At 43.0% G+C, this 254,172-nt stretch overlaps 2 protein-coding genes and 1 non-coding gene across 10 annotated transcripts; 1 reads left to right on the top strand and 2 right to left on the bottom strand.

Moving 5' to 3' along the window:
• Positions 1-85,079: 85,079 nt before the first annotated feature.
• On the bottom strand, positions 85,080-122,849 carry LOC147575750 (uncharacterized). Of its 6 annotated transcripts, none has more exons than XR_015241523.1 (7): positions 118,478-122,849; positions 102,326-102,481; positions 102,038-102,133; positions 101,291-101,368; positions 88,114-88,591; positions 87,888-87,980; positions 85,081-86,509 (listed from the first exon to the last, which is right to left on the bottom strand). XR_015241523.1 is itself a non-coding variant. In XM_086679537.1 (5 exons), exons 2-5 carry the CDS (start codon positions 102,330-102,332, stop codon positions 99,526-99,528), a joined length of 318 nt encoding a protein of 105 aa, XP_086535663.1. In that variant the 5' UTR covers positions 102,333-102,481; positions 118,478-122,849; the 3' UTR covers positions 97,848-99,525. The 6 variants fall into 6 exon arrangements, 1 of the variants encoding a protein (XP_086535663.1); XR_015241522.1 differs by having other exon boundaries at positions 85,081-86,506; XR_015241521.1 differs by having other exon boundaries at positions 85,080-87,980.
• Positions 120,724-120,829, top strand: LOC112851601 (U6 spliceosomal RNA). Its single transcript, XR_003222788.1, has one exon. It is a non-coding gene; the product is annotated as a U6 spliceosomal RNA (small nuclear RNA).
• A 7,443-nt stretch (positions 122,850-130,292) lies between the features above and the next one.
• PTEN (phosphatase and tensin homolog) lies at positions 130,293-223,562 on the bottom strand. Of its 3 annotated transcripts, none has more exons than XM_025915085.2 (8): positions 222,771-223,562; positions 197,446-197,530; positions 161,253-161,296; positions 158,949-159,187; positions 144,227-144,368; positions 139,224-139,390; positions 136,496-136,720; positions 130,293-133,799 (listed from the first exon to the last, which is right to left on the bottom strand). In XM_025915085.2, the coding sequence occupies exons 1-8, from the start codon at positions 222,847-222,849 to the stop codon at positions 133,614-133,616; spliced, it is 1,167 nt and encodes a 388-aa protein (XP_025770870.1). In that variant the 5' UTR covers positions 222,850-223,562; the 3' UTR covers positions 130,293-133,613. The 3 variants fall into 3 exon arrangements, with proteins under 3 accessions (XP_025770870.1, XP_086535654.1, XP_086535655.1); XM_086679528.1 differs by lacking the exon at positions 222,771-223,562 and adding an exon at positions 167,088-167,132 and having other exon boundaries at positions 197,446-197,548; XM_086679529.1 differs by lacking the exons at positions 197,446-197,530; positions 222,771-223,562 and adding exons at positions 167,088-167,132; positions 169,697-169,782.
• Between the last annotated feature and the right edge of the window lie 30,610 nt (positions 223,563-254,172).

Below are 254,172 nucleotides of genomic sequence, written 5' to 3'. Positions count from 1 at the left end.
TCCCCTCTGACCCCCCTCTCCCCTCCTCCTTCCCTCGGCTCTCCCTCCCCCCTCCACCTCCTCCCCTCTGCCCTTCTTCCCCCCTCCAACTCCCCTCTGTTCTCCCTCCTCCTCTTCCCCTCAGCTCCCCTCCCCCTCAGTTCCATCAGCTTCCCTCCTGCTCTTCTAGTCTACTTTCCCTGTGCCCAGCCCATCTCTTCAAGATGTCCTGATGGAGACTTTCTCATTTCTCTTTTTCTGGATTCTAGGACTTTAAAGGTAGTGTAAAATTGCACACATAGCTGTCAGAAGGCCTTGATGCTGGTGGGGAAAGAATAAGAAAGAAGGGATCATGGCTCAACTTTAAACAAGGAGAAGAAGTATAAGGATAGAACGATTTTTATTGGGAATTTTCTAAGAATACAGACTACTTCTCACATTTCTTTGTAGCTTCCACAGAGCCTGGCTTTGTGCCTAGCCCACAAAAAATACCAAATAAATATTTGCTGACTACGTGAATAAGTGAATGGACGAAAACTGAAGCGAAATGTGGTTTTATTTCATTTGAGCGCACGGCCACCGCGTCAGCTGGGTCAGAGAGCAGAGGGGCGCGTCTTCCCGGAATCTCGGGATCTCGGAAATCCTCCAGCGAAGGTACTGTGTTCATTCACAATTAGCATAAGCATCATTAAAATGTACACCCCGCTGCTAGGGTTTGCCCTCTTCAAGGCGCCAATATTTTTCTTATTTACGTTACTAATTTTCTTGGCACACCCTCTTTTATGAACACAGGTAGAGTCCTAATCCACAGGTTCTGCCCACCACGCGGGCCATGTCTGCAGATGCCCGTGGCAACGCCGGATTATTTAACCCATCCCGTTTCGTCCAGCTGGTCCATCTGCTGGATTCATGGAACTCAACCTTCCGACAAATATTTGTCTCCTCCGTTTTCTGCCCGAGTCTCCGTGCTGAGTACTTTACACGGACTGTCTCATGTAATCCATACAACGCTCTGAAGAAGGCACTGGTGTTATCCCAACTTTGCGGACGAGGAATCTGAGGCCCGGGTTGATCGAGTAGATTCACCAGCCACCCCCGTTCACCTGTCTCGGGGGTAGCTCCCAGGACATGGAACTCCCAGCTCTCCTAACCAGGACAGTCCCAGGCCAGCTGCCCCAGTTTTCTCGGGACTGCGAAATTTCCTGGGCGTGGGAAACTGGGGCGGTCCCACGCAACCTGACGAGTCGGTCTCCCTACCCCGGTCACGCAGCTGGTAAGCCCCAGAGTGAGTTTCGTGGCTCCCCGTGTCTGACGCCAAGGCCCCACTTCTTCCCACCCTGCTTTGTCCGGCCAACCTCCAATCCCACATTTTGGCTCCTTCTCAGATGTCACAGTCACCTCATGCTCCAAGCACCACCCCCCTCAAGAATTCTCTCTTCCCCTAAAACCAACTATGGTACGTCCATACCCATGGAGTGCATCCCCAAAGCACCCTGAGGGTCACTTCCAAATCTCCAGAGCCCTTCCCTTCCTGGTGCTCCCTTCGACCACCGCTCTGGTTCCAGATCTTCAGGCTGAAACTCCCGGAGCCCAGAGGTTTCTCTGCCTCCACGTGTTCACCCGGCACACCACCCTAAGGTGTATTCTCTAGAACACAGGCCTGAAAGAGAATAAATGGCATGACCTTGCATCTGGCAAGTCACAAAGCCGAGGCAAAGAGGATGAAAGGGCAGAGCTCAGTCTAGTGAGTTCTGGGCTCGGAATCCTGCAGCTGCAGAGAAGGGGCCACTTCTCCACAGGTTCTCCGCGGGCCGCCGAGCTCGCACCTTCTATACCTCTCTGATTTCCTCCTCATTCCTGGGTTCTCCGCGTACTTGCCAAAGCACCATCCCTTGAGAAGGCCTGAATGGACATTTCTCCAAGGAAGACATCCAGATGGCCAACAGCCACATGAAAAGATGCTCAGCATCACTCATCATCAGGGAAATGCAAGGCCATACCACGATGAGACACCACCTCACGTCTGTCAGCATGGCTAAAATCAACAGCACAGGAAACAACAGGTGTTGGCAAGGATGTGGAGAGAAAGGAACCCTGTGCACTGTTGGTGGGAGTGCAAACTGGTGCAGCCACTCTGGAAAACAGTATGGAGGTTCCTCAAAACATTACAAATAGGGTCACCCTATGATCCGGCATTTGCCCTACTGGGTATTTACCCAAAGAAAATAAAACACTAATTTGAGAAGATATACGCACCCCTGTGTTTATTTGGAGCATTACTTACAATAATCAAGGCATGGAAGCAACTCAAGGGTCCATCAATAGATAAATGAATAAAGAAGATGTGATATATACATATACATATACGTATAATCATGAACCATGAGATCATGACCTGAGCCCAAGTTGGATGCTTAACTGACTGAGCCAGCCAGGTGCCCTGAGATCTCATTCTTTTTAATGGTTCAGTAATATTCCATTGTATGTCTGTCTGCATATCTCTGTCTCTCTCTGTCTCTGTCTCTGTCTCTCTCTCTCCATATATATATATATATATATATATATATATATATAGTACTCAACCATTAAAAAGAATGAGATCTTGGAGCGCCTAGGTGGGTCAGTCGGTTGAGTGTCTGACTTCGGCTCAGGTCATGAATCTCACGGTTTGTGAGTTTGAGCCCCGTATCAGGCTCTTTGCTGTCAATTCAGAGCCTGGAGCCTGCTACAGATTCTGTGTCTTCCTGTCTCTGCCCTCCCCCGCTCGTGCTCTGTCTCTCTCTGTCTCAAAAAGTGAATAAACGTTAAAAAAGAAGTTAAAAAAAAAAAAGAATGAGATCTTCGGGCGCCTGAGTGGCTTGGTCAGTTAAGCATCCAACTTCGGCTCAGGTAGTGATCTCATGGTTTGTGAGTTTGAGCCCCACATCAGGCTCTGTGCTGTCAGCACAGAGCCCGTTTCGAATCCTCTGTCCCCTTCTCTCTCTCTGCCCCTCCCCCCACCAAAAAATAAAAACAAACACACGAAAAAGAAGACTTTAAAAAGAATGGGCTCTTACCATTTGCAACACCATGGATGGACCTAGAGAGTATTGTGCTAATTGAAACAAGTCAGAGAAGGATCAGTGCCATAGGATATCACTTACATGTGGTAGCTAAAAAAAAAAAAAAAAAAAAAAAAAAAAAAAAAATGAGTAAACAAACAAACACAAAAGCAAAACCAGACCCATAGATACAGAGATGGTTGCCAAAGGGGGCAGGGTAGAAGGTCAGGGAAAAATGGGTGAAGGGAAGTGGGGGGTCCGGGCTTCCTGCTACAGCAGGAATAAGTCACAGGAAAGAAAGGTACAGCCCAGGGAATACAGCCAGCGGTGTCATAATCGTTGTGTGGTGACAGACAGCGGTTACCCTTGTGCTGAGCATAGGACAATGCAGGGCTGTCCCATCACTACGTTGTACACCTGCAACTGTGTACAATGTGACTTGTGACAACCGTAATTCAATTAAAAAAGAAAAAAGCAGGTTCCTGGGTGGCTCAGTCGGTTAAGCGTCTGACTCTCTGATTTCTGCTCAGGTCCTATCTCGCGGTTTGTGACTTTGAGCCCCATGGGGGGCTCTGTGCTAACAGTTCAGAGCCTCAGAGCCTGTGCTGACAACTCAGATCTGCTTTGGATTCTGTGTCTCTCTCTCTCTGCCCCTCCCCTGCTCATGCTCTGTCTCTCTCTCTCAAAAATAAGCATTAAAACAAAAAAAAAAAAATTTTTTTTTAAGAAAAAAGCTCTGCCCCTCGCCTCTCTTGTGCTCCCCTGGGCCACAGAGCAAGTCCAAACTCTAAGACAGCCCAGCCTTCCCGCCCTGCCTGCGAACCCACCACAAACCCGCTGGGCTGGTCCTCGCAGACGTCCGATGGCCTCCACATTTGCCCCTCTGTTCTGTCTGCCCCCCTCCGGCCGCCTCCATCACTGAGGCTTCTGCCGAGCACCTGCTGTGGGCGGAGCCTCAGGCAAGGGCATCCATACAGGAGGAAGACACAGCCCCCAAAATGAGTGGCTTTCACCCCGGCTGATGCTCCACTACCCCTCGTCCCCTCCTCCAGACCGCTTTTCCTCGTGACTTTCCGGAACCTAAACTGCTTGCACAATGACTTTCGGCACTTAACTTGTCGAGCTCGTTTTCTCTGGGTCTCGGTTTCCTAATAAGACTGTGGCAGGACCAGAAGGCCTCTCGTCCCGGCACCCACAGCACATCTGGCCTTGCTCGTGACGCCTCCCCGGGGCCCCCCCCCCGAAGCACATACCACCTCAAATACTGAACCACAGCTCAGATTTTTAAAGTTCAATAGCTAAAGAGAACAAGCAATTGACTCACTTCTCCTTGGTTCAAAGAGCTGCGGATTCCCCAGCACAGGCCCGACATCCCTTACGGGGGCCCGTCCCGGAGTCAGGGAGGTCCAAGGGGACCCCTGCTTCCTCCCCAAACTGAACAGTGGACCATAAATCACATATCCTTGATGTGTGACCTCGAGCAAGTTCATTGCTTCACCGCTCTGGGCTTGGAATCCCGCAGCGGCAGAGAAGGGGCCGCTTCTCGCAGGTTCTCCAAAGGCCGCTGAGCTCGCCCCTTCTATGCCTCTCTGATTTCCTTCTCATTCCTGGATTCTCCGCACAGCACCGTCCGCTCAGGAGACAATGAAGGCCCTGCCAGTGTGAAAAGTGGAAAGATTCTCTCGTTCGTCTTTGTATTAAGTCCCAGGCTGAGAGAAGCTCGTGAAAACGGCTATTTCACCCGAGAGGAAAAACCACACCCTGTAAAAAATAAAAGGGGGGGTGGGAGCCAGGTCTCAGGGGCTGCCAGCTCTCCTATGGAGATAAAGCTACTCCAGAAACTTCAACAGTTTGATGTCAGCCGCTCTGAGGGATCCCTGAGCCAGTTACCATCTCAGAGTGAGATGAAGTCACGGGCGGGCCTCTGAGGAGCCAGCACCAGCTTTGCTCCTTTGTGGGGTCCTCCTCTGGGGGACACACGGGCCGTGAGGTTCCCACTGGCCTCCCCTTGGAGAGCTCCCTTGCAAAGACAAGGAAACCCCAAATGCCTTCCAAGGAGAAAGGCTCTTAATTCACAGGAAACCCTCTGGATCTGCTGAGCCCTTGCCGGGCGTGGATGGGCGAAGGGTAGGGCCACAGGCCGGGGCAGAGTCGAACCACTTGTGAACTCATCTCAAGACTTGGAACGGATGGACAGAAACCAAAAAGGGAAGGAGGAGAAAAAAGAGAGGTGGATGGAGGAAGGGCCAGCAAACCGGGTGAGTCTAGGGCTCTACCTGGGTGGAGTGGCCAGGAAAACATGTGCATCTTGGCCGCAAAGGGGTGCGGATGTGCCTCCAAGCGCTGGCCACAGCCAGGGAAACTGACCGTGAGGTTTGATCCAATGGGGTGTGAATTTCTCTTGATGGTTCGATGCTTTTACGTCGGCTATCTGGAAATGTCTAAACACCGTGACGGCTCCGAGGTGGAAGATGACTTTGCCCTATAAATACAGCCCCTGTTCAAGCCATTAAATAGCGTGTGGACAAACCGAACCGAGAAAGGGAGAGAGCAGGGTCAGATGGCGGAAAGAACCAGATTCCTGGCAACTGAAACATAGTCCTGTAGGAACATGGAGGGTGGCCATGAAAACAGACCCTTCCCTAGATTGTCAGCAGGAAGGACACAGAAAGAGTGACGAGGAGCCCAGTGCAACCTCCCACAGACCCTTCTGGGCTGTAAAGCTTCTCCCTTTCTGGGGTTTATGCTTTCCGTCCCATCCATGTCTTTCCACATACTGACCGCCAAAGACAAGCCAGGCACTGTGTTTGAGGCAGAGATGAAACAGACAGACAGGGCCCTGCTCTCTTAGACAGAACACAGACAACAAACAAGGGGAGAAGCACGTGAATGAGTGAGATCGTCTTAGATACCATTAAATAGCCCATGAGCAAAAGAAAGCAAAGGAATGGGATACAGAATGACCTGATTCAGGGACTGCCCGAGAGGGAGGGGTCCAGAAAGGCCTTTCGGAGAGAAGCTTATCTGAACCGAGACAGGGGCAGTGAGGAGGACTCAGCTGGAGAAGGTGCTGGAGAGAGACACCCTGAGCAGAGAGAGGACGTGCAAAGGCCCTGGGGAGGGCAGTAGGGCTGGTGGAGGGCTGGGGTTGGAGAAGCAGGTCGGGACGAGGGCAGGGGTGGACAGGAAGGGCCCTCGGGCTCCTGAAGGCCTCAGTGAGGAAGACCAAAGTGGGCAGCCGCCTGGTACATCGTGGTGGACTGGAGACTTTCCCCTGACCTGGGGGGGCCATTTCTCCCAGAACAGAACCCGGAGGGAGCTCAGCCCCCAGAGAGGCAGCTCCAGGAGCCGTGCTTCCAGAGAAGGGCCAGCAGGTGGCTCTCTGAGAAGATGGCCCTCGCTTTCTGCCACCATGGCTGACGCCTTTCCTGTTCTAAGGTAGGAGCACTTTTTCCCACTGAGCAAAAAGCTCCTTTCGCAAACATCCACTTTGCTGGGCTTTGTTTTTAACAAAAGGAGCCCATAGCACCCAGTACAACGGGGCTGTCCAGGTGACTCACTGTCTTGCATACTGATGGGCTCCCAGAGGCAGCCCCCCCACCCCCAGCCAGCTGGCCGCTCGGAGCTCCATTCCCAAGCTCCCACTTTTTCAAAGCCTTGTGCTCAACCCGACTGGCTTGGTCACCCTCCTTCCCAGACGGACAATCCTGGGGAGAAAGTAATGCCAGGCCACAGGCTCAACTCCAGCTCTCCACAGAGCAGTCTTGCCCAGGAAATAATGGCCTCGAGGCGCTTACAGCCCCGGGCAGTGCATACAAGCAGGAGGAACAGAATGAAAGAAGCAGGCGCCTATTTGCTGCTTTGACCGAGATTTCCTCGCAATGGTACGTTTGCTTGTGTGTGTGTGTGTGTGTGTGTGTGTGTGTGTGTGTGTGTTTAAAGAAAGGCAAGGATTGCTCCAGACCTCTTAACAGCACTGGCCACAGTGGTCCGGTGTGAAAGAAGGGGCTTCAGGGACTGGCACGCATCAGGAAGCAGAAGGCTACAGGACTTGTCAGGGAGTCCGTGGAATCCATCAAGGGGCCACAGGTCATGATTCAGCAGTTCATTTTGACAGCTTCCACTGGGGCAAATACAAGGTAGACATGACGTTGTATCTGCCTGAGCCCCCCTCTAAAAAACAAAAAGAAACCACATCCAGGAAGGGGCCTGGGTTGATTGCTGTCAGCACTGAGGAGGAAGAGAGGCTTGCCATGCTAGGTCCCTCTTTTCCCAAAGGGCCACGGATGTCCTTTCTCCAACGTCTGGGAGGATGAAGCAGGACAGGGAGCCCACAAACTGTCGTTGAAGACGTGTTCCGCCTGCCCCTGCTTTGCTGGCAACGTGCGGTGTTTGGACAAGATTGTCACAGTGTTGAGTTGGAGAGCCACCACTGGCCGAGTCTTCCTCTGGCTTTGCTCTGGCCGCATCTCTCTCCAGACCCAACCTTTCAAATGGCTCCCAGCTGCCTCCACGTTCAGCCGAAAGCCACCGGCCTGGACGTTAGGCCCTTCTTAGCTTGAACTGGCCTCTTCCCCTGGAATGCCTCCCTGGATCTCTTCACACCCGAGAGCATCCACCATCACTGGTTTCCAGAGCACCTGAACTCCCAGCCCTTCCCACCCTGATCACTGAGTGACTGAATTTGAATTAAATATTTGTTTAGTGTCACCACAGCTAGACTGTTGCGCTCTGCATGGGGAGGGACCGGGTCTTTTCATTGAAGCACTCAAAGGATCACTTTTAAATTTAAATTTATTTATATTGGGGCACCTGGGTGGCTCAGTGGGTTAAGCCCCACTTAACTTTGGCTCAGGTCCGACTTCAACTCAGGTCATGAATCTCACGATTCATGGGTTCGAGCCCCATGTCAGGTTCTGTGCTGACAGCTCAGAGCCTGGAGCCTGCTGAATTCTGTGTTTCTCTTTCTCTCTCTCTGCCCCTTCCCCACTCGTGCTCTGTCTCTCAGAAATGAATACACCTTAACAAGATTTTTTGATACATAAATAAATGTTTGTGTCTCGCTCAATGGCTGACTGACTTAAGGTTCTGCAGGGATGTTCCATGCCCTGATTTCTCTGGACACACACCTATGTTATGTCCACATCTGCCACTCCCTGAGTGGCCTTTACTTTCCTATCTCTGTGACTTTGTTCATGTGATGCCTTCTTCTTGGAGTGTGGATATCCTTTCCATCCCGTTGCAGGACAATCGGAATTACAGAAGGCAGGAGGGTAGTTCTTTTACTGAGATGCAGTTTCACACACTATAAAATTCACTTGTGATTTTTCCTATAGTCACAAGGTTGTGCGGCCGTCAGCACTAACTCCAGAACATTTCCATCACCCCCAAATAAACCCCCTACCCATCAGCCACCATTCCCTACTCCTCTTCTCCCCCTGCTCCTGGCGATCATCGATGCGCCTGTTTGTCTCCATGCATTCGCCCGTTCTAGATATTTCATTCACGCAGAATCATACATGTGGCCTTTCGTGTCTAGCTTCTTTCGTTTAGCGTAAGGTCGTCAAGGCCCATTCACACCGTAGCAGGTGTCACTCCATCGCTGAATCATATGTCATGAGACGGAGGTCCCCCTTTTTATTTCTTCCTTCATCAGTTCATTTGGATTGTTTCCACGTTTGGGCTCTTATGAATAATGCTGCCAGGAATATTTGTGTACAAGCTTTCGGGTGAACATCTGTTTTCAGTTCTCATGTGTATATACTTACAGGAGGAACCGTCGGGTCATGTGGTAACTCTACATTTAACCTTTTAAAGAATCACTGAACTGTTTTCCAAAATGGCTGTACGATTTAACATGCCCACCTACAATGGATGAGGATTCCAATTTCTTTACGTGCTTGCCAACACATGCATGTTATTGTCTGTTGTTGTTGTTGTAATTACCATTCTAGTGAATATGAAGTGATACCTCATTGTGCTTTGATTTGCAATCCCCTGATGACTAATGAGGCCGAGAATTTTTTCAGGTTCATTCTATATTTTATTTACAGAAATGTTTATTCAAATCTTCTGCCATGTTCAATTGGGTTATTTGGGGCGCCTGGGTGGCTCAGTCAGTTGAGCGACCAACTTCGGCTCAGGTCATGATCTCGCGGTTTGCAAGTTTGGGCCCCGCGTCGGGCTCTGTGCTGACAGCTTGGAGCCTGGAGCCTTCTTCAGATTCTGTGTCCCCCTCTCTCTCTGCCCCTCCCCCACTCATGCTCTTTCTCTGTCTCAGAAATAAATAAACATAAACAAATTTTAATGGGTTGGGGCGCCTGGGTGGCGCAGTTGGTTAAGCGTCCGACTTCAGCCAGGTCACGATCGCGCGGTCCGTGAGTTCGAGCCCTGCATCAGGCTCTGGGCTGATGGCTCGGAGCCTGGAGCCTGTTTCCGATTCTGTGTCTCCCTCTCTCTCTGCCCCTCCCCCGTTCATGCTCTGTTTCTCTCTGTCCCAAAAATAAATAAAAAACGTTGAAAAAAAAATTAAAAAAAAAATTTTTTAATGGGTTATTTGTCTTTCTGTCATCCAATTGTAAGAATTCTTTATATATGCTGGATAGTAGCCCTTCATTAGATACATGATTTGCAAATATTTTCTGCCATTCCATGGGTTGTCTTTTTGCTGTCTTGATAATGTCCTTGAAACACAAAACTTAAAGTTTGACAAAATCCAGTTCACTCTTTGTTTTTTTTATGCTTTATGTGCCACATCTAGGAGACCATTGCCTAATCCAAGGTCACAAAGATCTACATCTTAGAAAGTGTTTTTTAAGACTTTCATTGTTTTAGTTTTTATATGTACATATCTAACCAATTTTAGTTTTATTTTTGTTTGTTTTTTTTTAATCAATTTTGAGTTAACTTTGTATATGGCATGAGGTAGGGATCCAGATTCATTCTTTCACATGTGGTTATCCAGTTTCTCAGGACCATGTGCTAAAAAGATTATTCTTTCCCTATTGAACTGTCTTGGCAAGAAGAAATATTTCTGAGACAACCCTAATGGAAGAGTCTGACACAGAAAAGATGACCACCACATAATATGAGCTACCTCTGTCAGGGGTGCAGAGATTGGCTGGGTGTTTTCACTCAGTACATATTACGTAAAACTTCCAGGAACACCATCTCAGGTCACCTCTTTCTATATATAGCAATGATTCTTAATCTTGTTTAAGGCAAATAAGCCAAGGAAATTGTGGGCTTTATTATTATTATTATTATCATTATTATTAGAGAGAGTGTGTGTGTGTGTGTGTGTGTGTGTGTGTGTGCAAGTGGGGGAGGGAGTCAGAGGGAGAGAGAGACAGAGAGAGAATTTTAAGCAGTCTCCGTGCTCAGCATGGAGCCCAACACAGGGCTTGATCCCACAACCCTGGGATCATGACCTGAGCTGAAATCAAGATTCAGATGCTCAAACTGAGCCTCTTAGGTGCCCCTAAAACTGTGGACTCTTTCACACACATAATGTTCTGCTCAAAATGCTCAGGGATTCACAGACATCTCCCCACCCAAGAAGCCCTTCCACAGACCCCAGGCTAAGAGTCCCTGATCTACTCTCCCTCCCATAGGGTTCATACACCACTGAGACTCCAAGCAACAGCCCCTACAGTGTTGTTTTTTATTTGTCTGTGTGTAGCTCTAGTCTCTCCTTTGAACTGCCCATTTCCACTGAATCCCTAGATGTGTGTCCCTACTTCCTGGGCATCTCAAATTCAGCACATCAACTCGTCACAGTGCCTCCCCCAACCCAGCTCACACCCCAACTTCCTTTTCTCTGGTCACAGCACTGTTCTGCTCATCACCCAGGCTCAAATCTCAAAATTATCTTCACTTCTTCTTTCCCTCACCACCCCTCCCCCACCAAACAATCAATCTTCAGTTTACGTAATTGTTCTTTCATCCTGACCAACTATCAATACCCTGCCTGGTCCAAGTTCTTATTCGGAGACCCAGCTGGATACAGTAGATGTCTGTGGCCTTGCGTGCTTCTTGCCATCAGATCCTACACCTTCTAGTTTGTCACACACCAGATCTATCTGCTGAGAGAACAGTTCTGAACTTCTCACTCTGTGGTTTGAAAATGCTCAGTGACTTGTCACGGTCCTCCAAACTCAGTACAAACCCACTTGGTCAGGAATTCAAGACTCTCCACTCTCTGGTTCCAACCAAACATCTGGCCTCATCTCCCAAACCCTCCCCCCCCCCCCCCCGCAAAGCAGACTCTCTGTTCCAGTCGCAAGTGTCACCACCGACCTTCTCTGCCCCTTGTCTCCACTCACCACCCTGACACCATCCTTAGTGAGCTAACCCTGCCGAGCCTTCAAGCCAAGCCCAGTTGAGGCCATCCCGTGAGGCCTTGCTAATTGCCCCCACTTTCCATCTCTGTGCTACTGTACTTACTTGATGTGACATTTACTCTCACGGTGCCTCTTAGCACATAGCATGGTGTCATGGACAAAACAGTCCCTTAATGATACCGGCCATACTCGGCAGTGATTCTCATACAGGAATGGGAATCAGAATCGCTTGGGGAACTTTTTCAAAGTACGCCACTTGAAACCCAGACCTCTACGTGTTGAAAAGGAATCATCCACTGATGATTCTGATGTATATCGCAAATTAAGAACTCCTTGTCAAAGTCACAAAACTGGCCGCTAATAACAGTGGCTAAAATACACTAAACATTTACTATGTGCCAGGCACTGTGTAGGCACTGATCTCTTTTAATCCTCACAAAAACCCTGTGAGGTGAGCAGCGTTATTTCCCCTTCCTTCAGATGAGGAAACCAAGAATTAAAGAAACCAAATCATTTGCCTACAGTGGGCCATTTATGAGTAAATGAATTAGATGAAATAAAGCTCCCTGAAGGATGTTTAACAATCCATTTAAGGGCACCTGGGGTGGGTGGGGGCTCAGCTGGTTAAGCGTCCACCTCTTGGTTTTGGCTCAGGTCATGATCTCACAGTTTTATGAGTTCAAGCCCCATGTCAGGCTCTGCACTCACAGTGAAGAGCCTGCTTGGGATTCCCTGTCTCCCTCTCTCTCTGCCCTTCCCCGACTCACACTGTCTCTGTCTCTCTCAAAATAAATAAATAAACTAAAAAAAAAAAATCCATTTGAGGAATTTAACCGTGATATTTCAGGAAAATCTATCTACGTCCAGATTTAGTAACTTTGAGTCAATTTCTCTTTTTCCCTAGCTCTGTGACCTTGGGCAAATTACTTGCCCTCTCCAAGCTTGCGTTTCTTCTTCCTTAGAATGAACATAATATATACTTACTGTTGTTGGAAGGATTAAATGAGGTAAATCATGTCAAGTACTGAGTGCCCACACAGAGTAAGCGCTCGGGGGGGTATCTATAATTACCACTGTAATTACTTTTGCTCAAAAGTATGCCTCAAACTGAGACGGCCCTTAGCTCTCGTCAACAATGATGGGCTGAGTCACACAAGAGCTTACCTAAGACACCCTGGGAATGGCCTTCAGTCTCCAAGGTGCCAGAATTAATAAATGGATTTTTACTCAGGCCCTTCCAGGTGTGGGGTTCCCGAATGCAGAGCTAAGCAGGTAGGGTCTCTGCCCTCGACGTCGACGTGATTTACAACTTCGATGACTGAGATCTGGACCACCCCGCTCACAGCCGAGTGTGTCGTTGGCCTGGGGGCCCGTGAGTGTTTGACGAACTGCCTGTGTTAGGATTTTTCAGCCTGAGTTTAGCGGTAGCCCGCTTTTACAACATGAGGTTTTCCTCCCAGACGGCAAAGGTGTGGAGGATACGGAGGCCGCTTGGGGCTTGCTCATTTCTACCGCTGTCTGCAATCTTACCGTTCCCAAACTTCCCTTTGACATGAACCAAACGTGGCCTAGTTCTGCTTTGTTTCCTGCCCAGCAGCACCTCGGGATGGGGAAGGGGGCTGGTTCTCGATTACCGTGACGTGTTCTTCTGCAGCAAGGACATCGACGCATGAATTGTTTCTGCTATGGCAGCCTGCATCGGACAGCCGGTGCTCTCTACATTGAGCGCCGGCATCTACACGGCCCGTCTGGACCCGCAGCGTTCTCCCACCCGCACGCGGTGAGGCCGGACTACTGCCGTCAGTTCCCAGATGAAGAAATGGGCCTCAGAGAGTCTGTCCAACTTGCCCCAGATCACACAGCTGAGGGGCCACGCTGACCCGGAACTTCTGGGGGAGGCTAGACAGCAGGGGTGGGGAAGGGACACCTTCTGCCTTTCTCTCTTCTCTCCACCTCTCGCCTGGGATTCAGACACTAAGGTTACAGGCTGGGTAGCTAGCTAGTCACTTTGAACTTGGAAGTCCTGCAAAAAAAGGATGGAAGAGCAGAAAAACGAAAGCAGCTGGGCCACTGACGTCTTCTTACAACAGCAGACCAGCTCTGGATAGCCTACCTTTGCTTTGGCTTTTCTTTTCATGCGTTTAAGATACTATACTTAGGTCTCTGCGTCCTGTAGCTATAAGCTATTCCTAGCCGTTAAACAGCATCATCTACAATTGCACAAAACTGGCTATGATCACCAGTAGAGGCATGGGTTAGCAAATGATGTCACATCGCTGTAATTGTGCCCGGAGTCACTGTCTCTTCACTCCTGAGAGACACCTGCACTCCCTTCTCCCACATAAGCCATTCAAATGACAATTATAAAGAGCATGGATGCAAATCCTAGGCCCGTGGCATACCTAATGGCATATGTGCTATGATTAGAATCATTCAGAATATCCGTACATGAAGGAAAAGATCAAAATCCAATATACAAAAATAATAATAGAAATTGAAGGTTGGTTTTTTTAATCCCATTTTCGGAACTGTTCTTAATACTGTTACTTCATCCTTTACGTTCAAGGATTAAAGAGTTTTTTAAATGCTGGGCTTTCCAAGTCGTCACCTTTATTATTTTGTTACTAGCAAACATTCATTTTTGCACGGGGGACAGTAAGAACACACGGTATTGTGTGCACGAGGCCTTTCTCCCTATGACGGTGAGTAGTTTAGCAATAGGAGGAATTCGAATCCGAATTGAGTCACATCCGCAAAACAAAACCTGAGAAGCAAGGGCATCTCCTTGGATTTGGTGAACTCCTGCAGTTATCTGGCTGAGCAGGCAGCCGTAGGCCGTACCCCTTGAGCAGTGAGGTGACACCACAGGAGTGGACCCCCCAGCCCGCAGACCCCCTCCACCTTCAATCAGGGGTGTGCGAGAAACAGGGCTGGTTTCCCAGGCCTGTTCTTTCCTCTCAATTTCTCACTTCCCTTTGGGACAAAGGCCCACGGAGGACAATTCAAGGCTCTGTAGACCCACTCTCTCTCTTTTTTTGTTGGCGTTTCTTTTTTTTTTTTTTTTAATGTTTTAATGTTTATTTGTGAGAGACAGACAGAGAGAGAGCTAACAAAGTGGAGGAGGGGCAGAGAGAAAGGGACAGGGGATCCCAAGCAGGCTCTGTGCTCAGCACAGAGCCTGACGTGGGGCTCAAACTCATGAACCACGAGATCAAGACCTCAGCTGAAATCAAGAGTCGGATGCTCAGCCGGCAGAGCCCCCCAGGTGCCCCAGTCGGGGCTCTTAAAGCTTGCCAACACCAAGGTCACACTGCAAAACCAGGCGAGTGCAGCTCTTTTCCTCCAGAGCCCGTGGTCTTTCCGTTACGCCTGTACTAGTGTCCCCAGCAAAAGCCAAGGACACTGGAAAATTTCAGTGTATCTTCCAGTTTAGGTGACTAACTTCATTTAGGTAAGGAAATACACTGCACTTCGGTGAAAGGAAGAAAACCACTTAGCCAGAGGAAACAGCACAGCTCAGGGGTTTGTACACTTACCTCTGGGCCCCAAATACCAGACTGGAGTTCAGGCCCTGCCATTGTGTGGCCTTGGGAAAGTCTCAACCTCTCTGTGCCTTAGGCTTTTCATCTGTAAAACGGGGGTGAGACCATTGCTCCCTGTAGAGCTATTTGGAGGCTTGAATGAGACGTTAGTGGCAACCCAGATTGAAAACCACCCTCTGCAGAAGACTAATTCTTCTCCAGAGATACTGAAGGCGGCAGGTGGAAACAGCACGAGGAACGAGGTGGATTCTGGGCAAAAAGTTTGGGGGGGGGTGGCAGTTCTTCTAGTCCCAGGTATTTACAATGCCCTGTGATAAGTCCAAAGCCTACATTACAGGACTAGGATTTACTTCCTTTAGCCCTATTCCTGCTCCAAACATATTTGAGTCCAGTAAGCATTCATGCTTTGGGGACTAGCACTCAGCAACCCCTCCCTTCCCACAAACCCAGTAGAACAGCCGGGGGGGGGGGGGGCGGTTCTTGAGAAAGCTCGGATCCTGCTGTGTCTTTTTGCTCAGTGTTTCCAAAGCGTCGAGTGGATTTTTCCGTCGGTAACTTGCACGTCGTTCCCACGATTACATTTTCAAGTTGATGAGTAATATTTAGAAGTAGAAGGCTTTCCACTTCTAGTTCCTCTCCCTGTTCTGTGTGATGTGGGCAAGTTAATTAACCTGTCTGGGTTGAGTCTTGCTTTCTACCAGATGGAGAATCATGCATAAGATGGGTAATTGCTACAGCCTTTCAAATATAGCCAATTGCCCTTTGCTAGAAATGTCATAGCCAGCCCATCCCCCCGCCCAACCCCGAAAAATCACGATAATTAGCAAACTGAACAGTGAGACATATTTACTCACAATTAGAAACCAAAAGACTGAATAAGTCAGTCTGCCTGCAGGGTCATCCCACCAGCCTGTGAATCTCTGAACTACAGCAGCTTAAGAGGGTTTCACTGAAAACCAGGAGCCCGGACACCAAAATTGCATGTGACATGGGCACATAGGAAAAACGGCCATACCTAGAGGAGGATGGATTTCCTCCTTTACCGAGGACGAGGTGCTTAGGAGCACACAGCCAAGGGACCAATCAAGGTCTGAATCAGCCCTGACCCAGCTCAGGTGGATTTCATGGAATAGTAAGAACAAAAAGAGAGGGGCGCCTGGGTGGTGCAGTCGGTTAAGCGTCCGGCTTCAGCCAGGTCACGATCTCGCGGTCCGTGAGTTAGAGCCCCGCGTCAGGCTCTGGGCTGATGGCTCGGAGCCTGGAGCCTGTTTCCGATTCTGTGTCTCCCTCTCTCTCTGCCCCTCCCCCGTTCATGCTCTGTCTCTCTCTGTCCCAAAAATAAATAAAAACGTTGAAAAAAAATTAAAAAAAAAAAAAAGAACAAAAAGAGAAACAGAGAGATTTTAGACAGTTCTTAAAACTGAATCCATTTAGTGATGTGAAAACCTCACTACCTTGCCGTCACTTGTCTTGTTTCCTCATGCACCAATGGCAATGCCGTCCCGCGCTGGCACTGGTCCAAGGAGTAGCACTGGGAAAGGGCTGTGTTAGTGGCTCTTCCGTGTGACCCGGGGCAAACGACTCCGCTTCCCTGAGATTTGGTCACCATCCAGGAGACGGAAATAGCGTGTGCCTGCCTGGCCCATCTCACGGGACTGTGCTCAAAGGAGACAGAGTAACACACACACACACACACAACAGTTCTGGAAAAGGTGAAGAATAACGTATGTGTTCAGGGTTGTCATTCTTTCTGAACTTCACTTACTCGCTTAGGCCCAAACTCCCGGGATTAGATGATTTCACCGCAAAATCGTTCGTTTCGCAGACACAGAAAATGCCAGATGCTCACACATTTTCTCCGTTAAGAAAATAAAACATGAATTGATAGTTTGCCACGGAGACCAGGAAGCTGGATCTGTACAATGAAGGAACATCGCCCGAAAGTCACCCGGTACTGAGGGATATTTTCTTCGGCCGTCCTGTGGTTCTGGGCAGGTTTCGTCTAGGCCAAGTCACATGCCTGGCCGTCTTGAAAGACTGTTTTTAACGGTTCCAGCAGAAACCTCGCAGGCTCAAGACTCAACACCTCCCGGACAACGTACTTTATTCAGCTGCGTATCCACATTGGGAACAGTGCAGGGAACAGAATGGGGCTCAATGAAAGCAGAATGCGTGACTGAACCCAAGACCTGGGCCCTGGGGAAGCATTCTTCAGTTTAGTGCCTTAATGTTCTCTTCCACAAGCTGGGAGCAAATCTGCTGACTCCTAGGATGGTTAAGGAATATAAAAAGGTGCAGCCACTTTGGAAAAGCGGCTGGGCAGTTCTTGAAGAAGTGAGACATAGAATTACCCCGGATCCCAACAGTGCCGCTCCTAGATGTAGACCTCGACAGAGTTGAAAACATACACTCACACAAAAAGGTGTGCACAGACATTCGTAGCAGCATTGTTGACGATGACCGAAAAGTATAAACAATCCGACGGCCCATCAGATGATGACAGGAAGAGCAAAACGTGGGATGTCCCCATTGCCTCCAAAGTAAAGAAATGCAGCCTGATTCATACTCCAACCTGGATGGATCAATCTCGACAGCTTTATGTGACGTGAGTGAAGCCAGACTCAACAGGCCACACGTGGTGTGATTTCCTTGCACGAAATGTCCAGAATGGTCAAATCCACAGAGAAAAGAAGTAGATTCATGGTTGACAGTGGGTCAGAGGACGGGGATCAGAATGAACGATTCACGGGTGTGGGTTTCCCGGGAGCCTGGATGGTTAAGTCGGTTAAGCGTCTGACTCATGATTTCGTCTCGGGTCACCATCCCGTGGTTCGTGGGTTTGAGCCCCACGTTGGGCTTTGTGTCGACAGTGTGGAGCCTACTTGGGATTCTCTCTCTGTCTTCCCTCACCTGTTCACTCTCTCTCTCAAAAATGAAATAAACTTAAAAAAAAAATTGGATATGGGTTTCTTCCTAGGGTGGTGGAAATGTTCTGGAATTAGATAGTGGTGATGATTGTATAACAGAGTAAATATACACTAAAAGCCACTGACACGCACACTTAAAAACTGTGGATTTTGCGTTACGTGAATTATCTCAATGTAAAAAAAAATAATAATTGAAGTATATGAAGCTGTAAGACACAGGAACATTAGGACGGGTTGGTGGAACTCTACTTGATTGAATCAGCCTTAAAAAAAAAAAAAAGTTAGTTCCCTAGTATGCCTCCTCATCTTTAAAAAGAGCCTTTTATTTAAATTTGTGTCCGTAAATTCACTTCTTCCACCTGGTAGATAACACACACTCAACAAATGCCCAATGAATGAATATGTATGAGAACCTCACATTCAATTTCCTAATAGACAAGATTTTTAAAAATACTTATAGCAGGAAAGCCTGGCGGACTTTGTTCCCCAGATCGTAAAGGATCCGTATAGTGGTCCAGCTAAAAACTAAATAAGCATCGGCATCCTTGACGAGGGCGTCCTTGAATCTTCATAGCACGGGAGTTTTACTCCATGAACCATTTGCATCAGGAATTTCTAAACGTTGAGATGCCTTCGGTCATGCCAAGTGAAATCTTGAAACCTAAACGTTCTCAGAATAGAATTAACGGGATTTCCTTAAGGGTAAAGCCAATCTGTCCCTACAGCACACTTAGGTAGAGGACACAGTGACAAGCGGGCTGACTCTAGCCAGGAAGAGAAACTCCCAAAAGATTTGGCGTAATGGTATCGAAGGACGGAGTCTCGAGAGCAGTTCCGACCGCACATGAATTGTGTTTCTAACGAATATCTGAGCTGGGGCTGCTCGGGCCCTCCAGCATTTAGTAATCCAAATAAGCCACATCCTGAATTTACAGAGGAGGAAATCAAGAACCAGGGACCCCAAGGGACCAGGCTGACACCACCCTGCTGATGAGGGTCCGAGTGGAGCCTAGAACCTAGACTTTTTCATTTCTGGTTTTGTCCTTTCCTGCTCCTAGAAATCTATGCCTCACGCTGCTCTCAAACCACCTGGGACGTGCTGAAAAAACTTTGGAATTTCAATGTGGCGAAGGTGAACCGTAATGGGTTTCCTCCAGATTCACAAATTTTATGAATACCGTAAATGAAGGTCTGGCCCCATTTCAGGAGGAAAAATATTTTCTGCTTGCCTATAGGCTCCTCACCCTGTCATTGATGTTTGGAACTGTTTGCAAAGTTACAATTCCTCCCATAAACTGAGCTATCCCCTTCAGGCGGGCAAATTCATCCCTGGACACACAACTCCAGTGAATGCTGCCCATTCTTTGAGTTGGTGAGGGGGGAGGAAAAAATCCAGCTTGGACTTCACACTTCGCCAAGAACAAGTCATATAATTTATAGCAGAACTAAGGAAGGTATAATCTGCAAATTGGCTGTGTATTTATTTTTCTAAGACATAAGCGAAGTGTTCTTGGGAGGTAACACCACATGGCAAAGTGTTCGCTCTTTTGGAGGCAGTGGGGGAAGAAAACAACTCCATGAGGAGAGCAGGGCAGGGGCCAGTGTGGAGGACAAGTGATTGGCTTTGCCTGCCCAACGCCCAGGTTGCCTTCTTTTGATAAAAGTGCAACTTTTATCGAGTTTTCCTCTGGAGAACACCGACCCCTCTCAGTCCGTGAAACTGGGACAAAAACTGAAATTTACCACCCCCTCCCCCAACGAGACTGACCAGAAAATTCCACCCCTGCCTCCAACTGTGATTGGCTCAGGGACGGCCATGCGGGAAAAACAAGCCAGTGAGACCCTACCGCCAAACTCCCACTGAACATTCTGGGAAACAAAGCTCCGTTGAAACTTAAAAGACTCCCACCATGAGAGCCACTAGAAGCTGCCATCCAGAGAGCCTAACTCCAGGCGAAGGCACACAGAGCCAGAGCAAGGTAGGCAAGAGGAAACCTCCGTGGACACCTGGATCCTGCCCTACCTGAAGCGAGAAATGTCTGGGCTTTAGTCACATCAGCCCTGTTTGCATACACGAGCTGCACTTTGGCTTCCGTTCTTTGCCGTGCAGACGGACGATGCCACACGGTCGTTACACAGGCTCACAAAACACACCAGGGAAACGTGGATCCTGGTGCGGCCACTCTAGATTATGAGAACTTAAGCAAGTTACATAAGCTAAGTTTCAGTTTGCCCATCTGCGAAATGGGGGCAACAGTGTCCACGGCTGGGAGCGACGATCGAGAATCTATCCAAGGCACATGTTACGGTTGCTGCCACGGTCAGTGCCCCACACATTTGAGCTCCAATTTCTTTAATGACCAAACTATAATCCAAAGCAAGACCTAATGCCTGCTCCTGCAAGAGTCAAGTTCCTACGGTATTATGTCATTTCTGCTAAGCTTCACGGGTATGTGAGGGAAACTTGGCGTTTCAATAGCTCATAGGAAGGAGGCCCGGGAGTCGATCTGAGCGGCAGTCACCATATTTTCTCACATGTCTACACAGTTTGAAATGATACAGAAGAAAATGCTCGTAGTACTATACTAGGAGATAAAGAAGGCTATATTATAGCCCGTGCCTTATTTGACAACTAGGCTCAAAGGGGAAAAAAGCAAAACCAAATCTTTAAAGCGATGCACGAAAACTCCTGGAGAAACCGCAATAAAAAGAAAGAATAGTGACTCTTGCCCGATAGATCTTCTCTCGTTCTATTTTTCTCTCTTTTCCAGCTGCATTTCCATGAGCATTGACTATGCTTGTGTTTTGAAGGCTTTATCATCGGTACGTGCTATGGCCACATCATGAGTCTTCTAGAATGTGGGTTTAAGAACTGGGGAATCATGGGGCGCCTGACTGGCTCAGTCGGTAGAACATGTGACCCTTTTCTTTTTTTAATTTTTTTAAATGTTTTTATTTATTTTTGAGCCAGAGAGAGACAGAGCATGAGCAGGGGAGGGGCAGAGAGAAAGAGGGAGACACAGAACCCGAAGCAGGCTCCAGGCTCCGAGCGGTCCTCACAGAGCCCGACGCGGGGCTCGAACTCACGAACTGCGAGATCATGACCTGAGACGAAGTCGGACGCTTAACCAACCGAGCCCCCCAGGCGCCCCTAGAACATGTGACTCTTGATCTTGGGGTTGTAAGTTCAAGCCTCAGGTTGGGTATAGAGATTACCTAAAAATAAATAAGCAAAAATCTTTTTTTTTTAAATTGGAGGATCACATTAGAGGTAATTAGAGGCATTCAAGGTGAAAGAGACGAAACAGACCATTTTATCCACCTCTTCGATCTTGCAGAGGCAAAACCTTGCTTACTTCCACTGGTAGCATGGAAATTACAACACGACCTTCCTTGTGATTCGGAAAACTCCTTGAGGGAGACGCTAGTGATTGGACCGCATCACCCAGCTTGATTCCCCAGGTCTTTCAAGGACCCCTTGTAGGTCACCTTCTCCAAACCTCTTTCCTTGGGCAGGAACGTGAAGAAGTCTTCCCAGCTTTCAGTTTCCATTTTGCTGATCTTTGCTTCCATTTTTGCCGTTATTGATGATTCTCCAGGTGTGCCTACATCTTCTTTATTAGTCACTAAGTTCCTTGAAAGGGGATTTGTGTCCTTTTCATGTCTGTCCCTGGAGCATGTGACACCCCGCTTCGGTACATAGTAACCACGTGACAGATGTCCTCTGAGAAATGGGCCGTCACTTTGTTTTCCGGCCGGTGGAACCATATCGGCGTAGTTTGGGAATGGGACCGAATGGCACAGACACGGGTGTCATCACCGCAAGGAAAACGGCACTTCCTGGCCCCGTTGCAAGTGGGAGGGACTGTGTGATGGGTCTGGGCCCAAAGACTATAAGCAGAAGTGATGCGTGTCACCTCTGTCCCGGGGCAGTGAGTAGCCCTTGTGAGAACCCCCGTTTCAGCCTCCCTTGCCTCAGCCTCCCAGAAGCCACATGTTGAAGAAAAGAATGCTTAAGAGGAAGTCGTCCTCACACGGAAAGGAGGTACACCAGAGCCACTGGACTGACGTCGGGCTTTGCGTGAGCCAGAGAGAGACGTCTTTGTTACATGAAGTCACCAAGACCTGGAGGTTAATTTGTTGCTGTGATGTAATTTAGCTCAACTAGATAATCACCAGACTAAAATGCAAACCTTGTGATGGGGGCTGCTCATGGTCATCTATTCTTTATTCCTTACTAACAAAATCTTGGGCAGTGTGCCTAGCCGGAAAATCACATTGCATTACCTTACATTACATTATACTACATATCACCTACAGGTGGCCAACAGGATTAGAAGTTATTAATGAGTTTTTCACGAAATCATCCCTCTTAGTGCCTGATAAGAACTCAAACTTAATGACTGGTGCTCCAGCAGCCACCTTGGACCACGAGGAGTCCTTAACCACAGAAGTCACCAACTGAGGGTGGCGAGAAGAAAGACAGAAGGAACCTGGTTCCCCAAGGACACTGTGGAGCCGTTACTGAGCAAAGGCTGCCCCTTCTTTGTGCTTTTATTTAAGAGAATTAAACCTTTATGTGTTTAAGCATGGTAGCTACATCTCTGCTCACAAACAAACGTAATCCTTGATGGGTACAGATCTCATACTAGATATACTCCAAAATGGTATCCCCGTGCCGAACAGTGAACAAGAGTGGCAAAGGGGCACCATCCAGCACCCAAGCCGAGCTGGAGAGGAGCAGTGTTTTATTCCACTCTGCTTTGATTTTCTGAGGAACCAAAGGGGAGGGGGGGAGGGGAATGTGACCTCTCATTAAATCGTTTCTAAAAACGCTTTTCTCACACGAGCAAATTCTGAAAGCAACGGAACCAAAATTACATTTTCCCAACATAATCATACATACCAGAACTGGGAAAACATGAGAGGGGTGAGGCTTTGTCAATGTTAAAAGTTAAAAAGAGCAGCACATGAGTATTTCAAGTCAAATTTTTATTTTGTTAAAAATAAAAAGAGTATTTCACGTGATTCAGAAGAATTTTAAATGGGAGGCATCCTTCAGGGAGCAGCTGAATTTTGAGGGACTAGGGGAATTAACACATGGGAGACCTTAAAAGCAGGTTCAACGACGCATTTTTTTTATTATTGTTCTTAGTGCTAGTGATTCTCTTGGGGGTTCGTCTGCCTTTAATCAAGTTTCAGTATGAAGGTGTCTGCTATTACTTTAATAAGAACTGAGACAAAAATTACAACAGGCTCCAAAGAAAAGACCCAATAATATTCAGGACCATCAAGAGCGTCTTTCTTTTCTGCACTTCTTTCTGAACCAAAATGTTCACTTCATCTCAGCAACACGTCTCTCAAAATTGGGATTTTGGGGGGCACCTGGGTGGCCCAGTCGGTTAAGTGCCCAACTTTGGCTCAGGTCGTAATCACGTGGTCTGTGGGTTCAAGCCCCACGTCAGGCTCTGTGCTGGCAGCTCAGAGCCTGGAGTCTGCTTCGGATTCTGTGTCTCCCTCTCTCTGCCCCTCCCCCCACTCGTACTCTGTCTTTCCCTCTTTCTGGAAAAGAAAGAGAGAAAGAAAGAAAAAGAAAGAAAGAAGAAAGAAAGAAAGAAAGAAAGAAAGAAAGAAAGAAAGAAAGAAAAAGAAAGAAAGAAAGAAAGAGAAAAAATCTGGGGCACCTGGATGGCTCAGTTGGTTACTCATCTGACTCGATTTTGGCTCAGGTCATGATCTCACAGTTCATGAGTTCGAGCCCCACTTTGGGCTCTGCAACTGACAGTCCAGAGCCTGCTTGGGATTGTCTCTCTCTCCCTCTCTCTCTCTTCCCCGCCCCCCTCCAGCTCTCTCTCTCTCTCTCAAAATAAACTTTAAAAAAATTAAAAATTAAAAAAAAATTATTTGAAACCATGAAAATCTGCTCCTCTGGTCATGGGTGCAAATTCCCCTTTCTAAGGGACACGACTCATTTCTTCATGAGACTGGATGCTCCTTCTCCGCGGCCAGTGGGGAACCCAAAAGGGCAAGTGTTTCCAACATCAAGCGTTCCAGGCCACCTGAGCTAGCGAAAACTATAAACACAGGGCAACAAGCACGCCCCCAAAAGAAATGGCTTCATTATCGGCCTTGCAATGTAACCGCTGGGAGTGCACATGTCCAGGGTGAAATTTCCCTGGGAGCCTGTCATCTGCCTGTTTTCCTAGAAGACACTGTACCGCGTGAGCCCTTTTACACGCTACCCTCTCGGTCATCCAGAGCTGGGCTCACGACCAAGCGGCAGTTAGTTTAAATCTTCTTTTACCGAATATGACAAAACATCTTTTCAACTGGAGCCATGTCGTTTCTAAAATAATCCCCATTTCAATACCAAGCTTTTCAAATGACAAAGGCTATAAGTCCCAGGATTCGTTTAAAAAAATTGGAAAGACTTGGGCGTCCTTAATGTTTGTTATCCCCAAGCCCGGATTGCCTAGAAATATTACAAGCCAAGAATAAAAACAGACAGGCCTGAGTTCCCCCGACTGTAGCTGCTTCCAGCCGTGAAAACTGGGGTAACTCACTCCCCCCCCGCTCCGCCCCCCCGCCCTTAGCCTGGGTTTCTTCGCCTCTGAAATGGACGTGATGGTCCCAAACTCATGTGACCGCTCTGAGCTTTGAACAAGCAAAGCCTATAAAGCACTTAACTCCGTGCTCAGCCCATAGTAAACGCCCAATGAACCTGAGCCGTAGCTGACGCAGCCCTCGGTTTCCTTAGCTGACAGAGAACTCTGGGAAGAGTCACTGGAGAACCAATCCAGAAGTTTGTGGAAGTGTTGCCAGACACAGACAGCCCCCCGGGCCCCTGCGGGGTTTGGCCATCCTGAGCAGCAATGCTTGGTCCACGTGGGCGAGCCAGGCACACGGCCTGCAGATCTGGGCTCTTTAAGGTCCGTCCGCAGGAATTTAAAACTGGCAGACTGACGCTGATTCTGAATGCATCCACCCTGCCGCCCAGAGTGGCTAAATCCTTTACGATAAACTGTTCCAGATTGCAACCTTTTATCCCCTACCAGACACGCGTAAAAATGAACCCGTGTGTGTGTGTGTGTGTGTGTGTGTGTGTGTGTGTTAAGTAGCACTTCCCAAAAGAACGGTGACTCTGGATGTCGGAAGACTCCAGGACGAGAGAAATCGTCCTGGAGAAGAAGGGCTAGGGAAGCGTTCCCTACAGAAAGACGACGGGACCAGGGTTCTGAGGGACGAATAGAAGTTAGGTAAGTGGATGACAGAGAACACGCCTTGGGCCGAGGGAAAGGTGGTAAAGCCACAGAGGCAGTAATGAGCCGGTGGGGACAGCGGGCGGTGAAGACAGCTGTGTAGAGCGATGCAGGGATGAGGTGGGAGGGGAGGCTGTGGCGGGATAACGGGAAGGACACCACCCGGGAAGAGCGGGAGCCGCCGGGTCATATTCAGCTTTGTCTCTACAGGACCGAACCCGGCGCCGTGTGGCGCTCGGGCACTACCTGGGAGTGAGTCCGTAGATCCGCAAAGGAAAGAAAGTGGCATTTCCAGAGGATTCACCTGGCTGGGGGCATCGGAGGACAAGGAGTTGAGGCTGGCAGACCACGTGAAAGGATTGGAGATTGGCTGCGTTAGCGGAAGGAAGGAAAATCCCAGGCGCTTGACGTTCGGGGCCTGGGTAATGGCTGAGCCGGCAGTGAGGACAATATCATAAGGAGCAAGGGTGAGGGCAGGGAGGTGAAAGGACAAGGCCAGTGCTGTGCGTTTAAGGTGCTGGGAAGGCAGCCACGTGCAATCGTCCTGCCCTCATCTGGAGACCGACTAGGACGGATTTCATACAGATGGAGTCCTCCTTGAGGAGACAGTTGTCGTCCCCAGGCTCTAAAGCTTTTGCATTACTCTTTTTTTGTTTTTCTTTAGATAACTTTGTAAACTTCTGTTAAGCTCTTCGCCCGGTATATCCCGAAAAGCTGAGATTCAGAAAACAACGCGAATGATTTCCAGTCTGGTATCGCACTGCTCTCCTACGTGAAAGCTCTTCCCGGGGGGCTGTTTGTAGAGACTGGCGCTCCAAACGCAGCCACGTGGGGATGGCCCGGGTGCGGGGCCCCAGCATCTGCATCCTCAGTTTGCTCCTGATGTCGCTCTGAGGCTCGCTGGAGCCTAAAAATCACTGGCGGGGGGGGAGGGGGGAGGAAGCCTCCCGACATCCTATCTACATGCCTTTCAACCCACCCCCACGGAAGGCAACCCAGGATGAGCGCCTAGGTGCCGATCCCTGAGCAAGCCGCTTAATTTCCAAAGCATTTGTCTCTCCAGGATGTCCTGATCTAAAACAGGGGAATGACAGAAGCACTGTTGGGCGGGCTTCCTTTGATGATGTGCATTAATACATAGACAGAATGAGCTTTCTTGACTCTGGCGCTGTGGACAGTGGGCCCGGGAGGGGACTTTCCTGTGCAAGTGGGACTCTTCTGTGCACCCCTGGCCTCTACCCACTCCCCACGGTGACAGCCAAAATGGCTCCAATATTGCCAGATGTCTTCTGCAGGAGAAATCACCCCTCTGGACGAACAGTGCTGTCCCTTGAACATTTGCCAGAAGTCGTGCTGAATGCGATGTTCATTGGCTCCGTGAGCTCCCGGCAACTCAACGGGAGACGTGAAGAAAGTGGGGTTCAGAGGGGTAGATACCTCGCCTGAAGTCACTCGGCCAGCAAATCACAGAAAGGACCTCCAGTCGGGTTCGGCCTGACCCTTGCCCCAAGCTTTTTGGAGCCGGCACGTTGCCAGATGGCCACCATCTTGAGTGGTGGCCATTGGGGAAACCGCCCTGGTCACTCCTCTCCCCACGGGTGAGAGAGAATTCGCAGTCGCCGGCACCCCAGTGCCCTAGCATCATGGGAATATACCACCTCCTGCCCCGAATCCTGAAAGCCCGCCATCTGTGGGTTTCGCCCTACGCCACGAGTGGCCTAAACCTCGGTTGAACAGAAGTAACACCTCCCACTCACCTCACTGTCTGGGTTAAGGCCCTCCTCTGTGCATCCGTCTGTGATGGGCAGATCACCCCAGTGGTCCCTTTGTCTCCTTGTGAGTGCCCTCTCCTGGGACCATAGATTCCCACACCTGTTTCCATAATATAAACACGGACATAGGGGCGTGCCCTGTGGGCACCGTTTCTCGAATGAATGAACGATGAATGGGCTCTGTCCACTGACCCTCTGAAATGTACGCATCAGGGCTGGCCTCTGCTTCACTCTTCTGTTCTATGAGCTCATGGAAGGGGCCACAGGCTTCCAGGGATGTATCCACCTGGCTTATCTAAATCGGAGCCCTTCAGGCTGGCATTTCGGCTGAGATTATCTGAAGAACGACTGTCCGAGAGTGTGCTGAGAAGTCAGAACAAAAAGACAAGCAGTTTCAACTCCCAAACATGCCTTCCCCTGCTTGTTGACTACATTTCAATCTACCTCATCATTTACAGCGTCAGAGCTCTGGCCTTCATATCAGATGGACGTGAGTTCGAATCCCTGCCCCACCGCTCACTATGTTTTGGGGCAACACATCTTACTGCTTTGAGCCTTGATCCCCTCATCTGTAAAATGGGGATGAAAATAACCATATCACGGGCACTTGGGTGGCCCAGGTGGTTAAGCATCCGACTCTCGGTTTCAGCTCCAGTCATGATCTCATGGTTTCATGAGTTCGAGCCTCGCGTCCGGCTCCGTGCTGAAGGTGTGGAGCCTGCTTGGGATCCTCTGTCTCCCTCTCTCTCTGCCCCTCCTCCACCCGTGCTACCTCTGTCTCTCTCAAAATAAATAAATAAACTTTAAAAAAATATATAACTACATCATAGGGTTTTTGCGACTTTCAAGTGCATCGAGATACTAAAAACTCGGAACCGTGTCCCGCGTGCATGAGCACTGTTAGTAATAATCTGTGTGTTGTCTTTTATAATAAGAAAGAATTACGTAACTGCAGTAGGATGTTAAAGTAGAAATTTGGCCCAGTGAGGCACGTTTCAAAGGGACGCGCTAGATAAAATGCACGTAGGAAGTGTTCGAAAGAGTACAGGGGTTGTTATTCACTCCTCGGGCCGCCGGGTTCATTGCTATCATACAAACGCGCCACGTGCACTTCACAGGATGCAAAGATAACCCGCTAATGACAGTTGGGCTGTGCAGACACTGGGTACAAGGGAGAAAAGGTAGAAGAAAGAGATTACAGACCCGCATTTCACACAGAGGCCGGCCAGCCAGTGAGAAAAGAGTGCAAGGTGTGATCCGTGACCCAGGACTTCCTGCCAAGATGCTGACGCCACAGTGCACACCGCTTACAGCACCCAGGGTGTCCCCTTCCTCCCTGAAGTCCGGGCTCTCGGGCCCCACCTGGGGCCGACAGGGGTACTTGGGGCCTTTTCTGCTCTGAGCCCCAGTCTTCCGAAAACCCAGGTAGGAAACGTCATGCAGAGTGTTCATTTCAGCAGCTGTGAAATAGAAACTTTCAAAAGATACAGCTCATGCTTAACCGCACAGCTTGTGTCGTTTCATAATTCTCAACTTTCATAACCGCGTTTCCCGGGTGTAGCCCGCATGACGAAAGAGCCGTGCAATTTGCTCAACACGGTCAGAGGAGTCAACAAGGTGTTGAGATGCACTGAGTCGATTTTTGAAAACTCCGCCGAGCGACTTTGAAATCAGTTGAAGAATACGGGGAGGGGCTGCCTTTCATTTACTCAAATTTTCGCTTGAATGTCCGCCCCGCACCGCGTCCCCGGGCCACCTCCTTTCTCCGTGGGCCTTGGAGACCCCTCTCCTGTTTCCCGAGTCTTCCCTGGAGTCGCCTGACCACCTCCTGGGTCCCACCTCCCTTGTGTCTTCAATGAGACTATTTCCCCCACGGCCTGGAGAAACAGCTCAGGCCTCGTCTGTTCCAAAAATAAAACTAGAGACAAAACAAACTACAAGAAAACTCCCTCAGCCCCACTCTCCCTCAAGGACATCCTATTTCTCACCTTGTACCGCCTCCCAGGGCCTGGCGGACGCGCATCTGGGGCTCCATCAGAGCCACGCGTGAAGTCTTTCCTAGGCCCACATGTAACGGCGACGAATTTGTATTTCCCAGGTTCCCTCCGGGTGACCAGCACTCCCAGCCAGGCTGAAAAGCCTCTGGTCCACCCCCCCCCCGCCCCCCACCCCCTCATCCCCGCATCCACATCATCACCGCAAACACCTGTCACGCTGACTCGCTCACTGCCGTCCTCTCGGGGTGACCGATGACTTCCGTCCGATGGCCCCCTCCGGTGCTTATTCTCAAGACTCCTTCTTGGCCTCTCTGTGGCAGCCAGGAAGGGGACAGGCTCCACTTTCGTGGCATCCCCTTCGGCCTTTTCTGCGGTGAGCCTTCTGGCGATGCCGTAGCAGTGGGTCCGCCCCCTCCCGCCACCTCGTCACCTGTGGCCGCGAGCGTGACGCCGAGGGTGCTTTGCGGCGGCTCCAGGCTCGGAGACCTCACGCGGTCGTATCATCTTAATGAGCCTTGAAAGTGACTTCCCAGCACACTGGTCCAGCTCCGACCGCCCGGTTGAACGGGACAGGCCCCTCGTTCTGTATTCCCATCTTTCACTTCAGCCAGTCGAGAGTCGACATTCGCCCCAGAGTCATGCCCCTTCCGGAAATTCCCTCTTGAGTGGACAGCATCGTTTCTCCAACGATCTCTCCTCACGACCTTGAAGCGTCTCCTGCCTTCCCTCCCCTTTGCCCCACATGTTCACGCTTTGGGATTCTTGTTTTGTAACTTACCAGCATGACCTCTTGCGTGGCCCCCTGCGCACCAGTCACCTCCTCTGCCTGACGTCCCTCCCCCCCCCGCCCCCACCGGCTCATCTCCCTTGACATCCCAAACCTTCTCGCTCTCTCGCAAAGCTTCAGGCCACGTCCGCTGGCCACCGTTCACCTTGATCTTCTGTGCTGTCCACGTCGCACTCCCCACTTGCTGCCTCGCCGTGCTAGTTTTCTCACACATTCCGTCCCACCCGCGGTCGGATGAGCGGTTTCTGAGAGCGAAGGCCCTGTTTCACATCTCTTTAAATCTCCACGTTGTGCTATTCCTACGTTCAATAAGTATAACCAATCACGATGATAGAAACAAAAGCTTTTGCCGTCGCGGGAGCACGAATTATTTGCACCAAAGGTGAGAGGGACTGGACTCCGCTCAACGGCTAGAACAGCTTCGGCGTCCCTATTGGCATAACATGCGTGAGGGCTTCTCTTATTCCAGGCCAGGGTTCCCAGCCGTCATGTCACAGCTCAGGAGTGGGGGGACCCCCGGTGTCAAGGCAGACACCCAGCCCAGCTGTGTTGGCAAGCGCTGACTCCCGACGTGGCTTGTGGCCCATCTCTCTTACTCACCTGTCTCTTGCGCTGAGGTGCCCACCCAGCCAGGCAGACCCTTCTTCCCTCTTCCATTTCCTGCCACCCCCATCGGTGCAGGCAATTGAGAGCCGAGGGACTAGGTCCCCGCCATCAATTTAAAACGGGCCACCAAATGCGAGGCGAAGGCACGGTTGTGACCCAAGTTGCCCCTGTGGGGGCCAGAAGAGTGAATGAGGGGCAGCTGCCAAACTTTGAGCATTGTCCCAACCACTGAGGCCAGGGTCAACCGGTCCGACCACATCCAGCATGACAACAGTGCCTCCTATATGAAGAGGTCCCAGCACTCGCGGGCAGACGCCTAGAGCTGGCTTTCCAACAGGATGTGCTCGTGACCCCTCCCACTGCCTCATAACACGCCCCTGCATGCAGGCAGAGGACCAAGCAAAGTGACCAGTTCGTACTAGGGCGGCTGTCTCAGCCACTGTGTCACAGACGATGCAACTGCTAATCCTCTCGGAAGCAGCAAACCAGTGCCCTTGGGCAGGAGCTTTGTAGCCATTATTATTTACACTTTTTCTGTATTTTGACTGACCTTTCTCCAATGCATGCATTACCTATACAATTGCAAAGAAGAACAATATGCAACATTACAATAATCGAGGGGAAAGCCTCTACACGTAGAATTCTTTTCAGCCGTCAGCACAACTATTCTTGTTGAGACAGGTGTTTACCTTTCGGCTTGGGAGATCTGTTTATGCCGGGCGACCCGGCGCCCCGGGGTCTTTAAACATTCCCTAGCCACGCATGCTGAGGAGCGAGGTGTTGGGAAGCCAGGGCCACAAACTGCCCCCAGAGTTTTCCACAGCAGAGGTAGAAATGACTCGGGGCAACGGTGACCCCCCCCCCCAAGAGCGGGAAAGACGTTCCAGACAGACGGACTGCGCATGCTGGGCTCAACCTGTCAACCTTAACATGTCACCTTGTGGATGTCTTGTGGAAACAGAGACTCCGTTTACAGCCCGTGTGGGGGGGGGCCTGTCTTTGAGCCCCTAATTTAGACAGTGCTTAGGAGAGAGGAGTCAAATGAGTCAGATAGATTTCTGGAGAACTCCCTAAGCATTTTAAAAGAATGAAGGGGGGGCGCCTGGGTGGCGCAGTCGGTTAAGCGTCCGACTTCAGCCAGGTCACGATCTCGCGGTCTGTGAGTTCGAGCCCCGCGTCAGGCGCTGGGCTGATGGCTCAGAGCCTGGAGCCTGTTTCCGATTCTGTGTCTCCCTCTCTCTCTGCCCCTCCCCCATTCACGCTCTGTCTCTCTCTGTCCCAAAAATAAATAAAAAACGTTGAAAAAAAATTTTTTTTAATAAATAAATAAATAAAAGAATGAAGGGGACCTCTCTGCACCAACGTGGAAAGGTCCCCAAGACTCACTGAGCACATTCTCTGCTGTCCTCTATACTGTTTTCAAGCCCAGCGATTAATAACAGAAACCCATGGGGGAGGGGAAGGAAAAAAAAGAGAGAGAGGTTAGAGTGGGAGAGAGCCAAAGCATAAGAGACTGTTAAAAACTGAGAACAAACTGAGGGTTGATGGGGGGTGGGAGGGAGGGGAGGGTGGGTGATGGGCATTGAGGAGGGAGGGCACCTTTTGGGATGAGCACTGGGTGTTGTATGGAAACCAATTTGACAATAAATTTCATATATTGGGGAAAAAAAGACTCACTGAGCACAAATCATTGTAAACAGTATGATCGCGTTTTCATAAGAGAATGAAACAATAAATGTGCATGCATGTAAATGCACAGAAAAAGTCCATCCCAATAGAGATGATCTCTTTCTTGGAAAAAGAGGACTGGGGAGGAATACACGGATGTTTTCATTTTACACTATATGATTTTTTTACGAGAAGAATAAAATGATGGTTTACTTGCACACTTTCAAAAATTAAAACATTACTTAAAAGAATGTAAGAGGTATCTCACCAAAGGTAAGAAACAAACAAGCTTCCTCTCTAGACCTGAAAATGGAGGAAAGAACTTGTGGGTAGGGAGAAAAAAAAGGACTTCAGATAATTCACTCTCTTTACCAAATCCGCCGGCAAAGCCGTCTGGGTCTTCCTCAGAACACACGCAGGAGTCAACCGCTTCTCGCCACGTCCCTGCTCCCGGCTTGTCTGAGCTTCTGTGTCAGTCACATGCATGATCGCCGTGGCCTCCTGGCTGGTTCGTCCTCCTCCTGCACCTTGCGTTTGCACAGTCTGCTTTCCACCCTGCTGGTCCTGAAAAATGCTGCTCCTCTGCTAGGATATCCCCAGTGGCTTTGCACGTCATGCAGGGAAAAAAACCAAAGGTCTTACAGTGACTATAAGGCCCTGTGAGCCTCCACTTATCTCTCCAACCCCTTCTGCTACTGCACGTAGCTCCAGCCACACTGGTCTCCTTGCTACTTGTCGAACGCTCTAGGCACCCTCCTGCCTCAGGACCTTTGCACTTACTGATTTCTCAGCCTGACACGCTCTCGCCCTAGACTTCTGCGTCATCTGTCCCCTCACCTCCTTCAGGTCTCTGCTCCAGGGCCATCCTCTGGGTGAGGCGTCCCTGACGCTTCCCTCTCCTTTCCTGCCTTATTTTTGGCCACATTCAAACATACCATGTATGTATGTTACATCTTATTTTGTTTATCGCCTGTCACCTCCCACCAGAATGTAAAAGCTGCATTCCCGGAGAGTTCTTTGCTGCTGCTGGCGGCCGTCGCTTATTTGCTTGTTTGGTTTTTGACCAGCTTGGTTGAGATGTAATTGATTTGTAACATCATGGAAGTTTAAGATGCGCAACCTGTTGACTTGATCCACTTACGTCTTACAAAACGATGACCACCAGCGGTATGAGCTAACGCCTCCACCCTGTCACATAATTACCACTTCTTTTTCACGGGGAGAGCGCTTAAGGTCTGCTCTCTTAATGGCTTCTTTGCTTTTAATCGGTTTAGATTTTTTGCTGTATCCCAGGGCCATTGCCCCGATCCACGCCCGGCCCACACCAGGCGCTTAATAAAGTTTTGTGGGACGAATGAAATTCGAACAAGCCTCTTGATTTATGCCCTTAACTGTTGGATCCAGCTCGTTTCCTTTTGTGGGGTATGAGAGGCCCCTCCCTCCCTCCAAGAGCAACGTTAGAAGTTAATGGATGGAAGGGCCTAGCATTCTGCGAGCCTGACGGGGAGGTGTTTTACAAGCGCACGCGGCATTTTCTGTGCTTGGGCCTTTCCTTCAGGTCCCCCTGCTGTGCCTTAGTGCCCAGAACACGTATCTACCCTGTGTCAGGAAACACTGCCCACAAACACACGCCGGCAGAGGAAGGAGGCCGTGCCCGGGTGCGGGGACTGCAGGGCTCCTGCAAAGAAAGCTCCAGGAAGGGAGCCCGGCTCAAGCCAACAGAACCAGATGTGCTGCAAGGAACATTTTGAGGGCGAGTCTATCCAGAGTTTCAGTAACTCTCAAATATCCAAACCGGATACTGAGCCCTTGGCTTGTCACAGCAGTGAGCAATGTCGTGGCTGCAAATGCAGACCGGTGCAGCCGCTCTGAGGAAGAGTGTGGAGGTTCCTCGCAAAGTTAAAAATAGAACTACCCTATGACCCAGCAAAAGCACTGCTAAGTGTTTATCCAAAGAATGCAAAAATACAGATGTACCCTGATATTTAGAGCAGCACTATCAACAGCAGCCAAAATACAGAGGGACCCCAAATGTCCATCGATGGATGAGTGGATAAAGATGTGGTATAGAGAGAGAGAGAGAGAGAATGGAGTATTACTCGGTGATCAAAAAGAATGAAATGTTGCCGCTGCCAATGTGGATGGAACTAGGGGGTATTATGCTAAGCGAAATCAGCCAGTCAGAGAAAGACAAATACCATATGATTTCACTCATAGGTGGAATTTAAGAAACACATCAGATGAACACAGGGGAAGGGAAGGAAAAATTAGGTGAAACAGAGGGGGAGGCAAACCATAAGAGACTCTTACGTGCGGAGCACAAACTGAGGGTTGCTGCAGGGGAGGTGGGCAGGGGGATGGGCTAGATGGGTGACGGGCGTCGAGGAGGGCACATGTTCTAATGAGCACTGGGTGTTGCACGTAAGTGCTGAGTCACTAAATTCTACTCCTGAAACCAAGGCTGCACTGTATGCTGACTAGAATTTAAATAAAAAAATTTTCAAAAAAGAAAAGAAGCGAGCAGGGTGAATTCTGCGTAAGCCCATGCATACTGTGCCCCATACGCTCGCCCGGCCTCTACTTACCGGGGTCGGTGTGGTGATGGGGACACGTCAGGGCTTCGAAGACAGACACATGTTCCAAACCTGCCTCTACCCTTACCGTCAACGTCGCTCTGGACGTTGTAAGACTCCCTTTCCTTGTACATCAGATGAATTGGGAACAGTCATATCCGTCTTTCAGGCAGGTTTTTCTTGCACGGATTAGAACCAGGGTATACATCTATTTTGTACACGTGCATAAATATATTTGTGTGTATATATGTTTATAACACTTATGTATACACATTTATTTGTTTATATGTAACTGGCAGGCCATGAACCCTTCGTCAATAGTAGCTGTGGTCATCGTAATTAGCAGTGGTACCACTAATGACAATGGGACAGTAGTGAGAATTAGCCCTGGAGGAACCGATTTAAGTCTGACCTGGAACACCCAGGGTTTTTTGTTGCTGTTGTTGGGTTTCTTGGTTGCGTTTTGTGTTGCTGTTTCGTTCTTTGGAGCCATCAGACCAGACTGCCTTTGTCCTCAGCATGTCTATGGGTTGCTTGTTCCTCGGAGAGCCCGCGGGTCCACTTGCAGTGAACAGGACAATGACATGGGGCGCCATTTTTGCTTCCACAATCCTTTCCACCTGGGGCTGAATGTACGCAGAAAATCCCAAGGAGGATCCGCGGCCACACGTCATCTGGTAGAAGCCAAACGGGAGACCCGAGTCTGAGCACATCGTTCTTCTAAAAACCTTTCGCCGGTCTTCCAGTTGTTCTCAGGGCAAAGACGGAGTCCCTTCTCCAGGCCTTCCAGGCCCTTCAGATCGGGCTTTTACTCATCTCTCCGTCCTTCCTGACTCACCACACCCCAGCCACCCTGACCTTCCGGCGCTTTCTCCAGCACATGGTCTCCTCTGCCAAGAACAGGCCCCCTCTCCCAGCTCTCCGCTGCGTAACCCCTTCCGGTCCCAACGGAAATGTCATTTTTATTGAGGAAGATTTACTGAACCTCCAGACTGGACTAGGTTCCCTAAGGATCTCATGGAGACCTCTGCCCCTCTTCATAGATATCAAATTATTATTAACTCATTATTTGTAAGATTCTGTTTAAGGGTCTACCGCTAGGAGACATTAGGTTTCACGAGGGCAGTGACCTCCTTGTCCTTTCTCATGGCTGAAGCAGTCCCGGGGCTTAGCGAGGCTAGGCACAGAAACTCGCTTCATAAATATTTGTTGAATGGATAAGTGGAACCGTGGGCGGATCCAATGCTGTTTTAGTCTAGTGGTGCCCAGTTTGGATCTCTGCAAGGTCCCTCTGGGGAATGCGGGTCATTCTGAAAGACAGATGAACCATAAACAGTGCTGTGAATGGTAGAGGACAAAAAATGTGTATTGATGGAGGCAAGGCCTTCCTATCACGCTCACAGGACTCATCAGCTCCCAAGCTATTCCATCAACAGACCGCACACACGCACACACGCACACACACACACTGCCAGCGGTGGGGGTGGAGGGAGGGCTTCCGGAATCCCAGCCTCAAGGCTGCCCTCACCTGAGTGCCTAGCCCTGCCCTGTCCAATGTGGATAGTCACTGGCTGGCCACAGGTGCCTATCGAGCCCTTGAGATGTGGCCAGGGTGACCAAGGAACTGATTTTTCGATGAGATTTCATTCCGTAGTTGACATTTAAATTTAAAAACCTGAACTCAGTTACTAGAAACAAATTTAAGTAGGTTTGGAACAACTTGGACGGGCGAACCTCCTTTTTCCAACTGTGAACTTTAGAAGTCTAAACACAGATTAAGTCTTGCTTAATAAAAACGTAGCATTCCATTTGAGGTGTAACCTATCCCAAATTTCAAAGACAGCGCCCCAAAAAGGAAAATTTTCTCATTAGTAACTTTTACATCAATTGTGTACTGAAAAGCTATTTTAGAAACATTAGATCAAATAAAGAGCATTACTAAGATGAACTTTGTCTGATTCTTTTCCTCCAGACTGCTGATTTAGAGAGAGAGAGAAATGAGAGAACGTGCTCCTTTCAAACCAGAGCCCATAGGTTTGAGACGGACATCACCATCACTGTGGCCCATACTTGGAAGGAGGAGACAATGGAAGGGAGACTCTTCTTTCTCTACATGGAAAAATCATCATATTAACACCTGAAATGGTAGACACCCGAGTCATAGGCAGGGCTGTGAAGAGGGAGCACAATTTACCTTCCTGCACAGACAGCTGTAATGTTCCTTATTGCGCTATTTCTATCCACGAGAGAGCAGTACATTGTGCAGAGGCTTCTGTCACACGGGGTTGCCTGCCATACCTGAAAGGGAATGACGATTAGAGACCATAAATTTGTTCTCCCGAAGTACCTTCCCTCCATAGATCTTGCAAGCCTTCACTGATGCTAAGTGAGTCTTTCACGATGGGCTACAAGGTCAAAAATCTCACCTCCTTTTGGCTGCTGAGAAAGAGTGTTGTGCCTAAGGTCACAGAGCCAAGCCACCACGCCCGGGCTGGCCAGGTGCACCTGTTGGTCTGTTCACTGGACTGTTACCCCCCGCGGCTTCTCGGAAGGTGCCAGTCGGTTATTCCCAGTCCTTCCTGCTTCCCAGACTGCCAGCCTCCGCTACCCGCTACCTAGACCGCAAGAGGAGTGATATTCTTCAGTAAGTGACAAAAATTAAAAGAGAATGGTTTTACCAGGTCCTTTTTCAATGGAGAGCACATGGCTTAAAAGCAAACGTCAGGCAGGTAACCTTTTACTGTGTCTTTGTACGTATGATTTGGAGGTTTGCGTTCACAATGCGGTCCGCTGATCAGCGGCACTGACGTCACCTGGGACCTTGTTACAAATGCAGAATCTCAGGCCCGACTCCAGACCTACTGAGTCAGAACGGGCACTTGCACAACCTCCCCCAGGATTCACGTACATGTTAGAGCCTGACAAGTGTCGTCTGTAGGACGTGAGTTATGTCCCAGCCTCCTCACTGTGAGCGATTGGAGGGAATCTACCGGCACTCCCCTGTGGATGTCTGTCCTCTCCTCTCTGTCTCTCTCTCTGTCTCTCTGGCACACACACACACACACACACACACACACACACCTGTAAAACTTCTGCAGACTTGCTTCCTTGTAAGGCTCTCCGTTTCCCTCCCTGGTGACCCTGGTTTGTACACGGACAGGGTTCTTGCGATGCTCATGCGTCTTCAGTCTAACTTGCTTCATACACATTTGTTGAGCGGATAAGAGGAGCCGTGGGCAGATACGCCACAGTGCTCCGTTCTTCTGTCGGTGGACTGGCAGAGTGGAGCAGACCCGGGGGCCCCCAGAGGCCAGGCAGGCAACCCAGCTGAGCCCAGAGAGCTTCACTGGCTTCAGAGGAATCTGAATCTGTGTTCTTCCAGCGCACATCCGTTTGGTTTGCTTATCATACGCCATTGGAATAAAGCTTGCTTTCGCGGAGTAATATGCCATTCTCGTTTCTCACGGAACATGGATTTACCTTTTGCTTTCCCACTTTTGATGGAAGTGGAAGGTGCAAGAAATGTTTCGTATTTCCCTGAACACTCGTACGTAGCCAGACTGACCGCATAAACACAGCCACTGCTGGCTTCTCCGGGGAGCCAGAGCGGCTGTGCGCACACAGACGGTGTGCTGGTGGGAAGGGGGTGAGGGTCTCTGTTCCAGCCATTGTCTCCAGGCGGGAACTTGAGCCCATTTTACCGGATCCTCCCATTTCTCAAAGAGAAGCCGGAAATCTGGATTTTTATGTGAAATCTCCCATTTTTTAATGTTGGCAATTAATTCGATTTCTTTAAACATTGTGCGGGCCAAACAAAACATATCTGCAAGCCAAAATCTACACCCTCTGGACTGTGGTTTCCACGTCTCTTACAGCAAAGTCTCAAAAGAGAGCATGTTACTGGTTTCGTTCAGGGTAGCTGTCCACCCATGGTCCCACCCTTTCTAGTGCACGATTCTGGGAGTTTTGAGGCGGGCACACAGTCACGTCATCGCCATCACAACCCACGTAGTTCCATCATGTCGCCTTTGAAGACACCCCAACCCCTAAACCCTGGCAACCACTGATCCGTTCTCTGTCCCCATAGGTATGCCTTTTTTCAGAATGTCATCAACATGGGATCGTCTAGTTTATAGCCTTTTGCGTCTGGCTCCTTTCACGTAACCTAACACATCTGAGATTGAATCATGTTACTACACAGATCAGCAGCTCATTTCTTTTTACTGCCAACTAACTCTCCGTTGTGTGGGGGAACCACAACGTGTTCCCCCTGTTTATCAAGTCAAGGACACTTGACGATTGTGAATGACAAAAGCCCCTACCACCAGTCACGCAGAGGCTTTAGTGAGCAAATAGTTTTAATTTCTCTCGGGTAAAACTACCTAGGAATGGGATTTTTAGGTCTTATGGTAAGCATATGCTGAACTTACTGTGAAATTGCAAAACCGTTTTCCTTTTTTTTTTTAATGTTTATTTTTTGAGAGAGAGACACACAGGCACACAGACAGAGATGAGTGGGGGAGGGACTGAGAGAGATAGAGACACAGGATCGGAAGCAGGCTCCAGGCTCCGAGCTGTCAGCACAGAGCCTGACACAGGGCTCGAACCTGTGAACCACGAGATCGTGACCTGGGCCAAAGTCGGACGTTTAACCGACTGAGCCACCCAGGCGCCCTCCTCCCCCACCTTTAAAAAAAATATTTATCTATTTTTGAGAGAGCACAAGCTGGGGAGAGGTAGAGAGAGAGGGGGCGGACAGAGGATCCAAAGCAGGCTCGGAGTGGTCCTCACAGAGCCCGACGTGGGGCTCGAACTCACGAACCGCAAGATCATGACCTGAGCTGAAGTCGGACGCTTAACCGACAGAGCCACCCAGGCGCCCCGCAAAACCATTTTCCAAAGTGGCTGAACCATTCGTCATTCCCAAGAGCAGTATTTGACAGTTGTCATTGCTCTGTATCCTCTCCAGCCCTCCCCCCCGGGTTAGCATTTTGTTTTTGTTTTGGCCCCTTCTGATAGGTGTGTGGTTACACGTCTGTTTTTGACGAATTGTGCCACACACGTAGCTCTTCCTCGTCATCTGTGGCCTCAGCGCAAACAACGGAATATTCTCTCTGCTGTAACGTCTTCTCCCTGCACGAATTGACCCATCCACCATCAGCACCCTCGCATGTGTCATAAGCTAAGTGACTTTTAATTCCACCAGACGCGAATCCCCCTGATGTGACTTAGGGCCATTCTGCTCCTGAGCCCCTGAGAGATCGTGGACAACGGCCAAGAAAAAAAAAAAAAAAGGGTGACTTTGAATCGGTCTTTCACGGGTTAAAAGTCACAGCGACACCAAAGGCCAACATAAATGAAGTGGTCGGATTCGGGTTACATATTAACGGGGTTTGGTCGGACGGGAGCTGAGGCAGTTGCAGAAAACACTGCGTCCCTTATCACTGTCGGCAGCCCTCTGTACCTGCCCTGGACTTGACTGGATTCACAAGAGATCTTTTGAAAAGATGCAGGGAAGGGAAGCAGCCCACGTTTCCTGGCAGTAAATTTAAAAGGTTGCTCGAGCATTCCAGAGATTTTCACTCGACATTCCTCTGGCTGACACCTCCACGATCTGCCAGCCCTTAAAAATTGGTGTTTTGTACGTCTTATTCTCACAAACATCTTGGAAGAGACCCTCCTTCCTGCGGCCACGTCGGGCAGAGCCAGCTTTTTGCATTTTCTAAAACCGCGACAGCACCACGCTGCTTGATTCGTGCAGTAATAAACAAAGAGGCAAAGGTGTCCGTTTCTGATGGGTCCCCTCACCCCAACCCCCCTCAAGGGCACCAGAACTGAAAAATGTGAAGTTACAACAGTCTGGGATAGGAGGCCATGGGGGGTGAAATTGCTGTATTATGACAATATCCTTCAGTGTTTCGGTAACTAAACCCTCTTAATGACATCCTAGGGAGACCAGCTTAATATTGAATTCTAGCCTCGATGTTTTGGGTCTGGGCCCAGAAAAATAACCCGCTCCCCAGAATCACTGAGAATTGATGGGGGTCGTCAGGCTGGTGAGTCAACTGTGGTTGAAACATAGGTGTGGAATGGTATATATGTGGCTCTTTTCGGATGTGAGGCCGTGTTTGGCTCAGGATGTCTAAAATAATGGGGCTGGCAAAGCGACAAGACCAGGAAGATTCGGAGAACGAAGGCTTCTGAGGCATCGACGTCTACGGTAGGTCCCGTGCACTTTTGAAGATACAAGGAACTTTCAAATAAGCTGGGAGTTCAACGAAAGAGAGCACCCAAGGTGGAATGCTCGAGATTTGTGAGGATGAAGAGAAAACAAGTGTGCGGGAACAGCATCTCAAATCCAGGACAGAGGATATGGTTACAGCAGAGGAGCCACGAAGCAAGAGTTAAGCTGAAGGGGACAGTCGAGGTCACAGGGCCTCTTATCATGACCGGGGACCAGAGCACCCATCTTGGCATGGTCGTTCCTCAGTCATATCCTGTGACAGGACAACAAAGCCAGTGGTCAAGATTTGAGTGGAGTGAATCAAGGCCACAAGAGGAGCCCTGTTGTAGAACTGAGCCTGAATCCTGCGGTAATATTTTTTCAGAGTTTGATTATTGCCAACCTAACTTCACTAGTGGGACAAGAGGATTTACCGTACGAAGTGCAAGCACGTGGGGGCGCCTGGGTGGCTCCGTTGGTTAAGAGTCCCACTTTGGCTCAGGTCATGATCTCGCGGTACGTGAGTTCGAGCCCCACGTCGGGCTCTTGTGCTGAACAGCTCCGAGCCTGGAGCCTGTTTCAGATTCTGTGTCTCCCTCTCTCTCTGACCCTCCCCCACTCATGCTCTGTCTCTCTCACTCTCGAAAATGAATTAATGCTAAAAAAAAATTTTTTTTAAGCGCAAGCACGAGAAATGGATGGCAGATGCTTTGTCGGTGGATTCTAACCTCTGCCCCACCAAGCCGTGAGATTCAGTGGAGACCCACACGGAAGAAAACAGAGAGAGGGGGGCCAAACGTGTGGGTTCCTGAGATCCTTACCCTCGCGTCTACCAGGAAAAGCTCTGCTTGATCTGTTTCCAGTGTTGAAGCCTCTGTCTAACGTTGCATCCTAAAAAAAGTAGGTCCTGCTGATGAAAAAAGGCTGAAAAGCAGTGTGCCAAGAGGCAGCGGTGCCGGCTGGGGCGGGATGTTGCGGGAGAAATGACAGAAATTGGACCGGGAGTCCCGGGCAGGGAGTCTTTGAGACAGAAGCACTAGAGATTTTTCTGAGCGAAGCCACACACTGAAAAGAGAAAGTAGTCCTCTCCCCGAGTTCCTTCGTGTTAGGGGGCTCACGTAATTTATTATCCTCATTGGAACACTTTTGCGAAGGAAGTGGGGTTCCCTGAAAATGTATGGGTGGATACTGAGGCCTCGTCAGCTCTGGCTGCCCTGGGTGAACCAGAATGCCAGGTCATCCGAATTAGCTGCTGGCCATGTTGACTCAGGCCCCAGTGGGAAAGATAGACCTATTTCTAAGGAGGTCAGCAGTGTGAGTTGTTGTCACATCGAGTAAAGGAGACAGTTCCAGTAGGGAAGTTACCCAATGTACACAATTGGATTCACCCTACATATCGAGGCTGGCTGGTTTGCTTTTCCGCTATACTGGGAGAAGAGAGAGAAAACCTTCCATCATATTAATCTCATTCCTTTACCTTATAGGCCCTCTCCTCTTCTGACACTGAAGGCAGAGAGTGGGTTACTGGAGTCTGTCCCACTGAAGTCACAAAAATGACCAGAAAACTTGGCTTGTGTGCCACGGCTCATGGACAGTGCCCAGGAGATTTGGTGACATCTCCAGAGGCCACGAATGCTGCTCTGAATGTGGACCTGCGCATCCGTGCCCCTCCTCTTCACCACCGTTGGCCACCCCCGTACCCCCAAAGCCATCCAGATTCTGTTTGGTGATAGTTAACACGTCTAACCACTTCTCCGAAAGACCAACAAGAGGAAACCACCAGCGGGAGAGAAAGTCAGCTTGTTACAAGTTCTGGCCAACTCACACCTTGTGTTTGTTCACAGAGTCTGCCAGAAAGTTCCCTCCTGACAGCCTAATTTACAACTTTCCTTGAGCTGCCAAATCATCACCCAGCAGACTTCTCCCGTAACTCCTGCTCTGCTACCCGACTATGGCCTCCTCGCAGAGCATTAAACAAAAGCACTCAGACCCAGCACAAGGGTGACCCACATCAGGCACAAATAATCTACCTGTCACTCACCCACCACACTTGGCAATTGGCAACAATAACGTGGGCGGCCAAGTAATTACAGCAGGGAAGTTGGAAGACAAAATTTATGAGTCTCAATCTAAATGCTTGGCATCTGTCTCACTAGAAAACTGAGCTCCTCACGGTCAAGAACGGAGAACTGTGAAAAGTGGGTAGATTAAGGGCTCTGAGCTACATATCGAGGGTCTCATCATTGTCAAAACAAATATTTTATTTAGCATACATGTTTACACCTCCTGGCCCTCCAGCGGTTCCTGGATCTCTCCCTGAGGGATATGCAAACAAGGGAGGAATAATAAAAACCAACAAGCTACCAGCATCAGGACCAAACCCCGACGCAGATCACATTGCCAGCAAGACTTACGTGGTGACCATCTCCCTGCTGGCTTTCTATATTTTCCAAATTTTCTACTATAAACACATATGCCCTTGATAATCAGAAAAACACAAACGTCGATAGAAAAACGTCGTGGAATCAGGATCCAAATGCAAGTCTGTCTGACGATGAAGCCAGAGTCCTTCCTCCTACTCCTCACTATTGCCTCTCACCCGTGTCCACCTTGGACACCCTTACGTATTTCATTCTTATTTAATAAACAAGTGAATAGAGCTGGATGTGTGCCAGGTACCTTTCTAAGACTCTTAAATGTATTAACCTGCTGAAACCTCACACCATGCTGTGATGTGGGTACTTTCATATTCTCATTCTACAGCTGAGAAAACGAAGGCACAGAAAGCTTAGGCAACTTGCCCAAGGCGGCACAGCTGTGAGCAGCAAAACTGGGATTCTTCTCCAGGCAGCCCGGCTCCAGAGTCCGTGCTCTCCATCGCTCGGTTAAGCTGCCTCCACCTTCTCCTACTCAAGGTAGATCCTCTCTGGTCTGCATATCCTTTTCCAGCCTGGCCAGGCCCCCACCACCCATGTTAGTGTCCAAGTCGGACCGTCAGGCCAAAGGAGCATCTTTATGAAGAAAGTGGCCGGGTGCCTGGGTGTCTCAGTGGACTGAGTGTCTGACTCTTGATTTCGGCTCAGGTTGTGATCTCACGGTCATGACATTGAGCCCTGCGTCGGGCTCTGAGCTGAGTGTAGAGCCTGCTTGGGATTCTCTCTCTCCCTGTCTCTCTCTCTCTCCATCTGCCTCTCTATCTCTCTCAAAATAAACAAACATTAAAAAAGATAGAGAAAGGGAAAATGGCTCCAGCCTCAAAGCCTCGGATGGTCAGTGTCCATGACGACAAGGAATGCAAGATGTAAGGATCCCACTCCCTTAAAAAATAACCACAGAATCATTTTTCTCATCTCATCAAGCACACATTTACATTAAGGTCCTTGAAAATGTTTTTGCCTCCTTGGCTTGTCCCTGGTCTTCTCCTCCTCTAAGACTTTACCTCCTCAGCCAACCGCTCCCCCATCACACACACGTCATCGACATCTCCGTAAAGGGAGTTGTCCATGCTGGGCCAGCCTGTTGACCTCTCTGGGCCCCCCATCTGCAAATTCAGAGGTTTGCATTGAGGGTCTCCGATTAGGGTGCCACCTGGCATTTGTAGTTTGTAAGTTATGTTCGTGTCCATCACATCGTTTTATCCTCAACGACCCCGGACAATGGATGCAAAGGTATGCTGTCCTCAGTTTCCCAGGGAGGGCACTGACGGGTTCTCTGCAGCAGAGAGAGAAACCCAGAAGTCCCAGTGAGAAGCCTGCAACTCCTTCTTCTTCATCCGCAACAGATCTAAGGGTCCTTTCAAGCTCACGGTCTGTGCTTGTATGCCTGCCTCACGGGGCCCTGTCCCCATTGGGGCGTGCTGTCTGTACGTTGGAGCCAGCTGCTGCAGAATGCTGGCCACCTGGGACACTCGAGAGGCTCGCGCGCTACCTGAAGAATGCAGTGATGAAGTGCTCCCTTTAATCCTCACCTTCGTGGGTCTGGCACATCAGAGCCAGTCACTGAGAGCACGGAATCTGGTCCGGGTTTTCTGCAAGCCGCATCTGGCTGGCCTTTCCCCAGCCTGTTCCTTCCCTCCACAGCTGGTCGCCTGCCTGCCCAGGCGGGCATGTGGGGGCGGGCAGTGTGGGTGCTGAAGAATTTTCTGGATTCTGCATCGGCTCACCCTCTGGCTTCCATTTGTCTCTTTAGACAGATCTGACATGTTATTTACATGCGCGTCGTGCCATGGGTCTCAAACTTCCTTCCAGAAGATCCCTGCCTACATAGCAGTGTTGTTGGCTGGAGGGAGGGGTGGGGGAAGCTGGTATGATTCAGGGTGCATAGAAACCAGGTAAGCACAAAGGTTTATAACTCACACAGAGCTTGGGGCCAAAATGTGTACCCTGAGTAGCGTAAAGATGTACCCCACCTGCCTGAAACAGTCCTGATTGACACCTGCTCCAAGTTGTCATTTTTAATAGCAGCCTCTTTCATTCTCAAATGTTTCCTGGTCTGCATAGTAAATTATATGTATACCCTGTCTATGATGTGACATCAAGGGCTGCCAAGTTACAGAATCTCCAAGCCAAAAGGCACGCTGAAGAGCTGTAGACTCAGGGACCCATCCAGGGCTCAGAATCCCCTTCTGAAACATCGTGACAGAATTAAAGCACCATTGAGCAGTCCGTTCAGACCCACAGCTTCATAAAGGTTTTCAAGTCACTTCATAGGTGTCTGTTGTGTCTCCAAAGCTCACAGCACGGGAAGACCTCATCAACGTGGTCGGAAAGAAAGGTGCCCGAATAACTCGGTCACGGATGATGCAGGGACATTAGTAGAGAGAAGGAAGGCACCAGAATTTCTGAGTGCTCGTTGTGTGCCTTCCACCGTGCCAAGAGGTTTGCCCTCCAGTACATGCATGCGGGAAGCAACGCTGAGAAAGACACGTAGGAAGGCTAAGTAAACCACCCCGGATCCCAAGAGCCAGCATCGGCCGGGCTGGGACTCGAACCCCAGCACGTTGCCCCTATTAGAGCCTGTGGCCGCCCTGTTGTGTTCTCCCCCCATCTCCTTTCTGCTCTGGTGCTCAAAGTGGCAAGAAAAAAGCGTGTGGCTGGCCCTCACCTCTTATGCCAGGCAGCCTGGCAATTCCCAAAGAACACACTCTTCAAAGAGGGGCCGAAGGGGCCCCTGGGCGGCTCAGTCAGTTAAGCATCTGACTTAGGCTCGGGTCATGATCTCTCAGTTCGTGAGTTCGAGCCCCGCGTCGGGCTCTGTGCTGACAGCTCAGAGCCAGATTCCGTGTCTCCCTCGCTCTCTGCCCCTCCCCCGCTCACACTCTGTCTCTCTCTCTCTCTCTCTCTCTCTCAAAAGTAAACCTTAAGAAACAAAAAACACACAAAAAAAGAGAGAGAGACTGAAGAAATTCTGTTACAATCTACCCCCAGCTTACGAGTAAGTGTCCCCTTTCATCGCAGTGACGAAACGGTACTTAAGGGACCTGGTCCCCAGTGGTGAACGAGGTTACCCCATGGTCTCAGCGTTCTCTTTCCTTCTGAGGAAAAGGCAGGGGCTGAGAGAAAGGAGGCCATTTCGAGCTGCTCCTTGGCCCTAGAGTGTCACTGCCGTGGCCCCATTTCCTGCTTGAGCTATCACTTCAGACCAGCTGTCTTCTTCTGGAAGATACTCGAGGGGCCCTCAGGAGCTCCCGGGACTGGCCGGAGCGAGCCCCAAAAGGCCCGGGTCGAATGACGAAGCATTTCTCACGCCCTGTGTCCCGGGAGGCGCTTGCAGCCGGGGCAGGTGCGAGGCCAAAGCACCCTCGGGCCGCCTGCAGAGCTCACGGCTGCAGCCACAGATGATGGGAGACCGACATCCCCCCCGGAAATAATGTCTGAGGGAACAGGAGGGGATTCGAGAGCGAACCAGCGCTCTTGACTTAAACTCAGAGGTGGGTGCACCGCCCATTGTGTGCTCGGGCCCCACACCGAGTCCACAAACAACGCAGCGTGCCTCCCCCACGGTGTTGAGCAAGACACGTTTGCTTCCGGCCGTGACCGAGCAGACCCCCCGCGGACCCTGCGTGTCTTATCTCCCGGTCCTGTGCGCGGAGGCGGTGCGGCCTGGTGGGAAAGGGCGGAGCGCTCAGCGACCTTGGTCATGCCCTTTAGCCCCACCTGGGTATCAGGTGCCACGTCCCAAGGTCAGACCTTGTAGCAGCATATGGCGAAGACGTCTCGCGTCGTGTCGTAATGATTCGATGTGTGGCTATCACCTGAAACCCAGTATTTTCACGGAGCTTTACGGCTTACGGCAGGCTAGGTAAATATAGGGAGTCAGGTTTTTTTCAGAAGTAAGCAAATAACAGGAGAGGTGGAACTGTGGCAAAGGCTGCGACAGCTGATTCAGAGAAGTGACGTCTTCAAGCCTGAGATAATGCGAGTGAAAATGAAAATGCGTGTGGTCCGTAGAGAGAGAAGAGGTTCTAATCACCCCTCAGTGGTGTTTCCTCCCTCGTGCACCCAAACAATGACAAATTAGGCACCCGTCTCTTTTTTAATGTTTACTTATTTATTTTTGAGGGACAGACAGAGAGAGAGAGAGAGAGAGAGAGAGAGAGAAAACACGCGGGGGAAGGGCAAGAGAGGAGACATAGAATCCAAAGCAGGCTCCAGGCTCTGAGGTGCCAGCACAGAGCCCGACACAGGGCTTGAACCCGCGAACCGTGAAATGATAACCTGAGCCTAAGTCAGACACTTAACCGACTGAGCCTCCCAGGAGCCCCCAGGCACCTGTCTTCTAACTCACACTGCTCCGACGGCACATGCCCTTTGCATGTGATGCCGTGGGGAGCCTGGCAAAGGGTGAGACCTAGTGCCTGATCTGAAGAGAGGATAACTGAGGGGGGAGAGAAAAGACGAGCACAGAAATAACTGTAAAATGGGATGAGCCCCAAAGAAGAGGGAAAAAGTCCCCATAGAAGGTTCTCAAAGGATGAATAAGTCAGGCCAGCTTGGGGGTGGGGGGGGGGGAGGGGTCAAGAAAGACTTCATGGAGATTTGAGATGGCGTTTCAGAAAAGCCAGAGAGACACGGCAGAATTTCAATGACAGAGAGGAAGGGACGGGGGAGGGGGACACGGGAGAGACATTCCAGAGAAGGACAAACACTTGAGCAATGGCAGAGGGACCAGGAAGTGGTGTGAGGGTAGAAAGTCCCTTCCATGTGGCCGAGAAGTCGAATGGAAGTCTGGCAGAGGATCAGACGAGGCTAGGGTAAGAGCAGCCTTGAAGAGCAGGCTAAGGATATTCTGCTTCATGTGGCGGGAACGGGGGACGGGGGGGTTGGGGGGGGCGCCGGGTCTGCGCTGGAGGAGACGGAGCCTGGAAATGGGCCACGGGCACAGGTTCCTGCCACCCCATCCTCAGTTACTGTGATGGCCTCGGAGAAGTGTAACCGAAGTGTGGGTCGGAGGGGTCAACATGATGGCTTTGCAGACAGACTCTCTGGGACCTGGGAAGTGATGAAGGGGAGACATGAATGGAGAAGATCCAAGGACCCCTGGACCACCAGACCCCCTCCTGTTCCTCTGGTGCACATTAGTAACACATTAATTCCATTATATTGTATATTACAATACAATTCTGCTACATCGTATTTCATTTTACTGTAACAAATATTGCAATCTACAATTACATTGATACATTCGAGAACTACATTATCTATGTGCATATACGTGATGTATAGTGGATAAAACAAGTCATATAATACAGTATCCATTACAAAGAATGGACCATGGCCGTTTGGTACATTTCGTCTTGAGTTTTCACTCAGCTTACACCTGCATGTTACATCCACAGATACCGAGTCACCCGGTTTCCCTTCCAAAATAAGGACCATCCCCTTGGTCTTCTGTTCCGTTCACTTTCCCCGGGTCTTTTCTTCTCTCTTCTTCTCTTGACGCTTCTAGGGGCCCCTAAGGCATTTTTATTTGTATTATGTCACTTATAAATGTTTGGCTTGGCCGACAACATCAGGGTATATGTATGACACACACACACAGATACAGATACAGAGATACAGACAGAGAATCTAAAGAGATACATATATCTATATAAAATGTGTGTTGTAAAAATAAATTATATATTTATATTTTTAACATATATGTTATTTTTTATTTGAGAGAGAGTGTGTGTGCACACGTGAGCAGGGTAGAGGGACAGAGAGAGAGAGAGAATGTTAAACAGGCTCCATGCCCAACACGGAGCCTGAGCAGGGCTTGATCCCACCCCCCCCCACCCCCCGCCGGGATCACGATCTGAGCCGATATCAAGCCTCGGATGCTCAACCGACTGAGCCACCCAGGCGCCCTATGTTTAACATACATAGTTGAAACAAACTTTGCAGATGTGACTAAAGTGCCAGACCTTGAGAAGGGAAGATGATCCTGGATCATTCGGGTGGGCCCAACCCAGCCGCACGAACCTTTAGAAGTGGAGAGCCACTCTTTTTTTCCAGCTGGGGTCAGAGAGAGAGACCGACAACAACAGAGGGTCGTGAAGATGCGACGCTTGGAGAGGCTTTGGGGATGGAGAGGCTTTGGGGCAGCCTCCACGTTAGAGAAGGCGAGAGAGCCAAATCTCCGCCAGGTCCCCCGGAAGGAACTCAGCCAGAAAACACTCAAAAACTACGTCACCTACCTCACCTACCTCATCCACGCCCTAGCTGCGTGGCTCACGGCCTGAGAAAGTTACTGCGACTCTCTGAGTCTCATTGGCCTCCACGGAAATGGGGGTGATGCCTTGTCGTGGAAGGTCAGGGGGCTCACTCAAGAGTCAGATCGATCACCCCTTGCTTCTCACGCGCAGGCCAGTGGGTAGGAAGTGTCGGTGTTTCTGCCAGAGCAGAATGCGTAACTTTACCGCACCGTGTCCCTTTTCTGCTCAACACCTTCCAGAGGCCCCCCTTCTTACTCACAGGGAGCTACAGACTTCCCCTGTTCTCAGGGCCCTCGTGACACTATCTGGCCCCATTTCCTCTCTGACTGTGTCACCCTCTACTCTCCCCGCCGCTGACTTTGCTCCAGTCACTCCGGCCGCCTTGCTGTTGCCGGGGCACAGAAGGCAGCTTCCGGCCTTGGGCATTTGCACCTGCTGTTTGCCTAAAATCCTCGTCCTTAGTATCCACATGGATTTCTCCCATAACCCCTTCAGGTCTTCACTGCAAATATTACCTTCCTTTTGAACCTTCCCTGAGAACCCAACTTACAACTGCAGCACCCCCAACCCAGCGCCCCTCACACCCTCTTCTGGGCTCCTCCGTAGTAATCGGGCCTTCTAACACGACACAAATTTTATCTGTTCTGTTTGCTTGGTTTTCTCCGTTGGAACGTAAGCTCCCATGAGGGCTCCTTTTAGAGGAGGCAATAGGTGATCCATCAATACGTTTGAATGAATAAACAGCTATCTAATCAGGAAATAACTATCAGCATCATCTCCCACTAAAGACCTCTCCTTTCGGTTACAAATGGAAAAGGAAGCCAGAAGGATGGTAATCAACTTGCCCTCGAATGAGGAAGCCGCAGCTAAGAGCAAGTCCTTGACTGATCTCGCTGAGCCCAGCCCTCCCAAGGGAGGTGTGGAAATGTGGTCCAGGGTCTCCGGCCCCAGCCCTGGTGTCCCAGACAGAGAGAGCTGGCCTTCCCATTTCCCCGTCCTTCCTGGTTTCGGCCTCTAAAAACCGGAAGGACATTTTGTCTCAGGTTTTCAGCACTGCCAGGCCCAGGACGGAGCAGGAAGTGTGGAGGCGTGTGAAAATGGAGAGAGAAGAAGAATTAAGCTCACTGCATGTAGAGGGCTAAAAGACTTCCTCTGCAGCCGGTCACAGCACACGAGGCTCCACGTGTCTTCACTGCGTGCAGCGAACGTGATTGTTGGCCCGCATTCCACAGCACGTTCTGTGCCCAGCAGAAGACGGATGGGCTGAGACTCGCGCCCGAGTGAGCTCACACTCCACGGTGGTGTACCATTGGAAAGACGAACTCAGCTCATCTTCTCCCTCCGCAGTGTCCATGCTGAGCAGACGGGAGATTTAAGAAGGTCCCCAGGCGTGTCCCGATCTCCGAGGAACTGTGTGCAGGGTTCATGGCAAGCTTTCGAATCGGGCCAACAGAGACCTCTTGGGCCAATGGACACTTCTTTAAGGAAGGAGTGTGTTTACTTCATTCCCCAGCACTTAGCCAGTGCCCGCTCCCCTCAACAAATCCTTGTTCCCTAAAATAACCACAGCCTCAGAGCCTCCGTAAAATGGGATCATAACCTGTCTCATGAAGCCGGGCGATGAGGATTGCTATCAAGCCTCTAAGGTCTTACCCAGTGCCTGGCACGTGATAAGCATCCGTGTAAATGAACTGTCCCTTTGGTCACTGGAGGTGATGTGATGGTGGAGGAGGTCTAGTTAGCTCCAGATACATTCTAGCCCGTCCCTAAATCCCTAGTTGTCCAATCCAGAAATTTGGACTAAGCATGGGCTTGACGAGTTGGACATCAGGGCGATCCACTTCTCTTAGAAAAGCCTTGTTCTGGGGCGCCTGGGTGGCTCAGTCGGTTAAGCGGCCGACTTCGGCTCGGGTCATGATCTCGCGGTCCGGGAGTTCGAGCCCCGCGTCGGGCTCTGTGCTGACGGCTCGGAGCCTGGAGCCTGTTTCCGATTCTGTGTCTCCCTCTCTCTGACCCTCCCCCGTTCATGCTCTGTCTCTCTCTGTCTCAAAAATAAATAAATGTTAAAAATTTTTTTTCAAAGAAAAGCCTTGTTCAACTGGAGCCAAGGCTCTGGAAGGGGAAGGGTGCGTTTCTGTATCCCAGGCCTCCAGGGTGCCTGGTGGCAGAGGTGACACAGCAGGAGTGCACACAGCCCAGCCTGGTTCAAGGTCCCTCCCTCCCTGAGGCCAGGCACGGCCCCCAGAAGGGCACCAGGTTCCATTGTACCTGACAAATGGACGTATCAGAGCAAAGGCAGGCAATTGGAACATTTTCCCAGCCTTCCCTCTGTTAGGTTTTCAAAGCTGAAAACGAATAAAAATTAAAAAAGAAACGCTAAATGTCCCTCCCCTTAACTACACATCCGCATACGAGACCCAGCTAAACTACCCTTGAAGCGCACCTGCCCATCTCCTCAGCAGGTCCAAGGACCACCTGCCGATGTGCGGGGCTTCAGTAAAGACCTAAGACCTTTCTAGAAGCGAGATATGCTAGGATCCCCCCGAAAGCTTGGGAGGTTCAGCTCGGAATCTGCTTGGCTAAGAGGGGTGGGTCTCACACCCGCAAGCTGAACCGTCCCTTTTTGGAAAAGCGCGCTCTTTCTCACACTTCTCACTACGATAATAAGACAAAGGAGACCTCTTCCAGAAATAAAAGCAAAGGGGCTTGCTCAGCACCAACGATGCTTGCAAAAGAGGTCTGTGAAAATAAGATCTGAATCAGATAGGCAGCCGTGGGTGCGATAATCATTTCAGAAGTGCTTACTGACAGAGGTGGGCTTTCTTCAGCAATCGCAGGGGGAACTGGGGGATGTCTCTCAAAGAAACAGAAAACGCAATGACTCAAATGATTTCAAGTTATTGTCGCCACCACTGGGTTTAGTCAGGCGTGTCGCCTTTTTCTTAGTGTAGACACTCAGCTTTAAATTAACCACTCTGATAAACAGCAGCAACTTGGTTAGGAATAGTAGTGGGCCCTCTTGATTTTTTTTTTTTTTTTTTTTTTTGGAAATGTGTTGGAGCAGACTCCTGAGTTCCGCTCCTTTAAGTCACCAGCTGTGCTCCACTGTCCTTCTGTGAAGCCCCCAGCGCTGTGGGGGAAGAGAGACATTCCGGGAATAGCTTGAAGCACCAGTGTAAAATCTTCCCACAAGGCAGGCAGCTGAGGACCTACTGTGTGTTGCTCCGGGTATGGGGGCGTGGTGGGGTGAATGAGGAAGAGGGTCTGAGCTCACAGACTGGAAGACGCGTGTCACAGGGCTCTACCTAAGCAGATACAAGCAGTGACATAGGATAAGCGTGGGAAGCAAAGCGGGGGGAGTGTGCACCCACTTCCTGGACGTGACAGTCAGCCCACATCTTTAAAGACGACTAGGAATCTGCCAGAGAAATGACGGAACAGCAGGCCAGATCCACATCTGGGACTTCTCTTTATTAAGAAAAACCGCTTTGGGGGGCGCCTGGGTGGTGCAGTCGGTTAAGCGTCCGACTTCAGCCAGGTCACGATCTCGCGGTCCGTGAGTTCGAGCCCCGCGTCAGGCTCTGGGCTGATGGCTCAGAGCCTGGAGCCTGTTTCCGATTCTGTGTCTCCCTCTCTCTCTGCCCCTCCCCCGTTCATGCTCTGTCTCTCTCTGTCCCAAAAATAAATAAAAACGTGGAAGAAAAAAAAAATTTTTTTTAAAAAAAAAAAGAAAAACCGCTTCGGGGTGGTGGGGGCAGGGGCGGGGGGCTCCCGGGGGGCTCAGTCGGTTGAGCCTCCCACTGTCGACCTCAGCTCAGGTCAGGATCTCCCGGTTTGTGGGACGGAGACCCGCGTCATGCTCCGCGTTGGGCATGCAGCCTGCTTGGGAGTCTCTCTCCCCCTCTCTCTCTTCCCCTCCCCTGCTTGCCCTCTCTCTCTCTCAAAAAAAAATTAATAATAATAATTAATTAACTAGGTTTTTAAAACTTAAAAAAAAGCTGCCTGAGCCACACAGGAGGACCCACAGTTGCCTTCGAAAGGGTACGGCGCACCCCTCGGTCAGAGGTCTTTAAGTGATCCTTCTAGAGCAAGAGATAATTTTTCTCGGTTGTGTCTTACGTAAGCCTTCTGGTCAGCTACATCTGAGGCCATCGGTGGTACAGTGGGAGTCACAGAAAGGACGTGTGAACACCGCAGGAACTGTGGTCTACGCAAGCTGGCTCCAACCCTGCCCCCTACCTTAGGTTTGAAATTGAGAAACCCAGAGACGGCCACAGCCCTAGGCTGCTGTGTGCAAAAAATGGGAACTGTCACTCACCGGGTCCCTCCCCCTGTGTGTAACCAGAATCATCGGCCTCTATAGATTTGGGAACCGAAGCGGCTTGACCATTGTGCACGTAAGCCGTCTGCATTGGTCCAGAGGAGACCCAGTGAGCAACAATTCAATTTAGAGTTCACTGAACCCTCTGGTTTGGGAAGGAAATTGCTGGTAATCAATTGCAGCAAGCACACAGGCTCAGGGCCAGGAAGAGAAAAATCACTTTAATGGGCAAAGCAGATGTTGCTAAATTCATTGCAAAAGTGAGATGGGCGTAGAGCCAGGCCTTGCATGAGAGATGCTGATCTGTTCTTCCGAATGAAGAAAACAGAGACACTTCAAAAGGGGGGTTCTACAAGGGAAGCCAGAGGTCTGTGTCCCCGTTAGATTGAATAAAAGAAAATGCACTGGGGTGCTCAGGTCTCCCGTACCATTACGAGACTTCGAGCTGTTAACATCTCGTAAGGACTTTAAGCAAATCCAGAATACCGGCTAAAAAACTGCCTGGGCGGTCTTTATTCTGTTCCAGGGCGACCACGTGCGTGGCGTGGAAAACTAGCACTTTAGCATCACCCCTGTTTCTTCCATCGAAGAGTTGGTATATGGCATGGGGCAAAGCTCTTGATCTCCCTCAGTCTCAGTTTTATCCGCTGTGAAATGGGCCTAATCTCGCTTACCACGATAGAGCAGCTGTGCGGATTCGAGATAACGTCTGTAAAGAACAGTGGGGAAGCAACGTAAGCAACGGCGTGTTTTCCCAACCACGACGAGAGCGGTGCCACGGGGACGTGGGACAGCGGGCTCCTGATGGCATGGCGAGGTAGGGGGAGGCCGAGTTTCAGGTGCGGAATCAACTGGCTTAGCCACCACCTCTCAGCGGTGGATTACATCGCGGGCCAAGTGTTTCCGTGTATGTTTAGGCGGCTAAAATATTTCTCAAGCATGTACGAGTTTAGAGAGAGCAACATCAGGGCCCAGGAAGGGCACCTAGTGCACTCGGGATGTGCCTATGAAGTAGCTCGCGATGCAAGCCCTCAAGAGAAACGGTGGGGTCCGATTCCCCAACTCTGAGACGTTCCTTCCTTATCTAATTCCTACCCGTCCTTCCAGGGTCTTCGAAGGCGAGCCAGAGCCCCTCTCCGGAGCATCATCACAGATTCCCGAGGACCGCAGCATTTCTACTTATTCAGACACTCTCCCAGTTTTTATCACCTGCCCTAAATCCTTCGTGGAACAAGATAGGTTTCATGTTAAACGTGTTCGTGGAAACCTTGAAACGCAACCTGCTCGATTCTTTGGCCCTGTCCTAGCAAATTGCCCTCCGTTGCTCTTTGCCTCGATCGCGTGGGTCTCTCCCGAATAGTGTGTAACTTCCTGAGGTTCGGAGATGGATCCTGAACCGGTTAAAATCTCCAAACCGGAAGGCAGAGGACGCCACTGCTCACCTCGCTCTGTGACCTTGAGCCGTTTCTCAGCCTTTGCGAGCCTGGGTTTCCTTGTGTGCGAGTTACAGTGCCTTCCCCCTCAGTCCCGTGCGAGGACTCACAAGATCAGTCCTGCCAAGTGCTTAGCGCTACTGTGTGGGTGGACCGGGAGCCGTGACTGTCCTAAAACGTCTTCAGCCGGAACGCCAACCCGCACGCACGTCCCCCGACGTCTCCAAACCTCAGGTTGTCCCCATAAAGCGGCCACTCTTCGGAAAGCCGCGCCCCGCTAACAGCGTGTTTGCAAGTGGCCGTCGGCTTTCGAACGTTCCCGAGAAGTTAGCAAAGGCGCCGAGGGACTTTGGCGGCGAATTTCTGGGGGCTGGTGCGGGGAGGATGTTTACCAGAGCACAAAGGCCAGGTCCTGAGCAGAGAACATTTTGGCCCAGATAGATCCCGGAGAAGGCATTTTTTTTTGCCAAGCGCAGTCTCCATTCCCAGGTCCTGAAGTCAGCGTTAGAAGCTAAACAAACCTTCCCGGGTTCACATGTGTTTACTTTTGGCAAAATGCAACTTCCCGTTTGAGAGGAAAGGGGCAGCAAAGCTTCCTATAGCCTCCTCGGACATAAGGTCTCTCCTCAAAACAACTGATACGTTACGCGTAAATGAATCAACCGTACACACTGAGAATCTCCCGTCCCCTCAAAACGTTCACGTTTGAAATGGGGAACACGCTCGACAAAACCAAAACAAATATTTTTTCAACTGCTGGCCCATGAGGATTGTTTAGGCCATTTCTTCTTCTGAGAGCAAGAAAAACAGACCTCAGGAGGGAGCCAAGTTACATGTGCTGTGTCAGAGAAGTCACTCCAACATGCTTGGGGGTTGAGATTTCTCTTACACAGAAAGTCAGAAAGTTTAAGTTCCCACAGCCACTCAAACCACATTCCCCAGCCTGAATACAGAACAACTCGGTCTTTCATTATATGACTCTGTTCCCAGCCACAGCCCGTAGGGCCCCGAATTCCCTTGGATGGTCCCATGCCCTGCACTTGGGGTTCGAAAACTGACTGACTGCTCTTAACAAATCTACCATCACCTTTTACAAGGACCCTAGAGAACTTCTCCTGCGTATGTGAGCGGGGGAGGGGAGGGGGGTGGCTTTCTGCGATTTTTATAGCATCTAGCGAAGTTAGCGTAGACTTTGAGCTTGTTTATAAGCCAACAGCTCTCTACGTGTCTTGGGTCTTTTTGTCATGAAATATTAAATTTGTGGGGGCGCCTGGGTGGCTCAGTCAGTTGAGCGTCCAACTTGGGCTCAGGTCATGATCTCAACGTTTGTGGGTTCGAGCCTCGAGTCCAGCTCTGTGCTGACAGCTCGGAGACGGGAGCCTGCTTCGGATTCTGCATCTCCCTCTCTCTCTGTCCCTCCCCCTCTTGCTCTCTCTCTCTCTCTCTCTCTCAAAAATAAACATTAAAAAAACATTTTTATTATTAAATTTGTAAAGGATCTTAAATCATCTGGTCAACCGCCCCCTGTCCACCCATATGCAGACGCATAATAATAGAGATGAAAAACAGAGGTCTGGAGAAGTCTCCTCCCTAGGTTCCAAGCTTCTTGCTCCTCTGGGCAAGAACCATTGAACTTATCCTTGTGTTCTCCAACACGGAACCACGAACACAGTAAGGGCTCAGGAAGAAAGTGTCCAATGAGCAAGTCAGAGAGCTGTGCTAAGTCTACAGAATCAGGAAGAGAACACGGGCATCCTGACTCTGGTCCTCCGTGCTCCCCACACCCCTACCTCTTGTGTAAGCTCCTTGAGGGCTGCGGAGGAAGTGACTTACAGTTCTTTTTGACCGGCCTTTCCCAAGCACCGAACTTTGCAAGCACTCGGTAAGAATATTTTGAATGAGTGAAGGAAGTACTGACTGATTCAGCAGAGGAAAGCAATTACGTGGCTGAGGTAGCTACGGAGGGTCCCCCTGGGTTGCAATGGTTCGACTGAGGATTTTTGGACTTTATGGGTGGTGTGAACACAAGACACATCCACTAGACGTGGCACTTTCAATTTTGAACTTGAATCTTTTCCAGAGCTGGCCGGACAATATGCGGTGTGGTCCTCTCCCGCGGTGGGGCCGCAGCCTCCAGGCAGCCCGCCGTCACGAGGGTCCACGACCGACACGCTGAAGACCATCCCGCACCCGCACGGCCGTCCTGGTTCTCACCGCAGCACAGCTCTCCGTCGGTCACATGAGGCCGTCGGCGCTGTGTTACCAGACAGGCTGTGTGTTACACGGGGTCTGTGCACCCGCCGGCTAACGGAAGTGTGCTGAGCGCGGACGGGTAAGGTCGGCTTGGCTGAGCCGTGAGGTTCCGTGGGTCAGGTGTATTAATGCATTTTCAACTTCTAGTATTTTCAACTTTCAGTGGGTTTATCAGGAGGTAGCCCCCTCGTAAGTCAACGAAGATCTGTATGTATCATTATTTTCTTTCCTCTTATTTTCTTTGCTCTTATTTCACTTCACTTCATCTCCTTTTCTTCACTTTATTTTATTTCATTTTATTTTCAGTAAGCTTTGCGCCCAGTGTGGGGCTTGAGCTCACAGCCCCGAGATCAAGAGTCCCTTGTTCTTCTGGTGGAGCCGGCCGGCACCCCTGTAAATCCCATTCTTGGGTGATTTCAGTATTCTCCTGCCTGAAAAGGGAAATTCTTTCCTCCTCTAGGACGCTGGATTTAAGGAGAAGTGAATACGTGCGTCCTCCATACACTCCTTCGACCCTAGGGTCTGACCTGACACTTATAAAACGAGACGGCAGTTACGACGGGAGATATCACCCTTCCCCCCCCCACAATGCTGCTGGTTCTCTTCTTACCAACCAAGGCTAACCAAACCCATCAGTGACTTAAACCTTGGATGACAATGGCTGTAACCTACCTCCCCATCTCATCCACACCCTGCCTACCGAAGGGGACCTCTCCTAGCTTTTGGACTCAGCGAGATCTTTCGTAACTTTCACTACTTCACGCTCAGGGGCATGCCGTGGTCTCTGTGTGGCATATGCTTCGCTATCGCTGTGATCACCGTGACCACCCCCACCACGACAGCCGCCAACCCCCACCACCGTGTCCGTTCCAAACCAACATCACCACCACGAACAGCACTGCCCCTCCGTCACCTTTACCACCCAGTGACCATCATCTCGCCACTGTTCTCTCAAACTGGGAAAAAAGGTCGTCTTCCCCCCCCTTGGAACCAGCTCAAATGGAACCCCCTACAGGCCTCCGGAGTTTGGAGCAAAACCCCTCTCTGAGCTCCTACAGTTGCTCGTTCTCAACCATGGAGCTGGAGTAGGGTTTCCAGCAGCTCGTGTCCTCTGCCGGACCCTGAATCCCTGACTGAAAGGAAATATTTAGAGTCTGAACACAGGTCACAGAGCAATAAGGGTCAAGAGGAAGGAAATGTGTGACGACCGGTGACCCAGAGAGCAGAGTGGGGGTGTATCTGCCCAAGCAAAGACCAGAGGGTTTCAAGAGTTACTGACTTCGCCCCTCAGCAGAGCCTTAGTGTGGCTGCTTTTATGGCCTGCCTCTCCCACCTGTCCGGGTTTCTCACTTTCTATTCATTTAAAAAATCATAAGTCACCTGTCCAGGGGCACCTGGCTGGTTCAGTTGGTGGCGTGTGTGACTCTCGATCTCCGGCTTGTGGGTTCGAGCCCCACTTTGGGTGTAGAGATTACTTACAAATTAAAAATCAATACATAAAATATAGAAAAACGGAGCACCCGCGTGGTGCCAAGATGGGAGGGATGCTGGGGAGATAAACAATGAGACCGCTCTCACACAGGAGTAGTTTGGGGGCGGAGTTTGGGGGCAGAATTGCACGGGAAGGGTGGTGTAGGGTCAAGGAAGCCTCCAAAAGGAAGTGAGGTTTAGACTGGGGTCCGACAGCCGGCTAAGGGCTGGCCAGGTAAGGAGAGACGAGTTCGTGATGCGGAAACCGATCTCTTTAGTTTTTTGAACACACTGAGCTTATTACCATCCAGTCCCTGGAAATTTCCATTCCCGCTATCTGGAATGCTGTGCTTCCCCATCTTTACGTGGATGGCTTCTCTTCATCTCGGATGTCACCTTCACAGAGAAACCTGCCATAACTACCCCAGCCGAGGGATCCCCTTTCCAAACATTCTCTAGCACGGTGCTCCTCAAACATGAACATGTGTAGGAATCATGGGGATGGTGAGGGGGATCTGGTTAAAGTGCAGACTCTGATTCGGGCGTCTCCTGAGATTCTGCATCGTAACAAGCTCATTGCCAATGATACGCCAGCGATATGATGCTGCTGACCCAGGGGCCATGCTACGGGCAGCTCTAGCTGCAACATATCGTCATGCCTGCTTGTACTTCGTAGCCCTTAACACTGCAAAATCTCCGCGTTCGTTAACTTCTTCTATTTATTTATTTTCTCATACCCACTAGGCCTCTAGCCTAGCTAGACATCAGCCCTCCATGACAGACCAGCGTGGGAAATCTTGAGTATCAGCCAGTGTCATGAGGGTGGGTCAGCGCGAGCCAGGGGTCCACGGTTCCTGCCTCATTATTCCCCCCCCCACCTCCAGCAGCCACCCTGAGCTCCTCTCAGTGCTGGGAACGCTCTGTCCTTTCCTGCTCTGTTTCCAGGGTAAGCCCTCGGTGTTTCCGGTCCCAGCTACCCTCTCACCTGAACCTTGCCCCAGTGGAATTCTTGTACTCTATACCATCTTTCCTTTAGTCTGTCTGGCTTCTACTAGGCCCCATGGGCAACAGCTCTTGAAATCGTTCTTGAACACGCTTCTCTCTGGCGAGATCACGTGTCTCATTCTGCTGCTGCTCAACGAGCCTTTCAGTCGGGGGTGGGGCACACTTTCCAGTTTCTCATTTTCCTTTTTTCTGGCCACCGTCTTCTTCCTCCCTGACCCCCGTGGGCACAGATCATCCCTTCCAAGCAGAGGAGCATCACCTCAAGGTCAAGTGCAGTGCTTGGACCATAGAACTCCAGGGCACAGACAGGATCCTGGTCCCTGGAGACCGAAGGCTGGACCACAGAGGGAAGTCGGCCCCCACACAGGAAGAGCGATAACCTCCCAACGCAGGACACAGAGAGTGCACGTGGGGGCCACACATGAGCGAGATGGGCTCAGAAAGTCCACTTTCCTCACCCCACACGGCTCTCTGGCTTCTCCTCACCAACTACGCCTTCTTGGTCCCTTCTACGGCAGTTCCCCCCCTCGCCCTAACTGCTGACGTGATCTGCGTCTAGCCTTGTTTCCTTCCACCTTTCTCCTCTCCTGCTCTTAGAAATCCCAGCCCTTCCCAAGACCTTAAATACTATCTCTACGCTGTCAGCTGCCTGATTTCGGTCTTTATTCCAGGTAGGAAGGATCCGTCAACAACAGGATCGTGTAATCGACTATTGGGTTAATATCACCACCTAGATGTCTCACGCTTAACATATGCAAGACGTCGCAAGCGTAACATATTGCAAACCGAAAGTTTTGGATTTCACCTGTCTGTCTCTGTCTCTCCGTCTGTTTCTCACTCACTCACTCACACACATACAAACACATACATGTATTGACACACACCACCCCCGTTTAAATTTCGCTCCTCACCCGGTTTTCCAATTACCTACTTGCTCGGGGCCACAAAAAAACCTCAAACTATCTCACGCTCCTTCCTTGCTTCCCCTACGTCCAACCTGAATCCGTTAGACTACGCTTGGGAGGAGATAAACAGAATGTAACTTGCAATGATTTAACCACATGAGAGTCTGATTACGCTTCTCACAAATGAAGGCCAAAGAGCGGTAGTCCAGGGTACGGCGGAGGCTCCAGAATGTTATCAGAGATCTGTCTCCTAACTTTCTGTTTCCCGACGGGCCACTGTCCTCACCCTTGCTGCCCCTTGTCCGCAAGACGGCTGCTCTACCCACACCAGTGTCTGCAGCCAGGCCGGGAAGGAGGGGAGTAGCAGAGGGAGAAAGATTACTTGACGGCTGAATATCCAGTAAAACCTTGGATCGCCAGTGACTTGTTCTGCGAATGTTCCGCAAGACGAGCAAACATTTCTAATAAATTGTAACTTTATAAACAAGCCGTGCCTTGCAATACGAGTCGTACGGGATGCCCAACGTCACAGGATCGGAGCTGAGCCAATGGTTTCTTGAAATTCGCCTTGATAGACGGGCGCTTTAGATGACAAGCCTGTTTCTGGAACGAATTATGCTTGCAAACCAAAGTTTTACCGGACTTTCTCTTAGAGAGCTTTGCAAGACTCCCTGACCAGCAACTCCCTCTGATGTCTTGTTGACTAGAACCGTATCGCATGGCCTCGCTTAGTTGCAACAGAAGCTGGAAAATACAGATTATTCTTTTAATTAGGTACATTGTCACCCCCCAAAACATTTCTATTATAGATGTTATATAATTTACATTATGTAGCATTAAATTAGTGAGGAGCAAGGGGAGAGAGTGGATATTGGGAAATCAGTCTGAAGTATCTGCCACAAAACCCCTCAACAAGTCATTATTCCTACCTCCCAAGATATCACAAATTCATCCCTTTCTCTGTCTGCACTGCCACCAGCACATGTCCCTCCTTTCTACAAGTCACTGCGATAGCCGCTTAAGTGACTTTGATTCTCTGATTGCACGTCTCCGATTCTTTTCACACCACAGGCCGGAGTCCTCCTTTCAAAGCGTGTCTCACATCATGTAATTCTTCTGTTGACATAATTCTTGTGTTGCCCTCTTACCTGCCACTGCACACAGACTACAACCCGGGCACCCGCCTTAACCCACAGCCCCTGTATGATTTCACCCCTACTCGCCGCCTCTCCGGTTTCTTTGCATTGCACTGTTTACTCATCCACCCGTGCATTCGTTCCCGGAAATGCATTCATCGAGCGCCTACTAGGTCGTAAGCACTGCTTTAGGCCCTGGGGATAAAGGAGCAAACCAATGAGACAAAAGCGCCCTCCTTCGCGGAGCTCACACGCCAATGGAGGGAGACAAACTACCCAAAACAGGTGAGTGAGAGACTTAGGGTGTTGGGTGGTCATAGCCACTCACCTTACTCCAGCCTCACTAACTTCCTCCATCATTCTGGCTCTTCTCACTGAGGGGCTCATCGGCCCCAAATATTCTTTCCTCAGCAGCCCCACTGCCCTTCACTTGCATCCTGTGGTATCGGCTTGAAGGTCACTTCTCCAAAGAAGCTTTCTCGGAACATCTGTTCTAAAATGGGACCACCTCGGTATTCTCCTTTGTAGCAGTTACCGCACTTCGAAATTGGATGGATGGACAGATAATACGTGAGTTCATACGTTTACTTGTCTGTCACACCGAAAATTCACTTCTGCAATTGCAGAGACCATGCCAACTTGATTCCAGCCCCAGGGCTTAGAACAGCCAGTGCCTGACACACGGAAGGCTTAATAAATATTTGTTGATGGATGAGTAAATCAGTGAATGAGTGAAGTGGATGGGACAGGGTCCTTTGAAAACTAATATGAGTAGATGAGAAGCAGAGAGAGAGAGGGAAAAAGTTTTTCTTAGAGGGAATGAAGTGGGCAAAGACAGAGAGACAGAAATCGGGTTGGTCTGCAGGGCAGCTGGCAATTTGGGACCAGAGTCTCCAAGAGGAGGGGCACCTGGGTGGCTCAGGTTGGTTGAGCATATGACTCTTTTGTTTTTGTTTTTGTTTTTATTTTTGTAATGTTTATTTATTTTTGAGAGACAGAGAGAGAGAGACAGAAAGACAAAGTGTGAGCAGGGGAGGTGCAGAGAGAGAGGGAGACACAGAATCCGAAGCAGGCTCCAGGCTCTGAGCTGTCTGCATGGAGCCTGACACGGGGCTCGAACTCACGGACCACAAGATCATGACCTGAGCCGAAGTCAGATGCTCAACTGACTGAGCCACCCAGACGCCCCAGCATATGACTCTTGATTTCGGCTCAGGTCATGATCCCAGGGTCATGGGGTCAAGCCCCACGTCGGGCTCCACGCTGAGCAAGGAGCCTCCCTCTGCCTCTCTCCTGTACTCTCTCTCTAAAATAAAAAATAATCATAATAATAAATATTAAAAAAATTTTTTGACGGAAAACAAGCACCCCTTCACAGACCAGCACCACATGTCCTTGGAACAACATGCACACCCAACCCAAAGTCACCACAACAAGCCACCTGGAAATCCAAAGGCAAGATAAGTCCACATGGAATTACCCCATGCTTGGCTTACAAATAGCTTCTTTCTGGCTACCAGCTTAATATATTTTTTATTTTAATTAATTTTTTAATTTAGTTATAAAAGTAATACACATGTATTCTAGAAAATTTGGAAGTCACAGAAAATGGAGTATCCGTCCTGTGAGCATGAAGATAGGCTTTCACCAACCAGGGAGCCCCTTCCTCGGGGCTCTGCACAGCTCACGGGAGGGGTGGCCGTGGCCGTGACTAAATCCAGGACAACCGCTGGAAGAATGGCCCCCCCAGTCCCGATGAGTTCCTGCCGTGGGTGACACTGCAAATTGTCCTCTCCCCTGTACTCTTGGTTCCTTGCCAGTCAGAGAAGGAATTTTCTGATCAGCGGTTTTCAAAGTGTGTTCCCTAGAGTCTTGTGGAGTTTTCAGAAAGGCTGGTGGAGGAACGGGGAACGTCTCCAGGCAGTGGAGATCCATAACTACCTGTGTCTCGTTTTGGATTTTGGCCTAAGTTCTGTATATTGGATTTTTTGGTTGTTGTTTTAGTTTGCTTTGCTTTTAACAACAGATGGGGGCGGGGGGGGGAACTAACACAAGATTGTCATTAATTTTTCCAAGTCCTCAATAAAATTACTTCCGACTCTGACTTTTAACGAGGATTTGAATTCCTTTCTGGTAGAAAGCAGTACAGTCATGAACTAGGCACGATGGAAAGCGTCTTTTCCTAGGGGTCTAGAGCAACTTCGAGCAGATTCTAAAGGCATCAAGGTGTCCTAAATAGAGTAGCTGCTATTGGCTTAGCTACAGCTGTATATGACCTCAGACAAAGCATTTAACCTCCCCACGCTTCAGTCTTTTCACCCCAAAGAGAAGGATTGTATCACCTCTTGTACTGGATGCAGGGAAAAGAAAATCATATCGCATTCATAAAAATGCCCCGCACGCAACAAGGAACGTAGCCGGAGCTTACGTTCCCTGACTTCCTACTGTGTGCCAGGATCTGGCATACATTCCAACGTTCCACCTGCTCACACGCCTATGAGGCAGGCGCTTTTTAAGAAGCGTCTATCACTGTCCCCATTTTGCAGATGGGAAAGTGAAGTTCGATGAGATCAGGCAGCTCCCTTTTTGTAACTTCGCACAGATCTTTGGTTCATGAGACTAACTACAGCGCGCCTGTCTTGAGCGCTGGAGTGATGGGAGATCCTGTTATGAGGCTTTGGCTCATTTAATCCTTAGGTCAATCCAATGGGGCAAGCACTACTTTTACAGGCTGGGAAACTGAGTCACAGGGAGGCTGAGTGCTATGGCGCCTCTGCTCTTTTTTCAGTCGACTGCTTAGAACTGGCTGTACTTTCTCGACCGGACATTAGAAGCCTGTACAATTCGTCGTCTAAATGATCTTCGCAAAAACAAGGAAAAGGAATTATCCTCTCAAATGAGAATTCCCAGGGCAGGGAGGGCGTTAACTCAAAACTTACAGCAGGACAGGGCAACCATCCCCCAGCCCCTCCCCTGCCGCTGCCGACATCCATTCAGCTACAGGTCCTTCGGTCTCACCTCCTGAAGACCTGAATATTTCTCAGGCGTAACCCTTCCCCTCCGTCCAGCCCGACTGCTCGTTTGGCCCATTTGGACTCTCCCACCTCGTGGCCCTGCTGCAAGCCCGGCCTCTCGTAGCCCCCCCTAAACCCGCCCACCACACTGAAACGGCTCCCCCACGACCCTCAGAAGAAAGTCAAGTCCGTACCCCCACGTTTGTCTCCAGCCTCATTTCCTAGCCTCGACCCCGCACCTCAACGCCAACCAGTCGCTCGCAGGACCTCTCCCCCACGTGGCTGCTTCCCACCTTCGTGTCTTTTTACGTGTTCGCTCTGCACAGAAACCTTTCCTGTCCTTCTGCACGTTTGCTCTTCCTTCCCCGCAGAGCCGGGCTGACCCGTGCGCCTCTCCGCCAGGCAGCGAACGAAGGCTGCATCCTTGACACTTGAAGCAGAACCTGTCCGCTTTTATGTCTGTCTACACCACCCCCCGACCCGCACTCGTACATTTCTCCAGGGCGGGAACCGCAGAGTTTTATCCCTCCCCGCATCCGTGACCCTTGTACGGTGTGTGACATAGAGGAAGCACGCGATAAATATCTGCTGAGGAATCGAACCAGTCAGGAAGCTAGAGAGTATAGCGGACACTGTGCAAACTCGTTAGCATGTCATCAGGTGTACTTATCACTCAAAGTCTCCTGAGCTTGAATACTGGCCTCAAGCAGCTCACCCCAACCATCTGTCCCTCTAAGCACTTTTTTTCTCGTTTTATCTTCCCGGTAGTCCTATGGGGTGCCGTTACTGTCCCCAGTTCACAGATGCAAACACCAAGAGAAATGAAGCAGCTTTCCCAGGGTCGCAGACCTCAGAAGTGGGAGGGCTGTGGCTCGACTCTGCCCGCGGGGTCCCGTTGTGACCCAAGAGGCACAGGGCCGTAATGAGCGCCAAAAAGCTTGTGTCATAAACTCAAGGCAAGGGCTGCCAGTGCAGCCTACGTGGGGGCAAAAGTATGGGGTCGTATCCGTCTTGGAAAGAGAACCAAGAGACACCCGTAACCTGCATGGGTCGTCAGGGCAGGGCTCGTGTCCAGAAGAGAGAGTCACCGGGCTTACAGCTCTCCACGCAGCTCTGTTCCTCCAAAATGAGCATCTGGTGCTATGGCCGCATCCACGTAAGCCACCGTTGGGCCGTGGACAGTGAAGTCAAGTGGAGTCCCACAGACCCAGATGTAAAGCTCAATTCCAGGGGTGCCTGGGTGGCTCGGTCGGTTAAGCGTCTGACTTCGGCTCAGCTCACGATCTCACCGTGCGTGGGTTCGAGCCCCACGTCGGGCTCTGCACTGACGGCTCAGAGCCTGCTTGGGATTCCTTCCTTCTCTCTCTCTCTCTGACCCTCCCCTGCTGGCTCTCTCTCTCTCTCTCAAGATAAATAAATAAATAAGCATTTTTTTTAAAGTTTCAATTCCATTCACTTGAGCAGCAAATCCAGGACTTTGTCTAAGCCTCAGTATCCTCATCTGCAAACTAGAGATAATGACACTTACCCCGTTTTGAGGACTAAAGGAAATAATATAAGTATCTAGTGATGTGTGTGACTCATAGAAGGCAGTGCGAGCAGCTACTGTCGTTGTTGTGGAGCTGATTATGGCCACGCAGACACCGAATCAGGAACCGTCCTGGGAAGAGGGAGGTCACACTGTGCGCATGGGTGCTGGGCATCCATCCTTCCCTCTGGCAGCGGGGTCCCTCGTGACCTGGGAAGATACCCCTAGAGGATCTGGTGGACGATACCACCAGAGACAGCCGAGCGCACGTGCTCCGGGAGAGGCATGAATAAGCCAGCAGGACTCACGACACAGCCTGAGGAAAAGGCCCCCACAAGCGTCCGGTTTCGCGTGTCTCTTTATTTCCTTTTAAAAGTTAGTGGGTCAGAAATGCAAGATTGGGTCAGAAAAATGACGTCTTCCAGGTCTTCCCACCTCTGCCGTTCGCTGGTCAGAACATCCCGGAAGAATCGTTTTCCATCCGGCCCCCGGGAAAGGTGATGTTTGGATGCCCTGAATTCTCATCACCGGTATTGACGTGATCAACTGCTGGTAAACCCTGGTCTTGGCAAAGACTTCTTCTGCTAGCAAGGCATTGTAGGTGGCGGACTGGGGCGCTATTTGAAAGCCCCATTTGTGAGGGGCTACTGAAGACTCTCCTTGTAAAAATCCTGTGACTTAACCAGAGCGGGATTGGAAGCCATGAAACAACCAACAGGAAAAGGCTGAAGGAGACTGTTCAGCCGTCAACCTTTGGCGATGCTGGGAAGGGGCCCCACCACCTACAGCGCCCTCCGCACGTCGAACATAAGGGGTCCTTCTTCTCCTCTGCAACATCTCCTCCCTGCTTCCTGTCTCACCCGCTCTACCTCTGCTGCTGTCCAAGTCCAGGAGCACCGGGATAATAGAAAAGCACATCCTCACGGGTAACTGCTCTCCCTTCACTCCCCTCCCACTAGATTTTGTAGGAGAAAATTCCTTTTGATCCATTTAAGAACACAACATCTGAGCATGTCAAGGAGTGTTTATACACCTCCTTGACTCAACCGTAACAACAATTTTTTAAAAGCTAATATTGCTTGAGTGTTTACTGTGTTCCAAGATCTGTGTTGAGAGCTTTTTACATGTGTCGTTTTATTTCATCCTCAAGATAACCTCTGAGGGAGGTACAGGTATTACCCCTGTTTTATAACCAAGGAAACAGAACTTGAGAGGTAATAAATGACTCATCCAAAGTCACACAGCTAGTAAAAAGAAGTGGTTTTTAAACTCAAATGTGCTAAAATCTACAATAATACTCTTAACCTAGAACCTTCTACACTACTCCAATGCACATTGTTTACTGACTGTGCTATTACAAAGCTACTCAAGGGACTCTGACATCAGATGATGTGACCGGATCTGAGAGTCCCTCTATCTTTCTGAGATAGATGCAGAAAAATAAACTCTTTCCGGGTGGCCGTTTCTCTTACGAAACCTGCCCCACCACTTAAAAAGTACAAGACGAGCATGGGCAGAACACTCGTGCAGACTGGCCTGGGTGGGGGCGTCTCCGCTGATCTGTGTTCATTCTCTTCAGCCTGTCCTCTGCCTATGCATTGGTTACTGGGTTTAAGCCCAAGGCTGCTCCTTGAAGTCCTGCCAAGATGAAGAGTCACCAAACACAGGCACTTTCCTGGTACCACTTTTTAGATTTAGTTTGAGGGCTTCAGTCTATGCCTAGCACCACCATTTTAGAAATTTATGGCACCAAAACTTTCTCCTCTAGAAGGAAAGCACATCAGCGGGCTCTCCTTTGTTCAGAGTTGGCATGGGTCAGGGCACTGTCGATACATTATTTCATTTAATCTTTATGTCCACTCTGTGAGGTCTGTGCAGACAAGAGAGCTGAGATGGAGAGAAGTCAAGTGACTGGTTCAGGGCCTCACAACTCGTTAGTAGCAAGATTTTGACTCAGGTGGTCTGACGTTTCTACTTTTTACTACCTCTTTATTCTATACTCAATGAGAAAATGAAGTGACCAAGATCCACAGCTTCAATGTGGCACAAGGCCGCCATCTTCATCAAAGACCCATAGGCTCCCAGATGGATGCTATATTCCAACCTATTCGAGTTAAGAATTTCCCTTGACTGTTGTGGTTCAGCTTTTACATGTTTTAAAGCCGTCCTTTGCTGGAAGAAGACCCCACAAACACCACCAAATAAGCAACAGTGGATATCCAAGATTAGCTACTGGGTGTATTTTTAGTTGACAGCTCCTCAATCTCCATGGTGGCGTCCTGGATTGCTCCCAGAAAGAGGGATCCTTTCCAAGACTGGATATGTGAGAAAGAAGTGGACAGAATACAGAAACTAACATTGGAATACTGCAGTGTTTCCATGAGGGAATTCCCCCTCCCTCCAGCGTATCCCTAGAAATTGTGTTATTTTTCTGAATCCCAAATCCCAAGAAGAGTTGGTCAAGAAATTGAGCCAATGGGAGAAAGTATTATAATCACACTGAAAGAACTGAAGTTTGGCAATCAACAGAGAGCCACTACTGATTTAACGGAATCCACTGACATCAAGTAGGAATCAAGAGCGGCATAGCTATCAACATGAGCGGCCAGGGGTTAAGGCCAACATTTCAGGGAATCGGGACCAGCACAAGTAGGAGAGGAACTGCCCCAACCCAGTTGATCTTGCTTGTAGCGGTTTCCATGTTTTGAGTGTGTGTTCACGGACGGCCCCCTTTGCAGTCAATGGGGGGTCGTGTGGGGGAATAAACAGCAATATTAATAGGGGTGCCTGGGTGGCTCAGTCGGTTGAGCGTCTGACCCTTGATTTCAGCTCAGGTCATGATCTCACAGTTCGTGGGTTCGAGCCCCACCTTGGGCTCTGCACTGACAGTGCGGAGCCTGCTTGGGATTCTCTTTCTCTCCCTCTGTCTCTGGCCTTCCCCTGCTTGCACACGCGTGCTCTCTCTCTCTCTCTCTCTCTCTCAAAATAGATAAACTTTTTAACAAATTTATGTACACATAGACTTATAAAAGATCCCATGAAACCAAAATATGCACCAAAATATAAACCATCTCAGAAGGAAAATGAGTTCTTAAATTGTCAGTTTCGACATGATATTCTGCATTATGCTGTTAACATTTCCTGTAGATCCAATCTTACATTATTCAAATACTGACCATGAATGTTTGCTGGTGCTTTCAAGCATTTGAATATTTGCTGTAAACTACAGTTCCTTGCAAATACTCTAAACTTGATGTTACTTACGTATTAAGTGCATTTTCTTAGATAACCATCCTAATAAGAATATGAAAACGTTGGAATATTTCAAGAGTAACTTAGGACTTGGGGACTTCCTAAGAGTTTCTGGGAGGTCTGATTTCTCACCCTTGAATCCCAGAAATTAAGATCTGTTGGAAATTTGGAAACACTAGGATTCTTTTTTTTTTTCTTTTTTAATTTAAAAAAAAATTTTTTTTCAACGTTTATTTATTTTTGGGACAGAGAGAGACAGAGCATGAACGGGGGAGGGGCAGAGAGAGAGGGAGACACAGAATCGGAAACAGGCTCCAGGCTCCGAGCCATCAGCCCAGAGCCTGACGCAGGGCTCGAACTCCCGGAACGCGAGATCGTGACCTGGCTGAAGCCGGACGCTTAACCGACTGCGCCACCCAGGCGTCCCTGGAAACACTAGGATTCTTAAATGAAATGGTGGGAGCTGGAATGGTGGAGTGCCCTTCTGCACGCTCTAGAGCCTACTCTTTTTAGCTTTCGGGAGCCACAGCAGCAGCCCCCAACCCAAGTCATCCCACCAGCTGATTGCTAACCTGTCACTGCTGCTGTGAGCTCTGGGACAAGAGACTCGGGATGAGCTATGAAGTGGGGGTGCTCACTGCAGTGCCCAGAACTCAGCCTGCTTTGGTTGAGGCAACGCCGCACTGCCCATATCATGCCTCGTAGGTTCTTGGTTGGCCCTTTGAGGACCCATAAAACCAAGAGGAAGCCAATCCTAAATCCAAAGGAAAGAACGAGCTCGATTTTCCAGAGACAACACGTGAAACTTAGACAAAAATTTCCCCCCCCCGATGTGTAGAGAGGGGACCGAGGAGTCGGAGCCTGCCACGAGCTGTAAAATCGGAGGAGACACAGACCCCAGAGAATATCCCACAGACGGTGAGCGCTGAGGGCTCCCTGAGAACTAGGTTGGACGCCAGTGAGTTCAGGACAACAGAGAAGCTGACACACCTCTTCTCCCTTATTTTTGTCCCTGCCACCTGTTTGTGGCCAACACTGAGCTCTAGAACACCTTGTCTTGGCCTCGTCCTCTGTATGGCCAGTGCCTGTCCTTTGAGAGAAGACACGTCTTTGAGAGGTAATTCTATCTGAATTTTCCTTATGCATCTGTTCACCTTACCCCCCACACCGAGCTTGGCAGCCTACCCACTCACCTGTGTACCTGTATATAGAAGTGAATATATACATATATTATATATACATGCATATATAGTATATACATACACACACATACATATATATATAGTTAACATATATGTAATATGCAATAGACGTGAATATATATAAAGATAGGTAGATATTGCCAAAAAACGTTAAGTTCGAGGGCAGTAATTCATCAAGAAAAGTCCACTGTTGGAGTAGACTTCTGTCTGTGCCTGGACGTTCTATCCAGTTTCCTCCCGTACGAATGCACTGCAGAAACAGAGCTCTATCGGCCTGAAAGTTCTTCATGCAGCTGCTGCTCCCCGAAACGGAACTATTAAGAAGTAGGTTATCCGCGTGCAAGGATCTATGCCAATCCATTCTCCATGCATTCAGTGTGAGTGCGTGTGCTGCCAGAATGTGGTCTTGAGTTCATTTTATTAATAAATCCAAGCGTTTCTCCAGAAAAAGAGGCAGTGGTGGCACTTTTTTTAAGGAGCGAACAGCAGCCTTCACAAGACAATCCCCACCTGACCAGCCGGCGAGGACTCGGGTAAGCCCCAAACCCAAGAGTGACACTCAGAGTGACCTGGCATGGGGTGTTCAGGCAGAGGAATTTGGTCTTTATTCTGGGGGGAACGGAAAGCCCTTGCGAGGTTTGCATAACATGCCCAAGGCGATATTTTCGGAAGATAAACTTGCCTTTTGAATGGGACGATACAGTCATCTGTCGGCCAGCAGTTGGCCCATTACCAAAAGTACCTCTCTACAAACTAGTTTTATGTTTTTTAGCCGATTGGAGGGTACGGGGAAAGAGGCTACAATACGCTATTACATAAATTGCTAGGAAGTAGGAGACCTGATGGAAGCCAGAGACTCAGTGGCCGGATGGAAGAATGGGCAAGTCCTCATCCGTAAAATGAGAGTCACATTTCTACCGCGTGAGACTGGGAGTCAAATGCTCGGCGAGGCGCCTACCGCACAAGTGTCAGACGTAGGGCCTCCGGAATGGGTCTTCCCAGAATCTCTTGAAATCCTCTCCGCAGGCAGCTCTTTATTGCCCTTCAGAGGATCCCTCACTGTGCCGTTCTCGAGCTTGGAAAAGTTCCCATCGGGGGTAGAATCTGAGGAAATCATTACGAAGGCTGAGGGTGCCGACCAGGGAAACAAATTAAGTGCTCCTGCAAGCTCAATGGCGATCCCCAGAAAATGTAAATTGGCTGGACACCCCTCGGGTTATGCAGGCGTCCCTTACAGATGCGAATCCACCCCGTGGGGGCCCCTTTACAAACGGCATCGACCAACAAATAGCCTTGCTTAAATCCACCTTAAGAGAATTCTCCAGAAACGGCCATGCCCTGTGCTCTTCCAAGAACCGAGTTGGTTAGGATCAATTTGTTTCCTACTCAGTTCATCTTTTACCCCCAAACACATTCTCTTGGAGCAGTCTTCCTCTTTAGAAGTTCCTCTCTTGGGTTTTGGAGAACATTTTGGCTTGGACTCTTTCTAAAATTGAAGCCAAGTGCTGCCACTCTCAGATGCAGTGATATTTCGCTCTGACCAGAGCTGACTATCACAGACGCATCCCAAACCACATAAGTTCTTATTGTTTAAACTGTCCTAAGCAGCTGTTAAAACATACCCTGAGATATCAAAGCCACTCTAATTAACTTCCTGCTTCTCTGGGACTTCAAAGTCTTTCAAAAAGTTTTAAATAGGGTTTTTATAGGGAATTTGACCTAATATTTAAAGAAAATTTTGCAAGCTTGCCCAAGAGACTCCAACTTCTTCCCTTTTCCGCCACCCTCCCCTCCCTACTCTTGGAATTCTGGAACTATCGGGGAGAAGTGAGGAGAAGAATCTAAACCTTCCATAACCAAAAAGGCTGCGTCTCTAGGCACATCCAGGTTATTTCTCTGCTCAGTAGTTGACATCCTGCCTGAATGGCTTTCCCTGACCCTCCCTTCTCAACCTGGCAATCCTTTCCCATCCTTCAAGGCACAGCTCAAAGGCACCTTCTCTGGGAAGTGCCCCTCCCAGAGCCCACGCAATCTCCACACCTCTGCCAGGGCGTGACCGACCGGATGAACTGGAATGCATTCATTTGAGTGCCTGTCTCCCTGTGTCGACTGGGAGATCCACAGGGCAGGAGCTGTTCTGTATGAAGCTTCGTGCTCCCGCAGGGTTCTGCACATCCACAGTCAGGGCTCAACAGGTGTCTGATAACTGACTGAATCCCAACTCATTCTGGGCAAGATAGGGTTGCTTTTCAATGGATCCATTTCTCACTCATTTTGATCTCCCTCCCTTGGCTTTCTTCATAACAAAGTCATTGGACTTAGCGATCAGAAGAACTCTAAGAAAACAGTGTCATAAAAATAGCCAAAATTTAGAAATAAAACCAAAAAAGGGCTGGGGGGGGGGGCTGCGTATCTTTCCAAGGCCCCTTTATTGGAGCATGCAATCAGCTCATCTCCTTGTTCCTATCGACATAAAGGCCCCCGACTTAGTGAAGTTACCTGTTGTCTTACAGATTTCTGTCTGGAAGAGAAGCAAATAGTTTCTGCCCAGTGGAACAGATAACCCCTAGGATTTACCGCCTGTTGGACACTAACCGGTTTATATGTAACTCAAATCCTATCCCTACATTTCTGTATTAAATTGCCTGTAAATAGGGGCACCCAGGTGGCTCAGTCAGGCAAGCATCCGACTCTTGGTTTCGGCTCAGGTCATGATCTCACAGTCCGTGGGATCAAGCCCCGTGTCAGGCTCTGTGCTGACAGCAGGGAGCCTGTTTGGGGCTCTGTCTCCCCCCTCTCTGTGTCTGCACCTCCCCTGCTCACTTTCTGTCTCTCAAAATACATAAGTAAATAAACTTTAAATAAATAAATAAATAGATTGCCTGGAAATACCCTCATTTCTTTGGTAGTTTTTGGGCAGGTCATAACATGTTACTGGTTCCTTCATTAAACAGCGAGTGAAATAAACTCGTTGCCTGTGTTCCTTTTACATTTCTCTGAAAGTCAAAATTTCACCTTTCTGAAAATTATTTGTTAACTCAGTGCGTGAGCCGGAGTGACAGTATAAAAGCAAAAGTTCAGTGGGGCAAGTGGTGTGGAGAAGGCAAGAGCCCTGGGCTGGGAATCCAAGAACCTGGCTCTCTGAGGAGCTTCCTGAAACTTCTGCACAACCAGATGCGCGGTTTACTTAAAGCACTTTGCAAAAGTCTAAAGCCATGGCCCCCATGAGGCGCTGGTAAAGGAAGGCCAGCTTTCCCCTCAGGAAGCGGTGGTGGGGCAAGACCCGGGAGGAGACCAGAATGAACACAGACAGGAGGAGCTGCCGCCATTCCCCAGGCGAGGCCACCGTCACCTCCTGCGCGGACATCAGCCAGAGCCTTCTAAAGCTTGCGTCTTTACTTCTGTCTCCAGCCGTTCACCTCATGGCGGCTGGTGTTCTGTCAAAACCGTAAGGGAGATCATGTCACGCCCCTGCTTCAAGCTCTCCCGTGGCTTCCCAGCACTGGCGAGGATAACACTTAAGCCCCTTTCCGGCCCTACGAGGTGCTCTGCGATCCAGCCCAACGGCTAACTCCCCAAGTTCACCTCAAGCCTGGGTGAAAGGCTTTGCCCCAGCTCATCTCAGGCGTCAAAGTGAGCCTCTTCAGATGTGCTTAGCATTCTGACCTCAGGGCCTTTGCACTTGCTGTTTCTTCCGCCAGAAAAGCTCACCCCCACGCCCCTTTCTTCACGTGACTAGCTTCTTCCTTTGATTTTAACTTCAATCTCTCCCTCCCATGATGGTCATCCCTACCCATCCCTTCTAAAGGATACCTGCCGTTTTTCTATCTCTTGGGACCCCCTTCTTTGCCTGCCCGGAACCGCCAGAATGTGACTGTAGGCGTGTACTGTTCTCTCCCCGGCCCACTGCGAGCACTACATCGGCAGAGACTTGGGTTCGCCTGCGTGCCTGGCACAGACTGGGCACTTGGGACGTGCGTGTTGAATTAGTGAGTGTGAAGGCAGGAGAAATCCAGCTGGCTCCGAGTAAAGGCTCCCCGCACCGTCTGCATGGACGTCTGACCCAGCGCAATGCCAGCTCCTCAATCTCGAGCGCATCTCGAAAGCCCGCAGCCAAGACGAAAACTCTGAGAGCCCGCAGACAGCATCTCAGAGCCTCCCACCGAGGATTCAACGTTACCCAGACCCACGGCCGCCTCTGCACCCGAGGCCTGGGTGTGAAGCGGACGATGGAAACACCAGCGGGAGTTCAAGCCCATTTCAACGGCAGGGCGGGGCGGGGAGGGAAGGGCCCGGGCCACCCCGCTCGCTTCAGGGCATCGGCTAACTTGGGTCCCCTCTACCGGCGGGTCGGAGCCAGAGGGCACAGCTCTGCTTCCAGGGGCTTTCGGCTCCACGAGTTCTGTGATGGCTCTTCCCGGGCACGCCCGCCACTTCTGCAAAACGCCTCGTCCCCTTCAAGATTCTCCCATGAGCCCCTGGGCCCAGCCGCGCCTCCCGCGCCGAGATGTGTCCACGGCCGGGTCCTGGTCCCCAGGAGTTATTGCTCGACTAATGCTTGTCTGCCCTTCGGGTCCCTCAAAGCCAGGATGTCACACGGCAGCCAGCAGGGGTGTGGCAGCAAGAGCTGTTTCCTGGAAAGGTGTCTGGTGGAGGGAAGGGCCAGGAAGGGTTCAGTCCCCCCACCCCCACCCCCCCCCGGGCGGCTGGCCCCCGCAGACGGGCCTTGACCAGCCTCCGCTGGAAGTCTTCCCCTGAAGTCCTCCCCCCGCAAGGCTTGTGGCCACCCGGAACACTGAGTCAGGGGTGCTACAGGGGCTGCCTTGCTCTGGGGGAGAAGCTGACCTTAGGATCCGAGATAGGTGTGGGACCAGCAAAGGACACCTGTCTCTGGCTGTTTTCCCTTTACAGGTGCAAAAGGCATTTTTGTCCGCACCGCCTGTCTGCCTGCAGTGCAAATCCAAGCTGCAGCCTTTACCGCCGGCACCCGCCCGTCCACACCACCCCTGCCCAGCCCTCGCCCGTCCACGCCGCCCTGCCCAGCGCCCTCGCGTCCCAACCCGGGAATCGTCGCCAAACGGCCCCTCTTATCACTCCCAGAGGCTCCGGCTTCTCCCCCGGCAAAGCCCCTTGAACTCTTAAAACTTCTTCAAACTCAGAAAACGTACACCCATGCTGCCGTGCTTTGTTCGATTTTTTCTTTCCCCTCAGAAATATTCTGGTGGCCAAAAATAGAACATTTTCCATTCTGAGGACCAAGCGGCATCCTTGGGAATTAAAGTAGTGCTTCATGCCTCTCCAGAAGATTCCTGCCAAGCACGCACACGCTTGCACACATAAGCCGCCTGCAAGTTCTAAGAAGCTGCTGTCTGTAGGTACAGGGGTGGTCAGGAGCCAAAAGCCCTCTGTTTGTTTTCTATCCAAGAACGTTACCCAAAAAGAGCACAAGGGCACCTCAAGAACGCTTTACAGGGAAAGGCCAGCTGCGCCTAGTGCAGTGACTTTGAAAACGGCCCCATTGTCCACCCCTCCCCCCGCCCACCATCATCCCAGAATCCCTCCCAAGACTTACTCCTCTAAGATTCCAAAGCTCCTCTCGGCACAAAGTTCATGGCCTTTATGCCAGCGAGCCGCCGAGGGGTGTCCGCTGTAAGCTCTCTCTAAACCCGTTCCCATGGCGGAACCAGAAATCCCACATTCGGGAAGACTTGTTCAAGCTTCAGCAGCGAACCAGACGGACTGGTCAAGTCAGACAAGGCTAAAGTGTCAGAATAATGGCAACGCAGAACATGATGTTGCTAGCACCAGGCAGGGGATGTTTTGCACATGCCGGTCTAGAAGTTTGTCACTCTCGGCGCTTCTGGAATCGTCTTTAACGGCACTTACGTGGCTACGACGCCTTCCGTGGTTTTGTGCTTGAACACGCAACCCTTCGCACACCCTCCGGCCGTGCCCCCAAACAGAGAGTGTGGGGTTAGCTGTGAGATCAGCGGGGCTGCGTTGTATACGCAGCTGGTAAGCACCAGGTTACTGCTGAGAAACACGAGGAGCCCTTTAGAACAATGACCTGCCGCTCACACCCGAAGTAGCAGAGACCGGGAAGCCGATGTAGGGAGAGTGAAGGAGGGCGCCAAAAAGTGCGTGTGCTGGGGGGGCAGAAGCATGAGAATAAGAGAGGAAAGAGGAAGCAGGAAATGGGGAAGAATCAGAAGGTCAGGCATTAGTTGGTGGTGAGTGGAGGCCAACAGAAGCAGGTGGAAAGGTCCAGGATGGGCCCAGGACAGACAAGCAGGGACAGGCAGAGAGGAGGGGGAACTGAGCAGGGCTGGGGGCAGTACTTCCTGGCGGCTGGATGTCAGCCATTCACCAGCTAGGTCACACTGAGTGCACCGCTCTGAGCTTCCCTCGCGTTGTGTATTGGCGGGGATAACAGCATCTCTCGGAGGTGCGTGCAGATTTGAGGCGTCAATGGCTGGTGCTGAGGAACCGTCAACAAAGGCCAGACATCTTCCCTACTGAATGGCAAACACTCTGCCTGATTCCATCAGAGAACATTCGCTTCTCAGCCGGGCCTCCCCTGACATCACCCCTGAGTTCTTCTGGGACGCACAGAGGCACGACGGTCAGCTGTGAACCCAGCAAACGTGGGTAGCAGGAGAAGCTTCAGGGTCACAGCCCAGACGCTACTGAGTATCTGGAGCCCTGCGCGAGCCCCCCGTCTGCAAGGGGAAGGGGTTCCTAGCTGCCAGAGAGCCCCAATCATTCCCCGAAGCTTCATTAGCTCCCGTACTCAGCGAACGAGGCCGTGCAACACGTTAAGCCTGCACGCACACCGAGAACCCCTCTAGCTTCTCTTCCTGGCCCCAGCGTGGGCTCTGTCCACCCACCTCACCACTGCACACCTGCACCAGGGTAAGTGTTCAATATGGGTTCCTTCCGATCCTGCCCTTGTTTGTCTGCTCAGGCTACCCAGCCTGGATTTCTCTTTCCTTTTCCTTCCATCTAGCAAAATACGAGTCAGCCGTCGGGCCAAAGGCGGTGGGTTTTTGTGTCCGGGAGAGTGACTCCCCCCCGCCTCGCTGCCCCTGGCATACACACAGTAAATACACATACCTTGCTGTGGGTTGAAGATTCCCTTACGGCTCTCAGAAGGAGCCAACGTGGCCAACAGCTTGATTTTGGACTTCTAGCCCCTAAAACTACGAGACACTAAAACTGCCCTGTTCATGGTTCTTTGTCATGTCCTCTCCATCACAACACGTGTGCTCCTTGAGGTCAGGGACTGAGTCTTACTTGCCTTTGGGTGCTCAGGCCTCTTTAGGGATCTGGCTGGTAAAAGGATCTCTAAACTTGAAATTCTCATGAAGTAACGCTTTAAGAATTCAAAATCTAGAACACAGGCAGCCAGCTGTGGCTCACGGGTCAAATCCCGCCCACTCTGCCTGTTTTGGTAAATAAAGTTTTATTGGAACACAGCCACACTCCATTCGTTCATGTTTCGTCTACGGCCAATTTCACGCTATAACCGCAGAGTTGAGTAGTTAGTTGTAGCAGAGATCATATGGCCCACAAAACCTAAAGTATTTACTCTCTGGCCCTCTACCAAAAAAGTTTACTGACTCCCGGTCCAGAAGAAAAGAAACAGAAATGAAGCATAGTGATAGCATAAAATAAATGTTATAACAAGGCCCAGATCATGCAGCATAGAGAAGGACGGGTTGAAACGAAGCCTTCATAGGGAAGGTGACATTTGAGAACGGAGAGAGCTTTTACTCAGAAAAGACAAAATACTTCATTTATTCACTCTGCTGTGCCACCTGGACCGATCGTGTCTGCACTAATCCTTGCCTGGGGGTTAAGGGTCGCAGTCGGCTGGTTTGGGGGGGAAGTGATGACAGGCTCTGTTCTCTGCACACTGGGCTTGATTCGTGAGAGGCGCACCCACGAGAAGGAGCCCAACCATGGACGCTACTGAGCAGTCTGGGTCAGAGGCAGCGATGTGGGATTCAACAATGAAGGTGGCTCCGGAAGAAAGTGCGAAATGAGTAAACACGATGGTTGCACATGCAACTCGGGGAGCTTCAGAGCTCCGTGACAGGCAAAGGAAGAGAAGAAGCCCTGAGGGACTTGAGGACAGGCGAAACAGGAAGAAAGGAAGTCGTGTCCCCAAGTCCCAGGAAAGCGAGGGTTCAGCGGTGTCAAAGGCTACCAGAGGCCAGGACGACCAATTCATCAGACTTAGCGACGAAGGGACCTTGTGGCGCGGTGACAGTCATGTTAACCGCTCGTCACAAATTATCCCTGCAACTAAACCATAAGGAAAAGCATACTGCAGTTGCTTGAGTTATTATTAAGAGGAAAAAGAAAGAAGGAGACGAGAACACAAACGGGAAAGAAGAAACAAGGAGATGAGAAAAAACAGAAATTGACAATACCTGGGCTGAAATTAATGATTAATCCCTAAAAATCGAAATATTTTACTCTTTCTATATAGATTCTGTACAGAGGCCATCCTTTGTCTAAAGTCAGCAGGACTGAAAATTACTAAGGGGCACAGGCTCCATCACTGTAGACAGCCCAGCCCCCTGAACAACCGACATCCCCGCGCCCAGATACTAACGGCAGAGTAACAGGCAAGGAGACAAGGACAACTACACAGTAGTGGCCGCCTGCCCGGCCAGGCAGTGCGAGTCGCTTCGCACGGATTACTCATTTGATCTCCACTAAACCCCTGCGGACTGACTATATAGTAACGTATCATCTGTATTTTTTTTCAGATGAGGGCCCTGAGACTCAGATAGCTCACACAATCTATAGTGAGAAAAAATAATAATAAATAAAGTATTAAGTTTAAATTAAAAGCAAGCAAGCAAGAAAGAAAGAGATGGAGGGAGGGAAGGAGGGAGGGAGGAAGGAAGGAAGGAAGGAAGGAAGGAAGGAAGGAAGGAAGAAGAAGGAGGAGGGAGGGAGAAAGAAAGAAAGAAAGAAAGAAAGAAAGAAAGAAAGAAAGAAAGAAAGAGAAAGAAAGAAAGAAAGAAAGAGGAAGAAAGAAAGAAAGGGAGGGAGGGAGGAAGGAAGGAAGAAAGAAAAAGAAAGGAAGGAAGGAAGGAAAGAGAGAGACAGAGAGAGAGGGAGGGAGGATGGGAAGGAGGAAGAAAGAAAGAAAGAAAGAAAGAAAGAAAGAAAGAAAGAAAGAGGGAGGGAAGGAGGGAGAAGGAAGGAAGGAAGGAAGGAAGGAAGGAAGGAAGGAAGGAAGAAAGAAAGAAAGAAAGAAAGAAAGAAAGAAAGAAAGAAAGAAAGAAAGAAAGAAGGAAAAAAGAAAGGAAACTCACACAATCATTCGCCATCCCAGGTGGAAGAAAGTTCAGGGAACGTGCGGACCCGGAGGAAGTGGAAGCCAGTATCTACTGAGCGCTTACTCTGGGGACGTATGTTACATACGTTAGCTCACCGAAGCCTCCCAGGAACCTAGGTGGAAGAGGAGGAGGTCAGGAAATGAACTTGGAGAGGTTTGATCCAGTGCCAAAGGGCAAAATATTGAGGGAAAAACTTCTTGGTTTTCCAAAGAAATCCTTCAGAATTCGGTGGCAAACTAGATATTGAGGTATTTGAAGGTAGCATCAGCCTAAGTCACTGCTAAAATAATGCAAAATAGCTCTGGTGACATCTTAGAAGGGTTCCTCTGACCACGAATGAAAGATAACAGCAACCCAGCTCCTGCACTGCCACCCCCAGAACAGGGAAATGCCCCTCCCCTAGCAGGGGGCTGCCCTGACTTCGTGCTCCTCCAGCTTGAAATCAGGTGGGGGCTAGATGACCCCAAAGGTTTTTGTTCCCAGCATGAAACGTTGGTGTTTCCAAGCACATGATAGAGTCCAGCTCGTAAAGGGTGGACAGTGCTTATTAAATAAGCAGTTCAACGGAGACTCAGAAAAAGACCCTGGCAAAGAATTTTTGGGAAACCTTTCCATTGTCGAAAACTACTCCTGCTGTTTCTGGAGGACGGTCTTCTCTGGGGTTTCCATTCACCTGCTTCACTCCCAGCGAGGGGTTGCGGGTTCACGTTCTCTCCCCGCCCTCATTCATGCATTCATTCTGCAAACGAAAAATTCTTCTTGGAAATGTAGGCAGCACAACGGAGTCAACCCTTACAAGATGATCCTGAAAAAGTCGTGCGTGCTAAAACAAAAAGAAAACCTTCTGCTTAAGGACCACCGACGTTCAGGGGCGCCTGGGTGGCTCAGTCGGTTAAGCCTGTGACTTTGGCTCAGGTCAGGATCTCGTGGCTCGTGGGTTTGAGACCCGTCGGGCTCTGTGCTGGCAGCTCGGAGCCTGGACCCTGCTGTGGATTCTGTGTCTCCCTCTCTGTGCCCCTCCCCAGCTCACGCTCTGTCCCTCGCTCTGTCAAAAATAAATAAACATTTTTTAAAAATTAAAAAAAAATTTTTTTAAAGAACCACCGATGTTCACAATGCCTGATGGAAGACAAGGAAATAGAGGACTAGTCGTGCGTGTATCATGGTTCTAAGGATTGAGGGTTTTCGGGGTTGACTGCGCTGAAATAAACCCACTTCCTCTGCTAGAACAAGTACTCACTGCTTCTGGAAAACAGTCTGGCAATTCTTATCATGAGTTCTAAAATAAATCAAGCCCTTTGACCTCAGAATTTTCCTTCTAAGGACATGAACTTCAGGAAAGCAGGCTAAGCAGTACAGTGCATTGTTTGACCTCTGGATTTAGAGTGTCTGTATTTCACCAGCTGTGCAACTTTGCAAGGGGGACTCAACCTCTCTGGACCTTGGGTTCCTCGCCTGCAAAATGGGGATAACTCTCTCTGCGTCACGGAGGTGTGAAGACGACTGAGTTATTAAATGTAACATCTTTATTTATATGCATCTTCTTGTTTATTTTTCATGAAAACTCCACACGGAAGGCAAGAAAAATATTAGCCTGATCCGGTCAGCAATAAGCAGTCAATTAAGTGTGGACTCTTTTCATTGTTACCGTGTCCATCGCCGAGACACAAATGTGGCCGTGGCAACATTGTCTCTCACGGGGAAAATGTGTTAAAAATGAGCTGTCCCACAATGAGAGAATGGTTACATAGATGACATTTCCACACAATCAAACAGGCATCTACTTAAAATGTTTTCAAAGAAAGGTTCACGAGATGGGGACAGTTCACCAAAGAACGTTCAGCAAAAAAAAAGTGGGCTTGAAGTTGTATGTGATGTGGGGGGTGGGGGGGATCCCAATGTGCATGCAATGTGGTAGATCATGTGTCTTCACCCAAGTCCCTCTCTGGAGCCCTGATCCCTCCCCGGCTGCTGGGACGTCACTGCTGATAGCTCACAGCTGCACCCCTCACTGGGAATTGTTCTGGGCCCCAGGAAGTAGACGCATCCAAAATTAGCCCCTGGGGGGGGGGGGGCGGGCAGTGACTTGCTGAGGCAGGGCCACAAAGGCCCACCCACTTACCTTCCTTTGGAAGCATTCTGGAAGGCCAGGCCCGCTCAGCCCCGGCCAGTGGGAGCCACATTTGGAGCCAGACTCTCCCTCTGCGAGCTTCTCCCTTCCTTTCGTCCAGGGGAGTCTCCCCAAGATACACTCCGCATGCAACTTTTATCTCGGACTCTGTTTCCAGGGAACCCAATCAGATATTATGAGGGAACATCTCTGAGAGACAAAGTTCCTGGGTTTCCCCAATTCCCTGGGATGCGTCTGTATTATTTTAAACGGATAAGATGGCATTGTTTTAAAAGAGGCAAGGTCCTCCCTGGAGTGTTAAAATTAATCAAGCCCAGGAATTTGCAATTACATACATTTTATTCTTCTTCCTGATCTCAGACTTTTTTTTTTAATGTTTATTTATTTTTGAGAGAGAGAGCCAGAGTGCAAGCAGGGGAGGGGCAGAGAGAGAGAGAGGGAGACACAGAATCCGAAGCAGGCTCCAGGCTCTGAGCTGTCAGCACAGAGCCCCATGTGGACCTCGAGCTCACGAACTGCGAGATCATGACCTGAGCTGACTCAGACGCTTAACTGACTGAGCCACCCAGGCGCCCCGATCTCATACTTAAAAAAAAAAAAAAAAGTGGCTATTTTAATTTAAATGATATCACTAGTAAGTAATGAGCCGAGGTTAAATGCTTCAGAGCATATACTTCCCCAACCTGATGTCAACATGGGTGATGCTTCCGTCCCAAAGATGCTGCTGTGGCTTACAGCGTAATTCTTTTCTCTTGGAGAACTGTCTCCGTACACTCGGCTACCGACTAGTCGCACCAGAAAGTCACCCCGTGGCCTTACGACAGTTTTATTAGTCTTGTCCACCTGCTCACCAACCCCACGGTCTACTCAGATTTTATCCTGAATACCACTGAAAGGCTCCCAAGATCCAATTCTTCCTCGAAGGATTAAGCTTGTTCTTTTTGTTTTTCTTCATGGAGGATATTCACAAGACTCTGACAGCCGTTTTCAAGAGGGGAGGCCTGAAACCATCTTGAGTGATGATGCATCTTTGGAATAAGTGCTCGGCCATCCACAGTGGCTCCTTGGAGGGGACAGTGCTTTTTATGGATCAGCGTTGGATGTTTGTTTAAAACGAAATCGGCCACATCACGTTCAGAGTCATTTTCATGTTCGATGTGACGCTCCAGGTCTAATGCCGCAGGCTGCCTGTCAACATCTTTGGCTAAAAAATGATGAAACTTTCGAAGTAACCGAGTCAGACTTTGTACATGGAGGTACCGGACGTGACCTCCTATAGATAAATCCAAATTGTTGTAAGGACACCAGCTTGTAGAAAACTCCCAGCCAAACAGTACGCGCTACCCACAGATAAGCGTTACTGTAACAACTGATAAATGGGCAGAGAAGACACCACAGAGAGGGTAGGGAAATGGCTTGTTTTTAAGACGGCAGTCTTACAAGCGATCCCGATCCTGGGAGTCTATCTCAAGACAATAGTCAGAAACGGCGGGGCAACTTTCATGCACAAGGATGTCATCACAATGCTATCGTTTATTTATGACGAAGGGAATACGCTAAGTGCTCAACGCAAGGGAGATGGTTGCATAAACGGCCACATTGAACTAAGGGTTCTGAAGACTTGAGGATAATAAGGAAACATACTCAGCCACAGTGTTGAACGAACGAAGCAGGATATTCGCTTTTATGGCTGATGCAATGTCAGCTATATAAAAATATACAAAAGCTATGTAAGCACGAAGAACCAACTTGAGAAAGAACAAAATGTCACCAACCAGTGGATGTCTTAGCACAGTGAGGTGATGCATGATTTCCTTTCCTTCCTTCTGCTTCGTCTCATGTTATGGATTCTCTATGATGGAACAAAGACTATAAACTTTATATGATAACAATTGAAGGAGGAGGAGGTGAAGGAAGAACATGGTTGTCCCTTCACCGCAGTTTCCGAGGTAATGAGAAACAGTCAATCTGAGGCATCGTAGTTAGAACGGGGCCCCAGGCTACTACAAAATAGGGTGGAAAACCAACAATGTGAGAAATGGACCCACACAAACACATTAAAATAAAGGGGAGAGGGGAACCACGGTGAGAACCTGCATTGGGGTGATATTTTGAAATGTGAGCCAATGTGATTTTCTTGTGTTTCTTTGTTCCAGATCTTTCTTCCATTTAGTCAGCTTTGTGCTCTGAAGCACTCGTCCAGACGGTAGGGGAACCACGAGTCTGTCCTTGGCTTCAGTTTTAGAACCCCAAGCCTCTGAGGAGCTGCAAAACTTGGGGAGGGGAGTAAGAGACAGTCTCTCTGGCCCTCCAGGTTAGAAAGCATTGCCCAGACCAGGAGGACAGGGCAGGCTGGAGAGGAGGCCAGGAGGGACCTCAACAGGGGGTCCTGCAGCACAGCCCCCTCCCCTCATCGTGCAGAGATGGAAGAGGAACAACCAGAAACCCCACCCAGGCCGGAGGACACGCATACCCCTTCCCCAGGTGGAGCCAGGGAGGCCACGAGATACCAGAGTGGAAACATGGCGGGGTCTAGGTCTCCCCGTTCCAAAGAGATGGCAAAGGGAAGCTGGATCCTACATGCCTAAGAGCAGCGGGAAGAGTGAATTCCACCCAGGGCCCAAGAGGATGCAAACTGCCCTTCCTGCTCCAGAGAGCCCACCGAGGGGCCCAGGGCCTCACCAGCTCAGCGTCTTCGCTGCCAGGGAGGTGGACCCCAAGCCCACTTGAACTAGCAGAAAGATCCCCCCAACTCTGAAAGAGGCCCGAGATGAGAACAGGAAAAGGACCCAGCAGCGATCTGTGTGGCATCAGACATGGCCATCTCGGCGGCTGCCAGCACAGAGAGAAACTCATGCCCAACAAACACAGTGTCCTCAGTCTAAATGGTAGCTGTGGGTAAGCCCCCAGGAATGCAGTGTAATCATGGGGAGGGGTGCTGCTGAACTGACAGAAATTTAATTTCTAATACCCAAAGGAATGGGAACTCAAATGAGAAAGTAGCTATTTCATTGATACTCAGAAGCCATCGATTGTAAAACGCATCATTAATTTATGTACCACTAAGAAAGAAAGACGCCAATTCATCTATGAAACAATGCTTTCTCATCACTTAAAATCTGTATTTTATGCTTGCCGAAAAAGCTTTTCTAGACTTATTGGGTCAGAGGCTTTTATTATACATCACACTCACGCGTATACAAAAAAGAAAATAAATCCGTTAAGAAATTCCTGAAGTTATCTTCGCATTCAGAGTTTACGCATTCGGAATCAATGTTCATATTTTTCTGCACGGCGCTGTCCTCTGTATTGATGATGAAACTTTCTTACAAGTGCCCCCACTGTTGGCTCCAGGTTTTCTTCTGAGATGCTGCCACCCATTCTAAAAGGTCTGATGTGGGTGCTTGCTTGCTTTACGTGTGCAAACAGGCATTGCCTTTGTACACAACTCAGTAACAAAATGATCACAGTTTCAAACGCTTGTAGTAATCTACATCTATTACTGTGTGTGAGGTTGTTGCTTTTCAGCGACCCCCCCAACACAAATACCTGCTTCACTAATATCATATTTGCACCCCACTGCTCTGTTTCCAAACCTTTCTGTTGACGATAACTTTTCATCTCAAACCTGAAACTTGGGATGATCTTTTTGAAAACATTTCAAACAGCAACTAAACTCAACTTGGGTCCTACCAACAATGCACAGACTTCAACAGAAGGGACGGTCATAGGAATGCCTGTGAACAAGTTCAGACATGCACGGGCCATTCTGTCCGCCCTGCCACCCGGGAAATAGCTATTCAAAGATGCCATCAGTGAGAAGATCCTGATTTCTGAGACGCTAACGCACGAAAAGGCATGTATTGGAATCAATGAAGTATGACAACTTGAGTTAAAGAAATACTTAAAGGTGCATATCTTGCACAGTGGACTGGGTAAAATGAAGTTATGCCCATTACACAGGTTTAGCAATGGGAGATCCAAGGGTCCGTGAGCAGCCCGGCCACAGAGAAGGGTCCGATGTCCTTGGTCTAACGTGGCCTCATGATATCTGGCGGGAATTAGTTCAGCAGGAACAGCACCCCCGAGCTGCTGACATGAAAACAAACGGAGGCTATATGGTTTCACAGAGGAAGTATCACAGCCATCCATCTTCCTGCCCCTTCAAATAATCCACTTTCAGCCCAGCCCTTGATCAGGTGGTGAGTCCTCCTGACAAAGAGCAGACCAGAACCTTCCCTTCATGGCCCGGCTGTGGTACACTATACATTTGACACAAAACAAGCAAACACTGACAATGAACTGACAGATGAAGGGAAGAAAGGGAGTGTGCGGTTAACAGCTTGCAACTGACGTGGGTTTGGGTCCCCAAGCTGTAATATTTATTATCTTATGAGTCACTTAGCCTTTGAGAGACAGAAACTAGCTGCTCACTGACACCATTTCCTCTTCTTCCTGGGCATTTGCCAAGACCATGCATCCCAGCCCCCTTGCCTTTCGATGGGGTCATGGAATCGACACCTGGCCGATGGAATCTGAGCACAGGGAGGAAATAGACCACTTCTCGACTTGGAATCTAAACCCTTCTGCCTGATCCTCACATTCCCTCCCCTTTCTCTTATCAACTACCACCGGATTCACAGGGGCCAAAAGGAGGATTCCGATGCCCTACTGGCTTTCTATATGAAAGGAGCCTGAAGCCCCAAATAACTGTGTTCAGTAGATAACCTTGACCACCAAACTACATGGATGCCACAGTGGCAAAATATAAGTTACCCCACTCTAGGTAATACACCTCTCGTGCTGCAGCGTCCTCATCTACGGGGAAGGATAGATTAGTTACCTAGACCAGTCAGCCCCGTGCCCGCCATACAGGAAGTGCTACCTAAACAGCGGCCATGTTACCATTGTTGTTGGTCCTGTCATTCATTGCCCTTGTGGAGGCAAAGAACGCAGATAGAGAATTCTAACAGGCAGGAGGCTTTTTCCAGCATAGAGGGAAGTAAAACTTCTATAAATATCAACTCGTACTGACTATATTTAAAGTGAAATTTGAGCAATCACATTTTCAGAGTCTGAGAATTATCTGTAACTAGTAATAAAGACCCCGAAATGGGGCACTTGGGGGGCTCAGTCAGTCAAGCATCTGACTTCAGCTCAGGTCATGATCTCGTGGTTCGTGGGTTCGAGCCCCGCATCGGGCTCTGTGCTGACAGCTCGGAGCCTGGAGCCTGCTTCAGATTCTGTGTCTCCCTCTCTCTCTACCCCTCCCCCACTCGTGGTCCGTCTGTCTGTCTCTCTCTCAAAACTAAAATAAACATTAAAAAAAAAAGTCGCTTTAACCAACTTTCTTTCTAGCTGTGCCTGCAATGTGTTCTCCTGACACCTGAGAGTTTCCCAGCCAATCTCTCATTCATTGGTTCGTTCATTGATTCATTAAAGAAACATTTACTGAGCACCTTCTACGCACCAGGCACTGTGTTCGCTTCTGGAGATACAGCAATACCAAAACACACACAGCCCCTGCTCTTCTTGCTCTTACAGCTCAGTATGAGAAGACAGACTAGAAACAGATAAACAAATCAGCATATACTTACATATGTAGAAAAAGTATTCTAAAAGTGGGGGAAGAAATAAAATCATAGTGTTCTCTGGGGAAGAACAAGAGGGACTCCAGAGATCAACCAAACACCCACCTGAGATGATAATTAAATCATTTGGTCTACACGTGCCTTGTCTCCTCAATAGACTGTAAATACCCTCAGGAAGGGATTCCTGCAGCATTTGGCAAGGTCCCCACACATAATAGGTGCTCATTAAATTCATTGATAAGGCAGCTGGCTTTTGGTCTTCCAGACAGCATCAGCCCGACCTGGGTTTTGACCTTGTCTTCTGCCCATCTACTGCTTTTCTTCCATCGGCAGCCCCCACTTCAAGGAGATGGCCATATTTTTCCATCATCTTATTCTTTTGTGAGATGCACACCAGTGGCCTCTCAGGCAGGACTGATCTTTGTGGTCTCCAGCAAGCTAGAGGATGTTTGGGAATAATCTTGGTAACAGCCATCTCTCGCGCGTCAGCCTCGGCAGGTGGCGCAGAGATCCTGGGAAGGTTTACGGGATTGTCTCCTCTTTGGGAGACTTGTTCGTAGCTTAGTCGTTCTTTATCCACTCTCTTAAAATAAAAAAAAAATTAAAAAAACACAACAGTCGGAGTCATTATTAAAAGGGAAAAATCAAACGGTAATAACACTCCAGAGACACCAGAAGTATTATGAAAAGGAAGTGTTTAAGTGGAAAATACTGAGCTTTGGAAATAAAACTGCAGGCATCTGAACTTACGTATGAAACCCAGGAAGGGATGTGAGAAATGGTGAGAAGGTCTTTTGCCATTGAGTCAGGTCTCTGGCAAATGATCCCTGATGAATCCACATTTGCTCTGGGATTTGAAACTTTCCATGCTCTTATATTTCATCAGCTGCTTTGAGTTACTTTTAAAGAAACACATTTTTAATGAGAAATTTTTGACAGAGAATGCAGTGCAGATGTAATTCTTTGGAACAATTATTTCCTTTGTTGATAGCTCTTTTTTTTTTCTCCACAGCACCCACTTGCAATTACAAATAAAACAGTAATTAAAACTCTAAATTCACTCAAAATTATCATCCCATCGGTCACCTCCAGATATCCTTGAAATGTCATTCTGGAAAGAATGTCTTATTAAAGATGTAATGTGCTAAGACAGAGGGTTTAGATTTTTCTGATTTGTAGTCATAAATCGATAGTATGTGGGAAATTTTTAACTGACTTGAAAATTATCACAATGAATTAAAAATCTAAGTCAAGAGACCCTAGGCTAGCCGAACTGTCTTGGCGGGGGTGGGGGGGGGGGAGACAAAAGGAGGCTAAGTTGGGTTTTGTTGGGTTTTATTTTTTTTACATTTCTATACAAATTGCAAGCACATTCAAGGATTTAGTGACATATATGTTATAGACCAACACACTTCCCCCAGTGCAGACATGAAACGCTTAGTCTAATTTAGCCATGATCTACGTGTATTTTTTTGAGTCTCCCCCTGAGACAGGGTGTGTTGAAATCTGATGGTAACTCATCAACTGAGTCTTTGAAGATTTTTAAAGTGATCCAAGAAGTGCCTCTCTCCCCCCATTCCTCCTCCTCTTCTCCATCCCCTCCCGCTCTGGCATTTCCCACTTTCCTAAAAGTCACCGTCCCTCTTCCACAACGCCATAAACAAGCAACTTCCAAGAGTAGCTCCGACTGCCTCTGTCCTTGGCCCAGGTAGGTCACTCATCTACCCTGGTCTTGTGTCCGATCTCCTCCCTCTGGTCCTCACAAAGCCCGGTCCTCCCCGAAGGCTCTGATGAATCGCTCTCTTGTTCCTAAAACCGATGCCCACTCTGCCCACGCAAGGAGCACTGCAGGATGTAGCCTCGGTTTACCTTCCTGTCCTTGGCTCTCTGTATAGACAGCAAGCTTGACCACCCCACGCTGTCCGCTGTGAGTCGTGCTACCGTCTCCACAGGGAGCATCTTTCCTCTCGTGTGGGCACGTCCATCCACATCCTGCCGGCCCTTCAGTCCCCATAGGAGAAAAGCTGCCCAATGGGCAGCGAGCTCCACGGGAATCCGGGGCGTTAGGAAAATTCCTGGTGCTGATGTCCATCACAAAAAAGCCTTCTTTCCTCCACTAAGGTGAGATCAGAAAGGTTCTCCTGATACACTCACTCCCTACAATCAATTCTCACCTTTTGTTCTTTTGCTCTTTTGTTTCCAAAGAATGGGACTGGGGCTGGGTGGCCCAGTGGGTGGCTCAGATCATGATCACGTGCTGACTTCAAGCCCCACATGGGCTCTGTGCTGACAGCTCGGAGCCTGGAGCTGCTTCGGGTTCTGTATCCCTCCTCAGCTCACTCCCTCTGCCTCTCTCTCAAAATAAATAAATAAACATTAAAAAAAAAAAATGGGACTGAGAGCGAGTGGCACTGTCACTGTGGCAGTTCCAGGGGTGTGAGGGGACACGTAGGAGACCGGCTCCCCAGCCCCGCTGGTAAATAACCATTCATGACTTGAGAGCACCGGACGAGCCCTTCTGGAGCTAAAGGATGGTCTCCAGGCCTCCCGGGTTTGAGTGTGAAGAGGTCCAGGCCCTGCTGGCGAACTTTAAAGCCTCAAGCCCTGGACAGTCCCAGACATGCTAGTGTCTGACAGGGTTCCCGTGAGGCGGGCAGATTTGGAACAGCGGGGTGAGAGTAAAGGTCCCACTGCCTGTCGAAGGGGGTTCTCAAACTGTCAGCGTCCGGGGCCGGGTCTTTTGACTGCGAGGACACACAGACTAGCACCTGCAGGTGGGCAACGCGAGAATCCACAGGAGTCACAGGGAACACGGGGACACGAAGCAAACACACATGTGGACGCCTCCAAGAACCACAACTGGGAGACATCAGAACCTCAGTCTGTATTTCTCCGGACTTACCCACTCTGCTCAGCACATCTGCTCCTTTCTTCTCCTTTCGCCGTCCACTCACTGCCTGTTTCCTCGTAGTCTTTCCTCTCTCGTAATTTTACTTGTCCTTGGCTTTTCAAGACCTCTCTTGCCCCTCCTTGACCTGGGATCTTCGTGTCCATTTCCTGACTGGCTTGGTCTTTCAGCCCCAAATCTGTCTTGTTGAGAGAGCACTGTGATTGACCCAAAAACACTTTGAACGAGGCCACTGAAGAGCCGAAGTTAGGTTCCCACTCAGCCTGTGACGTGTTAGCGCAACGGGACAATAGTAACCGGGACGGGTGACATGGTGGCTGTGACCACTCGCTCTGAGAAGCTTCACCTCTTAGCAGGGCTGTGATTGGAGCAGGCTCTGAGACCCTTCGCGGCTCCCCTGCTAAAGATGCTGGAGGTTTTGAGTGTGGCAGCCTAGGGTTCTATCAGAGTCTCCAGATCTGCCTCCACTGAGCATGTTTTTGGGGAGCAAGCACGATCTGAATCCTCTCTCACAGTTCGATAACCTAGCCTACCAGGCTCATCATTAGGGCCTTAACATGTTTAGCTGTTGTCTTACCCTGTAGTTAAATACCAAGAAAGGCCTTTAGAATCACACACTCAGTGGAAAGATGGCTCATCTTCCATGACTGAATTCTTAAAAAAAAAAAAAAATATATATATATATATATATATATATATATCCCACACATAATTCATTAGCTTGTATTAAGTTAGAAAGGTCCAGGATGTACCTTGTGGAAATAATTGTGAACATAGGAGATAATTGGGCACATTAGCCAAACAGCATTCACAAGAAAAGCATTTCCCCATGGCTGGTGGAAATCCTGAGGCTTAGTCCTAAGCGTTTAGCATTAAGGAAAATGGCCAAATGTGAAGTATTTCAGAATCAAAACCACTACTCAGAAAACAAACAAAATGGGAGGAGGGTAAGAAGTTACAGTAGAGAGTCTTCATTAGTTCGGCCCCGGCACCCACTCTGGGCATGTTGACCTGGCAAAGAGCACACCTGGGGTGTCTGTGCCCAGTCGTTTAGCTGGTAAAGAGCCAGAGTGATGGTTTCCGTCCTGTTCCCCAGTTGGTCTGTTCTCATCCATTGGCTATAACATGTGCCTGGTTCTGCAGGACCTTGTTCTCTTTGCCGTTGGGTGACACTTTTGGAGAGTGACTTCTTCCCATGACTGACAACTAACCAACCAACCAACAACAACAACCAGAAAATCAGACTCCCGTCCATCCATCTTGCCATCTTCAATGGCAGGGGACACCCTATCACCTGTCGCCCAGGGGCTCGTTTTCAGCCTGCTCTGCAAAGATGACAGGAGACAATGAAAGAAAACCAAGGACAAAAGGTTGACACTGACCTCCCTCAATTAGGAAATGTATTTATTTCATGAAGTCAAAGGGGAAAAATTGACTTTCTGAATAAAGGTCAAAAGGAATTTGATAAAAATTCAATATCAATACCTGTTTTGTAAAAATGGCTTAGTAATCTAGAAATAGAGGGAACAAAGAGACAGAACCCCAACAAGAAAAAGAAGGTTTAGGGGCGCTTAGTCGAGCATTTGCCTCTTGCTTTTGGCTCAGGTCACTGTTTGTGAGTTCAAGTCCCGCCGAGAGCTCTGCACAGATAGGGTGGAGCCTGCTTGGGATCCTCTCTCCCTTTCTCTCTGCCCCTTCCCTGCTTGTTTGCTTGTTCTTTCTCTCTCTCAAAATAAATAAATAAAGATTTTTTAAATGTCTATATAAAGCCAACAGCTAATATGATATGCATGGTGAAAAAGTGAGTCCTGTTAACATCAAAAATAAGATAAAGATGTCCTCTCTCACCATGTTTAACATTGTCTAGAATTTCTAGTCTCTGAAATAAGACAATGAAAAGAAAAGTGAGGAAAGGGGGTAAAATTGTTGTTTGTATGTGCTATCACTGTTTATCCAAAAAAACCCAAAGCAATTAATGAAAAACTATCAGTCTGAAAAAGAGAATTTAATAGGGCAGAAAGATACAAGGTAGACATAAATTTTTTTCTTAGGTATAGCAGCAATGGCATTGGAACTGGATCAAGGTGATAGATCGAAGAACACACATGACTGTCAAATTTTTAGTACAACAGGGATAAACCCAACAAGCAGTGGAAAATACAAGAAAGTCTCATCAGTGATTAGTTCTTTGGAAATAGAAACATACACAAGAGAAAAATAGTGTGAAGAGGAGAAAAGATACAAGAACCTCAATTCAGATTGAAGAAATATGGAGAGCCAGAGGGGGATGTGGTTCAATCAGTATATAATTAAGAGTTCATAAGCAAATTTCACTTATGAACTGATACTGGGAGAGTCTTTAAAAACTGAATCCAGCAGAATATTGAGAGAATAACATTATGGCCAAGTAGAATTTATTCTGTAGAGTATGTAGAATATATTCATATAATCCGCTACAATATAACAGATCAAAGGGAAAAATATATGAGTTTTAATAGACTTGAAAAGGCATTTGGTAAATTTCAATACCTATTCTAATTTAAAAAGGAAGAAGCCTTAGAAAAGGAATAAAAGGAAATTTCCTTAACAAAGGCGCCATAGTCCCGTAAGAAGAGACACAATTGGACAGTGAACATAGGAGGCTTAGGAGTTGGGAAAATGCAACTTAAAACAATAAAAATATAATTTTTCCCCTAAGATAAAAGAAATTTAAAAGATTAATCATATGCCATGCCAGCAAACCTGTAAAGAAACCTTATTACTGGAAGCAAAATTTTTAAAAGTATGACAAAACCCTTTTGCAGAGCATTTTGCAAACGTGGGACTAGCATTTCCACAATTTGTGAAAACACAGGCATGAAAGAGATGTTAATTGAAGTACTTTTTTTAAATCGTAGTACATCCCTTCAGGGAACTCAACGCCCACGTGATTCTCAAGCACACTGCTCTCTCCCAGTTGTCACTGCGGAAAATGCACAGAGTACATCCTCGGCCACAGGGTCACTTTTTGGGCCTCCATCACAGAGAGTCTAGGATCTAAGAGGCACAGAAAACAGAAAGAGCAGGGACTCACCACCCACCCCGCTGCCCGGTCTCAACAGCTGTTTAAATACTCCAAGGTCAGATCAGAGAGCTTGAGCCAACCAGGTGGCCTCCACATAAACATGACTGTGACCCATGGTCTCGTCAATCCTGCCTCCAGTGGATGGAGAAAAACCGGAAAGTGAAATGAAGATGTGCCTTTAATTTATTGAAATTCCCAGCTGTGGCTGCAACTCAGTTTAACAAGCATTAACCCAGACACGACATGGGTTCGGTGCTAGGGACACATGGATGACTAAGGCATAATTCGTGACCCCTAATCATTTAAATCTCAGTTGTGTTTTTGATTCCAGATACTTAGACATAATTAGAATTCCCGGGGCCAAAGCTAGTTACTCTAAACCAGTGGTTCTCAAAGTGAGGCCCTGGGACCAACACGGTCAGCTTGTCTGAGAACCTTGTCAGAGATGCAAATTCTCAGTCCCCACTCCAAACCCATTGAATCAGAACTGCTGGGGGGTGGAGTCTGAAATACACTTCAGTTTGAGGACTGTTACTTTATATTAAGCACTAAGCAATGCCTAGATTATTTTCCTTGTGAAAATTTTGCTAAAGATCACCTGTGGATACCAAAGACACCGCTGTGTAACGTGTATATATGCTATTTCGTTTTATAAGATGCTTGCACACCTTTTGTGTGGATGACTTCTGAAAACATACCAGTATCACAGAGCTAGTCTCTGCAGAATGTTCCTAGAGCAGACACCCTCATGTACTGCTAGATCAATGCATAATTATTTATTGAGCTCCTATTATTTATCTGATACGTACATCATGATGCCATGAACCATTTCACACATATAGCCTTTTTTTTTCTGAATTAATTCCATGGGATAAATTTCCAGGCATGGGATAACCGTGTGGGGAAAAAAGAATAGGAACATCTTTATAGTTGTTGGGGCATGTTGTCATTCTGTTTTGCAAGTGGGTTTGCCCTCAAATGATGCCAGCTGTCCTGTGAGGGGTAAACTTCATCACCAACTTCCCCACACAGGACAAAATCATCCTATCTTTATGTGTTTAAAATGTTGCCTCAAGGCTGCTCAATTCTACTTTCTTTGTTGTCTAATGAGGTCGTAGATTTTTCCCATGTGTTTCTTTAATACTTGCATTGACTCTTGTATGACTCATCTGCGGATGATTTCTTGGCTATCAGAGATATCACTAAAAAATACCCACTCAAGAATTTCTTACTAGACTCTGGAAATAGTCATGTTTCAGGTTTGCTCTAAGTAAATGAGAGCTTGGAATTATCTATCAAAAAATAAGGAATACCTCATCTGGCCACTGGTAGAGTGTCTACTGAGGTATCTTTTTGAGTTTTTCCAGGGCTGCTTCTAGCAGATAAGGAGTATGTCTGTATGAATTAGAAAGAAAAAAAAAAAAGAAAAAAAGATGTCTCTTGCTGGAGTTTCAAGCCCATGGCCCAGGGATGAGGCCTGATAAGCAGAGAGCTCCAGTCTTCATTTGCTCCCGAGCCCACGTGCCCCTACACAGTGAACAATCTGCTTGATCTTATCCTACTGCCCTGGGTTGGTCACTCCTGTTTTCTATAAAGAATTCCTGGTTTTCTGAAAACCAGAACAAAGCAGGAGGAATTCTGCTACTTCCCCACTTTTATGGCCTAAGTTTCTTGCATGATGGTTTCAGATTGGAGGTCAGCACCACCACTTCTGGTTGTCTTCTCAACCAGGATCAGGAAGGAAGGAAGGAAGGAAGGAAAGAAGGAAGGAAGGAAGGAAGGAAGGAAGGAAGGAAGGAAGGAAGGAAGGAAGGAAGGAAGGTTTGGTTTAGAAGGAAGCCCTGTGCCTAATGAAGCAAGTTGGACACTAAGAAGGATCCAGGAGTTGGAAGGCATCTCCTGCCATGGCTCATGGAAGTAAGGGCTGAGTGTGCCCCAGTTTCTTATTAGTGAGGAAGTGGGGAGAGTATGCTGCTAAGGTCTTGGTGGTGTCTAAGACAATTCCCTGCAGGACTCCCTCTCCGTCAGCTTAGGTTGTTCAAAGAACTTTCTAGGTCTACCTCACCTTGTCCCTGACCATTGAACTCTTAATATCTCTCCTTGCTCTTCCAGATGTTGACACTCATTTGCACCATCAGCTTAACGTGCTCAGCCTTTCTTAGCTTACAAGAAAAATGCTTTGCTCTATGCAGCCCTTCCTCCATCCCTTGACAGCTGAACTTCTGAACGAATCACACACACGATTCTATACTCCCTCACCTTCATTCACCACTTAGCCTGTGGAGACAGGGGCCTCCACTCTAACAAGCCCTTTAGAGCTGTTCTCACAAGCCTACCAGCTTAGCGCTTTCCTTGTCAAGCTCAGTGGACATTTTCCAGTCCTTTTTGCCATTGGCCTTGAGAATGTGTATGGTCCATACAGACAGAGCCCTGTCTGGTTTTCACGAACGTGTCCCAAGTGTATCCTAAAACAACAGTACCTGGTCCACAATAGGCTCTAAACAAATATTTGCTGAATTAACTACTCTCTCCCGCTTCTCCTGCTTATCTGGACATTCTCTTTGAATGTCCTTTCACCTGAGGATTCTGCTTCAGCTTCTGAAGGACCAAATAACTAAATACCAACTTCATTGTCATTTCTGGCATCCCTGAACTTGTGTCCACCAATAATCGTGTGGTGGCACAGGTTTCCTTCATAGCTGATCACGTCACCGTAATACAGAAAGAGCATGTCATTCAGATTTATTGTTAATATCAAAATATTCACTTTCAGGGGCGTCTGGGTGGCTCAGTTGGTAAGCGTCTGACTTCGGCTCAGGTCATGATCACACGGTTTGTGGGTTCAAGCCCCGCGTCGGGCTCTGTGCTGACAGCTCAGAGCCTGGAGCCCACTTCAGATTCTGTGTCTCCCTCTCTCTCTGCCCCTCCCCAACTCATGCTCTGTCTCTCTCTCCTTCAAAAATAAACATTAAAAAAATTTTTTTAATGTTTATAATGTTTTAAATACAATTTCAATTAATAATACAAGTCAAAATGGTAAAGATAACGTGTCACCATTTCAGGCTTTGTGAGACTAATTGGTAGGCTAGCATTCGTGAAAATAAATAAAATCACTTTTAAGAGCTATACTTCACGTGCAGTTGCTTAATCACATTAGGCCGTAAGTCTTTCAAGAAAAAGTCTTACTTGGGAACCCTTGCATGCCTTGTAAGGACAAATTAAAAAGACAATGACACCTTGACCGCCTCCAAGTTTCACAAGTAAAGCTTTCCAAAATCTGAACACTGCCGCCATCAGTTATCTTGGTGCACACACAAGACAGAATAGAAAGAAAGCAAAGAAAAAAGTATCAGAGAACAGTAGGGCTCCCCAGAATATCTGGTTCCTCTACTGGCCTCAACTGAAAGCGAACAACAATTCAGTATCGCAAATATACACACACTTGGCCAGAGTCCAGGAAGAGACGGCACCGAGGGCTGATGGCTTCTACTCTAGCACTCGAAGTGCTCCAATCTGACTGCTTGGTTTTTAAACAACAAAAGAGCAATAATTATTATAGTTAAAAATAAGAATTCAAATGTATTCTTATATACCAGAATTTCATTCTGTTGTAGTGTACTGGTTTGGGCCAAGTACCGATCTTTTTTTTTTTTTTTTTTCAACGTTTTTATTTATTTTTGGGACAGAGAGAGACAGAGCATGAACGGGGGAGGGGCAGAGAGAGGGAGACACAGAATCGGAAACAGGCTCCAGGCTCTGAGCCATCAGCCCAGAGCCTGACGCGGGGCTCGAACTCATGGACCGCGAGATCGTGACCTGGCTGAAGTCGGACGCTTAACCGACTGCGCCACCCAGGCGCCCCCAAGTACCAATCTTAACACTAGCAAAAGTATCTATTTGTAAGCTCTCTTTCTCTGATGACACTTTAAATATTGATGTCTCTGTGAGAAATACAGAGAGGATGAGACACGCTAAATAATACTGCAATCATCAAAAAATAGACTGTGGAACAAAACAAACTACCTCAACAAATAAATGTAAAACCTCTAAAAAAAAAAGGATGAACCCACAGGTGGAGACCTAATGGTTATATTAACTAATTGCAATATATACACCTTAGTAGGAACATGACTCAAATAAACAAATAATATAACAAATAAATATATGTATATGTATGTACATTTATGGAGAAATATACAAAATGGGGAAATTTTAATACTGACCAGATATTGGATTCTATCAGAAAAAAATACCATAAACTTTTCAGATACCTATTGAAAATGCTTAATAATAAAATGGTACAATATTGAGGATTTCTTTCAAAACAATGTAGGCAAGGGGCCGTGAGTTGAGGGTATAGAGGAAATAAGACTGGCTGGGAGTGATAGGGTCACCAGCTTCCAAGATGACCCCAATGACCTCCACCTCTTAGTATTCATGCTCTTGTGTGATCTTCTCCCACAGTGAACAGAGTTGATCTGTGTAGCCACAAGACACTGTGAAAGTGAAGGCGTCTGACTGCCAAGGATAGGTCACATACATCTTCTGCCTTGCTATCTCTAAAGGTGACTCACTTTGGGAGAAGCCAGCAGGCACATCATAAAGACCCTTGAATAAGACGTCCTGCCAATGGCTGGCACTAACTTGCCAAGCATGTGAGCGAATCACCTTGGAAGCAGATCTTCAAGCCCCAGTCAAGCCTTCTGATGACCACAGTTCCAGATCCACACAGCTGAGGCATTCCTGGATTTATGACCCACCAAAATGGTATGCAATAATAAATATTTACTGTGTTCAGTTGCTAAGTTTTGGGGTGATTTGTTCTATGCAATAGAAAGCTAACAAACATGAAATCGCTGAAGCATGATGATGGTTGTGCAGAGTTCATGACACCATTCTCTCAGTTTTATATGTTTGAAATTTCATGATCAAAATATTTGAAGGCCAACAGTAAATAGATAGAAAGATAGATAGATAGATAGATAGATAGATGCTTCATCGAAGTCCATTATCTATCCTGTTCTCTACGCTCTACCTCTATGCTTAAATGAATCATTTCATACCTTCATAACTTTATCGTCTCCCAAATGTCTAAATCCCAGACCTTCACTAAGTCAGATCCATACCCCTAACACCAAACATCCTGCTCCTCTTCTGGTTCCATCATGGAATGTTACCATTATCTGACCAGTCACCCAAGGCAGGAATCAGGAGCCATGCTGGACCGCTCTCACCCACGAAGCCAACCACTTTCCATCACCTGTTTTTTCTGTCTTCTAAACAGCCATTTACTCCCTCTCCTCCTGCTTCTCGATCCTCACTTCTATGGCCCCAGCTGAAACTTTCATTTACTTACACCAACCTCTTATGTCACTAAGATTATGATTAGGGTAGCTGAGCTATGCTGATAGATTCATATACACAAGGGCTCACATTAAGAAATGTTTATTTCTGGCTCACATATGGTCCAGGGTATGTTTCCAGACAGTAGGGAGGCCTGTGCTGACGGCAGCTCCAGCATCTTCCTGACTTGGTTTCCAAGGTCTCAACCCAGTCGGCCAGGAAGAGGAAAAGCATAAAGCCCAGCACAGGGTAGGTCACAAAGGCCCCATCTCACCAAAATGAAGCACGATTCACTTCTGCACACATTGCTTAGATTGGAATAAGGACACGCAGCCACACCTAATGGCAAGAGAGACAGAAATGTGGTCTAGTTGCGACTGGAGGCAGAAGCAGCACGTTTTGGAAAACAGCTGGTTCCCTGTGAAACATCTCTTACGTATTCATCCTTCACTCTGCCACCAGAGTGGTCCAACAGGGAACTCAGATGATATTTGTTGAGTGAGCAAGAGAGTGGTATCTAAAAAGGATCTCCTCAAAATTTACCAAGGTCTCCCCATCAATTATAGGGTGAACATTGTCACTGCTCTACCCCTCGCTTCCTTCTTGGCATCATTTCACATCATTCTGTCCTTCTCACACTTATGTTCAACAAGATGGGACCATGTTCTCTCATAGGTCATGTCTCTACACACTTTATCTTCTCACTCTTCCACCTACAGAGCTCCCACGCACCCTTCAAGAGTCAGGTCAAGAGTCGCTTCCTCTTGGAAGGCCTCATGAATACCCCGCCTCCACTTGCACCCAGGCAGAGTTGGAAGCTGGCTCCCCCTTCAGCTCCTTAGCAGCTGGCAATGACCTCTTCCATGACTATCACTTTGTCTTGCTATTCTGTGCTGGCATACGTGTCTCTCCCACAGGAAGTGAGGCAGCTAATGGGGAGAGCGGTGGGTGTGTCCTATCTACTCTCTTCCTATCAGTAATGGCGCATCAACCAGATAGACAGCGTTAGCTTTCTCCATTTCAAACTCCACTAGCAGCCAAAAATAAAACTCTACATGGAAAATATCAGAGAGGTCAATAAAAAGCTCCCTCCTCCTGTTGGGTAAATGGCACCATGACCATCCAATGGGGATTTCTGCATCTCCCCTCATGATGTACATTAAAATCGCCAAATCCTAGGGGCGCCTGGCTGTGCTCAGTCAGTTAAGCACCGTCTGACTTGGGCTTGGGCCATGATGCCACAGTTCGTGAGTTCGAGCCACAGTTCGGGCTCTGTGCTGACAGCTTGGAGCCTGAATGGAGCCTGCTTCGGATCCTGTGTCTCCCTCTCTCTCTGCCCCTCCCCTGCTCTCTCTGTCTCTCTCTCTCTGTCTCTCTCTCTCTCTCTCTCTCTCTCAAAAATAAACATTTAAAAAATCTCCAAATCCTATCCATTCAACGTTCTTGATGTCACTAGGTTCCCCTCCTCACTGTGTGCTCCTCCCTGGGGAGTCCCGCCCTTCTCCCCACTCTCTCCTCCTTCTAATCGACCTCCCTGTCTTCAGTCTCCCCCTTACACCACATTTTCACGCTGGTGCAGACCCCCGAGGGAACTCTCAATGACACTGTCCCCATCCTAGCGTCCTAGCCGAGGCCAGCTCCTCGTCCTAAGCGCTAGGAAGTCCCCAACTCTTTCCAGCTTCATCCCCTGCACACCTGCCATCCACTGATGCTCTATCCCCAAAGAGCTGTTTGTGATTCCTCAACTCCAACATAAGCTCTGAGCCCTCCAAGTCTTTTCCCCTCTCTTTCAAAGCACCCTTCCTCCCCTACCCCCAACCTGCCTTTTCCTACCATAGAACTATTCATTATGAAGCAGCTCAAATAATAGCTTCTTCTGAAGGCATCTCAGCGCACAGAGGTCCGTGCAACCTGCTCTTGTAGGACTTAGCACAGACAGACTACATCACAGTACAGTCCTGGCTTACCCATCTCTCTCCTAGTGCTGTACTCTGTATTACGAGGAACTTCTTCCTCCCTTTCCTCCAGTTCTGGATGGGTTTGGCCTGTGAAGACACCAGTGAAAGATTAGAAAGCTAGAAACCCAAAGGAGTCAGGATATCTCTCCCTTCCTCTCAGCTTTCTGTGATGCTCCTGGACACCCCACAACAATCCCCCCCAATAGTTCCCCCTGGCCCTCTGCAGCCCTGGGGCCGAAGCAGTTGCCTGCTCTTACGATAACCCCTGGGTGGCCTTACCACCCACTTTGGCATCTCAGTTTCCCCCCTCATCAGGTAACCAATTCCCTGTAGTAAATGCCCTCTGGTTTAAAACGTAGAGTGATTCTGTTTGGCTAAGGGGATCCTGTCTCAGATACACCATCTCTAAATCAAGATCGTCAAATACAGGAGGCATGGAGGCAACCAGTGCTTAATAAATGTTCATTTAAAGAATGAGTAGAGCCCTATTAAGCTCTATCTCAAGTTAGGCAACATAGGGAAAAAGGAGGAAGCATATCTCTGGAGATGTGAGTGGCTCCCACGGGTAGGTGATCACATGAAACATTTCAATCAGGCCGAGAAAGAAGTGTTTTATGTAGGGGCCTCTACAGAAACAGGCAGAAAATTCTCCCAAACTGCCCCTGACCCCTGGCCTTCTTCGCTAAGATCAACCAGTATTCCATTAAAAAGTTTCAGCCACAAAACGGGGCATTCTTTCCTTGTGATTCACATTACCCAGAAGCCTCTGGTTTCCCGGAATTTGTGTTAAGTAGTAGCTTTCAAAGATGATAATATTTGCCAACAATCCCTGGGGCACCACTTTACGTTTTCCTAAAACAAAAAGGGGATTATTTTGTCCGTCTTTCTCATTTCCACAGGCTTTTGCATATGGTAGCTCTTCCCCTCTGGCATTAAATAGCAATTTCTCCCATTAAATTACGAGAATGATGCTTCGCCTTTTAAACATCAGTTGTCAATTAAGGTTGACAAACAAGCTTCCTGACCTTCTCGTGAACATCTTACCCAGCATGTGGTTACTAATTTCTCACTCCTTTTGTGAAACACTGGTCACAGACAAGCAGGCAGAAATAAATAGGGGAGCGTTTTCACCAGCTTCCTAACATCACTGTCTCAGTTCTCTGCGCCTGCATGGTCATCCAAACAATGATCTTTGAAGATCTGTAGGCGAAAAAAATGATTAGATCATTGCGGATCTAATCAAATCGAACAACGCTCTGTTGACAACTTGTTATTTTTCTCCTCCTGCCTTTCTCCATCCTTCTTCATAACGCAGGGGGTGTTTAATCTCTCCCCCTCCTGCCCGTGGATTAGTACGTCCAGATTCTGGCTTTCCGGTAAGGTCCAGTTCAAACACCAACATCTCCTCCCTGAGACGCCCAGCATGCTGTCCTCAGGGGAATTCCTCCTCCACTATCTTAGGCTGCGTTCGTGGACATGACGTTCGTGAGCTTCATGAGGGCAGACATGAGGTCTCTATGCCCCTGTGGCTCGTACGTAGTAAGTGCTCCACACATAGATACCGAATTAATTCTTCAAAATCCACACCCCTTTCTGTATATATGTTTATCCATATGTGTTCACATACTTCCTTTTTTTAATATTTTAATGTTTATTTTATTTATTTATTTATTTTTGAGAGAGAGAGAGAGATTGAGAGACAGAGTGCGAGCAGAGTGGGGGCAGAGAGAGAGAATGGAAGCAGGCTCCAGGCTCTGAACTGCCAGTACAGAGCCCAGCTCGGGGCTCAAACTCGTGAGCTGCGAGATCATGACCTGAGCCGAAGTCGGCCGCTTAACCAACCGAGGCACCCAGGCACCCCTCACAAACTTTCTTTGGATAATTCAATATAGCAATCATCCAAAGCAAGCATCGTTATCCCCATTTTATAGAGGTGCAAACTGAGGGTCAGAGACAGTTCAGTAATCAGGTTACAGGCTGGTTGAGTTGCAGACCTTGCACTGAAATTCAAATGTGCCCGATTACTCAGGGCTCTTTTTACTACAGCACAGTGTCTCTTACGACTTCAAGAGGCTTGGAGTTTTCTCCACTTTCCAAAATCAACAGCACAGCACTATAATCCTTCTAGGGTTAGCATTCATTTTAATATCCATATTCCTTTGGGATTGTTTCTCTTCCTGCTCTTTACCTCGTGGTATGTGATGCTTGGGAAAGCCTTCTGCCTGTGAAGACAGCCTGTGATCTAGTTTTCTCCTCCCTTGGTTTCCTTTTCCATAGAGAACGTATTCTTGGACTTCTCTCAATTCTTATGGTTTAATAACGCTTTCCCCAAACACACTGAAGGTTTTTTTGTCTGTATGCACGTCTCGTCCTTCCTACTGGTCACCCCTCCCTTATGATGGGCTGTGTCTTTACTAATAACATTTCACTTGAGTGTGAATTGACCGGCTTCCCCTTCACTTTTTTAATTATACAAGCAATACGAGTCCACTGTAGAAATGACAGAAAATTCATATAAATGAAAGGAAAATAGTAATAATTAGAAATCCCACCCCTAGGGGCGCCTGGGTGGCTCAGTCGGTTGAGCATCGGACTTCGGCTCAGGTCATGATCTCACAGTTCATGGGTTCGAGCCCCGTGTCGGGCTCTGTGCTGTCAGCTCAGAGCCTGAAGCCTGCTTCCGGTTCTGTGTCTCCCTCTCTCTCTGCCCCTCCCCTGCTCACACTCTGTCTCTCTCTCAAAAACAAATAAACATTAAAAAAAAACAAAACAAAAGAAATCCCACCACTCAGAGAAAACACTCTTACTACTCCAGTCTCCATTTTGCATTATTTTTACCCACATAAATACATTTGTGGGGTACCTGGCGGCTCAGTCCATACACTCTTGATTTCAGCTCAGGTCATTATCTCATGGTTTGTGGGATCGAGCCCCATGTAGAGCTCTGTGCTGTCAGCACACAGCCTGCTTGGGAATCTGTCTCTCTCTCTCTGCCCCTACCCCACTCACATTCTCTCTCAAAATAAGTAAATAAATTTAAAAATAAATATATTTGTATATATCTACACATATTTTTAAGATAAAATTATATTATGTGCATAAGTTATTTTTAATTTAAAACTTGTTATTTAGTGTTCCATGGACCTTAAAAAGAAGAACAAAATGTTTTATGTATTTAAAGAAATCTTATTGGTTTATATTAAATTTATCTATAATCATAGATATAATCATAGATCTCTTTGGTCAGGTAAAAATTCAAAGGAATGATGCTCGTGTTTCCTTCCTCTGTTGTTTTGATTCTTTTCTTCACACATTATAAATAGATTTCACATTATGTATTTTGTTGTTCAGTACACATTTTGTTACAGTAATTTTATTGAAGTTTGTATGTCAACAATAAAACTGCAACCCTCCGTCTTAGTTGTTTTTATGAGAACCTAAAAATTTTTTTATGTTAAAACTGGCCTACGTGGATTGAGTACGTACTGTGTACAAGACACAGAGGACACAGAAAGTCACCAACATACGTCCAGGTTGCTAGTCCTGTCATTCATTCGTGCACGGGCGTATTTGGATCCACTGGCTCCATTTCCTCTCTCCCTGTCAGGACCGTCCGCCATCTGTCCACACCGCACTCTTTCTTGTCTGTCTGTCACACGCCCGGTGTGCTCCTTCCAGTCCCCTTTCCCTCTGTGTTCTCAGAGCATCCTGTACCTGCCTTTCACTGAACTGACTTTATTCTTGGCAGCGTCGACTCTGTTCCTCATGGCTTCCAATGCCGTCGGAATTTCTGTCCTGGTCTTACCGTCCCCCTGCATTTGAGTCGACATTTCCCTTTCGTCCGCATTTTGCTGTCTCTCCGTAACATCTTTCTTCTCTTCTTCGGAGACTTCACGATTTCTTTAAGGGCCCCGAGAGAGAGCAAATGCTCCCTAAAATGTCATCGTCTTTCCTGAAATACACTCTGTATCTGAATCGATGGCAATCCTGTTTGCAGCAGAATGTTTTGATAGGTCCTGTTTTTGTTTTGTTTTATTGCTGCTTGCTTATTTTTAAAATCATTCCTTGAATTGAAAAATATATTGAGGATCTCCACAGGGCAGGCACCGGAAGGATAATGTTGAAAGGGAAAAAAAAAAAAAATCCTAGAACTAGCTTCTAGTCTCATTCTCTGGTGTGAAAGACAGACTTTAGGCAAGAAAGAAAACAGATATGAATTAGGGCCAGGTATTAAAGAAAAAGAAGGGAGTCCTATGAGAGACCATAGCCGGGGAAACTGCCTTAGATTGGGTGACCCTCTAAACCTCTTGGGAAGTGATATTTGAGATGAGATTTCATGGATGAAAATGAGCAATCCATATGAAGAGAGAGTGTAGGCGTGAACCAGGTAAAAAGAACAGCACGTGCAAATGCCCTGAGGCCAGAAACCCTCTTGCTTTTCTCTGCCCTGATCACTCTGCAGGAGTTGCAGTGAAAGAGGCGGGCAAAACCAGGCCACACCCAGGCTGGTACAAGCTTGGGTGTTCTTGGAGATGCTACAAGAATTCACTAGGATCTCCAAGGAAAGGAGTGCGTGATCTGACTGACGCTTTAAATCCGTTGTGGCTGCTGCTGGGAAGCATGGGGTGGAAAGCCAAGTAGTCGAAGCAGGGAGTCTGTTAGGCTGCAAAGTCAGTGATCCGAATAAGAAATTATAGTAGTTTAGAGTATGGCAAAAGGATTCAAGATATATTTTGGAATTGGAATTTTGGATTAAGTGAACTGGGGTTAAATGGGGGTGCAGAGAGGTTTGTTAAACAAAAGGAAGAGGGGTGCCAGGGTGGTTCACTCGGTTGAGCATCCAACTCTTGATTTTGGCTCAGGTCATGATCCCAGGGTCATGGGATTAAGCCTCAAGTCGGGCTATGCACTAAGCATGGAGCCTCCTTAAGATTCTCTGTCTCTCTCTCTCCCCCTCCCCCTCTGCTTCTCTCCCCCACTCACACACATGCTTTCTCTCTAAAATAAAAACAAACAAACAAGAGGAAGAAATTGCCAGGCTCTAGGCTCAAGCAACCGGGTGGATGGCACCACTGTAATTGAGATGCGAAAGCCCAGCAGCAGAACAGCTTTAGCGCTGAGAATCAGGAGTTCAGTTTGACACATGGTTAGTTTGTGATGCATTTGAAAAATAGACAAGATCAGGTCTTTACAGGGAAATCTTGGATGAAATTAAAAGTTGGGGAGTCCTCAGGACACAGAAGGTATTTATCATCACATGGATGGATTAGAGAATCATGGGTAGAGAGATAGAGAGAGATGAGTAGGTAGCCACACACCACAGCCTGAGGGACTCCCAAATTCAGACGTGTTGTAGGACAGAAAGAGGGAAGAGAAGAACCCACACACTAGAGTCACAGGAGCAAGGGAAGAAGGTGTTTGAAGAAGACAGAGTGGTTGACCTCTGTGTAAAATGGCAACGTAAAGATCCTTCTGCACACCTTTCCTCTTAGAAATCTGCACCGAACAAGAAAAATGAGAACAGAAACACAGATTCACAGATTCCAACCATAATGAATCCTGGAAATGTCTGTAGACCACAAAAATATGAAGAACAGAAAAGATAGGGCGGGACGGTTAGCACCTGTCAGAGCAGTGAAATGTGACACTTCAGTGTGTGCCACGAGAGGTACTGACGAGAACGAGGTCAAACCCTGAAAAGATGCCAGAAGCAGAGGCGTCTGGTGTTGTGCAGGCGCACGGGGAGCTTTGGGATTTGGGATGTCTTGCTTGTCCATATGGATGGACACCTGATATGCGGAAAGACATCTCCACTAGAGGACAACCCATGAAGATCAATGGAATGTCTTGGGGAAAATCAATGAAGTGGATAGGTTACAGGTGAATTTGACTCTGTGGAACATTATATTGAAAGGAAGGAGAAATATTAGCAAAAGTACAAGGTACAAGGAAATGGGCAAGTGAAATAAATCAGGCAATTACTAACTACAGGAAAAACAAAAGTCGTGTAAGAAGCAAGCAGTATGCTGCTTGGCAAGGCAGAGGGCAGTGTTTATTTAGTCCAGTGATATGAATACTTCATAGTGATTTAACTAAAACCTGTGGTATAACCAGGAGGACTGGAAAAGCATCAGAATTGGTGTTTGGAGGACATGTGTGCTAAACAGCATCTACCAAAATAGGAGGTCAATATAAGCTCTAAATGAAAAAATAAAGAGATTGTGTACTGACATACTTACAAACATGGAGGTAAATACCAGATCCAATATTTGCCCCCAAATAATGTACATGCGGAAATGTACATGGACAAATGTACATGGACAAATCCAATGGAAATGTACATGGACAAATCCAATATTTGCCCCCAAATAACGTACATGGACTCGCCTTGAGTCTCCTCACTGTTCCTGGGCACCCCTTAAACCTCCCCTTAAACATCAGCTGGAGGGTCGATGATATATGTTCTCATAACCATTCCAAAAGAAGTCTATAGAAGGCCAGAAAGAACTGAGGCCAAAGTCTGCCCCAGGTCACATTGGGGTGGGGTCTTTGTTGGTTGACTTCCATATTTCATTCCCTGTCATAGGAAGGCCATTTTCCACATCAGTTTACTGTTTGGCTTGGTAGCTACTCTTGGTACATCCACTCATTTGGAACAGTGTCCCATCCTCTTGACGAGAAAGTAACATTCATGGCCCTCCTGCTTGGGAAAGTCCTTATCTGTCTCTATGTGAAACCCGACGTCACTGAGACAATGGATCAGAGAAAATCCCCAACCTGCTTTTCATTGCTGTAAGCAGTGTGTCATATTCTTAATTTAGCCTTGTCTCCCACCCTACGTCAGCCTCGATCAGTGACTTAAGGGGATGCTGATAGAACCTGAAGAATTTCCTTCCTCCTCTGTGACTTCCATCTGGTCCCACTGCACTGGACTTAATAGATATACCTTGAATTTCATGCAGTGTGGTTGGCATCATTCCCTGGTTTCCACACAAATTAGCCGGGGGCATTTTGTTTTTGTTCCTTTAATGTCTTTTGGTCATTTCCAATTCTGAGAAAAGCTTCAGAAACCTACACATAAGTTACCATCTTTGCCAAAAGTCTGTGGCAACAGGCACAGCTTCCTGATTCTCCGAAATGTGCTTCATTCATATCTGAATATTCTTGTAAAATGTGTTAAAAATAGACCTTTTCAAATTCACAACCTAAAAAGGACTTATGTTTTAATGTGTACGAGACCACACCACCTCATCCTGTACCGATTCAATTACACATTGTTAGCAAGGATGTTTAAAATTCTAATGCAAATGAAAAGTGGTGTATTATTCAACCGCAAAAAGGAGTGAAGTATAACATGGATGAAACTGGAAAACAGTACGCTACGTGAAAGAAGCCAGACACAAAAGACCACATATTATATGAGTTCATTTCTATAAAATGTCCACTGCACATATCTATAGAGTCAGCAGATGTGTTAGGGGAAACGGGGTGACTCCTAATGGATACAGGTAATGGAAATACTTTGGAATTAGGAAGTGGTGATGTTCGCACAACTTTAATAAATACATTAAAAACCACTTAAAGTGCATACTTTGAAAGTGTGTGGGGCACCTGGGTGCCTCAGGTGGTTAAGCGACTGCCTCTTGATTTCAGCTCAGGTCATGGTCTCACAGTCATGAGTTCGAGCCCCACATCAGGCTCTGCACTGGGCTTGGAGCCTGTTTGGGATTCTGTCTCTCCTTCTTCTGCTCCTCCCTCGCTTGCACACGTGTACGCGCTCTCTCAAAAAAAAAAAAAAAAAAAGTGAATAAATAAAAATTAAAATTGAAAAAATAAAAACAAAAAAGAAAGGGTAAATTTTATGGTATGTGAATTACATCCCAATAATTAAAAAAAAAAAATTCTCATGCGATCTCAGTGGGGCTTGAAACTTTCTGAAGAATTTCAAGCCATGGCACACACAATTGAATACAAAAAAGAATCCATAGAACTACAGACAAAGTGCCATGCCCTAAAGCTTACCTAATCTGGGGTTTTGTGTACCAATAATGGAATCAAAAATATTATTAAATGGTACCCCCCAAAATTCTGAAAATTCTGAAATAGTACCGTGTGCTACTATTTGTATAGAAAAGGGGAAAAGTGGGTACATAAACGTTTTATATATGGATAAAATATCTTTAGGCAATACAGAAGAATTGGTAACAGTGTTACCTCCAAGGAAAACTGGCTAAGGAGCGAGTAACAAGGTGGCGAGATTTTTCACCATATCTTTATGCTGTATATACCATATACACTATGTGCTTTTCACCTCTGATTTTCAGCCATGTGAACGGAATAACCACTCAAAATAAATCAAAATTAAATTATTTTTGCCTGCTTACAGTTTAGGTCATATTTCCAGATTCAATTGCCACTATAAGTGTGGATTTCTCTATTTCTCCTTTCAATGCCACTGGCTTTTGTTTCATATATTTGAAGCTCTGTTATTACATTTATACACATTTAAAGCAATTATGGCTTCTTGATGAATTGGCCTCTCTTACATTAAGAAATGCTCCTTTTTCCCTCTTTATCCTTCATAATAGTCCTTGTGTTTAAGTTTACATTGTGTTGTTTGCTCTGTATTTAAAAATCAGTTATCCAATTTGACAATCGTATTCTCTTTTACATTATTTAACACATGATAACAGTTATAGAAACTATTTTAAAATTATTTTCTTTCTTCCATTTTTTAATGTTTATTTATTTATTTTGAGAGAGAGAGAGAGAGAGAGAGGGAGACAGAGCATGAGCGAGGGAGAGGCAAAGACAGAGAGAGATAAGAGAATCCCAAGCAGGCTCTATGCTGTCAGTGCAGAGCCCGACTCAGGCTCAAACCCACGAAGCGTGTAGATCATGACCTGTGCCAAAATCAAGAGTTGGATGCTTAACCAACCAAGCCACCCAGGCACCCCTTAGGATTATTTTCTATTAACTTTATTAACTATTATTGCTGGGCCTAGTTCTCTTGGTTGATTTTTTTTTTTAATAGCCTTTAAAAATTTTTTTTCAATCTTATTTTTCTGAGAGAGACAGACAGACAGAGCATGAGTGGGAGAGGGGCAGAGAGAGAGGGAGACAGAACCCAAAGCAGGCTGTAGGCTCTGAGCTGTCAGCACAGAGCCCTTGCAGAGCTCGAGCCCACGAACCGTGACATCATAACCTGAGCCGAAGTCAGACGCTTAACCTACTGAGCCACCCAGGTGCCCCATAGTCTTTTTTTTTTTTTTTAAGTAGTTCTAGGTTCACAGCAAAATTTAATGGAATGTGTTCCTACACCCCCTGCCTCAACAAAAGCATAGTCTCCTCCACTCCTCCTAGGCCAGGGTGGAAATTTTGTTATACCCAATGAACCTACACTGATATGTCATTGTCATCCAAAGTCCACAGTTTAAATTAGAGATCACTCAGTGTGTTCACATTCTATGGGTTTTGACAAATGTGTAATGACATACAACTGTCGTTATAGCATCATACAAAATAGTTTCACTGCCCTAAAATTTTCTTTGCTTCACCCATCCATTCCTCTTTCCCCCTTAACTCCTGGCAACCACTGATCCTGTAACTGCCTCCATATTGTTCCTTTCCCAGAATGTCATATAATTGGAATATATAGCCTTTTCAGATTGGCTTCTTTCACTTAGTAATAATGTTTAAGGTTCTTCCAGGTCTTTTCAGGGTTGTATATTTCATTTCTTTTTAGTGTTGAATAATATTCTATCGTCTGATGGACCACAGTTTATTTGCCCATTCACCTACTGAAGGACATCTTGGTTGCCTCCAAGTTTGGGCAATTATAAGTAAAACTGCTATACACATTTGTGTGCAGGTTTCTGTGCAGGTATAAGTTGTCAACTCCTTTGGGTAAATCCCAAGGAGCCCGATCGCTAGATCATATGGTAAGACTATAGTTAGCTTTGTAAAACACCACCCAACTGTCTTCAAAAGTGGCGGCACCATTTTGCATTCCCACCAGCAGTGCATGAGAGCTCCCACTGGTCTCCATCCTCACCAGCATTTCGTGCTCTCAGTGTTTTGGATTTTCCCCTCTGTAATAAGCGTGTGGGGGTATCTCACTGTGGTTTTAGTTTGCAGTTCCTTGGAGACACAGAATGTGGAACAGCTTGTCCCCTGCCATCTGAGTATCTTGTTTGGTGAGGTGCCTATTTGGATCTCTTGCCACTTGTTTATTTATTTTTGTTCTTGTTCTCTAATTTTTTTTGTATGTGTCTGTGGATTTTGAATAATAGTTCTTGATCCAATGTGACTTTTGCAAATATTTTCTCTCAGTGTGTGGCTCGATTTCCCATTCTCTTGACAGTGTTTTTCGCAGAGCAGAGGCTTTAGTTTGAATGACGTCCAGCTTATCAAACGTTTTTTTTTGTGTGTGGATTGCGCTTTTGGTGTTGTATCTAAAAAGTTATCACCGCACCCAAGATCATCTAGATTTCTTCTTATGTTATTGTCCAAGAGTTTTACACTTTTACATTTTCCATTTAGGTCTCTGAACTTTCAGTTAATTTTTGTGATGGGTGTGAGGTATGTAGTTAGACTCCGTTTTTGCACGTGGATGTCCAGTGGTTCAGCACCAGTTGTTGGAAAGACTATTTTGTGGTGCCTGGGTGGCTCAGTCGGTTAAGCGTCCAACTCTTGGTTTTGGCTTAGGTCATGATCTCACGGTTCTTGAGTTTGAGCCCCACATCAGACTCTGTGCTGACAGTATGGAGACTGCTTGGGATTCTGTCTCTCTCTCTCTCTCTCTCTCTGCCCCTCCCCTGTTTGCTCTCTCTCTCTCTCTCTCAAACAAATAAAAATAAACCTAGGAAAAAAAAAGACTTTTTTCCATCATATTGCCTTTCTATCCTTGTCAAAGATCAGTTGATTATATTCACAGGGGTCTATTTCTGGGTTCTCTAATCCTGTTTTACTGATATATTTGTTTATTTTTCCACCAAGAGTATACTGTCTTCATTCCTGCAAATTTATAGTGAGTCTTGAAGTGGGAGAGTGTCAGTCCTCTGATTTTGTTCTTTTCCTTCAATTTTGTGTTGGTTATTCTGGGTGTTTTGCTTCTCCACATATATTTTAGAATCATTTTGTCCATATCCACAAATTGAGATATTGATTAGGATTGCATTGACTAGGTAGACATGTTAACAATATTGAGTCTCCTTATCTTTAAAAATGGAAAATTTCCCCAATAATGTAGTTCTTCTTTGATTTCCTTAGTCAAGTTTATAATGTTCCTTATACTGATCTTGTTACTATGTTTTTAAGATTTATATGTAAGTATTTCACTTTGGGGGTGGGTGTTGTTAATGTAAATTGTATTGTGTATTTGCTTCAATTCCACTGGCTCATTGCTGGCATACAGGAAAGCGATTGGCTTTTTATATTAAACTTGTATCCTGCAAACTTGCTATAATCAGGTATTAGTTCCAGGAGGTTTTTGTTGATTCTTTTGGATTTTCTACATAGACAATCACGTCATCTGCAAACAAAGACAGTTCTATTTCTTCCTTCCCAAACTCTATACCATTTATTTGTTTGTTTGTTTGTTTGTTTTTACCTTATTGCATTAGCTAGGACTTCCAGTATGATGTTGAAAACAAGGAGTGAGAGGGCTCATTCTTACCTTATCCCTGATCTTAGCAGGAAAGCTCCTAGTTTCTCACCAGTAGGGATGATGTCAGCTTTGGTTTTTTGTAGATGATCTTTATCAAGTTGAAAATGTTCCCCTCTACTCCTAGTTTGCTGAGGCTTTTTATCATGAGTGGGTAAATGGTTGATTTTTCTCCTGGTTCTGGGTCATATCTCCCTGAGTTTTGTACACTGAATGTAATCAGACACCTGGACGTATACAGCAGAAGGGCTCCTTGGCAAATAGCCAGTTGTCTAGGGTGACTGGAAAGTAGGATGTGGGAAGATGAAAATGGAAAGATAAGAGCAGCCAGACCATGGACGTTTTTGTAGGCTACGCTAAGGATTGAAGAGTTTACCTGGAAGAAATACCCAAGCTTGTTTGTGTGCTAATGGGAACAATCCATCAAGTACAGTGGAAAAGTTGCTGAACAAAGAGATGAGATGATTGAAAAAAAAGTTTGTGACCACTAGAAGAGATAGCATTTGGGCCAATATGAAGAACTTGGTCTTTGAAGTGAACTACGTTTTCCCTTTCGTTGTAACCAAGAAAAGAATCCGAGAGCATGGGTACTGATTCCAGGAGGTTATTCGATTCTGTGGTAGGAATATGAGCAGTAGCATGAAATTACTTAAATGCCGTCCATAAAATAGAAGTTTAGGTCATCGATCAAGGTTATGGAGGTCTGAAGAGTGAGAAGATATGAAGTAGTCACCTTGGAGAATGAGAAAGTAAATTTGCCAGGAAAAAATACGACTGCCGACTGGTGGGAATGTTTCAGTGGTGGCAGTCAATGCAGAGTGAAACCAGAAAGCGCAGTTATGTTCTACCCTTTGATGTTCAGCTGCCAACACATAGACAGATAGATTGGAATTTGCCAGGCACATGACTGAGAAAGAAAGTGTCAAAGAAATCAAGAATGTGCTACAAAAGAATGATTATAATGAAGAACCATGAAATGGGTATGAACATATGTAAGGATATAAGGGGAGAAATTAATAATAAAAAAAAGTGGGAGGGTCAATAGTGGTGGTACAAGACAAAGTGAGTGCAAATATCGGAGTCATACAGGGTAGGAGGCTCAAAACCAGAGATTCGGGTGACTGACAATTAGAACTACCAGAATGATAATGGGAGCTGCTGGTCGAGGCAGAGGGGAGAAAACAACAGATAGAAGTGATTGGGTCCGGGAACTGTTGCATAGAAAACCTACCAGAAATCACGGCAGGATTAAGGGATGGGGGAAACAGTAAGCAAGATACTGTAGTCCTCAGGGAAGAAGAGTAGATGACCAGGAAATTGCACCATGAAGGGGTTCGGATTGGAAAATCTAACGGTATAAACTTCAGAGGAGATGGACACGTGTGTGTGTGTGTGTGTGTGTGTTGTGTGTGTGTGTGTGCGCATGTGTGCACACGTTCTTGTTTTTTGGTTTTCCAGACAAGAGAGGTAACAATGAGGAGCATTGTTGGGATAGATCCCTATCCCATCATCCCACCCCTACAAAATCTTACAAAAGGAAAGGAAAGGTAAAATCAGCTTCCACCTTACATACACACACAATAGAATATTACTCAGCAATGGAAAAGAATGAAATCTTGCCGTTTGCAACAACGTGGATGGAACTAGAGTGTATTATACTAAGTGAAATAAGTCAGAGAAAGACAAATATTATATGATTTCACTCATACGTGGGATTTAAGAAACAAAACAGATGAGGGGTGCCCGAGCGGCTCAGTCGGATAGGCATCCGACTCTTGATTTCAGCTCAGGTCATGATCTTGCACTTTGTGGGTTTGAGCCCCGTGTCAGGCTTCTCTGCTCCAAGCGGGGGAGCCTGCTTGAGATTCTCTCTCTCGGCCCCTCCCCCCATCTCAAGATAAATAAACATTAGAAAAAAGAAATGCAACAGATGAACATAGGGGAAGGGAAGGAATAAACAAGATAAAAACAGAGAGGGAGGCAAACCATAAGAGACTCTTAAATACAGAGAACAAACTGACGGGTGCTGGAGGGGCAGTGGGGGGGGATGGGCTAAACAGGTGATGGTCATTGAGGACGGTACTTGTTGGGATGAGCACTGGGTGTTGTATGTAAATAATGAATCACTGGGTTCTACTCCCGAAACCAATACTACACTGTATGTTAACTAACTTAAATTTAAAGAAGTGAGGTTTTTTTTAATAAAAAAAATCACCTCCCATTAGAGAAGACTACAGGGGAAGCTGTGCCTTTGGGGTACAGCCAGCTATAAGCTGTGGAGTACTAATACCAGTGAATATCATGATATAGAAGAAATCACCAAGGAAGGCTGTTGGTATAGGAGAAAGGAAGAGGGAGAGGTTTTGAATCCTGGAGAACAGTGACATCAAAATCTTACCCCTAAATTTTAAATATTATGTATGAAAATAACATGTGCATAATTTTAAATCTCAAACAATACTCAAAAGTTTATCATAAAAAAACCAGATTCCTACCTTTGCCCCTCTCCATGACTACAGTCTCCAGAGACAATGTCTCAATTGGACCCTCACCTTTTCTTGTTAATCTGTCTCTACATATTGAACTCCACATCATAGTTCTACCTCTTTATTCATCGATATCAGGTGTTAGGTATTAGCTGGTGACTTCCTAATGATGGCGGAGAAAGACTCAGCTCTTGCACAACTCACCTCTCTACCCCACCACACCACCCAAGCAACATCTCAGCGATTTTTGGTGAAATCATTAATCGGTGTTTACACTTTAATAATGTATAGTAATGCTTCTGAGGAAACTGATAGTCATTTGTAAGCATAGATCCTATCTTACTTAACATTTCATTTTTCCTGGAGTTGATAATTACCCCATGTTTTCATTTGCTTGACACTCTAACGTGCCTCTGACACTCTGACATATTTTTTTTTACAAAATTCTCCAGCATCTCTGTCACCTACCTACTGATAACTTTTTGCATGCACTCAAACACACTGGTTCCATTTTTTCCCTCCTGGAGACCTGAGTCCTCCCTGAGGACTCCACATTTCTGATTCAATCTGGACTGGTTTTTCTCTAGGCCTGCTATGTAGCTTTTATTTTTAGGACTTCCCTTTGCTGCCCTCCCTCCCCTTTCCCAGATCCTGTGTCTTCCTGTTTCTTGGTTTACTTCTGCATTTTCATAGAACATATTCTCCCATACCTTGCCAGGAAAGTTGCATAGGAGATAAAGATTCTGAATTCCTAAATATCTGAAAATGTGTATATTCCACTACTATACTTGATTGATAACTTGATGAGGTCTAAAATATCTCTAAATAGACATATTATTCTACATGTGATTCTTGAATGCATTTGTAACTAAATTAATATGGTAAATGTTATAAATAGGAAAATGAGTGAATGAGATGTGAGGAAGTTGAGACAAGGGTAAATTTTTTTTTAACTTGATTTTAGAAAGACAGAGGAGAGGGGGATGGACAAAAAGGATGAAGGGAAGTGGGAGATACAGGCTTTCGGTTATGGAATGAATAAGTCATGAGAAGAAAAGGCACAGCACAGGGACTCTGGCTAACGGTACTGTAATAGCATTGTGTGGTGACAGATGGTAACCACACTTGTGGTGAACATAGCGTGATGTATAGAGATATCGAATCACCGGGTGCCTGGGTGACACCATTGGTTAAGCCTCAGACTCTTGATTTTGGCTCAGGTCATGATCTCACGGTTTGTGGGATCGAGCCCCACCTCAGGGATGCCTGCTTGGGATTCTCTCCCTCTCTCTCTGCTCCTCCCCTGCTCACGTGCTCCCCCTCTCTCTCTTTCTGTCTCTCAAAATAAATAAATAAATAAATAAATAAATAAATAAATAAATTAAATAAATAAATAAAACAAGCTTTTTAAAAAAGAGATGTCGGGGCGCCTGGGTGGCGCAGTCGGTTAAGCGTCCGACTTCAGCCAGGTCACGATCTCGCGGTCCATGAGTTCGAGCCCCGCGTCGGGCTCTGGGCTGATGGCTCAGAGCCTGGAGCCTGTTTCCGATTCTGTGTCTCCCTCTCTCTCTGCTCCTCCCCCGTTCATGCTCTGTCTCTCTCTGTCCCAAAAATAAATAAATGTTGAAAAAAAAATTAAAAAAAAAATAAATAAAAAATAAAAAAGAGATGTCAAATCACTATGTTATACACCTGAAGCTAATGTAACATTGTGTATCAACTATGCTTCAGTAAAAAATTAAAAATTGATAAAAAAAAAAAAATAGAGGAGAGTGATACCTAAACAGAATGCAAGGTAGGGAAGGTTTTTTTCTTCCTTTGCAAAAAAAAAAAAAAAAAAAAAAAAAGATTTAAGAATATTTAAAAGAATATTTAATAAACTCTTTAAGAAATGACCAAAGAAGATCGAAATGTCAAAAACAAGATGAAAAAGAGGTAATTCAATAAAACATGGTCTAGGTCCTGGGGAAGAGAGGACTAAGAACATGGTAGAAAAGTCTGCCTTCAGCAAGAGGAAGAGTACTTTTCGTTTTGCATCTCAGGGAGGCAGACTGAAGGAGGGAGAGGGCTGGGTGATGATAGAAGGACAGAAGTTGGGAGCCTTTGGTTCTCCAGTAAGAGATCAGGCCAAGGTAGGTCTGAGGGAGAGAAGGGGGGAAGGTGAGAGGGACAGAATGGGCAGATGGAGAAGCTTTGGGGAAGGGGAGAGAGCTGGGTGGAGGGGAGGGAAGGAGGATGTGATTGCGGGCAGTCCTGGGTTACAAAAATAATCGCTACTCATCACCCAGGCCTCCGCTGCAGAATCCTAAGGGTCAGATGGCAGGCACATGAGATCAACACTTGACAGGCAGGGGCGGGTCTGCATGGGAGGTGCAGGACTGGAGAGAGAGCGCCTCTGCTCTCTTTGCACCTAAGGGGTCCACTTCCCCACAAGTGGACCTCCCACCAGGAGATGGGGAGATGGGGTGGTTAAGGGCCTCCCGGCAGGTCTGCTTCAGTGACGAGCCCTGTGGAGCTGTTTCAGAATCATGCTGCACAGATGGTTAGGGGACACAAGGAAGTGAGAACACGCTTACCAACTTCACAGGCAAGGTGTTTTACAAAGGGTTTGTCGTTGTGTGTAGTTTTCTCTCGTAAGCTGTGACTCACACAAGAGCACTGCAGAGTAAGTTTTGTAGCTCGCCGCATGTCCAGGGAAATCTAGTGCATGCTCTGAAAAGTTGCACCTGCGGACCCTGCATTTTACAGACCAAGATCTTGGGGCACCGAGTGGATAGGTAAGGAAGGCCACAGAGCTAGAAAATGCTGGCAATGAGCTGATGCAAAGCCTGAGTCTTAAACCATCATCCATTTTACCTGAAATACCCACACGCATTTTGTATGCTCTCATTCACTCAATTAGTACACACTGAACATTCTCTGCTTGAATCCAGGAACGGAGGTAAGTCCCCCGTGTCCTACGTCAGGCATTCCTTTAGGCCGTTTCCCTCACCTACTACCACTGACAAATCCTGGGAGCAGAGCTGAAAGAACCTTAGCACTCACCCAAGTGCAGATGGAGAACCCAGTATAGCCCAGCTGCATAGCACACGCAGTCTTCTGTGAGGCTGTCTTCTCAAAACTGTGACCCGGGTTCTGCTTGCAAACCTCAAAAAGTAAAATTAAACGTAAATTTATGTTCTTCTTTAAGTTACTGTTCTTTTGTTGGAAACTCTGTTAGCTAGAACAGCACTGTCTAAAAGAAATATAACGTGAGCCACCTATGTAATTTTAAGCTCTCTAGTAGCCAGGTATTTTTTAAAAATACCGATGAAATTAATTTAATAATACTTTAACATAGCTCAATGCATCCAAAACTTATCTTTTGTAACATGAAATTAATATGAAAATTACTGATGGGATATTTTACATTCTATTTTTCATATGAAGTCTTCAAAATCTGGTGTGTAACTTACACTGAGAGCAAATCGCAATTTACACTAGTCCTAGTTTGAGTGCTCAATAGCCATGTGAGGCTAGTGGCTTCAGTAATGGACCTCACGGAGATAGGAAGTTAGCCACCGTGAGGCAAACTGACATCTCCAAAATCCCATTTGTCAACTCTGGTTACGCTCCATGGCATAAGAGAGCACAACTCCATCCCTTTCAGAGGCCTTAACTTCTTTAATATGACAGATATCAAGCGTAGGTCTAGAATTGAAGTCACTTGCCCAAGGGCAGCCACTGAGTTGGTGGAAAACCAGGATGAACACATTTTCAAGTGTCCCGACTCCTAATGCTATGATCTTCCCATAATGCCATGCTACTTCCTCATATGTGCCCCTCAGAGCTGCCATTTTCCCAACACCACATTTTGCATATGGTAGGTATTCTATAAATTTTCTTTTATGAGAAATTATATTATGTATAATTTCTTTATGTTTGATTTTCTGATCAAAAGCAACATGTGCCATTTTGTACAAGCAGTACCCACACAAATTACTCTTCAACTGTCTTTATGTAGTTATTCAAATAGCTCAGTGTATATACCATGTGACACATTGTGTCACATGATCAGAAAGAAAAAACGATATTTGAGATGACCTCCTAGCCTTCACCACATCTGGCAATCACAGAATTATTTTGTAATCTTAAGCTACCTGCTACGGAATATCCCATAGTCTTTTTCTGGGAATCAGAGTTACCCAGAATACATCCCTCTGGAGAGGCAAGGCAGTCTTTTCTCATTCCTACATGTCTGAACTCTCTCCCATTCCCCCACTGCTAGTGATTCTGAGACCTCGTCTTCAAGTTCCTTCAGCACCCTGAAAATTAATTTGTTTGGACCTTTAGACAAATGTTTTCCAACTTGCTTCTCCCCAATCTAAGCTCTTACGCCAGTGACCCTCAAAGTGTGGCCTATGGCCCCAGTGGGATACCGAGACCCTTTTGGAAAAACAATTAACAGTATGTATTTTCGGTGATAAAATTCAAGCTTTCAAGTAAAAATAAATATTTTAAATAACTTGTTTCTGCTACTATGAACTTGATAGCTTCCCAGTATTTAAAGAGTTTTCTGCTGAGCTCAAGATGATATTAGCATATGTGCTTTTCCCTTTTTTACATTTACAATGAAATGTGCCCACATTTGGAAGATCTATACAAATCAGTGAGCCAATATGTTCCAAATAATCCATGCATGATGTTACAAAATTATACATGGGTAAAAGACCATTCAAAGAACAAGATAAAAGCAACAGGTTTGAATTAAACAGAGCACAAAAGTTCGATGAGGTTTCCCAATCCCACACTGCAACAACCTTTTTAAAAATGGCAACTTGAGTTTGATGATTATCAGGTAAGAATACCTACAACTATCTGAAAAGGCTCTTAAAATACTTCTCCCTAACTACATATCTGGGTACAGAAGCTCTATTTTCTTTATATACTACAACCAAAACAACATATCACAACTGATTAAATGCAGAAGCATATGTGAAAATCCAGCTGTTTTCTATTAAGCCAAGCATTAATAGATACTTGGGGAAGAAATGTATTTTCTTTTCAAAGAAGCCATCCTCATCACCAAAGTTTTGTTTTGGAAAGCATAATTATCTTCATTAAAAAATGTTATTTATGTTAATACGTACTGAGTTTATTGTTATTTTTAATTAATAAATATTTCTCAGGTAATAATGTCTCGGATTTAATTTCGAATAGAGGAAAATATCAGTAAGTATAAATAACCCACATAAACAAAAGCTCTTTGAGGTCCTCAAGAAATTTCAGGAGTTTAAAAGAATCCTGAGACTGTGCTCGCTTTGGCAACACATATACTAAAATTGGAACGATACAGAAAGATTAGCATGGCCCCTGCACAATGATGACATGCAAATTCGTGAAGCGTTCCATATTTTTAATAAACCCTCTTTGCGGCCAAAAAAGAAGAATCCTGAGACCAAAAAACGCGAGAACCACTGCTTTGACTACTATTCTACCCTTGGCGGCTTGAAGGCTATGCCCTTTTAAAATAACCTGAGCGGCGCCTGGGTGGCTCAGTCAGTCAAGCATTCGACTCTTGGTTTCTGCTCAGGTCGTGATCTCGTGGTTCGTGGGATCAAGCCCTGCATCAGGCTCTGCGCTGACAGTGTGGAGCCTGCTTGGGATTCTCTCCCTCTCTCTTTGACCCTCCCCTGCTCATGCTCGTTCTCTCTCACACACAAAATAAACTTTAAAAAAAAAAAAAAAACGAAACATGAAATTTCTCCTTTAGTTGCTATAGGAAGTAACATATGTAACACGTGGTTAGTGGCTTAGGTTTGGCGATCAGGCTGACCTGAACTTCAGTCCTGGCTCTGCCACTTACTAGTTTTTCTAGGCTAGTTTTTCTAGGTTACTGAACGTTTCTATACCTCGATTCCTCATGCATAAGATGGATATAACTGTGCTTCCTATCTTATAAGAATTAAATGGCAACACTTGTTAAACTCTTAAATCCAGAATTATCACCAGCATTACAAGAATTTACGCTACCTCTTAAGAGCAATACGGTGCTAATGTAACAATGGGAGGTATTCTAAAGCCTTGAAATTCTCTTCCTTCAGCAGGAAGTCATTTTTCCAAACATAATATACCAGTTCAATCTTACTCCAAATTCACCTTAATGATTTCTCATAACAGATTCCCAAGTACTAACAGCATTTTTTTTTTGTTATAAAATTGAAAAGCATGTATTGTGCCTACAAGATAGGTCAATTTTCATACAGCATCACTGTAATAACATCTATATTTAGGGAGAGGTCCTATTACAAAAGCTGAATCAAAGAGTTAACATGAGCAGGCGAGCCAATCAATTTCCCAGGCGCTGACTCTGATGATGAGCTTGGCAATTACCTAGTGATGACACTCCTATGTTTCAAAACTGCTTTGACTGCAGGTACACAACTTAATGGAGCCGATTAGGAAACCTTTCTTTGTCAATGCATGCATCACCTTGGACATTGTAAGTCGCAGAACATATGTGACATGTTTTCTACATAGTAAACCTGTGTAAGACGCTGTAGTAGAACATTTGCATAATCATTACAGTTGGGCCTATGATAATGCGAATTCCTTACTCAACGTAATTGACAAACAGCAGGAATTTCTTCGTATGTATCTCAGGAAGCCACAAGAATGTACTCGGATTAATATCTTATTGGGGCTCCCTGTAGCTAATTACAGTCAGATACATTTTGCTTTTCAAAGCCTCATCCACCTTTAAGACTTTAAAGGCATTATTAAAGTTGGACACTTACTAATTTACTTTCAAGTTTGCTGACTCTTTCATTTCCATTTTTCTATTGCCCATCTAGTCGTTTTTAAGTTCAGATATTGTATCTTTTGCTATAGAATTTCCATGTGATTCTTTTTTACAATTTCTCTGCTGAGAACTTCTTTCTGTTCAAGTGTGTTTATCTTCCATCTCATGGGCCATAATTATAACAGTTGCTTTTATGTCTGATAATTCTAACATCTGGTTTATCTCGAGGCTGGCATCTCTTGCTTGACTTTTTCCTTGGAAATTGGTCACATTATCCTGGTCTTCCTACTTAAGCAATTTTGGATACTGGGCTGTGTCAACTCTGGGTCTTACTAAAATTGTCTGAGAAATATTTTGTTTGTTTAAGCAGGCAATCAACCCAATTAGGCTCAGATTGCAAATCCTGTGTCACTTTCTACGAACAGTAGTTTTGATCTCATTTTCATTTCTTGTCGACTTTGCCAGAGTTCCTTGGGTCTGTCTTGTGCACACCAGCTCAGGAGTGAGCCCAGGACATGTGGAAAGTCATACACACAGGGAGAGAGGGTCCGCCTTTCCAGCTCTCCCCTCTTTAGGATTTTCCCATTCCCCCCACTCCATGCTCTTTGGCCAACAGGAGAGGCTTCTCCTGGCTCTTTGGACAGTAAACCTCCACTGCTGTGCATCTCCATAAGTGGGGCTGACCCCTGGCGCAAACCTGTAAGAGAAAAGAGAAAGAGAAAGAAAAAGGGAAGGGAAGCATCCTCACAGAGGCTGCTTTTCCAAGTTCTGAGTCTCCTTCACAATCCGTCTGAGTTCTTAGGTATTTGCTTTTTTGTGTGTGGTCCAGAAATGTTTAGTTGCTGTTCACAGCAGAAATGGGCTTGAGAGGAATCAGAAGCTTCCCCACCTACTTCTCCAAGTTTCGTCTTCCACGCCTCTCCATGTCCCTCTCCCTGTTCTAGCTTTTCTCTTCTTACAGCTTCCTCAACGGCCAGGTTTGTTCCCACAACAAGCCACTCTGCTTGCTTTGCCCTCTGCGTAAACTCTGTTTCCCAGTCTGAAATCTAAATGACCTGCTCTGACTCCACACCACCATAATTCCAACTAGATACCAGGCATGCGGCATATACAGATGCACCTGATAGATGGCTAGATGGCCTGCTTAACGGGAACCAACTGCTTTAAACAACAGTGTATTTGAAGTTCAGTTGAAAATAAGGTACAAGTTCATTCAACAGATTTAAGACCAAAACAGCGAACTTTGCTCTCACTCTGAGTCTTGATACAAACACATGTGCCAACACCTTACCATCTTACCTCCCAAGAACTTTGCAAGATTGAGTTCTCTTTCATGGCGCGAACAGCGGTTAAGTATTTCTCTTCTTTGTTCATCTTGCAGGACTTAAAACCTTGTACTCAAATTTGCTTTTCTTCTGTCAGTAATAAAGGATACAGGCATGACTCCGTTACGATCGGTTGTTCACGCTTTTGTTTTTGGTTTGCTTTGTGAATTTGATTTTAGTTAAGAGGTGGTATCATAGTATGGTAAAAATTTGAACCTGGGTTCAAAGCCAGTTCCCTACTTACTAGCTGTGAGGCCTGGGCAGCTTGAACACTCTTTCAGTTTCTGTGGACAAGTTGGGATGAAACCACACACCTTGAAGGGTGGGTAAGGCACAGGAAACGTCTACTACAGTGTTGGGCACAAGAGACGGGCACCAAGTATTTTCCTACAAGTCCTCCAGTACTAAGAGTTAGCATGAGCTCCCCCCCAGGGCTCTTTTCTTCCCTTTTCCTCCCTTTCTTACCTCAGCTTCCTTTCTCTCTGCTCTGTTATTTTGGTCTCTAGGTAGGTGACTTATCACAGAACTCCTATGAATTTTAGACATGCATCTCCAGGTTTTCTGAGAGAGCTGTGTTGAACTTTCTTGAGGAAGATTCAAGTTGCTTGAGATTTTCAAGTACCTCCTCGCAGGGATTTTACCTCAGTTGATCATGTTTATAGTGGTATTTTTGTTTTAACATTATTGGATTTTTTTGTTGTTGTTAATGGAAACAATGGCCTCAGTCTTCTCCAAGGACAACTCAACACATGAAACGGTGTCTGCTGAGTCTGGCAAACGGGAAATTTAATTTATGCCTACTCTTTTACCAAAGACTAAGAGTTATTTCCCCTTTCAAACATTCATTTGATGTACAGTACTAATAATTCTGAGAAGCCCATGCATTATTCATATGAATTGTGATGGCTATACGCAGTAAATAGGATTAGCTAATTAATGACTTAAAGAACACTTACAGTTCCCTTGTTGAAGATAACCATGTAAAATGTTGAGCTGCCCTGCCAATGATATCTTCATGAAAATATTGAATAAAATGAAATAGGTTGCTAATTTTCACATCCACCCGTAAAACTTATATACATTGGTCTTCCTTACAGATAAGGATTGGAAAAGTAGGAGATCTGTAATTTCAAAAACATGATTATAATTGAAAAGAGAAGCATAAACATGACTCTCATCTGTTATTTTTCCTAACTTACAGGTCACGATGTATCCCAGTATCAGTTGCTTGGACTACTTGAGCTCAGTTTTAATACAAAAAAAGCATCGTCATACTTAGGGTATTTTTATAGACTATATTTTTGATAAGCTTCGTAATCTCTACAGGTCACATTTAATGGAGTATTATTAAATAGAAAAGCATAACTAAATCTTGCGCCAAGTCTCCGGTATTTCAAGTGGAGTAAAAATATGGCTAATTCGTTGCAAATTAAGTTTGAGGCTTATTTATCATTACTATTGGAATATTCTTCCAAATTCCAATGAGGTAGGTTCAAGAGACATGCCCAGTAAATAATGTTTAATCTTTAGGCCAAGACCAAAGGATGTACACAAATATTTCTTCTAAACTTACATGACCATTTTTCTCATGTTGGGGAAACCTATTCAGCTACCTTAAGTTTTTTCTAAAGCAAAATAAAATGTAAAAAAAAAAACAAAAACAAAAACAACAACTCATCAGAGTCAGAATAGAAACGAAATGCAAAATTTCCAAAGGAAAGTATCTTTAAAATCACTTAGAATTGTATTTTAAATTAAGAAAAGAGGAAAAGCTAATAGTTTACATTTTCTTTCAAAATCTCATGCCCCAGGTGCCTGCCCAGACGGATGAAAACCGATCAACAGCAAATACCGTAAGATGATGCTCCAATAAATAAAAAGTTGCAAGTCTCTATCTTATCAAATTAACTCAATTATACTATTTGCCCACCATCATAAATTTAAATTTTGTGGATCTTGAAATGAGGTAGGGGAAGGAAGGGTTTCCTCCTTTGTGAAAAAAGTTTCTTTTACTATTTAGATATTGGTGTTTTTCAAGAAACTTTTGTTCGTGAGTTAAGAATTAAAGCATATAGCACTAGGCCATAAATTTCACCCCTTTTGTTTCTGAAGTAACTCAAAATTTATAGCTTGTTTCCCATTGATAAATCATATATGGCATTTCCTTTCAGCTTTACAGAAATGTTTAAGGCCATAACTTCTACTGAAAAGCGGTTACCAAGTATTTTTGAGACATATACAGATTTCACAAGAAAAAATTTTAAATGAACTAAACTCTGAGAATGAAGAGGAACCTATATTGTTTATATGGATTTTGCCAAACCAGTTTAGAAAACAGAATGATTTAGATTATTTTGGGTGTCATTCTCAAAATTTACCCCTAGATAGATATACCAATAATGATCTTATAAAAACCCAGGAACTAATATAGAGTTGTAGGTGAGAATAAAATTTTATAAAGGATAATGGGGTGCATCTTGCTGTTTGATAGGATGGGAAAAAATTCTAACGCCACGGTTTCAGGGCTCTGTTCAGTCCTCACCTTCCCAGTGAGGGCTTTTCCAGACTGTCCTATCACCACTGCAATCTCATCACTTCTGCAAACCTGAACCCACCCCCCGCTCCACAATCCCCCAGCCAGCCACCCGCATTGCCTTATAACTGGCCAAGTGCTCGCTGTTTATCACCTAGTATCCCTCACTGGGATGTAAACCTCATGGGAACGGGGATCTGCCGTTTGCCCATTGGTCTCAGGTATCTAAAACAGTGCCTGGCAGGTGATCCATAACGACTGACCTGCAACTTAGTTTCTTTATTGCACCATGTTGTTGGTTTTAAGACATTGCCCTTTGTTTGGCTTAATTTTAAATCCCCCTTCCCCGCTTCCTTCTCTGACCCTTCCAAAGCATGTTAGAATATAATTAATTACGCTATGGCAACAAGTCGTCCCAGGATCTCGGTCTAACTTAATATCGGTTTCTTGCTCATGCTAATGTCTAACATGTTTGATTTGAAGAAGTTCTGCTCCGTAAAGTCACTCAAGACCCAGGCTGACAGAGCTGCACCATCTGAAATGTGTCCAGTCCCTGGTCACTGCCAGAGGGGAAGAAAGGAACCCAAGGAGTGTGCGAGGAACTTAATTTGTAATGCCTTTCCTCAGAAGTGCCACCTCACTTTCACCGTCTGTTCATTGGAACTGACTAGTTACCATGGCCCCAGCCAAGCTCAAGGGGGTCGAAGTCGAGGGGAGCATATGAGAGGCTTGGTGGTCATTACTGTATCACATGTAACTCCTATTTCACAGCACGGATCACATTTTATTTTAATAAAACATTATTTCCTCTCCTGGCATGGAAACTCCTGAGGGCAAAAGAGGGTATGTCTGTTTTGATCACTAATATTTTCCAAACATCTTATAAAAGGAAGGGACTTGATAAATACTTGTTGAATAAAAAATTTAAAACCAAATATTCAAAATAATTAACTTTTTTAATTTTTTAAAGAAAAAAATACTCTCCATAGGAAAGCATTTGTTTTTATGTCCATCAGTAGCCAAATGGAACTTGATATAAACATTTCCAATACACCAACTTTGGTTAAATGCACAAGTTTGAAAATAACTCAATGCACACATCAGATGCTACTAACAAGTTCATTAATATCCAAGATTCATTCCTGTATGTCAAAGGTCATCCAAGGTAAACATTATTTTCATTACAATGAACTATGAGATTCCAGTGAGAACGGTTTGCCTCAAAGGATTTAGTCTCTGAACTTGGGAGTCTAGCATTCAAAAATTTAATTCACCCAGCCACCCATCCACACTCGCATTTATAAACTTCCCATTAGGGCAATTTAATGACAGGAGAAAGTAAAAACTGACAGGGCATTTGTAACCACTGGGTATCATTTGGACGACTGGATGGGGTGGGCAGAAAATACTACCGGTGCACATAAATTAACGCCAATAAATGACAGTCTTCAGAAAGCCACACCTAAACATTTCCAGAATTTCACTAAACAGTTGACAACCTGAAACAGTAGAGCCGTGACTACAAGCCTTGCTCCATTCCAAACAAAACCTCTAACCATTTCAAGAACAGAGGAGAATCCACATGCAACAAGACAGACATTATCTTTAATTAAAAATATATATATATAAATCCTTAACACTTCATTTAAAAATATGTGGCTGTATTTTAAAATCTGGTAATGCTCAAAGCTGGCAGCTGACCTCACTCATATATGTAAAAATGTTCTTGAAATATCAATATGTTGGTTTATACGTGACGTACTGCCCTGCAGCTAAATCTTTCTCACCAAAATTCTCAAATGACTATCAAAAAAAAGAGCCGCATGTTCTAAGCCCCCAGGACACTAAACACGGTTTAAGTTCCAGAACTAAAGGTGAACCATTCATGAAATACTATTTCTGAGATGCTGGAAACCACACTAGCACAGAGACTTAAAGACAATTGACAGACAAGCGGTAGCTTTTTCTTTTTCTTTTTTTTTTTTTTTTTTTTTTTTTGCAGGTGTTAAACTAACTCACTCTACATTGAACTGTTTGGGAACTATAAAAACTGAAAAGCTCATCCTCTTTTCCAACCTAGGAGGGAAATTGAAAGGTAACAGTGAAGTGAACTACTCATATAGTGTCTCACATATTCCGCTTAACTATTTAACACATAATTCCAAAATGCAAATATTTAAAATGGCTTTTGAGGAGATGTATCTGCAATGTTAAGCTTGTCTAGGCTAAATAAATGTAACTATTTTATTTACTTAGACATGTATCATCCTGATGCCAACAGTATCTAAACATTCATAATTAAGCAACCGACTTGGAAAGGGCTCTCAGTAACTGCATATAATCTGCATCTGTAGCATTAGAAAGAATCAATTCACTGCTCATTTTCTGATGTAACTGAATACTGTAAGTCTACGTCAGAAATACTAACCTTATGGGCTTTGAGAGTATGCACAGTACAAATTTTATTATTGAAGAAAATATATATATGAATATACAGAAAAAAACGTATAGTCACTGAAGAATCAATAATGGCCATGTCTCCACATGGGGGAACTAGGAGTGATTATTTTATTGTTGTTGCTATGGAAAAGTATTCTCAAAATAGCTAACTTAAGAACCAAAGGGGATTTATTACCACCAATGAAATTATCTGCCCTTTCCTGTCTTCTTCACATTACAAGCTTTTAAAGCCTGGGCCAACCAACGTGACTTTACCAAGTCTAGCTACCTACATTCTAATACATTTGTAAGGAGGAAGCCCTCTTGAAGGACGGAAAAATAGCAAGATCATGGTTATAAAGGAACAGACTTGCTCCAAAATTAACAACAACAACAACAACAACAACAACAACAACAACAACAAAGTGGAGAAGCAACTTAATCATTAGGCTTCCTACAGCAATCTACTTCTATAGAAAAACCAGTCCCTAACATTTCATCTTTAAAAGTTTAAAATACTGTCCTTACACCAGTTTAGACTGATTATACTGTTCCATTCACAAACCTTTCTCTCTGTGCTAGTTAACGGCACTCCGAATCAAAACTTCTACTTACGTCGTTTAAGACTAAGTCTTAGATGTCTGGCTAGTTTATCTGGCAGGAATAAAAGAACAAAAAGAGTTGGGACATTAGCAGCAAATTCATTAGATTTAAGGGTTTGATTTTTTTGTCTGCCTTTAGAAGCCTGCATGTTAAACACTGGTGATTTTTTAATTCTCAATGGAAATGGTGATGGCATTCACTTAACCAAACTAGCTCAAACTACACTGTAGTGAAAACATGCAATAAAAACAAAATTGCCATTAAATTCCTATTTTTCAGACATCACCAAGATCTTCTTATAAAACACAGTCATTTAAAACCCCAGTATAGTTTTCGTCCATGCTTAATAGACCTAAAAGTAAAAAAATAAACCTGTTGCATACCCACACTTTTCATAGCTTGGATGATACATTATTCACGTTCATTTTTTAAAAAAGTCACGTGAGAAAACGTAAACTTGAAATCACGTTAAATTCCGCTGTTACCTAAGTGGTCTGCTTTATTTTCAAAACATTGGTGCAAGCTACACTTTCACTTATTGTCTTGCTATGCTTTGTTGAAAGGATACGCCTTCGTCTTTAAACTCTGAAGAACATTAGAAATAACCAGATTAATTCAAGTACACAAAGTCTTCCAGACTACTCTGGAATATCAACTTGTAAATGGCACAAGTCACAATGAGTAGATGAAGCTTCCCATATGTTGCCGGCAGTCTCTACAGAATCACAAAGAATGGAAAAGTCACAAAGTTGAAATCTGAAATCCATTTGGGGAAACTATCTTCAGACATCTGGCTTAGTAGAAAAAAAAAAAAAGAAGAAGAAGAAGGGAAGAGAAGAGAGAGAAAAGAAAAGAAAAGAAAAAGAAAAAGGGGGGAAAAAAGGCAGAACTTTTCAAGAATCCTGAACTTTTTCAGGATTAGAATGCTACTTAATGTGCCTGAAAGAATTTATGAAGTGCTAAGGCCCTAAAAAAAGTGCCTCTCTTAAACATGAGTAGACGGATACTCTACTCCCAAGCTGACAAAGGCCCATGTTTTTATAACTGCAGGCTTTGCAGGACAGCAAGGAAAAAGAAAACTTACAGAAAACTTAATCACATTTGGCTGCCCATCATTTAAAATTTCAATAGATTTAAGCGATTTAAGTTACACTCTCATTTAATAAAACACCCACACAATGACAAGAATGAGACTTTAATCAGTTTTAAGTGGAGTTTATAACACTAAGAGATAAAGGGTTGTTAACAAACACAATAACAAATGGACATCTGATTGGTATGAGGCATTATCCTGTACACATCGTATTTTTTTGTGTATCCTCAGTGCATAGCATTTACACACAGAGCCACTGCTGCACAGCACAAGAGTATCTGAAGAGGCTGAATCAGAGTGAGGCTGTTTAACAGACTGAAATTTTTTAGTATATATAATCGATATGAAAACAGATTGAACTTCTGAACTGGCAGGGTAGAAGGCAGCTGGGCCAGACACTGCAGTTCGAGCCCTCCGGTGCACAGTTCCACCCCTCCGTCCGCATGCACGACACATTGACAGTATTTAAAGGTAAACGAGGCACTTTGTGGCAACCACAGCCATCGTTATGAACATATTGCACAAATTTTCTAGAACTAAACATGTAACTTGTACCCTACTTTTACTTTTTAAAGCTGAAACATCTGATGCTGCCGGTAAACTCCACTTAAGTTTATAACCTGTGCCACAGCAAAGAATGGTGATGCTATTTCTTCAACTACGCCTTAATAATTATGGCAAAAAAAATGTTCAAGAGGAGCTACAGAGGACTTGTGATGGTACAGGGCCCAATTGTAAGCTTTCTTAAAAGTGATGCCTTCAAGTAACTTCAGACATGTAAGCGGCTGCACATCCAAAGAGTCTAAGTAAGAAAACATTCCAGAAACTCAAAGAGATTACCTACAGAATGCATTTCAGGCTAATTATGAATACTGTCATAAATAAAGTTTTAATTAGGACTCAAAAACCTTTCAGTCATAGCAATTCTTGTCAAATTCTATGGGGATGGTAACTGAAATAAAGGGGAATAGTATGTATAATATATATTTATATATATAATATATATATATATAATGCCATTTTTCCATTTCCAATGACTACACCATAAAATGTAAGCAAGGCTTCTCAAAAACATTGAAACATTCAAAATCAAAACCCTCATTCAGACCTTCACATTCCAAAGGAAAGATAATAACAGTGCAAAAGCCCATTATAACGTCATTATTTATGACCTGGCCCTCCATGTTACATATTGGAACAACACAAGTTATGTTTTAATATATACTGTGCCCAAAAGTGTAACAAATAACAGTATTAATAACTATCATCAAAACATGAATAGTTGATTTTCATTTTAGTCAACAATTTTCAGCTTTTACGAAAGAAAAGGTGGCATATAAATTTCAATGCTGAGATCTTAGCAACAGTTGTCTCTAACTTTACCCAATTTAACTGGTGAGCAATCAGTTCTCTGTATATCAATGTTTCAATACAAATGTGTAAATCCTAAGAGCTTTGTTAAAAATTTAAAAATTTTTTATTTGTTGAATGAAACTGATGAGGTATGGAAAACATGTCAACATTATATATACCAAGAATATTTTTGATGAAGTTCTGCCTAATCTGTTCACCATCAAACTCTAAAAATGCTGCTCTAATAGGTCCTAATGCAATCCGTATTTGTAAATTAACTAGGGTCAGACCACAGCTAGTGAACAATTTCAGCACCAAGAAGTTATTGAAAATGAGATTTTACACCATTAAGAAATCAATTGGCTGGATATTTCAATGTTTCAAGGTCAGGGTAGAATTTGAAAGACACCAAATTTCAGGGGCGGGGGGACTTCTTTTTAACAACATCTTCACATTAGCTTTACAATAGTAGTTGTATTCTGCTTAAAATCATATGCAGTCTGGGCATATCAAATATATGATATTTAAGAAGTGAAATTGAAGCCCTAGTCCTAACTCTAGCACTATGAAGAAATGATTCAACACTGCACATTAAAAAAAAAAAAATCTATTCTTTCAATAAAAATCGATAAAAGCATTATGTGGGACAATTTCTACTGAAGAAGTAAATGCCTTATTATTTGTGCAGTGTTGAAAATTTACTGCAACTCTAATTTCCTTTTTAACACAAATAATGTCCTTTTAAATATAAACATTATATGTATTCAGTATTCAAGTAAAATTCCCTAACAGTTAATGACATTTAAAAAATGTGCAAAACTGCAAAACTCATTGTAATAGAATGTGTAAGGTCAAAAGGGTGGGACGGCTGACAGCTATCGGATTGAATAAGTGCATCATAAATCTTTAAAGAAAAAAAACGCTTACTGTAGAATCTCAAATTGAAATTTCCTGTGCAGCATTACAAAATATTTTATATTCAATGAGAAAAAAAGCAGCTTGCAGGCAGCACATGAAGCATCCACAGCAGGTATATGATTGAAAACTAATAACGTAAGTGTATGCAGTCGACTGATGTAGGTACTAATAGCATCTGACTTTTCGCACTGGCCTTGATTACACAGGAGATGGAGCGGTCACTACAAGTGAGAAAACATATTTAATAAGTCATTGTCAATTTTTAAAATGTTTCAAGCCCATTCTGTGTTGATAGCCTCCACATTTATATGGTTAAGTCATTGTTGCTGTGTTTCTTATCTATGACCACGTTATTTTTATATCCCTTCATTTGTGGATTCTTAACAAGTTGTGGAAGGTTCATTCCTGTACCCCAATACAGATTCACTCCCTCTAGCTGCCTTTTCTAGCACCAATATGCTTAAAAAAAAAAAAAAAATGCACAAAACAACAAGCAGTGACAGCGGCCAATTCCTCAAACGTCCAGATTAATAACTGTAGCATGCTAAAGAAAGGTGCGTGGAAATAGCTGGAGACGGCATACGGTCCAGAGTCCAGCGTGAAACCCATCCCTTTCTGAGCACTCCCTCCATCCCCGACCCGAACACATGCATGAGAATGTAGCGGAACCCTCGAGAAACTCCTCTTAGCCAACTGCAAACTTCTCTGTTGCCACAAGTGCAGAGGGGTAGGATGTGAACCTGTATGTCACAAAACTCTTTAGCCACTTCAGTTGGTGACAGAACACAAAATGAGAAATTCCTACGTATACACATCAGTCTGTCTCCACTTTTTATAAAACTGGAATAAAATGGGAAAGTGCCATCTTTATTTATCCTAATTGAATTTTAAATGTCCTTTTGACACAAAAAGGTATATACATGACACAGCTACACAACCTTTTTTCAACTGGACAACAAGTGTCAAAACCCTGTGGATGTATAGGGTAAAACAAGATTGGTCAGGAAAAGAGAATTGTTCCTATTAACTGGTAATCTGACACAATGTCCTATTGCCATTAAAAAAAAAAGGTCCAATTTCAGTTTATTCAAGTTTGTTTTCATGGTGTTTTATCCCTCTTGATAAAAAAAAAAAATTCAGACTTTTGTAATTTGTGTATGCTGATCTTCATCAAAAGGTTCATTCTCTGGATCAGAGTCAGTGGTGTCAGAATATCTATAATGATCAGGTTCATTGTCACTAACATCTGGTGTTACAGAAGTTGAACTGCTAGCCTCTGGATTTGATGGCTCCTCTACTGTTTTTGTGAAGTACAGCTTCACCTGGAGAAAAAAGAGAAGGTTTAAATGGAAAAATCCATAAATCTGACTAATCTTAAAAAATAGAGATCTTTACTAAGTAATTTAACAGATTTGTTTTTAAAAGCGCTACGACAAATATGATCTTTAAAAGGCGGCTGCCTTTTAAATGACCCTCTTCTTCAGATTCCCTCTATGTTCTTTCTTACAATACACTAAAAAGTTATACTGGAATGTTAAAATACTAGTCTTTAATAAGCATAAGCTGCAAGCACAGACTAAATAATTCTACAAAAGAAATGCACTGAGCCTGAAGTTCATCAAGTTTACAAAATGTATTTTCAATCTCGAAATTCAACGTACAAAGAGCTGAGTTCCAAAAGAACATTTCACTTACTACCTGTCTGAACCTCAATATGTTTTCTGATACAAATGATACTGAACAAATACAAATGCCATATCATAAAAATACTGATCAACAATGATGTTTAGGATCAGCCCTAAAACCTCCTGAAACCTAAAAACCTCCCATGAGGAGAGAACATCACACAGTGATCAGAACAGTGGACCAAGGGCCTTTTTACAGGCACAGCCGAGTTAACTGTCAAACAAGTCAACAAAGGCAGGTATTTCTGTTTTAAAGGCGAGGAAGCTAAGGCCCAGAAAGTTCAGGCAACTTGCTGAAGGCCACATGTCTAGTAGGTGGTGGATGTGAGGCTTCGGGGAGATCTGGCAGGAAGCCCCTCGCTCATTCTCTTAAATCGGCAGCCCCTCCCCCATGGTCCAATAGTCTTCACCAATTCTTCTCTTCCACCCAAAATCCGTTCCATCAGTAACTCCTTTCAGTTCCACCTCCAAAATACCATCCGTCCCCACCCTGACAGCTTTTCATTGTGCCCCACAGCCACCACACTAGTCCAAGCAAGCACCGTCTCCACTGGATTAAACCACAGCAACAGCTTCTCAACTCACCTCACAGCTCCGTTCTTGCCTCCTCTCCCTACTCTCCTCTCCAGTCTACATTTTGAAGGAGTGGACAGAATGAACTTTTAAAGACAAAATTCAGATTACATCCATCCTGTGCTGAAAACACACCAACGTCTTCACACGCAGACTCATGTGCTTTAGTCAAAATGACTCCTCCACTGCTCCTCAAAACTACCCAAATTATTCCTGTCTCAGGACTTTTGTAACTGTCTCTGTCCTTCTCTCTTTCCCTAGATATTTCTATAGCTCACTCGTTTCATTTAAGGCCCTGATTAAATGTCACCTGCTTGTAGAGGACTTCTCTTAACTATCCACCTAAAAACACACACCAAATGATCTCTGCTTTATTTGTTCACAAGCACTTACCGTATTATGGTACTTGTTTACTGATAACTGAAATACTTTCTATATGTAATCGCAAATACATATTCTTGTGATATTAAAACAGAAAACAATAAAACCGGAGGACGTCACACTATAAAAGCTAGTAATTAAGGAAAATACAGTGCTAGGTAAAAGACCATCATCAATGGAAACCCGTGAATTCTAAAAGACACTTATAGACACTTAAAAGAAATATAGGATCTAAAGCCACTTAAAAATGGATTTATTTTCACTTAAAATATATAGCCCCTTTATTTTTATTATTACTAGCAATATTCTTATACTTACAAGCTATAGTTAGGCTTGTTGTATACTACAAAAATGGAATGAGGCAAAACAAGGAAGAGAGAATTTTTTAAAAGAGAAAGGAGAAGGGTACGGTGAAATAAAGGGGGGGAGGATCAAGTAGAATAAGAAATAAGAAAGGAGAAAAAAAGGGCAAACTAACCACTTGGAAATATTTATAGATCAGCTTTTCATAGAAAATTCTTATCTATAGACAGGAGCAGAAATACACACACACATCACATATAGATAAAAGTAAATGAAGCAAATACTTCCACAATATGAGGAAGCGGACAGAGTTTTAGAATGGGATTAACACCAGAGGATGATGAGCAAAGGCCTTCCAGGGCACGAGAGACCGAAGCTAAGGCTACAACAGGAAGGCCGAGTGCGGGAAGGGCAGGGGAAAGGCGGAGGGTCGAGAGGTACAGGGAGAAAAAAAGAACCAAAAGGACTGGAGGCAGGAGAGCTTAGCCTGTGGAAGAACTGAAGACAGCCCAGAATGGGGGACTCTCGGGGAGCAGGGGGCATATGGCTAGTGCCGATGTAGGAGGGAGGCCTGTGCTGAATTAGGTAGGTCCTTGTAGGTCCTATCAAAAAACCACAAGGTCTTTAAAAAGGATGAACGGGAGTGACACAATCACGTCTGTTTTAAGATCACTCTGTGGAGTTGAGAACATATGGGAAGGGGACAAAGGTAGGAATTGTAAGAACATTCCCTAGAAGTCATTCCCAAATGACTGAGCTCCCTTCTACTTCTTTCTTCCCCCAGTCCTACTTCACATCCTGCTTAAACTTAACTCCCCTTCCCAACCCCTGCCTCAGATTTCACCCAACAACCACACAGAAGAGGGTTAAGAAAAGAAAAAAAAACATACTTTTTTTTTCTTTACTCTGTGTGCATCCTTGTTAGAAACTCAAGTTACTGATATGGAAATATTGCTTCTAAATAGTACTTAATTTAAAACTTAGTCATGCCAAGTCCTTCACCAGCTATACACCTAAAATTAGACACACACATACATAGAGCCACCCAACGATTCCTCAAAATGTTTTTGACTGACCTTAAAATTTGGAGAAAAGTATCGGTTGGCCTTGTCTTTATTTGCTTTGTCGAGATCATTTTTTGTTAAAGTGAGTACTAGATATTCCTTGTCATTATCTGCACGCTCTATACTGCAAATACTATCAATTTCTTGATCACATAGACTTCCATTTTCTACTTTTTCTGAGGTTTCCTCTGGTCCTGGTATGAAGAATGTATTTACCCAAAAGTGAAACATTTTGTCCTTAAAAAAAAAAAAAGACAGATTGTAAATTTTTTTAAAGAAGAAAATATACCTCCTATATTCAATATCTACCCCAAGAAGTCAGTAACATAAGCCATGTGTCGTTTGATATTTTGAATAAAGACAAACACACAAAACTTGGCAGTCTGGGTTATCTGCCACATCTAACTCACATAAGATTATTCTTTTGTTCAAATTTTAGACCAAAAATGGAACTCCACAAGTTCCAAAATAACTTACTTTTGTTTTAAAGCCTTAAGTAAAATATCACCTTTCTTGTCTAATGTTAGCTTTAAGAAATGTTTTGAGTTCATATGTATGTATGTATTTAAAAAAAAAATCGTAAGTGGATTTAATTTCCTCTGTCTCAACAAGTTATCTATTACGAAGTTAATAAACGTTCCTGAAAAGTCAGCACAACTTCTCAAGATAGCAAGACGGGTACATTTCTACTTCTGAGGCAATACAAACAAACATTAGGTGGCTCCTGTTCCTCACACGACAGTACGAGTGTATGTTTGGAGACTTTCACAATGTGGGGGAAGGAAGACCAGCAATTCTGACTTTTTTTATGTTATAAAATGCCTATTTTTTAAAAATCGCTTCTTACTTATAATATGAGGTCTTGTTAATCAAAAAACACACCAGAAGTTCATGACTTGAAGCCTTTCCTGACCAACACACAAAATGCTCTCTCTCTCCCCCCTCCTAATTACTGGAAGTTGGCCTGTACAGATCACCTGACAGTTAATGATGCGCAGCCTCCTTGTGGCATCTCATCTCATTTAAATTGCCGGTTAAATCCTTTATTCTAATTTATCTTCAAGTTCTGTTATTTTCCCAGAAAGATGGTAAGACCTTTAAGTATCTTACATTTAACTGTCTTTTTATCTTTTAACAGTACCTAGCAATGTCATATATAAGTCTTTTAAAAAATATTAATTGCAAGTATTTCAGCAAAGTCATTGAATTAGTAACTATATCATATTTTACTTAGAGTCAGAAGAACATAAGCTAGTAATATTCAAATCTCCACAAGTGTGGACTCTGTATAGATAACTGATTACACTACAATGGTTTTTGTTTAAATCACAGCAACATTTCTAAAAGGTAGGGGAAATCACATAAAATGGAAATAAACATAAAGTAATCCCAGATACAGATGTATTACAAATAGTGATCTAATCTTAAATTCTGCACGTATTAAAGTAATGTACAGACGATGACTGAAATAAGAACTTATTCACTCCTAAAGGTAAAGGGAAACAGTGATGCAGGTGCCTGTTTTCAAAAGAAAATATAAAACTTTATGTGTACCAGTCTTATAACAAATACAAGGAAAAGAAATACTTACCTTAATTTTTAAAACACTTGCTAATGCTTCCTGGATTATTGAAAAATAATTTTCCAAAGTTACTGAGATATATTTACCTTTCATTTATACAGAATAGGTAGGAAATGGGTTTCTGGCGAAAAAAAACCAGCTCAACGTTTTGTAGAGCTATGTGGATTCCCAGCTACGTGGATTCTGGATATAGGAGACTGTATTTCTTTGGATAAGTCAAAGTAGAATTTAAAATTTTTGTAATAAATGAAACTTGCTCTTATTTTTTTTTTTAAAGCTAAATATCAGGAAAACCAAATCAGTCCTATTACTGAGAATGTCTAAAGACTGGCAATACATTATCTAGCATGTTCCATGAGCAGTACCGACATACAAAGGTAGTATTTTTGTTCACTACTACCCCAAAAGTTTGCACCTTAGGCACACTCACCTTAAATGTTCACTCAGTATTGTAAGCCAAGATAGTTTAAGAATGAGCTCTCGCATTCCCTAACTTAGCTCAGTAAGACGCAAACCTCACTAACTTCCTAAACCTGCATAATTTAATAACACACTGTTTTCATTCTTTATTACTTCCTTTGCATATTAACAGATCTTCTATCTAAAATTCAAAATATTCGATAAACTTGAGGAAGTTAAATACAAAATGATCTGGTTTCAGGAAACATGAACCCTAATGGGGGGGAAATGGTTTGTGTCATTACACAAGACCATGAAACACATCTTTATTTATACATATACCCTAAATCTTCTACAAACTGATAGCCCCTTGCTAATTTCTTAGTGCCTGCTCATCCTTTCCAGAAGGATTATAACTGATTTAATGGGGTATACAATCTTTAATACTTTTACAAAATTTATCTGCATAACCCAACTTAAAGAACGTTCATCTCAAATCAGAATATGTCATAAGGACTTTCCCTTCTAATAAGACTTTTTACCATCAGAATGGCTCATCGATGCTGTAGTACGCAAAGCGTGTGCAGATTCAACAGAAAACCAATTATAATTCATGAATGTCTGTCATAAAATATATCTTATAATCTCTCCTTACAAAATGATTTCTGCTTAACCAAATATTTTAAGCGGAAGATCTAAGGTCGCCGTCCGAGGTATGGTGAGTCCGGGTATTTTTCCCACTACGAGTAAAGTGCAAACCTTTTTTAGCATCTTGTTCTGTTTGTGGAAGAACTCTACTTTGATGTCACCACACACAGGCAGCGGCTGAGGGAACTCGAAGTACATGAACTTGTCTTCCCGTCGTGTGGGTCCCGAATTGGAGGAATAGATCTTCACCTTGAGCTGGCAGACCACAAACTGAGGATCTGCGTGGTGAGATACACATTAGCATCATTTCACAGGAAATGCCTTCAAGTGCCAGACTGCCAAAAACTGTTTCAATGATTACTATTAGCAACATACACAAAACAGGAATTCTGCATCTGTAACCCTGATCTAAGACAAGTCAACAGAAAAACTAAGGTCAAAAAACATAATCAGTCCAAAAGTTTCTCTAACTTGTACCTTCAACATAAGGTTCTACTCACTGTATGAAAACCAATCTGTTTTACAAACAGTAAGTCCCAACATTAGACTTCTGGCACTGCAGTTAACATCAAATTTTAACATTAAGTTGTAAAATACCTAACATAAACTAGATTGATAATTAAAATGCTACAATAATTTCCTGGCACATTCATATTTGCTGCAGTATTTTAAAGTCTCTACCATGTAACAAAACCCACCAAGTACAAACCGCTACATGTTCACAACAGGCATGAGAACATAATCTGTAACATAGTTCTATGAAATTCCATAAACGCAAGACTGAATATTTATAAACAAAACAAAACATTAATCATGATTTATTTTACCTATAGCTCACATTTTACTTCTTAAAGGTATATAAAGCCATCATCATGAGAAACAGGAAGAAAAGAATGTGAAATGTTCGCAAAGAAATACAACAGACTCAAGCACCAATTGAAGCACAAGCCCCCTCCCTCCAAACACACTGCATTTTCATCAACACATATTTTGGCTTTGGCCCCTGTCTGTTTCAAAATAAAGGGAAGGACTACATGGTTTAGTGAGTAACCTTATGAATAAGAAGTGTGTGTTGAAGGAAATATGTCAAGACAATCAAGAAGTAAAATCCTAAGCCTGCAAAGAGTACTAGAAATTTTCGTATATGTTCCATTCTCACACACACACACACACACACACACACACACACACACACACAGAGGCATAAAATACTCAGCACCAAAAGGCATCATCCTTAAAGATGAAAAAAGAAATATCACATTGTTTATGAATGTGGCCAACAACTGAGAACAAAGCAAAAAGCTTATCCAAGCTAGATGAATTTTCTGGTTTAATAAACATGTGCTGGCCCATCTATGCAATATCAAAAGCAGTATCAGCACTCACATAATAAATAGGTTTGATAACAGCATACTGGGCTTTTCTAATATGAATTTGTGAGGCACTTATCATGAGAAAAAGGGCACTCCAAAAAAGGGAAACATTCTACCAACAATCTGTCAATAATTTTCACTCCCTTGACTAAAGGTTCAAAGTACAATGAGCCATTTTACAGGATTTTACCTGATTCCGAAATTTTCTAGCTTGAAGAAGCCAACAAAAAGGTACGATTTCAAAACTGTGATAAAAATCGGCCAGGATGAAAATGCCTTGTAATCTTATTAATTCAAACTCCTAATTCAGAACCTGATAATCCTGATTTTCGGACTTTAAACTGCATATTAACTGTATAAGCCAGATTTCAAGTGAACTACAACTAAAATGTGTATCTTCAGGAACCCCAGAATAGTCAAATCAATTCATAAGCTAATTACAATTCAGTGTTACTTAGACTTTACCCCCAAAACTAAGATAAAAAGTTTTAACAAAATTAAGTGGAAAAGATTTTCTCAAATCACTAAAGAAAATAATTTTCCCTACATTGTGAATTTCCCATTTTAGATATCTCACACCTAATTTATCAGAAGTCCAACAAGAGTATGGTTCTGCTGACTTCTAGACACAGTTCAGATATTTTTCCTTTGATGTGACTGTGCTCTAAAGAAATGACAAGTCAATACCTGGTAAACAAAAATCAGAATTAAATTTTTTTGACAAGTGCATACTGATAGAGTATTGACAGAAAAATCACAGTGATCATCTTGTTGACATTTTAACCCTTTTTGATGTTAAAAGTAGAATAACTTTTCCTTTATTTAGAAAATATTAAGACAATTCTCAAATATGAAAAAGGCCGCTAACCCCTGACAGCTCTGCAGAAAATGTTCTATTTTCACAAGTTTTCTTTTCTTCACTGGCTCCTTATCTCCTCTTGAGCCCAAACCTGCAACTCCACGTCTCCGGGCCTCACCGTCCCGGCCCCTCTGGGCCTCACCATCCCAGCCCCGTGTGACCCTTTCATAGAAGGCTGGTTAACTTCTAGCTCTGTTTCCTGAGGCTCCCCAAAGTATCAGATAGACTCACACCTAACAGCCAGACCCATACTTTCAAGCACTCACTGTCTTCATGTAAACAGCTCACCTTCACCTGATTAAGACGGGGTTAAAACCCAAAACATTCATGTCTCCAAGTCTCCGTGATACTCGTTTTTTCTTTCATACCTTCTCTGTGTATTGATCACATGGCCAGAATCAAAACTGACAAAATATCCAGATATAAATGGCAAAGCAAAAAGTAATCAAATCCTACTGATCGCCTTAGCAAAGCGCATCTGGCTTACGGCAAGTCACACAACTGGTTTCCCTTCCCCCATTTTCCCCCATCTTGCAATCTCCACTTCCTACAAAGCCACACTTAAAACACAGCATATGCCTCCAGAATGGTCACTGATGCCATAGTATTTATCACCTCTAGTCTGATAACCCCATTCAAGGTCCTCTTATAGTCAGCCACACATCCCAGTCCTCTTCTATTCTCCGTGTCTACACTCCTGTCCAGCTCATTTCCTACTGGTATGCTTCAATGCAAGCTATTTCCTATTGCCTGTAATATACTTCCTTCGGTTTTAATGCCAATCTAAACTGTATGCTTTCTCTAACGTTCAATGAGAATCCGACTTCCTCCATGAAACTATTTGACAAGCCCCAAAACTTTTATTTTTCTGAGTATACCATTTATAACTTACACATATAATCTCCCATTCAATTATGTATTGCTTTTGTTATAATACAGCTTCATTACATACTATTAAATCACAGGGCATAAATGGAGAACTAGAAAACTGATACAGATTAAAAAGATGTCAGTAGTCAGTAATTTTAAAAGTTTAAATGTAATACTGAGAAGAGACCAACAAAGAAAAGGCCACCACAATGTTTAAGTGGCAGCAGGCAGAGAGCACAACTGACAGATTTTTGCTAGAAGAGGTGAATGTGAAAAGATTACACTAGATAATAAGACTACTGAACTGAATGTTCTCCTCCCCTTAGCAAATGTCCCTAATCTGTAATACCTTTCTTTTGGCTCTTAAACCGGATATCTACCCTACAGGAAGAGCAGGAGTTTTTCCTTCCTTCTTCCTTCTCCCCTATGAATTTAAGTCCCCTATGTCAATTACCTCTGACAGTTCAGTGCCTTGCGTTTAGAAGTTTTTATCAAAACATTATTATTGTTTTGATATAGCTGACTAATATAACAACGTTATATTAGTTTCAGGTGTACAACACAGTAATGCCACAACTCTACACGTTACGCTGTGCTCACTACAGATGTGGGTACAATCTGTCACCATGTAACACTATTTCAGTACCACTGACTATATTCCCTATGCTGTGCCTTTTATCGGCACTTTTAAAAATTGTACTGAGATGACAAAAGCATCAGTGAGGTCTCTCAGAAGGCTATAACATGTTATATTAATAAATCTGTGGTCGTGATGAAATTATCTAGTTCTAAGAATGTAGGAAAGATAAGATGAAGGTGATTACACCTAACTGAAAAGGATAAACACAACCAAGAAATTAATTTCCTAGGTACAAATTAATTTAGGGATAGAATTTTTTAATTATGTAAATATTTTCAAGAAGCGAAACTTAAAGCTAAAAACTAAAATCACTAACAAATTACAGAACCTCACTGAAATATTATTAGAGGTATTCGAAGAAATAATGTAGTGGGATCTTATCTACAAACTACAAAACTGCACTCTAAATAATAAATAAATAAAACTTATTTCTTAAACATGACAACATGGCTAATCACTGCCAAGGCAGAACTAATATGCTTCTGATAAAATTCTGATACAGGAAAAAGCAGCAGCAGTCTGATCTTTCACAGGGTCGGATGATACTTCCTTCTATGCGTTCTCTCTTGACTCACTGCTCTGGGTCTGAGTATGAAGGCTCCTACCAGGCTGGCTGAGAACTCCAGCCAAGAATAGCAGAGAAGCAGAACAGGACTGGGGTGACTGAGGAAGGCTTACAGAGGTTAGGGTAAGCCAGAGGTCAATGTGAGGCAGACATCACCGACATTATTCTAGTTAGTATGTATCTAGGAAGTTTTCAGATCTCAAAATATCTTCATTTTATTGATAAGCAAACACAAAGACAGGTAGATGGTGTGCCCGGGGTTGCACAGTACAGCAATGACAGAGCTAGAATGGGAACCTGGATCTAAATCCAGGTTTTCTCTAATGCTCCACATACTTTGACCCAACCCTATTCTCTCAATATACTTCAGCTTTTCACCATGTCTTATCATTTTTTTTCTTTTTATTGTCCCAGTCACTATTACTATCACCATCTAGTCTTCCTAAGTATCAAGGAATCAGTCCCTGCCCCAACACCAATAAACTAACGAATCCCACTGCCACTCTGATGGTAGATCTCTAATGGGATAGGTTTTCCAGTTATCTGATCACAATTTAGGCTGCATTTGGTAGATGCAGCAAAGAATGTTTCTTTCATAAACATAATTTTGCTTCCAAGACATTACATTTATTGGCTTTCTTAGTCCAATGTGCTAAATTGAGCTACTTAATTAGTCTGGATAGTTCAGACATATATGCCCCTGCATAAATGTTAAGTGTTGTTTCTGTCTAGATTTTTATGTAAACTTCTACATATGTTCAGAAAAGTGTTCCAACACACGGAAGGATGAGAATTTAGAGCACTTACTGCAAGTTCCGCCACTGAACATTGGAATAGTTTCAAACATCATCTTGTGAAACAACAGTGCCACTGGTCTATAATCCAGATGATTCTTTAACAGGTAGCTATAATAATAAACATAGCGCCTCTGACTGGGAATAGTTACTCCCTGGTGGACAGGAAAAAAAAGAAAGAAAAGCCACATTCAAAAGAAAAATTCCATTATAGTTATTTCACTAAATTGTTATGGTTACATGGGTTGTGCCCACTGAAGAACATACACACATTAAAAATTTGACCTTAAATGATTAATATTTAAATCCACCTCAACAACACAGTAAATCAGAGCAACATCGGTACAAAGGAAAATACGAGAAGAACTTTTCTCCCTTAAAATCTAGTTATCACAATACCCTCATTTATTCAATGGTCACAGCAATTCCCCGGCCCAGGATCCCGATAAGCAAAGGCCACTGCAGCTGTGTCTTTACACACAGGGCCTCCCGTAAAAATGTATGGACTTTCATTAAACCCACAATTCCTCAAAAGCTTGGTTATTTTTCAGGCAAAAGTATATCAGAATCAGCAGCGTACGTGAAGGTACAGTGCCTTTAAGAGACAGAAACAGTAGCAGCAAAAAGTGATGGCCACAGACCCCAACAAATCCAGGAACATGTGGCTGGCATAAACGGAGACAAGAGTTCCACAACAGAGGTTCCTCAAGATGTCCCCAAGCTGCACGTATCTCTTTGCGGAAGAAACCAGGGATAGACATAATGTTTGAGAAAACTTAAGTATTACAAATGCTAAAAATATATTTAATTCATGTGCTATTAAAAAAAACCCCACTTATCTAAAGAAAAAATCTAATGTGCGCAGCCATGCATTTATTAGTGATGCAGAATAAATGAGGTATTAGGGTACTTTTTTAAGGTTTCTTTTCCTATTACATGTGTGACTTCAGAAAAATCTTAAGCATTTTAACTTAGAAATAAAAGGCAAATAGTAACATTAAGCTGTCTGACAGTTAAAAGTGACTTGCAAAAAACTTAAAAGTATATTCAAGAGAAAAAAGAATGAGCAGTATTTTTAAGTTGTTACCTAAATTTCCTAATGTGTTAAGAACTCTGGACACAAATGCTTTCGATAAAGTACGTTTATGAGTTTAAAGACAGATACGCAGAATAGCAGGTAAACAGGTATTCACTGTAGTATTCTCAGTAATTTTTAAAAGTTAGCATAAGTTCATTGCAATTAAAAAATACATAAAATGTCAAAAATGGATAAAAGCCATTTCAAATCAGGACAAACGATTTAAGATTTTGGCTCCAGTGCAAAGACCATACAATCAGAAGACTTGGATTGAAAGCTGACAGTCAAAATACAAACTCTGATTTGTTTCCTTGGAAAAATGAAGACAGTTAATAAACGGCCTATCTTCTTCACAGGATTCTCACGAGGATTAAACACTACATGCAGTTACACAAAAGCATGCTAAACTGACAAAACGTTATGCAAATCCTAATTAGTGGTTTTAGAAATTCTATCTATATTTAAAGTACAATTTTAGAAGAAATGGAACTTTAGTCCTGTGTACAGTATTTTCTTAAAGAAATAGCAGTGAAATAGTATTACTGTGAAAAGCTGCTATAAAAATTAATGTTAAAATCATTGTTAAAGTTTACGAAGTGTTTAAACTTAAAATGGTTTATCACATTATTTAATGCTACTTTGGCAAACAACACACTTTATCAAGATAAAACACAGAATTGCAAAGCAGGTTGGGGGAAAATAGCAGACGGAAGACGGCTGGGGAGGAAGGAACCTTTTTTGAACCATGTGAATTTATGATCTAGTCTATAAATTAAATTTAAATCTACAAAATTCAATCAATGGAAGTCCGTAAGAAGGCCAAGTTGTCAAATTATTTGTTGGAGTTTAGTGGAATGACAGATGACCTCTTCCTCTTTATCTTCTTGGTATACGTTTGTATGAATAATTTAAAGGTTTTCAAAGCTTTAATTTTTCTCAAGTAGCAAGTGATTGGTAGCATATCTATAATGCAGCTGTTTATATACAGAGTCAATCCTTACCCAAAGGGCTAGGCACATGTATAGAGAAAAAATGTATGAATGTGTTAGATGTCAACACTGCATGAATCCTTGTGTCTAAACATAAGCTGAACCAAATTACTGACACAATTCAAAGAAAAACACTGAAAAGCACAATTTAAATTTAATTAATGACTTTACCATCAAATTATGCATAACTAAGCTTCCGCAGCTTAACTTTGTAATTCCTACCTACCAGCACCTCCGATTCACTATATTCGGATTAGCAGACATAACAAAGTTGCAAGGCTCAAATATGTATGGACCCCAGGCCTCAATGTGTCCTCTCTCTTCTCGTCTCTCGTGGCCACGATGCACACTTACTAAAATTTAATTAATGGTACAATGAATCAAACTGTTACCTAGATTTTGAAATGAGTGAATGCAACTTCTGTACTAAATTGACAATGCAAATTTATAACACTTGAAATATTGTATTTCCTGAATTCATATACTGAAAATAATGGCTTATGTGCATGTTTTACCTATAGCATTTTGAATATAAAGACTTCATATAAAATATCTCTTTTAAACTCTAAGAAATGAACATTTTTAGGCTCTTCAAAATTTGTTTTACACATATGAAAAGTGGGCTAACCTTTAAAGCTCCTGGAGATTAAAAAATACTACATGTTTTCAAAATGTCCACTTTTCATTTAAGTGAACCAAGAACATTTAAGCTTAAACTGGTCTATAACTATACCCTAAAAGTTATTTCCACCCTCTACCACTAATGACCCACTCTAAACGGGAAGAAAATTACTTACATCCTTAACCTTTTCATCCTCAAATAGAACTTCTAAAACATTCTAATTTTAGCTATACTTAGCATTCTTCAGATCTACTTAACACCACATTCCTGGCCGTCATCTCAAAAGGCAGCCCTCGATTCTCCGAACCCCTGACGCTCACAGAGCAGGAGGAAGGGTTCCGGAGGAGGCTTGGTGTGCCTCCCACCGTTGCTCAGCCCACTTTCTGCAGTCTTTACTCGGTCTCCCTGACTCCCGATCTCCATCATTCGATAGCTCGCTCTTCTGGCGTGCGCGTATCAAACGCTCGACCACAGGGATTTCAGCACGCTGTCGAACCACCTCTCTTTCCATGCTGTCCCATACACCCTCCTCAATGAATTCAGCTCCTATTTCACCGCGGACCCTTAGGTCATCCAGTGTGGGCACTCACCAAATTCCCTTCTCCCATCTTAAAATTTCTTCACTCCTGATATTTTATACAAGTGTCTCTTCATGTTCACCTAGGTTCCATATTGGCCATCGCTCTATTAATTAACCCCTCTCTGGCATTTGCCTTTGCTCTGTTTCCTCCAAATAACCAGCTCAGGTAACCCTCATTCTTTATCCAAAACAAACAATTTAAAGACTGAAAATTCACACTTTCCCCAAATCCTGTATCTCTCTCAAATTGACATCCTCTTTCTCTATACAAAGTCTGAAAAGAGGATGCCTGGGTGGCTCAGTCAGTCGAGCATCCGACCCTTGATTTCAGCTCAGGTCATGATCCCAGAGTCGTGAGATCGATCCCTGTGTCAGGCTCCACACTGAGTGTCAAGCCTGCTTGAGATGCTTGCTCTCTCTCCCCATGCCCCTCTCCCCTGTTCATGTGCACGCTCTCTTGTTCTCTCTCTTAAAAAAACAAAAACAAAAACAAAACAAAAAACAACTCCCAAAGGTAAGCCTCCACTCCTTACCTCATCGGAATCTGTTATATCGAGGCTGATTTCTTCATGGTCATTTCCTGCTATTTTCTTAGTCCCATCTTGGATCACTTTTTGTCGCCATTTTGAAAATTCTCTGCCTGTCACAGGACCCAATCTCTAAAGGTTTTCTCCTATCCTTACTGGCTATCTTGTTTCTTCTTGTCCTTAAAGGTAGGCATACCTCAAAAATCTGATCTTAGAGAGCCCCTCTTTGTCAATCCTCTGTTATTTATAGTAGTTTAATTATCAATCTTAAACATTAACTCCAAAACCTGTGTCTCTCAATATGACTTCATTCCCAACTCCCAATCCAGAATCTCCAATACTTGGCTGGACATTTCTAGCCAAAAACTTTAGAAGCATTTAAAACACACCATACCCAAAAACCGAAGCTTTCATATTCTTCCAACCTCTTGTGATTTCTATTAATGATATTCACTATTTTCTCCAGCACCTGAACCCAAAACCTCTTCTAATACCACCACCACTATTGTTTATTGAACTCTTACCATGTTCTTTGCTTTGTTCTAAGTATTTTCATAAATATAATTTAGTACTCAGGAAGTGGGTATTATTGGTAACGTCATTCTATAGATGAGGTCAGGTCACACATCTTACAAGTAATGGCACTACATTTCATCCTGGTGCTCCAACTCCAGAGTTTACACTCAACCACTGATACAATCCTGCCATCTTCTTCCTGCTAGACTAAAGCCAAGAATCTGAGAGACAGTAGTGATATACACAGGGTTATAGAAAAAAAAGGTAAGGAAACCCCAGCAGTACAAGAAAGGTCTAGGCAGCAGAGTAAAGGCAGAGATTGGTAGGTGTATCAACCACCTGGCATATGCACACAATACACAAACACAACCCCCCCCCCCACACACACACAGAGTACACACAAAATGAAAGGCAAACCGGAGGTTAAGTTCATTTAGAATATACATTTTAGATTCTTACGCATCTATTCAGATGCCAGAGTCCAGATTTCGACTGCGAAATACCTCTCCAAACACCAGTTCCAATTTTCTGTGGCTATTCTGGTTCAGCCACCTTCTAAATTTTGCAATAGCCAACTGATTAGCAGCCTCTGATTTATCTATTCTCCAATCTATTTTTACACCACTCTGTGATTAATTTTACAAACTGTAAGATTAATCACACTGACAATTCAAAATGCTAAATGGTTTCCCAGTGCCTACCTAAATAAGAAAATTTATCACACATTGTAATTCTGTAACAACATAAAAAAAATCTGGGAAGTTTTACATATTTTCTAACATCTAGACCAACTTAGATGATATACTTATTTGATACTTCCAGGTTTGATAGCAGCCACCTGAAATGCAATTCAGATCAGGTACACCTTGAGGTCTCCTATACATTTAGATTCGTGGATGGCCTGTTTAAATTTTGTATTTCATCTTCAAGCAGTGATGTTCATTGAAAACTGCCTGCTTCCAATTGAAAATTGCAAATTTCATTAGCACACACCTAGATATAATTTAGTTACCTGCACCTTGTGGTTTCATCACCTTTATCACACTTAATTATAATTTTTGTTTCCCCTCCCTCTCCTTTTTCCTTGAAAAGAGCTTTAGAAGAGATGTATTGATTTTACTGGCATTTTCATACAGTCAAGTGTTTGAGATCGTCAGCGCAAATGGTTTACTGTTTACTACCTCACAAATTTAGATTTCCATCTTTACTAATCCCTCTTTCCTACTTGTTATTATCTTAATACTCTTTATTTGTATTTCTCCACTGACCCAAAGTTATTTAAAGTAACTGGTTTTAAATTTCCAAATGGTTGATTTAGTTAAACTTTGTAAAAACATCTCTAGCTCTATTGAAGTATAATCAAGGAATGGGGTTTATATAATTCTACTTGGAGAGGAGATTTTTCTTTGTAGTTGGCCTAATGAATTATTAATCTTTTGTAACTGTTGTGTGGATGACAAAAAAAGAAAAAAGATACATTTTATGGGCTAATTTTTATATATTATTCAAGTCATCTATAGCTCTCATTTTGTACCTTCTTGATCCTCAAGTAGATTAAAGATTCCTATTATCACTCCTTTACTGTCAATTTTTTCTTCATTTCTGCCAGCATATGCTTACTACATTTGATGTTATGCTTAGCACATAAGAGTTCATACCGCTCTGTCTTCACTGTGGAGTGCTCCCTGTGTTAATACAAAATGACATACTTGATCTAGTTTTATACATCTTGTTGTAAATGCACTGATAGTGATAGTCTGTCATCTGCTTTTGAAATTTACATTTGCCTGCTGTATGTTTAATAGACCACTTATTTTTCTAACCTGAATTGTTTGATGTAAGCCCCTTGTATGTGATTAATCTCTTAAAAAACAGAAACTTAAAAGTATAGGTTATACACACCTTTCAAACCTAGAATACTGTCGTAGTGCTTCCAGGTCAGAACACCACCTGGATACCAGAACACAAGATATGCAATGTTTTGCTCATATTCTGTGCATTGGGACCTTCAGATCATTTTCTCTAAGATGAATTCATGATACAGATTCCTCAGTTAAAAAAGTAATTTTAGGGGTGCCTGGGTGGCTCAGTCGTTTAAGCAGCTGACTTCAGCTCAGGTCATGATCTCACAGTCCGTGAGTTCGAGCTCCGCGTCGGGCTCTGTGCTGACCGCTCAGAGCCTGGATCCTGTTTCAGATTCTGTGTCTCCCTCTCTCTGACCCTCCCCCATTCATGCTCTGTCTCTCTCTGTCTCAAAAATGAATAAATGTTAAAAAAAAATTTAAAAAAAAAGTAATTTTATACCCCAGTAAACGTTTCACTAGCACTTCTAAACTAAGAAATAATGTTGATGCTTTAAAATAATAGTGCTTGCTTGAAGCTTGAAAATCTGTTTCACAATGTTTCAACAAAGGAAGAAATCTAGCTCCTAGGAATGGCTATTATTACAATGACAACATATAACAGTAGCTACTGTATATTAAACTAAGTGCCAGACAGTTTACATAGCTCCCTAACACCACCACAACTGTATAAGACACACACTATCACCTCTGTTTCAAGGATAAGAAAACAATCCCAGTACACATAATTATCCTGTCCAAAACTAGGACCTGAACCTAAATGTGACTTTGATTCTAGAGCTTTACACTCCAGTGTCCTGGGTTTCATTAACAGTACACAAACTAACAAGGTAATATGAAAGAGGTCACCACCTCTTAGAACACAGTTTTTCCCATCTATGAAGAATCGCCAAAGTTTAGAGTAGAACAGTGCTTCGTTCTGGGAAACTTGATTGTAAGTAACGTATTAAAAGTAGTGATGCATGAACCACAGAATCCTTGAGAATAATACGAAGCAGACAACTGATATTGTTCTCTCTGCACAGCATCCTTTCCCCTTTGGGAAGCTATCATTACCCCTATGGTTTCGGGGAAGTCAGGTGGACTGTCTTCTTCAGCTTTAGATAAATGTCCCAAGCGTCTGGCCAGAATGTTTGGTTCGGGGATGCATACATGCCCTAATCCAGGTAAATCAGCAGCCAATCTAGGAATTTCTGCTCATATTATAGCTCTCTTCCCATTGTAGTTATTAAAGTAAACCTTGCTATTATTGCAGAGAGCCTGCCTAAAAATAAAGCATATACAGAGGAAAGGAGAGAGTTGAGAGAAAGAGAGATTCTGGACACCTGTTAAGCATCTATGTCCAGGCCAGAGCTTTTATGGTAATATAATCCCATATAAATGTCTCCTTGGTTTAAGCTTTGTTAAGTTGGGCTTATGACAGAAAACTGAAAGCATGCTAATATAATATAGCTTTTTTTTTTAAGTTTCTATTTCTACTTTGGGGCTCAAAACAATAAAGAAGAATACTTTGCACAGAAGAAGACAGTAATGTAGAAAGAATACTGTATTTGGGGTGCCTGGGTGGCTCAGTTGGTTCAGCATCTTACTGTTAATTTTGGCTAGGTCACGATCTCACAGTTCATGAGATCGTGCCCCGCATCAGGCTCTGTGCTGACAGCGCGAAGCCTGCTTGGGATTCTCGCTCTCCCTTGCTCTCTCACTCTCTGCCCCTCCCCCACCCGCATGTTTGTGTGCACTCTCTCTAAATAAACAAACATTTTTTTAAGAAGAAAGAAAAAAAGAATACTGGATTTGAGATTAGGAGGTATAGTTTTGAGTCATTACACAGGCAGATGAAATGACCTAGGACAGACTGATTTCTACAGATCTACTTGGTCATTTATATCACAACAGGTCTGAACTAAGTCATTGCTAGAGTTCTTCAGTGTATAAAGAGCTTATAATTTTATGAATATACAGACTGTATAACAGGCTTAAATATCATGCATAAAAGGAACACAGTTTAGCCCAGAAGAATTAATGTGTTAGAAAAAATAAGAATGTTACATTAGGAGTTTGTTTTGTTTTGTTTTACTGAAAATGAGGAGAATTGCAGTTTATTTTAAATGAGGAGAAAATGAGAAAATTTTATTAGGTTATCATATGGGGAAAGTTAGTAACTAATTAGAAAAAAAACTAACCTGATTATATGATGAGGACATAAAAAATTCAGTCCTCAGAGAAACTAGAAAATTTCCTCTTCTTGGGATCACTTAGAATAAAGTTAATATTTATTATTTCTTGAGAGTTTAAGTCTTCATTACATAAGCTAATGAAGTCACATACAAAGATCATTAAAGGAACTTTATCTCTAATAACAGCTTTGAAAGCAACACAAAAAAGAACTCTGAAGCTCAACACAAAAAAGAACCTTTCCTAAGGTTTAATCCAAGCAAACAATGATCAATGCTTACTTTACCTGCCACCATTCTAGAAGTGGGGAAGGCAAGGGAGAGAGGAGTGGCAGAAATTCTGGGTACATCTGTCATATAACAAAAGGCTGCTTCTTTGATTTCCGAAACTTAGGGAATCTTTCCCAAATACATCCTTACCAGCATTAGCAGGACGCTTTAGCTCTTTACTCACAGTTTATAATACATACTGTGAGCTGACTCGGATTCAGATTCATAAGGGTAAGTGTGGGCTGGGAAGCACAGGACTAGATGGGGGCCAAGCCTGCAGATGCTCAGGTGAGCCGGGGGTGGGGGGTGGGGGGCGGGGGGAGGATCACTGGCAGCTTGTTTTAGCATAATCTGCCACGTACTCCTAAAGTGACAGGATCAACTATGCAAAGGAATGACCTTTAGGGAAGTGTAACCCAGTTGCCTTCTTACAAATTAGCCCATAAAAGAAGGACACTTCTCTCCCTCCAGCGGTTATCCTGTTCTCAGAAAACATTTTTCTTCAGAGGACGTTATCAGTTGTACTTTGACTTCTCTGCAACAGTCAAAGTCCGGAGTGTTATTTGGGCAGTACTAACACAGCGGCACATTTTATGGTCGCCTGGCACCCACCCACCGCTGTGCCATCGAATCTGCCCCAAGTCTGCTGAGAAAATGGCAAGATGGCCCCCGATTATTTTGGGAGTGTCTCTGCCAAGTCCACAAATTCTTCACTAAAACATGACACCTGGCTCTTCTTTCTCCAAAACAAGGGAGAGTAGGAGTAGGGGGGGTGGAGGGAAGGGAGGGGGAAAAAGAGGAGGCGAAGGAGGGGGAAGGGGGGGGAAAGAGGAGGAGGAGGAGAAACAATACGCTCGCCTGTACACGTCACCAGAACACAATTTTCTTCAGCTTCTTAATGCTTCTCTACAAGTGAAATTAAGGATATAAACAAAGTAACACTAAAGATAATGTTTTAATAAAAGTAATCCTATATAAACTGAAAAGCTGGTAACAAATATATGTACCTCTTGTAATAATGGATCACAATTTTAAAACTGCGCATCTACGGAGAGTTTGTCAAATCTCTCTTCACCTCTACAGAGAAAGAGAACTGACGCTATTGATCAGATCATGAGGACTAAAAGGAAATACTGCAAGAGGGTAAATTTTTAGCAGATGTTTCAAGAATAAAGCCACTTTGGATAATCAACTCTGTTTATTATAAGACACTTCCCCAGAAGAACCCCACGGTTGTATAACAATAGCTTTACCATGTTCAGCTCAGCTCAGCTCATTTCTTACGATGAAATCATATTCATTAAAGGTTAAAAATATATTATTTCGCTAGGACTGCAACCAATAGGTAAGCATGTGATATATTATTGGAAAGTTTTTAGACAAATTTCAAAGATTTAAAGGCAGCTGGCAGCATTATATCTATAAGACCAACAACTTCAAGCTGGCTTTCTTCTACTTGAGCCAGGGGCCACTCAATGCCCAAACATCAGCAAAAATGGGTATGAACTGATGAGCCTTGTCAAAATAGGCCTATTTCAACAGCATTACATGACCTTTCAGGAGAGCTGGTTTCAGGAGGGCTGTACAGAGATTAATTCTGAACAGTCTCAAAATTCTTTTGCAGTTCTGGGACAGTAGAGAAAAAAAGTTCAACAATGTGTCAGGAGACTCAACTTTTACTCTGAATGCTATTATTTTTTTTTTTTAATGTTTATTTATTTTTGAGAGAGAGAGAGAGAGAGAGAGACAGAGAGAGTCAGAGCATGAGCAGGGGAGGGGCAGAGGGAGGGGGGTACCCAGAATCCGAAGCAGGCTCCAGGATCCGAGGTGTCAGCACAGAGCCCGACGCGGGGCTCAAACTCACAAACCACGAGATCATGACCTGAGCCGAGGTCGGACGCTAACCAACTGAGCCACTCAGGCACCCCTATCATTAACTGTTTGAATCACCTTTAATCAAAGCACTTCATCGTTCTGGGAAATCAGTTTTATCATTTTTGAAATAGGAAAAAATCCTACCAAAAAAAATTCATAATCTTATGCCCACAATCTTTATCCCTTTAATCTAGCTTTCTAATGCTATTTGAACATAAGATGCAAATGGAACCATTTGTAAAATACAACTTCATCAACAGCATCTGCTCATAAATTTTTTTTTGCCTTTTTAAATATACACAGAAAATAAAGGTAAGAGCACATTAGCATACTTCTTTAGACCCTGTGACTAATTCACCCAAAAAAGGTCTGTAAACATTAATTAATCATGAACTAATAAGCACAACAGATCTTGATGATTTGACTCCAAGATGCTAAAAGTGATCAACTTTGGCTAAATTACTTAACTCTGAGTCTTGATATAATGTTAACAGCCAAACATAACAATTTTACGGAGTACACAGAACTCCATCCTCTATTAGCCCGCTTCCTCCTCTTGGGGGAGATCCTAACCTCGAAGAGGATGAAGAAAGCAGTGTGCCTGTAGCGGTTCTGCTGATGATGTGGGGACTATCACATTCTAGGACATACCGCTTTTTATTTTCATAAGCACTTCTCTCGCGACCTTTTCACCCTGGCCCCTATTTCACAATAATATCCCACGGGCCTTTCCATTTTACCAAATCTCTACAGAAAAACAGAATTGAGAATATTTATCAGATTGTGAGGACTAAAATGTCTTTCCAAAGGCAAATTAAAACCTGTCCTTTTTGTTCATGAAGACTTCTCTTGGATCTAAGTTAAATTGTTTGAGTGTTCTTGGGTTATACTGTTATCCCAGAATATGATGGGACAGACTATCCCAAGTACTTCTTACATGGCTGGTTCTCACTATCAGAAGCATTTAGCCAACTCTCCTGAAGAAGCCCTACATCAGACCAGGTACATATGTATATGTGTATGGGTGAGTGTGGAGAGGAGGGAGAGAAGCGGGAGGGAAAGAGACACTGGGTGAGAGCACCGCTTGATTAGGAAAGGCTAGACAATTACCAAAAAACCTTAAGTACTCCCACCTCAAAATCCCAATGGTTATGAATGTCAAACAGACAAGAAAGTCACAGATGAACGTGGCAAAGGCAAATACTTTGGAAATGGTGAAACACGTTTGGAGCTTGCAACAGAAAATAATACCGTTGCAGTATCTCTAGTGACCAATTTTACCCAATCCAAAAAAACTGACCTCGTTTTCTAAAACTACGAAGCAGGGCATGAAAAGACTGGAAATACCGCTTCCGTTCAGTATAGGATGATGACACTTCCCTTTAGCCAGCTACTAGTTTTCATCAAATACACGCATGCTAACACAACCAAAGAATAATTTATTTTGGAACCCTCTTTGGAAACTTCAGGGGACATTACCATTTTCAAAATGGTGAAGTTTCCTTGCCCCAAAAACACTGCTGAAGAAATCGCAGTGTTCCACAGACAGACAGTACCCCTTAATGCCTGGCAAGACATCTGGTTTCGTTGCTCTGGTAAAGACAGAGCTCTGCATGTCACCGTGACTCACCGCCCTGTTCACGGCTGTGCACTGGGGTGCAAGACTCTACCGTCAATCCTGAGAGAAATCTTATCTATTGTTGTGAAAGTGCTCTACTGCTCCATGAATGCCAAGCCTTGAATCACAGCCTGAGCAAGAGGATCTGTCATGAAAAGTCTACTGTTGTGAAAATTGCCAAATTCAGGAGAGCCAAGACTTTCAATCAAGGGCTTCTCGAGAGGTTTTGTCAAGAAGTGGGAGCAATTAGGAAATGCTTTGCTACACATAAACTCACTGGTTTCAGAAGACAAATTCCATAGTCAAAAATTTTAACTGCTGTTAACTAGATAAAATACAAACTCATTTACACAGTCTAACTCTCCAAACTAAACTTAAAACTAAAATGTGAAGTCATAATCCTTTCCTTCCCTAACATAGCCTTATGCCAAGATCTTGCCAAAAATGATCTCATTAACTAAAGGCAAAGAAAATGAGGTAACACGAATTTATCTGGAGAGAATTCTTATTTTTTGACACAAGCCTACTTTCATCCGAGAAAAGAATCTAACGGATTCCATCTACTCTCTCACTCTTTAGTGAGACAGGGTTTTAAGTAATTGTTTTCAACAAAAACAAAGTCAAAATTGATTGGATATCAGAGATCACATAAAAGTTGTCAGGCAGGGGCACCTGGGTAGCTCAGTCGGTTGGGCGTCCGACCTCGGCTCAGGTCATGATCTCACTCCTGGTGAGTTCAAGCCCCCCCGTCGGGCTCTGTGCTGACAGCTCGGAGCTCAGAGCCTGGAGCCTGCTTCAGATTCTGCCTCTGTCTTTCTGACCCTCCCCTGCTTGCTCTCTGTAACCCCCCCCCCCCACTTGAAAATATAAACATTAGGAAAAAAATTGTTTTTAAGTTGTCAAGTAAAAGATGATGACATAGTTTTGATGTATTATTTAAAATCTAAATAACAGCAGCCCTTTCATTAAAACTTACTATTGAACAGAATTAAGCCTTAGTTTTGTTTCATTTGTTACCACTTGATCTACTCATCATTCTCAAGTAGTGAGTGGTCACTGCTTTTTGCATTTAAAAAAGGGACATAATTCTTATGAAGACTCCTTTTCTTTTCCACGTTAAGAAAAATCTCAGTGCAATTAAAAACTATAAGCAAAATTTTATGTTCATGTATATCATGAACATTTTTAGGGAGAGACCATTTATAGCTTTCATCATATTTTTGGAAGGTATGTAACATAAACACTTATAGAGCCACTAGCTTAAATCTAGTGCTCTGGCTCCATATTATACAGCTCTTCTATTTTCATTTTAAATTCTTTTTACTGGACTTCTTTCCCACAACCAAAATGCCTACTGCTCATCAACCCTGTTCTCAACTCCTACCACTACTTCTGCAACTGTACTTTGACTTGACCTGTTTCTCTATGGTCTTCTTCCCGTGCATTCTCTTTTCCCTGTGCTGCCCTGCATTTATTTGCTTCAGTGTAGAACAATTTATGTCTACATTTTTCATCAGTAAAAGCAACAATTTCCCTCCAGATGCAAGAGTGAGCTGAAGTAAAGAGCGCAGGCCCTCCGCCCTCCACTCCAAGACTCAGGCCACTGCTCTCATCCCAGGTGTGTGCAACATACAGAAGTGTAAGGCACTGCCATAATCAACATTCACCAAAATCAAGCGCTAATATAAGATTCAAATTTATAAATGAGGACAATAAACAGTACTCTGACATCCTCAGATGTAAATAAAAAGTCACAAAGACAAATAAAACAAGAAATGAGGAAGGAGAAAATAAACCAGCAATCAATGCAACTACCTGGCTAAAATGATGGAAATGATCACTTATGTTTCTGTTTGGAAGCTGAATTAAAAAGAAATCAGCTTAAACTGGAAGAGAGCCTTCCTGATTGTAAACATTACTAAAACTAGAAAAAAATCTTCACATAAAGTTTGATGGAACGGGTTTTTCTCTCTCTCACTGGAGTATCTTGGGTTTTTCCTTCTCAGAGACGCAGAACTGTACAAAATGTCTTTGTAAGAAATATAAACATATTTTATCACACTTGCCACCCAAAGAAATGAATCCCTTGAAAATCACTGTGAAAGCTCTCCCAAGAGTTTTTGTTTTCCTCTCAAACATACTACACAGATTAAGTGTGTCACTGATTTTCAATAGTCTTTAATCTTCTGAATAAGAGAAGAACCTTTGGCTAATCTTAATCATAACTGTATTTATGAACATTCATATTAAAGAATGGTTTTCATGTACTGTAAAACTAGGTAATGGCATCCAAGTTATTATATTATCCAAAGACATTTTCTTCTCAGGCAACGTTCAGAAGTATCAAGCTTACTTTTGATCAATGTACTGCTTTGTAAGGATTTTATCACACCAAATACCCAATACACTTACTAGCATGATATGATAATGCTTAGCATCAACAGAAAAACTGCAAGAATCCGTCATTTGCTCATACGACAGCTAAGGCAGTAACTGATTTCAGTGTTCAGAATAAAGAAACGAGGGCTACCAACCAACTTTTTAAAAACCTGTTTTCCAATAAATTCTCAGATCCAGGAAGAAGAAAGAAAGAACATCAAATATAACTTAATATAATGTATTACCTTTTTGTCTCTGGTCCTTACTTCCCCATAGAAATCTAGGGCCTCTTGTGCCTTTAAAAATTTGCCCCGATGCAATAAATATGCACAAATCATTACACCAGTTCGTCCCTTTCCAGCTTTACAGTGAATTGCTGCAACATGATTGTCATCTTCACTGAGCCATTGGTCAAGATCTTCACAAAAGGGTTTGATAAGTTCCAGCTGCGGTGGGTTATGGTCTTCAAAAGGATACTGTGCAACTGTGTAAAAAGATCACCTCAGAATGAGAAAAGCGGCCTTCCTGAATTGCTTCTTAAAAGTAGGTTAACTTCAGAAACGTTGCATATAAGCTTAACAGATGTTTAGAAGGAAAACTAAACTCCAGAGAAAAATACTCGTCTGATGATTTTCCAATTTTTGAACAGAAAACAGTCTCTCATTAATTTTTAAACCTATGCACTAGACAGAGAGGCCGATTATTTCCCCCCATGACGAAGAGGAGACTGCTCTGGAGAGCAAGCACAAGTCACAACGTGTCAGAGGGAGAGGAGGACCCGGAATGTCACACAGGTTTCCTGTCAGGGCTCTCAAGGCATTTTCTGACAAAACGAATAATAACGCTTATACTATTACATCATCACAAATATACATTCCAAAGAAAGTATCAATTACCAATAAATCAACACTGGAAAGGACTGCAATTTGCAATGCATATAATAAAAATGCAAAGTGTGCTATTTAAAGATGGCCTTGCAGGGGCACCTGGGTGGCTCAGTCGGTTAGGCGGCCGACTTCGGCTCAGGTCATGATCTCACGGTTCGTGGGTTCGAGCCCCACGTTGTACTCTGTTCTGTTCTGACAGCTCGGAGCCTGGAGCCTGTTTCAGATTCTGTGTCTCCCTCTCTCTCTGCCCCTCCCCCACTCATGCTCTGTCTCTCTGTCTCAAAAATAAATAAACATTAAAAAAATAATAATAAAATAAAGATGGCCTTGCGAATGTTAGTGTTGTACATACTACATGGGATTTTAAAGGCATTTACAAAAGAAACTGAAAAAAAGCCACTTATAAAAAGGTGTACAATTGTAGTAAAGTTTATCAAATGAAATTTCAGGTCTTTTCGTATGGGTTATAAAAACCCAAAATTTCTCTGTTCCCTATAGTCAGTCAGAGTTGAGAGTTCTTTTTTAACTTGCCTAGAAATAGGATTTTAAACATATCCCTATTAAATTCTGTCTTACTGGTCGCTGCCTCGGGTCCACTCGACTAAGATCCTTAAAAATCCTGATTGAATCCAGAGGATATAATGATCTCTGTGTCATCTAAATATGTGAAAAGTATGCCTTCTAATTTCAGTCAAGTCATTAATAATGTGGAACAGGATTTGATCAATTAAGTCCTCCCGTATGTCAGGTGAGCTCTTCTGGAAGACACGACTTCCATTACAAGGAGTCATCAGGACAGCTTTCACCTGGCCATCGGTCTGGCTGTACTATCATTCCATCTTCATCTTCCCAGTGGCACCCAAAAACATCCAGGAGAATCTGTTAAACATCTATTTAAAGCTAGACGAACCTTGACCAAAACACGCTTTGCCTAGTAAGCAGCAGCCGAAGTCATGAAAAAGGAAAAATTCTTAGTGAGTATGTCCTGGCTTCACAGCCATTAGTGCTTCTGAATTCTCCAACCAGCTGTCTGAAAGTCCATTCTAGATTTTCAGAAGGGATCCCGGCGTCTACCTTCTCCTGACTATCACGGCAGGACCTGCCAAGGCTCTCCACTCTCCAGGTCTCTCGTGGCCCAAGGGGTTCCACAAACACAGAGGAAGCTCTATGTAGACTTGGAGACAGGATTCATTACACCTGGAGAAGAACTCACTTAAAGCAGCTCCCTGCTCTCATCTGTCAGGTTCCTCTTGTCCGTATTTGTCATATCTTTTCCCCCCTTTTAGGTTACGTTCAACAGAATTATTAAGTTGATCTGCTTTCTTCCTATAATCTATAATCTCTCACTATTACACCAAATGTCTCCAGCAGTAGGTCTACCCCTCTCTTTACTGTATTGTTAGTCTAGGGATTTCTCCAAATTCTTAGTCTACTCTGGGATTAGTCTTCGTACTAGTTAGTACCGGCAGGTTTATAGGATACTTGCTTCCCAAAACACAACAGCAAAATTAAATTTGTTTTGCAAATTTTTTAAGACCATCTTTAAGATAAATATTTATCTCACTTAATAATGAGATTATTCATCACTGCTATGACAGTAAGATTTAGTCTACTGGTTTTAAGTTATATAACATAATACATTATTCTGTAGTTAATACCTACCTCTGCAGTTAAATTTGGCGGTATCATAATGTCTTTCAGCACACCTAAAAGAAAAGTTTAAATGTGATCTAAAGTTATCTTTTACACTTGTGAAAAAAAATACAGTAGCAAACATTTTTCTGAACTTTTATAATGGACCACACATCATGCTGTTTTGTATTAACTATTTCTTTCAATCCTAGAAATTCTATGAAGTAGGTACTGATATTATCCCAATATTTTACAATTAAGGAAACCAAAGCTTAGAAATGTTAAGCGTATGCAATTATAGCTTATGCACTTGCTTACAAAACATGTGATGCCACTAATATGCAACATTGCCAATTCAGCCGCATCTCCACCTTCAAATTTCCTGGATGGACATTTTGCATGCTAATGGAATCTATTTTTGATTTCACAAGTACATAGAAACAACTAACCAGTTTCAATATTATCCTTACCTCAGAGTTGCACATACATACTGTTCTCAAACTATTAGTTAAAAAGATAAATTTTTTAAATAGTAAAATTATAAGGGCAAAGAAAACGTAATGGAAGAAAGTGAATGATGCTAATCTACTAAAAAACAATAGTTAACTAAAAGTTTTTTTAAGTCAGACCTTTCTCTCTTTAGAAAAGCCCAAGGTCATCTTTTTCAATAATCTCTCAGGTTACAAGTTTTAATTAAAGTCTCAGAGTCATGAAGGAATAATAAGTAAAATAAATATAGAATAGTAAAATGTTGACCTAGCACTACTTAGAGCATGCTAAAGCTGTCTTTTTAACAGTAGTGACATGTTTATCATCACGCACTGACTTACTTATGATTAACCGACTGTATTTATAAACCTTTAAGAGGCTCCAAAAGGGACCCTATACTTTAGTTTGTGGTCAGCAGCATCGTGGTAACTACAACAGCAGTTATAACCAAACCACATTTTTTTAAAAAATCATATAAAACAAAAACTTAGCATTTTAAAACAAATAAGGGCCTATAATCCCTTAATCTCCAATTCCAAAACCCCCAAATTTGGAAACATCTAACACTTTCTGTTAAATATACAGCAAACTCAATTGTAGCAGAACCTGACCTGAGTTAATGATACTGTATGCCCTCTTTAATTAATGCCCTTGGAGTGAAGAGTCAAACACTTCATGTTATGTACTTGCTCCAGGTATCATGTAATACAAAGTATCTGCTTTCATGGTACCCTTCTGCAAAACGAAAAATTCTGAATCCCAAAACACAACTGGCCCCAAGAGTTTCAAATACGTGACTGTAGACACGTATCTTACATTTAAGAAATCCTATAAGTATCTGTATAGTTCCTCTAAACAGTTTTAAATCCAAATCCACATTAAAGTGAACTAATTATCAACAAATTAGAATCCAGTAGTTTCTAATTCGTCAGACCTGAAATAAATCAGCTTTCATACTACTGCTTAAAATAAAACTTTTCCCCTTTTTTGTATAATTTAGTATATTGAGTTTCGCTCAAAAAAACTATTTAGCTATGACATATGCACATATATGTATCCTTACTAAATAATTTCATACTCACTCATAAAAAACGTGACAGGTACGAGGAAGACTGACCAAGAAAAAAGTCACATTTTATACTTTCTTTAGTACAGGTTAAAGAAGAGGTCTGGTAAATAGTGAAGAATCCATAATGGAATATTTTATAAGGAATCATGCAAAGACAGGATTTAGATGCAGGGACAAGGAACAACCTAGGAAACAATTCTAAGAAGCTGGTCTCATGGCAGCACAACCTTAGTTCGCTAAAATTCCCGTGCTTTTTCAGGAGCTCAAATGTTTGGTTCCACAAACACTGCTGAAGAACTACCTTCATAAACTGATTCTCCAATGTTACCGTTAAGAGGAAGAAGTGGAAATAATGAGCTACTACATGTCTACCAGATGCGCACACCTTCCAAAGGAGTTTCCGAGTTTTTTAATTCATAGTCACAGCCATATAATCTCCAATTTATATATGAGAAAGCAAAGATTTAGAAGAGCATCGAAAAACTTGCCCCAAACCACAACGAGCAAATCAAAGATCCAGGACTTAAGCACAATACTTGTGATTACAAGTCAAACTCCTTCCAGCACTGTGCCATAGGAATATTTATATTCGTATACATAAGAAAAAATAGAGAACGGTTTTAAAAACAAAAGTAGTAACAAATTTTACTCAAAGTCAGCCTTCCTATAAAAGTGACATTTGGCACAAAAGATAGAACCAACAAAGAGTGATCATGAAAAAATGAAAAAGTTATGAAAATCTCTGCAGGTTTGGACGAGGCGTATGTGAGAACATATACTGGGACCCATAGTGATGAAAGTGATCTGCAGGAGGGTTGCTAGGGTAAGAATGAGGACTCTCTTCTTAATCACAACCTTCTCTAATAACTGCATGCACATCACGCACGCACACACACACACACGAAGCTCCTCATAGCTTTTGTGGGTTATGTTAGTTGATAACACAAGTTTCTCAACAAACCAAAACTGAAGATACATAAATGGAAAATGGGATTTGACTAAGACAAGTATTAGGTAAATCTGACCATTTATACTTTCTTATAATTAAAATTAAATTAAAAGATACCATTTTTTAAAAATCTTCACTTTATGTAGGCTTATATGAGACAAGAGAGATGAAGAACCTTAGTTTCTAATGAAGCAGTAGACAGAATGTGAAGAAAGAGATTAAGATTACTAGGAAAAACTTCCAGAGAAGTGAGATTTGAAGAATCAGCTAGGCATGTAGATCTCTTCGGTAACTCTCTTCAACAAAGCTATCCCTGTTTTACAAAAGAAAACTTGAGATAATTAACAACAGCTAAAGATTTACCACAAAATGATGGGAGAGCTGTATGTCAAACAGTGTACACAGTGAAATACAGCAACCTTTTTAAAAATTAGTATCCAGTGAACATTTAAGCTCCTCAAAGGCAAGAACTATATTATGCCTTCATTCCCTACCTGCCCCCTTCACCTCCTACACCCACCCACATACCTGCTATAATAGAGGAACGTACAAGAATGAAATACACACACCTGCACAAAACAACCTAATTTACTAAGTATCATTATACCCAAATTTGATTAATGATACGAGGCAAAATTTTGTTCCTTCTTAAAATAACTTACTGAATGCTTGATAATATAGAGATATAAACAGGTACGATCCTTTAAAAAGTCCACATTACAAACCGTTCTTCACCCACATGCCGTAATTGCCATAAAAAGTTTAATATGCCATTAATATACATATGTCTAGAGTAAATATTTTAAGATCTTTCCATTTATATATGTTCGCAAAAACATACATCACAAGTAATTAACATCCCCAAAATAAAAGCAATAAAAGAGAAACATCTGCTGCTAGCCAGACTCACTTACCCAGAGCCAGAAATATAAACAGGTAGAAAGAAGGTGTAGAATGAAAAGTGACATCAGAAATCACAACATGCTACAAGTTGGTAGTTCTAGAAACTTCTGAAGTAAGTGAAATTTGGGGAGATTAAAACAAACAAATAACAACAACAACAACAACAACAACAAACCAGAAAGGAAAATACTGGCATAAATAGTGGATGGTCTGCTACCTTATGTACCTGTGTGACCTTGTTCAACTCACTTAACTTCTCTAGGCCTCAGATTCCCCATCTGTAAAATGAGAAGGTTGGACTAAATGATCTCTTTCAGGTACTTTCCAGTTCTGAAAAGTCTATGATTCCATTACACGGAGTGGGGAAGGGGAATTGAAATACATATACCAAAAGCTACTCTCCACTGATAACGAGAGTTCATTAACTGTGGGATCCAATGTTTAGAAATACAAAAACAAACAGGCAGCCAAGTCCCCAGACGAGCTCCTGAAAGCCACCTTTAACCAAAATAATGCCAAGTGATCCACAGTACTGACAGTGCAAGCCTAGGTCCTAAACTCTGGAAGCAGGAAGCCACTGAATACAGGAATGAAAAGAATTTCCTTCCCTTTCTTTGGATATAATGTTGAATTCAAATAAATTTTTGAAAAAGGCAGAATATGTCTTTGGTATCTTTCTCCCTTCCATCTGGAATTCTAAATGCCTTATCTTGAGAGTCTAAACCCGAAGTAACTCAGTGGACTGAAGCTTTTGACAGTTCTTGTCGTGTGTGTGTGTGTGTGTGTGTGTGTGTGCGCGCTTTTTTTTAAACTTAGCTTCTGAGTCTAGTTATTCAAAAAATATAAAAAGCTTTGTGGTTTTTATTTTCCTACATGGAAACACTATGGCATCTGCAACAAGGCTTGTTACAGGAGGTTAATCAGTACAAGAGGAAAATATATGCACAGATCATCTGTAAGCTGGGGCCCACCCAAACTTAAGTCTCTACAGCACATTTACTTTCTTCACCTTGTTATCTATTACCGCCACACCCGCCCCCCCCCAACACCTACCATAATCTGACCGTAATGGATTATCTGCCATATTCTAAACACTATTATGCCAACAAGGTCCTTATGTGCCCCTCTCTCTGCCTGCAATGCCATTTCCCTAACCTGAGGCCTGCAGGACAGGCCCCATGGATTCTTTCACCCCAGCCCAAACATGCCTTTCTTTATGAAAACTTTCCTATGGAGTACAATTACTATTTCCACTGTTGCCCACACAGCTCTCTTCTACACAACAGTCACCTCTTTTGTAATAGTTTGTCCACCTATCACATTAGACTATCAACTACCAGAGACTGAAACTCTATCTTATTCACCTCTGAACCACCACCCAGTTTTACAATGCCTAATGTGGCAAGCACTGCATAAACGTTTGCTTCTTTGTGAATCTGAGGAAATTAGTGAAAAGTTACAAAGAGAAACAATAATGGTGTCTACTTCACTCTCAGGTCTTCTGAGGTCTTCTCAGAACAGAAAGATCACTAAATTAAAGATAGAAAAGCAAATCTCACAAGCTGACAAGGCAGACATCCTTTCTGGTGAAGATTTAAATGCCTATGGAAGGTAGAAAAGAATCTTGCTCTCACATTTGATTAACAAATTTTACAAAAATTGTGACAGTGAATTAGTAAACGTAACTTCAGATTAAAAATTTTTGTTGCATAATTTACAGATATCACATAGGAAAAATAAAAACCAGGTAGGAAAATAACACATTCTATATGCCATTTTTAAAACGGTAGGAAATGGTCAATATTTTGGGAAGGAATAACAGTCTTCAAGGGCAAAAGTGATAAAATATTTTCTTCCCACTTTTTTGTTTTTTCCCTTTTTACATCCTTACTCACAAAGTTAAAAAGAAAAACAAAAGGTTAAAGAGAAGACGAGCTAGCTGTACAAAGTGGGCAATCCTTACATCCTGCCCGAGACAAGAGAAACCACCCAACTCAACAGTTGTAGGTAACGTATTAATGGTACCTACGAGCTAGAGATTACCCTAATAGCTGTTTCAATCAAATGACCTTAAAGACACAGAATAAACAAAATTACACCCACTCTGAAGCATCCCTCCATGGAAGATGTTATTAATGCTTTAACAGAAAAGCTCTGCTGTAAATTACGCTTCAAGTTACCGCATGGTTACTGGCTCAAAGATGGGCTGGATTCCAAGTCACTTAAAGCAGATCAAGTAATGTGAATGTGTGCCAACACTGTTTTGACCTCATCACTACACTTTCTGAGTGACCTAACAATGCTCTTAATCAGACATCTTGGACTAATTGTTTTAGGAACACAATTCTGTTAAAATATATCTTTAACTCTACCTGATTCTAACAAGGAAATAACTTTCACTTAATAGTTAATTTTAGATGATATTTGCAAGCATACAAATAAAAAACATACTTACAGATTGTATATCTTGTAATGGTTTTTATGCTTTGAATCCAAAAACCTTAAAACAAAACAAACAAACAAAAAGCCACCATTAACAAAAATAAGCTAACATTTGAAATTACATTTATACTATTGAGAATACCTAGAGGAGAGATTCCATTTTTCCTAATCTCAAATACCATTTAAGAAAAATAAATAAATAAATTCCAGTAAATATTCTCTTCATGGATTTCAACTGGTAATCAGGTTACTTGTAAATAATTATTACATTACACAGGTTTATACAATCTGAAGTAACGATAGAGCTTGTCACAGAATAAATACTGTCATAACCTGTCTCCAGTCTAGGATTAGGAGGTCAAAGCATTAAGAAATACGTCATTTAAAAGGCAGCATTAGCATTTAGCTCAAGTTCACCTAGCTCATGCAGATGTGCAAGAAATAGTCACATGCAATCAAGCAACCTGAAAAACAACCCTGAAAATTCAGCCATCATTTTCTTTCAAACTAAAAACTTTTGATATTTGAAAGATACAAGTACTAACCAATAAGTCCATGCAAAGTTTTTAAAGTATGTTCACATATATATTCTCAGTTGACACTCACAAACATCTGAGAGAGAGAGAGCTCATTCACATTTCACAAATGAAGAAAGTAGATATCAAAGAAATTACACAACTTGCCCAAGGTTATACTGCTAGTAAGTCAAAGAATCCAGACCAAAGCCCTCTCCCTCCAGTTAAGAAACTGAACAACACTTACAGCCAACAAAAGCACTTACCACATTCATTTATCACATTGAAATACTTTATGCATATAAATTTGTTTACTCTTATAAGGTAGGTAACAGACGAGTTAGAAAAGTATAAGGCTGAGGATGTTTCGGGATAAATAGAAAAGACAAATGGAAAACAAAAGAGGAGATTTTAAAAAATTTTAAAGCCCAAAAGTTTCAACATATGAATAGAAGTTCCAGAGAAAACAAAAGGAGAAGAAATGCAAGATATAATTCAAGAAAAATACCCCAAACTGAAGGAGTTTCCAAAGTGAAAGGATACAATGAGTATTCAGCAAAAATGATGAAAACAGACCCAAATAAAGGCATACATAGCTTAGTGAAATTTCTGAATACTGACAAGAAGAACCTAAGACCCTAGAAGCTGCCCAAGAGGAAACAGGTTTCATAAAAATAATCTGGAATCAGAATTACATCACCGTTTTTAATGGCAACACTAGCAGCTACAAAACAATTGCAGAAAACCTTCTGACTTCGAGGGAAAATTATTCCCAGCCTAGAATTCCATACCAAAAGAGACTATAAATCAAGCGTGAATATAGAATAAAGATATTTTTAAATAAGAGAAGTCTCAAGTAATTTTTCTGCCCACATAGTCTGTCTCAGGAAGTTACCAGAAGATATGTTCCACCAAAAGAAGGGTGGGAAACCATGAAAGATGACAATTCCAGGAACTGAAGAATCCAACTCATGAGAAGGGAAAAGAGAATTTCCAGAATGTTGGTGAAGAAAGTCTAGTTAACAACTAACCCAGATTAGGGTACATCAGAAGGCTCCTGAAGAAGATAAAATTGACATAATGCCAAATATGCTTGAACATGTTGAGAGATTTACACCGTTCACGGATAAGAACATAGAAACTAAAGTTGAAAGAGAGAGAGAGAGAGAGAGAGAGAGAGAGAGAGAGAGAATTACAACTCCAGGGAAAACAAAATGTTCCAGAAAAAAAGTTATACTACTTAACTGTAAATGGTGTTTATCTAGTCATAATCACATAAAAACCAAAATTGATATAACCAAAATTACAATTTAACGAGCAAAAGAAGGGCTGAAAGTATGTGTGTGGTTGGGATGGAGGGGGAAAGAGTTCATAAACTTGGATGTGAAAAATCGTGTCACTCAGTAATACAAGCAGTTACACAAGTAACTTTGTCACTAATTAAAATGATATATTTTTATGTCACACTACAGTTGTTGCAAATGTCAAAATATTATTATTTATAACCAACACTTAAAAATTAAGTCATTAGACTATAAGTAGATTTTATTTAGTGTGTTAACTATAATACGTCAAGTATTAGGTTTTGAATATTTTCTGATTACAATCAAAACTAACATAATAATGGCTCTCTATTGACATTCCTATACCAACAAAACATTTTCTCATGGATTTAGTATGACAAGATGGGTTCCTCTTATTTCTGCAGAGTCAGGCCCTCATTCTCTAAACCACTCAACAGTTTCTAGACCAGGCTCTTTCCTTGCGTGGCCAGTGCTTCATCGAGGGCTCAGGTCACTAGTATTTATTTTGAATGGTATGCTTTCCTGTGTTCATTCCTTGATACCCATTCCTATCAATGTTACCTTTTATTTATTTAAGAGTATGGAGAGAACACGTATTATATACTTGAAACTGTGCTTATTTCCCTGGGATAAAATTATTTATGAACTATGGCTCCTGCCATCAAACTAATAATGGAGTAACTGAATCAATTAGAATAAGGGTTACCTGTGAGAAACAGAAAAAAGGCGAGGGGGGGGGGTTTCGGAGGTGGAGTTCATAAACAAATAGGCTACTGAATATATTAAATACACTATTTTCTCACATAAACTCCAGGATTAGCAGTCTACAGCTGGTAAGGTAGATATTTCATAAAGGACTGGATAAAAGGATTTCATAAAAGGAATGTTCCATCATTTGTTTGGCCAATATGAGAGGCAGCCGCAAGGTCCAAGATGGTGTGCCATATTTGTAGTAGTAACAGACTGGAGAAGAGAAAGAAGAACAGGTCCCTCCTTTAAGAAATCATCACTCAACTTATGGGGCGCCTGGGTGGCGCAGTCGGTCAAGCGTCCAACTTCAGCCAGGTCACAATCTCGCGGTCCGTGAGTTCGAGCCCCGCGTCAGGCTCTGGGCTGATGGCTCAGAGCCTGGAGCCTGTTTCCGATTCTGTGTCTCCCTCTCTCTCTGCCCCTCCCCCGTTCATGCTCTGTCTCTCTCTGTCCCAAAAATAAATAAACGTTGAAAAAAAAAAATTAAAAAAAAAAAAGGAAATCATCACTCAACTTAAAACAACAGATCGTAAGTTGTCACATTATCATATCTAGCCAAAGGGGGAGCTGGAATTACTATGGGCACTCTGGGAAAACATGTACACAGCAAACAAGCAAGTGTTCTACTAATGAAGGAGAAGAAAAAGATGATCACTGATTTTCTCTATGGCTGTTCTCTAATTTATCTCTAATCTTTATTTTCTACTGCAAACCAAAAACAAATGACCAACATAGCAGGCATATTCGTAATCCTAACTTAAAATCACTCTAAAAAGGGGTCCACAAGCAGAAGGAAACAAAAATAACTACTTTTTGGTTCTGGTGGTGGTTGTTAATAAACCTGTAGAACAATATTTGATTCTAATATTGCACATGTTCTTTTCTTTAAATATTTAAGGTGTGTGTCACTTTTTATGATACATCACTTTAACCTACTTCTTCAACTAATCAAGGAAGCACCGATTCTATGACGACTTCTACTGAACTTGAATACACTACAGAAGAAAGTGTTATGTCTCTTGTCTCTTGTTCCATCTTTATCTTCTCCATGCCTGTACCTTTCTCAGTTTGTACTTTTTCTTTAAACTGAGGCAACATTTACACACAGTGAAACAAACAGATCTTAGGTGTACAATTCTACGAGTTTTGTAACAACCATCTCAATCAAGATATAGAATGCTTCCACCACCCCAGAAAATTCCCTCATGCCCATTTACAGTCAAACCCCAGCAAGCTCCCAGGCAGCTACTAGTACCACCGATTAATTTGTCCTTGTTCTTGAACATCATATAAATGTAATCACATGATACATAGTCTTTTGCAACTGGCTTCTTTCATCTAATGTTTTACAGATTGATTTATGTTACCTATATCGACAGTTCATTCCTTTCATTCTCAGTATGATTCCATCGTGTGACTACACCACCATTTATTTATTCATTCTCCTTTGATGGATATTTAGGACGTTTACAGTTTGGGGTTATTATGAGTAAGTACATAAACATTCTTGTGCAAGAATTTTGGGGACACATGCTTTTCGTTCCTCACATAAATAAATAATAATTAGAAGTAGAGCTGCTGGGTCATAAGGTAGACAGGGTAGATAGGTGTATGTTTAACTTATAAACTACTAAACGGTTTTCCAAAACAGTTATACCATTTTACAATCCCATCTGCATTTTAAAAGAGTTCCAGTTGCTCCAAAGTCTCATCAACATCTGGTGCTGTTTTAATCACGGTCTTTCTAATGTACATAAAATGGTATCTTGCTGCGGTTTTAAATTTCCTTCTCCTCATGACTAGTGACTTTAAGCATGTTTTCATTCGTTTATTAGCCTTTTTTATACCTTCTTCTTTAAAATGTCTCTTCAAATCATGGGCTCATTCTTCTCCCCCACCCCAGTTGTATTAACTGGCTTTTTTATTTATTACTGGCTTTTATATATTCTGGGTAAAAAGTCTTTCGTCAGACACATGTACTGACATAAATATTTGCTCCTTGTCTATGACTTGCCTTTTCATTCCCTTAATAACGTGTTTTGACAATCAATGATTGTAAATTCTGATAAAATCCAATATATTAAAGTTTTCTTTTGTTCTTTTGTTTAGAACTTTGTGTCCTCTCTCTGAGAAATCGTTCCCTACCCCTAGAGTTCACAAAGATATTCTCTATGCTTTCTTCCAGAAGCTTTTAACTTTTTCTCAGTTTGTATTTTAATTTGGTTGAAAATTTAGAAATTTAGATAAATGCTATGGACAACTGGGATAACCAAGACAGAAACAAATTATTTGAAGGACAGTGATTATAAAATTCAGAAAACAACAATTCATCACTATCTGCCTTATCTTTTCCTCCAAGGGTTTCTTCTGAGAGAAAATGAATAAGCAGGAAATGATCTGCAAATTACAGTTTTCTCACAGAAAGCCTGTAATGTAAATGTGAGCAGAGAAAAAGGTGTTCCGGAGGATTAACAGTTTATTTTTAGTTCATCCTGGGTCTGGTCATTTTAACTTTTGAATCCAAGTACATAAAGCAACACTATGTTAACAAGGACATGCACATCCTATTGCCCAAATCCAGGGAGAAGGGTTCCCCCGTGGCGGCCCCGCAGGCACATTCAAGTGGTGCCTAAAAGAAGGAAAGGGCACCTACCAAAATGGTCATAATGGTTAGCCAAAGTTCTCGGGGACAGACGTAGGTTTTCACTATTCGCTTCCAACACTTCTGCAACTATGCTGTTAAAACAGAAGCGTACGCTACTTTCAAAAGAAAAGAAAAGGTGCCTGTCCTACTGTATTTTCCCAAAAAGTACAGAACGGACAAAGTTGTATCAAACTATTTTACTTACAAAAAATGGGTCTGATGAGCTTAGAAATCCAACTGCTTTTGAACAATATATCTTAGTTTACATAAAATTAATATTTTCACATACTATTTTTGAATTAGAAAAAAATAGAAGTTAGGCTTTTTTTTTTTTTAACGTGATAACACTCCTCCTTGAGAAATAGTTTTAATGAGATTCATGCAATTCCTGTTTATGAAGACTCATGAGGTTTCATTCATACTGAGCCTGTCTTGAGGATATTTAAAAGAAATTATTGGCGTACACAATCACAAAACCACAAATCAGATCCCAGTGAGAAACAACGAGTAACCAAACACAAACAATTTGTCAAAATGCTAGTAAATGCTCTTTAAATCCCTCCTAGAGGCATAGCCATGGAAAGCCCAATCTTTAATTTCATCAAGACACTTCTCGGGTTACTTTGGCTAGGTGTCTATAAGGTATATTCAAACCCAGTTTTTGATTCTCTTTTAAATCTCAAGTATTATTAGAGGCACAAGGGCTGAGAATTTCTGCTTCCCAATCTTGTATTTTTCTACATTGTATACAGTAAGTGCTGAGGACTTACTAAATAGCCTGAATGATTCCTTTGAGCATGTTTTTTTTTTTTTCTTTTTTTTTTTTGAAATCACCTTAGTTCTAGAAAATTATCCACTGGGGTAACCTTTCATAAAATTAAATATCCCACAAAATAATACTGATTGGGTTAGTAAAATGGAAATACGCTAGAACTGGCAAACAGGCATCAAACTGGTGGCAGCCTGTTAAGACTATAAAAAAACATCCAGGTTGAAAACTGGAAAAGAATATCATTACTGATCAATGTTTAACCAGTAGTTGGGAAGAGAGAATAATATAAACATTTTCACTGTATCTGCCATTTCTAGAGAAAGTCAATACAAATTTATGGGTAAAATGCAATAAAAAGCAAAATTTGAACATTATAAATTATTTTATAATAGCAAGGTTATTGTAACCAAATTACAGGCTTTAAATAATTTTGTTCTAAGAATCTTCTTTTCATATTGGCATTCAATATAAAGGGGTCATCTAATAAAAATTTTCTTACAGTAGCATGTATATGTTTTTGACCATTACAGAATATCTGGTACACAAATCATCCTCTTGCTATATGCAAATGTGAAACTGGGCAAAATGGATGAGGTGACTATTTGAGGCACAAAACAGAAGGCAGCACAGGCTTCTGAGGCTTCCAGAAAAACAGGAGAGCACTCCCACAACCACCGTGCTTTCAGCTGGGAGGCTCTCTTCTGATGAAGCAGAAACAACAAATGTAACAAAGATCTCACCGAGGTAAAAGGCAGAGATCTGATTAAGCTCAGGGGTGCTAAGGCAGCTAAAGTTTGTGGAACAGAATAGCACAGAAAAGGGGATGAATGGGAGAGCCTCAGAAGTCCATACAGAAATGCACCTCTGGTCCTTGGCCAAAGGTTGGCTGCAGGTGCGCAGGGTCTAAAAGCATACTAGAGAGGACACCGGAGACAGCATGGAACCAGGAGAAGGAGTTCTGGCCCAGCCAGAATGGAGAGACTTCATGTAAGCACCTCAGGTATTCAGCTGAGACCCCAGAAAGGCCACACCTTCGAAGTGAGGACCATGCCCTAAGATGAAAGACAAAACTGAAATAGGCCTGCCTTAACCAAAGAAAACCAAGGCTGACAATACCAGATTAACCGTTAATTTAAATGCCTGCCAAAGTGAAACTCAACACCCATAAAGAAAGTAACAATCCAGACTCCCTACAACATATCATTCGCAACATTCAGCATACAATTAAAATTTATTAGACATGCAAAGCAGAAAAACATGACCCACGACCAAGAGAAAAAAGCAGTCAAGAGAAACCAACTCCAAGATGAACCAGACGTTGGAATTAGCAGAGATGGACTACAAAGCAGCTACTGTAAATACACACGTGAATGTGAAGGAAGGTTATTACAGTAAGTAAAAGGATGAAAAGTCTCAGCAAAGATACAGAAACTATAAAAGACAGAAATTCTAGGCCTCAAAAGTACAGTATCTGGAAAGAACAATCTACTCTGTGCTCTTAACAGAAGACTAGAGACTGCAGAACAAAGACGTGGCAGACTGCATTTCCAAGAGTGACTGTAGCACCAGCCCACACACTCTTCATTAACGTACCTTTAATACTTCTCCCATCAACTGGTAAAGTCTGCGGTTCCTCCCTAGAACTTGGGCACAGCTTTGTGATTGCTGGAACTCAGAGAGTGTAGCAAAAGTGACAGTGAGTGATTTCTAAGACCAGATCATAAACATGTCACGTACGTCCACCTTGGACTCTGGATCCTCACTCTGGACACCAAGCTAACAAACATACTACGATGAAGCACAAACTAACCTACACGGAGAGACCACTGGGAAAGGTCAAGTAGAAGGGCGTTGGCCAACAGCTCAGCTGAAGACCCGATAACAGCCAGCATTTACCAGACATGCCAGTGAAAACACCTGCAGATAATTCGGGCCCCCAGTGTGTCAACTCATTTCTAGTCACCAAGTCTTCACGGCTAAAGCTCCAGATACTGTGAGGCAGAAACAAGCCGTCTCCACCATGCCTCATCTGAATTCCTGACTCCGTGAATGCATGAGTAGAAGACAAATAAATGTTCTATGTGGTATTTATGTTTAGAGGTGGTTTGTTATGTATAAATGCTAACTGGAATACAAAGATAATGAACCTGACAACAGATTAGTAGTAATTATCTAATCTGAAGAACGAAAAAAAGAAATTGAAAAAATGAACAGTTCAGTGACCTGTGGAACAATACAAAGTAATTTATCATATATGTTACTGGAGTCTCAGGACAGGTAAAAGAGAATGGAGCAGAAAAACATTTTTTACAGACATCCCAGCTGGAAATTCCCCAACAATGGTGTAAAACATCAAGTTACAGATTATAGAAGCTCACTAACCCTCTAGTAGGAGAAATAGAAAAAGAACCACTATGCATATTAGTCAAAACCAGTGAAAACCAACGATAAAGGGAAAGAAACAAAAACAGAGGACTATCAATAATGGTTGACTTCTTATCAAAGCTCATGAAATGACATCTTTAAAGTGCTGAAAGGGGAAAACAACAACAACAAAAAAAACCTCAGCTCCAAATTCTATATCCGGCAAAATGCGCCTCAAAAATGATCAACAAAAGATGAGTGAAAATCTGTTGCCCTCAGGCTGAAGGGAACTAAGGGGAGTACATATAAAAGATATTTATATTTATAAAAGAACATCTTTTTCTTCCCTTGCTTTGAAAGACAACTGCTTAAAGCAATCAAGTAACACTGTATTCTGGGGTTTATTACATACATAGATATAAAATATATGACAATAACCACATAAAAGAAATGGAAGGATAAGGAATTTTACTTTTGTAAGGTTCTTACATTTTAATGCTGACAACACTAACTCTAAGAGGACTATAGTAAGCTAAGAATGTGTTTTGTAATTCTTGGTGTGCAATCTCTAAAATATGTATGAGTATATAAATTTAGTACAGCTAAAGTCAACAGAATTAAAATTAAATACCTAAAGTTATTCTATTAACTTCAGAAAGGACAGGAAAAGGCAAATGAGAGAGAAGGAATGAAGGAATAAATGAATGAATAAATGAATACTGGACAACTCAACACAAATAGAAAAATGACAGACGTAAACAAAACATTTCCATAATTATACTACATATAAATGGGCTAAATACTCCAATTAAGAAAGTCAGTGATCATAAAATAACTTCAAATTTGACCTTACAATATTTCTTTATGAAATATAGTACATACACATTTACATATACTTGCTCTACCAACTGGAGAGCACTCTACAGGCAAATGAATACAAAATGTTCAACTGCAAAGAAGATCACATAAATCAAATGCCAAATTCTTTTTTTTTTTTTTAATTTTTTTTTTCAACGTTTATTTATTTTTGGGACAGAGAGAGACAGAGCATGAACGGGGGACGGGCAGAGAGAGAGGGAGACACAGAATCAGAAACAGGCTCCAGGCTCTGAGCCATCAGCCCAGAGCCTGACGCAGGGCTCGAACTCACGGACCGCAAGATCGTGACCTGGCTGAAGTAGGACGCTTAACCGACTGTGCCACCCAGGCGCCCCATCAAATGCCAAATTCTATCTAGCTGCTCCAAACACTTGACCATGCCACTAAACTCATTCCAATAGAGGGGGGAAAAGAATCTGGGTTGCAAGATAAGCTTTCTTTATAGGCCTCAAAAATTCTGTTATTACTTTGGTGAAGTACTATTAGTGTGATGGTCCAGGGTCTGATCTTCTACCTTTCTGCGTAAGCCCTGATCCTGTCAGTATATTGAGTGGTGCTTTTGTTTTTTTCAGGGACAAATTCAAACTCATATCATACGACTGATATATAAATATCATAATGACCATAATGGCAATATATTAATTTCCTTGAAAAATCCAACTGCCACAGGAACAAAATTATTCACATCTTTATGGCCAGTTCAAGATCTTGCCATAAGCAGACCCACTGAAAAGTGAAATTATACTGCTGCTGAATAAACATGGAATCAAACAAAAGAAGCTAGTTAAATCAATTTCTAACAAAGACATTCTGATGTTTCCATCTCCACAACAGGAATGATCTTGCCCAAAATATCTGAAGTTCATTGGCTAAAGTTTCCTTTCCCTTAGCCATGTTTTTTCCATGTTTCAACAGCTAACCAACCCACTGATGGGCTTTATGTAGACTATATTCTAGAGAATTAAATTCAAGTCTTACTGTAAAACCTGAGAGTTAATCTGTTTCTTAAAGATGAATTGGTATATCTCTGCTTGGTGCCAATACATATTGATACTAAATTTTATATTATTAGAGCATTATTTCATTTTCAAATGCTTGGGGAACTGATAAAAATTCATCTTAGAAATATTTATTGAGTACCTCCTATGTGACAAGCTCTACTACAGATACACTGTAGTACAGACGACCACAATCATACCAAATGCTCCTAGCACTTGGAGAGAAACCCAGAAGCAAACCCTCTTTTAAGGTATCCCATTCAGAAAAGAGCCTAAGAACATTGGACAGTCCCTACTAATCCAAAAACAGATTTAAAAAACAGAAAAGTGCATATCTAAAAACAGCAAAATAATTACTTATCTGCTATATTTTTCTGTAGCTATTTGGCATCATATTTACTTCTGCTGTATTCATGTTAAATTAAAACTTGCTCTTAGAACTCTACTCATCTACAGCTGCCACTGCTACTACGAAAACAAAAAATGAGTTGTTGTTTTTCCTTTTCAACATATAAGTCATCTCTGCCTTAATCCCATTAACACAGGCGCGCTCCAAACATTCTAGTCCTTAACTATTTTCTCCTACTTACCTTCATGTTGTCAAACCTAAAATCAATCATACATCCAATACAAGTATCTTGTTGAAAATCCACTCTTAACACTTGCCTGGACAGTACTGCCTTTTCCTATATTAATTACCTCAAGTTAAACAGAGAAGCAAAACTAAGAGCTTTACGTCAAGGTCTATGCTCAAAGACAATAATCCCCAGTACTAAAGAAAATAAAACTAGAGGGAAAAGAAACAGTAGGGGAAGTGAACTATAACCCATTGAGAAAATTCAGAAGGCCATTAAAAATAATATATATAGTTAGTATCCAAAATCTATAACAAACTTACCAAACTTAACACCCAAAAAAACGAATAATCCAGTGAAGAAATGGGCAAAAGACATGAATAGACACTTCTCCAAAGAAGTCATCCAGATGGTCAATTGACACATGAAAAAATGCTCAACATCACTCATCATCAGGGAAATACAAATCAAAACCACAATGAGATACCACCTCACACCTGTCAGAATGGCTAAAATTAACAACACAAGAATCAACAGGTGTTGGTGAGGCTGTGGAGAAAGGGGAACCCTTTTGCACTGCTTGCTGGGAATGCAAACTGGTGCAGCCACTCTGGAGAACAGTGTGGCAATTCCTGGAAAAACTAAAAATAGAACTACCTTACAATCCAGCAATTGCACTATTAGGTATTTACCCAAAGGATACAAAAATACAGATTTGAAGGGAAGCATGCACCCCAATGTTTATAGCAGAATGAAATAGCCCAACTACGGAGAGAGCCCAAATGTCCATCAACTGATGAATGGGAAAAAAAAAAGATGTCAGAGAGACAGATAGGGAGAGAAGACTACTACTCAACTACCAAAAGAATGAAATTTTGCCATTTGCAACAACGCAGATGGAGCAAGAATGAATTACGCTAAGCAAAATAAGTCAACCAGAGAAAGGCAAGTATCATGATTTCACTCCTATGTGGAGTTTAAAAAACAAAACAGATGAACATATGGGGGGCGGGGTGGAGAAGAAAGGCAAACTATAACAGACTCTTAACTACAGAGAACAAACTGAGGGTTGATGGAGGTAGGGAGGTGGGAGATGGACTAGATGAGTGATGGGTACTAAGGAGGATACTTGTGATGAGCACCGCGTGTTGTACGTAAGTGATGAATCACTGAATTCTACTCCTGAAATCAATATTGCACTGTATATTAACTAAAATTTAAACTTAAAAAAAAAAAAAGAAAAAAAAAACCTGCCACATATTTCTTCAAAGAAGTTGTTATCACTCTGCACTTTTACCAACATGGTTGAGAGTTTCAGTTGATCTATATCCTTGCCAACCAATTAGCCCTTTAAGTTTTAGCCATCCCAGTAAATATGAAACCACACCTCACTATCTTTTAATTCTCATTTCCCTAATGACTGATTTTGAATATATTTTAATATACTTACTTATCATTTACATATCTTCTGTGTAAAGTTTATGTTCAAATCTTATGCCCTTTTCTTTATGGAGTTGTCCTCTTACAAATTTGTAAAAGCATCTTTATATTGTATTGAATTCAAGTCCTTTGTCGGGTATATGCACTGCGAGTATTTCTCCCAGACTCATTCTTTTTTGTTAATGGTGCCTTTCAAAGAACAGAAATTTTTAATGTTGATAAAGTCGAATTTGTGAATTTTTTTTTCATGCTTAACTTCCTGTGCACTAAGAAATCTTTGACTAAACCAAAGGTCACAAAGATTTTTTTCTCTGTTTTTACCTATTTTATAGCTTTAAATTTTACTTTTATGTTTCTATCTACAATCCATTTGTATGTAGTATGAGATTTTTGTGTATATGACAAATAGTCAAGGTTCATTTTATTTTTTATACCGACATTCAGATGTTCCAAAGCGTTGGTTAATAGGAGTATCCACTCCCCATTGAATTATCTTGGCATCTTTCTCTAACAATGTATGTGTCAGTTTTCTTATGATTTCTATTCTGCTACATTAACCTCACAACTATTTTTTTTCTTTTACTAACTTATTAACCTATATTATATGACCCAGCAATTCTACTCATGGATATTTTATCAAAAGAAATGAAAATAAATGTCCACAAAAGTCTTAGACATGGATGCTCATAGCAGCTTTGTTCATAGTAGACCCAAATTTAAAACAACCCAAATGTCCATCGAAGGTGAATGGGTAAGTAATCCTGTCCTATCCATACAATGGAATACTACTCAGCAATAAAAAGAAACAAATTACTGATGCAAGCAGCAACTGAGATAATTATGCTTAGAGAAAAAAGCCAGATACAAAAAAAGTACATACTGTGTAACTGCATTTATATAAAATATCAATACAGGCAAAACTTAACTACAATTAAGATTTAGAAACTGCCTAGAACCAGGTTTGGGGACCTGATGGCAGAAGGGCATGTTCTAAATCTTGGCTATGGTGCTGTTTACGTGGATGTGTATACATGTCAAAACTCACTGAACTGTAAACTTAAAAGTGACTACATTTCATTGCACATAAATTATACTTCAATAAAGTTGATTTTTAAAAGTAATCTGATTATAACTATGAATATGTAAAATGCAACCCACCTCAAAATATCTCAAATTTATTTTGCTTAATACCAGAGATAGCCATAGAAGGAATAACTGTATCATCTCCAGGAACGAGACCTTTTTAGAATGAAAAGCAAAATGGCACTGTCTAGAATGGCACTGTACAATAGAACTTTCCACAATGATGAAAATGTTCTGTATCTATGTCGTCCAACATGGTAGCCACTAACCACATGTAGCTATTGAGCACGTGAAAGGCGACTAGTGCAAATGAAAATCAATGTTTATTTTAATTAATTTAAATTTAAACAAATAGGGCGTCTGGGTGGCTCAGTCAGTTAAGCGTCTGACTTCAGCTCAGATCATGATCTCACAGTTCATGAGTTCAAGCTCTGCTCTTAGCACAAAGCCTGCTTCAGATCCTCTGTCTCCCGTCTCTCTACCCCTCCCCCGCTCTCTCTCAAAAATAAACAAACATTAAAAAAAAATTTTTTTTAACATAAATAGCTACATGTGGCTCATGGCTACTATACTGGATAGCACAAGTCTAAAATACATGTATCTATGAAAAAATCCAGTGGAACACAATACACGTGCCTTAGTAAGGTAGAAATGGGTACATTCTTGGAATAGTGCATAAAACTGAAACAGGAAAGATACAGTACTTTACAACTGTCAAAATACTTACAGAAAAAGTATTCAACCATATGTAGTTTTCTAACAAATTCCTGACATGCTTGATTAATAAAGAAGAAAACTACAACTCTGGACACATTTTCAACCAAGAATGAGGAACAAGTTTGAGTGGAAATGCCAGGAAACAGGGAGAAAGTGTTCATATAATTTTAGAGTTCACGTCAGACAAGGAAGGAAATACTGGCATAGTTAGATATGATACAGATCAGTAAAACGGATTTCAAAAGCTTCATTTAAATAACAGGCTATGAATTCATAACTCAAAATCTAAGAGGAAAGACTACAGAGAGACTTTAAAAACTAAAATTCTGTATAAACAATTACAAATGATACTAGGTTAAAAAAGACAAATGAGAAAATAACAGAAATTATCTCAGAAAACCAATCAATAAAGCTGCAGTGAAATTTACCCATAACATTCAGATTTAAAAGGTTTAACGAGCAGGGGAAAAAAAAAAGGGAATAATCATAGATGAACACAAATAGCACATATAAAAGAACATAAAAATGGTAACGACAAAAGAAAAGGCTTGGAGTGAGGAAAATGTTTGGATCCAAAAGAATATTAAGTAAGGCAGCATGCCACAGGTTAGACAGCTATATGACACTAGAACCAGAGAAAAAGCAGAACTCCTTAAAAAAAAAAAAAAAAAAAAAAAGGTTTAAAAACCACTAAGTTCCCTTTTATTTCTACCATCTCTGTCCAAGAGAATGTAGCTGATTCAGTAACTCAAACAGTGGTGGATACATGACATTCTTCTGGATTGAAAGCATTGTCAATTTGCTGTTTAACCAAGGTGATTTCTTAAAGAATATTCTTTAACAAACAACTATCAACAAAAAAATCTTCGATATTTCATGATCGTACATATTAGTAAAGCAGTCAGCAATCAATAATTCAAAAAGAGTAATCCATCAAGCTCTATAATAACTTCATCTGAATCTTGCAGTTATCAAATTCAAGACAAGCAGAGGCAGGGCATCATAAAACTGAACAAAGAGAACTAACTTCCTTGTTTTCTGAAGAGTCCATCAAAATCATTTAGGAAAAAATTTTTTTAAAAAAGTTGAAGATGGAGTCAGCACTCATGTACAGATCAAAGGAAAACATTACGCATGACCAATAAACACAAAGTGGCTTTATGTCACAATTAAAGAAATGCAATCAAAAATCAAATTATAACAAACTGCAAAAAGTTGATAGGTTTAAAGTCTGCCAAGGCTGTGGGAGGGAGGAAACACTCTCATGCATGTGGGTGGGATATAAAATGATACTGTTTTTGAGGGTGAAAGTTTAATCCATGGACCCACTGGTCGCAGCAACTCCACTGCTAGGAATTTACCTTAAATACTTGGAAAAGGACACCAAGATACATGTGTGAAAATGTTTCCTAGAGTACTGTTTTCAATCGTGGTAAACCAGAAATAACCTAAATGTCCATCAGAGGGGACTATTTATGATGGAATGATCATAAAATGGAATAAAGGACAACCAATAAAAAGATGTTTCACCTCCGTGCCAGTATGGAAAATTCCTAAGCACGTTCAATGAAAAAAAGCAAAATGCAGAAGAGTATGCAGTATGTTCCCATCTGTTTTTTTGTAAAAAGTAGGTCTGAGATGAAAACAATTCTTTAAAGAATGACTGCAAGTTCTAGTTGCAAACAGTGTCTGAAGACAGGAGGTGTAAAGTAGGAGAAATCGGTAGGAGATATTAGTCTTCTTGAGGCTGCTCTGCACCCAAACCCATTTCAGTTTGGAGACAATTTCAAAAGGTGAGAAGCAAATACTCCCCTTCCCCATCTTTCTCCTCATGGGAGCAAGGCCGAGACCAGTTAGGTCCTCCTGCTCTGGACACTGACTCCCAGGGGTAAAAGCAGGGTGCGGAGGAGTCAGGTCATGGAGAGAGATCTCCAGCAGAGTGGAAAGGTAATGAGCACAGTCACCAATATCCAGTCAAGTCAGCAATGTGGGACACTGGGACAGCACTGGGACAGCACTGGGACAGCAAGTGTCCAATAGCAGTCATCGTCCTAAGCAGAGACTGCCCTTATCATAACCTGGTGACATGCCTTATTTCCCTTGGCTTCTGCCAATCTTCCCAGCTCAGGGCTCTGAGCCGTGAGCTATGAGCTATCTAACATTTTGCAAGTAATTATTTTCTGATTAAGTTATTTAGAGCTATTTTCCATACTGTGCAACCAAGAACCCCGACCCTGTTCATCTACAGCATTTTCCTTTTTTTTTTTTTTTTTGATTGAGGGTTGGTAAAATACTTTTTGTGCTCTCTTTAATATGTGAACTTTACAATTTCTTATCTAGCATTTGAGCACCAGGGAGACTGGCAGGAGAATAAACAATCTATTTAAAAGAAAATATCACAGCATTTTTAAAAAGGGGGGAGGGTAAGTTCTCTCAAAGAACTTGAATATTACTTAGGAAAACATTCACCATGGCTGCCCCTCCCACTTCCTCCTCTCTCCTCCCAAGGATTTCATGCCCACAATTGGCTCACTGCCTTATAAATTTGATACAATGGAAAAGCGGAAAAAAAGCAAGAAAACAGCACTTTCCAAAGGGAAATGGGAAAATTTAACTGGAGATACTTGGAAAGTAGGTTAAAAACTTAGACAAGAGCAAAGAGGTAATGTCCTCAAGACGTGGAAAATCTAGAATATAAATCTTTCTAAGACAACTATACCTTACCTCAAATAATTTCAATATATAAAAATCTGAATTCACTAAAGACAGCTGTGAGAATAAACAGTCTTTTGTCTTTTTTAGAAGTCTTTTCTTTCCTCAAAGAATTCCTATGAAATAGTCCTAAGTAAGCTGCCAAAGTGCATTTTAAAACTATTTTTGTCAAGATAATATATAAACATGTATTTCAAAAGACAGACAAAAACATGTAACAAAAAACTAGTTGAGGGAAGATGGCAGAACAGGAACCCCAGGAAACCCATCTCCCCACCTAGACAAATACTCTACTGGCATAATCGGACTGATGTAACTATTTTGGAACCCTGGAGTCTAGTCAAAAGCTTGCATCGTCCAGATGAAGGCTTAGACCGTAAATCATAGTTAATTTCAGCCCGTTTCAACTCGGTATGGCAGCAGCTATTCACCCCCAGTGCCCCTCACCTCCCAGGAGGCAGCCATGTACATACTCCTAGCACAGCCCGCACCAGCTCCTGGGACCTTGTCCTCCAAATATCAGAGATCTGTGTTCTTATCATTGACTTCTGCTTATGATAACAGACATGCAGACACAGAAGCAGGCCACCCCGGCTGAAATCCCCACTGATGGAAAAGGCTTCCAGGAGATTTAAAGATCCAGAGGCTTTTTTTTTTTTTTTTCCTCCTTTTATCCCCCTTTTTCCTCTTTTGGGAGTCAGGCATTTAAGACATGACACCCATGTTTGTGTGAATGCAAGTTTTCAACTCTTTTGAGTAACTACTCATAGGGATGCATTTGCTTGATTTTATGGAGTATGTTTAGTTTTGTAAGAAACTACCATCTTCCAAAGTGGCCACACCATTTTGCATGTTGTGGGTTTTTCATATACTGCCATATTGCATAGTAGTAGAGTTTCTATATGCCCATACTGGATGATTTCACCTATATGACATTCTAGAAAAGTCAAAAGTATGAAGCAGTAAAAATATCAGCATTTGCCAGAGGCCAGGGGGCAGGGAGGATGGAGAGGGATGAATTGGCAGAATACAGACTACTTTTAGAGCAATGAAAGTACTATGTATGTTACTATAATGATGGACACATGTCATTAAAATGTGTCCAAACCCAGGGGCGCTTGGGCAGCCCAGTCGGTTGAGAGTCTGACTCTTGATTTCATCTCAGGTAATGATCTTACGGTTCATGGGACTGAGCCCCATGTTGGGCTCTCCTTCATTATTAATGCCCTCTACCAGAGCGGTATATGGTAAAACCTTGGTTTGCGAGCATAACTCATTCCAAAAACACACTTCTAATCCAAAGTACTTGTATATCAAAGCAAATTTCCCCATAAGAAATAAAGGAAACTCAGATGATTGTTCCACAACCCAAAAACATTCATATAAAAATGATTACAATATTGTAATATAATACAAAATAATAAAGAAAATACAAAGCATAAGGAAAAATAAATTAACCTGTACTTCCCTTTGATAACCTTCATGGCTGGTTTGAGGGAGACAGGAGAGAGGAGGGTTATTGTGTAGGACAACTTTCACTATCACCAACAGAATCACTGCTATCTATCGACTCAAAGGAATCTTTTTCTGCACGGGGCCATTATATACGCTCACGTGGATGCTGACCACAGTGCAGAATTAATAAACTCTTGTCATAGACTGTATTTCATGTAACTGGCATAAGGCAGCAGAGGAAAGGGTCTCTATCTGCAGGCAGCCTGACCTAGAATGAAGCAAAGCATTCCTAAGCTCACTCTTGTGGGGAAAAGCAAAGGACTGTCCACAGGTGCTTTGAAGTGACAAAAATACACCAGTGCCAGTTGTGGGCACCTTCCAACGTCCTGAAAAATCACTGATTTCTGCCAAACACCACGGCTTGAGACTGAGCATCTGAGCACGGGAAATCATCACCTACAATCCCAGAGAGAAAGATATATATATATATATATATATATATATATATATATAGAGAGAGAGAGAGAGAGAGAGAGAGAGAGAGAGAGAGAAGAACCATTGGCTCAGTTGCGATCATGTGACATTTGGCTTCACATACTATTCGTATTGCATGACATCGCTCGTTTATCAAGTTAAACTTTATTAGAAATGTTTGTTCATCTTGTGAAACACTCGCAGAACAAGTTACTCACAACCCAAGGTTTTACTGTATTTGTTATAATTAGGTTATCTATACTGACACATCATTATCATACCGAAAGTCCATGATTTACATTAGGGTTCACTCTTGGTATGCATCTTGTGGTTTTGGACAAAAAAAAATTTTTTTTAATGTTTATTTATTTTTGAGAGAGAGACACAGACAGAGCGCAAGTGGGAAGGGGTATAGAGAGAGGGGGACACAGAATCCAAAGCAGACTCCAGGCTCTGAGCTGTCAGCACAGAGCCCGATGTGGGGCTCGAACCCACAAACCGTGAGATCATGACCTGAGCTGAAGTCAAACGCTCAACCAACTGAGCCACTCAGGTGCCCCTGGACAAAAAATTTTTTAATGTTTAGAGAGAGAGAGAGAGAGAGAGAGAGGGGGAGGGAGGGAGGGAGGGGCAGAGAGGGAGGGAGAGAATTCCCAAGTAGGCTCCACGTGTGCTCCCTCTCTCTCTGCCCCTCCTTCACTCAGGCTGTCTCTCTTTCTCTCTCAAAGTAAATATACTTAAAAAAACTGGTGAAGGAGACTATACATGTGTGAGGGCAGGCGGGATATGGGAATCTTCTCTACCTTCTGCTGAATGTAGCTATGAATGAAAAGTGGCTCTAAAAAATAAAATCTATTAAAAAAAATCCACACCCAACTAGTATGATATGCGATGGTAAAAGACAAAAATTTTCCTCTAAGGTCAGAAACAAGACAGACAGGAAGTCTGCTTTTGCCACTTCTATCCAAAAAGGCATCCGTATTGGAAAGGAAGAAATGAAGTTACCTGTTTATGGATGACATGTTCTTATATGTAGGAAACCTTAAAGATTCCACAAAAAATTGTTAGAATTAACAAATTAAGTAAAGTAACAGCATACAAAATTCAAATTCAAATATCTGTTGCATTTCTGTACACTAACAATGAACAGTCCAAAATGGAAAATTCCATTTACAATAGCATTGAAAAAGAGTATCTATAAATGAACTTAATCAAGGTGATACACAGAGAAAACTACAAAACACTGTTGAAAAAAATTAAAGACCTAAATAAATGGACAGACATCCCACATTCGTAGATGAGGACTTGATATTGTTAAGATTTCAACACAATCTACAGATTAATGTGATTCCTATCAAAATCCCAAAAACTTTTTTTTTTGGGGGGGGGGGGCAGAAGTAGAAAATTCCATCCCCAAATTCATATAGAGTCTCAAAGAACCCTCCAAGGCCAAAACAATCCTGAAATAGAAGAACAAAATTGTAGGACTCACAATTCCTGATTTCAAATTTACTACAAAGCTACACAGTGTGGTACTGACACGAAACAGACACATGCCAGTGAACTAGAACAGAGACCAGAAATAAATTCTTGTATATATGGTCAAATAATTTTTTGACAAGTGTGCCAAGACCATTCAGTAGAAAAAGGACAGTCTTTTCAACAAATGGTGCTGGGAAAAGTGGATATCCTCATGTAAAAACATTAAGTTGGACCCTTATTTTACACCATACACAAAAATTACTCAAAATGGATTAATGACCTAAAAAAAGGCCTAACACTCTAAACTCTTAAAAAGGAAACATGAGAGAAAAGCTTTAGGATACCAGTTTAGCAATGATTTCTTGGATGTGTCACCAAAGACACAGTCAACAAAAAGATAGCTAAATTGGACTGTATCAAACTTTTGAACATTTTATGCATCAAAGGACACTATCAACAAAGCAAAAAAGCAACCCACAGAATGGAAGAAAATATTTGCAAATCACCTGATTAATACCCAGGATACATAAAGAACTACTAGAACTCAACAACAAAAAAATAAAGCATTCAATTTACAAATAGGCAAAAAACTTAGACATTTCTCCAAAGAAGATATTCAGTCAACAAGCACATGAAAAGATGTTCAATGCAAATCAAAACCACACTAAGATATCACCTTACAACCATCAACATGTCTAGAATCCAAAAGAAACAAGGGCTAGCAAGGATGTGGAGAAAAAGGAACCCGTATGCATTGTTGGTAGGAATAGGAATATGTGGAATATGAATTCCACAGTGCAGCCACTGTGGAAAACAGTATGGAGGTTCTTCAAAAAATTCAAAAGAGGGGACACCTAGGTGGCTCAGTCGGTTAAGCATCTGACCAAGCCCCACACTGGGCTCCGCACTGAGCATGGAGCCTGCTTCGGATTCTCTCTCTCCCTCTCTCTGCCCCTCCCCTGTGCACACGTACGTGCTCTCTCTGTCTCTCTCTCAAAATAAACATCTTTAAAAAGTTAAAAACAGAAATACCATATGATCCAGTAATTCCACTCCTGGATACCTAGCCCAAGAAAACTAAAACATTAATTCAAAATGACACATGCACCCCTATGTTTACTGCAGCATTATTTATAATATCCAAGTGTCCACTGAGAAATGAATAAAGACATCATACACACAAACATAATGGAATATTACTCAGCCGTTAAAAAAAGTAGATCTTGCCATTTGTGACAACATGGATGGACCTAGACGGTATTAAGTTACAGACGTCAGTCAGAGAAAGACAAACACCATATGATTTCACTCATATATATAGAATCTGGAAAACAAAACAAATGAATGCACAAACAAAAAGCAGAAACAGACCTGTAAATACAGAGAACAAACTGATAGTTGCTAGAGGGAAGCGGGTAGGGGTACGGACAAAACGGGTGAAGGCAAGTGGGAGATATGGGCTTCCAGTTATGGAATGAGCCAGGGGTGAAAAGGTACAGCATGGGGAACAGAGTCAATGGCAGTGTAACAGTGCCGTGTGGTGACAGACAGTAGTTCCACTTGTGGTGAACATCACATAAGGCACAGAATTGTCCAGTCTCTATGTTGTACACCTGAAACTAATATAACACGTATGTTAACTATATGCCTCCTTTAAAAAAATATATCACTTAGCAAATATACACAAAATTGCATGCCCCAAAGATCAAAAACCACTGGACATTTTCTGGAACCTGTGCCATACTTGTCTAGGCTCAAATTGAAAAAGAAAAATTTTTTTAATGTTTATCTTTATTTTTGAGACAGAGAGAGACAGAGCATGAGAGGGGAAGAGGCAGAGAGAGAGGGGGACACAGAATCAGAAGCAGGCTCCAGGCTCTGAGCCATCAGCACGGAGCCTGATGCGGGGCTAGAACTCGTCAACTGTGAGATGGTGACCTGAGGTGAGCTCGGACACTCAACCGACTGAGTCACCGAGACGCCCCTAGACTCAAATTTAAAAGAGGAACAGAGGTTGGGGCGCCTGGGTGGCGCAGTCAGTTAAGCGTCCGACTTCAGCCAGGTCACGATCTCGCGGTCCATGAGTTCGAGCCCCGCGTCGGGCTCTGGGCTGACGGCTCAGAGCCTGGAGCCTGTTTCCGATTCTGTGTCTCCCTCTCTCTCTGCCCCTCCCCTGTTCATGCTCTGTCTCTCTCTGTCCCAAAAATAAATAAATGTTGAAAAAAAAAATTTAAAAAAAAAAAAAAAAAAAGAGGAACAGAGGGAGGAGGAGATGGAAGGCCTCCCATTAGGTGGTAAAAATGTCATACTCAATCTACTAGATGCTTAAATAGGCCTTCCAAGAAGGGAGATCATAAGCCTCAAATTTAGACTTTGGAAGTTGTCTCAAGATAATTATATAGCCATTGTACGCATGCATGCTGAAAGTATCGATGCATTCAATGTGCACATTTTAAGTACCTCTGTTTCTAAGATCCTTTTAGCATTTCTTCATTTTTTAAAACACCAGGCCTCCTGGTTAACAAGATTTCCCAGAGCTCTGGTTCCTAGCAAATGAAGAAATTACCAGCTGTCATACCCCAAAACTAAGAAGAATGGGAAAATCTTGGTAAGATTCTAGCTAAAATAAGGGTTCTTTTATGTTTCATCCCCTCCCTCTGACTTTGAAAGAAGGGGTTTGCAGGAGAGGTCAGTTACCAAGGGGAAGGGAAGTTTCTCAGGTCTCTGCTTCTGTAGCTGAGATGTGTGATTTCTCCAAGTTACAGCGGTTTAAAATAACGACGGGGGGGGGGGGGGGGGCACCTGGGTGGCTCAGTCGGTTGAGTGTCTGACTTCAGCTCAGGTCATGATCTCACATTTGGTAGGTTAGCGCCCCGCGTCAGGCTCTGTGCTGACAGCTCGGAGCCTGGAACCTGCTTCGGATTCTGTGTCTCCCTTTCTCTGCCCCTCCTCCACTCACACTCTGTCTCTCTCTCTCTTAAAAATAACTAAACATTAAAAAAAAATTAAAAAATAAACAAAAGATAAAGATAGGGAAGAAAAAAATCCACAATGAGATACTACTTCACACCCATTAAGGTGGCTCTTAAAAAAAAAAAAAATTTTTTTTAAAGCCCAGAAAATAGTAAATGTTGAGGATGTAGAGAAATTGGAACACCTACACTTGCTGGTAGGAATGAAAAATGATACAGCCACTGTAGAAAACAATACGGCAGTTTCTCAAAAAATTAAACACAGAATTACCATTTGGCCCAGCCATTCCATTTCTGGGTGTACAACCAAACGAACTGAAAGCAGGGACTTGAACAGATACTGGTACACCTATGTTCACACCAGCATTATTTACAATAGTCAAAAGGCAGAAGCAACCCAAATGTCCATCAATGGATGAACAGATAAACAGAATGTGGTATATACATATAATGGAAGAGAATCCTGACACAGGCCAGAACAGGAATGAACCTTGAAGACGTTATGCTAAGTGAAGTCACATGCTATGTCACACTAAGTCAGTCACAAAAAGACAAATACTGCCTGACTCCACTTAACATAAGGTACCCAGAATAAATACCAAAGACAGAAAGTAGAACAGTGGTTGCCAGGCTGAGAGTAGGGGCACTGGGGAGCTCCTATTTAATGGGTACAAGGTTTCAGTGTGGTGATAAAAAAAAGTCTGAGATGGATACTGGTGATGGTTGCCCGATGTGAATGTTCCTAATGCCACTAGTATACTTAGAAATGGTCAAAATGGTAAATTGCATTGTACGTATTTTATAGATATATATATGTGTATATAAAATTTTACCACGATAAAAAAAAAATTCATCTCCAGCTCTATTCATTCATCTGTTCCTGGGTCTCCTCCAAAAGTAACCATCCTCAACTATCATATCCTTTTTCCTGGTATTTAATTCGGCATTTCTCTATAATATACATACCACTGCTTCTTACAGGCTTATCAATTACCTGCTTATCTTCTGCCATGGTAGATGAAGCTTACAAAACCAGAAGCACCTCCACATTTCACTTCTCTGAATCCCTACCTTCAATGGCAATATGACAATTTGCGGTTAAGAAGCCAATCGGCAGATGTTAACATTTGCTTCCTAACCTAATTCACTATATTTCTAAGAATCTATCACGTTTTCCCAAAACATTTCAGTATCCATTTATCAGTTCTACTTCTTATTTTCTTCTTTGATGCCCTCTGTCATACTGCTCACCCAGAACTAGCTGCTCTTCAGCCGGTGGCACAGGTGTCATCCCTGGGCTTTCCTCTGCTGCTTCAGAGTTGGAGCCTCAATTTACCAAAGCCCCTTTCTCTTCTTTCATGGCTTATTCTCTTGTTTTGTTAGAACACACTGTCTAGGGGCGCCTGGGTGGCGCAGTCGGTTAAGCGTCCGACTTCAGCCAGGTCACGATCTCGCGGTCCGTGAGTTCGAGCCCCGCGTCAGGCTCTGGGCTGATGGCTCGGAGCCTGGAGCCTGTTTCCAATTCTGTGTCTCCCTCTCTCTCTCTGCCCCTCCCCCGTTCATGCTCTGTCTCTCTCTGTCCCAAAAATAAATAAACGTTGAAAAAAAAAAAATTAAAAAAAAAAAAAAAAGAACACACTGTCTAATAATTTTCTAAGAAATGTTGCATGGATACAAGTTTTTGCTGTTGTTCTCGAATGGCTTTCTTTCTTCCTCTTGCACTTTGGCTGGTGGCTTGGCTGGATACAGAACTCTATGCTGAACGCAAACGTGACACACTGTACCTCCATCTTCCATTATTAATTCTTCCATGCTGAGAAGCTGGACGTCATGGATATTCCTAATCCCTCCTACATGACCCTGAAAGCTTTTGAGACATTCTCATTATTTCTGGCATCATTAAAGAAATTTCAGGGGTGCCTACGTGGCTCAGCCAGTTGAGCGTCCGACACTTGATTCTGGCTTGGGTCATGATCCCCAGGGTCGTTGAGAGGGAGCCCTGTGTCAGGCTCTGTGCTTATGGGAAAGAGCCTGCTTGAGATTCTCTGTCTCTCCTTCTCTCTGCCCCTCCCCCCAGGCACATGCTCTCTCAAAATAAATAAATAAACATTTAAAAAGAAAGAAATTTCATAATAATTGCCTGGTATAGGCCTGTTTTCATTCATTGGGCTTGGCACGATATAGCTTTTTTCAATCTGGAAACTCAAATCCTAAATAAATTTTCTGGTGTTTACCTATACATGGTATATAACCTCTGGTGTACACATGTATAGGATAAAACATTTTGTTCTCTGACATACAGGATCATATGGCTATCAGCTTTGGAATCTGACAGACTGGACTCAACCCTTAGCCTCACTACTTAACCAGCTCTGGTACTTGGGGAAGCTAACTTCTTTAACACCATATATGAAATGGGGACTTATTAAAAACTGTAGTTTTTTAATAAGATGACACATGTCACCTGGGTGACTCAATTGGTTAAGCGCTGACTCTTGATTTCAGCTTGATTTTGGTTTGTGAGATCAAGCCCCACATGGGGCTCTGTACCGACAACGCAGAACCTGCTTGGGATTCTCTCTCTCTCTCTCTCTCTCTCTCTGCACCTCCCCTGCCCTCTCTCTCCTTCAAAATAAATAAGTAAAATAAAATAAAATAAAATAAAATAAAATAAAATAAAATAAAATAAAATATGACACATGTAAACTGTACAAAAGCAACATATGTATGTAAATAAATGTAAAATACATGTTACCTATTATTAAAATATCAAAAACTGAATTGGTGCAGATACTATAAACACTGTCAAATCTGTCAAGACTGCCATTTTAAGAAAATAAGACCAACAAAAGAAGTGGGAGGCAGCCAATGGGTAGAGCTTTTTCTTTTGGGGTGATAAAAATGTTTTGGAACTTCAAAGAGGTGGTGGTTACATAACATCGTGAAAGTACCAAATGTCACTGAAGTGTACACTTTAAAATGATTAATTTTATGTTATGTAATTTTCACCTCAATAAAGAAAAAAACAGGAAGCAGGGAAAAGAAAGGCAATACAAGGAAGAAGTCAAAAGTTGTTGAAAAGGGAGAATGGAATTGATATTCTCTCTAAATTATTTCGAAGCTTTCCTCTATATAATCTCTTTTTAATTTTTTAACTGAATAACCAATAATGATAATGTTGGGATGACAAACACTTCCTTTTCAATGGAATATCAACACATAATTAAGGTTGATTGAGAGATCAACATATAATTATAAGAATATGTGACCTTTCTTCAGGGAGAAAATGTATAAAAGAGGAAAGCTGGAAGCTGCACCTGAATCTGTAATACAGCCGCATATATATATGGATAAAAAGGCTGAGAGTATAGAACACAATGAATAAAGTCTTTTTTTTTTTTTTTTAAAGAAAATCACTATATATCAGAAGACTAAGCTCAAAGCATTTCCTTACAATAAATATGGGAACCCACCCACATCTAACATCGTTCCAATAAAACGGGAAGCAAATTACTTCCTACTGATTTCAGACTAAGGGGAAATATTGTTCTATGCATCTTTTTTCATTTTCAACACTTCCCAAATTATGCTCCAAGGAACACTGTTTAGAAGACATTATTTAACATATTAAAAGAAAAGAAAGAGAGAAGGGGGAAGGAAGGGAAGGGAAGAGAAAAAAAAAACAGGAAAAGAAAAGCAGCATATTCAAATTTCACTCTTGGGAGAGTTACAAGGCATAGTAGTATATTAAAGGTTCTGCAGTAAGAAAGCCAGTTCACGACTCTATTAAACCTACATTTGTCTGATTTATTAAGTACAGAACAGTTCTTAAGCTATGTCTGTTAAACACAAAATTCATCACTTTGTTAAAGACTGCTCAGATTTATACCAGATAACATATAAATTAGGGTAACTTCAATATTAGCCCCAGGGATGAGATTACCACACAATAATCAATTATCTGAATAAAACATTGTTTCAAATTACCAGCAGTTCAGAGCAAGATCTTAGGGGCAATAGAGGAGGAGGAGAGAAGGTGGTTAATAAGAGGAAAAGAAGAAAAAACAATCTGGGAAGAGTTCAGCTCTTCAACTTTCTTTTTGAGATGTCGCTGTCCTACCCTGTCAATTCTGATTGCTTATTAAACAAAACATTTGCAGTTAAGACAGTTAAAAATTTCAGCTTTGTTCACTTCTCCCCGACTTTTTACTTTTTTGCATCAATTCCTGATCCTAGGAGGTAACCTCAAAAGAAGTTAAATATTTGTCACTTGAGTACCTCAAATATAAAATTTCACGTTGCCATTAACAAACCATATCCCCAACAGTTAAATACTGCATAATTTAAGTAAAGGCATTTGCAATGTGAGTTTCTTTTACTCAAAGCAAAGATGTTCAACACCAACAAAGTATGAACCTGGCATAGTGTTTCTCCTTTGGGGAGAAATCATAGAAAACACATGGAATGAGAGGGCAAAGGAAATCCAACTGGAAATGTTTGTTGAGAGAAAATTTACAAGAATAAAGACACATTTTTCACTGAGACATTATCATCTTTGAGCCAAAAAGGAATCACTACTGATTATTACTACTGTGTCCAATACCGTGGGAACCAAACAAGAAAATCAATCATTTAGGTACTAGAGACAGCCATTCCCCCTTGGAGAAGTTAATTCTAACAGGCCAATTACTTGGAAGTTACTTATTTTTATTTTATTTCACAGGAAAAACCACAACTATCTTCCTGGTCACTGTTCATCCTCTCTCTCGCAGAAGGGGAGTGGAGTGAGCAACGGAAGCCAGCAAAGCCTCACTAGCCATTTATCCCCCAATCACAACATGTGGGAGGGCAAGACAAACCAGGCACAGCATAGCTATTATATTCTACAGGTAATTCCTCATCATTTACGTGCTATTACCACTGCCATTACCATAAAGGTGACAGGATCAGTTGGCTAAAGCAACCACTGGCTAAATAAAAAACCATGTACATAAAACCTTTTTAAGGAATAACATTTGAAAAAGCCAAGAACTGGACACAATAAGCTAGATACATTAAAGCAGGCAGAATAAACTTCAATCTTGGTTACAGATTACAAATTAAATTTGGGAATCCTTTTTTTTTTTCAATAACTTTTTAACGTTTTATTTTATTTTTGAGAGAGAGAGAGAGAGAGAGAGAGAGCGTGCACGAGCGAGCATGAGCAGGAGAGGAGCAGAGAGAGAGGGAGACACACAATCTGAAGCAGACTCCAGGCTCTGAGCTGTCAGCACAGAGTCCGACATGGGGCTCGAACTCGTGAACCGCGAGATCATAATCTGAGCCAAAGTCAGACGCTTAACTGACTGAGCAACCCAGGAGCCCCAAATTTGGGAATCTTAATTCAGTGTCATTAATTCAGGCGAGGGCTATGGAGTCAGAAGATGACATATCAAAATGCTTCCCAGCAAAATATTTTCTTGGTGAAATTATTACAATCTAAGGTCTGAAAATGAAGTGTACAGATCCAAAAACTGAACTTTATCAGTAACCTGAAAGATGAAAAATCAGCCTCGTGACTAACAAGTCAGAAGAAACTAATTCAGTCAGAAGAGAACAAAGAGAACCAACCAAAACTAACATGCCAGGTTAATTTACCACGAGGATGATACCCTTACAGTGATCAGAAAACTTGTCCTCTACCCAGACTATTCATACTCCTTTTCCAGGTGAGTACTAACCTGATTTGATTGAATCAGTACTTGGTTGGACACAGAATGACAAAGCAGTAATGTAAGATAGTCACCCTGGAGGATATCTTGCCTAGGTCATAAGGAGGCCTGAAGAACACTCCTGCACCACCGCAGAGAACACAAGTCTGGTGACTGCACGACTCCTTTTCCAGATCCTCCTCTCCTGATTCAAAATTTACGTCCCTCATTCTTTTCTCTACCACCCACATTTTCTGTACATGTGTACTGTCACTGACTAAACCGTATCACAGTGTTGCTCTCATGGATCTGTGATGGTAAGCATCCTTCCAACTGTGTCCCACCTAACTAGGAGAAAACAAATTTATGTCCCTATTTTCAAGTTCTTAAACAGCACTTCTAACAGTCTCATGTAGCTATAACTGTAATACAAACTACAAAGAAGTAGTTTGGGGTTTTTCTGTAGTTTTTGTAGACACTGACATTTACCAATTCTGCACAGAACAGAAACACTACAAAAGTCCAACTGGACACAACTCAATATGGCAAAATTTAAATATACATTGGTTCAAAGCAAATTGGTAAAAACTTACCACTTAGAAAAACAACTTGTGGCTCACTCATATAAGGACACAGGTCGGCTCATGTGCTTAAACAACTAATACAAAAGGACTCTACATCTGCATAATGCTTTACAAAGTGCTCTCCCACTCACTGTAACATTTAATTCCCAGCAAATATTTAAATTCAAAGTCTCCAAGAAAGAGATTTCTGAAAGGGCATAAAGGGAATAATCCAAAATTTTAAACTTTAAAAACCATTAAAGTTTCTACGGACATTTATAGTTAGTTTTTCATACATATATATTTTTTATTTGGAATGAGAAAATATATTGAGACTACACAGCAGACACAAATTTCTTCTCTCATGAAACACATGATGTACTCTTAGGTTATAAATGTATTAAAACCATTTAAATGGGCCTTGAGAAACATTGTTCGGAACTGAATGATAATTACACTCAGAAAATTATTCACGTTTATAAAAGAGACAAAGTCAGACTTTGGTTTGCCCACCAACTCCTGTCCAGACCCTCTACCAAATACTTATTCAAACGCTTGGTACATTTATGCCCTACTATAAACTGTTGTATGTAAAAAATACATGGTATCAGTTATCTCCAACTTAGGATGAATAAAGTGAATGAATCCGCTTGATGTTAAACCTAATCTCCTACTGTGAAATAAAAGACAAAACCATAGTGTAATGGCATCCAGACATTAACTTGGTTAAGAAGTATTGTATGGAGTCCACGAAATTATATCACATACACCTGATCATGTCAAAGGTCAGTTCTTATCAACGGAGTTGTATCCCACTGAAGTCCATTAAATAAACAAACAAAAAAGCAGTACAGAGAACCAACATAATAAAAATAAAGTTTACCTCACAAGGACATCGTTTTCTATGGTTTAGAAATCTTCTCTAAATGAAAATACAGCATGAATACATCAATAGTTGAAACAGAAAATTAAGAGTTCTTACCTTACTACATCATCAATATTGTTCCTGTATACGCCTTCAAGTCTTTCTGCAGGAAACCCCATAGCAATAATGTTTGGATAAATATCTGAGTACTTAGGTTAAGGAAATATCTGAAATATGCAAAAATGCAAACTACGTGTAAATGTTTTAAAGCATTAGCTGATTATAAAAATTACTATACCTATGTTAGCAAAAGACTGTCAAATTTATTTATTTATAAACCATCATGCATAATTAAGAAACACAAGTGAATACATTAATTCCGAAAGAATTATATCAAAATAAGTATATGGCAAAATAATTTTCAAATCCCTCTACCTACTACATTAAAAATGCCCTCAAGGAAAAAACTTAACTTCCACACTTACGGTATTTAGGCATATGTACGTGAAAAACAAAACCCTGACTTTATAAATCGCAGAACTCAAGTTATCTTGGGACAAAAACCAAGTATCAAAATAAAAACAAAAATAGCTACACGACTTCTAATGTTTCATGGATATAAAAGGCTCCATGGCATAGAGAAAGGGAGCTACAATTAAGAATTAGGAAGCCAGATTTAGGACCTGGCTGTTCATCTAACCAGGTGTATAAGTTTGACATGTGACTTAAACATTTGCAGGCTTCAATTTCCTATTCCACATGATTAGGCTGAAACAACCACAGTGATCTCTTCCAGTCCTTGGTATTTGCGACTTGGTAATAGCGAACTAAGGTACAAACTTATTCTCCCTTTCCATCAAGGTAATCAACATTTAGCATGCCATTCTATTCACTTATGTCACACACTGTATTTGGCATAAAAACTTCTGCACTCCAGAAGCATTAAAACACACACACACACACACACACACACACACACACACACACACACACACTCTACATTTCTATGTATTTTGGATCATACCAGCACTAATTTCTTCTTGAGATCCACTATCCATCTCTTTAATCTCATAATTTTCTGACATGGACCTTACAAAACAGCCAAGCTAATCTGCCTCAAGCCTCTCTTCAAAACCATCCCTAAAGTGTTCTGTCTACTTCTGGACCCATTCATTTTTCAAATACAATTCAAAATTCATCAAAGCCAGTGCCCTTTTCTAGATCTTTTTTCCTTCACTTTCCGCCACATTCACATTATTGAGTTGATCTCAGTATTATTTTCAATCCAAAAATAATTATCGGATTACTAAAAGCTTTTATTTTAGTATCAGAATTTTTAAAAGGTTTTATCCATAGTTTTGCCACACACTGATTGAACAGACCTAACAAATATTTTAAGAAAAAAGAAGCACAACATATACAGTATACTACCTTTTATATGAAAAAATATTTACTGTTTGGATGAAATAACATTTACACACGTATTTGCTTGAATTTGAGCTTTCCAATGCACATGTGCACACCACACACACACACACACACACACAACCGAGAAACTAATACAAATGTTTGCTTCATATAGAGAAGGGAGGGGGAAGGGAAAGGGGAGAAGCATACCCTAAAAACAGCAACAACAAACCTGACTAAAGATCAAATTGATGACCAGGAGAAATGATTTCATCTGGACAGTGCAACAATTTTACCGTACTTCTTGTTAGGAAGCACACTATAAGAACAAAAACAACTAGAAAAAAAATTTTAAACTTCTTCTGAGAGTTCGTTTTTACTAATACCAGTATGGATATCCTCAAGCTTTTTTTCTTTATATTGTAGGGAAAAAAATAAAATTTTGCTAATGATTTTCAGATTCATGATTACAGACATAAAAGAGATACCATTATAAAATCAAGAAATCAACGGGGTACCTGGGTGGCTCAGTCAGCTAAGTGTCTGACTCTGGACTTCAGCTCAGGTCATGATTTCATGGTTCCTGAGTTCGAGCGCCTTGTTTCCCTTGCTCGCTCTCTCTCTCTCTGCCCCTCCCCCACATTCTCTCTCTCTCTCTCTCTCTCTCTCTCGTTTGCTCTCAAAAATAAACATTAAAATTTTTTTTAAATAAAAAAATCAAAAATCAAAGTAAAAACATTAATTAAATACGAACTCACGTTAAAATCTATGTTCTCTAGGTCTTTTCACTGAAGTGGCCTAAAAGCATGTTACCTTAGCAAAAGTAAACAATCCTAAAACCCAGATTTCATCTCTAATACCATAATACATTAAAAGGTACTAAACTCCTTGGAACAACAGCTGATGCCAGGGGTGGGACAAGAAGGTTCAGGGTGAGCCTGGGATTCCTTTCTGTGCCAGAGAACACGGAAGGTGTACAGAGACTAATGGTCTATAGCAGACATAGAAGCTAACATGAAGGACATCCCAACAACTAAAACTGTAACAATCTGAGCATCAAAGAAAAAATTTAAACGCTAGTAAATTAAAACACCCTAAATAAAATTAAAACCTTGAGCCTATAAAGATGTTCAAAAGAAAAAAAGAAAATCTCTTTTTCATTTATTTGAAGCGGCTATCAGAATGGTTCTTCCTTTACTTTGAAAATAGCTAATGAGGGGGGCGGATTAAGTATTTATGCAACTTTTCCTGTAGGTACTATATTTCAGGGCAATCAAATAGCCCCAATTCATATGACAAAGATACACTTTACAGAAAAACACAAGAGAACAGAACTTTGAAAATCATATTTTGCAAACCCTAATAAAATTATTGATTAGGCAAGGATCAACAACCGGTTCTAAAGCAGTAAGTGAGTTGATGATGAAGAACTTAACTTTCTGGAACCCCTGGGTGGCTCAGTCGGTTAAGCATCTGACTTCAGCTCAAGTCATGATCTCACGGATCATGAGTTCGAGCCCCATGTGGGCTCTGTGCTGACAGCTCAGAGCCTGGAGCCTGCTTCTGATTCTGTGTCTCCCTGTCTCTGCCCCTCCCCCACTCAACTCTACCTCTCAAAAATAAACATTAAAAAATTTTTTAAATAATAAGAACTGAACTTTCTTACAGTCAAAGTAATGCCACACAAAATACTTTCTAATGTAAGGAAACAAACATAATTGAACAATGGGCAGAAGAGACTGCCACCACCCAATTTCACTGGTCAATCTCAGCATCATCAAGTGGAGATCGTATAACTTTTGATGTGATACAATATGAAGGACATAGCATCATCTATGATAGTCAAGCTATATTCAACCTGAGAACCCACCAAGCATTTAGATATAACTATTCATTTACAAAGAGACAGAAAAACCAAGCTAACTGACATTATCAGAGAATAAACTGGATAAATTAAAAAGGTCTACAGCACCTGACCCAGTCTCTGCTCAAATGCCTTTTTATTTTTTGAACGTTTATTTATTTTTGACAGACAGAGACCAAACATAAGCAGGGGAGGGGCAGAGACAGCGGGAGACACAGAATCCTAAGCAGGCTCCAGGCTCTGAGCTGTCAGCACAGAACCCGATGTGGGGCTCAAACTCACGAACTGTGAGATCATGACCTGAGCCGAAGTCGGACGCTTAACCAACTGAGCCACCCAGGCGCCCCTCAAATGCCTTGTTTTTAAAGGTGAGGAGGGGAGGGACAGGTAGCTCTCCTTGATTTATAAAGACTTAAGGGTTCTAAGAGCCAAGTTCACATGTACAATGCTGTTCTGGATATTGTTCTAGGCAAACCAGCCATAAAGAACGTTTTTGAGCTAACTAGAGAAATATGAATATCATCTGGGCATTAGATAAGATGAAAGTTTACTGAAATGGAAAAGTAGACAGTATTATTATTATTGACTGAAATAAAGGTTTCAAAAGAGAACATACAGCATTACATCATGTTGGCATAATAATACATATATATCCATATAGACATATGTAGACAAAAAGATTTACAAACTAAGGTACTAAAAGTAATCATCTCTGGGTGGTAGAAATATATATTTTTCTCATTTTTGTTTTATATTTTCTACTTTTGGTACAATGCACCTGTACTATTTCTATAAAAGATTATAATTATCTCTAAGTCTATTTACTAAGCGTCATGACAAAATATTGTCTTGTCCTGCGTGACTCAGTTTCAGCTGTGTAGCTAAAAAAAAAAAAAAAAAAATGCTGAGTTTCTGCCCCAAAACATATATGTATATACACATATATATGCACACACACACACACACATATATATAATGATAAAAGTATCTAACACTTAAATAGCGTTTACTATGTGGCAATTTTTGTTACTTTAAGAATTTATAAATTCACCCCAACCTCAAAGGGTTCTTTACTGGAAAGGTTCCAAAACTACTAGGATTATCATTTTTAACATTACAAATATCAGCTGTCATCTGTTATTCTCACATAAGAAAGTAGTCCCACCTAAAAATGTAGCTCAATTCAAAGAGCTATGTTTGGGAAGCCTGGGTGGCTCAGTCAGTTAAGCTGAGCAGCGCAGAGCCTGCTTCGGATTCTCTCTTTCCCTCTCTCTCTCTGCCCCTCCCCTACTCGTGCTCTCTCTCTCAAAATAAATAAAAATGTTTAAAAAAAGCAGCTACGTTCAATTATCGAAATGGTTTAGGCTGTTATACCCATTCATGAGAAAAATAAGAGAATGGAGGCTCAAATCAAGTCTACAGCAGTGTAATTCCTTAAAGTAAATAATCTTTACTTTGTAACTCTGTCTTGGGAGCACCAACATGTAGAAAATGAGAAATAACACTCGGAAAACAACATGAGGGAGCAGTAAGGCCCCAGAGCAGTGGCAGCTGCCGCCAGCCCAGAATTCCTACCTTAAAAATTATAAATATATGTCAGTCAAAAATATAAATTGAAATCACCCAAGGAGCGCCTGGGTGGCTCCGTCAGTTGAGGGTCCGACTTCGGCTCAGGTCATGATCTCACCGTTTGTGAGTTCGAGCCCCGCGTCAGGCCCTGTGCGGAGCCTGGAGCCTGCTTCTGATTCTGTGTCTCCCTCTCTCTCTGCTCCTCCCCTGCTCACGATCTGTCTCTGTCTCTCAAAAATAAATAAACATTAAAAAAAGAGAGAGAGAGAGAGAGAGAGAAATCACCCAAGTTTTTCTGAGCAATACAACAGAGAAATATGTTTTATTCAAAGAAATAATAATGACTGCTACTAACAAACTTCCTAACTGAATTCTTAATTTCAGTGAAAACGCTAGGAAGATTTTTAGCCTTACAGAAGAGCACAGTAATACAAAGGCCCTTGAAATGCAGTCATTTTTACCAGGACTAAACTCAAATTTATCCGTACACTATGAATACTAACTAATAAAGAAAATAAGGTTGCAAAGGATTTGATTAACTTACTTTAAAAAACTATTTATCTATGACAATACATAAACGGGGATGTTACATACTCATTAAAGTAAACTCAATTGGCCCCCTCTTTCAATCACTTATCCAAACACAAATTGAACATTCTACGGAAGGGGCACTGAAAATGTAACGCTAAGTAAGCAAAGCCTACTGCATTGAGAGAGTTCCTGTTCTATCAGGGAAGACAGACACACAGATGTGCAACCGTGCCTCAGGCTCTACTGAATACAAGATCAAGATATTTTAAGAGAAAAAGAGAGCAGGATAAATTCTGTAAGGGCACGGATAAAGCCTCACAAAGTAGGCGATATGTTAGATAATCCTTAAGCAGTCAGGCATCAGCAGACAGAAGAACAAACAAGAGCGATTATAACATTCCAAGCAGAGTACAGGACAGGGTTATGGAAATACATAAAACATTTGGAAAAAGCCAGCAGTCCCATGTGGCTCGCACACAAAGCTCTATGGAGAAAGCACCAGGACAGAAGATTAGGTCTAGTTTTAAGGATGCTGTCGGCAGGGAGTTCAATTTAACCACACATAAGGAGTCAGAGGCCAGAAATAACGTGGGGGTCTTTTGCAGAGCAACAATCCAATACTTTCTTTACACAGAATCTAGGAACTCGGTCTTTTCAAGGTTTCCTTTTCCTCAAATTCTCACCTTCCTTTTTCACAGTTTGAGATTTTACCCAAGACTTTGGCATCCATCAGAAGTTAGAACGAGGCAGAGAACATGTGCCACGGTATGGGAAATACATTCCCATTTAATCCTAACTATCCTACGGAGTAATATTACCATTTCATAAATGATAAAATTGAAGGTCAAAAAGACTGAGTAGTTTGTGCAAGGTTCCACAGCCAATAAGTACTAAGTTATGATTCAAACCTGTTAAGTGCATAACCCAAAGCCCAGGCTTTTTATACCATGCTGCCTCACAAAAGGGGATTAAAATTTTTTTTATGTATTTCCAAATCAATAACAAAAAATTTACAAATGAAGCAGGTTCAAATGAAAGTGAATTTTACTAACCAAATGTTAAAACTTCTAAAAGATAATACAAAAAATCACTGGCATTTCCAATACTGAATGTCAGCAATAATGAGTGCTGAATTTTGAAGCAAGTGTTTCTTATGCCAAGACTTATACCAATAAACCTCTAATATGACTTTTTTGCTTACCAGTATGTCTAAATTTCTGACATACCTTTTTAGACAATTTAAACCAAATAAATATAAGTGAGAAAAAATAATGTATGATTTTTAATACAGAATAGCCTTAACCTGAACTTACTGGATATACTCTTAAGTAGTAGAGGGTTTAATATGAAATTCTGATCTAATGACTTACAAATGCTGAACATAAAGAATTATACTAACTAGGTCACTAAAGACAGCCAAATATTTTTGCCATCTAGTGATCCACTCGCAGGCGGTATGGCGCCATGGCTACGAACGTTTGCTCTAGAGCCAAACTGTCTGGACTTGAACTCTAGCTTCAGGTACATCCTTTGCAAGTTCCATATCCTCAGTTTCCTATGAAAAATGGGACTGGTGAAAATACTCATCATACAGGGTTGTTCTAAGGAATAAATGCGTGAATATATTTAAAAAATGACCAGAACGTGGGGCGCCTGGGTGGCTCAGTCGGTTAAGCAGCCGACTTCAGCTCAGGTCATGATCTCGTGGTCCGTGAGTTTGAGCCCCACGTCGGGCTCTGTGCTGACAGCTCGGAGCCTGGAGCCTGTTTCAGATTCTGTGTCTCCCTCTCTCTGACCCTCCCCCGTTCATGCTCTGTCTCTCTCTGTCTCAAAAATAAATAAAGTTCTTTAAAAAAAAAAAAAAAATGACCAGAACATAGTGGCAGTTGTCTAACAATTAAATGGCACAGACCTAGACCACAGGAGGTCACCGTAACTATTTGGGTGTTTTTTTTTTCCAATGACACGGACTTACTGAATAGCCTAATCCTTCTCAAGAGCACCAAAGCCTAACAGAAACCTTAACTCTTTGAAATCTTGACAATATCACTTGACACTATCATGAGCACCTGGGTGGCTCAGTCAGTTAAGCATCTGACTTCGGTTCAGGTCATGATCTCACGGTTCTTGAGCTCAAGCCCTACAACGGGTTCTGGGATGACGACGCAGAGCCCGCTTCAGATCCTCTGTGTCTCTCTCCTCTCTCTCCTTTCTCTCTTTTCCTCCCTCCCTCTCTCTGTCTGAAATAAACTTTAAAAAAAAAGAAACAGAACAAATGTAAAATATTCCCAAATTCCCCAAAGGAAAAACAAAAGCCTTCTTTCCCCATTATCAGTGGCCACGTGCAGGAAGCAAGGAGGCAGAAGAAATGCACACGTACACGCCTGGTACTTTGTGTTTCACTCGCCTAAGCTGGAGAGCCACGAGAGCCACCACTGCTACAGGAGATCTGTAGATGACATGCATGACATACAGCAGACAGTCTCCTTTGGCCCAACCTTTGAACAAATGTGTTCCATTTGTTTTAATTAAGGTATAATTTACATACAATAAAATACAAGATCTTAAGGGACTCATTGCTGTTTTGATAATTACATAGACCATATTTGGACAGTCTTGATTCAAGTGCTACAACAATCCCATCTCACACCACAGAAAACTGAATGAAAGAAAAAAATTAAATGTTAATTAAGGGGCGCCTGGGTGGCTCAGTCGGTTAAGCACCGGCTTCGGCTCAGGTCATGATCTCAGGGTTCCTGAGTTTGAGCCCCGCATCGGGCTCGGTGCTGACGGGCTCAGAGCCTGGAACCTGCTTCGGATTCTGTGTCTCCCTCTGTCTCTGCTCCTTCCCCACTCGTGCTCTGTCTCTTTCTGTCTCTCAAAAAAAATAAATAAACATTTTAAAAAATTTAAAAAAAAGAAGTAGCACATATAAACATTAAAAAAAAAAAAAAAAGGTAATTAAGTCCTGACACCTGTCCACAGAAGTCCGTTTCACCAATAACATTCACTGACATGCTATAAAATAACATGGCTACTATATGAGCTAAATAAATTTTTACTGGTTGTTCTAAGTATCCAATCATGACTTAAAACACTAAAAGTATATGCTAAGTTACACCTAGTTAACAAAACACCTTTTAGAAAACAACTTGTGAGTTGAGATTTCATACCTACCTTCTCAAAATTTTACTTGAACCTAAATTAATGGGGTTTATTTTACAAATTTAAGAATTTTCAAATAGAGGATAATAACCAAAAATAGCTCCTTAAACCTTATTTTATGAGTGTGTTCCTGAAGGTAGACTGAATCTTAATTTAAGTATAATTATTGAAAATAAAGTTCTGAAGTTTCTTTGTAGTATTCAACATAATATATAAATCTACTTATCCCTAAACAACTTATAAACTAAAAAACTAGTAGAGTAGTAGTATTGAAACCAGTAACACTTTTTTCCTGCCATAATTATTTTAGGGAAATATTTTATTTCCACCGATCACATATAAGCTACTTTAAAATTCTAACTGGCTGAAAGTTGACAAAATGAAGCCATAACATACACGGAACATGACTGGCTGGCACATGGAAAATGACATACAGATTCACAGAGGTAGTGATCAAAAAGTGTCGAAAGCAAATCTGAAGGGGCCTGGCTCACAAGCGAACACTGAGCTAAGCCGGCAACAGGAGTGAAGGAATAAACAGACTAAAAAGGAGAATTGAAAGCAAGTTAGCAGATACCAGGACTTCACCATTTAAGTTTCCTTTCCAGGAATTTCTGGAGTTTTTTCCCTGCTTTTTGTCAGGGCTTTCAACTAACGGATGCTTAAGGATCAGGTGAGAGGAAAAAAAATTCAGCCACTGACTCATAAGCTACATCGGGTCTACATGTTTGTTTCAACAAATTTTAACAAGTTTAAATGTAACAAATAGTTTCCACGCGTATCCCAGTTATATCTGTCCTATCAACTTTACTAATCAAATTATGCTTTAAATAACTGCCACTTTCATAGACTTGTAAGAGTTTTTCATTAATGAAACATTTCATATTTCTTACTACGTTTTGTTTTTTCCTATTAAATGCGTAAAATGTTTGTATCTGGTTTCTAAATTGAAGACTCATATGGGTAGGAAAGCAGAAATAGGACTTCCTTGAATTTTCCAGTTGATAAAGTGCTAATTGTTCATTATTTGAGAACAATTTGTCCCAACATACAAAGCATATAATCATTCGTGGTATACAGTTTGGTACAGACCAAACTAACACAGCCTAAAATCTTATTTTCTAAAGTACCAAAGCTTGAACTACAGCAATATAATAGAAAGAATGCTCCCAATGATGGGTATTTTATGAATAAAGAAGTATTGGTCAGAACCACACAGGACACAGGAACATTTAAATATTTACTAGGTGCCAGGCCCTGCACGAGAGCACTTAATCCATATTGTCATTTAATACAGAAGACCAGAGTTCCGTTCTCAGCTTTGCAATTTAAAAACCTATGACTTGAGGTAAATTACTAAATCTCTGGGCCTCAAATATTTTTTGTGTCTTTTTTTCTGCAAAATAATGATAATACCTGCTGTAACTTCTTCACTGGTTGTTTCAAGGATCAAATGAGATATCTAGACATATCTTTAAATCTATAAACTGAAAAGGGCTCTACAATTGTAGCAAGAAGTTATTATTATTTGAGGTTTGCATGGGTTAGAAATGTCCTGTTAATTTTAGTCTTACTGTCTCATTACAAGGCGACTTAATATGGTGTTTTTATAAACAAATTATAAGAGAAAGAATTCCAATACATTCACTTCAATTCACTTTAGCATAAATTTTAGGTTCCTTTTAACACTTCTAAATTAACTGCCCACAGTGCCAAACCAGAAAGGAAGACTGACTGCCAAGTAATTTATGAACTCTACTGGAGTTTTCTACTCCTCCAAACAATTAGAACCTCACAACTTTCTCTCGTGTTGTTATATTATACCAACTTGTCTTGACTGAAAAGTTTACACATATTTTTGCTTTGAAATGAAGTGTAGACCTCCCTTTCTAAATTTTTTTAAAATCTTTTTTTAAGTAGGCTCCATGCCCAACGTGGGGCTCGAACTCACAACCCTGTGATGAAGAGTTGCATGCTCTTCAGACTGAGCCAGCCAGGTGCCCCTAGATCTCACTTTCTAAATAAAAACATCACATTCTTCAAAGGTAACATCAAGAATGTTAGTAAGCCTTCTACTTAGTAGCAACACTATACATTGGTTCATTTGACAAGAAATCTACAATCTGTAACAAAGAGCTATGAAACACTCTTCCCTTTTATAGTGGACACCCGAAAACAAACAAAAAAGTAGACTATACTTTTCACAATATTCACAATAATGCTGTTTATAAAAGAAAAAAATGGAAATAACCTTAACATAGTACAGTAAGCAAAATGTGGTATTTAACCTGATGAAATATTACCTATATATATAGCTTTAAAAAGGACAAATAAAAATTACTTTGTGAATACATATGTATGTAATTATGAGCATATGTACATTAACAAAGAGGGAAAGACAATTTCCAGGGACATACACCTGACACAGAATTAACTATTTTTCCTACTGTTTAAATTCAAGATTAAGATTACACACAGGTTTTAAAAACTTTTTAAAGGAACAATCAAGGAACTCTGAACTTTATTTAAATTTAAGCAAATCAGAACCTCGGAAAAGTATCTTATTAAGTCACCGATAATGCTAGCAATACTCTAAAATCCAAAGTACAATTTTTTAGTGTATTAGCTGGATTAGTCCCCTCAACGAATTTAATCAATTTTTCTTCAGAGTTGTTATGAAATAATGGATCTACAACTGTTCAAGCCTACATCTGTGAACCTCTAAAAATTTAAGTTGCCCAACTAACTGGTTTTAACGAGTATGAGAAACAATTACCTTCTTCCTAGGTCTCTGGATGAATACGATAAGACTGATTTCCTGTTTCAGAACTCTGCTGCTGTTAAAATACACACACGCACACCCTACCCCCGCTCTATGGTTTTGCTTCCACTAACAAACATCCAAGACTGACTACCAATGACAAATCAAATAAAATACGGTTATAACTTACATAACAACTTTCAGAAAGATCATTAGGTCAATAAAATGCATTAGACATACTTGTCAGCATTATATACCCGAACTAAGCCAAAGCTAACTCTAATTTTCTACAGCAAAATCATAATAAATAACATGAAAAATGAGAAAAGTTAAAATTATAACACTGATCCACCATTACTATGCTGAAAAGAGTATCTATAATGCTATAAATTTTGTATTCGCTATTAGACTTAATGTTACTTCTGGAATTCACTCTATTATAAAAGCCATGCTTTTATCATTTATTGTACCACAGATAAAACCACTAGGTTTGGGCTACTCTATACAGTTATGCAAAACGACAAAAGGCTATTAACTTTTACAGAAAAAAAGACAAACAGGTAAGATATGGAAGATGACCAGGGATGTAGTAATATTTAGTGCAAATTACTCAAAAGTAGTAAACTGCATTCAAAAAAAAAAAGATTCCAACATTTCCAACTGTATTGATCTTTTAGATACAACCATGCACTGATTTCCTAATATTCAGAAACTACTACACACCAGCTCCAAGCAAGTGTGAAGCTAGATTGCTTCATCTTATATTTGGCTTTAATATAACAAAATCATGTCTTTTTATTTTATGTCTAAGCCAGGAAATCATTTGGAAAGGACTTGCTTTCTTTTTTCTTTTTTTTCTTCCAATTGGCAAAAATAGTTTTGCCTAACTGCAGTATTTTAATCCTGGATAAAAACAATATAAGCCAGAAATACATGTAGATTTTAAAACACGAAGGCACACATACTGGCATTCATTACTACGTTAGGAAGACTCATATCACTGACTTTATGATAACCGTCTTGTTGTAATATTGAAAAATATTCACTTCCCACTGAGGGTATTTTTATCATTATATGAACTTTATAATCACTTGAATATGTGGATTACCAAAAAAACCTGAAATTACATACTCTGAATTACAAGTGAAAATTCATATTTTAAATTTTAATAATATGCAATTTTTAAATATACTAAAAAATATGAGAGCAAGTCTACATTGAACAGGTAATACTTTTAATTTTCATCAGCTACCCTTAAATGCTTGTTCCTGAAGCATTATCATTTTAGTATAAATCTAATTATTACGATTGGGGGAAAAATGCCCAATTACTGATCATAATTAGTTGTGGAATCTTCATATTCAAAGGAGAACATACTAATAATATTGGAAAACAAGCTGAAACATGAAAGCAAAAACTAAGGAATCAACTCTGTGAACCAATAAACTTTTTAAAAACATGAAGTTCAATATACAGAAAGACAAAAATAAAAGAAAGGATGGAGCGCCTGGGTGGCTCAGTCAGTTAAGTGTCCGACTTCGGCTCAGGTCATGATCGCACGGTTCACGGGTTCGAGCCCTGCATTGGGCTCTGTGCTGACAGCTCGGAGCCTGGAGCCTATTTCAGATTCTCTCTCTCTCTCTCTCTCTCTCTCTCTCTGCCCCTCCCCCACTTGTGCTCTGTCTCCCTCTGTCTCAAAAATAAAAAAACATTAAAAAAAAAAAGAAAAAAAAGAGAAAGGAGCTCTTAACACCTTACACACACCCTTTAAATACTATGCAGTAAACAAAACAGGTAACAACTTAGTATCTGGACAAAAATCTCACCTAATGTGTGCCGCCTCACTTAATGTTAGAGAGGAAATTTATGCACACATTATCTGTCTATCCAAAAAGGCACCATTCTTTCCACGGCCTACAGTGCAGACCTGAACAAATTCTATAAACTGATGCTGGTAAAACTATCTACTTCCATCAGACATGAATTTGAAATTGGCAAGATGTTTCTTACACACAAAAAAAGAGGCCCTAATCACAAAGTTGGATGTGGGAACATAAATCCAAAATCCTACCTAAACTGATATATTATACCGGGTCACATTAATCATTTGTCATGACGACAAACTTCTCAATAAAAAAACAAAGTCAATATAATAAATAAAACAAAGTAGATTAAAACTAATCAGATCTTATTATGCCCAACATGCAGTTTTAAAGACTTCTTTGCAACTTGGCAAGACCAAGTTCTTAGGGGTGAAAAGGAATTAAGTTATAGAAACACCTTATGTAATGGCTCAAAGGCAACAGCAAAATTTTAAAGGCAGAAAACTCATTTACTAGCAGAAAGATAAGAAGTGAGTTGTACAAGAAAGCAGAGAACCTGAAAAATATTTTAAAGCAAATATTTAAGGAATACATATTAAATCAGTTTCCTGATTAAGTTCTGTAATAATGAATTCCTATGTATCAACTGCTAGGAAAACTAAGAGTTTAAAAATACCAAAATCTTGTATAACTTAATACCTCAAGTTAAAACATGATGTTTCCACTTAAATATCCAAATAACCTTGTAAAACTAAATGACTAAAAGCCAGACTTCCATTACATAAGCTTTAGTTCTCAACCAGTATCTCTGCATTTTGGTAGAAAAATATAAACACTGGCATAACCACTAGGTTTTGTTTTTGCAAAAGCTTAAAATTTGATATTAGTCTTTAAAGACTGTAATTAATAGATGATTCCAAAACCAGAAATGTCAAGACCACTTATATCAGTAGATTATCTTAACTTTTCCCTATGTTTGAGTAACAGATGGTAAGCCTTAGTTCTTGGACACAACACAATAATCACAATCTGTGTGACCTTTTCAGTATTAAAAAAAAAAAATCCAAATAGCCTTAATAACCAGCACCTTGGTGTATTTTACAGTAATACATATAATTTTGATCACAGTGGACAGAAACTAGATATGCAAAACTGCATCATACTTTCAGTGTGCTGCTATTTATTTTACATAAGGTTCCTACAACTAGTCCACGAACTATTCAGACGTCAGAGTGATTCTTCAGTTTTCAAAAAACATACGTGCATACATTCACAAAGTATTTTGACTATTACTTTGTTTACATTAGCACCAAGAAGGCATATACCACACCTAGATCAAATTATTTTTTTTTAGTTTAATAACTGAAACAATTTTACCTCATTTAGAAAAATGTTACAACAAGTAATTTTGTTTAAAAAAGAGAAGTCTGTTTCTTCCTCAATATTTTTGTTCTAAGTACACGAATTAATACATTCACTGAGATTTATCATTCAGCTAATGTCAAAATTATCTCCCTATTTTAATACCTGACACTTGAAAATCTGACACTAACAAATGCAACTTTTGATTATAAGTGCAAATGCACAGCAAACCTTCATCAATAAATATCACCAATTACTGAGGCAACTATGCAAATAGAAACTGTATCACTCAAAATATGCTCCAGGGAACAGTAACATCATGACAAGCCATACCCTTTCTGATTAAAGATAGGAATGCAACAGAGTTATAACTACTTTTAGTATAAAATGTGATAGCTTATTCAAATTACTTCTGTATCCACTTTAATTTCAATACAATTTTCCTACAAAAGGAAAAGGAAATTTGACAGATCCAAAGTGTTTAGATATTTTGTCTTACTTAAATGAGCAAAATATGCTTAAAACTTTATGCGGTAGCTTTCCTATAAATAACCAAGGGGAAAAAAACTTCAATAGTCCAACACTTCAGCTTTTTTGTGTGCATAACAGATTATGATTTTGTGAATCAAAATCATGAAAATCTTTCCTAATATTAGGTCATCTTAAATCCGCTCTAAAGAAAAATCAGAAAAATATAGCAGGAAAAAATATTAGCCAAATACTGAAAACAAGTTTAATGTATAACTATAGGGAAATAAATATATCTAATAGCCTCAACATTTAAAATAGTTAAGCCAATTATGAGGGACTCTGGAAATTGTTTAAAAATGCACACACACCTTTTAAGTTCACTATGATGAATGACACTTTTTCTGATGAATTACATTTTAAAATAAATGCACATAAACTAGAAGCTAAATGGAAACGTGAAGTTTCAAAGAAGGACAATGAGCACTTTAAAAAATTCTCTTTAGTTGTATATTTATAAAACAAATTTTTTTAAAGAAATTTTCTTAGGTATGGTGAGCAAATGAAGTTTATTATTCATGTAATGAAATAAATACCATAAGCCTTACTCAATTAAATTATAGCAATAAATGCCATCTGTTTTCCTTAACAAATCTGAAGCTATCATATAATTAGCAGTCCCGGTTTTAAAATATTTATCAGTATCTCTGGATATCTCTCATAATTTCAAAAAGAATCACAACACTCAGTCAAAACTTAAATTTCATAAGAAGGTTTAAGATAGGCCTGACATTTTACTTTGCTTGTGTAAAATGAGAGGCAAAGTAAATTGTAAAATCAAGCAAACAGAAAAAGAAAAAAAAACAAAAAATCATCATAGCAAACAGTCTATTCCTAGAACACTTTCGTAATTACATTTGTCTGCCCTAAAAACAAAACAAAACAAGATTCAGAATCCACCAAGATACTCCCCTGACATCTCATCTCTGAACTAATCTAAAGCTCTGTCCTAATTTCTTCTAAAAACTTCACATTAATGCAAGTTTTTAAATTAGATAAATAAAGCACTTTAATTCAACAGGCTGACACAGCAAAGTTAGGGTCTGGAAAAGGATGCAACACATCCATCAGGGAACCTCAGAGTCAGCCCTACTATCATTATCTGGAAAGATATGAGAAGTTTTTAATAACTTGTCAGAAATTTGCCATTTTGTATCCACACATTTAACTCCACCATATCTGACTATAATAAAAACAGCTTTAGAATAAAGTCCAAGACTAAAGAATGCATTAAACAACAAAAAACAAATACACTGGGGGCAAAGTATCTCTCAGTTGCTCCACAAGTATATAATTAAAGGAAACAAGCTAAAGATTACATTAAAATTAAAAACTATTGCCAATATAAAGATGAAAAAAAGTTGGGTTTTTTTTGTTTTTTAATAAAGCATATCCATCCTGTTAGAGCGGTTCGATGTAACGTCCTTCTGAATACCTCCCTTTAAGGTACATTTAGACATTTATTGAAAACATCTTCAGTCTTTCTAAAAGAAGTTCAAAGCAAAACTTTCACAATCAGCCAAATAACACATGAGCCTTTTTCAAATAAACCTTTTTAGTCACCAGTGATATCTTTTGTGGGCAAAGTTCTCCTTATAAAGAGTACCGGGCTAACAGCAGTCCAAAGACCTAGATGTTTTGTAAAAGCCTAGCTCCATCAGTCATTAGCAAATTGACAAGCCCTACCGCAGCCTAATGGCAAAGGGACTGACTTCCATCAAATATTACACTTATTATGTACCAGACACTTGGTACGTTTAAAGTAGAGTTTTTCAACCTCACATCATTGGCCATTTGGGCCAGATAATTCTTTGTTGTGGGAGGGACTGTCCTGTAACCTGTAGGATGCACAGCAGCATCTCTGGGATGCTACAAGATGCCTACCAGATGCCAAGAGCATCCATCCCCACAGGGATCTCACAGCTATGACCACCAAAATGTCTCCACGCATTGCCAAACGCCCAGACAAGGTGGGAAGGGGTCACTCCCAATTGGCAACCAATATTCTGAAAAACACCTAACCTATAGTTCCAACATACCTAAAAACCACCCTACAAGGATTTTTACCACGATGTTAGAGATGTGGAAAATAGGGTTCACTAATGTTAAGCAGTGTATCTTGTATCACACAATTGACAAGTGGCTGAGCAAGGATTTAAGCTGGACTTTGATGAAAAAAAGTCCATGCTCTCTCTATTCCACCATGCTGCTTTTCTAAACTTATTGCCTCGTCTACATAATCAGAATAACATTTGCCATGTTGAGCTATTTAGGGTTTACAGAACAAATACACGTTAAGGATTTGTTTGACTGAAGATAATATAGTATGGTGGCTCACAAAGTGTGACCCTCGGACCACCAGGATTAGCACCACTTGGGAACCTGCTACAAATACAAATTCTCAGACCCCAACCTAGACCTAATATTCAGAAATTCTTGGTGTAGGGCAAGTAATCCATAGTTTACCAAGCCCTCCTGGTTATTCGGATGCCCTCTAAAGTTTGAGAACCACTGACATAACATAATGGGAAAAATACTGCACCAAGTGCCTGAACATGCTGCATCCTTCCTTGGACTCAATCTCAACTACCTCTTAACAAGTTACTGATTCTTACTGGAGCCATGATTCCTATACAACAAAAAAATAAGGACAGTAATACTTTGTTCAGGCTCTTTTCTTCTTTGCAAAACCAAATGAGCTAAAGATTAAGAAAAGGCTTTGTTAATAAAAAACGCTAAACAAATCTAAGACGTTGGTAGGATACACGCCAGCTAATTCTACTTACTACATTAAAAAGAAAAACACCCTTCTGACTCAAGTTCTCATTTTTCTCATTTCATATCTTATAAATGATTACGTAAGAATGTTAAATAAATTTTACATCATGGCTAAATACAGCCTGGCAAAACACAGTTTTCACATTAAGAAATAAAAAAAAACAGGAAAAGCCCAAGCATTCCATTTGATCCCTAACAGACTCAGAGTAATTCATAAATACGCATTTAAAAAATAAACACCTAAAAATCAAGCTTAGTAACATCACCCAAACTTCATTTTAAAAGTAGAAAAAAGTTTTCAGTTCTACTTATTTAACCTCCAATCAGTTTAAAATGACTAAAATACTCAAAAAGAAGTCTCACTAATTCATGAGAGCAAAGGAATTTTAAACAGAAAAAGAAAAATTGCATTGATTTTAAAGCAAAGAGTTGTTTGCAATTTGAGCATGTATTCTGTATTTATAAATCACTTCAAGAATCCATCTAACTTAAAGAATACATGTTCAAGGGGCGCCTGGGTGGCTCAGTTGGGTAAACGTCCCACTGCAGCTCAGGTCATGATCTCATGGTCTGTGAGTTCGAGCCCTGCGTTGGGCTCTGTGCTGACAGCTTAGAGCCTGGAGCCTGCTTCGGATTCTGTGCCCCACCCCTCCCCCAACTTGCGCTCTGTCTCTGTCTCTCAAAAATAAATAAATGTTAAAAAAAATTTTTTTAAAAAGATGTGATTCACATCACAATGCATTTCATAACACCTTAATTAATTAGATACTCCTTCTAAAAGGTCAAAAGTATTAAACATATAAAATTGGGGGGCGCCTGGGTGGCTCAGTCGGTTAAGCATCCAACTTCGGCTCAGGTCATGATCTTACGGTCCGTGAGTTCAAGCCCCGCGTCGGGCTCTGTGCTGACAGCTCAGAGCCTGGAGCCTGTTTCAGATTCTGTGTCTCCCTGTCTCTGACCCTCCCCCATTCATGCTCTGTCTCCCTCTGTCTCAAAAATAAATAAATAAATAAAAAAGTTAAAAAAATTTAAAAAAAAGATTGGCAGAATGCAATCCTTGCAGTTACTAGTAATGAAGAAATCCTGATATTTTGGCCTGAAAATCTACAAAAATCAAAGGAAATAAAATTCACAACTATTCTGAAGGGACTTAACAGTATTAAATCAACTGTAAGTTTTGGGTAGTGATATAAAGCAAAACACAGATGGCATGTGGTGTGAGAGAAAGAGGGTTTTAGACAACTCTACGGTCCTAGAAGATGTCAAACGTTCAACTCTCCAACCTAGACCTGGACCAGACCAAAACTACAGCCAGTTAGTACAACACACAACAAAATACGTAGAAGTCACATATATAATGAGACAGGGCACCATTCATTCTGCAATGCAAAACCAACCAACAAGCCCAGAAATTCACTGGAAATCAAGCGCTCCAGTACTGAGAGTACTGGGAGACAGCTGAGGGACCAGCAGGGACAAAGGGAAAAAAGAAGCATCCCTATACACACACGATGGCCTTTACTAGGCAGATCTCAAGCTCAGTCCATCCTTCGCCACGCCTGGTAAGAATGAATGAAGAAAAAAATCCTTTAGTTTTCTTCCCATTTCCAGGGACTAAAGTTATATTGAGACTCTTGATCAAATGTGAACATGGGATGCACTGTTAACACAAAATTTCAACACTAAATTAAAATTCTTATGTTATATGAATGCACCATGAGATTAACTATAAATTATACTGTAGTAGCTGAAACCTGGCACTCAAAGTCACATGCCTCTCCCCAAGCTATGAACTTAAAAAGAAATGCTAAGATACATACCTTTATTGATAAAGTTTATATAACTTTTTATATCATACATTCAAAGTTTTCTTTGAGAAGATTACTCTTTGTAAATAAAATACAGGATATTTAAATTGACCTATCTTTAACACTAAAGAAAACTTACTATAACAATTTTTTACTTGAAAACATCTGCTTCATGATGCAGTAACACCAGGAAGCTGTCCTCTTACCTATCTTACAGCAAATCCTCTGTGATTAGCATAATTGATTTTCTGTGGTAGACTGTGGGAGGGAGCGGACCTTTGCCTTCTGTGTGTGATGACACAAAGCAGTCACAGACTGCTTACACTCAGAGCACCCAAAGGGACACCCTGAGTTCAAACTCTACTCATAGTCTGAACCAATTAAAATTCTAACATATCCCAAACGGAGGAAATTCAGTTACAGTCACTGCTCCTCCCATAATAAATGAAAATACAAATTTCTCACATGTGGGTAATCTGAAATTGTAAGTTTTACCAGCAGCAGTTACCATGTATTCACAATGTGGCAGGCAGTATGCTAAGTGAGTCACTTACATCATCTCATTTATTCTTTAAGATAAATTTTACAGATGAAAACAGATGGAGAAAGATGAAGTAACCTACTCAAAGTCACCCAGCTGCTCAGTGGGAGAACCAGGATCCCGACACAGGCCGAAAGACTGGCTCCAGAGCCTACCCCATCACCTAAAACGAAACAACGTACACACAATGTGTACATAAAACTAATAATATTTTAACGCAATTTGAAATAAATTTAATCTTATTTGAAAACTATAAAACAATATCCACCAAGGTAATCTGTTTGGAGAATTCCTTACTTAGAAATATTAGGACAGTCTGCTGACTTTATACTTATTTACACACACTAACCCAACAATATTCAAACACTTCCGTAGTCGACACGACGACCACTGATGACAATTAAAGTGTATAACCACCTAAAATGCAGCTGAAAGTAGTCTTCCACTGTATCCACCTCTCAGGACCGTCCATGCTACCACGTAAATGCCTAACACCCTGAAGAGGTCCCCCTGCCTCCTAATGCAAACTGCTGCAAATGAAGAGAATACGCCTGAGCTATACTGAACTACAACTGCCCACCTAAAATTACTTCACCTCTAAACAATGTGTGTTCTTCTTATATTAATATGTTTCCGATAGACTTTACTCCAGTGCAAACTACTTTAAAAGAACCCCACTGCTAATACCTTTTCTGTAACCAATGAAAAACATTTAAAAAAATAGGGAACAGGTGAAGAGTCAAATCCATTATAGTAACTTCACCTTTCCTCACAAATGACAAGCGTTTTACATTACTAGCTGCATGTATCCAATACTCAGAAAGACAATCATTATTGACAGACCACAACACTTTTGAATCACCCAGCAAAGAATGCATGTGGCAGTACGTGGCCTTTAGGAGACAATTAAGGATACCAATTTGCTCAGAGAATCCTTACCAACTTAAGGTCATGCAGCTGAACCTCACCATTACTGACAGTTCTGACAGCAACGACATTAATTTCAAAGCCGCCAGACCGAAAGCAACTGTAAAACAGAACTGAATATTTACTGAAAGCATTACTGACCCCTCTCAGAAGATGACACAAATGTCTCAAGTCACCACCCTTACAACAATCCTAACACCTTTTCTTAAAGAATTCAGGTCACCAAAGAATTCTCCAAAACTGACTTGACTTAAAGTTTATCTAACAAAAAAGGAGAAAGGAAAGAAAAGGAAAGTAAAGAGTAAGGGTTCTATGGAATAGAAATAAATCTTCAGAACTAATGGTTTCTACAGGAAAAAAAAATACGATATCAAATAAATCTTTTATACCACCATTAATAACATATCCTCTGGAAGCTACATCCTTGTATCACCACCAAGAAAGTGACAAACTATCACATGCACGCACACTTCTAAATTTCTCTTTAAAAACTCCATTTCACGTACAATATTAACATAAAAACATTTCCTACACGTCTGTCCTACTGAAAAGGCTGAGGTCAAATTTTTAAAATAAAAGGTTCACTGAGAGTGAATTAATGGTGAAACTTTGTGCACTGATTTTCCCATAATAAATACTCCTCCATTAAAAGTCACTGAAGGAATTACTTCAGTGACTTAAAAATCATTAAAATACTGAGCTATCACCAAATGAACAAATAGCAAGAGGGGCAAATCTCAAAATGAGAACACGTGAAAATAAGAATTGAAGACTTCACTTCTAAAAAGTACAGAAGTCTGTAACATTAAGAGGTTTGTGGATTTTATGTGGTTATTAGGAAAAAGCAGATACACCGTTCCACACAAAAGCGAAAATATTGACAGATACGTTTCTGACGTTGTTAAAATAAAATTCTAAAAGGTAAGGAATACCAATGCATCTTTTCTACACTTCCTAAAATATATTTGAAAGTAAGGAGGTTATATACAACTCACCACATTTTTGTTCACCATGATGTTTATTCATCTAATATTCATTTAGTATATTATAAGCAATGTAAATCTGCACTGAGGACTGTACTACTGTGCAAACTTTTACAATGGACAGCGATAAAATTCCTTTTTCCTTATGTTAAATCATAAACTTCAAGTTACTCTTCCTTCTTTCAGATCCCCTTTATTCTTGAATACCTTTCATGAAAATGAAGTCTGTACATTGTCATACAGCACTTAGGTGGCCCCAATTAGGTGGTCATGTTGTTCAGAAAATACAACTTAGCAGATATAAAACAGTGTAAAGTAAAAATCGTGAATAGAATCTTTCAAAAAAAAAAAAACTAAACACACACACACGCACAAAACCTGACAATACAATACGGTCATTTCAGTAAGCACTAATCCTAGAATACAGCTAACTTCAATAGTCACTGTACCCTCTGCAAGTTAAAAAAAAATATTCCCTATGGTTAATATTTGAAAAGACCCAAACTCATCGAACAATAAAAATACATGCAACCAAAGCCTAAAGTTTCCATGAAATCGAAAGACACTAAATTTTTTAGTCTCATGGTGTGCACTACTTTCCAGACTAACTGTAAGATACCAACAAATTATTTTTAGAATAACTCAATTTTGCAAATAATATTTTAAAACCGAACAATGGTTCTCGTTGCTCCTCTGAGAAATCATCTTACAGATAGAAATACTCCAATCGCTACTTTCATAAAGGAATTTACCTTCTCACAGGCTAGCTGCTGAAACAGACACCACAACCTGCCAGAGAGAGTCTTCAATGGCCATTTTAATTCCCCGCCCACCCCCCCCCACCCCCCAATAAACACAGAACACTAAAGTGAAACCAAGCAAAGCAAAGTGCTTTGGTGCATCAAAATTTTTGGAAGTGCGACTACCAAAAAAGCGAGCCCTTCACTGATCTTTTTCCTAAGTGATTTTTTTTTTCCGTATCAATATTTGGCTCAATAAAACCACAACTCTAGAAATTAAGTGTTATTAGTCATTTGATGCAATATTTGACACTGCTTTCTATGCATCCCATAACGAAAAGCACAGTTTTAGAGAAAGTTCTAAGTCACGTAAGTGTCACGTACAGAGGCAAACATCTGAAGTCAAAGAGGCAAACATCTGAAGTCAAAGAAGTGGCCAATCATCTCACTACTCACATGTAAGAACCTGGCAGAGTAATTTTAATCTTCAAACCCTGACAACCTGAAAGCAAATGGGTGAAGTAAAAATAGTATAAACGTACTCTAAATCATAAAAGCAATCTACCAAACAGCATTCTAGACATTTTCTTACACGAGGACTTTTCCTAAAAAGTTAAATAAGCATTTAATTAATTTGTTCCTATACATCCAGATGACTGTCAATTCCTGCCAACAGTAGGCTGCTTTTGAAATAAATTACAAATCAGAGAAGGGTTTCCATAACTAATTATCTTCTAGGCAAGCGGGTCAAGTTCAGTCTTCCTAGTTTTCCAATTAATGCAGGCTCCAAAACTTCTAAATGTTCCCTTAAAATATTATTTTTTAACTTAACAGAAAACTTACGTTTTGTGTGCTACAAAGCTCCTTCTTCAGTAACTTTTCTCTTCATCTCAAAACAAACACTCGGGCAAAATTAGCTGTGCACACTTATGTGCACAGCTACATAATCCAAAGGAATAAAACCTCTTCAGATAGAGAACACGTTCTCGTCTTCAAAAGACACATCTTCCCCACGATTTTTAGCAGGACGTACAGACACTCCAGCACCACTCTACCTTTAAGCAAAAGGTTTACTGGTATTTGCCAAGAAATGATTTTTTTTTTAATCAAGAATGCTCTGTTAGCGCTCATGCAATTACATAACCTTCACTAAGTAATGCCCACACTTATAACTCACATCACCAAAATTCTGGTCTTAAGGGAGGCCTTCACCAGATGCTTCAGTCACCTCGGACCAGTAACTGAATAGTTTTTCGTGCCTCTCACCTACCAGGAACTCGCAATGTCTGCGATCCTTTCCATTCTGAAAAAAAAAAAAGAAAAGAAAAGAAAAGAAAAAAAAAAAGGAGGCTTCCATCCCCACCCTTGATCAAAACCAGCTTATTACACCTGAAACTGCCAAGATTAATGCCTTTCGATAACCACTATCTTTTGAGGTACAAAGGCCTAGACAACCAAAACGATACTCTGTTAAAATTCTCGGGTTTCTGTCTTGAATACTCAACAACCTGAGTCAGTAAATTTAATACAGTGTGTGAGAAACCGCTAACAGACCTACACAGTCTGAAGCCGGAGTGATCCACCCTTGCCAGCATTTCTGGTGATTAGCTGGTAAGTTACACTTGACAGGTTACACAAGTCAGAGTCACATTCACGGATACCCAGACGTGTCAGAGGACCCGACCCTGAAATTCTGGCCTCACAGGAACCCTTCAATTCCAAGTAAGAGCTGAACTTGAACCCCTGCAACAGCCTAGACGCTGCACATCATCATCCGGGATCAAAAAGCACTCCCTCTCCATTCCATTTCGTGCGACAAGACCGCTGGATATAAAGTGCTACTGAACTGCAAATTTCGTGCCCCATCCTACACGACCCCACCAGCGGAGGCAAAAAAAGGCAAATTTAACAAAGATCCAGCAAGAACGCCTTAAGGAGGCAGATTACGAATGCCACGACTGATGGGAAGCTACAAAACTTCGAAATGCCGTTTCAAAGTTGTAATTGACTGAGTTTAAATATGCAAGCCCACTTTGGCCCTCAAATGAACACCATATATGCCGAAAAGGATTCTGCTTCCAAAGTTATGCAAATCAGTTCACAACTCACATCAAAAAAAAAAAAAAAAAAAAAAGAAAAAAAAAGTCTATCAATGCAACCCAGGAAACTAGAAACAATCAGTGCAACATTCTGATGCAATATGCATACGTGAAACACTAATTTTCATTTTAATCTAATCTATACCCTTGATCTAGGGCCTAAAGCCAAGATTTAATCGAAATATGCTCAACCTCAAAGCGTCTACTTTTCTGTTCATTTAGCAGACCGGATTACCGAGCTCACTAATCCACTAACCGTGCACTGGAGTCCGTATTAACGGACAATAGCCCTTAAGAAGAGACCCCGTGGACAGACCGAGAAAACCAATCTGGTGCCCTGACACTTGCAACCAGGCAGAGAGTTCCACGGCGCCGAACACACCCTAGGCTGAACGCATTCAAAGGAGGCACCCGACACACGCACGATCGAGAAACGCGAGCCGGGTTAGCGGCCACGGTCCCCCAAACCACGGGAATTTTTCGCCTCCGTCTGCTCCCACGTTCTAAGAGACAGTGACAGAAAGGCAGAGAGGGGGGCGGCCGCAGAAATGGATACAGGTCAAGTCTAAGTCGAATCCATCCTCCTGATATCTCCTTTTGTTTCTGCTAACGATCTCTTTGATGATGGCTGTCATGTCTGGGAGCCTGTGGCTGAAGAAAAAGGAGGAGAGAGATGGCAGAAGCGGCTGGTGGCGGGGCTTCTTCTGCAGGATGGAAATGGCTCTGGACTTGGCGGTGGCGGATGCCCCTCGCTCTGCCGCCGCCTGGCTCTGGACCGCAGCCGGGTAATGGCTGCTGCGGCGGCTGCTGGATGGTTGCAGCGACGGGGCCTGCTTCTCCTCAGCAGCCAGAGGCCTGGCCGCGGCGGCCGCGGGACGGGGAGACGACGGGTGATCCTCGGGACGGCTGCCTCCGCCGGCGGCCTCCGGTGCCCGGGCCGGGGGGGGTGCGGCGGCGGCGGAGGGGAGGTTTAGAGCCGGCCCGGGTCCCTGGACGTGCCGCCGCCGCCGCCGCCGTGTTGGAGGCAGTAGGAGGGGAGAGACCAACTCTCCGGCGGCCCCAGCCCTGGAAATGGTGACAGGCGACTCCGGCCCCCTCCCCGGGGCTGCAGCCGCCGCGGCCGCCGCCGCCGCCGCCGCTTCTCCCCCCCGCTCCAGGAGCGGGAGGTGCCGCCGCCGCCGCCGCGCCTCAGCCGGCTCCCGCCCGGGCCCGCGGCTTCCACCGTCCCTTGCACGAGAAGCCGAGCGAGAGGCTGCACGGTTAGAAGAGAGGACGAGGAGGAGGCGAGAGACGCCGCCGCTGCCGCCGCCGCCGGCCGGCCGGCTCCCCGAGGGCGCTGCCCCCGCGGCTGCTCACGGGCGCTGAGAGGGGCTCTGGGCCGCGGCCGCCGCCGTCTCTCATCTCCCTCGCCTGAGCGCGGCCTCGCCTCACAGCGGCTCAACTCTCAAACTTCCATCATGGCTGCAGCTTCCGAGAGGAGAGAGCGGAGCGCAGCCGCGGCTCGGCGCCCCGGCGCGTATCCTGCCGCAGTGCACAAAGAGTCCCGCCACATCACCGCCCGCCGGCCCGCCCGCCCCCTCCGCCGCCGCGCCGGGAGCCCGGCGCCTGGGAGCCCGAGGGGAGGCGGGAGGCGGGCGCGACCGCGCCGGGGGAGGGAGGGACGCGGCGGGGCAGGGGCGGCAGCTCCGGGGGCGAGCGCCGGGCCCCCGGCCTGCGGGCGCCACTGAGCATGCCCAGTGCGAGCGCCCAGGGCTCGCTCGGGCTTGTGCGAGACGCCCGTCAGGAGCTGCACTTGCCGCGGCTGCTTCTGCAGCAGCGCGGGGCTGGGGGGGGGGGGGGGTTGGAGAGGGAGCGGGCGGTGGATGTAGAGGAGGGGGGAGATGAGCGGAGCCTCGGCCTGAGCCCACAAACCCGGCGGGGACAGGGACGGCCGAAGGTGGAAGCTCCGGGGTGCGTGGAGGGGTGTCACTGACTGGGGCCTGAGGTTACCTGTGCACAGGTGGGGAGGACCAGGTGACCCGCGCTGGTGGGGGTACAGGGAAACGAAGGCACGGCCCCTGCCGCGAGGGCACCCCTCCCCCCTGCCACCGCCCCCAGGCCTCCCCGGCTCGGCCTTGCAGCCTCATCCTCCTTTTGCACCGCTGCCGGATCACGGTCGCTCGGGGCGACCCGCCTGCAGCAGCCTTTGCCGAGAAACCCTCCCTCCTTGTCCGCCCCCCACCCGTGTTCTCCAGGTGTCAGTCTCAGCACAAAGAACAACCCCCTATTGTGTCTCCGTGTGTATCACCTCATCCGGCTCCCTCTCACCGCCCCACCTCCCGCTTCCCCGGCAGCTCGGCTCCTTCGCCCTAAAAACGAGAGCTGGCAATCGAGCGCGCTGTGTGGGAGCACATCGCTCCCGAATTTCTAGGTCCCCAAGGACCACTGCCCGCGTGGACCAAAAGAGGACCCGGGAGGAGGGGACGCAACCCGCAGCCCCCCGCATTGCCCCCTGGAGGGCTGAGCATCCCTCCCCTCGGGGCTCCAGCTAGGTTCTCCACGACGGGCTCGGGGCTCGGGGACTGCCTCGCCCCGCCCCTTTCGGGCCGCTGTGAAAACCCGGCCGGATGGATCGCCGAGGGTCGGCTTCCGCGCTCGCCCCAGCCGGGCTGCGCAGCCTGGCGGCCGGGGCTGCCCGGGCCCGAGTGTGAAATACGGGACGGTAGGCAGCGACAGCCCCTGCGAGTGGGCGGGGCCGAGGAGACCTAGGCGGGTTCAAAAGGAGGTGGAGGGATACGCGGGCCGCAGTCGGAACTACTTTCAGGAGGAGGTCACGTGTGTTCCTAGTTGGGGAACTTTCCAAATTCCCACTCCCCTATGATGGCTTGGGAAGCAAGTGCTTCGCCTCCTTCGCCCGGGGTGCTCCTGCCTGATCCCGGTAGCGGGACCCCGAGCCTCCGGGTCGCCGCGGAAGAGCAGGCTCAGACGGGCCTCCGGCCCAAGCACGGTCGGTGCTGGCGCCTGGGAAGCTGGTTACACAAGCACCCACATTCAAGCACGTGCCCCCGCCTCCCCGCACCGCTGGCCGCGGTCGCCGATTCTCGCAGACCACCGAGGGAGAGCTCCTGAGCCGGTCCCACCCTTCGCGTGCTACCTGCCGACCAAGCTGAAGGGCCAAGACCCGAGATCGGAGCTCCGGGTCGGCCAACACTGCGCGTTCCCAACCGTGGGAGAACGGGCTGGGCCCCGGGGGTCTGGCATCTCCCTCGCTAGCGCCCTGCCCCTTAGGGCGAGCCCTTCCGCGCTGTGCTCACAGGGCAAAAGGGTATCTGCTGCAGCAGCCCGCTGCTTGAATTCACCAGTGTTGCAACAAACTTCCAGTCACTACCCCAGAGCTGGTGAGCGCGCCCCACCTACTGTAGACTCAGCCGAGTGACTTATCTGGTCCGAGAACCCGGTCAATGGCCGTCAGCCCAGAACAAACCTGTCAAGTCTGCCTACAGCCCCGATTGGTTGAACTGTCCCCGTGAGAGAGCTGGTTCAGAAATTCTGAGAACTGGAGCGCATTGCCCTGACACTGATCAGCTGCAAAGTGAGTTGTCCGGTTTCTGCTTGAAGAGAATGAGCACCCCATCAACACGAATCTAGGAATTTCTTCCTTTTCCTTCCCCTGGGAAGTAGAACTCAAGCAGACAGTTGAGTCCAAAGTATCGGAGTTGAAACCTAGGCTGAGGCGCTGGATCGTTTTTCTTTTCTTTTTTTTTTTCTTTTTCTTTCTTTTTAAAAATCTGGGAGAATGGAACCAATTTGCATGTGTATTGCAGTAATTGTGAGTAGGTGCCTAGGAAGGTCTAAAAGGATTTATTCGGTGTCGGAGAAAGAAGATTGCACATCACGGTTGCAGGCAGCCCCTTTAAGACTAGAAACCCCAAGAGAGCTTGCTTAGAAGCCACAGGCCATTACCTAATTCCAGGACTACTAATTAAACCAGGGATATTTACAGTGTTCTTACAGATCTCTGAGGCTCCATAACACTTTGCATTTATATACAACATCCTTTTAAGATCGCTCTGCAGGAGTTAGCAACCTGCTGAAGCTTCAGTGTGGATATTCATTGGAGGCTGTTTTCATGCACGGTCCTGGTCAGCTTGCAGGAGGTGGAGGCCACAAGTGGAAAAGGAAAGGGGGGTGGGGTGGTAATCTGGAAAGAGTAGGAGAAAGGCCTCCGTTTGGTTTCCAAAAATGAAAATCCTGTCCACACCACCTAGGTTGAGCCAGAGATTTATTTTACAAATAACCAATGATAAGGAGTCCCTGAATTCTAGGTGTTTCACAAGATGCAGGGTAAGAAACTGAGCTGTGTGTGCCCCCATTGAGTAGCAAATACCAGTTGGTGCGGAAAGGGAAAATGAGGAGGACGGTAAATGAAGGGAGATAGATTGGGAAGGGGTAAAATGCCCCACCTTCGTTTCTCTGGTTACTGGTCTTGTCTCCAGAGTCCCTGCTGTTAGCGTGCCCTACTTTGCCCCTCCCCTGGAGCCTACCCTGTGTAAGGATTAGTCGCACAGCCTCTGCGAAGTTCTGAAATCCACTTCCTGGGAAGGAAATGGGTTCATTCCTGCCCCTTAGGCCTGAGGAGAGAGGCTGCTTTTCCATTCCCATGGCACAGAGTTATTCCAGAGCAGGGAGAGTGTGCACCACCAGCACCAAAGTGCTGGAATGTAAGACTGGCCACAGCACTCCCACTAGCAGAGAGAAGGAAATGGGACCTGAGTTTGCTGCCTCTCTGCACATGCGGTCCCTCTACTTCTCTCTAGTGGTGAACGAAAGGATCACTGCTGTTGGCCGACATCTGGCCAGCCTGACGGCAATATCAGGTAGTTACGAGGAGTCTCCGCTTAAAAACCTCCACCCCTTACCAGTGTTCATTAAATAGGCTCCTGAAGGAAATTTTGTTTTCGATTTTTATTTTCCTTCACGTCTTCCTTCTACCCAAGAGATCTCCTTACCCAAGTGGTAGAGCTGAAACCTCTAAATAGCTGACCCTGTCTAATATACAGAAAGCTTAAAATCTATATGTTGTTTTTCAACTTCAATTGCAAAGAGCTGCTTGGCTGTACAGATGTTACAATACACTGGTTTCCAGGCACTTCAGTTCTTTACCTGTCTGGATTCAGAATGCCTTAGGGAGAAACAGAAGCTTGTAACAAAGGGAGAATTATATAAAGCTTCAGGGAGACTGACTATGTAGAATAATTAGTAAACATGATAAACCAGCTTTAATTATAGTTGCTAACAGCTGATTCCAAAACTATATTGTTACTACACCCAAAGAATGTCCAAAGAAAATAGCTTTCTTGTTTTCTTTGATAAATGAAATGACCAGCAACTTGATGTGGCTGATATAAATAGTTGATATGCTCTTTGTAGATTCCACTGCTAAAATGTCTTTTGTTGAACACTGATTGCCATAACGCCTTTAACATCTCCCACACAGTGACCTTTCAAATAGAGATCTAAATCAATGGCTTTAATTTTTTAAGCAATCTTTTCTATTTTTATTTGTTTTACCACGGTTTTCTGAATAGTACAGAATAGAAAATATAATAATTATAGGTTTGAATTTAAACCACCCTATTTTTGCAAGGGTCCAAGTCTTCTCCCCTTATTTCGTTTATCCTAATTACAAATATTGCTGTTCTTTTAAATAAAGGCATTTTACCCAAGACAGTTCTCCAGAAGGCACTACAAGTAACCGTATCCTAAAAAAGAATTTTCCATTCTTGCCCACAGGCTCTCCTGGAGCTCTTGCACATGGGTCTCCTTTCACATCGCAGTAGAGAGGTGTGCTAGATGAAATTCTCACTCTCAGAGAAATGAGGGTGGGGCTGAGAATTCCTGAGAGAACCACAGAGCAGAAACAGGCACTCACTGTGTCCAAGTGGCATTCAGAAATTGTGACTCGGACCAGAGAGATGGGAAAGAAAAGCCCTAACATGATCAATCCGTTTTGACTGTTTTACTCTCCAACCTGGCACTGGCTATTGGATATTCTGCCTTTAGTACTAACTCTAGCTGGAGTCCTGTGGAACACATATTCTGCTTTTCAGCTCTGCCAATAATAGAAAAAGGTAACAATTTGTACGTACCGGCAGGTATTGGGGCATTTGCCAGGTGCTTTCCAGAGGGACCTTCTTTCATCTAGGCACAGGAGGGACATGGAGAAGGACTCAGGGGTGCCCCGTGCCTCACTCCTACCAGTCCTTCCCTTAAGAGCATCCTTGTGGCTTCTGAGGCATCACATTTTTTGAAAAATTAAGAGCACGTTTTTGAAAGATAAAGTAAGTGGAGGCCTCTGAGTGGTTCAGCCTGTTAAGCATCTGGCTTCAGCCTGGGTCTTGATCTCACAGTTCGTGAGTTCGAGCCCTGCATTGGGCTCTATGCTGGCATCTCAGAGGCTGGAGCCTGCTTCGGGTTCTGTGTCTCCCTCTCTCTCTGCCCCTCCCCTGTTTGTCTCTCTCTCTTAAAAATAAATAAATGGTAAAGAAATTTTTCTGAAAGATAAAATGAGACAAACTCTGTTTAAAGTATCTTTTTTTGTCTTTTTCATGGTATGGCATCTTTTATCTCCATTCATCCATTTAATTATCCAGTCAACCAATATTTGGGAGTCTGTTATGTGCTAGTTCTGTGCTAAGCTCTGTGGACAGAGCAATGACTGTGGGTGGCATATGAGCTCCAGCTTTTATGGAATTTAGTCTCCTTGAAAACCTGGCTTCTTTATCTGACACGGTTACAACCTCTTCACAGCCTGTGGAGTGAAGTGAAAGCAGGAGAAAAAAACCTGATATTTGATAACGGCTTTATTTACCTATTGCTGCACTGCAAACCACCGTGAGCTTAGTGGCTTCAAAGAACCACCACCCCTTACTTTCTCACAATTCTACAATTTGGAAAGGCGCAGCTGGGCCGTTCCTCTGCCTTCCCATGCAGACAGTGCAGGGGAGGGGGCAGACGTGGGGGCCTTTAGCTGTGCATCTGGCTGGGGCTGGAATGGCCAAGACGGCTTCACCACCCCAGCTCCTTTATGCTTCTTTACAGGTTGGGTCCCAAAAGAGAAAGCAGAAGCTACAAGGCTTCCGAAAGCGGGGGTTCGGAAGTCCCGGAACATCACTTTCATGGCTCGCGGCCAGAGCAGGCCACAGGGCCAGCCCAGATGCCAGGGGACAGCAAAGAGACCACCTGGAATAGGACGAATTATGGGCAGTCATATTGGGACACACTCCCAACATAACAGTTCACACCCGCACACACCCACACGCTGACCTGCAAAATCCGCCCCGTCCCTCCCGGGAAATTGTCATTCTGCGTAGCCCCGGCTCTGAGGACACGCGCTAGGCCCAGGTGTGGATGAGGCATTTTAGAGGCTGCTCCGCTTCTCTGGAGACCTGTGAGCTAAAAGGACCAGTTCCATTCACAGCGGACAGTGCTGAGATGGGGCAGGGTAACCATGACATGAACTCATGTCCGAGGCTGGCAACAGGGCAGGCACGAAACAACCACCATCCATAGCAGTCCCCAAAGCCAGCCTAGCACTGGCAGCCTCACTCTGGGGACCCACACCTCCAGCAGGGTCTGGTTCTTCTCTCCGGGAGCCTCCTGGACCACCGTTCTGGGCTCCCTGCGCTGAGGGGCAGGCTGTGACCTGTGAGGCTTCCTTTTCCATAAGACACTGCCTGTCCTTTACAGGAGGACGGCTTCTCTCAGCCTGTGTCCTATCCATAGAAACTTGGGGAGCCCAGTGGCTCTTTTTTACATTTAAACCGTCTCTTCTTTAGTTTAGGCTGGTGGTGGTTTTATCAATATAATTGTCATTAAAATGTTGTGGGTTTTCTAGGACTCTTATTGGAGTTTACTCCTTGCCCACAACAACTGTGCCCACAAAGCCACATCTATAATTCTTCCAAAAACAAACTTCTGCCTGCTTTGGGTCAAGGAAGCTGCTGTTGGACTCCTCTGAAGATTTCTTCTTAGAAGCCCTTCTGACTAGCTGAGAGGGTCTATGAGACAACATCTTAAAATGTTGACGGGCCTTAACATAAGAGTCTTGATTGGATCATTACCTGGAGGCCACATTTAACAGGCCCCCTGAGGCCATTTCTTACTTTGAGGCTATTGCTGACTCAAGAGAATCTCCTAGGCCCTGTCTATTTCCTCTACATTCTGCTTGAAAACTGAATAGTTCCTTTTTTAACACATCTCTCTCTTGTAACACCATCACACATCACTAAAAGCCAAATGATACTTTGAACACTCAGCTTGAAAATCCCTGTTGCCAGATTTACAAGTTCATTAGGTACATTTTTCATCTTCTGTTTTACTGCACACAAGGACTACCAAATATTTTGCCACCATATAGCACCGTTTCTCCAGCCTCTAATACAATTTACTCACCACTCTCAGAGCCTCCACTAAGATCCTCCTTCCCAGACTAAGGAGATGATATCAACTAAATGCAAATGCAGGATCCTAGGTTGGATTCTGAAATGGAAAAAGAACATCCCCAGAAAAGCTGGTGAAGTTCACCTAAGGTCTGTAGTTTATGTTAATTTCCTGCTTTGGGTAATTTATTATTATTAGGGCAGCTGGGTGAACTCTGGTACACGAACTCTATCGTTTCTGCAACTTTTCTGTAAGTCTAAAATTGTTTCAAAATAAAAATGTTAAAGACGAAGTTAATTAAAAAAAAAAAAAAAAAGAGAGAGACAGAGAGAGAGTTCCTTCATCCTTCATCACCTCCGCAATCTCTACCCAATGCCTTGTCCCAAAGCTGATGCCTCGTGTTTTCAATTTTCTGTTTTTAGATTTTTGTTTAGATTTTTGTTGTGCCAGCACCCAACTTTCAGGCATCAATTTCTGTTATTTATTGTGCATAACACACTACCCCAAAATGTAGCAGCTTAAAAGAGCATCAACCATTTTCTTGCTCACCATTCTGCCATCTGGACAGAACATGACAGTGACAGCTTGTCTTTCCTTCATGGAGTGTCGGCTGGGGCAGCTTGACTTGGGCTAGAGGACCCAAGATGACTTGCACCACATGGCTGGTGGTTCAGCTGGAGTGCTGCAATGGCGAGGGGCTGGACCGATCTCCCTCCTGAGGGTCTCGTCCTCTAGAGGCATCTGTCAGGCCTTTCTCTTCCGCAAGGCGGTCAGCCTTCTTTACATGAGGATCGTCTTCCAAGAAAGCAAAAACTGAAATTGCCAGGCAGACACCAGAATTGTAACAGCATCACCATTAGCCTGTAAGAGACTGTCACCATTACAGGAAGAAGGAGAGACTCTACCTCTGAGTTGTAAGCACGTACAGAAGTGGAGAAATCACTGGTGGTCACCTCCCACCACGACCCCAGCACACTCCCCTAGAAAGGACTCCTCCAAACACACGATCCTCCGTGCTCAATTCTTTTTAGAACCTCTACCTGTTGGGAATCGCTATCAGCTGACTATTTGATCAGTAATGGAGTGCTTTCTGTTTGTTACTGATCTTGCTCCTTAACCCTACAGTGTCTTCATTTGCTCTCTCATGTAGTTTACATGCATAATTCTCCAGTAGGATTAATATGTGCCGCAAAAATATTCATCAATATTTAGTGATAAAACAGAAGTGATAATACATATACAGGTATTTGTGTACATCCATAGAAAATATCTGATGGAATAAACAAGAGAGAAAATACTACGGGTTATCTCTAATGACAGGATGGGGAGGGAGGAGAATTCCTCTTTGCATTTCTTTCTGTATGGGTTGACGGTTCTTTACAATGATCATTTGGTGTTTTCATAAGGTAAAAAAGTGATCTCATCCAACAGAATGAAGTCTAACAATACAACAAATGCCTGTTGTCAGAAGAATACCAAATAAACCAGGGAGACAGCTCAATTCTGATTTCCATTTTTAAATAAATAAGCACACTAAGAAAGTTCTAGAATTTATGCCTAAATGCCTATTTGGTATCTGCGGCACCACAGAAATACATGAGAAGATCTGTCCTGAGTGATGTCTAGTGTGGAAGACGTGTTACATCTTACCCCAAATACCCTCTCTCCCTAGATCAACTGCCTCCACGGACTCTTTGTGCTACTTAACAACTTTTCCTGCTCAAAGAAAATATCAGAAACAATCATCTGGTATCACAGTACAACTATTATTTAAGGCAGTGGCAAACCGCTTTATAATCCCAGAGTATGAGAGCTAGAAGACGCCTCAAAGTCTCTTGGTCCACCAATCCCATTTTACAAGGGGTTTTTAGGCCCAGATTACATAGCTACTCAATGAGGGACGCGGGATGGCAGCCTGGGAAAATTCCTGCTACTCCATCCGTGATTAAGGATGGGAAGAAAACTTCACTTTTATAAACACCTAAAGAAGTTGATTGGAGAGAAATTTGGTTTAGAGATACTTTTAATAGTATTTTGAAGCCTTAGGCAGGGGTGAATGAAGAGAAGGGAAGGCTGCCTAAGGAGGGACGATATAGGGTGGAGGATAGGGGAAGACAGGGATGAGTGAACAATACGATTTCTGAGGCTCACTCGCTTGCCCTTAAGTGGGGCAATTAATTAGATCAGGGGATGAGGGCTTTAAAGATCAAACATGAAAACGTGAGTTGTTCCATGTTGCTAATTTGCTTCTCCTCCTCAGTGCTAAGATCACCGGGAGAGTACCTCCCAAGAGACGATGTAAAAGAGGCAGCCGTTACATATGGACTGAAAAAAAGGAAGGGGACCGTGCTCTAGAAAGGAAGGGAACGCCAAGCGGCGGGAATAGAGCAAACAGCGCCACCTGCTGAAGGGCCGGAGTCGGTGTAAATGGCGCACCGCACAGTCGTGGGCGGGGTGGGGGGGGGTGGGGGGTGGTGTGTCTTCCGCAGGGCCCAGAACCAGATGACGGATCTATTTGCCGTCTGAACAGGTCATTGTAGAGAGAAAGTTTAATTCTGGATCTCACCAGGCCACTTTGCGCCAGAGAAAGGTCAGCTGGTTCCTGGCAGGAAAGTAAGAGTGTACTGCGTCTCTGCTTGCCTCTCTTCCACGAATATTTATGCCTGTTCGTTCTGAACTTTCCCCCAAGACCGAAACCTCAAAATAATAAAATATACTCTGCTGGGACCAGATAAAAGGGACATGAGAAGAAGGAGCAATACGAAGACGTTTATTCAAGTAACACGTTCACGTGGTTAGGAATTCCTAGTGGGCCACTAAATACCCTTCCCCAGATAAGTGTCTTTTTTTCTTTTACACTTCCCATTTTTTCCTCTTTAAAAAAAAATTCTTTTTTAAGTGATCTCTGCACCCAATACTGTAATCCACAACCAAGAGATCAAGAGTGGCACCCCTTCCTCTTCTACACACACACGGACGTGGAGAAGGCTGGGAAAGGTGCTGATCCTTTGTGGACAGCCTGTTTTCCCACACTACAATGCACTGAAGGTCTGTGTCCTCCCCAAAACCTTGGGTTAGTTTCAACCCAGGTATTAGCAGGTAGGCCTTCGGGAGGTGACTGGGTCCGAAGGAGGGGAGCCCTCACCAATGGGATCAGTGCCCTTAGGAAAGAGGCCTGCCAGAGCGCCCTCCCCTTCTGCCACCCAGGTGAGGTTCCCGGTGGAAGACAGCCCCCCGTGAATCAGGAAGCACGCCCACACCAGACTGAACCTGACCCTGCAGGCAGCCTCATCGCGGACGTTCAGCTTCCCAATCTGTGAGAAGTAAACTTCCACTGCTGAGAAGCCACCCAGGACGCGGTATTCAGCTACCGCAGCCCAAATGGACCGAGTCACCCTCTTCCTCCCATCCTTCCCCCCTCCTTGCCCTGCCCTCTTTCTTGCCATTTTCCTCCCTCCTTTCCCATTTTCCTCGTACATTTCAAGGTACCTATACATTTCAACGTTCCCCTGATTAATACACTGGCACGGCCAGGAGACAGGTGGGAAGGTGACGTCTGCCGTGCTGCCAGGGCCCACGGCTCCAAGGGCCGTAACTCCCACCGCACATGATACTACTGCCTCATGCCTTTGGATTTTCAGCCACACGAATACAGACAGTACCCTTAATTTCATTTTTTCCACCTAACCTAGCAGCACAATGGCGGGGGGCACTAATTTCCCTGGTTCCACTTCGTGACAAAATATAGCAGTTCTAGGTCCTATGCTTCATAGCCTTCTTGTTAACATGTTTTAGGATTAAGAAGTTCGAAAGGTACTCTCATTGTGATTTAGATTTTTCTACCTTGTAGCAACTTCAGAAAGAATACCATAGAAACACCTAATGTTGTCAGACCTAACCTAGGAGGGAAATTTTATCTTTTCTAAAAACAACAGATAAACAGTTTTCTTTGGTAGATTTTTGCTAATTAATTGTACTTAAATATGTTGCATTTTTTAGAAGATGTACAGGTTTTACATTTCAGGAAACTCTAGAGGAAAAGGGAGTGCATAAGAAAAAGGTCTAAGAAGAAAACAAACAAAACAGATCCTTATTTACTTAGCTCTGAGACTGAAGTCTTATGTGAAAGTTCTTTCCTGGATGTAGTACCTTTGCCCTGGCTGTCTCCCAGAGTGAGGTCCCGGGCCCCTGGCTGCTAGAGCTCATGGGACCACCCCCTTCCTAGGCCACCTGTTGAAGTAAGTAGAAGAGAGGCCTTAATTAAGATGTACCTTATGACTAATGCGTTCTTGTGGACTTGCTGTTAAACATTTTATTCTTTTATTATTAGGTCTTTATAAAGATTTTTAAATAACTTGTAACTGCAAAATAAGACTGTCTGCATTTCAAATCCTGTTTATTTTACAACGTGGAGGCATTTGTCCTATTAACTGGGCAGCCTTTCCTTATGATTTGAATCTGGCACATTAAATCTTCTGTTTTTAAAGTAGAATTCTCCTGCCTGAGGATGGCCATCATTCTATTTTCAAAATGTACTGTCCCTTTTAATAATATCCAGAGATTAGCCAACCAGAAAATTTTGCCCTAAGAATAGGCTATGTTACCTTGGTGGCTTACTTGACTTGGGTTTGCTGTGAGATGCTAGGTCAAGCCATCCTGACCTCCAGTTCTCCCAAAATGCACAAAATATTTTTAGTAACCTTCTCCACTAGACATCTATTTTGCAATGAACAATTAAAGGCATTTCTGCTTCAGGGCACAGAGCGCAAACCAAGTACAGTGCTGTTTTTGTCCCACCTCAGTTGATGTAGACTAAGGACGCCCTTTAAAAGAAAGAAAGTTATGAATAAAAATAGGGTGTCACAAAGCAAATCATAGAAACGGATGAAGAGTCTCATCGAACTCTGGTGTGTACCACTCGTCGGGCACCAGCTGTTTGAATCCAATGACCATGGGATTTTCCTAAAGTTAGAAAACTCCTTTGACTCACATATGGGGACCTTCAGAGGGGACTTCTCCTGAATCCTTGGGAGGCAGAGCCATGTCCTCAGCGACGTGGGTTCGATGAACCGGCCACACAGCTTAAGAGATAGCAATTCCAGTGCTGGGTATCAACCTCAGAGTAGGAGCTTCAAACTAGAGAACGGAGGCCCGCAGCCAGTTTTCAGCGGGTAATTCCAGACCTTTATCTTCCATGTACGCTCCGCCTACAGCTGAACTACCTGAGAACCAGTGTAGTTAGGTGGCCCCCGTGGTTCCTAGTCCCTACCTCCCCTTCATAGAGGCCCTTTCTCCACTTTAAAACAGAAAGGGATACCTGTCTCCATGTGAATGCTAAACGATATATTGCCCCAAAGGCAAAAACCTGAAAGGAGCTAGAGATAACCTGAAACAATGATATTAATGTTGAGAAGCTGAATGAGTTTACCGACTAACAAACACAAACACTTTTGAATGTTAGCCTAACATTACCTGTTTCCTAGTGAACTGACAGAAGACCCGTGCAAAGTGTTCACTGATAAATCGTTAAAAATAAGACCACTAAGCGATGTGTGGCATATAATTTGGAAAGCTTTCAAATAAATGAGCAACATCACCTACACAATTTATTCCAATGGCCATCTACTTATTTATGTGAACAACATTCCTCAGTGTTTACAATATGAAAAGCAAAACCTGGGGATAAACTGATGCTGACCCTGTCTCCTTCTAGAAATAAGTAAATTTCATTCATGATCTACAAGTGAATTTCTTAGTGGGGGATGGGCCAGATGGGTGAGTGGCATTAAGGAGGGCACTTGTGATGAGCAGTGGGTGTCATATGTAAGTGATGAATCACTGGGCTCTACTCCTGAAACCAATATTGCACAATATTCTACTCCGGAAACCAATATAACTAACTAGAAGTTAAATAAACACTTGAAACTAACTAACTAACTAACTAAATACATACATAAATAAACAAATGTAAATAAGAGCATTGCACAAATAGGCATATTTAGAATCTTCTCAGGAGATGAAATGGTAAACTTTGGCCTCAGAAAAATAAATACATCAATTAATTAATTAGTTAGTTGGTTAATTAATTAATTATCAGAAGAAGGAAAAAATCAATTTTTAAAGCTCTGTTAACTTATGTTTAATAATTATTAACCTTTAAAAGCACTTTATTGTAGGGAGGGGGACAAAACATAAGAGACTCTTAAATATGGAGAACAGAGGGTTACTAGAGGGATTGTGGGAGGGAGGATGGGCTAAATGGGTAAGAGGCATTAAGGAATCTATTCCTGAAATCATTGTTGCACTCTATGCTAACTAATTTGGATGTAAATTTTAAAAAATTAAATAAAATCAAAGCACTTCACTGGTCAATTATGAACTAAAAATAATGATGATTCAGAAAAACCCTTAACCATTAGGAGTATTATGGTCAAGGAAAGTTAATGTAATTTAATTTAAAATTTATATATACATTGTGTCATAGGGAAATATGGTAAGTGACCAATAAAAAACATTCACATATAATGTGTAATACATTCAGTTAAAAATCTGTAGATTTTTAGCAGTAGAAAGAAAATTCAAGCGCAGAAGGAAAAAGAAGTGATGTAAAATTTCCCACTGTAAGAGACCTTGTTCATACTGTTAACATTTGATGGATAATAGTGAGTATCAAATCACTCAACTGGAGTATTTACACTCAATTGGATACACTGAAGAATTCTACTTTTAAATGCTAATGTTTACATTACAAGGAAATTAATTCCTTTGCAACTACTGAAAGTTATGTCGTCTCCTTCTGTTTAGAAAAATCTACTTAAATATATGAATAGTTTCAAAATTAAATCCGATTTTCCAACTGACCACAATATAAAGTTCGTGACAACAAAAAACAGGAATAAGAGCAATAATGATATTATCTACCACCAGTTTTTATTACTAACATTTGTTGACAACATTCAGAAATGTCTAATGTTGAAGTCCCGGTAAAAAGTTTAATTCCAATTCTAAATGTATAAGGAGGCAAAGTTTTTCCAAGTTGCGGGGTAAGCTAGCAAGTAAGCTTAAAGACCCCCATCCTACAGGAACGTTCGTATATGTCATACAAACACATACATAGGGATGTGCGCACAAGTATCTGAAAGAGCAAAACGTCAGAACCTAAACGTCCATCAATATATTCAAGTAAAATGTGATATTTTCATGCAACAGAGTGTTACATACCAGGTTAGAAGGACTAGATAAATTTATCAACATGGGACTATCTCAAAATTTACCAGACTGTAGTTAAATGTCATCCTCAGACTTACAGTGGGTTCATCTTTCTCTCATTTCCTATCCTTCTCACAACAGAGAAACCAGTCCAGGAGGCAGGAGATCCACAGGCTGTGTGCCATCATCCAAACCTTGACCCTGGAGCAGAGAACTTTGAATGGGTGTGTAACATGATCATATCGCAGTTACCATCCTGAAGGCTCCACAGTTGTCTGAGGCATTTTAATGACCACCCCCTGCAGGGAGTGGGGGAGGGGTATGAAAAGGGCCAAAGAACCAATCAGAAGGAAAAGAATTTCCCCATCGTCTTTTCTGAAATCTCTACTTGCCTGGAAAGAAGTAAGCTATTTAGGGTGGATCCAGGAAATAATGATCTTGCATATATCAAATGCTGAGAAAAGCAGAAAGTGACTCTTAGCAAGAAATTAATTTCTGTGATAATAAAATCACAGTTCATGAGTTTGCTTCTGTAAGAATGCAAAATCCATAATGCCCACCAATGACAATTAAGTTCCTTGCCTATTTGCGTGAATGTCGTTCCTCTTTCTGCTTAGAAAAATCTACTTAATGCAACTACGTGGATGGAACTGGAGGGTAATATGCTAAGCGAAATTAGTCAGTCAGAGAAAGACAAAAATCATATACTTCACTGCTATAAGGACTTTAAGAGACAAGACAGATGAACATAAGGGAAGGGAAACAAAAATAATATAAAAGCAGGGAGGGGGACAAAACAGAAGAGACTCATAAATATGGAGAACAAACTGAGGGTTACTGGAGGGGTTGTGGGAGGGGGAATGGGCTAAATGGGTAAGGGGCACTAAGGAATCTACTCCTGAAATCATTGCTGCACGATATGCTAATTTGGATGTAAATTTTAAAAAATAAAAAATAAAATTTAAAATAAAATAAAAACTGATAAAAAAAAAAGAAAAACCTCCTTAAATATTTGAATATTTTCAAAATTAAATCCTGTTTTCCAACTGACCACAATATAAAATTAATGACAACAAAAAATGGAGATAAGAGCAATAATGATATTATCTACCACCACTTATCATTATTAACATTTGTTGGTAACATTTAGCAATCTATAAGTTCATTAAAGGACATCTATATGGTCTGATGAAGACCTCTGGCATCTTCACACTTTGTCTCTTAGGTCTCTGCATATGTGTTTTTATAGGGACAGCCTGGGGTGAGTACTATAATACAAATAATAATGAGTATTTACTGATTACATACTACTGTTAAGTGATCTACACAAACATATCTCCTGTATTTCTTACCACTTGACCCTACCTATCCTGCCTCTTTACCACAAGTACTGAAGTCACCCCTCTCTTATAACAGCTGAGGCCTTATTACCATTTCTACAGTCTTCCACTTTCAGGAATTTTCTCGCTAAGGTCCCCAGTATTCTGCAAGTCCTCTCCCAGCAGATCCTCCTATCATTTTACCAGACATGCCCACACAGGTCCAAACCTCCAGAGTGAAGCAGCCTGCATACAGGTACCCCTATCAAAGCAGAGAGAGGGGAGAAAACAATGTTATTGGATTGACTATATACATTAACCCTGATGATGTATATTGAAAGGAAGATGTAGGGCTGTGGTCCTGGACATAAAATTAAACTGAATTGCCACTGCTGGTAAATATTTCCAGCATTTTGCTGTGCTTAATTATTTCCTATCATTCCATAATTCTCTTCGGATCACAGACTGAAGAATTTCTTGAGTCAGATACTCTGGGTGTCAGTTTACAGCAAACACTCAACCTGAGTCACCTTTTGCTTCCCTATACCCCATTCATCGCTGCCTTACCCTAAAAAGGGAGGTACTCAACAATGTATACTCAGACCATAAATTCCTTGCAAGGCTATTACCTGGCAAGTTACTCAATCTCTCTGTTTGCCAGTGTCATCCACCGTATAGTGGGGACAATAATAGTACTGATTCATACGGCTGTTATAAGGATTAAGGGAAGAGAAATATATCTCTCCAAACAAGTCTGACACGTGGTAAACACTAAATGAGCATTCACTGTTAGCTGTTGTTATTACCGAGTGAGGAGATACAGCCTGTTCCTCTGTATTTTCCTGCTGCCATCTCAGACACCTTGCACGCTGTCCACCATCTGGAAGCTTCCAGTAAATGCCGAATGAATGTCGAACAATTATCAACAAGTGCAAGATGGGAGATGATACGGGAACAAGGATTCCCCCAGTCCTTCAGGATGTCCCAATAAATAGTACGTTTAAAAGGATTTTAGGTCTTTTATTCATAGATCTTCTGTCGTACCAATGTTTCAGTTAACAGTTTAAAAAAGCAGCATTGGCCACTGAGTCACTCTAGAGTCTGGACTTGGTAATCAAATGGTCCAATCACACTGACCCGTCACATGCTTCCCTTAAGTCACATGTCCAACATTGTGACATAGCAAGAATGCTCACAAACTCCTTTTTCCACCCATTCAAAGTTTTCTGTGGCAGCAAGACTCAGGAGATGCCACCTCCCCCACGGACCAGATGGCTTCCTGGATAACGTCTCCTACAAACTAGAAGGATGCTAATCGCAGCCCAACTGGGCAAGCAACAAACCCCCCAGGGGCTTCCCGAGAACCTGCCCGATGCACAGCCCTCAGAAGGTACAGTAACATTCAGAGTCAAAACCTCATCCACACTCTCTAGCTTAAATCCTGACAACGCCTAACTACGGTGCGGTCGTCACTTCAGTGATGCTACTCCTACTCTGCACTGAACTTTCTTGAAGGCTAGAAAACAAAAAAAAAACCCATCTTGTGTAAACCTCTGTACTTCTCACAATGCCCTGCACAGTTTTTTACATACCAGACAGACACTCGGTTAAGTATTTATAAAGTCAACGACTGAAAGGCTACGCACTTTTACAAATATACACATAACCGTACGAATATGACTTATCGGCTGGGTATAATATTACCCTTGGGTAATAATATTCATACATCACATTACGTTATCGTGTCATGTTATACAAACCTTTTCTGTCAATACTTTGGTGTGGGATATTATCTGGAAAGACCTTAATCACCATTTCTATCTTTTGTTTCCCAAAGGGAACATCAACAGAGGAAGTGCCAGTCTTAGTGAATATCCTGTGCCCTGAGGGTGGGGAGGTGGGGGGTAGGCCCACGAGACCATTTTAATTACAAAACACAGTAACATACCTTTTCTCAGCTGCGGCACAAATAACCAGAATTCCCGGAACGTGGACACCATTATAATTCTATCCAAGAGGCTAACTTTTCTCTTTCAAACAAGCTCTGGTGGAATTATTTTTCTCTAATGCTGCTCTTTTGATGTTGTCTAAGATGGAAGTGGCCAAGTCACAACTGGGGTTTAGCTTCGCAAATCCTACGTATTAACTCTGGAATAATGTAACGCTTTGACAAAACTCTAGTGTGGGAGGGGGAAACAACAGTGTTCTTATCCTAGAATAAGTCCTGGGCTTTTATTTTCAAGGGAGCCCCAGGCGTGTCAAGCCAGGCCTTCTGGCCAGCGGGGCCAGAGTCAAAGCTGGGCGCTGGCCCTGACCCGCAGGACAGTATGGACAGGTGGAGTAGGAGCAGGGGCGGGGCAAGCCCCCAGAGGAAGAGACGCAAGCTGGATGAGGGAAAGGCTTTACCCTCAACGATCAGCAGCTCTTCAAAGCCAGCTCTACCGATTAGCACAAGTTCACGGAGGTAGAAGACTGCGGCAAAGGGAAAAGGAAAAGGGAACACCTGAGACGGCCTCTGTTAAGTGAGCAGAGAAGGGTCCCGTGGTTCCTTTCTGCTCCCCACTCAAGTACAGTTTATCCGGCACCTACTCTCGTGTCCTGTGTTTTACCGTGCTGTGTGGGGGAGAAGCGGGGACTGTGGCCTTCTAACCACACGCTCTTTGAAATAAGCTTCCCCAAGGCATGAAATAAATAATAAAAAGAATTGGTCCACGCAGGACGTAGGTCACTTAGCCTTGAGATTATTTACAGTGAAATCTGAAGCAAACTTAGTCAAGGGGACTAGGACCCAAACAATCAAGCAGTAAATTAATTCAAAACACTGACATACCAGAGAATATATTTGAGGTATTATAACTAAACAATAAAAAGCACTAAAGCTACCAGTCTAGTTTTGGGGAATCGTTTCCTCTTTCTGGAAATTCAGCTAAATATAAATTGTTAGCAAACCTTGCGGAAAACATGTTCGGTGGAACTATGCAGAACTACACGGAAAGGCTATGAGTTGGGGAGAGTGACACAATCAAGGTGGAGCGCCATGAATTTTTTTCATGAGTATTTTGGCCAATGTCTTCAATTAGCTTGGATGGCCACAACAAAGTACCTTAGGCCGGATGGCTTACACAACAGAAATTTATTTTCTTATAGCTCTGAAGGCTGTGAAATCCAGTATCAAGGTGGTGGCCAATTGAATTCCTGGAGAGGGTGCCCTTCCTGGTCCGGAGATGGCCACCTTCTCTCTGTGACCTCACAGGGCACAGAGGGTGGGAGGGAGAGAGAGCATGACAACAAGTACACGCTGGTGGCCCTTTCTATAAGGACACTAATCCCATCAGAAGGGCTCAATCTCCATGGCCTCATCTAACCCCAATTACCTCGGAAAGGCCCTCTCTCCAACTACCATCATATTGGGGGTTAGGGCTTCAACATATGAATTCTAGAGAGACATGAACATTCAGTCCGTGACAGCAAATGAAATATATTATTCCAGCTCTAGGTAAAATGGAGTAAGTGCATTCTACCCTTTCTCACCGAATGCTGCTATAAAACCTGATGGAACACATGGAACAGCCATTTGAGGAGTCCATAAATAGAAGCAGGTGCACTGGGAAAGAAGACCAGAATTCAAAGCACCACTGAATCAGCAGTGAGTGTTTTCTGTTTTGTTTTTCCCCTGCTAGAATCCCCTGGTCTAGATGTAAAGCAGCCTAAAACTCAGAATGGGCACCAGGGCCCTGAAGAAGCCCTTCAGCTCTGTTCTGGCTCAAGGACCAGGAAAGCATTTCCTAACGCTCAGAGAGTCTCAGGGAAGTCTGCCATCTTTTGTTCTTTCCTCTGTTCTCTAGTGCTCCGGCCCCAGGAAATCCTATCACCCCAGCAGTAGCAATGCCTCCAATGGCAGTGGGAGCCCACAGGCACCAACACCTCTGAGGGAGGGAAACCTTCTTCTACAGAGAAGCTGTGGTCCCAGGAGGAGGTACAAATCATAGTCGGTGCTTCCTCTCTGTCCCTCCATTGCTTGGCCCCAGACACGGGCCCATCCCAGGAAGTAGCCTGTGCAACAGCAAAGCTAAAGCACTAGCTTTCTGGATATAGGACTCAAAGAGGAAGTCCAGGGAGCCGGCAAGTACCAGAGATTATGGAGAAGGAGAAACTCAGGAAAGTTAACAGGTAAAGCTGATTAGAGACTCTTAGGCTCCCCCTCAGGCTACACCAGGACAGAACAGACCTAGACAGCACAGCGAAGACTCTGAGACTGAACTGAAGGACAGACCACCACACGTGTCCCAGATTGTGGCACACACAGAAGACAGATCCAAATAGCACTGCAAATGCTTTGAAAACAGAATTGACATGGAAACTACAAAATAGTGGTTAGAATTTGTAGCCTGAACCCAACCACTTCTATTGCCTGCTAGAACAAAAATATTAATATCCTGCACAGGATTTAAACAAAACCTAGAGACTTATGATATTCTAATGTTTTTTTCAATTTTTTTTAATGTTTATTTATTTTTGAGAGAGAGAGAGAGAGAGAGACAGAGAGACAGAGTGTGAGCAGGGTAGGGACAGGGGGAGAAGGAGACACAGAATCCAAAGTAGGCTCCAGGCTCCCAGCTGTCAGCACAGAGCCCAACACAGGGATCGAAGCCATGAACTGTGAGATCATGACCTGAGCCAAAGTCAGATGCTTAACCAACCGAGCCATCCAGGCACCCCCAGGAGTCTTATAATATTCTTGGGGCACCTGGGTGGTTCAGTCAGTTAAGTGTCCGGCTTCAGCTCAGGTCATGATCTTGCGGTTCATCGGTTTAAGCCCCATGTCAGGCCCTGTGCTGCCAGCTCAGTGCCTGGATCCTGCTTCAGATTCTGTGTCTCCCTCTCTCTGTCCATTCCCTGCTCATGCTCTGTCTCTCTCTCTCTCAAAAAAAAAAAAAATAAATAAAAATAAAAGAAAAATTTTTAAATAAAAAAAAAAATCTTCTAAATGTCTGCAATACAATTCAAAATTATTCAGCATACACAGAACCAGGAAAATCTCAACTCACATGTGAAAAGACAATAACAGGGGACAATGCAGACATGATGTAGATGTTGGGATTAGATAACCAAGGCTGTAAAGCAGTTATTATAAAAGTGTACCAAGGAGTAAGGGGAGGGGCACTAGGTGGTTCAGTTGGTGGAGTCTCTGACTCTTTATTTCAGATCAGGTCATGATCTCACAGTTTGTGAGATCGAGCCCCATATTGGGCTCTGCACAGATAGCACACAACCTACTTGGGATTCTCTTATCCTCTCTCTCTGCTCCTCCCCCCAAAAAAAAAATAAATAAATAAACATATTTTAAAAAGGAGAGGAAATACCCTTGAATACAAACACTGAAGATATAAACAACAAAATTGAATTTTATAACTGAAAAATACAATAACCAAAATAAACTCCGTAGATGGACTCAATCACAGAACAGAGATGACACAGGAAAGCATCAGAGAATTTTAAGATAACTCAACAGAAATTATTCAATTTGAACGATGAAGAGAAAAATAATGGGAAAAAAACGAACAGTGCATCAGAGACCAATGTGACAAAACTGAAAGATCTAATATTCATGTTACTGGAGATCTAGAAGAAGAATAGAAAGAATACAATGCAGTTAAGACATATTGGAAAAGATAGTTAAAAATTTTCTGAATTTTGTGAAAAACAGAAACACACAGAGTCAAGAAGCTCAGTGAACTCTAAACATGATAAACCCAAAGAAAGGCATGCCCAAACATAGTACAATCAAACTGCTGATAATTGAAGACAAACAAAAAGAATCATGGAAGCAGGCAGAAAAAAAAAAAGAGGCATTATTTGCAAGGCAACAACTCAATGATTGTACATTTCTCATCAGAAACTATGGAGGGTAGCATAAAATGGAACAGCTTAAAGTGCTGGAAAAATAAAAACCAACCCTTCAACCCAGAGTTCAAAATCCAGGAAAAATATTCTTCATAAATGAAGTTGAAACAAACACATTCTCAGGCAAGGAAAACAAAGAGAATTCATTGCCACCAGACCTGTTCTAAAGAACGGCTAACGGAAGTTCTTAGAAGGGAAATTATACCATGAGGAAACCTGGAACATTGGGAATAGACGAGGAACAACAGAAATCGTAAATATCTAGGTAAATATAATAGGCTATTCTTCTCTTGAGTTCCTTAAAATACAGTTCATGTTTGAAAGCAAAAGTGTCTTATTGAACTTTCAACCTATGTAAATGCAATACATAAGACAATTGTAAAATAGAGCGTAAAGAGATCTAAGTGAAATAATGATAAGACTTCCACATTCCACTTGAAATGAATGGTAACATATATTGATTCCACATAGATTGTGGAAAATCAAACATTTATATTTTAATCCCAAGAGCAACCATTAGGGCTTTTTTTTTTTTTTTTTTTTTTTCAAAGATATATAGTGAAAAACACAATAGATAAAACAGAATACTAACAAAAATTCTATGTCCCAAAATAAGGCAGGAAAGAGAAAACAGAGAAATGAGGGGGGAAATTCAAAAAAGGAAACCAACAAAAAACAAATATATCAAAGAGCCAAATATATCAAGAATTACATTAACTGGAAATGGTCTTAAATATGACAATTAAAACACACAAAGTGGCAGAATGGATACAAAGAACATTTGAATTCAAATAAAATAAAAGGTTAAAAATAAAAGGATGGAAGAATATATGCTATATGAGCACGAATGAAAACAAAGTGGAGCAGCTATATTAACATCAAAGTAGACTAAAGAGCAAAAATAAATAATTATCAAAAGTTGGAGCATTACCAAATGCATGAATCAAAAACTAAAAGAACCGAAAGGAGAAACAGACACAACTACAATTACATTTGGAGATTTCAACGCTCCTCTCTCAGCAATGGACAGAACTAGTAAACAAAGTTGGCAAGGATACAGAAGAACCGAACAACACCACCAACCCAACTAGATTCAACAGATATTTACAGATTACTCCACCCAACAATAGCATATCATTTCAAATGTATGTGGAATGTTCGCCAAGACTGACAATATCCTGGATCATAACACCAGCCCAAAAAATGTGAAAGAATTGTAATCACACCAATTATGCTCTCCAATCATAATGGATTTAAATTAGGATTAAATAACAAGAAAAATGAAAAGATAACCTAACATGTATACACGACGCCCTTGTAAATAACTTATGGTCAAAGAGAAGTCAAAAGAGAAAGGTAAAAATATTTTGAACTGAATAAAAATGAAAACACAACATGTCAAAATTTGTAGGATTCAGCTAAAGCAGTGCAAGACGGAAATTTACAGCATTAAATGCTTAGATTTAAAAAAGAAGGAAGGTGTCAAATTACTGATCTTAAAGACACAAACAAACAAACAAAAACAAAAGCAAAAAAAAGAGCAAAATAAACCTAAGGCGAGCAGAAGGAAGGAAATAAAAAAGCTAGGGGCAGAAATAAATGAAATTGAAAAAAAAATTAATAGAGAAATGTAATGAAAAACTGATCCCTTAAGATAAGTGAAATTTATAAATCTGAACAAAGAACAAATACAAATGATCAGTATCAGGAATCAAAAAGAGGATATCACTACAGAACCTGATATAACAAGGGAATGCACAAAGCAACTCTAACCACATAAATATGACCTAGGTAGAATTAACAAGTTCTTGAGAGCAAACTACTAAAATTCATCAGAGAGAAAATAGACAACCTAAAGAATCCTGTAACTATAATTTTTTTAAAAACCTTCCGAAATAATTTTCCAGACCTAGACAGTTACACTGTAGAATTCTACTAAACATATAAAGATGAACTACCACTTTAACACAAACTATTCCAAAAACAGAAGAGGAGGGAACGCTTCCCAAGTCATGTTTATAAAATTGACATTACCCAGATATGAAAGCCAAACAAAGGTGATAAAAAAAGACCAAACAACAAACAAAACAAAAACAAACAAAAACTATAGGTTAATATCTCTTATAAACGTTGACAGAAAAAATCAGGGAAAACCTTAGCAAATTGAACACCTAAGTATTTTTTTAATTATACACTACCAAAACCAAGCAGAGCTTATCCTGAAAAGTCAAGGCTGCTTCAGTATTTTAAAAAAAATCAATCAATGTAATCTACTTTATTAGTAGACTAAAGAAGAAAAGCTACATAATCATGTCAGCTGATAAAGAAATAGCACTTGAAAAAATTCAATATCCATTCAAGATAAAAAAAAAAAAAGTCAGCTAACTAAGAAAGAAGGGGGCTCCCTCAACCTCATTAAAGTTCATGTACAAAAAGCTAACAACTAATATTATACTTAGCGATGAAAAACTGACCGCTTTCCCCTTCAGATCAGGAACAAGACAAAGATGTCCCCTCTCACCATCGCTATTTAATGCTCTACTAGAACTCCCAGCCAGTATAATAAGGCCAGAATAAGAGATAAAAGGCATAAACATTGAAAAGGGAGAAACGAAAATGTCCCTATTTGCAGATGACATAATTGAAACCAAAAGAAGTGACCAAAGAAACCTCCCCCTTGAACTGAGTAAAGTTAAGGTCACAGGACATAAGGTAAAACACAAAAATAATCTTATCTGCATACCAGCGGATGAACAACCAAAACTGATTTTTTTTTAAATCATTAGTATGGCTCTTAAATTATTTAAATACTTAAGAATAAATTTAACAAAACATAAACAGGATCTGTAGGCTAAAAACTACAAAACACTAATAAAAGAAATTTTTAAAAAAGACCTAAATAAACAGGAAGACATATCATGTTCAGGGACGAAAAAACTCAGCTCCCTAAGCCCATGTACAGATTTAACTCAATTCTATTAAATATCCCAGGAGGATTTTAGTAGATACAGGCAAGCTGATTCTAAAATTAACAAGGAAATTCAAAGGAACTAGGAAAGGCAAAATAAGTTTGAAAAAGAATAATAATGTTGGAGAAATCACACTACCTGATTTTTTAAGTTATGCCATAAAGCTAGATTACCCAAGACAGGGTGGTGACAGTGGAGGGGCAGCCACATAGATCAGGGGGACAGAACAGACAACCCAGAAAGAGATCCTCACAAATATGGCCAAGTGATTTTTGACAAAGGTCCAAAGGATAGTCTTTCCAATAAAAGGTGTTAGACATCCATACACTTAAAAATGAACCTCAACCCCAAATTCACACTTTATACAATAATGAACTCAAAACGTATCATAGATTTAAATGTAAAATATAAAGCGTTCCGAAGAAATCTTTAGAGAAAGTCTTTATGACCTAGGTATGGCAAAGAGTTCTTACACATGATACCAAACACATGATCCATAAATGAAAAAAACTGATAACTTGGACTCGATCCAAATTTGAAACCTTACAAAAGACACTAGCAAGAACATAAAAAGATAAGACTAGAAGAAAACATTTGCAAATCACATACTGACAAAGGCCTTGGATCCAGAATACGTAAAGAATCCTCCAAGCTCAACAGTAAGAACACAACCAACCCAATTGTAAAATAAACCAAAGACCTGAACAGGTGTTTTGCCAAAGTAGATTAATGCATGGCAAATAAGCTCATGAAGAGATGTTAATATCATTAGCCATTAGAGGAAATGCCTATTAAAACCACAATTCGATACCTATTAGAATACTTAAAAAAATACCGATACTGTCAAGTTCTGGTGAGAATGCATTAGAAACGGAATGCTCGCACATTCTCAAGGAAATGTAAAAGAGTACAGCCATTGTGGAAAAGAGTTGGGCAGCTCCTCATAAAGCTAAAAATACTTTTATCATGTGACCCAGCAATTCCACTCCTCAGTATCTATTCTAAGGGAACAAAAACTTCTGCTCACACAAACACCTACACACAAATGTTTATAAAAGCTCCGGTCATAATTACCAAAAACTAGAAACAACCTAAGTGTCCTTCAATGACTGAATGAACAAAGTGTACGACCACGGAATACTACTCAGCGATAAAAACAAATGAATTACCGACGTATGCAACATCTTGGGTGGATCTCAAAGGAATGCCGAATAAAAGAAGCCAGTCTCAAAAGGTTACACACTGCGTGACTTAATTGACGTCTCATTCTCACAAAGACAAAACTCCAGGGATGGAGAACAGATCTGTGGGTGCCAGGGGTTGAGGAAGTAATTAAAAACAGTCACACAAAGTAGTTTTGTAAGATAATGGAATTGTTACGTGTCTTGATTGCGGTGGTGGTTATATGAAACTATTGTATCAAAATTCTAAGACCTATACACACATGCACATACGCACAATTTTACCATATGCTAATTTAAAATAACACTCAAATATCATACAATGCTGTTCCAATATTTGAAAACAATTTTTATCAGAATAAGACCAAGATTCAGAGGCAGCCATTAATTTCTTCTAATTTCTTCTTAGTTCTTCTTATGTTGTGGAAATATAAAATAGAACATTATTGGAACCCTAGTCTTGGGGTGCCTGGGTGGCTCCGTTGGTTGAGCGGCTGACTCTTGATTTTGGCTCAGGTCATGATCCCGGGTTCGTGGGATCAAGCCCCATGTCGGGCTCTGTGCTAGGCATGGAGCCTGCCTAAGAGTCTGTCTTTCTCCCTCTTCCCCTCTCCCCTGTTTGCTTGTGCTCTCTCTCCAAAATGTATACATACATATATATATATATATAAGCAAGCCAGCCTAGTCTTGCTTAGAACGGAGTTAGATATTGCTTCCAATCAACATTTTGGACTCTCATAAATGTTCATAGTAATTCAAAAGATATTCTCTAATAATGTTTTTCTAAAGCTTGGAGGTTGTGAATCCAGCAGCACTAATTCACTATACTTTGTTTTTTGCTTTTAAGAAGTTCTAACAATCTAAGTAACAGATTTTCTTTTTTTTTAATTTCAACAAATTTGGGGAAGGGCATCAGTATGAACACAGGCTGTGGAACCAGACAGACTGGTTCAAATCCTAATTCTGCCATCTACTAGCTATTTGACCTTGGAAAGTTAGTGTTACTCTGTTACTTTACCTCTCGGTGCCTTGGTTTCCTTGTCTGTAGATAATAATAGTACTTACTACATAGGGTAAATATGAGTGAGAATTGAGTGAGTTAATATATGCAAAGCACTTAGAATAGTGCCTGGCACATATTAAATACTATGTTGAGTGTCGGTTAAAGAAAATGCCCGTTTGTCGGTTACATTACCTTATACGTATGCCACAGAACAGCAGAATTGATGAAATATTCAAATATACTAGCATGACTCAAGTGAAATTTTACCAACTTATTAATTAATATAATAAAGATTTCATTGTAAGTTTCTGCGCTTGAGTCTCTCCCTCAAAACCGTGACAAACTTGGGCTCAGCTCTTGTGAGGATGATGAACGGGCTTCGTTAACAGCAAATTCAGTAGGTATCTGACTGGTGGCTGCCGGGACAAGGGAGCTAGTCTGACTCTGAGTTGTGCTGACACGTCTGTAGTGTCCTCACCAGTCATACCACTCTGAAGGCATATTTGCTCCATTCTCGGTGGCGCGTTCAATCGGGTGACAGACATAGCCTACGCAGCCCCGCCGGCAAGAATGGGAACAGCAGATCCAAGTTCTAGGGGGGGAGGAATTCGGCTCTGTAAAAGGGCGAACACAGAAGAGCTCTTCAAACATAACCTGGGCTTCCCAACAGTTGGGAATCACATCACTGGGAATGTTCCAGTAAGTTTTATGACCAGGTGGTGGCACAATTTTGATAACAACCACCACAGTCATTTGCTAAATGCCTATTGTGTCTGTCCTAGGTCCTTTACATACAGTATCTTCAATCCTCCCCAAACTTATAATGTAGTCACTATGCACAAGTTATAGGCGAGAAACTAAGGCCCAGAGAGATTAAATTTCCTAAAACACATAGCTACGATGTGGCAAGGCTATGATCTGACCCAGGTCCCCTCAATTCCATAGCAGACATCCTTTCTACAATTCTACACTGCCTTGAGTTGAAGAGTCTATGACATTTAATATTCCTTTCAATCCTGAGAGAATGTGATTCCGGGAAATTCTATCCTTCTAAATCTGTATCTAGATCTTCCCTAACCGTTTCTATGACACTGGAACAGCAGGTGTCTTTATCAAGGGGAAAAATGCACGTCTTATCTTTCTTAATGTTGGTTTCTTACTTGAGTAAAGAGATGGGTTACAAGCTTAACCCACCACTCAGCATGTCAATAGTCAATGAAACTAACAACAAACTGTACTATGTAGAACAGGTGTGGCATTTCTTACTCCTGAATTTACTTCCTAGAGAATGAGACTTTAAAATCTTCTGTAAAAAAAAAAAGGGGAAATATTTTTTCTGTCAATAAAAGTTCCAAATGAACAAATAAGTGGCGGTAAATCTGTGTCCTCACCCCTCCACTCTTCCTCTTTAGCTCTCTATTAAAACATGATAAATCTGTCACAGTCATCTCTCACCAACTGGAGGTAGTAAAAGATACATTCCTGAAAAGTGTCCTGTTAGCTAAAACCTTCATTGGCAAGTTCCGGGTTTCACAGAAAATAGGGAACTTACAAGAGAATCCAACAATAATATTGATAATAAATTAAAAAAAAAAAAAACTCTTTTCCCTCTGTTGTTCATGAGCTCATATCCTGAAAGCCATGATCTGCTGTGGGAGATGGGGTTTATTTTATATTAACCACACTTCCCTTTTTAAAAAGTTCTTGGGGCACCTGGGTGGCTCAGTCAGTGAAGCGTCCGACTTCGGCTCAGGTCATATCTCAAGGTTCATGACTTTGAACCCGGTGTCGGGCTCTGTGCTGACAGCTCAGAGCCGGAGCCTGCTTCTGATTCTGTGTCTCCCTCTGTCTCTGCCCCTCGTCAGCTTGCACTCTGTTTTTCTCTCTCAAATATAAAGATTAAAAGAAAAAAAAATTTTTTTAAGTTCTTGTTGTAGCCCTTAACGTATTGATATTTAATGCTTTTTTGCATTTGCTTTCTGTGTAGTATCATTTTTGCCAGCCTCGACAACATTCTTAGTAGCCAGCTGGTCTCTCCACAAAAGGAGGGCATGGTGTTTCTAGACCCGGCTTCCTACTGTTGTTCTCTACTGTCATCTAGGGACAGGGTGGAGAACAGGAGACCTCCTCCATCTTCACCCTGCGACCTTCACATGGGGTAGGAGTGGGGATGAGGGGAGGGATCACTGCAGCTAAGTTCTTTGGCGTAAAGCAACGAGACCCTTCCGGACATACCAAGATTTCAGACCTTAAAATTCGAGCACACAAACGTGAAACCACAGTGTGGAAAATTTAGGACTGGCAAAATGGTGGGTGGCTCACCAAGTATTATTACACGAATCTTGGAAATCTTCAGTACTTAATATTTTAACTATACCCCCAGAGCTAGAATTCAAATTTAGCATTCAGTTATGGGGTCCAAAGGGGGAAACATTCAAACAGAAGTCCCTCCACACTCAGGTCAGAAAGAATCATGGAGTCGTGGAATTAGGAAGCTGGTCCCACTTCCAGAGGAGGGAACCCAGAAAGCCTACCTAACACGGGACAGGCCACAGAACCGGCCCTTTCATTTAGCATTCTCAGAGTTTCTCACACACCGTACCCAATAATCCATGTCTTGCGTGCTTGAAACTATCCTGACAGAGGTTGTATTTGTACCTGACACCTCAGTACTGATTGGGTACAGACACAGAATTTGGGAATGATCATGAAAACGGAGCTTCATAGACCCCACATTCCTAAAGAATGAGGAAGAATGTCCCCTGGAGAGGTTTTTAGTTGCCTTCTGCTTTTGCCTACATGTGTAAGTTCAAGTGCTGGAAATGTTTATGATTCACTCAGCTGAAGAAATATCATTATTTACTCTTCTCCCTCTCCCCACAAAAAACAGTCATTGTATTTCATGACTTTAGACACCATTCACTTAACTGTTCCTCGTTTACATCCAAGAGTTCCAAGGGAGGAGTGGGGGGAGGCTCCTTGAATACTAGCCTATGAGGACAACATGATAATAGACAATATAAAGCCAGTTTATCTAGCACAAGTAGAACTGAATGATGGATGGATCAGAATGTGGAAGGTGGAATACTGTCCAGCCTGAGAATCAAGATTATCTAGACAGAATTCTAATGTTGCTTTCAGCCGGTTAAGAATCATTAGAATCTTGGGGCGGCTGGGTGGCTCAGTCGGTTAAGCGACTAACTCCAGTTCTGAGCAAGATCTCACAGTTCGTGAGTTTCAGCCCCGCATAGGGCTCCCTGTCAGCACACAGCCTGCTTCGGATCCTCTGTCTCCCTCTCTGTGCCCCTCCTCCGTGCTCTCTCTCTCTCTTCTCTCAAAAACAAACATTTTCAAAAAAAAGAATCATTAGCATCTTGGGGCACCTGGATGGCTCAGTCTGTTGAGCATCCAATTCTTAATTTTGGTTCAGGCCATGATCCCAGGGTTGTGGTATTGAGCCACGAATTGGGCTCTGCACTGGGCATGGAGCCTGCTTAAGCTTCTCTCTCTCTCTCTCTCTCTCTCTCTCAAATAAAAAACAAACAACTAAACAAATAAAAAGAATCATTAGCATCTCAACACCATAGGGGGAAAAAACCACTGCTGGGGAGTCAACCTCTTTGTCTCCTTTCCTTAATGACCCCTTTTGTGATCCCCTGTTTACCTGAGAACACAGAAGACATAAAGAAATGGGTGTGGGCCATGCCTCTGGCACTGGGCCTCATTCAGCATTGACAACTCCATAATGAGTCTGGAGTTCAAACTTAATAAGAAGCAGACTGGAAAGGAGAAAGCTGTGTGAAACTCTATCAGGTATAGTGTTTTGAAGCTGAATGGGACTTGATTTGTTTCCTGTACTTCTGTAACTCAAGTTAAAGGCTTTTCTTTCTTCCTTTTTTTACTTACACCTTTGTTTTGTTTTTCCAGTTCCAGAAACATTGACACTAAAGAG

Source organism: Puma concolor, chromosome D2 (genome assembly GCF_028749965.1).
Source record: "Puma concolor isolate L17-30 chromosome D2, mPumCon1.1.hap2, whole genome shotgun sequence".
Classification (NCBI taxonomy): domain Eukaryota; kingdom Metazoa; phylum Chordata; class Mammalia; order Carnivora; family Felidae; genus Puma; species Puma concolor.
This window is presented reverse-complemented; position numbering and strand designations above follow the sequence as displayed.

What these genes read in the sequence shown, in the direction of transcription:
- LOC147575750 (XM_086679537.1), bottom strand. An exon ending in GGGAAACCAGAGGCTTCTGG is followed by an intron (nt 101,369 to 102,037) that starts GTAATGTGAATC and finishes GTGTCTTCACAG; the next exon opens with GCCAAACCCATCCAGAACTG. An exon ending in CAGCACTAGGAGAGAGATGG is followed by an intron (nt 99,663 to 101,290) that starts GTAAGCCAGGAC and finishes TCTTGCCATTAG; the next exon opens with GTGTGGCTGCGTGTCCTTAT.
- PTEN (XM_025915085.2), bottom strand. Translation starts at nt 222,849, where the DNA reads ATGACAGCCATCATCAAAGAGATCGTTAGCAGAAACAAAAGGAGATAT. An exon ending in GTTCAGTGGCGGAACTTGCA is followed by an intron (nt 139,391 to 144,226) that starts GTAAGTGCTCTA and finishes CTCACCACGCAG; the next exon opens with ATCCTCAGTTTGTGGTCTGC. An exon ending in AGAACAAGATGCTAAAAAAG is followed by an intron (nt 136,721 to 139,223) that starts GTTTGCACTTTA and finishes TTTTTTTTTAAG; the next exon opens with GACAAAATGTTTCACTTTTG.